Raw genomic sequence first — 288358 nt, forward strand, 5'->3', positions numbered from 1 at the left:
AGTCAAAAGAAAGTAGGAGGAAAAAGGTGATAAGAATCACCAATACAACAACAACAGCAATTACAATAATAATCGCAACAATTATCCCAACAATCGCAACATCAATTGCAACTACAACAAACGGCCCAACAACAACAACAACAACAACAACAACAACAACAACAGCAACTACAACAATCATCCCAACAACAATAACAACCGCAACAACAACAACAACAATCAGAAGCAGCTATGCCAAAGGTGTGAAAAGTATCACTTGGGGTTCTGCACCAAATTTTGCAACAAGTGTAAAAGAAATGGTCATAGCGCGGCGAAGTGTGAGGTCTACGGACCAGGGGTTAATAGAACGAAGGGAACAAATGGTGTCGGAACGAGTAATGGCGGAGCAAGTAGTGTCGGAGCAAGTTATGCCAATGTAGTTTGTTATAAATGTGGAAAACCGGGCCACATTATTAGAAATTGCCCGAACCAGGAGAACATGAATGGACAAGGCCGCGGAAGAGTTTTCAATATTAATGCGGCAGAGGCACAGGAAGACCCGGAGCTTGTTACGGGTACGTTTCTTATTGACAATAAATCTGCTTACATTTTATTTGATTCGGGTGCGGATAGAAGCTATATGAGTAGAGATTTTTGTGCTAAATTAAGTTGTCCATTGACGCCTTTGGATAGTAAATTTTTACTCGAATTAGCAAATGGTAAATTAATTTCAGCAGATAATATATGTCGGAATCGAGAAATTAAACTGGTTAGCGAAACATTTAAGATTGATTTGATACCAGTAGAGTTAGGGAGTTTTGATGTGATAATCGGTATGGACTGGTTGAAAGAAGTGAAAGCAGAGATCGTTTGTTACAAAAATGCAATTCGCATTATACGAGAAAAAGGAAAACCCTTAATGGTGTACGGAGAAAAGGGCAACACGAAGCTACATATTATTAGTAATTTGAAGGCACAAAAACTAATAAGAAAAGGTTGCTATGCTGTTCTAGCACACGTCGAGAAAGTACAAACTGAAGAAAAGAGCATCAATGATATTCCCATTGCAAAAGAATTTCCCGATGTATTTCCGAAAGAATTACCGGGATTACCCCCACAGCGATCCGTTGAATTTCAAATAGATCTTGTACCAGGAGCTGCACCAATAGCTCGTGCTCCTTACAGAATTGCACCCAGCGAGATGAAAGAACTGCAAAGCCAATTACAAGAACTTTTAGAGCGTGGTTTCATTCGACCAAGCACATCACCGTGGGGAGCTCCTGTTTTGTTTGTCAAGAAGAAAGATGGTACATTCAGGTTGTGTATCGACTACCGAGAGTTGAACAAACTTACCATCAAGAACTGCTACCCACTACCGAGAATCGACGACTTATTTGATCAACTACAAGGCTCGTCTGTTTATTCAAAGATTGACTTACGTTTCGGGTATCATCAAATGCGGGTGAAAGAAGATGATATTCCAAAGACTGCTTTCAGAACACGTTACGGTCATTACGAGTTTATGGTCATGCCGTTTGGTTTAACTAATGCACCAGCTGTGTTCATGGACCTTATGAACCGAGTGTGTGGACCATACCTTGACAAGTTTGTCATTGTTTTCATTGATGACATACTTATTTACTCAAAGAATGACCAAGAACACGGTGAACATTTGAGAAAGGTGTTAGAAGTATTGAGGAAGGAAGAATTGTACGCTAAGTTTTCAAAGTGTGCATTTTGGTTGGAAGAAGTTCAATTCCTCGGTCACATAGTGAACAAAGAAGGTATTAAGGTGGATCCGGCAAAGATAGAAACTGTTGAAAAGTGGGAAAGCCCGAAAACTCTGAAACACATACGCCAATATTTAGGACTAGCTGGTTACTACAGAAGGTTCATCCAAGACTTTTCCAGAATAGCAAAACCCTTGACTACATTAACGCATAAAGGGAAGAAATTTGAATGGAATGATGAACAAGAGAAAGCGTTTCAGTTATTGAAGAAAAAGCTAACTACGGCACCTATATTGTCATTGCCTGAAGGGAATGATGATTTTGTGATTTATTGTGACGCATCAAAGCAAGGTCTCGGTTGTGTATTAATGCAACGAACGAAGGTGATTGCTTATGCGTCTAGACAATTGAAGATTCACGAACAAAATTATACGACGCATGATTTGGAATTAGGCGCGGTTGTTTTTGCATTAAAGACTTGGAGGCACTACTTATATGGGGTCAAAAGTATTATATATACCGACCACAAAAGTCTTCAACACATATTTAATCAGAAACAACTGAATATGAGGCAGCGTAGGTGGATTGAATTATTGAATGATTATGACTTTGAGATTCGTTACCACCCGGGGAAGGCAAATGTGGTAGCCGATGCCTTGAGCAGGAAGGATAAAGAACCCATTCGAGTAAAATCTATGAATATAATGATTCATAATATCCTTACTACTCAAATAAAGGAGGCGCAACAAGGAGTTTTAAAAGAGGGAAATTTAAAGGATGAAATACCCAAAGGATCGGAGAAGCATCTTAATATTCGGGAAGACGGAACCCGGTATAGGGCTGAAAGGATTTGGGTACCAAAATTTGGAGATATGAGAGAAATGGTACTTAGAGAAGCTCATAAAACCAGATACTCAATACATCCTGGAACGGGGAAGATGTACAAGGATCTCAAGAAACATTTTTGGTGGCCAGGTATGAAAGCCGATGTTGCTAAATACGTAGGAGAATGTTTGACGTGTTCTAAGGTCAAAGCTGAGCATCAGAAACCATCAGGTCTACTTCAACAACCCGAAATCCCAGAATGGAAATGGGAAAACATTACCATGGATTTCATCACTAAATTGCCAAGGACTGCAAGTGGTTTTGATACTATTTGGGTAATAGTTGATCGTCTCACCAAATCAGCACACTTCCTGCCAATAAGAGAAGATAACAAGATGGAGAAGTTAGCACGACTGTATTTGAAGGAAGTCGTCTCCAGACATGGAATACCAATCTCTATTATCTCTGATAGGGATGGCAGATTTATTTCAAGATTCTGGCAGACATTACAGCAAGCATTAGGAACTCGTCTAGACATGAGTACTGCCTATCATCCACAAACTGATGGGCAGAGCAAAAGGACGATACAAACGCTTGAAGACATGCTACGAGCATGTGTTATTGATTTCGGAAACAGTTGGGATCGACATCTACCCTTAGCAGAATTTTCCTACAACAACAGCTACCATTCAAGCATTGAGATGGCGCCGTTTGAAGCACTTTATGGTAGAAAGTGCAGGTCTCCGATTTGTTGGAGTGAAGTGGGGGATAGACAGATTACGGGTCCGGAGATTATACAAGAAACTACCGAGAAGATCATCCAAATTCAATAACGGTTGAAAACCGCCCAAAGTCGACAAAAGAGCTACGTTGACATTAAAAGAAAAGATATAGAATTTGAAATTGGAGAGATGGTCATGCTTAAAGTTGCACCTTGGAAAGGCGTTGTTCGATTTGGTAAACGAGGGAAATTAAATCCAAGGTATATTGGACCATTCAAGATTATTGATCGTGTCGGACCAGTAGCTTACCGACTTGAGTTACCTCAACAACTCGCGGCTGTACATAACACTTTCCACGTCTCGAATTTGAAGAAATGTTTTGCTAAAGAAGATCTCACTATTCCGTTAGATGAAATCCAAATCAACGAAAAACTCCAATTCATCGAAGAACCCGTCGAAATAATGGATCGTGAGGTTAAAAGACTTAAGCAAAACAAGATACCAATTGTTAAGGTTCGATGGAATGCTCATAGAGGACCCGAGTTTACCTGGGAGCGTGAAGATCAGATGAAGAAGAAATACCCGCATCTATTTCCAGAAGATTCGTCAACACCTTCAACAGCTTAAAATTTCGGGACGAAATTTATTTAACGGGTAGGTACTGTAGTGACCCAAACTTTTCCATGTTTATATATATTAATTGAGATTGATATTTACATGATTAAATGTTTCCAACATGTTAAGCAATCAAACTTGTTAAGACTTGATTAATTGAAATATGTTTCATATAGACAATTGACCACCCAAGTTGACCGGCGATTCACGAACGTTAAAACTTGTAAAAATGACATGACAATATATATATGGATATACATATGGTTAACATGAGATTATGATAAGTAAGTATCTCCATAAGTATATTAACAATGAGTTATATACATATAAACAAGACTACTAACTTAAGGATTTCGAAACGAGACATATATGTAACGATTATCGTTGTAACGACATTTAAATGTATATATATATATATATATCATATTAAGATATATTAATATATCATAATATCATGATAATATAATAATTTAACATCTCATTAGATATAATAAACAATGGGTTAACAAAATTAATGGAGATCGTTAACTTAAAGGTTTCAAAACAACACTTACATGTAACGACTAACGATGACTTAACGACTCAGTTAAAATGTATATACATGTAGTGTATTTAGATGTATTAAAATACTTTTGGAAGACTTCAAGACATATATCAAAACACTCATACTTAACGAAAATGGTTACAGTTACTTTCCCATTCTTTTCTTTCATCAAGAATTCTAGTCGTATTCTTACCCGTATTATACACAGCTTCAAAACGTACTTACTATGGGTATATACCAATAGGAACTAGCATGGGATTCCACTCTTGATTATGTCATGTATGACTAATCAATTTTAACTTCTACCATGAGCTAGTCAACTAACTAGAACTCCTTTTAACCCCACTCACCACTCACCAATTACCACTCATCATTCACTCCATTTCACTTCCAATTCTCTTTCTAATTCTCTCTCAACACACACACACACTATTATGAACGTATTTTTCCAGTAGTTAATCATCATCTTCATCAAAAATCACTTCAAGAATCAAGCTATAATCATCATAGGAAGAACACTTCAAGAACACTTCAAGAACACTTCAAAAATCCCTTCAAGTTTACTAATTTACTTCCAAGCTTTCTAATCCATTCCAAGTAATCATCTAAGATCAAGAAACCTTTGTTATATACAGTAGGTTATCTTTCTTATTCAAGGTAATATTCATATTCAAACTTTGATTCAATTTCTATAACTATAAACTATCTTAATTCGAGTAAAAATCTTACTTGAACTTGTTTTTGTGTCATGATCCTACTTCAAGAACTTTCAAGCCATCCAAGATCCTTTGAAGCTAGATCATTTCTTGTCACTTCCATTAGGTTTACCTACTAAACTTGAGGTAGTAATGATGTTCATAACATCATTCGATTCATATATGTAAAACTATCTTATTCGAAGGTTTAAACTCGTAATCACTAGAACATAGTTTAGTTAATTCTAAACTTGTTCGCAAACAAAAGTTAATCCTTCTAACTTGACTTTTAAAATTAACTACACACATGTTCTATATCTATATGATATGCTAACTTAATGATTTAAAACCCGGAAACACGAAAAATACCGTAAAACCGGATTTACGCCGTCGTAGTAACACCGCGGGCTGTTTTGGGTTAGTTAATTAAAAACTATGATAAACTTTGATTTAAAAGTTGTTATTCTGAGAAAATGATTTTTATTATGAACATGAAACTATATCCAAAAATTATGGTTAAACTCAAAGTGGAAGTATGTTTTCTTAAATGGTCATCTAGACGTCGTTCTTTCGACTGAAATGACTATCTTTACAAAAATGACTTGTAACTTATTTTTCCGACTATAAACCTATACTTTTTTTGTTTAGATTCATAAAATAGAGTTCAATATGAAACCATAGCAATTTGATTCACTCAAAACGGATTTAAAATGAAGAAGTTATGGGTAAAACAAGATTGGATAATTTTTCTCATTTTAGCTACGTGAAAATTGGTAACAAATCTGTTCCAACCATAACTTAATCAACTTGTATTGTATATTATGTAATCTTGAGATACCATAGACACGTATACAATGTTTCGACCTATCATGTCGACACATCTATATATATTTCGGAACAACCATAGACACTCTATATGTGAATGTTGGAGTTAGCTATACAGGGTTAAGGTTGATTCCAAAATATATATAGTTTGAGTTGTGATCAATACTGAGATACGTATACACTGGGTCGTGGATTGATTCAAGATAATATTTATCGATTTATTTCTGTACATCTAACTGTGGACAACTAGTTGTAGGTTACTAACGAGGACAGCTGACTTAATAAACTTAAAACATCAAAATATATTAAAAGTGTTGTAAATATATTTTAAACATACTTTGATATATATGTATATATTGTTATAGGTTCGTGAATCAACCAGTGGCCAAGTCTTACTTCCCGACGAAGTAAAAATCTGTGAAAGTGAGTTATAGTCCCACTTTTAAAATCTAATATTTTTGGGATGAGAATACATGCAGGTTTTATAAATGATTTACAAAATAGACACAAGTACGTGAAACTACATTCTATGGTTGAATTATCGAAATCGAATATTCCCCTTTTTATTAAGTCTGGTAATTTAAGAATTAGGGAACAGACACCCTAATTGACGCGAATCCTAAAGATAGATCTATTGGGCCTAACAAACCCCATCCAAAGTACCGGATGCTTTAGTACTTCGAAATTTATATCATATCCGAAGGGTGTCCCGGAATGATGGGGATATTCTTATATATGCATCTTGTTAATGTCGGTTACCAGGTGTTCACCATATGAATGAATTTTTATCTCTATGTATGGGATGTGTATTGAAATATGAAATTTTGTGGTCTATTGTTACGATTTGATATATATAGGTTAAACCTATAACTCACCAACATTTTTGTTGACGTTTTAAGCATGTTTATTCTCAGGTGATTATTAAGAGCTTCCGCTGTCGCATACTTAAATAAGGACGAGATTTGGAGTCCATGCTTGTATGATATTGTGTAAAAACTGCATTCAAGAAACTTATTTTGTTGTAACATATTTGTATTGTAAACCATTATGTAATGGTCGTGTGTAAACAGGATATTTTAGATTATCATTATTTGATAATCTATGTAAAGCTTTTTAAACCTTTATTGATGAAATAAAGGTTATGGTTTGTTTTAAAATGAATGCAGTCTTTGAAAAACGTCTCATATAGAGGTCAAAACCTCGCAACGAAATCAATTAATATGGAACGTTTTTAATCAATAAGAACGGGACATTTCAATATGTACCTAGTAAGACGTTGTTATAACGATAATCGTTATATATATCGTTTTCGAGTTTCTTAAATTAATAGTCTCATTTTTATGTATATAACTCATTGTTAAAATACCTAATGAGATACATACTTATAATAAAATCATGTTAACTATATATATAACCATATATATGTCATCGTATAGTTTTTACAAGTTTTAACATTCGTGAATCACCGGTCAACTTGGGTGGTCAATTGTCTATATGAAACCTATTTCAATTAATCAAGTCTTAACAAGTTTGATTGCTTAACATGTTGGAAACACTTAATGATGTAAATAACAATTTCATTTAATATATATATATATAAACATGGAAAAGTTCGGGTCACTACAGTACCTACCCGTTAAATAAATTTCGTCTCGAAATTTTAAGCAGTTGGAGGTGTTGACGTATCTTCTGAAAATAAATGCGGGTATTTCTTCTTCATCTGATCTTCACGCTCCCAGGTGAACTTGGGTCCTCTACGAGCATTCCATCAAACCTTAACAATCGGTATCTTGTTTTGTTTAAGTCTCTTAACCTCACGATCCATTATTTCGACGGGTTCTTCAATGAATTGAAGTTTTTTATTGATTTGGATTTCATCCAACGGAATAGTGAGATCTTCTTTAGTAAAACATTTCTTCAAATTTGAGACGTGGAAAGTGTTATGTACAGCCGCGAGTTGTTGAGGTAGCTCCAGTTGGTAAGCTACTGGTCCGACACGATCTATAATCTTGAATGGTCCAATGTACCTTGGATTTAGTTTCCCCCGTTTACCAAATCGAACAACGCCTTTCCAAGGTGAAACCTTAAGAATGACCATTTCTCCAATTTCAAACTCTATATCTTTTCTTTTACTGTCCGAGTAGCTCTTTTGTCGACTCTGGGCGGTTTTCAATCTTTGTTGAATTTGGATGATTTTCTCGGTAGTTTCTTGTATTATCTACGGACCCGTAATCTGTCTATCCCCCACTTCACTCCAACAAATCGGAGACCTGCACTTTCTACCATAAAGTGCTTCAAACGGCGCCATCTCAATGCTTGAATGGTAGCTGTTGTTGTAGGAAAATTCTGCTAACGGTAGATGTCGATCCCAACTGTTTCCGAAATCAATAACACAAGCTCGTAGCATGTCTTCAAGCGTTTGTATCGTCCTTTTGCTCTGCCCATCAGTTTGTGGATGATAGGCGGTACTCATGTCTAGACGAGTTCCCAATGCTTCCTGTAATGTCTGCCAGAATCTTGAAATAAATCTGCCATCTCTATCAGAGATAATAGAGATTGGTATTCCATGTCTGGAGACGACTTCCTTCAAATACAGTCGTGCTAACTTCTCCATCTTGTCATCTTCTCTTATTGGCAGGAAGTGTGCTGACTTGGTGAGACGATCAACTATTACCCAAATAGTATCATAACCACTTGCAGTCCTTGGCAATTTAGTAATGAAATCCATGGTAATGTTTTCCCATTTCCATTCCGGAATTTCAGGTTGTTGTAGTAGACCTGATGGTTTCTGATGTTCAGCTTTGACCTTAGAACACGTCAAATATTCTCCTACATATTTAGCAATATCGACTTTCATACCTGGCCACCAAAAATGTTTCTTAAGATCCTTGTACATCTTCCCCGTTCCAGGATGTATTGAGTATCTGGTTTTATGAGCTTCTCTAAGTACCATTTCTCTCATATCTACAAATTTTGGTACCCTAATTCTTTCAGCCCTATACCGGGTTTCGTCTTCCCGAATATTAAGATGCTTCTCCGATCCTTTGGGTATTTCATCCTTTAAATTTCCCGCTTTTAAAACTCCTTGTTGCGCCTCCTTTATTTGAGTAGTAAGGTTAGTGTGAATCATTATATTCATAGATTTTACTCGAATGGGTTCTCCGTCCTTTCTGCTCAAGGCGTCGGCTACCACATTTGCCTTCCCCGGGTGGTAACGAATCTCAAAGTCATAATCATTCAACAATTCAATCCACCTACGCTGCCTCATATTCAGTTATTTCTGATTAAATATGTGTTGAAGACTTTTGTGGTCGGTATACATAATACTTTTGACCCCATATAAGTAGTGCCTCCAAGTCTTTAATGCAAAAACAACTGCGCCTAATTCCAAATCATGCGTCGTATAATTTTGCTCGTGAATCTTCAATTGTCTAGATGCATAAGCAATCACCTTCGTCCGTTGCATTAATACACAACCGAGACCTTGCTTTGATGCATCACAATAAATCACAAAATCATCATTCCCTTCAGGTAGTGACAATGTAGGTGCCGTAGTTAGCTTTTTCTTCAATAATTGAAACGCCTTTTCTTGTTCATCCTTCCATTCAAATTTATTCCCTTTATGCGTTAATGCAGTCAAGGGTTTTGCTATTTTGGAGAAATCTTGGATGAATCTTCTGTAGTAACCAGCCAATCCTAAAAATTGACGTATATGCTTCGGAGTTTTTGGTGTTTCCCACTTTTCAACGGTTTCGATCTTTGCCGGGTCCACCTGGATACCTTCTTTGTTCACTATGTGACCGAGGAATTGAACTTCTTCCAACTAAAATGCACACTTTGAAAACTTAGCGTACAGTTTTTCTTTCCTCAATACTTCTAGCACTTTTCTCAAATGTTCTTCGTGCTCTTAATCATTCTTTGAGTAAATAAGTATGTCATCGATGAAAAAAATGACAAACTTGTCAAGATATGGCCCACACACTTGGTTCATAAGGTCCATGAACACAGCTGGTGCGTTAGTCAATCCAAACGGCATAACCATAAACTCGTAATGACCATAACGCGTCCTAAAAGCAGTTTTTAGAATATCATCCTCCTTTACTCGCATTTGATGATATCCAGAACGTAAATTGATCTTCGAATAAACTGACGAGCCTTGTAGTTGATCAAATAAGTCATCAATTCTCGGCAGTGGATAACGGTTTTTGATGGTAAGTTTGTTCAACTCTCTGTAGTCAATACACAACCTAAATGTACCATCCTTCTTCTTGACAAACAAAACAGGAGCTCCCCATGGTGATGTGCTTGGTCGAATGAAACTACGTTCTAATAGTTCTTACAGTTGGCTTTACAGTTCTTTCATCTCGCTGGGTGCGAGTCTATAAGGAGCACGAGCTATTGGTGCAGCTCCTGGTACAAGATCTATTTAAAATTCAACAGATCGATGTGGAGGTAGTCCCGGTAATTCTTTCGGAAATACATCGGGAAATTCTTTTGCGACGGGAACATCATTGATGCTCTTTTCTTCAGTTTGTACTTTCTCGACGTGTGCTAGAACAGCATAGCAACCTTTTCTTATTAGTTTTTGTGCCTTCAAATTACTAATAAGATGTAGCTTCATATTGCCCTTTTCTCCGTACACCATTAAGGGTTCTCCTTCTTCTCGTACAATGCGAATTGCATTTTTATAACATACGATCTCTGCTTTCACCTTCTTCAGCCAGTCCATGCCAACTATTACATCAAAACTCCCTAACTCTACTGGTATCAAATCAATCTTAAATATTTCGCTACCCAGTTTAATTTCTCGATTCCGGCATATATTATCTGCTGAAATTAATTTACCGTTTGCTAATTCGAGTAAAAATTTATTATCCAACGGCGTCAATGGAAAACTTAATTTAGCACAAAAATCTCTACTCATATAGCTTCTATCCGCACCCGAATCAAATAAAACGTAAGCAGATTTATTGTCAATAAGAAACGTACCCGTAACAAGCTCCGGGTCTTCCTGTGCCTCTGCCGCACTAATATTGAAAACTCTTCCGCGGCCTTGTCCATTCGTGTTCTCCTGGTTCGGGCAATTTCTAATAATGTGGCCCGGTTTTCCACATTTATAACAAACTACATTGGCATAACTTGCTCCGACACTACTTGCTCTGCCATTACTCGTTCCGACACCATTTGTTCCTTTCGTTCTGTTAACCCCTGGTCCGTAGACCTCACACTTCGCCGCGCTATGACCATTTCTTTTACATTTGTTGCAAAATTTGGTGCAGAACCCCGAGTGATACTTTTCACACCTTTAGCATAGCTGCTTCTGATTGTTGTTGTTGTTGCGGTTGTTATTGTTGTTGGGATGATTGTTGTAGTTGCTGTTGTTGTTGTTGTTGTTGTTGTTGTTGTTGTTGTTGTTGTTGTTGTTGTTGTTGTTGTTGTTGTTGTTGTTGTTGTTGTTGTTGTTGTTGTTGTTATTGTTGTTGTTGTTGTTGTTGTGCCGTTTGTTGTAGTTGCGATTGATGTTGCGATTGTTGGGATAATTGTTGCGATTATTATTGTAATTGCTGTTGTTGTTGTATTGGTGATTCTTATCACCGTTTTCCTCCCACTTTCTTTTGACTTGCTTCACATTGGTCTCTTCAGCCGTCTGTTCTTTAATTCTTTCCTCAATCTGGTTCACTAGTTTGTGAGCCATTCTACATGCCTGTTGTATGGAGGCGGGCTCGTGTGAACTTATATCTTCTTGGATTCTTTCCGGTAATCATTTCACAAACGCGTCGATCTTCTCTTCCTCATCTTCGAACGCTCCCGGACACAATAGGCACAATTCTGTGAATCGTCTTTCGTACGTGGTAATATCAAATCCTTGGGTTCGTAACCCTCTAAGTTCTGTCTTGAGCTTATTGACCTCAGTTCTGGGACGGTACTTCTCGTTCATCAAGTGCTTGAATGCTGACCACGGTAGTGCGTACGCATCATCTTGTCCCACTTGCTCTAGATAGGTATTCCACCATGTTAATGCAGAACCTGTGAAGGTATGCGTAGCGTACTTTACTTTGTCCTCTTCAGTACACTTACTTATGGTAAACACCGATTCGACCTTCTCGGTCCACCGTTTCAATCCGATCGGTCCTTCGGTTCCATCAAATTCTAAAGGTTTGCAGGCAGTGAATTCTTTGTAGGTGCATCCTACACGATTTCCTGTACTGCTAGATCCAAGGTTATTGTTGGTATGTAGCGCAGCCTGTACTGCGGCTATGTTTGAAGCTAGAAAAGTACGGAATTCCTCTTCATTCATATTCACGGTGTGTCGAGTAGTCGGTGCCATTTCCTTCAAAATAGTCAAATGGAACAAGTTAATCATACAAAATATTAAGAGTAGTTAATAGTATTTCGTAGCATAATATGAACTCATTTATAAAAGCTTTTTCTTCATATTAGCGTTTTATAAGTTTAAATTCTGGTAGTACCTACCCGTTAAGTTCATACTTAGTAGCTAATATACAATTCAACTACTACAATTCTATATGAAAAACTGATTATAATAATATTTCGCGTTCAAACTTTTATACAATATTTTACAAACTTACAATACCGCTTATTTTACATAAAGCATGAAATATAGCACACAATAACTTTGATACAAGATAGTTGTCAAGATAATTCTAGCTAGTACACAAGTCGTTCAGCAAAGGCAATAAAGACACGTAATTCATACGTCCAGAAACAAGTCATGCATTCTGGTTTTACTAGGACTACTTCCCATCCTTGGTCTTGTGGAACATAACCGTTATGGCCGTTGATAAGACATCGTGTTGTAACATCGTCAAAGGAATGAGGGTTACGTAATGACCAACAGTCTCGTAATAACCTAAAAACCTCATTTCTTACCCCAATTACCGACTCCGTCACTTGTAGGAACGTTTTGTTTAATAGTTGTAGCCCGATGTTCTTTTTCTCACTTTGGTGAGAAGCGAACATTACTAAACCGTAAGCATAGCATGCTTCTTTATGTTGCATGTTAGCCGCTTTTTCTAAATCATGAAATCCTATATTCGGATACATTGAGTCAAAATAATTTCTTAACCCGTTGCGTAAAATAGCATTTGGGTTCCCCGCAATATATGCGTCAAAGTAAACACATCGTAACTTATGGGTTTCCCAATGTGATATCCCCCATCTTTCAAACGAAAGTCTCTTATAAACCAATACATTCTTGGAACGTTCTTCGAATGTCTTACAAACTGATTTCGCCGTAAATAGTTGTGCCGAAGAATTCTGACCGACTCTAGACAAGATTTCATCAATCATATCTCCGGGTAGGTCTCTTAAAATATTGGGTTGTCTATCCATTTTGTGTTTTTATACTGTAAAATAGACAAGAGTTAGATTCATAAAAAAAAATATTTATTAATACAAGCAATTTTTACATATATCATAAAGCATAAGCACACTATATTACATATATTACACCACAAGAATACAACTATCTTATTCCGACTCGCTCATTTCTTCTTCTTCGGTTTTGGTTCGTTTTTCCAAGTTTCTAGGGATATATGATGTTCCCCTAATACGAGCTGTCGTTTTCCACAACGGTTTAGAAAAACCTGGTGGTTTAGAGGTTCCCGGGTCATTGTTAAAACTTAAGGGCTTCGGGGGTTGACGATACATATAAAGTTCATCGGGGTTGGAATTAGATTTCTCTATTTTTATGCCCTTTCCCTTATTATTTTCTTTTGCCTTTTTAAATTCAGTTGGGGTAATTTCTATAACATCATCGGAATTCTCGTCGGAATCCGATTCATCAGAGAATTGGTAATCCTCCGAATATTTTGCTTCCTTGGCGGAAACACCATTGACCATAATTAACCTTGGTCGGTTGGTTGAGGATTTTCTTTTACTTAACCGTTTTATTATTTCCCCCACCGGTTCTATTTCCTCCTCCAGTTCCTCCTCTTCCGGTTCTGATTCTTCTTCCGGTTCTGATTCTTCTTCCGGTTCTTCTTCCGGTTCTTCTTCGGGAACTTGTGAATCAATCCAATATATATTCGACTCTTCGTTTTTATTAGGTGAGTCAATGGGATTTGTGCTAGAGGTAGACATCTATCACACAATATAAAACATGTTAAGAGATTAATATATCACATAATATATACATGTTAATAATATATAGTTTCCAACAAAAATGTTAAGCAATCATTTTTAAAGAAAACACGATCGAAGTCCAGACTCACTAATGCATCCTAACAAACTCGGTAAGACACACTAATGCAAATTTTCTGGTTCTCTAAGACCAACGCTTGGATACCAACTGAAATGTCCCGTTCTTATTGATTAAAAACGTTCCATATTAATTGATTTCGTTGCGAGGTTTTGACCTCTATATGAGACGTTTTTCAAAGACTGCATTCATTTTTAAAACAAACCATAACCTTTATTTCATAAATAAAGGTTTAAAAAGCTTTACGTATATTATCAAATAATGATAATCTAAAATATCCTGTTTACACACGACCATTACATAATGGTTTACAATACAAATATGTTACATCGAAATCAGTTTCTTGAATGCAGTTTTTACACAATATCATACAAACATGGACTCCAAATCTTGTCCTTATTTTAGTATGCAACAGCGGAAGCTCTTAGTATTCACCTGAGAATAAACATGCTTTAAACGTCAACAAAAATGTTGGTGAGTTATAGGTTTAACCTATATATATCAAATCGTAACAATAGACCACAAGATTTCATATTTCAATACACATCCCATACATAGAGATAAAAATCATTCATATGGTGAACACCTAGTAACCGACATTAACAAGATGCATATATAAGAATATCCCCATCATTCCGGGACACCCTTCGGATATGATATAAATTTCGAAGTACTAAAGCATCCGGTACTTTGGATGGGGTTTGTTAGGCCCAATAGATGTATCTTTAGGATTCGAGTCAATTAGGGTGTCTGTTCCCTAATTCTTAGATTACCAGACTTAATAAAAAGGGGCATATTCGATTTCAATAATTCAACCATAGAATGTAGTTTCACGTACTTGTGTCTATTTTGTAAATCATTTATAAAACCTGCATGTATTCTCATCTCAAAAATATTAGATTTTAAAAGTGGGACTATAACTCACTTTCACAGATTTTTACTTCGTCGGGAAGTAAGACTTGGCCACTGGTTGATTCACGAACCTATAACAATATATACATATATATCAAAGTATGTTCAAAATATATTTACAACACTTTTAATATATTTTGATGTTTTAAGTTTATTAAGTCAGCTGTCCTCGTTAGTAACCTACAACTAGTTGTCCACAGTTAGATGTACAGAAATAACTCGATAAATATTATCTTGAATCAATCCACGACCCAGTGTATACGTATCTCAGTATTGATCACAACTCAAACTATATATATTTTGGAATCAACCTCAACCCTGTATAACTAACTTCAACATTCACATATAGAGTGTGTATGGTTGTTCCGAAATATATATAGATGTGTCGACATGATAGGTCGAAACATTGTATACGTGTCTATGGTATCTCAAGATTACATAATATACAATACAAGTTGATTAAGTTATGGTTGGAATAGATTTGTTACCAATTTTCACGTAGCAAAAATGAGAATAATTATCCAATCTTGTTTTACCCATAACTTCTTCATTTTAAATCCGTTTTGAGTGAATCAAATTGCTATGGTTTCATATTGAACTCTATTTTATGAATCTAAATAGAAAATGTATAGGTTTATAGTCGTAAAAATAAGTTACAAGTCGTTTTTATAAAGGTAGTCATTTCAGTCGAAAGAACGACGTCTAGATGACCATTTTAGAAAACATACTTCCACTTTGAGTTTAACCATAATTTTTGGATATAGTTTCATGTTCATAATAAAAATCATTTTTCCAGAATAACAACTTTTAAATCAAAGTTTATCATAGTTTTTAATTAACTAACCCAAAACAGCCCGCGGTGTTACTACGACGGTGTAAATCCGATTTTACGGTGTTTTTCGTGTTTCCAGGTTTTAAATCATTAAGTTAGCATATCATATAGATATAGAACATGTGTTTAGTTGATTTTAAAAGTCAAGTTAGAAGGATTAACTTTTATTTGCGAACAAGTTTAGAATTAACTAAACTATGTTCTAGTGATTACAAGTTTAAACCTTCGAATAAGATAGCTTTATATGTATGAATCGAATGATGTTATGAACATCATTACTACCTCAAGTTCCTTGGATAAACCTACTGGAAATGAGAAAAATAGATCTAGCTTCAAAGGATCCTTGGATGCCTTGAAAGCTCTTGAAGCAGAATCATGACACGAAAACAATTTCAAGTAAGATTTCCACTCGAAATAAGATTGTTATAGTTATAGAAATTGAATTAAAGTTTGAATATGATTATTACCTTGTATTAGAAAGATAACCTACTGTAAGTAACAAAGGTTTCTTAATCTTGGATGATTACTTGGAATGGATTTAGAAAACTTGGAAGTAAACTTGCAATCTTGAAAGTATTCTTGATTTTATGAAACTAGAACTTTTGGAATTTCTGAAGATGTAACGACCCGGAAATTTCCGACCAAATTTAAACTCTAATCTCTATATGGTTCCGACACGATAAGCAAAAACCCTAAAGTTGACCCGCACTTTTTCGATCGTTCTATACTTATAAGATTAATATTTACATAAATTAAACCTTACCAACATGATAAGCAATCCAAATTGTTGAGACTTATGTTTTCGAAAAGAGTTTTACACAACGTTTGACCGTCTAGTTTGACCGATGATATCACGAACTATACAATATATGATAATTATACGTTTGTGTATATATATGTATATATACATATTTAACATGATCTAAGAATGTTTTAATATCTCATTTTGTATTAATAACAATAAGTTATAAGTATATTTTGAAACTACTAACTTAAGTTTTCAAAACGATAACCATACGTAACGTTATTTGACTTAAATACTTATGACCTATAATGTTTATACATATATCGTATAAGTAATGTATTTAATCACTTTTAAAAACTTAAATACATAAAACAATATAAGTATATTTACAAAAGATAGCTATATTTGAATCCTCGTTCCGTTTTCTCAAAGATTTCTATACGTATACCTAGGGTATATATACCCGTATCATACGCAGCTTCTAGATGTATTTACTATTGGTATATACCAATAAAAATCTGCTCCTTAGCAGCCTTAAATGATTAAGAAACATGTGGAACCAACCATTTGTCAAGTAGCATGAATTATTTAGCAAGAAAACAAAGTTATGTATCTTTTTTTTCCTTTATAACCTAAAAACGTTTTTATGCATGCACACCATTTCTTCACCCCATTTTCTCATACTTACACTTCCATTTCTCTCTCAAAATACTCTTAACTTCATACTTGATCATCTCCAAGCATTTTCCCCATCATTTAGCTTCAAAAACCTTACTTAAACACCATAAGAAAACCATACAAAAACACTTCAAGAAATCCTTCCAAGAACACAAACTTACTTCCAATCTTTCATCCAATTCCATCACCCTTTTGGTTCTAGCTTTTTACTCCTCTTTTACAGCAACCTTGTCTAAGGAACTTGAGGTAGTATCTATGTTCATAACCTTATTCGATTCATATATATAGCTATCATATTTTGTGGTATACAATTTTAACAACAAGAACATAGTTTGAAAGTTTTCAAACTTGTTTGCAAACTAAATAGATCCTTCTAACTTAACTTTTAAAATACTTCAAGACCTGTAATATAACTTAAATATATGCTAACTTAACAAGGTATAACTTGGTTTTTCAAAGAATATCTTAAAAACTGTTTTTACGACGTCGGAGTGTAACCGGGGACTGTTTTGGGTTGGATAATTAAAAACTATCTTAAACTTTGAATTAGAGGTTTATGTTCTGGAAAAATGATTTTTACTATAAATATGTTAACACATAAAAATTTCATGATTTAATTCAAAGTATAAGTATTTTTAGAAAAATGGTCATTAAGTATTATTTTTTTGTAACAAAAATGTTTAACTTCATAAGTTTCACTAAAGTTTCACCTATGCCGTGTGATTTTGAATACAAACCAAGGTATTTTTAGTTCATAGTCTTAAAGAGGGACTAGATCCAAGGAGATGGCAAGTTGAATCAACGAAAACGGATTTGTAACGAAGAAACTATGACCGAAACAAAATTGGTTATCCTAGACTTGTTTAACTTCGGGATTAATTGGGAAAAATTAAATAAATCACATATTTCTAAGATAACATGATATTTTATATATATGTACTTATAATTCAATTTTATATGGTTCAGGATCACCCGTAAACAATACGAGAAGATTAATCATAAGATCCCATGATTGTACGCAACACGTCATTTGACAACACCGGTACTTTATGTACGCAACACGTCATTTGACAACACCGGTACCGTGGGTCAAGATTAATCTCGACCAATACATATACGATGGGGGTTTTATTATTTCGTTGGGGGTTTATTAAACATCTAAAAATGAACCATTAAAATTGAATTACTAACATCGAACTGCTAACTACGGACTAAGGAATTATTCAAAGTATTAAAAGTATTATAAGTATATATATGTGACGATTGTTTAAAAATGAAAATATATTGATATATTATATATGGATAGGTTCGTGATATCAACCGGAGACCAAGTCAAATTATATATATCTTCAAGACGAAAGTGAGTATATAGTCCCATTTTTAAACTCTAAATATTTTGGGATGAGAATACATGCGCTGTTTTTATAAATGATTTACGTTATGGACACAAGTAACTGAAAAATATATTCTACGTTGAGTTGTACCACTGGAATACTTCCCTGTAGCTTGGTAACTAATATTTACAGCGGTATTGTAAACGCGAATCCTGTTGATAGATCTATCGGGCCTGACAACCCCAACCGGACTGGACGACCAGTATTCAACGGTTGCACAGTACTTCGTTTCGTGACTACACTTGGTACAGTGTAGTAAGATTTCATATTAAAGGGAATATGCGACGTGATTAAATGTTAAGTATGGTTACCAAGTGCTCAACCACTTAGAATATTTTTATGAAAATGTTTATATATGAAATCTTGTGGTCTATATTTATATCGCTGCCGGCATTAAACCTATATCTCACCAACTTTATGTTGACATTTTAAAGCATGTTATTCTCAGGTATGAATTAAGTCTTCCGCTGTGCATTAGCTCGTACTAAGGATACTACTTGAGGCCATTAAGGACTTATATCATAAGGCGTTGCATTCGAGTTATTGAAGTTCATAGAAACTATTATTAAGTAAATGGCGGTTTAGGTCATTTGAATATTATGAAATGTCAGGCGAATATGTCAAATCTGGATGTAACTATAGATTGCCTTTTAAGAATAAATGCAACGTTTGTAAGATGTATCATATAGAGGGCAAGTACCTCGCAATGTTATCAACTATTGTAATTCGTTTGTAATCAATATGGACAACGTCCGGATGATTAGTTTCGGATCCTTTCAGTTGGTATCAGAGCGTTGGTCTTAGCGAACCAGGCCTTGCATTAGTGTGTCTAACTAGTAGTTGTTAGGATACATTAAGTGAGTCTGGACTTTGACCGTGTCTGCCTGTCAAAAGTTTTGCTTATCAATCCTAGTCGGAAATCATCTGCTTATCATCCTTAGGGAACTGCCTGCTTATCATTCTTAAGTCCAGACACGTCTTACTGCATTTAGTGCATCGATAATGTATAGACAAAATTCATATCCTAGTGTATCTGTTACTATAGACATTGCCTGACGTATTTCAAAGATTCTCCATAATTCATGGGATTTTGATATTATATATACATATGTAAATTATGTATTGAAGAGTACCAAACCCAACTCCTATAATCTATTCCAAACCAAAAATTCATTTCTCCGACCATACAAGATGGATTCTTCATCCAGCTCAAATTCCTCCGACTTCGATAGCTTCGCCGATATGGATTTCCATTCGAGCTCCGAGAACAGCGTTACCGGAATGGATCAACCAATTTCCCATCATCTATTCTGGATGAATTGGGGATGGGTTCGTAATATACTAAATTTCTGGAGGCAAGAAGAAGGTGATCCATTCCATCCACCAAATTGTCCTCTTAACGATGAACCTGAAGCACTTACCGGCGAACCTATTCGAAACACCATTTTCTCGCTCATTTCTAGAGTATCTCGTCATGACTACATACTATCCCATATTTCGAATCTTGTTCATTCGCTCGTTCCAACTGTCAATCATCCCGGTATAATAGAAGAAGTCAACGAGCTTCGCGCTCGGGTAGTGGCTTTAGAAAATACGGTGCGAAGGTTACAAACACCAGCAGCAGCACCAGCAGCATAATCTGTATCACTATCAACAATGCCGACAGTACTCTTGTCACCCCCAAAATCTCAACATCACAAACTGTATCTCGGATATCAACATCACATACCTCAAAAACCTCATCGGAACTTCGAGTATGATCTTCGTTCTATATATCGTTCTACATCGATTATCTTCGCTTTACGTATCGTTTTACCTCATTTATCTTCGTTCGACCTGGCGATTATGTAATCTCTAATGCTTTAGAAGTTATGTAATCTAGTATTAACGATAAATCAAATGAGTTTAATACTTCATTGACTCATTGAATCTATGATTACATCTGAAGAAAATATATATGCAAGTATATTTTTATAAAGATTGTAATTAAAAATTCTTTCGTACAAACTGTTAATGATGAAAATATTTTAACGGGTGGGTAGTACCCGAGGAATATTTAGAATTCACATTAATAAGTTACGTTGTACATTCTCTAAATCTGATTCAACGGTCATTTACTATCCTACTTACAACTACCGATATACGTATCCGTTCACCACAGAATAACCATTTCTATTCAAATTTCATATTTGGATTTTGATCTATCAGAATCCAACAAGTGGCATAATGAAGAAAACATTGGACAAAAATAAAAAGTGTTAGAAACAAACGAATTAATTAATTGAAATTGTGATAGGATTTCACGCTAACTGTTCCGGCTAACTGTTCCCAGTTAACTGATTAACATTTAATTTATCGCAATTTGCATTCTCGCAATTTTATTTATCATCATTTAATTTCTGTTATTTACTTTTACGCACTTTAAATAACGGGACACGTATGCAAGGTTTCGACTTATCATATCGACCCATCTATATATATATTTCGGAACAACCGTAGACACTCTATATGTGAAGGTGGGAGTTGGCTATACAGGGTCGGAGTTGATTTCAAAATATATATACTTTGAGTTGTGATCGACACCGAGACCGGTATACGGGTTACGATACGTATTATTTAATTCGAATATTATATATTAAATTATATATGAATCATTGAACCATCGGACTATTGGACTGCTAACTTTGGACAACTAAAATGAATTAAATTAAAATATTGATTATAACATATGAAACTAAATAATTCTTCAAGTTTGCCACTTGATTTCATCCTAAACCTCATTTGTACTTCGACAATTATAATCCTCGTTCAAATCTTTTCATGATTCTTGAAAACACTTCAATCGAGAAGTTGAACCAGCCGCACCTCGTTTACGGAAGAAAGATTTATGCATACAGTTATACACCTGAAACTTTCAAAACCGAAGTTATCGTTAAAACTTATCCGCGTCAAATTCCTTAAACAACCTTACATTTCTCTTTTCAATATAAGTCAATTTTGTCACAGCTCCACTTTGATTTCTCAGTAGGACCACTCTTATTATAACCTCGATATATATACCTTGTCCTTTCACCATTGTTACCGGAGAACCTTCCATATTCCACGACATCATGTACCAGCAGCTTGTCATCTTTTTGGCAGAATCCGCAATTAGTATTTTAAAAATCTCGCAAAACTTCTCAGTCATACCTATAACGTCTATTCCTAAGGATTTCATACTCCGAAGGTGAAGTTTCTGAAAAACACCCTGAATTATGAAGTAGTTCTTTAAATGCTGATGAAGCAGCGAAAATTGTAAACGATTTTAAACAGTCAAAAGTTTGATGAAGAAGCACAGTGTGTCGATAAAACTCAGAAAAAGAGAAGAGTTGGAACCGGAAAACGGTTTGAGCAAAGTATGAAAGAGGTTGTGGATAAATAACAAGAACTGAATCTGCTTTCAAAGGATTCAAACGATTCAGTGCCTACTGAAACCATTAGTAAAAACCCTACCCCTTATTCTAAACCTCTCCCGATGATATTCTTCATCATCATCTTATCTTAGATATTATAAGATATCTTCATATCTTCCGTTATACATATTCTCCATATTTCTGGAGATATTTTCACAACTATTCTTATCTGAGAATATTTATCTCTCCGTAATATCTGCATTACAACATAAAAGAAACTGTGTCAATTTCTAAATTTTGAAACCTCCAAGTTTAAAATATGAATGTTTTAAAGTAGTGTTGGGAACTGATGCATGAATTAGTATAATATAATGAAACTTGATCAACTTCATTATATTACAGTAAGTCATGTTAAGTTTCTAATGGAATGTGATGATTCACAGTACCGTCATCATGTGCCATGTTACACGGCTCTTACCTTCTATCAAGTCTCCAAACATATTAGAATGTATCACCTTGATAGTTCTATTTTTTCGGAATATTCGAGTAATTTAACGAATCAAGATCGTGCCATTACAATTTCATTCTAAAACCAATAGCTAGGTTCATTCCAAATTTCCTACCTACGAATTTCGGACCATTGTTCGCTTGGCTCGAGGACGGGAAGAAGAAATGAAGGGACAAAACCTCAGAATAGAAATAGGAACATAAACCACAGCAAATAAGAGAGAGCATTAACTGTGGATGACAATGATTTTAAGGGACGGGAGTAGGAACATCGAAATATAAGGGAAGGTATAAAACCTAACAACAACCCCGAAACTACAAACCGTGCATATCAATACGTATTGCAACGTAAAGGCACGGGAGAATTAAAAACATTATAATTCCAAGGAAAGGATAAAAGAGAATAGATTCTTCTGGTGATAGATGAAAAAGAAGAATGAAAGATATGAAAGTTAGAAATATAACAAGGATTAGAATGGGATGGAGCATATTAGCGAATGTCTTAAAGTAAGAACTAAAGAGAAAGAATAGAAGATGTGGGAAGAAAGAAAGGGAAGGAGGTAAATTTATAGTGAAATATTCGACAAAGAAATCAAAACAGATTGCCGCGTTAAATCAAAGAAGATCCTGATCGCCGCAAAACTAAATCTTATTACATAAGATTTTCTTTAAAACCCTTAAATCCCGGAAATCGATCATAATCACGTCATCGGTTACAACAATTCTATATTTACTCATTTCACTCTTTTGTGATAGCTTCGCTCGTGCGTCTCACATAACCGAATCGTTTTATCTAAATCTTTCAATAATGATAAAATTTCATTATTACCTCATATTCGTCATGAAAACATTCCTATTGTTATTTATGACAACCTCTACCAAATTTCGAGGACGAAATTTCTTTAACGGGTGGGTACTGTAACGACCCGGAAATTTCCGACCAAATTTAAACTCTAATCTCTATATGGTTCCGACACGATAAGCAAAAATCCTAAAGTTGACCCGCACTTTTTCGATCGTTCTATACTTATAAGATTAATATTTACATAAATTAAACCTTACCAACATGATAAGCAATCCAAATTGTTAAGACTTATGTTTTCGAAAAGAGTTTTACACAACGTTTGACCGTCTAGTTTGACCGATGATATCACGAACTATACAATATATGATAATTATACGTTTGTGTATATATATGTATATATACATATTTAACATGATCTAAGAATGTTTTAATATCTCATTTTGTATTAATAACAATAAGTTATAAGTATATTTTGAAACTACTAACTTAAGTTTTCAAAACGATAACCATACGTAACGTTATTTGACTTAAATACTTATGACCTATAATGTTTATACATATATCGTATAAGTAATGTATTTAATCACTTTTAAAAACTTAAATACATAAAACAATATAAGTATATTTACAAAAGATAGCTATATTTGAATCCTCGTTCCGTTTTCTCAAAGATTTCTATACGTATACCTAGGGTATATATACCCGTATCATACGCAGCTTCTAGATGTATTTACTATTGGTATATACCAATAAAAATCTGCTCCTTAGCAGCCTTAAATGATTAAGAAACATGTGGAACCAACCATTTGTCAAGTAGCATGAATTATTTAGCAAGAAAACAAAGTTAGGTATCTTTTTTTTCCTTTATAACCTAAAAACGTTTTTATGCATGCACACCATTTCTTCACCCCATTTTCTCATACTTACACTTCCATTTCTCTCTCAAAATACTCTTAACTTCATACTTGATCATCTCCAAGCATTTTCCCCATCATTTAGCTTCAAAAACCTTACTTAAACACCATAAGAAAACCATACAAAAACACTTCAAGAAATCCTTCCAAGAACACAAACTTACTTCCAATCTTTCATCCAATTCCATCACCCTTTTGGTTCTAGCTTTTTACTCCTCTTTTACAGCAACCTTGTCTAAGGAACTTGAGGTAGTATCTATGTTCATAACCTTATTCGATTCATATATATAGCTATCATATTTTGTGGTATACAATTTTAACAACAAGAACATAGTTTGAAAGTTTTCAAACTTGTTTGCAAACTAAATAGATCCTTCTAACTTAACTTTTAAAATACTTCAAGACCTGTAATATAACTTAAATATATGCTAACTTAACAAGGTATAACTTGGTTTTTCAAAGAATATCTTAAAAACTGTTTTTACGACGTCGGAGTGTAACCGGGGACTGTTTTGGGTTGGATAATTAAAAACTATCTTAAACTTTGAATTGGAGGTTTATGTTCTGGAAAAATGATTTTTACTATAAATATGTTAACACATAAAAATTTCATGATTTAATTCAAAGTATAAGTATTTTTAGAAAAATGGTCATTAAGTATTATTTTTTTGTAACAAAAATGTTTAACTTCATAAGTTTCACTAAAGTTTCACCTATGCCGTCTGATTTTGAATACAAACCAAGGTATTTTTAGTTCATAGTCTTAAAGAGGGACTCGATCCAAGGAGATGGCAAGTTGAATCAACGAAAACGGATTTGTAACGAAGAAACTATGACCGAAACAAAATTGGTTATCCTAGACTTGTTTAACTTCGGGATTAATTGGGAAAAATTAAATAAATCACATATTTCTAAGATAACATGATATTTTATATATATGTACTTATAATTCAATTTTATATGGTTCAGGATCACCCGTAAACAATACGAGAAGATTAATCATAAGATCCCATGATTGTACGCAACACGTCATTTGACAACACCGGTACTTTATGTACGCAACACGTCATTTGACAACACCGGTACCGTGGGTCAAGATTAATCTCGACCAATACATATACGATGGGGGTTTTATTATTTCGTTGGGGGTTTATTAAACATCTAAAAATGAACCATTAAAATTGAATTACTAACATCAAACTGCTAACTACGGACTAAGGAATTATTCAAAGTATTAAAAGTATTATAAGTATATATATGTGACGATTGTTTAAAAATGAAAATATATTGATATATTATATATGGATAGGTTCGTGATATCAACCGGAGACCAAGTCAAATTATATATATCTTCAAGACGAAAGTGAGTATATAGTCCCATTTTTAAACTCTAAATATTTTGAGATGAGAATACATGCGCTGTTTTTATAAATGATTTACGTTATGGACACAAGTAACTGAAAAATATATTCTACGTTGAGTTGTACCACTGGCATACTTCCCTGTAGCTTGGTAACTAATATTTACAGCGGTATTGTAAACGCGAATCCTGTTGATAGATCTATCGGGCCTGACAACCCCAACCGGACTGGACGACCAGTATTCAACGTTTGCACAGTACTTCGTTTCGTGACTACACTTGGTACAGTGTAGTAAGATTTCATATTAAAGGGAATATGCGACGTGATTAAATGTTAAGTATGGTTACCAAGTGCTCAACCACTTAGAATATTTTTATGAAAATGTTTATATATGAAATCTTGTGGTCTATATTTATATCGCTGCCGGCATTAAACCTATATCTCACCAACTTTATGTTGACATTTTAAAGCATGTTATTCTCAGGTATGAATTAAGTCTTCCGCTGTGCATTAGCTCGTACTAAGGATACTACTTGAGGCCATTAAGGACTTATATCATAAGGCGTTGCATTCGAGTTATTGAAGTTCATAGAAACTATTATTAAGTAAATGGCGGTTTAGGTCATTTGAATATTATGAAATGTCAGGCGAATATGTCAAATCTGGATGTAACTATAGATTGCCTTTTAAGAATAAATGCAACGTTTGTAAGATGTATCATATAGAGGGCAAGTACCTCGCAATGTTATCAACTATTGTAATTCGTTTGTAATCAATATGGACAACGTCCGGATGATTAGTTTCGGATCCTTTCAGAAGAACACTTAGAACTTGAAGATAGAACTTGAGAGAGATCAATTAGATGAAGAAAATTGAAGAATGAAAGTGTTTGTAGGTGTTTTTGGTCGTTGGTGTATGGATTAGATATAAAGGATATGTAATTTTGTTTTCATGTAAATAAGTCATGAATGATTACTCATATTTTTGTAATTTTATGAGATATTTCATGCTAGTTGCCAAATGATGGTTCCCACATGTGTTAGGTGACTCACATGGGCTGCTAAGAGCTAATCATTGGAGTGTATATACCAATAGTACATACATCTAAAAGCTGTGTATTGTACGAGTACGAATACGGGTGCATACGAGTAGAATTGTTGATGAAACTGAACGAGGATGTAATTGTAAGCATTTTTGTTAAGTAGAAGTATTTTGATAAGTGTCTTGAAGTCTTTCAAAAGTGTATGAATACATATTAAAACACTACATGTATATACATTTTAACTGAGTCGTTAAGTCATCGTTAGTCGTTACATGTAAATGTTGTTTTGAAACCTTTAGGTTAACGATCTTGTTGAATGTTGTTAACCCATTGTTTATTATAACAAATGAGATGTTAAATTGTTATATTATCATGATATTATGATATATAATATATCTTAGTATGATATATATACAGTTAAATGTCGTTACAACGATAATCGTTACATATATGTCTCGTTTCGAAATCATTAAGTTAGTAGTCTTATTTTTACATATGTATTTCATTGTTAATACACTTAATAATATATTTACTTATCATTTAACATAATTAACCAAGTGTATCAATATCTTAATATGATTCATATGTACCTAGTAAGACGTTGTTATAACGATAATCGTTATATATATCGTTTTCGAGTTTCTTAAATTAATAGTCTCATTTTTATGTATATAACTCATTGTTAAAATACCTAATGAGATACATACTTATAATAAAATCATGTTAACTATATATATAACCATATATATGTCATCGTATAGTTTTTACAAGTTTTAACGTTCGTGAATCACCGGTCAACTTGGGTGGTCAATTGTCTATATGAAACCTATTTCAATTAATCAAGTCTTAACAAGTTTGATTGCTTAACATGTTGGAAACACTTAATCATGTAAATAACAATTTCATTTAATATATATATAAACATGAAAAAGTTCGGGCCACTACATATTTCGTAAAACATTTATAAAAGCGCATGCATTCTCAGTCCCAAAAATATATATTGCAAAAGCATTTAAAAAGGGATTAATGAAACTCACCTAATGTATTTTGTAGTAAAAATACATATTACGATATTGAACAAATGCAGGGTTGGCCTCGGATTCACGAACCTATATCATTTGTATATTTATTAATATTCATAATTTGTATTTGATCACATATATATATATATATATATATATATATATATATATATATATATATATATATATATATATATATATATATATATATATATAATGTATTAGTTATATCATTTTTAGGTTAATAATATATATATGTTTTATATGTTCGTTTCGTGTATAAAATATTAATTATGTTATGTTATGTGTGTAAAATATATATATGTTTATGTATGTACTTCATTTGTTTATCGAAACAGTAGTTCTGTTTACCCTAATTTAATATTAGTAAAAATAATGATAATAACATTAATGATACACTTATGTTAATAAAATTCCAATTTCTTTTGCAATAACCATGATATTAATAATAATACTTGTAAAAATTAATTTTACTGTAAATGATAGTTATAGTAATATTTAACTTGACAATAAAATCATTAATAGTTATGACAATCTTTTTACTAATGGTAATCTTAGTAATAATAATAACAGTAGTTTTTAAATGAAACGGAAAGTTTGATAATAATGATGATGTAAATAATAAAATACATAATACTTACTAATAATAGTAATAATAATAATAATAATAACAGTCTTTTTATTATTAATGATAATGATAATATTAATAATAATACTCCTTAATGATATTACTAGTAAGAATAATAATATTAGTAATAACAATAATAATAATAATCCTAGTTGTAATTATAATACTTACATTAATAAATACTATAATAATAACTCTTAATGTGATTAATAATAATAATACTTCTAACATTTTAGGAGTAACAACAATTATCATAATAATAACTAATAATAATAATAGTAATAGTAACAATAATACAATAACAATAATAATTGTAATATCAATATTAATAATAATAACAATAATTATAATGAGATAAAATAAAATAAAAAGACTACCTTAGGAGCTTTTATAAAAAAGAATGCACGGAACCGGGCTCGAACCCGTGACCTCTCGCTCACCCCTAACTCCCCATAACCAATACTCCAATACTGATCTCCTGATTAATATGGAATACCCTTATATTTAAACCCGTATTTCTTTCTGATAATAAACTTCAACTTCTACCTTTCAATATCAAACTCGAACTCATGCCCTCTCAACTTAATATTAGTTTACAAAAATCGACTTTAAGTTATAAAATTCAACACATATATGATTAGTTAATATAAATTGAATAAAAGAAAAGAAAAGAAAAAATAAATAAAAAAAAACAGGTGCAGCTTCTGCTTGCCGTCGGCCTTTTCAAAAAAAAAAAAAAATTTGATTTCACATTTGAGGTTGAATTGAACAAAGTTTATAATATGAAATAGTTGCTAAATCGTTCATGTAATCTTTATGAACCATCAATTGATCCAATAACATCAAAACAACTTCGAATTTTAAGATGAACACTTTGGTTGACTTTTAAAATCCTAACTTTGACTCGAAAATTCGTGATGAATATGTTGAATTGAAATCTGAAACTTTGCAGTTAGGTTGAGTGGATGATTCCTAACGCTTCTGTATTTTTAGTTTTTGGAAAACCATTCGATTTCAAATTTTTGACAAAAAGTTACAGAGGTATACGTTGTGATAAAGAAAAAAAAATAATACGCTTAACAGACTTATAAAATTAAGGATAAATATTACAGATGTAGCAGAAAAGAATTCCATTGCATTTCAATAAGAGGTGGATTATTTAAAGAGGTCGACTGATTTATGGTTCAGCAAAAAAAAAAAATAATAATATAACAATAGAAAACGAGAGTTAACAAATTTTGGAAGGTTTCTGTGGATTGAGATCGACTTCTAATAATTTCAGATAGCAACAAAAAATGATAAAGCTCGATCACTGTATGATGTGTATGCATAACAGATTTGTTTCCCTTTTAACTTTATTTATAGATTATATAATTAATAAATATATTAATATTAATAATAATCACATTAATAATAAATAATAATGATAAATAAATAAAAATACTGATTTCCTAATAAATATAGCTGTATATATTTATTTGTAACTATATATTACTATATATGTATCTCTCTTATATATATATATATATATATATATATATATATATATATATATATATATATATATTAGATTATAATTAATATTATTAATAAATTTAAATATAACTACAATAATAGTATTCCTAATATTATACATATAATAATACAATTTACAGTGATATAATAATAATAATAATATTACTAATGATAATGATAGTAATTACAATAAAATACGTACAATAATATTATTAATAATATTAACAATACTATATCAATTTGTATATCAATTTTCATATCTATATACTATTTATTGATAAAAGAAATATTTCTAACATTGATTTTAATAAAGATCATAAAAAAAATTAATATTATTATTAGTACTACTAATATTATTAGTTATAAATTTATTAATGGTATTAACAATGTTAATAATATAATAACTTATACTTATCGAATTTCATATATTCGTGCTTTTAATGATACAGTTATCATAATAAATTAATGTTAATAATATTAATATAGAAATTTTAATTTTTAACTTGTAATACATATAATATATTTACTTTACACTATATTATATAATAACGTTTATGGTATATTTAAAGATTACAACATGTTAATAATTATAAATATAAATTATATATAAATTCATAATAATATATGTGTGGTCATATATATATCTATATATATATCCCTATATATATACATTCATCTTCATATTAGCTTATTTATTCTAATTATTATTTTACTTTATGAATCCAATTAACTATATTATATTTTTATTATTTAAAAATGTAAATTTATGCATTTATATTTATAATTATATTTATATATATGTATATATGTTATCTATACAAAAATGTTCGTGAATCATCGAGAACAGTCGAAGGTCAAATGGATATATGAAATAGTTCAAAAACTTTGAGACTCAATCATTACAGACTTTGCTTATCGTATCGAAATCAAATAAGATTTCAGGTTTAAATTTGGTCAGAAATTCCCGGGTCATCACAGTACCTACCCGTTAAAGAAATTTTGTCCCGAAATTTGAGTGTGGTCGTCATGGTTAACAATAGAAATGTTTTCATGACTCATATGAGTTGATAAATAGAGTTTTATCACCATTAAGTAATATGAATAAGACAATTCAATTACTCGAAGGGTGCGAATAAAGCTATCACTAAATAGTGAAATGAGAAAGACAAGTTTCATCATAACTTTTGGCTAGTCATGGTTGAACTTAGAAAATAAGGTGCATCTTACCTTTGACGTGGCCACGTTTGAATTCCAGAATTCAAGGTATTTAAAGAAAATCTTCAAAATCTAAAAGATTTGATTCTTCGACGAGTAGGAAAATTAAGATCTCTATAATTAAATACTGTGATCTGCCTCGATTTCTCCGTCTGATATTTCCCTTATAAATTTACCTTTTCCATTCCATTAGTTTCCACCACTTCTATGCCTTCTTTCTTAGTTCATATATCCAAAATATTATAATAATGCTTAATCCGGTTCTGATCCTTGTCCTCATCCTTATTATCGCAACAATTATTCTTCTTTTCCAACTTCCACCAGAGGAATCTGCTTACTTCTACTTTGCCCTTGGGGTTATAGTACTTATAATTCTGCCGTGTCTTTATGTTGCGATAAACATTGATATACACGGTTTGTAATTTTGGTGTTGTTATCGGGCTTTTTATCTTTCCTTATATTTCAATGTCCCTATATCTGTTTTCTATAATCATTATCATCCACAGTTAATACTCCTTCCTCTTTGCTGCGATTTATACTCCAATTTCTATTTCTTTTGGAGCTTTGTGTAGTGACCCGAACTTTTCCATGTTTATATATATTAATTGAGATTGATATTTACATGATTAAATGTTTCCAACATGTTAAGCAATCAAACTTGTTAAGACTTGATTAATTGAAATATGTTTCATATAGACAATTGACCACCCAAGTTGACCGGTGATTCACGAACGTTAAAACTTGTAAAAACTATACGATGACATATATATAGTTATATATATAGTTAACATGATTTTATTATAAGTATGTATCTCATTAGGTATTTTAACAATGAGTTATATACATAAAAATGAGACTATTAATTTAAGAAACTCGAAAACGATATATATAGCGATTATCGTTATAACAAAGTCTTACTAGGTACATATGAATCATATTAAGATATTGATACACTTAGTTAATTATGTTAAATGATAAGTAAATATATTATTAAGTGTATTAACAATGAAATACATATGTAAAAATAAGACTACTAACTTAATGATTTCGAAACGAGACATATATGTAACGATTATCGTTGTAACGACATTTAACTGTATATATATCATACTAAGATATATTATATATCATAATATCATGATAATATAACAATTTAACATCTCATTTGTTATAATAAATAATGGGTTAACAACATTCAACAAGATCGTTAACCTAAAGGTTTCAAAACAACATTTACATGTAACGACTAACGATGACTTAACGACTCAGTTAAAATGTATATACATGTAGTGTTTTAATATGTATTCATACACTTTTGAAAGACTTCAAGACACTTATCAAAATACTTCTACTTAACAAAAATGCTTACAATTACATCCTCGTTCAGTTTCATCAACAATTCTACTCGTATGCACCCGTATTCGTACTCGTACAATACACAGCTTTTAGATGTATGTACTATTGGTATATACACTCCAATTATCAGCTCTTAGCAGACCATGTGAGTCACCTAACACATGTGGGAACCATCATTTGGCAACTAGCATGAAATATCTCATAAAATTACAAAAATATGAGTAATCATTCATGACTTATTTACATGAAAACAAAATTACATATCCTTTATATCTAATCCATACACCAACGACCAAAAACACCTAAAAACACTTTCATTCTTCAATTTTCTTCATCTAATTGATCTCTCTCAAGTTCTATCTTCAAGTTCTAAGTGTTCTTCATAAATTCCAAAAGTTCTAGTTTCATAAAATCAAGAATACTTTCAAGTTTGCTAGCTCACTTCCAATCTTGTAAGGTGATCATCCAACCTCAAGAAATCTTTGTTTCTTACAGTAGGTTATCATTCTAATACAAGGTAATAATCATATTCAAACTTTGGTTCAATTTCTATAACTATAACAATCTTATTTCAAGTGATGATCTTACTTGAACTTGTTTTCGTGTCATGATTCTGCTTCAAGAACTTCGAGCCATCCAAGGATCCATTGAAGCTAGATCCATTTTTCTCTTTTCCAGTAGGTTTATCCAAGGAAATTAAGGTAGTAATGATGTTCATAACATCATTCGATTCATACATATAAAGCTATCTTATTCGAAGGTTTAAACTTGTAATCACTAGAACATAGTTTAGTTAATTCTAAACTTGTTCGCAAACAAAAGTTAATCCTTCTAACTTGACTTTTAAAATCAACTAAACACATGTTCTATATCTATATGATATGCTAACTTAATGATTTAAAACCTGGAAACACGAAAAACACCGTAAAACCGGATTTACGCCGTCGTAGTAACACCGCGGGCTGTTTTGGGTTAGTTAATTAAAAACTATGATAAACTTTGATTTAAAAGTTGTTATTCTGAGAAAATGATTTTTATTATGAACATGAAACTATATCCAAAAATTATGGTTAAACTCAAAGTGGAAGTATGTTTTCTAAAATGGTCATCTAGACGTCGTTCTTTCGACTGAAATGACTACCTTTACAAAAACGACTTGTAACTTATTTTTCCGACTATAAACCTATACTTTTTCTGTTTAGATTCATAAAATAGAGTTCAATATGAAACCATAGCAATTTGATTCACTCAAAACGGATTTAAAATGAAGAAGTTATGGGTAAAACAAGATTGGATAATTTTTCTCATTTTAGCTACGTGAAAATTGGTAACAAATCTATTCCAACCATAACTTAATCAACTTGTATTGTATATTATGTAATCTTGAGATACCATAGACACGTATACAATGTTTCGACCTATCATGTTGACACATCTATATATATTTCGGAACAACCATAGACACTCTATATGTGAATGTTGGAGTTAGCTATACAGGGTTGAGGTTGATTCCAAAATATATATAGTTTGAGTTGTGATCAATACTGAGATACGTATACACTGGGTCGTGGATTGATTCAAGATAATATTTATCAATTTATTTCTGTACATCTAACTGTGGACAACTAGTTGTAGGTTACTAACGAGGACAGCTGACTTAATAAACTTAAAACATCAAAATATATTAAAAGTGTTGTAAATATATTTTGAACATACTTTGATATATATATGTATATATTGTTATAGGTTCGTGAATGAACCAGTGGCCAAGTCTTACTTCCCGACGAAGTAAAAATCTGTGAAAGTGAGTTATAGTCCCACTTTTAAAATCTAATATTTTTGGGATGAGAATACATGCAGGTTTTATAAATGATTTACAAAATAGACACAAGTACGTGAAACTACATTCTATGGTTGAATTATCGAAATCGAATATGCCCCTTTTTATTAAGTTTGGTAATCTAAGAATTAGGGAACAGACACCCTAATTGACGCGAATCCTAAAGATAGATCTATTGGGCCTAACAAACCCCATCCAAAGTACCGGATGCTTTAGTACTTCGAAATTTATATCATATCCGAAGGGTGTCCCGGAATGATGGGGATATTCTTAAATATGCATCTTGTTAATGTCGGTTACCAGGTGTTCACCATATGAATGATTTTTATCTCTATGTATGGGATGTGTATTGAAATATGAAATCTTGTGGTCTATTATTATGATTTGATAATATATAGGTTAAACCTATAACTCACCAACATTTTTGTTGACGTTTTAAGCATGTTTATTCTCAGGTGATTATTAAGAGCTTCCGCTGTCGCATACTTAAATAAGGACGAGATTTGGAGTCCATGCTTGTATGATATTGTGTAAAAACTGCATTCAAGAAACTTATTTTGTTGTAACATATTTGTATTGTAAACCATTATGTAATGGTCGTGTGTAAACAGGATATTTTAGATTATCATCCTTTGATAATCTACGTAAAGCTTTTTAAAACCTTTATCTATGAAATAAAGGTTATGGTTTGTTTTAAAAATGAATGCAGTCTTTGAAAAACGTCTCATATAGAGGTCAAAACCTCGCAATGAAATCAATTAATATGGAACGTTTTTAATCAATAAGAACGGGACATTTCACTTTGTCCCTTCGTTTCTTCTTTTTACGATTGGACACCTCTTGTAATGGTCCAGAATTCGTAAGTATGGAGTTTCGAATGAATATAATGTTCTAAACAAGAAAGAACGTAATAACACGATTTGATTTGTCAAATTACCAGAGTCACTGAGAATAGAACTATCAAGAATATATTTTCTTGATATGTTCAGAAGTTAATCAGAATGAAAGAGTTATATAACATGTCACATGATGACGTTATAATCTGAATCATCATGTTCCATTTAGAAACTCAGCATGACTTACTGTAATATAATCACGTTGATCAAGTGTCATTATATTATACTAACTTATGCATCAGTTCCCAACATTACTTTAATAACATTCATATTTTTAAACTTGAAAGTTTACAGAATATAGAAACTAACAGTTTCTATATGATGTAACACTGATATCGGGAAGAGCTTAATAATTTCAGATAAGAATAGTTATGAAAATATCTTCAGAATATGGAGGATATTTATAATGAAAGCTACGATGATAACTTGGAATTTCTAATATCAATGGATGATGAAAAAGATTTATCCGTAAGGGTTTTAGAGTAAAGAGCAAAATATTCGCTAAAGACTTCAGCAGGCATTGAATCTTTTGGAATTTTTTTTTTGAAGTCAAACTTATTCTTTGTGATTTGTCCACGGCTTCCTTCATAGTTTCGCATAATCCGCTTTTCGGTACTAAATTTTCTATTGAATGTTTCCAATATACTGATACACAGGAAGCACGAAGAGGTATATAATTTCGGACGAGAATATTTATGAAAATATCCTCAAAATATCGAAGATATTGATGATGATATTTTGAAATTTCTAAGTTCAACGGTTGATGGAGAAAGATTTTTCCGCAAGATTTTTAACATGACACCGGAGCAAGATATTCTTTGAAGGTTTCACCGGATCCAGAATTACCTGGATTCTTTGAATATATGGTATGGTCCTTGTATTTATCCTCGGTCTACTTCGTGGTTAGCTCAATCCATTTTCCAGTTCCAACTTTTCTGAGCTTTTCCAACATACTATTCTTTATCATCAAACTTTCGATGATTATGGTCGTTTACGGTTGTCTATGGTTTCTGCTGCTTCATTCAGCTTTTTCAACATTCAGAGTATTGATTTGTGACTGAGTGCTTTTCAGAATTCCAGAAGGAGAGATCATAATTCTAAGAGATAAATGTCATACATATAACTGTTGATGTAGATATGCTGTGAGTTTTCAAAGTACTGATTGCTGATTCCCGGTAATTGGTATGGCAGTTCTCGTTACAAGATGCGGATGAGTATATGATAGGGTTTCAATGAATAAATATAATGATTCGTCAGGGAGATTTAAGCCAAGAAGTAACGAGGTTGCTGGTATGTCTGCTGGTAATATAGTGGAATATAAAAGAATTCTTCGGTATCAAAAGGGTAATCGTATATATCAGGATTATAGTAAGGCTACTTCGAATGAAAAGTCGAAGTTGACTTGCTGGAGCTGTGACAAAATTGGCTACCTTGAAAAGGGATCGCAAAAATTATTTTTGCTAATAAATGCCAAAGGATCTGACGCGGCTACGTGTTAAACTTTTACTCAGTTACTGAGAGTTTCTCAGGTGCATAACTATATGCATAAATCTTTCCTTCCGTAGATGAAGTGCGGTTGATTCATCCTATCGATTGAGGTAATTTCAAGAATCATGAAAGGTTTGAACGCAGATTGTAATCGTCAGGATACAAATGAGGTTTAAGATGAAATCAAGTGGCAACTTGAAGAATTGTTTAGTTTCATATGTTATAGTCAATATTTTAATTCATTTTAATTGTCCAATGTTGGTAGTCCACGGTTGATAGTCCACAGTTTGCAATTCAATAATTCATATATAGCTTAATATATAATATTCGAATTAATTAATACATATCGTGACCCGTGTACAGGTCTCAGACTTGATCACAACTCAAATTATATATATTATTTGAGAATCAACCTCAACCCTGTATAGAGAACTCGATCATTACTCCATATAGAGTGTCTATGGTGATTCCAAATAATATATATAGATGCGTCGATATGATATGTCAAAACCTTGTATACGTGTCCCGATACATAAAGTGCGTAAAATAAATACAGAAATTAAATGACGATAAATAAAATGCGTAAAGTAAATAACAGGAATTAAATGACGATAACTAAAATTGCGAGAATGTAAATTGCGATAATTAAATTGCGATAAATAAAGTGTAATTAGTTAGCTGGGAACAATTAGCTTGGAACAGTTAGCGTGGATTCTTAACAGAATTTCTCATAGTTAATTTGTTTGTTTCTAACAAATTTTATTTTGTCACATGTTTTCTTCATTATGCCACTTGTTGGATTTTGATAAATTAAAATCCAAATATGAAATTAAATGGAAATGGTTATTTTGTGGTGAACAGATTCGTATATCGATGAATGTAAGTAGGATAGTAAACGACTGTTGAATCAGCTTTGAAGGATGTACAGTGTAACTTATTATTGAGAAATCTGAATATTCCTCGGGTATTACCTACCCGTTAAAATATTTTCACAATTAACACTTTGTACGAAAGAATTTTTAATTACAATCTTTATGAAAACATATATACATATATATTTTCTTCAGATGTAATCATGGATTCATTGAGTTAATATGATATTAACTCATTTGGTTTACCATTAGAACTAGAATACATAACCTCTAAAACATTTAGAGATTACTTAATTATCATGAAGACGAAGATAATTGATGCAGAATGATACGTAGAACGATGATTATACTCGAGGTATAGAATGAGATGTTGAGGCATGGTTTGTTGATGGTACCGATGCTGTTATTGATGGTACTGTTGGTGCCGGTGATGTTGCTGAAGCTGGTACATTTTGCACCATATTCTCCGAATTGATTATTCTAGCGCGAAGTTCGTTGACTTATTACTCCAGGATGATTGTCGGTCGGAATGAGCGGATGAATAAGGCTCAGAACTGTGGATAGAATATAATCTTGTCGAGTTACCCTGGAAATGAGACTGAAAATGGCGTCTCGAATAGGTTCGCCAGTAAACACTTCAGGTTCATTGTCAAGAGGTGAATTCGGTTGGTGGAAGGGATTGCCTTCTGCGCATTTTTATTAATTAAGTCGACTACGAACCCATCAGATGAATTGATACTGGCTGATTGGTTGATTCATGCCGATGACGCTGTTTTCAGAGCTTAGGTGAACATCTATGTCTGAATAGCTGTCGGAATAACTATCGGAATAGCTATCGGAATCTGAGGGACTCGAATTGGTTGCAGGATTCATCTCGTACGATCAGATGAAGGATTTTCGATAAGAAATAGATTATAGGATGTAGATTAGTATCCTGCAATACATAATTTACATATGCATATATAATACTAAAATCCCATAAGTTACGGAGGAATCTACGGAAGTTGTCAGGCAAAGTTACAGTAACAGATACGCTAAGATATAAAGTAGCAGATACGCTAAGATATGAATTTGGTCTATACACTATTCATGCAGTCAATGCAGTAAAACGTGTCTAAACTAAGAATGATAAGCAAGTGATTCCTTAAGAATGATAAGCAGGAAATTTTTGACACGAAATGATAAGCAAAACTTTTGACATGCAGACACGGTCGAAGTCCAGACTCACTAATGCATCCTAACGACTTATCAGTTAGACACACTAATGCAGACATGGTTCACTATGACCACCGCTCTGATACCAACTGAAAGGACCCGTCCTAATCCATCCGGACGAAGTCCATATCGATTATAAACGATTCCCAACAGTTGATTACATCGCGAGGTACTTGACCTCTATATGATACATTTTACAAACATTGCATTCGTTTTGAAAAGACAATCTTTCATTACATCAGAAGTTGTGACGACCCGGAAATTTCCGACCAAATTTAAACTTTAATCTTTATATTATTCCGACACGATAAGCAAAGTTTGTTAAGTTAAATCTCAAGAATTTTAAACTGTGTTCATACATTTATTATAACCTCGACCAAATTCCGATGATTCACCAACCGTTATATATAAATAGATATGTATATGTATATATATATATTATAACTTGAGAATATTAATAAAGTATTAAACGTATAATACTTTAGACGAACGTATTTGTTTCAATATGATTTTTGACGAAATTAAAAAGATATATATTAAATGATTGAATTATCAAAAACATTTAATTATGATTACAAGTCTCTGTTGAGAGGTCCACTATGATTTGAGAAAATCTATTCCTCTTAACGATATTCGGAATAATTTGTAAAGCTATTTATAAATAAAAACAAAAAGTGTCATTTACGAAAGTTAGACAAAAGTTAGTGAAGAATTGGTTTCCATAATATTCTATTAATCTATTTTCAAACGTACAAAGACGTTTTCAGTTTAAAAAGAACTTTATTATTAAAACGTATATAACTTTTATAAATATCTAGAATCACTTTTGACAACTCATTACTTAACCAGTATAATAAATATAATGATATTTATATTTTATTTCATTAAATATATATAACGATTTAAATTAATATTATATATATTTATACGCGTATTATACATACATAGTTTTTATACTTTTACTATACTTTAACTTTACCGTTACTTTACTTTTACTTTACTTTAACTTTAATAATTCACTTTAATAATTCATACTTTAATAATTCACTTTAATAATTCATACTTTAATAATTCACTTTAATAATTCATACTTTAATAATTCACTTTAATAATTCATACTTTAATAATTCACTTTAATAATTCATACTTTAATAATTCACTTTAATAATTCATACTTTAATAATTCACTTTAATAATTCATACTTTAATAATTCACTTTAGTAATTCATACTTTAATAATTCACTTTAATAATTCATACTTTAATAATTCACTTTAATAATTCAAAAATCTATTATAAATAGAATTCAATAGGTTTCATTATTTCATAGAAACTTGAAAATATATTTCTCTAAACTCTCTCAATCGATATATATATATATATATATATATATATATATATATATATATATATATATATATATATATATATATATATATATATATATATATATATATATATATATATTGCTCTGTATTATTTCAAGATATTATTAGTATACATAAAATATTACGACGGAGTGCTGTCCGAGTGATTTCAAAATAGTTTTTTTGAATGAGTCGAAGCTAAGGAAATTATGGGTTATAGCTATGGAGGTGATGGGTATGGTTCATGGGTATGCTCGTGAGGTCAATCTAGTGTTTATCATCTCCGTTGCGTCTACGTACTTTCCTGCAATATTGAATCTCAATATTGATACGTTCATGAATACGAGGCCAACCTTGCACTTGTTAAATGACGTTATATGTATTTTTACTACAAAATACAGTATTGTGAGTTTCATTACTCCCTTTTTATATATATATTTTGGGCTGAGAATACATGCGCTGTTTTATAAATGTTTTACGAAATAGGCACAAGTACTAAAACTAATTCTATGTGGGTTTAAACCAGAAATATACCCTTAGCTTGGTAACATTAAACTACTTGTCTATGTACGGTAGGCGCGAATCCTAAAGATAGATCTATTGGGTCTGACAAACCCCGTCCTGACTATGGGATGCTTTAGTACTTCGAGGTTATTTTAAACACACCTGATCTGGTGTACTTCAGAGGGTAAAACATGAACGTTAAGGCTTGTTACCGGGTGCCTACAACTTATAGAATACTTTTATACACTTGCGAGTGTACATATATTTATAAACAGAAATCTTGTGGTCTATTAATATATTGAAATGATTGTTATGATAAACCTATGAACTCACCAACCTTTTGGTTGACACTTTAAAGCATGTTTATTCTCAGGTATTAAAGAAATCTTCCGCTGTGCATTAGCTCATTTTAAGGATATTACTTGGAGTCATTCATGACATATTTTGAAAGACGTTGCATTCGAGTCATTGAGTTCATCAAGATTATTATTACGCCAATTATAGATGGATGTATTATGAAATGGTGTGCATGCCGTCAACTTTCGTTGTAAAGAAAGTTTGTCTTTTAAAAACGAATGCAATGTTTGTAAAATGTATCATATAGAGGTCAAATACCTCGCGATGTAATCAACTATTGTGAATCGTTTATAATGTATATGAACGGGTCCTTTCAGTTGGTATCAGAGCGGTGGTCTTAGCGAACCAGGTCTGCATTAGTGTGTCTAACTGATAGTCGTTAGGATGCATTAGCGAGTCTGGACTTCGACCGTGTCTGCATGTCAAAAGTTTTGCTCATCATTTTTGTCGAAAATTACCTGCTTATCATTCTTAGTCTAGACACATCTTATTGTATTGATTGCATGAATAGTGTATAGACAAAATTCATATCTTAGCGTATCTGCTAATTCATATCTTAGCGTATCTGTTACTGTAAACTTTGCCTGACATATTCCATAAATTCCTCCGTAATCTACGAAACCTTTTGCTCTATATAATTAGAATACCACCCGATAGCCGGAAAATCATTTCATATCGAAAAATTCTTTATTCAATCGTACGAAATGGAATTCGTCATTAGTTCAAGTCCCTCAGATTCCGAAATGGAATCCCACTCAAGTTCCAAAAGTAGTGTGACCGGAATGGATCAACCAATTAGTCATCATCTATTCTGGATGAATTAGGGATAGGTTCTTAGCCTCCTTAATCATTGGAGACAAGAAGAAGGTGATCCCTTCCATCTACCACATTGCCCTCTTGGCAAAGAACCTGAAGCACTTACCAACGAACCTATCCGAAACACCATTTTCTCTCTTATTTCTAGAGTATCTCGTCACGATTACATACTACACCAAATTCTAGATTTTATTTATCCTCTCGTCCGAACCGACAATCATCCCGGTGTAATAGAAGAAGTCAACGAGCTTCGCGCTCGGGTAGTGGCTTTGGAGAATATGGTGCAAAGGTTATAAACACCAACAGCAGCACCAGCAGCATAAACAGTACCACCATCAGCAACACCAACAGTACCATCACCACCACCAACAACAACATCCACATCCCACACCGCAACATCACAATCTGTATCTCAAACATCAACGTCATACGCCCTGTAAATATCCAGGAATATCAACAACAACAAATTATGAAGTATTAATTCATAAACTTCATTGAAGAGATATCTCTGCGGCAGTTATGTAATCTCCAAAATCTTAGAGATTATTTAATTCTGACCGTAAATCGGATGAGTGAACGGAGATGGTAGAGTAGAAACTTTGATCAAAAATGGTGTACGATTTACAAGCTAGAATTGTTTTACCAACAGCATCAACATGACCGTAGCATCATCAACACAGTCAGTGCCGTCAGTATCGTCAGAATCAACAGCACCTGTAACATCACAAACTCTGTAAGTTCAAGAATCATTGTGGACATCATTACGAATCAACAACAAATATATTGTATCAACGAGTTATGAAGTATTAACTCATTTCCAATCGAAAGATTTATATGTATATTTTATATGTATAAATTTTTAAACCATAATAAATCTTCCCGTACTAAGCTATTATGTGTGAATCTTAACTACTCAGTTAATTCATATTACAAATATGCAATGATGTACGTCCTTCGTCCGCAACTTAACCATCGTTAATTACAATCTCTGTCTCAATTCAATAAAAATCCAATTCATAATAAATCAAGTGTATTATTCGAATATATGTTTGATTTTACACTTTCATCATCGATGTACTCGAAACTTTTCAAATAACATCATTCGTACCTTGCGAAGTTCATAAGAATTTCACGAAAACCAACAAATAACAAAGTAATGATTCATAATTTCAATATTATTGAAGAAATACTTATGCAATTTATAAAGTTTTAGGGATTACTCAATTCTAGTTCCAACCATAAAACAAATGATTTTAATTTAATATTAACTCATTAAATCTATATTACATTTAAAGAAAATATACACATATATTTTCATAAAGACTGTAATAAACTTCTTTTGTACAAAATATTAATTGTGAAATCTTTTTTAACGGGTAGGTAATACCCGAGAGATATATAAATTCACAATTAATATATTACATTTTTCGAAATTGATTAAGCAATCATCAACTATACTCCCTACTTTCACAACAATATCCATTCTTTCATATAAATCAAAACAATCTTACTCATTCAAATTCAATTACATATTCTGATTTTGAAATCGCATAATTCAATTCGAAATATAACCAGTATCATCACTCTTAGATTCCTATATCTTTCAAAGCTATACTTTGACTTCAAAACTGTGTTAGAACATCATATGTATTAACGATTACAATATGTGCTCAAACCCTTCGAAATTCCTGAAGACACTTCAACTAAGGAACAATCGAGATGATGATCCAACCACATGTTACCCACAGTTATACACCTGAAAAACTCTCAAAACCCAAGTCATAGTTCGACACGTATCCGTGTTAGACCCTTTGGCATTTACTAGCTAAAATAACTTTTCAATTCCGTTTCAAAATAGACAGTTTTGTCACAGCTCCAGCAAGTCAACTTCGACTTCTCAATCAAAACAGTCTTATTATAACCTCGATAGATACGTTGCCCTTTCGCCAACGTTACCTGGGAATCGTTTATATTCACCACATTAGCAATAAACTTACCAACAACTTCACTGATCTTTGACTTTCCAAAAAAAAAAATCATTATAATTATCGAAACCCTATCATATACTCATTCGTACCTTATAATAAGAATTGCCATACCAATTATTGAGAATCAGCAATCAGTATTTTGAAACCTCGCAGCATGTCTACATCAACAATTACATATACACACAACGTCTACCTCCAAGACTTACATTCTTTGAATGAGAAATTTCTGAAAAACACCCTAAACTGCGAACCAGTTCTCGAAATTTTGAAAAATGCTGATGAAACAGCAAAAACTGTAAACGACCTTAACAGTAAAAAGTTGGATGATAAAGGATAGTATATTGGCAAAGATCAGAAAAAGAGAAGCTTTGAAACTAGAAAACGGATTGAGCAAAGTATGAAGGAGGCAGTGGACAAATCACAAAGGCTGAACCTGCCTTCAAAGAATCTAAATGATTCAGTACTTGCTGAAGTCATTAACGAATACCTTGCTCCTGACTCTAAACGCCTGCAGACAATATCCTTCATCATCCTCTGATATTAGACATTCTAAGATATCATCGTATCTTTCATTATAAATATCATCCATACTTCTGAAGATATTTTTATAATTATTCTTATCTGAAATCATTTACCTCTTCGCGCTATCTGTATTATATCATAAAAGAAACTATTTTAGTTTCTAAATTCTGAAACATTCGAGTTTAAAATAGGAATATTCTTGAAGAAGTGTTGGGAGCTGAAGCATGAGTTAGTATAATATAATGACACTTGATCAACGTGATTATATTACAGTAATTCATGCTGAGTTTCTAAATGGAACATGATGATTCATAGATCATAATGTCATCATGTGCTATGTTACACGACTCTTGTATTCTCTTTGATCTCCAAATATCAAGAAAATATTTCTTGATGATTCGGCCTTTTCCGAGGTATTCTGGTAATTTGACAAGTCAAGATCGTGCCATTACAATTTCCTTCCTAGAACATTAACAATGTTCATTCCGAAATTTATATCTGCGAATTCTGGACCATTACAAGCGGTGCTTAATCGCAAGAAGAAGAAACGAAAGGACAAAGCTCCGAACTAGAAATGGGAGTATAAATCATAGCAAATAGAAGAGAGCATTAACTGTGGATGACAATGATTATAGAAGAAGCAAGGACTTTGAAATATAAGGGAAGATATAAAACCCAACAACAACTCAGAAATCACAAACCGTATATATCAATGTATATAGCAATATAAAGACACGGAAGAACTAAAAACACTATAAAACCAAGAGTATAGTAGAAGTAAATAGATTCTTCCGGAGGCAGATGAAAAAGAAGAGCGACAGATATGAAAGTGAGGAGTATATCAAGAATCAGCACTGGATGAAGCATATTGACAAATACTTTAAAATATGAGTTGAGAAGGTGTGAGTTGTAAGAAAACAAATGAGGTGGATTTATAGTGAAATATCCGACAGAGAAATCAAAATGGATTATCGCATTAATTCGAAGAGGATCATAATTTCCTTAATCGCCGAATAATCAAATCCAATATAGATTAAAAAGATTTTCTTTTCGGAGATCAATCGTGATGACGTCAAAAGATACGATGAATCACTATTATCTTATTTCATTCATTTACGATAACTTCACTCACACGCTTCGAGTAATCGAATTATTTTATCCATTCTTCTTGAACATGATAAAACTCTATAATCGTTATAATAACATTCTCATTGTTAGTCATGACGACCTCTATCAAATTTCGGGGACGAAATTTCTTTAACGGGTAGGTACTGTGACGACCCGGAAATTTCCGACCAAATTTAAACTTTAATCTTTATATTATTCCGACACGATAAGCAAAGTTTGTTAAGTTAAATCTCAAGAATTTTAAACTATGTTCATACATTCATTATAACCTCGACCAAATTCCGATGATTCACCAACCGTTATATATAAATAGATATGTATATGTATATATATATTATAACTTGAGAATATTAATAAAGTATTAAACGTATAATACTTTACACGAACGTATTTGTTTCAATATGATTTATGACGAAATTAAAAAAATATATATTAAATGATTGAATTATCAGAAACATTTAATTATGATTACAAGTCTCTGTTGAGAGGTCCACTATGATTTGAGAAAATCTATTCCTCTTAACGATATTCGGAATAATTTGTAAAGCTATTTATAAATAAAAACAAAAAGTGTCATTTACGAAAGTTAGACAAAAGTTAGTGGAGAATTGGTTTCCATAATATTCTATTAATCTATTTTCAAACGTACAAAGACGTTTTCAGTTTAAAAAGAACTTTATTATTAAAACGTATATAACTTTTATAAATATCTAGAATCACTTTTGACAACTCATTACTTAACCAGTATAATAAATAAAATGATATTTATATTTTATTTCATTAAATATATATAACGATTTAAATTAATATTATATATTTATACGCGTATTATACATACATAGTTTTTATACTTTTACTATACTTTAACTTTACCGTTACTTTACTTTTACTTTACTTTAACTTTAATAATTCACTTTAATAATTCATACTTTAATAATTCACTTTAATAATTCATACTTTAATAATTCACTTTAATAATTCATACTTTAATAATTCATACTTAATAATTCATACTTAATAATTCATACTTTAATAATTCACTTTAATAATTCAAAAATCTATTATAAATAGAATTCAATAGGTTTCATTATTTCATAGAAACTTGAAAATATATTTCTTTAAACTCTCTCAATCGATTTATATATATATATATATATATATATATATATATATATATATATATATATATATATATATATATATATATATATATATATATATATATATTTGCTCTGTATTATTTCAAGATATTATTAGTATACATAAAATATTACGACGGAGTGCTGTCCGAGTGATTTCAAAATAGTTTTTTTGAATGAGTCGAAGCTAAGGAAATTATGGGTTATAGCTATGGAGGTGATGGGTATGGTTCATGGGTATGCCCGTGAGGTCAATCCAGTGTTTATCATCTCCGTTGCGTCTACGCACTTTCCTGCAATATTGAATCTCAATATTGATACGTTCGTGAATACGAGGCCAACCTTGCACTTGTTAAATGACGTTATATGTATTTTTACTACAAAATACAGTATTGTGAGTTTCATTACTCCCTCTTTATATATATATTTTGGGCTGAGAATACATGCGCTGTTTTATAAATGTTTTACGAAATAGGCACAAGTACTAAAACTAATTCTATGTGGGTTTAAACCAGAAATATACCCTTAGCTTGGTAACATTAAACTACTTGTCTATGTACGGTAGGCGCGAATCCTAAAGATAGATCTATTGGGCTTGACAAACCCCGTCCTGACTATGGGATGCTTTTGTACTTCGAGGTTATTTTAAACACGCCTGATCTGGTGTACTTCAGAGGGTAAAACATGAACGTTAAGGCTTGTTACCGGGTGCCTATAACTTATAGAATACTTTTATACACTTGCGAGTGTACATATATTTATAAACAGAAATCTTGTGATCTATTAATATATTGAAATGATTGTTATGATAAACCTATGAACTCACCAACCTTTTGGTTGACACTTTAAAGCATGTTTATTCTCAGGTATTAAAGAAATCTTCCGCTGTGCATTAGCTCATTTTAAGGATATTACTTGGAGTCATTCATGGCATATTTTGAAAGACGTTGCATTCGAGTCATTGAGTTCATCAAGATTATTATTAAGCCAATTATAGATGGATGTATTATGAAATGGTGTGCATGCCGTCAACTTTCGTTGTAAAGAAAGTTTGTCTTTTAAAAACGAATGCAATGTTTGTAAAATGTATCATATAGAGGTCAAATACCTCGCGATGTAATCAACTATTGTGAATCGTTTATAATGTATATGAACGGGTCCTTTCAGAAGTTGACAGACATGCATACCATTTCATAATATATCCAACTATAATTGACTTAATAATGATATTGATAAACTCAATGACTCGAATGCAACGTCTTTTGAAATATGTCATGAATGACTCCAAGTAATATCTTTAAAATGATCAAATGCACAACGGAAGATTTCTTTCGTACATGAGAATAAACATGCTTTCAAGTGTCAACCAAAAGGTTGGTGAGTTCATTAGTTTAACATAAATAATCATTTCATAATTTTAATAGACCACAAGATTTCATATTTCCATTTCTCATAAACATACGTCCCGTGCATAGAGACAAAAATGTCATTCATATGGATTGAACACCTGGTAACCGACATTCACAATATGCATATAAGAATATCCCCATCATTCCGGGATCCTCCTTCGGACATGATATAAATTTCGAAGTACTAAAGCATCCGGTACTTTGGATGGGGCTTGTTGGGCCCGATAGATCTATCTTTAGAGTTCGCGTCAATTAGGGTGTCTGTTCCCAAATTCTTAGATTACCAGACTTAATAAAAAGGGGCATATTCGATCTCGATCATTCAACCATATAATGTAGTTTCGATTACTTGTGTCTATTTCGTAAAACATTTATAAAAGCGCATGCATTCTCAGTCCCAAAAATATATATTGCAAAAGCATTTAAAAAGGGATTAATGAAAGTCACCTAATGTATTTTGTAGTAAAAATACATATTACGATATTGAACAAATGCAGGGTTGGCCTCGGATTCACGAACCTATATCATTTGTATATTTATTAATATTCATAATTTGTATTTGATCACACACACACACACACACACACACATATATATATATATATATATATATATATATATATATATATATATATATATATATATATATATATATATATATATATATATAAATGTATTAGTTATATCATTTTTAGGTTAATAATATATATATGTTTTATATGTTCGTTTCGTGTATAAAATATTAATTATGTTATGTTATGTGTGTAAAATATATATATGTTTATGTATGTACTTCATTTTTTTATCGAAACAGTAGTTCTATTTACCCTAATTTAATATTAGTAAAAATAATGATAATAACATTAATGATACACTTATGTTAATAAAATTCCAATTTCTTTTGCAATAACCATGATATTAATAATAATACTTGTAAAAATTAATTTTACTGTAAATGATAGTTATAGTAATATTTAACTTGACAATAAAATCATTAATAGTTATGACAATCTTTTTACTAATGGTAATCTTAGTAATAATAATAACAGTAGTTTTTAAATGAAACGGAAAGTTTGATAATAATGATGATGTAAATAATAAAATACATAATACTTACTAATAATAGTAATAATAATAATAATAATAATAATAATAATAATAATAATAATAATAACAGTCTTTTTATTATTAATGATAATATTAATAATAATACTCCTTAATGATATCACTAGTAAGAATAATAATATTAGTAATAACAATAATAATAATAATCCTAGTTGTAATTATAATACTTACATTAATAAATACAATAATAATAACTCTTAATGTGATTAATAATAATAATACTTCTAACATTTTAGGAGTAACAACAATTATCATAATAATAACTAATAATAATAATAGTAATAGTAACAATAATACAATAACAATAATAATTGTAATATCAATATTAATAATAATAACAATAATTATAATGAGATAAAATAAAATAAAAAGACTACCTTAGGAGCTTTTATAAAAAAGAATGCACAGAACCGGGCTCGAACCCGTGACCTCTCGCTCACCCCTAACTCCCCATAACCAATACTCCAATACTGATCTCCTGATTAATATGGAATACCCTTATATTTAAACCCGTATTTCTTTCTGATAATAAACTTCATCTTCTACCTTTCAATATCAAACTCGAACTCATGCCCTCTCAACTTAATATTAGTTTACAAAAATCGACTTTAAGTTATAAAATTCAACACATACATGATTAGTTAATATAAATTGAATAAAAGAAAAGAAAAGAAAAAAAAATATAAAAAAACTGGTGCAGCTTCTGCTTGCCGTCGGCCTTTAAAAAAAAAAATTGATTTCACATTTGAGGTTGAATTGGACAAAGTTTATAATATGAAATAGTTGCTAAATCGTTCATGTAATCTTTATGAATCATCAATTGATCCAATAACATCAAAACAACTTCGAATTTTAAGATGAACACTTTGGTTGACTTTTAAAATCCTAACTTTGACTCGAAAATTCGTGATGAATATGTTGAATTGAAATCTGAAACTTTGCAGTTAGGTTGAGTGGATGATTCCTAATGCTTTTGTATTTTTACTTTTTGGAAAACCATTTGATTTCAAATTTTTGACAAAAAGTTACAAGGCAGAGGTATACGCTGTGATAAAGAAAAAAAAAATAATACGCTTAACAGACTTATAAAATTAAGGATAAATATTACAGATGTAGCAGAAAAGAATTCCATTGCATTTCAATAAGAGGTGGATTATTTAAAGAGGTCGACTGATTTATGGTTCAGCAAAAAAAATAATAATATAACAATAGAAAACGAGAGTTAACAAATTTTGGAAGGTTTCTGTGGATTGAGATCGACTTCTAATAATTCCAGATAGCAACAAAAAATGATAAAGCTCGATCACTGTATGATATGTATGCATAACAGATTTGTTTCCCTTTTAACTTTATTTATAGATTATATAATTAATAAATATATTAATATTAATAATAATCACATTAATAATAAATAATAATGATAAATAAATAAAAATACTGATTTCCTAATAAATATAGCTGTATATATTTATTTGTAACTATATATTACTATATATGTATCTCTCTTTATATATATATATATATATATATATATATATATATATATATATATATATATATATATATATATATATATATATATATATATATATATATATATATATATATATATTTTAGATTATAATTAATATTATTAATAAATTTAAATATAACTACAATAATAGTATTCCTAATATTATACATATAATAATACAATTTACAGTGATATAATAATAATAATAATATTACTAATGATAATGATAGTAATTACAATAAAATGCGTACAATAATATTATTAATAATATTAACAATACTATATCAATTTGTATATCAATTTTCATATCTATATACTATTTATTGATAAAAGAAATATTTCTAACATTGATTTTAATAAAGATCATAAAAAAATTAATATTATTATTAGTACTACTAATATTATTAGTTATAAATTTATTAATGGTATTAACAATATTAATAATATAATAACTTATAATTATCGAATTTCATATATTCGTGCTTTTAATGATACAGTTATCATAATAAATTAATGTTAATAATATTAATATAGAAATTTTAATTTTTAACTTGTAATACATATAATATATTTACTTTACACTATATTATATAATAACGTTTATGGTATATTTAAAGATTACAACATGTTAATAATTATAAATAGAAATTATATATAAATTCATAATAATATATGTGTGGTCATATATATCTATATATATCTCTATATATATATATACATTCATCTTCATATTAGCTTATTTATTCTAATTATTATTTTACTTTATGAATCCAATTAACTATATTATATTTTTATTATTTAAAAATGTAAATTTATACATTTATATTTATAATTATATTTATATATATGTATATATGTTATCTATACAAAAATGTTCGTGAATCGTCTATAACAGTCGAAGGTCAAATGGATATATGAAATAGTTCAAAAACTTTGAGACTCAATCATTACAGACTTTGCTTATCGTATCGAAATCAAATAAGATTTCAGGTTTAAATTTGGTCGGAAATTCCCGGGTCATCACAATCTGGACGCCGTCCAGCCAATCTGGACGCCGTCAAGATGAACTGCCAGGTTATGATTTGGTTGTTCGTTTACCATTTAATTATAACTATGCTACGCACCTCCGATTCACATGTAACTTGTTCTAACATGCTTATATATGATTAAAAACCTCAGAAAAATAGTTTGGGACCCGACCCGAACGTGTTGACTTTTTCGTTGACTTTGACCCGACCAAAGTTGACTTTTAATCAAACTTAATCAAATACTTATGCAATCATTCTAACTTGTTTCTATACTTGTATCTTGCATGAAACATGACAATTTGATTCACATGCTATATAATCGAGTTGTAACGAGCCATATGACTAATTGAACATCTTTGACCAACCGTGTTTACCGTTATTGATACAACCTACTTGTTTTGGTCGAGACTAGCATTCTTTCTAGCACACATTTACTTGTGAAGTACCTTTTCTTTCGTGCACTCAAGGTGAGATCATAGTCCCATAATTACTCTTTTAAACTTACTTTTGGGATGAGAAAACATAAACGTTTCATTTTACAAAGTGAACACAAGTATGAAAACAAACATTCTACATACGAGTTAGAACAAAATCCTCAATTCGATTATTATTAGTTACACTTGTCGAGTGTAAGCGAGAACTTATGTTGTGTAGATCCATATGGGTTTTACAAACCCTCATTCGGACGGTTCGCTACCGTCACTTCGGATGAAATATATTTTTGAGAAACAGTGTATGTTCTAACACTATTGTGATGGGGTTCTATGGATGGAAAGTTAAGCCTTGATAATTGGGTGCTCGTGATAACAATTTTTGGAATGGTTTACTATTATTGAAATGGTATAAATCTTGTGGTTCATTTTACTTACTCACTTACTTACTTAAACCTATGATTTTACCAACGTTTTCGTTGATAGATTTCTATATTTTTCTCGGGTCTTTGAACGATATATGATACATGCTTCCGTTCATTATTTTGATACTTGCATTGGATGTCGAGTATATATGCATACATGGAGCGTCTTTTGACTTTACTTTAAACCGTGTCGCATAGGTCTCATTTGTACCTATAACTTTGTAACGTAACTAATGGTTGAACTATTCTTGTAAACTTTGAAACAATCTTTACATTTGAAATGAATGCGACATATTTTGGTCAAACGTTATTTTAAAGACTTATGATCACGTAACGGGACCTAAGTAGTCGGTGCCGTCAATGACGATTTTATCGGGTCGCTACAGATGGTATCAGAGCGTTAGTTGTAGGGATTTAGAGTTCATTGGTGTCAATCCCGAGTCATAGGGTACATTAGTGAGTCTAGACTTCAACCGGCATATAGACTTGAAGTAGGAATTACTTGACTACTTGTGCATTTATACTTGAACTCGTTTATTCATACCTAACTGTTATTCTATCTTAATCTCACGTTATTTAATTTGATTGACACGTCACCTTGACTTTGTGAAATAATGTCGAATGCACATATGAATTAGGGTAATATAATTGCCGGGATTATATTACGGTGACTCATATGGACATTCCGATATTATGACATAAATAATTTAAGACGGGTCAAGGAAAATTTTCTCTTCATCATTATTCCATATCACGATTAGCATTATTGAGAATACTAATCAACGATATTCTTGTGTCATGAAGGAACAATGGCTCACCAAGGTCAACACAATACTCCTCCCGAAACTGTAGAACAAGCTCTTCAACGAATGATAGCCACCGCTGTGGGTGCGGCCGTGGCCGGTCACTTCTCCAACAACAACAACAATCATAGAGCCGATGATTCAAATGAGGGGTGCTCCTACAAAAACTTCATGGAGTACAAACCTCCCACTTTCGATGGAACTGGGGGACCGGTTACTCTCACCCGATGGTTCGAATAAACGGAAGCCGTTTTTAGCATAAGCAGTTATCGGGACCAAGACAAGGTTAAATTTTCCACCCTCACTTTCGCCAGTATTGCTCTCTCATGGTGGAACACGTATGTACAATCGGTGGGTACCGATGAAGCCCACACTCTCTCTTGGACCAAATTAAGAGAAAGAATGATCACCGAATACTTCCCGCGCGAAGAGGCTCGAAGGCTCGAACAGGGGCCAAGAAATCTAAAATTGGCCCGAAATGACCTCGAAGCTTATAATCAACGGTTTGCCGAACTAGCCTCAATTTGTCCAAACCTCATGGCTCCCGGGCCTCAAGGAGTTGAATTTTACATGGATGGCCTCCCTAAGAGCATTCCACATGGGGTAATGCCATCAAGACCCGTCAACCTACAAGAGGCTGTGATGATGGCCCGCCGATTTATAAAAACGGTGGATGAAATTGAAGCGCCGACACCCACAGCCGAGGACCAACCGGTAATAACAAAAGAAAACGGGAAGCCTCTCCATCAAGAAACTACAACAACAACTTCGCCAAGAAGCCTTTCGCCCTCGGCGGCAAGAAAGGGTATGTCGGAAACCTACCTTTTTGTAACAAGTGCCACAAACATCATTATGGTGAATGTAGCAATCCATTTTGCAACAAGTGCCGCAACCATCATTATGGAAAATGTAGCAAGCCATTTTGCATCAAGTGTCAAGGAAGTGGCCATGTGGCCCATGGTTGTAAAAGTGTCGCCCCCGTCGCTAAAAAGGTGCCCAATGCACACAGAACAGGTGTTTGTTTCGATTGTGGCCAACCGGGTCATTTTATGAATGTGTGCCCAAAGAAGAAAGCCAACCCCAACGCACGCGGTTGAACTTCCAACATCAACGCTAAGGATGCCCGAGATGACAAGGAACTAGTCACGGGTACGTTCTCCTCAACAACTCTTAAGTTTCATGTTTATTTGATTCGGGTACCGTTAGACGTTTTATAACCAAGGCTTTAACTCGTACTCTTTGCACTCCACCACTTCCCCTAGACACTACTTATGCCATTCAAGTGACCGATGAAAAACTGTTACGTTAAACTTTGTGGGTGAAGAATTTGAATTTTGACTTGATACCTATAGAACTAGGGAGCTCGAAACCTATTCGTTAAGAAGAAATGTTTCCCTACAATTTTGTATAGATTATTGTGAACTAAGTAAATTCTGATTGAGAACCGATATCCTCTTTCCTGTATCGATGACCGCTTGATCAATTACAAGGATCTCGTGTGTATTCCAAAATCGACCTCCATTCCGGTTATCATCAATTGAGGGTTAAGGGAGAAGATGTCTCCAAAACCGCCTTCCAAACTCGTCACGATAGTTATGAATTTCCTTTAGTATCGTTCAGTTTAACTAAGGCTCCGTCCGTATTCATGGGTCTTATGAACCGCGTATGTAAACTTATCTAGACAAATCCGTTATCGTATTCATAGATGATGTCTTAACCTATTCAATTCAAGCAAAGAAGAAAATGAATAACGTCTCCGTCATACGCTCGAACTCTTGAGAAAAGAGCAACTCTATGCCGAATCCTCTAAGTGAGATTTTTGGTTGAACGAAGTCCAAATACTAAACCATGTTGTTAGTGGTCAAGGTATTAAAGTAGATCTCGCGAAAATCGAAGCCACACATAATCGGGAAACCCTCAAGACTCCGACTTGAATTAGTAAAATCCTAGATCTCGCCGGTTACTACCAGAGATTCATTTCCGACTTTTTCCGTATTGCTCGTCCTTTAACCTCGTTAACTCACTAAGGGAAAATTTAAACCTCTCCGTGTCCGGATCTTGAACGCGATCATCCACACTGACCTTACTAGCCTAATTCGTGTAGCAAAAGATGGAACTCAAATATGGAAATATTTCTACGTGAACGCTTGAAAGGCATACTCTCTTGACTCGAAATCAAGGAAACTGGAATTCGTTATTTTGCACGGAGAATTTGAATACTTAAAATTATGGGTCCGATCAATCTCCTCATCACCCCGTACCACGTTACATAACTCTGTCATTTCACTGTTATCGTCTGATATTACTGGAACCTAAGGTAACACACAATCCAAGGATACCTTTTTCTTCTTTGACTTATCGTCCTTATGCTTCCGATATACGACCAATTACTACTCAACTCCGAACTATACAACTACGTGTACTAACTCGTTCCCACCAAGTCTCAACATTTGGCCTCAAGATGCGCGATATGGCTACATCAATATGTAAACTCATCCTATTCTAAATTCTCATTTCGCTCCTACCTTTTTCGCTCATACTTCCGTATAAGGAAGCCTTTTATCTAAATTCTAAATGGAGAGAGAGACTCTTCACGTATTACTAGTATTCACCGCGAGGGTGAATATCCCTGACGAACGTTTTCAGTAGCCGATAAGAAACTTGTTCCAACAAACGTTTTCGAGCCCTAACTAACTTGTTCAAACATATCTTAAAGAATTCTATTCCAACCCGGTGTACGTTTATCAATTATCTCGGATCGAAATACTCGTTTCACTTCTAGTTTCACAAGAAGCCTTAGGAACACATTTAGACATGAGTACCGCGTATCATCCACACCCCGACGGACCAAGCGAAGGGAGTGGATTTATAGTGAAATATCCGACAAAGCAATTGAAATAGATTATTGTATTTAATCAAAGAGGATCCTAATTTCCTTGATTACCGAAGAACCGAATCTTATTACGAAGATTTTCTCTAAATCCCTTGAACTCTGGAAATCAACCATATTTATGTCAAAAGATTTGATGAAACATTATTTTCTCATTTCACTCTTTTATGATAGCTTCACTTATACTCCTCGCGTAATCGAATTGTTTTATCCATATTACTCAATGATGATAAAACTCTAATTTCTAACTCGTATGCGTCATGAAAATATACTTATTGTCAGCCATGACCATCCCAATCAAATTTCGGGACGAAATTTCTTTAACGGGTAGGTACTGTGATGACCCGGAAATTTTTGACCAAATTTAAACTTGATATTTATATGTTTCCGACACGATAAGCAAAATCTATAATGTTGAGTCTCAAAAAATTTTGAAACTATATTCATGAAATCAATTACCCTTTGACTATGCTCGACGATCCACGAACATTTATGTGTACGTAGATATGTATATACAATATATGGTTATAAGTAATTGAAAACTTTAACAAAGTATTAGATGTATAATACTTTACACGAACGTATTCGTTTCAATATATGTTTAACATATTTATCGAAGGAATTAAAAGATAATATCAAATGATTAAATTATCAGATATATTATGATATGATTACGAGTCTCTGTTGTAAGGTTCACGTTGATTTGAGAAATCTTTTCATTTTTACCAATATTCGGAATAAATGGTAAAGTGATTGACAAATAAAGACAGAAGTGTCAACTAATGATAACTGGACAAAAGTTAGTGGAGAACTAAATTTCGTAATGTCTAATTGATTTAGTTTCAAATGTACGAAAACGTTTTTCGATATAATAGAATTTGATTAATAAAATGTCTTTGTTTAAATAACGTAATTTGAATATACAATAAGTTGTAATATTAATTATTAGAATTTAATATATAAATAACCTGCAACATATATTTAAAACATGTTGATATTAATATATATATATATATATATATATATATATATATATATATATATATATATAATTACTTTGTAAACAATAATAGTACTCATTGATTGATTCGATTGATATCATAGTAAATCTAAATGTTCGAGAAATTGAAATATAGTTATTATAATAATATTATTAGTTTCATTTTTATTATTAAAATAAATAATAGTATTAATAATATTATGATATAAATATGAAACTTAATATATATAAATTGCTATATTATTGTTATTATTAATATTATTATTATTAATATATTATTATTTTTATCATTATCATAATTAATAAAAGTGTTATTTCTATTAAAATTATTATAAGTATTGTTATTTTTATTAAAGATACAACTTATTATTATTATTATTATTATCATTAATATTAATATTATTAATATTATTATTAACATTATTATTATTAATAATTATTATTATTATTATTATTATTATTATTTATTACTATTAATATTAAAAATTATTATTATTAATATGTATTTATTAGTTACTAATATTTATTATATATATAAAAATGAATACCAAATGGTTGTTACAAGTCACTATCTTTTCTTTTCTTTGTCTGCTTTTCTATTAGACTCGTGATACCAGTCGACCTTCAACAGTTTATAGAAATCGATCATCTTTTCTATATGAATAAAATCAGTCGACTTTCATCATCATTATCAATTAAACCCTTATTTTTTTTGCTGTTAACAATCGAAAAAAAGGCCTCAACCTCTGCTACGACCCATTTCAATCAAGAATTCAATTTTGGAACAATTATCAAAATCTAAGATTACAGTTTTGCTAGGAATCATCTACATGATTTATCTGTAAGTTCTTAAACTTTAATTCTTTTGTTTGATTTCTAATTATGGAGTCAAAGTTAAATGCTAAAAAGTCAACAAAATTGTTCATCATGAAATTCGAGATGGTTTTGATGTTTCAAGTTAAAGTGACGAATCCTAAAGTTTCTAGAAATGATTTAACACCTAATTCATGTTATAATTATCACCTAAAACGATCTAGAATTAAAAATTGGATTATTGAGTTCATGTTCTTGAACTGAAATTCACAAAAGCCCAATCTCATATCAAATTTCAAAATGTATAAATACAATATTGTTAGGAATCTCCTACCCAAACTATCTGCAAAAATTGAGGTTTCAATTCTCTCTATCACTTGTTAATTGTAGAGTCAAAGTTTTTGAAATCAAAAGTCAAACATTGTTCTAAGATCGAATTTATGATTTATGTGATGTTTTTGTTACAATTAACCATCTCGGAAGTTTATATGAATCATTTGAAACACAATTCATGATATAATATTTATCTAAAACATTCTTACAATCAAAATCAAGAATTTTTTTTAAATAGAAACCGTAAGCTGCTGTAGCAGTATTTTTTTTTTTTTGTGTTCTATTAATAAACATTTGATATTGATCAGTTATTATTATTATGAAGTAGTTAAGTCTCTGTTTTGATGGTTTGTATATATTTGTCGAATTAGAATGGAATTTGGGAGGAAGAAGATAAACAAGAAATGAAGGGTTATATAGATTTAGGATTGGATATTAAACAGAAAAGCTAAAATAGAGGAGTGGTTAGAATGTTTGTGTGTGTGCTAGAGGTCTCGGGTTCGATTCCGATCTGAGACATTTTCTTTTTAGAAGAACCTTTGAGGTAGTTTTAATTTTTAAAAATTGTTATTATTACTATTATTATTATTATTATTATTATTATTATTATTATTATTATTATTATTATTATTATTATTAATATTAATTTTATTATTGTTGTTATTATATAATATAATTAATATTTGCTTGTATTATCATTATTTGTTACTATTATAAATATGCATAAGGAAACTTAGGGTTGTTATTATGATTAACATTATTAATTAGTGTTATTATTACAAGAATTATAACTATTATTATGAATGTCATTACTAATATATGTATTATTATTATTAACATGTTTAGGATTACTATTATTATCATTAATATGAAAACAATAAAATTTATTATTATTTTCTTTAATTAGTATCATTTTATAATTATTAGTATTATTATTATCATTATTAATAATATTATTACTATTATTAGTACTATCATTATTAATAAAGTTATTATTATTAGTAACTTACTAATGTTAAAAACTATCATTTTTAATAAATAAATAACTTTGTATATAAAATGTATTTAATACATATACTAAAACTATATTAATATTTCATATAACTATATACATTAACATTATCTAGATAAATAATTACAGGTAACAAACTATCGATTTTCAAACATAATATATATATATATATATATATATATATATATATATATATATATATATATATATATTAATATAACTAAATGAATAGATATTAATCTTTTTAAAATATATATATACAAAATAAATATATATAACATATAATTTAAGATATAATATAAGTATATATTTTTAAATGGAATTTAAAATAAATGCTATATAACTACAAACATATATATCAATAATATATATTAATAAATAAAAGTATGTGATTTCCATTATATGTTTTAATATATATATATACAAATGATATAGGTTCGTGAATCCGAGGCCAACCCTGCACTGTTGAGTGTCGTCCTATATATTTTTACTACAAAATACATTATGTGAGTTTCATTTGCTCCCTTTTTAAATGCTTTTGCAATATATATTTTTGGGACTGAGAATACATGCGCTGCTTTTATAAATGTTTTACAAAATAGACACAAATAATCGAAACTAAATTTTATGATTGGATTATCGAATCGAATATCACCCCTTTTAGCTTGGTAGCCTAAGAATTAGGGAACAGACACCCTAATTAACGCGAATCCTAAAGGTAGATCTACGGGCCCTAACTCCCCCCATACTGGAAAATGGTATGCTTTAGTACTTCGAGTTATTAATACAGATGGATTTCTGTTTTGAGGATATTCTATATGCATTATGTTAACGTCGGTTACCAGGTGTTCAATCCATATGAATGATTTTTTAAACACTTGCGAGTGTATGATTATTGGATAAAGGAAATCTTGTGGTCTATTAAAATTATGGAAATGATTGATTACGATAAACTAATAAACTCACCAACCTTTTGGTTGACACTTGAAAGCATGTTTATTCTCAGGTATGAAAGAAATCTTTCGCTGTGCATTTGCTCATATTAGAGATATTACTTGGTCAATTATAGTTGGATATATTATGAAATGGTATGCATGCTGTCAACCTTCAATGTAATGAAAGTTTGTCTTTTAAAAACGAATGCAATGTTTGTAAAATGTATCATATAGAGGTCAAGTACCTCGTGATGTAATCAAATGTAATGTATTCGTCCAGATGTATTAGGACGGGTCATGACATGTGGTATCAGAGCGGTGGTCTTAGCGAACCAGGTCTTGCATTAGTGTGTCTAACTGATAGTTGTTTAGATACATTAGTGGGTCTGGACTTCAACCGTGTCTGCATGTCAAAAGCTTTGCTTATCATTTAGTGTCGAAAATTATTTGCTTATCATTCTTAGTCTAGACACGTTTTACTGCATTGACTGCATGAATAGTGTATAGATAAAATTCATATCTTAGCGTATCTGATAATTCATATCTTAGCGCATCTGTTGCTATAGACTTGCCTGCCATATGCCGTAAATTCCTCCGTAATCTACGAAATCTTTTGCTCTATATATATAGATATTCTATGTCATTAGAATACCATCCGATAGCCAGAAAATCATCTCATATCAAAAAAAAAAAAAAAAAAAAAATCCTTTATTCAATCTGTAACGACCCGTCAAAATCGCTATTGACGCGGCACGTTAATCATTGATTCCACAGTGAGGTTTTGACCTCTATATGATACGTTTTGATAAAATATTGCATTCATTAAAATAAGTGACTTTCTAAACATATAAAGTTATAAACATGTGGGCGAGTGTTTAGGTATAAGCAAAACCCCGAAATACATAAGTCTTTAATTTACATGTTGACATCACAGTCCAATTATTTATTACACAACGCAGTTTTATTTTGAATGCAATAAACTATGTACAAAGCATGAGAGACTCCATGCAGGCAACAAGCACATCACAGCGGAAGCAGTCTAAGGACTTGAGAATAAAACATGCTAAAAAGGTCAACACGAATGTTGGTGAGTTATAGGTTTACTTGCTCGAGTCATAAATATATATATAAAGATAGACCACAAGATTTCATCAAAAGTTTATCAATAGATTCTACGTAACAGAGCACCCTGGTAACTAAACTTAACTCTATAGTGATAATTATCCCATTCGTTTTAATACACGCAAACCAACGTGTCTTAAACTCAAATAACATACGTCCGTTAAAAGGCTAATGCTCTAGCTCGGACGGGGATGTCAAGCCCTATGGATCCATATACAATTATTCGCGCCCACCAGTCCATATCCTATGTACTGGCAGCTACTAGTTACCAAAGCTAAGGAATTTTTGGTTTAACTCAGTGTAGAATTTAGTATGTACTTGTGTCTTATTGCGTTTAAAATAAATTGCAAGTATTCTCAGCCCAAAAATATTTAAAGTATTTAAAAAGGGATCTATAAACTCACAGTTCAATATTGAGACTCAATATTGTAGGCAAATTGCATAGACGTAATGATGGTAGACGACTGTATGGTTGGTCTTGAATTCAAGAACAATACCCCGAACAATACCCCGAACAATACCCAATATTTCCTTAGCTTAAAGCGGTTTGAAACCCGAATTAAAAACACCCTCGTATATACCTTATTATTATTAAACTTAAATTTAAAATTATAATTATAATATAAATATAAATAACTTACAGAATAAGGAAAAGAGTTTGTGAAGAAAATCGTTGAGAAAACTGGCGTATTTATAATAGTTTTCGATTTACTGTAGCTCATGCGATCGCATGAGTTTTCAGTGTTTTTACCATGCGATCGCATAGCCGCCTTTCCCGTTTTGTTTGCTAGTTCATCGACATCAAATAGTATTACTGTAGCAAATAGTGTTTTACTGTAGAAAATAGTGTTACTGTAGCAAACAGTGTTTACTGCAGCAAATCACTGTAGCACTGAAGCAAAAATACGGTTTCACTGTAGCAAATAGTGCTTTACTGTAGCAAATAGTGTTTTACTGTAGAAAAGTAATTTTTACTGTAGCAAATAGGGTTTTACTGTAGGAAAGTCGTTTTTACTTGTACATATATATATACATATATATAATTGTTCATGAATCGTCGAGAGTAATCCAAGGTAATTGTATATATGAAACAGTTCTAAAATTTTGAGACTCAATCTAACAGACTTTGTTTAACGTGTTAAAATAATAAATCGTATAGAGAATTGGTTTAAATAAGTCAAAAATTTTCGGGTCATCACAGTACCTCCCCGTTAAAGAAAATTTCGTCCCGAAATTTTGAGTAGTACCTGTTTCATGAGCGATATCAGTGAACAAATGTGGATACTTTTGCTTCATTTGATCTTCACGTTCCCAAGTAAACTCGGGTCCTCGTCTTGCGTTCCAACGAACCCTAACTATCGGTATTTTGCTTTGTTTTAATTGTTTGACCTCAGGGTCCATGATTTCAACAGGTTCTTCGATAAAATGGAGTTTATCATTGATTCGTATTTCGTCAAGAGGAATTATGACATCCTCTTCAGCTAAACATTTCTTCAAATTTGACACGTGAAATGTGTTGTGAACACTACTAAGTTCTTGCGGTAGCTTTAATCGATAAGCAACTATTCCAATTCTTTCGGTGATTTCAAAGGGTCCTACGTACCTAGGACTTAGCTTTCCTCGTTTACCGAATCGTACAACGCCTTTCCAGGGTGACACTTTCAACATGACTTTGTCGCCCACTTGAAATTTTAGCGGTTTTCTTCTTATATCAGCATAACTCTTTTGGTGACTCATGGCCGTTTTCAATCGTTGTTGTATTTGAATGATCTTTTTGGTGGTTTCGTGAATAATTTCTGGTCCAGTAAGTTGTCTTTCTCCTACTTCACTCCAACAGATAGGAGATCTGCACTTTCTACCATAAAGTGCTTCAAATGGCGCTGCGTTGATGCTCGTATGATAGCTGTTATTTTATGAAAATTCTGCCAACGGTAAGTGTCGATCCCAACTAGTTCCAAAGTCAATCACGCATGCCCGTAACATGTCTTCCAATGTTTGTATTGTTCTTTCACTTTGACCATCTGTCTGTGGGTGATAAGCGGTGCTCATATCTAATCGAGTTCCCAATGCTTTTTGTAATGATTGCCAAAAATGTGATGTGAATCGGGTGTCGCGATCAGATATGATGGAGATGGGTACACCATGCCTGGAAACTACTTCTTTCAAATATAGGCATGCTAATTTCTCCATACTGTCTGTCTCCTTTATTGGTAGGAAGTGAGCTGATTTAGTTAGACGATCAACTATCACCCAAATAGTATCATGACTACTTGCAGTCCTTGGCAATTTCGTAATGAAATCCATGGTTATTCTTTCCCATTTCCACTGCGGAATTTCTGGTTGTTGCAGTAATCCTGACGGCTTTTGGTGCTCAGCTTTGACCTTTGCACACGTCAAACATTTGCTTACATAAGTAGCAATTTCTGTCTTCATATTAGGCCACCAATAGACCTTTTTGAGATCGTGGTACATTTTCCCATTTCCTGGGTGAATTGAGTACCTCGTTTTGTGTGTTTCATCCAGTACTAGTTGCCTAAGATTACCATATTTTGGTACCCATATCCTACCAGCAAAATACAGGGTTCCATCGGCCTTTACTTCAAGTTGTTTTTCTAATCCTTTGCTCATTTCACCTTTTTCATTTTCTTCTTTTAAAGCTTCTAACCGTGCTGCTTGAATTTGCTTTGTGAGATCAGTACGAATTGTAATATTCAAAGCTCGGACCCTAAGAGGTTTTTCTCTTTCTTTCCGACTTAGGGCATCAGCTACAACATTAGTCTTTCCGGGGTGGTAACGGATTTCACAATCGTAATCGTTTAACAACTCTACCCAGCGACGTTGCCTCATATTGAGTTGTTTTTGATCAAAAATATGCTGAAGACTCTTATGGTCGGTGTACACTGTACACTTGGTGCCATATAGATAGTGTCTCCATATTTTAAGTGCAAAAACTACTGCTCCAAGTTCCAAATCGTGCGTCGTATAGTTCTTTTCATGAATTTTTAGTTGTCATGAGGCATATGCGATAACTTTTGTGCGTTGCATTAATACACATCCTAAACCTTGGTGCAAAGCATCACAATAGATCACGAAATCATCATTTCCTTCTGGTAATGACAAAATGGGTGCAGACGTTAGCTTCTTCTTTAATAACTGGAATGAGGATTCCTGTTCCGTGGACCAATCATACTTCTTTCCCTTTTGAGTCAATGCAGTTAAGGGTTTGGCGATTCTAGAGAAATCTTGAATGAATCTTCGGTAGTAACCAGCAAGACCTAAGAATTGGCGGATTTGTGTTGGAGTCTTCGGTGTTTCCCATTTACTAATGGCTTCGATCTTGGCGGGGTCAACTTTAATTCCATGTTTACTGACAACATGGCCCAAAAATTGTACTTCTTGTAACCAGAAATCACACTTCGAAAATTTTGCGTACAATTCTTCTTTATTGAGTATCTCCAGTATCAGTCTTAAGTGTTGCTCATGTTCTTCCTTATTCTTCGAGTAAATCAATATGTCGTCGATAAAAATAATGACAAATTTATCTAAATACGGTCTACAGATGCGATTCATTAGATCCATGAATACTGCTGGAGCATTAGTTAATCCAAAAGGCATGACTAAAAATTCATAGTGACCGTAACGGGTTCTGAACGCGGTTTTAGGAACATCTTCTTCCTTCACTCTCAGCTGATGATATCCGGAGCGTAGATCAATCTTAGAATAAACACTTGATCCTTGCAATTGATCAAACAAATCATCAATCCTCGGTAATGGGTACCGATACTTGATCGTTAATTTGTTTAATTCTCGGTAATCTATGCACATTCTCATAGATCCATCCTTCTTCTTGACGAACAGAATAGGAGCACCCCAAGGTGAAAAACTGGGATGAATAAATCCACGGTCCGATAATTCTTGCAACTGGTCTTGTAATTCTTGCATTTCTGAAGGTGCAAGTCTATATGGAGATCGGGCTACAGGTGCAGCTCCTGGTATGAGATCAATCTGGAATTCTACACATCTGTGTGGAGGTAGCCTCGATAATTCTTCTGGAAATACTCCGGGATATTCTCTTACAACCGGCATGTCATCAATGCTTCTTTCTTTAGTATTGATCTTCTTTACGTGTGCCAGAATAGCATAACAACCTTTTCTTATAAGTTTCTGGGCCTTCATACAACTGATAAAGTTCAGCTTTGAGTTGCTCTTCTCCCCATAAATCATTAATTACGTTTCATCCTTACGAGGGATGCGGATTGCTATCTCAGCGCAAAAAACTTCCGCTCTTGTTTTGGACATCCAGTCCATGCCAACGATTACGTCAAAACTTCCTAATTCTACGGGTATCAAATCGATTTTGAAGGTTTCATCAGCGAGATTTATTTCGCAACCATGGCAAATTTTATCGGCTTTTATCAGTTTACCATTAGCTAATTCAATAGTATATTTATTGTCTAGAGGCAATGATGCACATTTTAGTTTAGAACTAAAGTCTTTACACATATAACTTCTATCAGCACCTGTATCAAACATAATAGAAGCTAGTTGATTATTAACGGTAAACGTACCCGTGACAAGATTAGGATCCTCACGTGCTTCACTGGTACTAACATTAAATGCCCTCCCACGTGCGGGTTCTTTGTTCTTCTCCTTATCAGGGCATTGATTTATAAAGTGACCAGACTTCCCGCATCCATAACATTTCTTGACATCGGTCGATTTTGTCTTTACTTCAGAAACGGTGGCATAACAATCTTTCGCCACATGTCCTTTCTTGTTGCACTTATCACAGACCACTTGGCAATAACCTGCATGATGTGTGTAACATCTTTTGCAGAACGGATGGGGTCCCTTATAGTTTGGACTTGCAGTTGCCCCATCTTGTTTACCTTTAAAAGTTTCTTGTTTCTTCAGGTGAGTACTTTTGCCCTTATAGTCTTCCCATTTCCTCTTTCCTTCAGTTGTCTTGACTTCGGTAATTGGTGCCTTAATCGAACTCTCTGTGATCTGGTCCATGAGTTGGTGTGCCATTGTCATGGCTTCCTGCATCGTATTTGGTTTGGACGATGTAACATTTCCTTTGATATTGATCGATAAACCGTCAATATATATTTCTATCTTTCATTTCTCGTTTGGCACCAATTCGGGACACAATAAGGCTAGTTCCATGAAACGCTTTTCATAGTTATTGAGATTCACTCCGATAACCTTCAGATTACGTAACTCAGATTCCATTTTTCTGATCTCGTTTCGAGGACAGTACTCCTCGATTAGCATCTTTTTCAGTTCTTCCCAAGAGATATCATATGCCGTATCTATTCCTTCTGCTTTAGCATAATTGTTCCACCAAGTAAGTGCACCATCTTGCAACGTGCACGAAGCATACTTTGACTTGTCTCCGTTTTCACAATTACTGATTTTGAAAATGAACTCCATCTTTTCAAACCATCGGGTTAGACCGACTGGTCCCTCGGTTCCACTAAAAGTCTGTGGTTTGCATCCTTGAAAAGTTTTATATGAGCATCCGTTTCGTGAGTTTGTGTTTACGGCAGCTGCTTTGGCTGCTGCTTCGGCTGTTGCTTTTGTTGCCTCGGCTGCAGCAATTCTTTCATTCACACGTTTCTCCACTAGTTGCTCAAACTCAGCATCCGACATTTGAGACATGTTTCTTCAATAAACACAACAGATATAATTTAATCATATAGAATATTATAGGTAAAATGAGTTTTCAATAGTTAATTGTAGCATATTAATAATATGAACCAGTTATTATAAAATCCTTTTCTTCTTATTAGCATTTTATAATTATTTCTAGGGTATTACCTACCCGTTAAGTTCATACATAATAGCTAGTTCAAGGAATTAACTACTAAAATCCTAATAATATTCCACTATGAAAAATTATAGCGAGTTACTACGTTATTATGTAATAATAATAATAATAATAAGAAGTAGTAATAATACAAATAATCATTCCATGCATTTATTATTAATAAACCAAATACCGATATTTTACATATGATTATTCTACATAACAAGATAGAGTAGCACACATAAGCAATAGAATAGCGCATGGAAGATTTATGGTTGCGAGGTCGTTTATTCAGAACTATCAGAAACTTCTTCCCATTTGGTTCTCTCTGCCAATTGTTTGTGTGCACATGGTCCGACAGAAATTCTGGCAGTGTATTTTATTTTTGGTTGAGGTTTTGAGGTACTCGTTGCCTCAGTGGGTTTAATACAATAAGGGTGGTTACGGATCGAATGGTCATGTTCCTTTTTAATAATTAAGGACTTTTTATTATTGTGGTTGTTTTTATTATCTATAGCAAGTTGGAATTTCTCCTTAGTGACCTCTTTTATTTCATTAGCGAAATCCTCCTCCTTACTGATTTCGTCTGATGACGAACTGTCTGAGTCATGTGTAGGAGAATATGATGACGAACTGTGAGAATATTTACCGGTGGTCATGAACCGAAATCTGCCAGGCGTAATCGGCACAACCCGCCCGTCGACGGTATATCTGGACCAATGTCCATATTTGTTTAGAAATGGACGATCCTCGTTTACTCCAGGGATCATGGGTCCATGCCAATGATACTGTGGCTCCGGAAAACTAAAGCTGGGTGGAGCTGGAACCTCCTCTGGGTTTACTGGGAGTTGAGATTCCCCGGCTAACACAATTTCTTCTTTAATCGGTATTGGAATGCCCTTTTCAGTTGTGGATAGAATAGATTCAGTGTCTGATTCCGATTCGTACAAAATGATAGGATTAGAAGAAGTCATCTATCACATAATTGAAACAACAATTACGTTAGCATATAAATATATCACATATAATGTTTTTGACCAAATGATAAGAAAAAATCTGTAAAAACAGATATGGTCATAGTCCAGACTCACTAATGCATCCTAACAATTACCAGTTAAACACACTAATGTAATTTCTGGTTCCCTATGACCTTAAGCTCAGATACCAACTGTAATGACCCGTCAAAATCGCTATTGACGCGGCACGTTAATCATTGATTCCACAGTGAGGTTTTGACCTCTATATGATACGTTTTGATAAAATATTGCATTCATTAAAATAAGTGACTTTCTAAACATAGAAATTTATAAACATGTGGGCGAGTACTTAGGTATAAGCAAAACCCCTAAATACATAAGTCTTTAATTTACAGGTTGACATCACAGTCCAATTATTTATTACACAATGCATTTTGAATGCAATAAACTTTGTACAAAGCATGAGAGACTCCATGCAGGAAACAAGCACATCACAGCGGAAGCAGTCTAAGGACTTGAGAATAAAACATGCTAAAAAGGTCAACACGAATGTTGGTAAGTTATAGGTTTACTTGCTCGAGTCATAAATATATATAAAGATAGACCACAAGATTTCATCAAAAGTTTATCAATAGATTCTACGTAACAGAGCACCCTGGTAACTAAACTTAACGCTATAGTGATAATTACCCCATTCGTTTTAATACACGCAAACCAACGTGTCTTAAACTCAAATAACATACGTCCGTTAAAAGGCTAGCGCTCTAGCTCGGACGGGGATGTCAAGCCCTATGGATCCGTAAACAATTATTCGCGCCCACCAGTCCATATCCTATGTACTGGCAGCTACTAGTTACCAAAGCTAAGGGATTTTCGGTTTAACTCAGTGTAGAATTTAGTATGTACTTGTGTCTTATTGCGTTTAAAATAAATTGCATGAATTCTCAGCCCAAAAATATTTAAAGTATTTAAAAAGGGATCTATAAACTCACAGTTCAATATTGAGACTCAATATTGTAGGCAAATTGCGTAGACATAATGATGGTAGACGACTGTATGGTTGGTCTTGGATTCAAGAACAATACCCCGAACAATACCCAATATTTCCTTAGCTTAAAGCGGTTTGAAACCCGAATTAAAAACACCCTCGTATATACCTTATTATTATTAAACTTAAATTTAAAATTATAATTATAATATAAATATAAATAACTTACAGAATAAGGAAAAGAGTTTGTGAAGAAAATCTTCGAGAGTAATCAAAGGTAATTGTATATATGAAACAGTTCTAAAATTTTGAGACTCAATCTAACAGACTCTGTTTAACGTGTTAAAATAATAAATCGTATAGAGAATTGGTTTAAATAAGTCAAAAATTTTCGGGTCATCACAGTACCTCCCCGTTAAAGAAAATTTCGTCCCGAAATTTTGAGTAGTACCTGTTTCATGAGCGATATCAGTGAACAAATGTGGATACTTTTGCTTCATTTGATCTTCACGTTCCCAAGTAAACTCGGGTCCTCGTCTTGCGTTCCAACGAACCCTAACTATCGGTATTTTGCTTTGTTTTAATTGTTTGACCTCATGGTCCATGATTTCAACAGGTTCTTCGATAAAATGGAGTTTATCATTGATTCGTATTTCGTCAAGAGGAATTACGACATCCTCTTCAGCTAAACATTTCTTCAAATTTGACACGTGAAATGTGTTGTGAACACTACTAAGTTCTTGCGGTAGCTTTAATCGATAAGCAACTATTCCAATTCTTTCGGTGATTTCAAAGGGTCCTACGTACCTAGGACTTAGCTTTCCTCGTTTACCGAATTGTACAACGCCTTTCCAGGGTGACACTTTCAACATGACTTTTTCGCCCACTTGAAATTCTAGCGGTTTTCTTCTTATATCAGCATAACTCTTTTGGCGACTCATGGCCGTTTTCAATCGCTGTTGTATTTGAATGATCTTTTCGGTGCTTTTGTGAATAATTTCTGGTCCAGTAAGTTGTCTTTCTCCTACTTCACTCCAACAGATAGGAGATCTGCACTTTCTACCGTAAAGTGCTTCAAATGGCGCTGTGTTGATGCTCGTATGATAGCTGTTATTGTATGAAAATTCTGCCAACGGTAAGTGTCGATCCCAACTGGTTCTAAAGTCAATCACGCATGCCCGTAACATGTCTTCCAATGTTTGTATTGTTCTTTCACTTTGACCATCTGTCTGTGGGTGATAAGCGGTGCTCATATCTAATCGAGTTCCCAATGCTTTTTGTAATGATTGCCAAAAACGTGATGTGAATCGGGTGTCGCGATCAGATATGATGGAGATGGGTACACCATGCCTGGAAACTACTTCCTTCAAATATAGGCGTGCTAATTTCTCCATACTGTCTGTCTCCTTTATTGGTAGGAAGTGAGCTGATTTAGTTAGACGATCAACTATCACCCAAATAGTATCATGACTACTTGCAGTCCTTGGCAATTTCGTAATGAAATCCATGGTTATTCTTTCCCATTTCCACTGCGGAATTTCTGGTTGTTGCAGTAATCCTGACGGCTTTTGGTGCTAAGCTTTGACCTTTGCACACGTCAAATATTTTCTTACATAAGTAGCAATTTCTGTCTTCATATTAGGCCACCAATAGAACTTTTTGAGATCGTGGTACATTTTCCCATTTCCTGGGTGAATTGAGTACCTCGTTTTGTGTGTTTCATCCAGTACTAGTTGCCTAAGATTACCATATTTTGGTACCCATATCCTACCAGCAAAATACAGGGTTCCATCGGCCTTTACTTCAAGTTGTTTTTCTAATCCTTTGCTCATTTCACCTTTTTCGTTTTCTTCTTTTAAAGCTTCTAACCGTGCTGCTTGAATTTGCTTTGTAAAATCAGTACGAATTGTAATATTCAAAGCTCGGACCCTAAGAGGTTTTTCTCTTTCTTTCCGACTTAGGGCATCAGCTACAACATTAGCCTTTCCGGGGTGGTAACGGATTTCACAATCGTAATCGTTTAACAACTCTACCCAACGACGTTGCCTCATATTGAGTTGTTTTTGATCAAAAATATGCTGAAGACTCTTATGGTCGGTGTACACTGTACACTTGGTGCCATATAGATAGTGTCTCCATATTTTGAGTGCAAAAACTACTGCTCCAAGTTCCAAATCGTGCGTCGTATAGTTCTTTTCATGAATTTTTAGTTGTCATGAGGCATATGCGATAACTTTTGTGCGTTGCATTAATACACATCCTAAACCTTGGCGCGAAGCGTCACAATAGATCACGAAATCATCATTTCCTTCTGGTAATGACAAAATGGGTGCAGACGTTAACTTCTTCTTTAATAACTGGAATGAGGATTCCTGTTCCGTGGACCAATCATACTTCTTTCCCTTTTGAGTCAATGCAGTTAAGGGTTTGGTGATTCTAGAGAAATCTTGAATGAATCTTTGGTAGTAACCAGCAAGACCTAAGAATTGGCGGATTTGTGTTGGAGTCTTCGGTGTTTCCCATTTACTAATGGCTTCGATCTTGGCGGGGTCAACTTTAATTCCATGTTTACTGACAACATGGCCCAAAAATTGTACTTCTTGTAACCAGAAATCACACTTCGAAAATTTTGCGTACAATTCTTCTTTCTTGAGTATCTCCAGTATCAGTCTTAAGTGTTGCTCATATTCTTCCTTATTCTTCGAGTAAATCAATATGTCGTCGATAAAAACAATGACAAATTTGTCTAAATACGGTCTACAGATGCGATTCATTAGATCCATGAATACTGCTGGAGCATTAGTCACTCCAAAAGGCATGACTAAAAATTCATAGTGACCGTAACGGGTTCTGAACGCGGTTTTAGGAACATCTTCTTCCTTCACTCTCAGCTGATGATATCCAGAGCGTAGATCAATCTTAGAATAAACACTTGATCCTTGCAATTGATCAAACAAATCATCAATCCTTGGTAATGGGTACCGATTCTTGATCGTTAATTTGTTTAATTTTCGGTAGACGACTATATGGTTGGTCTTGGATTCAAGAACAATACCCCGAACAATACCCAATATTTCCTTAGCTTAAAGCGGTTTGAAACCCGAATTAAAAACACCCTCGTATATACCTTATTATTATTAAACTTAAATTTAAAATTATAATTATAATATAAATATAAATAACTTACAGAATAAGGAAAAGATTTTGTGAAGAAAATCGTTAAGAAAACTGGCGTATTTATAATACTTTTCGATTTACTGTAGCTCATGCGATCGCATGAGTTTTCAGTGTTTTTGCCATGCGATTGCATGGCCGCCTTTCCCGTTTTATTTGCTAGTTCGTCGACATCAAATAGCGTTTACTGTAGCAAATAGTGTTACTGTAGTAAATAGTGTTTACTGTAGCAAATAGTGTTTATTGTAGCAAATCACTGCAGCAAAGTCATTTTCAATGTAGCACTGTAGAAAAATACGGTTTCACTGTAGCAAATAGTGTTTTACTGTAGTAAAGTAATTTTTACTGTAGCAAATAGGGTTTTACTGTAGGAAAGTCATTTTTACTTGTACATATATATATATATACATACATATAATTGTTCATGAATCGTCGAGAGTAATCAAAGGTAATTGTATATATGAAACAGTTCTAAAATTTTGAGACTCAATCTAACAGACTTTGTTTAACGTGTTAAAATAATAAATCGTATAGAGAATTGGTTTAAATAAGTCAAAAATTTTTGGGTCATCACACAATCGTACGAAATGGAATTCGTCATTAGTTCAAGTCCTTCGGATTCCGAAATGGAATCCAAATCAAGCTCAGAAAGCAGTCTGACCGGAATGGATCAACCAATCAGCCATCATCTATTCTGGATGAATTAGGGATGGGTTCGTAGCCTCCTCAATCATTGGAGACAAGAAGAAGGTGATCCCTTCCATCCACCACATTGCCCTCTTGGTGAAGAACCTGAACCACTTACCGGTGAACCTGTCCGAAACACTATTTTCTCTCTCATTTCCAGAGTATCTCGTCACGATTATATACTACATCAAATTTTCGATTTTATTTATCTGCTCGTCCGAACCGATAATCACCCCGGTGTAATAGAAGAAGTTAACGAGCTTCGTGCTCGGGTGGTGGCTTTGGAGAATATGGTGCAAAGGTTACAAACACCAGCAGCAGTACCAGCAGCATAAACAGTACCACCATCAGCAACACCAACAGTACCATCACCACCATCAACAGCAACATTCGCATCCCACGCCTCAACATCTCATTCTGTACCTCGAGTATAATCATCGTTCTACGTTATTTATCTTCGTTCGACATGATGATTATGTAATCTCTAATGTTTTAGAGATTATGTACTCTAATTCTAACCGAAAATCAAATGAGTTTAATGTTATATTAACTCATTAAATCTATAATTACATCTGAAGAAAATATATATGTATATATGTTTTCATAAAGATTGTAATTAAAAATTCTTTTGTACAAACTGTTAATGGTGAAAATATTTTAACGGGTAGGTAATACTTGAGAAATATTTAGATTTCACATTAATAAATTACACTGTACATTATTCGAAGCTGATTCAACAGTCATTCACTATCCTACTTACAACTACCGATATACGTATCCGTTCACCGCAGAATAACTATTTTCATCCAATTTCATATTTGGATTTTGATTTACCAGAATCCAACAAGTGGCATAATGAAGAAAACATTGAACAAAATAAAATTTGTTAGAAACAAACAAATTAACTATGAGAAATTTTGTTAAGAATCCACGCTAACAAAATCCTAGCTAACTGTTCCTAGCTAACTGTTAATTCCGTATTACCTTTTATTTATCGCAATTTATTTATCGCATTTTATTTATCTCAATTTTAATTCTCGCAATTTTAATTCTCGTCATTTAATTTCTGTTATTTATTTTACGCACTTTAAATATCGGGACACATATACAAGGTTTTGACATATCATATCGACGCATCTATATATATTATTTAGAGTAACCATAGACACTCTATATGCAGTAATGCTTGAGTTAGCTATACAGGGTTGAGGTTGATTCTACAATAATATATATAATTTGAGTTGTGATCGAGTCTGAGACATGTATACGGGTCACGATACGTATTAATTAATTCGAATATTATAAACTATATATGAATTATTGAGTTAGTGACTGTGGACTGCTAACTGTGGACTACTAATATTGGACAATTAAAATGAATTAAAATATTGATTATTACATATGAAACTAAAAAATTCTTCAAGTTTGCCACTTGATTTCATCTTAAACCTCATTCGTATCTTGACGATTACAATCTGCGTTCAAACCTTTCATGATTCTTGAAAACACCTCAATCGAGAGGATGAACCAACCGCACTCCATCTACGGAAGAAGAGATTGATGCATATAGTCATGCACCTGAAAACATTCAGAATTGAGTAAACGTTTAACACGTAACCATGCTAATTCCTTTGGCGTTGTTATTACTGAAAATAACTTTGCAATCCCTTTCCAAATTAGCCAATTTTGTCACAGCTCCATCAGATCAACTTCGAATTTTATTCGGATTAGCCTTATTATAACCTTGATATATAATTTTGCCTTTCGTCATCGTTACCGGGAAACCGTTTATATTCCACCACATTAGCAGTAAACTTACCAGTAACTTCATTACTTATTGGCTTAAATCTCTTCGACAAATCACTATATTTATCTATTGAAGTCTTACCATGAACTCATTGGCATCTTGTAACAAGAATTGTCATACCAAGTATCGGGAAATCAGCAATCAGTATTTTGAATCTCGCAGCATTTCTACATCAAAAGTTATATACACATATAACATTTATCCCTTAGAATTATGATCTCTAATCCTGAAACTCTGAACAAATCACAAAGACTAAACCTGCCTTCAAAGAATCCTGATCATTCTGCTTCTGATGAAATCTTTAGCGAATACCTTACTCCTTAATCACTCTAAATCATCGTGAATGAAATTTCTTCATCACAATTTGATTCTGAAATTCTAAGATATCATCGTATATTTCTTTATTAATATCCTTAATATTTCTGAAGATATCTTCATAAATATTCTTGTCCAATATTAATTATCTCTCCGCTCTATCTGTGATATATCATAAAAGAAACTGTTTTAGTTTCTAAAATTCTGAAAAATTCGAATTTGAATTATGAATGATTTTTATATAGTGTTGGAAATTGATGCATGAGTTAGTATAATATAATGACACTTGATCAACGTGATTATATTACAGTAAGTCATGCTGAGTTTCTAATGGAACGTGATGATTCACAGACCCTAACGTCATCATGTACCATGTTACACGACTCTTACATTCTACTTAATCTCCAAACATATCAAGAACATATTTCATTGGTAGTTCAATCTTTTCTCTTGAATTCTGGTAATTTGACAAATCAAGATCGTACCATTACAATTTATTTCTTAGAACATTAGCTATGTTCATTCGAAACTTCGTATCTAAGAATTCTGGACCCTTATTCGCTTGAATTAAAATCGGGAAGAGGAAACAAAAGGGAGGAACTCCAAAATATAAAGAAAACGAAGGGAGTGGATTTATAGTGAAATATCCGACAAAGCAATCGAAATAGATTATCGTATTTAATCAAAGAGGATCCTAATTTCCTTGATTACCGAAGAACCAAATCTTATTACGAAGATTTTCTCTAAATCCCTTGAACTCTGGAAATCAACCATATTTACGTCAAAAGATTTGACGAAACATTATTTTCTCATTTCACTCTTTTATGATAGCTTCACTTATACTCCTCGCGTAATCGAATTGTTTTATCCATATTACTCAATGATGATAAAACTCTAATTTCTAACTCACATGCGTCATGAAAACATACTTATTGTCAGCCATGACCATCCCAATCAAATTTCGGGACAAAATTTCTTTATCGGGTATGTATTGTGACGACCCAGAAATTTTTGACCAAATTTAAACTTAATCTTTATATGTTTCTGACATGATAAGTAAAATTTATAATGTTGAGTCTCAAAAAATTTTGAAACTATATTCATGAAATCAATTACCCTTTGACTATTCTCGACGATCCACGAACATTTATGTGTACGTAGATATGTATATACAATATATAGTTATAAGTAATTGAAAACTTTAACAAAGTATTAAATGTATAATACTTTATACGAACGTATTCGTTTCAATATATGTTTAACATATTTATCGAAGGAATTAAAAAATAATATCAAATGATTAAATTATCAGATATATTATGATATGATTACGAGTCTCTGTTGTAAGGTTCACGTTGATTTGAGAAATCTTTTCATTTTTAACAATATTCGGAATAAATGGTAAAGTGATTGACAAGTAAAACAGAAGTGTCAACTAACGATAACTGGACAAAAGTTAGTGGTTAACTAAATTTCATAATGTCTAATTGATTTAGTTTCAAATGTACGAAAATGTTTTTCGATAAAATAGAATTTGATTAATAAAATGTCTTTGTTTAAATAACGTAATTTGAATATACAATAAGTTGTAATATTAATTATTAGAATTTAATATATAAATAACCTGCAACATATATATATATATATATATATATATATATATATATATATATATATATATATATATATATATATATATATATATATATAATTACTTTGTAAACAATAATAGTACTCATTGATTGATTCGATTGATATCATAGTAAATCTGAATGTTCGAGAAATTGAAATATAGTTATTATAATAATATTATTACTTTCATTATTATTATTAAAATAAATAATAGTATTAATAATATTATGATATAAATATGAAACTTAATATATATAAATTGTTATATTATTGTTATTACTAATATTATTATTAATATATTTTTATTTTTATCATTATCATAATTAATAAAAGTGTTATTTCTCTTAAAATTATTATAAGTATTGTTATTTTTATTAAAGATACAACTTATTATTATTATCATTAATATTAATATTATTAATATTATTATTAACATTATTATTAATAATAATTATTATTATCATTATTATTATTTATTACTATTAATATTAAAAATTATTATTATTAATATATATTTATTAATTACTAATATTTATTATATATATAAAAATGAATACCAAATGGTTGTTACAAGTCACTATCTTTTCTTTTCTTTGTCTGCTTTTCTATTAGACTCGTGATACCAGTCGACCTTCAACAGTTTATAGAAATCGATCATCTTTTCTATATGAATAAAATCAGTCGACTTTCATCATCATTATCAATTAAACCCTTATTTTTTTTGCTGTTAACAATTGGAAAAAAAAGCCTTAATCTCTGTTACGACCCATTTCAATCAAGAATTCAATTTTGGAACAATTATCAAAATCTAAGATTACAGTTTTGTTAGGAATCATCTACATGATCTATCTGTAAGTTCTTAAACTTTAATTCTTTTGTTTGATTTCTAATTTTGGAGTCAAAGTTAAATGGTAAAAAGTCAACAAAATTGTTCATCATGAAATTCGAGATGGTTTTGATGTTTCAAGTTAAAGTGACAAATCCTAAAGTTTCTAGGAATGATTTAACACCTAATTCATGTTATAATTATCACCTAAAAGGATCTAGAATGAAAAATTGGATTATTGAGTTCATGTTCTTGAATTGAAATTCACAAAAGCCCAATCTCATATCAAATTTCAAAATGTATAAATACAATATTGTTAGGAATCTCCTACCCAAACTATCTGCAAAAATTGAGGTTTCAATTCTTTCTATCACTTGTTAATTGTAGAGTCAAAGTTTTTGAAATCAAAAGTCAAACATTGTTCTAAGATCGAATTTAAGATTTATGTGATGTTTTTGTTACAATTAACCATCTCAGAAGTTTATATGAACCATTTGAAACACAATTCATGATATAATATTTATCTAAAACATTCTTACAATCAAAATCAAGGAATTTTTTAAAAAAAAAAAAAAGAAACCGTAAGCTGCTGTAGCAGTATTTTTTTTATTTTTTTGTGTGTTCTATTAATAAACATTTGATATTGATCGGTTATTATTATTATGAAGTAGTTAAGTCTTTGTTTTGATGATTTGTATATATTTGTCGAATTAGAATGGAATTTGGGAGGAAGAAGATAAACAGGAAAGGAAGGGTTATATAGATTTAGGATTGGATATTAAACAGAAAAGCTAAAATGGATGAGTGGTTAGAATGTTTGTGTGTGTGCTAGAGGTCTCGGGTTCGATTCCGGTCTGAGACATTTTCTTTTTAGAAGAACCTTTGAGGTAGTTTTAATTTTTAAAAATTGTTATTATTACTATTATTATTATTATTGTTAATATTAATTTTATTATTGTTGTTATTGATAATATAATTAATATTTTCTTGTATTATCATTATTTATTAGTATTATAAATATGCATAAGGAAACTTAGGGTTGTTATTATGATTAACATTATTAATTAGTGTTATTATTACAAGAATTATAACTATTATTATGAATGTCATTACTAATATATGTATTATTATTATTAACATGTTTAGGATTACTATTATTATCATTAATATGAAAACAATAAAATTATTATTATTTTCTTTTATTAGTATCATTTTATAATTATTAGTATTATTATTATCATTATTAATAATATTTATTACTATTATTAGTACTATCATTATTAATAAAGTTATTATTATTAGTAACTTACTAATGTCAAAAACTATCATTTTTAATAAATAAATAACTTTGTATATAAAATGTATTTAATACATATACTATAACTATATTAATATTTCATATAACTATATACATTAACATTATCTAGATAAATAATTACAAGTAACAAACTATCGATTTTCAAACATAATATATATATATATATATATATATATATATATATATATATATATATATATATATATATATATATATATATATATATATATATATATATATATATATATATATATAACTAAATGAATAGATATTAATCATTTTAAAATATATATATACAAAATAAATATATATAACATATAATTTAAGATATAATATAAGTATATATTTTTAAATGGAATTTAAAATAAATGCTATATAACTACAAACATATATATCAATAATATATATTAATAAATAAAAGTATGTGATTTCCATTATATGTTTTAATATATATATATACAAATGATATAGGTTCGTGAATCCGAGGCCAACCCTGCATTGTTCATTGTCGTCCTATGTATTTTTACTACAAAATACATTATGTGAGTTTCATTTACTCCCTTTTTAACTGCTTTTGCAATATATATTTTTGAGACTGAGAATACATGCGCTGCTTTTATAAATGTTTTACGAAATAGACACAAGTAATCGAAACTACATTCTATGGTTGGATTATCGAATCAAATATCACCCCTTTTAGCTTGGTAGCCTAAGAATTGGGGAACCAACACCCTAATTGAAGCAAATCCTAAAGGTAGATCTATGGGCCCTAACTCCCAGCATACTGAAAAATGGTATGCTTTAGTACTTCGAGTTATTAATACAGATGAATTTCTGTTTTGGGGATATTCTATATGCATTATGTTAACGTCGGTTACCAGGTGTTCAATCCATATGAATGATTTTTTAAACACTTGCGAGTGTATGATTATTGGATAAAGGAAATCTTGTGGTCTATTAAAATTATGGAAATGATTGATTACGATAAACTAATGAACTCACCAACCTTTTGGTTGACACTTGAAAGCATGTTTATTCTCAGGTATGAAAGAAATCTTCCACTGTGTATTTGCTCATATTAGAGATATTACTTGGAGTCATTCATGACATATTTCAAAAGACGTTGCATTCGAGTCGTCGAGTTCATCAAGATTATTACTAAGTCAATTATAGTTGGATATATTATGAAATGGTATGCATGCTGTCAACCTTCGATGTAATGAAAGTTTGTCTTTTAAAAACGAATGCAATGTTTGTAAAATGTATCATATAGAGGTCAAGTACCTCGCGATGTAATCAAATGTAATGTATTTGTCCAGATGTATTAGGACGGGTCACGACATGTGGTATCAGAGCGGTGGTCTTAGCGAACCAGGTCTTGCATTAGTGTGTCTAACTGATAGTTGTTTAGATGCATTAGTGGGTCTGGACTTCGACCGTGTCTGCATGTCAAAAGCTTTGCTTATCATTTATTGTCGAAAATTATTTGCTTATCATTCTTAGTCTAGACACGTTTTACTGCATTGACTGCATGAATAGTGTATAGACAAAATTCATATCTTAGCGTATCTGATAATTCATATCTTAGCGCATCTGTTACTGTAGACTTGCCTGACATATGCCGTAAATTCCTCCGTAATCTACGAAATCTTTTGCTCTATATATATAGATATTCTATGTCATTAGAATACCATCTGATAGCCAGAAAATCATCTCATATCGGAAAAAAAAATCCTTTATTCAATCGTACAAAATGGAATTCGTCATTAGTTCAAGTCCTTCGGATTCCGAAATGGAATCCAAATCAAGCTCAGAAAGCAGTGTGACTGGAATGGATCAACCAATCAGCCATCATCTATTCTGGATGAATTGGGGATGGGTTCGTAGCCTCCTTAATCATTGGAGACAAGAAGAAGGTGATCCCTTCCATCCACCACATTGCCCTCTTGGCGAAGAACCTGAACCATTTACCGGCGAACCTGTCCGAAACACTATTTTCTCTCTCATTTCCAGAGTATCTTGTCACGATTATATACTACATCAAATTTTAGATTTTATTTATCTGGTCGTCCGAACCGACAATCACCCCGGTGTAATAGAAGAAGTCAACGAGCTTCGCGCTCGGGTGGTGGCTTTGGAGAATATGGTGCAAAGGTTACAAACACCAGCAGCAGCACCAGCAGCATAAACAGTACCACCATCAGCAACACCAACAGTACCATCACCACCATCAATAGCAACATCCGCATCCCATGCCTAAACATCTCATTCTGTACCTCGAGTATAATCATCGTTCTACGTGACGTTCTACATTATTTATCTTCGTTTGACATGATGATTATGTAATCTCTAATGTTTTAGAGATTATGTACTCTAATTCTAACCGAAAAGCAAATGAGTTTAATGTTATATTAACTCATTAAATCCATAATTACATCTGAAGAAAATATATATGTATATATGTTTTCATAAAGATTGTAATTAAAAATTCTTTTGTACAAACTGTTAATGGTGAAAATATTTTAACGGGTAGGTAATACTCGAGGAATATTCAGATTTCACATTAATAAATTACACTGTACATTATTCGAAGCTGATTCAACAGTCATTCACTATCCTACTTACAACCACCGATATACGTATCCGTTCACCGCAGAATAACCATTTTCATCCAATTTCATATTTAGATTTTGATTTACCAGAATCCAACAAGTGGCATAATGAAGAAAACATTGAACAAAATAAAATTTGTTATAAACAAACAAATTAACTATGAGAAATTTTGTTAAGAATCCACGCTAACAAAATCCTACCTAACTGTTCCTAGCTAACTGTTAATTCCGTATTACCTTTTATTTATCACAATTTATTTATCGCATTTTATTTATCGTAATTTTAATTCTCGCAATTTTATTTATCGTCATTTAATTTTTGTTATTTATTTTACGCACTTTAAATATCAGGACACGTATACAAGGTTTTGACATATCATATCGACGCATCTATATATATTATTTTGAATAACCATAGACACTCTATATGCAGTAATGCTTGAGTTAGCTATACAGGTTTGAGGTTGATTCTACAATAATATATATAATTTGAGTTGTGATCGAGTCTGAGACATGTATACGGGTCACGATACGCTTAATTTATTCGAATATTATAAATTATATTTGAATTTTTGAGTTAGTGACTGTGGACTGCTAACTGTGGACTATCAAGATTGGACAATTAAAATGAATTAAAATATTGATTATAACATATGAAACTAAAAAATTCTTCAAGTTTGCCACTTAATTTCATCTTAAACCTCATTCGTTTCTTGACGATTACAATCTGCGTTCAAACCTTTCATGATTCTTGAAAGCACCTCAATCGAGAGGATGAACCAACCGCACTCCATATATGGAAGAAGAGATTGATGCATATAGTTATGCACCTGAAAACATTCGTAACTGAGTAAACGTTTAACATGTAACCATGCTAATTCCTTTGGCGTTGTTATTACTGAAAATAACTTTGCAATCCCTTTCCAAATTAGCCAATTTTGTCACAGCTCCATCAGATCTACTTCGACTTTCATTCGGATTAGCCTTATCATAACCTTGATATATAATTTTGCCTTTCGTCATCGTTACCGGGAAACCGTTTATATTCCACCACATTAACAGTAAACTTACCAGTAACTTCATTACTTTTTGGCTTAAAACTCTTCGACAAATCACTATATTTATCTATTGAAGTCTTATCATGAACTCATTGGCATCTTGTAACTGAAATATCCCGTTCATATTGATTATAAACGTTCCATATTAATTGATTTCGTCGCGAGGTTTTGACCTCTATATGAGACGTTTTTCAAAGACTGCATTCGATTTTAAAACAAACCATAACCTTTAAAATATTACGACGATTATCAAATAATGATAATCTAAAATATAGCGTTTTTCACACGACCATTACATAATGGTTTACAATAATATTACACATCAACATAAGTCTTCGAATGTAGTTTTTAAACAATATTATAAAAGCATGAACTCCAAATCTTGTCCTTAATTTAGTATGCAACAGCGGAAGCTCTTAATAATCACCTGAGAATAAACATGCTTAAAACGTCAACAAAATTGTTGGTTAGTTATAGGTTTAACCTACATATTATTAAATCATAATAATAGACTACAAGATTTCATTTTTATAACACATCTCTTATCAGGCATTTCGCAAACTGCATAGAGATAAAAATCATTCATATGTTGAACACCTGGTAACCGACGTTAACTTAATGCATAGAATATCCCTAAAACAGAAACTCTCGTCTGTATAATAATCTCGAAGTACTAAACCATCCATAACCTGAATGGGGTTTGTTAAGCCCAATAGATCTATCTTTAGGATTCGCGTCAATTAGGGGCCATTTCCCTAATTCTTAGGCTACCAGACTTGAAAGGCGATATTCGGTTTAATAATCTAACCATAGAATGTAGTTTTGCGTACTTGTGTCTATTTTGTAAAACATTTATAAAGCTGCATGTATTCTCATCCCAAAATATTAGATTTTAAAAGTGGGACTATAACTCACTTTCACAGATTTTTACTTCGTCGGGAAGTAAGACTTGGCCACTGGTCGATTCACGAACCTATAACAAATATGTACATATATATCAAAGTATGTTAAAAATATATTTACAACATTTTTTAATACGTTTTAATGCTTTAAATATTTTCAGTCAGCTGTCCTCGTTAGTAACCTACAATTAGTTGTCCATAGTTAGATGTACATAAATAAATTGATATTTTTTATCTTAACCCAATCCACGACCCAGTGTATACACGTCTCAGGCTAGATCATAACTCAAAGTATATATATTTTTAGAATCAACCTCAACCCTGTATAGCTAACTCTAACATGACTGCATATAGAGTGTCTATGGTTGTTCCAAATAATATATATAGATGGGTCGATATGATATGCCAAAACATTTGCATACGTGTCTATGGTATCCCAAGATTACATAATATATTAGAATACATGTATAATACAATATAAGTTAGCTAGGATATGATTTATATAGATTTGTTACCAATTTTCACGTAGCTACAACATGTAAAAATATCCAATCTTGTTTCACCCATAACTTCTTCGTTTTAAATCCGTTTTGAGTGAATCCAATTGCTATGGTTTCACATTGAACTTAAGTTTATGAATATATACAAAAAAGTATAAGTTTATAGTCGGAAATACAGGTTACAAGTCATTTTTGTAAAGATAGTCATTTTAGTCGAAAGAACGACGTCTAGATGACCATTTTGGAAAACATACTTCCACTTTGAGTTTAATCATGATTTTTGAATATAGTTTCATATTCATAAGAAAAATCATTTTCCCAGAAGAACAACTTTTAAACCAAAGTTTATCATAGTTTTTAATTAACTAACCCAAAACAGCCAGCGGTGTTACTACGACGGCGTATATCCAGTTTTACGGTGTTTTTCGTGTTTTCAGGTTTTAAATCATTAAGTTAGCATATCAAATAGATATAGAACATGTGTTTAGTTGATTTTAAAAGTCAAGTTAGAAGGATTAACTTTTGTTTGCGAACAAGTTTAGAATTAACTAAACTATGTTCTAGTGATTACAAGTTTAAACCTTCGAATAAGGTAGTTTTATATATATGAATCGAATGATGTTATGAACATCATTACTACCTCAGGTTTTATGGATAAAAGTACTAGAAATGAGAAAAATATATCTAGCTTCAAAGGATCCTTGGATGGCTTGAAAGTTCTTGAAGCAGAATCATGACACGAAAACAAGTTCAAGTAAGATTTCCACTCGAAATAAGATTGTTATAGTTATAGAAATTGAATCAAAGTTTGAATATGAGTATTAACTTGTATTAGAAAGATATCTTACTGTAAATAAGAAAGATATCTTGAGGTTGGATGATCACTTTACAAGATTGGAAGTAAGCTAGCAAACTTGGAAGTATTCTTGATTTTATGAAACTAGAACTTATAGAATTTATGAAGAACACTTAGAACTTGAAGATAGAACTTGAGAGAGATCAATTTGATGAAGAAAATTGATGAATGAAAGTGTTTGTAGGTGTTTTTGGTCGTTGGTATATGGATTAGATATAAAGGATGTGTAATTTTGTTTACATGTAAATAAGTCATGAATGATTACTAATATTTTTGTAATTTTATGAGATATTTCATGCTAGTTGCCAAATGATGGTTTCCACATGTGTTAGGTGACTCACATGGGCTGCTAAGAGCTAATCATTGGAGTGTATATACCAATAGTACATACATCTAAAAGCTGTGTATTGTACGAGTACGAATACGGGTGCATACGAGTAGAATTGTTGATGAAACTGAATGAGGATGTAATTGTAAGCATTTTTGTGAAGTAGATGAAATGTCCCGTTCTTATTGATTAAAAACGTTCCATATTAATTGATTTCGTTGCGAGGTTTTGACCTCTATATGAGACGTTTTTCAAAGACTGCATTCATTTTTAAAACAAACCATAACCTTTATTTCATAAATAAAGGTTTAAAAAGCTTTACGTAGATTATCAAATAATGATAATCTAAAATATCCTGTTTACACACGACCATTACATAATGGTTTACAATACAAATATGTTACATCGAAATCAGTTTCTTGAATGCAGTTTTTACACAATATCATACAAACATGGACTCCAAATCTTGTCCTTATTTTAGTATGCAACAGCGGAAGCTCTTAGTATTCACCTGAGAATAAACATGCTTTAAACGTCAACAAAAATATTGGTGATTTATAGGTTTAACCTATATATATCAAATCGTAACAATAGACCACAAGATTTCATATTTCAATACACATCCCATACATAGAGATAAAAATCATTCATATGGTGAACACCTGGTAACCGACAATAACAAGATGCATATATAAGAATATCCCCATCATTCCGGGACACCCTTCGGATATGATATAAATTTCGAAGTACTAAAGCATCCGGTACTTTGGATGGGGTTTGTTAGGCCCAATAGATCTATCTTTAGGATTCGCGTCAATTAGGGTGTCTGTTCCCTAATTCTTAGATTACCAGACTTAATAAAAAGGGGCATATTCGATTTCGATAATTCAACCATAGAATGTAGTTTCACGTACTTGTGTCTATTTTGTAAATCATTTATAAAACCTGCATGTATTCTCATCCCAAAAATATTAGATTTTAAAAGTGGGACTATAACTCACTTTTACAGATTTTTACTTCGTCGGGAAGTAAGACTTGGCCACTGGTTGATTCACGAACCTATAACAATATATACATATATATCAAAGTATGTTCAAAATATATTTACAACACTTTTAATATATTTTGATGTTTTAAGTTTATTAAGTCAGCTGTCCTCGTTAGTAACCTACAACTAGTTGTCCACAGTTAGATGTACAGAAATAAATCGATAAATATTATCTTGAATCAATCCACGACCCAGTGTATACGTATCTCAGTATTGATCACAACTCAAACTATATATATTTTGGAATCAACCTCAACCCTGTATAGCTAACTCCAACATTCACATATAGAGTGTCTATGGTTGTTCCGAAATATATATAGATGTGTCGACATGATAGGTCGAAACATTGTATACGTGTCTATGGTATCTCAAGATTACATAATATACAATACAAGTTGATTAAGTTATGGTTGGAATAGATTTGTTACCAATTTTCACGTAGCTAAAATGAGAAAAATTATCCAATCTTGTTTTACCCATAACTTCTTCATTTTAAATCCGTTTTGAGTGAATCAAATTGCTATGGTTTCATTATGAACTCTATTTTATGAATCTAAACAGAAAAAGTATAGGTTTATAGTCGGAAAAATAAGTTACAAGTCATTTTTGTAAAAGTAGTCATTTCAGTCGAAAGAACGACGTCTAGATGACCATTTTAGAAAACATACTTCCACTTTGAGTTTAACCATAATTTTTGGATATAGTTTCATGTTCATAATAAAAATCATTTTCTCAGAATAACAACTTTTAAATCAAAGTTTATCATAGTTTTTAATTAACTAACCCAAAACAGCCCGCGGTGTTACTACGACGGCGTAAATCCGGTTTTACAGTGTTTTTCGTGTTTCCAGGTTTTAAATCATTAAGTTAGCATATCATATAGATATAGAACATGTGTTTAGTTGATTTTAAAAGTCAAGTTAGAAGGATTAACTTTTGTTTGCGAACAAGTTTAGAATTAACTAAACTATGTTCTAGTGATTACAAGTTTAAACCTTCGAATAAGATAGCTTTATATGTATGAATCGAATGATGTTATGAACATCATTACTACCTTAATTTCCTTGGATAAACCTACTGGAAAAGAGAAAAATGGATCTAGCTTCAATGGATCCTTGGATGGCTCGAAGTTCTTGAAGCAGAATCATGACACGAAAACAAGTTCAAGTAAGATCATCACTTGAAATAAGATTGTTATAGTTATAGAAATTGAACCAAAGTTTGAATATGATTATTACCTTGTATTAGAATGATAACCTACTGTAAGAAACAAAGATTTCTTGAGGTTGGATGATCACCTTACAAGATTGGAAGTGAGCTAGCAAACTTGAAAGTATTCTTGATTTTTTGAAACTAGAACTTTTGGAATTTATGAAGAACACTTAGAACTTGAAGATAGAACTTGAGAGAGATCAATTAGATGAAGAAAATTGAAGAATTAAAGTGTTTGTAGGTGTTTTTGGTCGTTGGTGTATGGATTAGATATAAAGGATATGTAATTTTGTTTTCATGTAAATAAGTCATGAATGATTACTCATATTTTTGTAATTTTATGAGATATTTCATGCTAGTTGCCAAATGATGGTTCCCACATGTGTTAGGTGACTCACATGGGCTGCTAAGAGCTGATCATTGGAGTGTATATACCAATAGTACATACATCTAAAAGCTGTGTATTGTACGAGTACGAATACGGGTGCATACGAGTAGAATTGTTGATGAAACTGAACGAGGATGTAATTGTAAGCATTTTTGTTAAGTAGAAGTATTTTGATAAGTGTATTGAAGTCTTTCAAAAGTGTATAAATACGTATTAAAACACTACATCTATATACATTTTAACTGAGTCGTTAAGTCATCGTTAGTCGTTACATGTAAATGTTGTTTTGAAACCTTTAGGTTAACGATCTTGTTAAATGTTGTTAACCCAATGTTTATAATATCAAAAGAGATTTTAAATTATTATATTATCATGATATTATGATGTACGAATATCTCTTAATATGATATATATACATTAAATGTCGTTACAACGATAATCGTTACATATATGTCTCGTTTCAAAATCATTAAGTTAGTAGTCTTGTTTTTACATATGTAGTTCATTGTTAATATACTTAATGATATGTTTAATTATCATAATATAATGTTAACTATATATATAACCATATATATGTCATCATATAGTTTTTACAAGTTTTAACGTTCGTGAATCACCGGTCAACTTGGGTGGTCAATTGTCTATATGAAACCTATTTCAATTAATCAAGTCTTAACAAGTTTGATTGCTTAACATGTTGGAAACATTTAATCATGTAAATATCACTCTCAATTAATATATATAAACATGGAAAAGTTCGGGTCACTACAGTACCTACCCGTTAAATAAATTTCGTCCCGAAATTTTAAGCTGTTGAAGGTGTTGACGAATCTTCTGGAAATAGATGCGGGTATTTCTTCTTCATCTGATCTTCACGCTCCCAGGTGAACTCGGGTCCTCTACGAGCATTCCATCGAACCTTAACAATTGGTATCTTGTTTTGCTTAAGTCTTTTAACCTCACGATCCATTATTTCGACGGGTTCTTCGATGAATTGAAGTTTTTCGTTGATTTGGATTTCATCTAACGGAATAGTGAGATCTTCTTTAGCAAAACATTTCTTCAAATTCGAGACGTGGAAAGTGTTATGTACAGCCGCGAGTTGTTGAGGTAACTCAAGTCGGTAAGCTACTGGTCCGACACGATCAATAATCTTGAATGGTCCAATATACCTTGGATTTAATTTCCCTCGTTTACCAAATCGAACAACGCCTTTCCAAGGTGCAACTTTAAGCATGACCATCTCTCCAATTTCAAATTCTATATCTTTTCTTTTAATGTCAGCGTAGCTCTTTTGTCGACTTTGGGCGGTTTTCAACCGTTGTTGAATTTGGATGATCTTCTCGGTAGTTTCTTGTATAATCTCCGGACCCGTAATCTGTCTATCCCCCACTTCACTCCAACAAATAGGAGACCTGCACTTTCTACCATAAAGTGCTTCAAACGGCGCCATCTCAATGCTTGAATGGTAGCTGTTGTTGTAGGAAAATTCTGCTAACGGTAGATGTCGATCCCAACTGTTTCCGAAATCAATAACACATGCTCGTAGCATGTCTTCAAGCGTTTGTATCGTCCTTTCACTCTGCCCATCAGTTTGTGGATGATAGGTAGTACTCATATCTAGACGAGTTCCTAATGCTTGCTGTAATGTCTGCCAGAATCTTGAAATAAATCTGCCATCCCTATCAGAGATAATAGAGATTAGTATTCCATTTCTGGAGACGACTTCCTTCAAATACAGTCGTGCTAACTTCTCCATCTTGTCATCTTCTCTTATTGGCAGGAAGTGTGCTGATTTGGTGAGACGATCAACTATTACCCAAATAGTATCAAAACCACTTGCAGTCCTTGGCAATTTAGTGATGAAATCCATGGTAATGTTTTCCCATTTCCATTCCGGGATTTCGGGTTGTTGAAGTAGACCTGATGGTTTCTGATGCTCAGCTTTGACCTTAGAACACGTCAAACATTCTCCTACGTATTTAGCAATATCGGCTTTCATACTCGGCTACCAAAAATATTTCCTGAGATCCTTGTACATCTTCCCCATTCCAGGATGTATTGAGTATCTGGTTTTATGAGCTTCTCTAAGTACCATTTCTCTCATATCTCCAAATTTTGGTACCCAAATCCTTTCAGCCCTATACCGGGTTCCGTCTTCCCAAATATTAAGATGCTTCTCCGATCCTTTGGGTATTTCATCCTTTAAATTTCCCTCTTTTAAAACTCCTTGTTGCGCCTCCTTTATTTGAGTAGTAAGGTTATTATGAATCATTATATTCATAGATTTTACTCGAATGGGTTCTCTGTCCTTCCTGCTCAAGGCATCGGCTACCACATTTGCCTTCCCCGGGTGGTAACGAATCTCAAAGTCGTAATCATTCAACAATTCAATCCACCTACGCTGCCTCATATTCAGTTGTTTCTGATTAAATATGTGTTGAAGACTTTTGTGGTCGGTATATATAATACTTTTGACCCCATATAAGTAGTGCCTCCAAGTCTTTAATGCAAAAACAACCGCGCCTAATTCCAAATCATGCGTCGTATAATTTTGTTCGTGAATCTTCAATTGTCTAGACGTATAAGCAATCACCTTCGTTCGTTGCATTAATACACAACCGAGACCTTGCTTTGATGCGTCACAATAAATCACAAAATCATCATTCCCTTCAGGCAATGACAATATAGGTACCATAGTTAGCTTTTTCTTCAATAACTGAAACGCTTTCTCTTGTTCATCATTCCATTCAAATTTCTTCCCTTTATGCGTTAATGCAGTCAAGGGTTTTGCTATTCTGGAAAAGTCTTGGATGAACCTTCTGTAGTAACCAGCTAGTCCTAAAAACTGGCGTATGTGTTTCGGAGTTTTCGGGGTTTCCCACTTTTCAACAGTTTCTATCTTTGCCAGATCCACCTTAATACCTTCTTTGTTCACTATGTGACCGAGGAATTGAACTTCTTTCAACCAAAATGCACACTTTGAAAACTTAGCGTACAATTCTTCCTTCCTCAATACTTCTAACACCTTTCTCAAATGTTCACCGTGTTCTTGGTCATTCTTTGAGTAAATAAGTATGTCATCAATGAAAACAATGACAAACTTGTCAAGGTATGGTCCACACACTCGGTTCATAAGGTCCATGAACACAGCTGGTGCATTAGTTAAACCAAACGGCATGACCATAAACTCGTAATGACCGTAACGTGTTCTGAAAGCAGTCTTTGGAATATCATCTTCTTTCACCCGCATTTGATGATACCCGGAACGTAAGTCAATCTTTGAATAAACAGACGAGCCTTGTAGTTGATCAAATAAGTCGTCGATTCTCGGTAGTGGGTAGCGGTTCTTGATGGTAAGTTTGTTCAACTCTCGGTAGTCGATACACAACCTGAATGTACCATCTTTCTTCTTGACAAACAAAACAGGAGCTCCCCACGGTGATGTGCTTGGTCGAATGAAACCATGCTCTAAAAGTTCTTGTAATTGGCTTTGCAGTTCTTTCATCTCGCTGGGTGCGAGTCTGTAAGGAGCACGAGCTATTGGTGCAGCTCCTGGTACAAGATCTATTTGAAATTCAACGGATCGATGTGGGGGTAATCCCGGTAATTCTTTCGGAAATACATCGGGAAATTCTTTTGCGATGGGAACATCATTGATGCTCTTTTCTTCAGTTTGTACTTTCTCGACGTGTGCTAGAACAGCATAGCAACCTTTTCTTATTAGTTTTTGTGCCTTCAAATTACTAATAAGATGTAGCTTCGTGTTGCCCTTTTATCCGTACACCATTAAGGGTTTTCCTTTTTCTCGTATAATGCAAATTGCATTTTTGTAACAGACGATCTCTGCTTTCACTTCTTTCAACCAGTCCATACCGATTATCACATCAAAACTCCCTAACTCTACTGGTATCAAATCAATCTTAAATGTTTCGCTAACCAGTTTAATTTCTCGATTCCGACATATATTATCTGCTGAAATTAATTTACCATTTGCTAATTCGAGTAAAAATTTACTATCCAAAGGCGTCAATGGACAACTTAATTTAGCACAAAAATCTCTACTCATATAGCTTCTATCCGCACCCGAATCAAATAAAACGTAAGCAGATTTATTGTCAATAAGAAACGTACCCGTAACAAGCTCCGGGTCTTCCTGTGCCTCTGCCGCATTAATATTGAAAACTCTTCCGCGGCCTTGTCCATTCGTGTTCTCCTAGTTCGGGCAATTTCTAATAATGTGGCCTGGTTTTCCACATTTATAACAAACTACATTGGCATAACTTGCTCCGACACTACTTGCTCCGCCATTACTCGTTCCGACACCATTTGTTCCTTTCGTTCTATTAACCCCTGGTCCGTAGACCTCACACTTCGCCGCGCTATGACCATTTCTTTTACACTTGTTGCAAAATTTGGTGCAGAATCCCGAGTGATACTTTTCACACCTTTGGCATAGCTGCTTCTGATTGTTGTTGTTGTTGCGGTTATTATTGTTGTTGGGATGATTGTTGTAGTTGCTGTTGCTGTTGTTGTTGTTGTTGTTGTTGGGCCGTTTGTTGTAGTTGCGATTGATGTTGCGATTGTTGGGATAATTGTTGCGATTATTGTTGTAATTGCTGTTGTTGTATTGGTGATTCTTATCACCGTTTTCCTCCCACTTTCTTTTGACTTGCTTCACATTGGCCTCTTCAGCAGTCTGTTCTTTAATTCTTTCTTCAATCTTGTTCACTAGTTTATGAGCCATTCTACATGCCTGTTGTATAGAGGCGGGCTCGTGTGAACTTATATCTTCTTGGATTCTTTCCGGTAATCCTTTCACAAATGCGTCGATCTTCTCTTCCTCATCTTCGAATGCTCCCGGACACAATAGGCACAATTCTGTGAATCGTCTTTCGTACGTGGTAATATCAAATTCTTGGGTTCGTAACCCTCTAAGTTCTGTCTTGAGCTTATTGACCTCGGTTCTGGGACGGTACTTCTCGTTCATCAAGTGCTTGAATGCTGACCACGGTAGTGCGTACGCATCGTCTTGTCCCACTTGCTCTAGATAGGTATTCCACCATGTTAACGCAGAACCTGTGAAGGTATGCGTAGCGTACTTCACTTTGTCCTCTTCAGTACACTTACTTATGGAAAACACCGATTCGACCTTCTCGGTCCACCGTTTCAATCCGATCGGTCCTTCGGTTCCATCAAATTCCAAAGGTTTGCAGGCAGTGAATTCTTTGTAGGTGCATCCTACACGATTTCCTGTACTGCTAGATCCAAGGTTATTGTTGGTATGTAGCGCAGCCTGTACTGCGGCTATGTTTGAAGCTAGAAAAGTACGGAATTCTTCTTCATTCATATTCACAGTGTGTCGAGTAGTCGGTGCCATTTCCTTCAAAATAGTCAAATGGAACAAGTTAATCATACAGAATATTAAGAGTAGTTAATAGTATTTCATAGCATAATATGAACTCATTTATAAAAGCTTTTTCTTCATATTAGCGTTTTATAAGTTTAAATTCGGGTAGTACCTACCCGTTAAGTTCATACTTAGTAGCTAATATACAATTCAACTACTACAATTCTATATGAAAAACTGATTATAATAATATTTCGCGTTCAAACTTTTATACAATATTTTACAAACTTACAATACCGCTTATTTTACATAAAGCATGAAATATAGCACACAATAACTTTGATACAAGATAATTGTGAAGATAATTCTAGCTAGTACACAAGTCGTTCAGCAAAGGCAATAAAGACACGTAATTCATACGTCCAGAAACAAGTCATGCATTCTGGTTTTACTAGGACTACTTCCCATCCTTGGTCTTGTGGAACATAACCGTTATGGCCGTTGATAAGACAGCGTGTTGTAACGTCGTCAAAGGGACGAGGGTTACGTAATGTCCAACAGTCCCGTAATAATCTAAAAACCTCATTTCTTACCCCAATTACCGACTCCGTCACTTGTGGAAACGTTTTGTTTAATAGTTGTAGCCCGATGTTCTTGTTCTCACTTTGGTGAGAAGCGAACATTACTAATCCGTAAGCATAACATGCTTCTTTATGTTGCATGTTAGCCACTTTTTCTAAATCACGAAGTCCAATATTCGGATATATTGAGTCAAAATAATTTCTTAACCCGTTGCGTAAAATAGCATTTGGGTTCCCCGCAATATATGCGTCAAAGTAAACACATCGTAACTTATGGGTTTCCCAATGTGATATCCCCCATCTTTCAAATGAAAGTCTCTTATAAACCAAGACATTCTTGGAACGTTCTTCGAATGTCTTACAAACTGATCTCGCCTTAAATAGTTGTGCCGGGGAATTCTGGCCGACTCTAGACAAGATTTCATCAATCATGTCTCCGGGTAGGTCTCTTAAAATATCAGGTTGTCTATCCATTTTGTGTTTTTAAACTGTAAAATAGACAAGAGTTAGATTCATAAAAAAAAATACTTATTAATACAAGCAATTTTTACATATATCATAAAGCATAAGAACACTATATTACATATATTACACCACACGAATACAACTATCTTATTCCGACTCGCTCATTTCTTCTTCTTCTTCAGTTTTGGTTCGTTTTGCCAAGTTTCTAGGGATATATGATGTTCCCCTAATACGAGCCGTCGTTGTCCACATTGGTTTAGAAAAACCTGGTGGTTTAGAGGTTCCCGGGTCATTGTTACAACTTAAGGACTTCGGGGGTTGACGATACATATAAAGTTCATCGGGGTTGGAATTAGATTTCTCTATTTTTATGCCCTTTCCCTTATTATTTTCTTTTGCCTTTTTAAATTCAGTTGGGGTAATTTCTATAACATCATTGGAATTCTCGTCAGAATCCGATTCATCGGAGAATTGGTAATCCTCCCAATATTTTGCTTCCTTGGCGGAAACACCATCGACCATAATTAACCTTGGTCGGTTGGTTGAGGATTCTCTTTTACTTAACCGTTTTATTATTTCCCCCACCGGTTCCGATTCTTCTTTCGGTTCCGATTCTTCTTCCGGTTCCGATTCTTCTTCCGGTTCCGACTCTTCTTCCGGTTCCTCTTCGGGAACTTGTGAATCAGTCCACGAATCATTCCAATTTACATTTGACTCTTCATTATTATTAGGTGAGTCAATGGGACTTGTTCTAGAGGTAGACATCTATCACATAATATCAAACACGTTAAGAGATTAATATATCACATAATATTCATATGTTAAAAATATATAGTTTCCAACAAAAATGTTAAGCAATCATTTTTAAAGAAAACACGGTCGAAGTCCAGACTCACTAATGCATCCTAACAAACTCGATAAGACACACTAATGCAAATTTTCTGGTTCTCTAAGACCAACGCTCGGATACCAACTGAAATGTCCCGTTCTTATTGATTAAAAACGTTCCATATTAATTGATTTCGTTGCGAGGTTTTGACCTCTATATGAGACGTTTTTCAAAGACTGCATTCATTTTTAAAACAAACCATAACCTTTATTTCATAAATAAAGGTTTAAAAAGCTTTACGTAGATTATCAAATAATGATAATCTAAAATATCCTGTTTACACACGACCATTACATAATGGTTTACAATACAAATATGTTACATCGAAATCAGTTTCTTGAATGCAGTTTTTACACAATATCATACAAACATGGACTCCAAATCTTGTCCTTATTTTAGTATGCAACAGCGAAAGCTCTTAGTATTCACCTGAGAATAAACATGCTTTAAACGTCAACAAAAATGTTGGTGAGTTATAGGTTTAACCTATATATATCAAATCGTAACAATAGACCACAAGATTTCATATTTCAATACACATCCCATACATAGAGATAAAAATCATTCATATGGTGAACACCTGGTAACCGACAATAACAAGATGCATATATAAGAATATCCCCATCATTCCGGGACACCCTTCGGATATGATATAAATTTCGAAGTACTAAAGCATCCGGTACTTTGGATGGGGTTTGTTAGGCCCAATAGATCTATCTTTAGGATTCGTGTCAATTAGGGTGTCTGTTCCCTAATTCTTAGATTACCAGACTTAATAAAAAGGGGCATATTCGATTTCGATAATTCAACCATAGAATGTAGTTTCACGTACTTGTGTCTATTTTGTAAATCATTTATAAAACCTGCATGTATTCTCATCCCAAAAATATTAGATTTTAAAAGTGGGACTATAACTCACTTTCACAGATTTTTACTTCGTCGGGAAGTAAGACTTGGCCACTGGTTGATTCACGAACCTATAACAATATATACATATATATCAAAGTATGTTTAAAATATATTTACAACACTTTTAATATATTTTGATGTTTTAAGTTTATTAAGTCAGCTGTCCTCGTTAGTAACCTACAACTAGTTGTCCACAGTTAGATGTACAGAAATAAATCGATAAATATTATCTTGAATCAATCCACGACCCAGTGTATACGTATCTCAGTATTGATCACAACTCAAACTATATATATTTTGGAATCAACCTCAACCCTGTATAGCTAACTCCAACATTCACATATAGAGTGTCTATGGTTGTTCCGAAATATATATAGATGTGTCGACATGATAGGTCGAAACATTGTATACGTGTCTATGGTATCTCAAGATTACATAATATACAATACAAGTTGATTAAGTTATGGTTGGAATAGATTTGTTACCAATTTTCACGTAGCTAAAATGAGAAAAATTATCCAATCTTGTTTTACCCATAACTTCTTCATTTTAAATCCGTTTTGAGTGAATCAAATTGCTATGGTTTCATATTGAACTCTATTTTATGAATCTAAACAGAAAAAGTATAGGTTTATAGTCGGAAAAATAAGTTACAAGTCATTTTTGTAAAAGTAGTCATTTCAGTCGAAAGAACGACGTCTAGATGACCATTTTAGAAAACATACTTCCACTTTGAGTTTAACCATAATTTTTGGATATAGTTTCATGTTCATAATAAAAATCATTTTCTCAGAATAACAACTTTTAAATCAAAGTTTATCATAGTTTTTAATTAACTAACCCAAAACAGCCCGCGGTGTTACTACGACGGCGTAAATCCGGTTTTACGGTGTTTTTCGTGTTTCCAGGTTTTAAATCATTAAGTTAGCATATCATATAGATATAGAACATGTGTTTAGTTGATTTTAAAAGTCAAGTTAGAAGGATTAACTTTTGTTTGCGAACAAGTTTAGAATTAACTAAACTATGTTCTAGTGATTACAAGTTTAAACCTTCGAATAAGATAGCTTTATATGTATGAATCGAATGATGTTATGAACATCATTACTACCTTAATTTCCTTGGATAAACCTACTGGAAAAGAGAAAAATGGATCTAGCTTCAATGGATCCTTGGATGGCTCGAAGTTCTTGAAGCAGAATCATGACACGAAAACAAGTTCAAGTAAGATCATCACTTGAAATAAGATTGTTATAGTTATAGAAATTGAACCAAAGTTTGAATATGATTATTACCTTGTATTAGAATGATAACCTACTGTAAGAAACAAAGATTTCTTGAGGTTGGATGATCACCTTACAAGATTGGAAGTGAGCTAGCAAACTTGAAAGTATTCTTGATTTTTTGAAACTAGAACTTTTGGAATTTATGAAGAACACTTAGAACTTGAAGATAGAACTTGAGAGAGATCAATTAGATGAAGAAAATTGAAGAATGAAAGTGTTTGTAGGTGTTTTTGGTTATTGGTGTATGGATTAGATATAAAGAATATGTAATTTTGTTTTCATGTAAATAAGTCATGAATGATTACTCATATTTTTGTAATTTTATGAGTAATTTCATGCTAGTTGCCAAATGATGGTTCCCACATGTGTTAGGTGACTCACATGAGCTGCTAAGAGCTGATCATTGGAGTGTATATACCAATAGTACATACATCTAAAAGCTGTGTATTGTACGAGTACGAATACGGGTGCATACGAGTAGAATTGTTGATGAAACTGAACGAGGATGTAATTGTAAGCATTTTTGTTAAGTAGAAGTATTTTGATAAGTGTATTGAAGTCTTTCAAAAGTGTATAAATACATATTAAAACACTACATGTATATACATTTTAACTGAGTCGTTAAGTCATCGTTAGTCGTTACATGTAAATGTTGTTTTGAAACCTTTAGGTTAACGATCTTGTTAAATGTTGTTAACCCAATGTTTATAATATCAAAAGAGATTTTAAATTATTATATTATCATGATATTATGATGTACGAATATCTCTTAATATGATATATATACATTAAATGTCGTTACAACGATAATCGTTACATATATGTCTCGTTTCAAAATCATTAAGTTAGTAGTCTTGTTTTTACATATGTAGTTCATTGTTAATATACTTAATGATATGTTTAATTATCATAATATAATGTTAACTATATATATATAACCATATATATGTCATCATATAGTTTTTACAAGTTTTAATGTTCGTGAATCACCGGTCAACTTGGGTGGTCAATTGTCTATATGAAACCTATTTCAATTAATCAAGTCTTAACAAGTTTGATTGCTTAACATGTTGGAAACATTTAATCATGTAAATATCACTCTCAATTAATATATATAAACATGGAAAAGTTCGGGTCACTACAGTAGAAGTATTTTGATAAGTGTCTTGAAGTCTTTCAAAAGTGTATAAATACATATTAAAACACTACATGAGAAGTCATCGTTAGTCGTTACATGTAAATGTTGTTTTGAAGCCTTTAGGTTAATGATCCTGTTAAGTGTTGTTAACCCATTGTTTATTATATCAAATGAGATGTTAAATTATTACATTATCATGATATTATGATATATTAATATATCTTAATATGATATATATACAATTAAATGTCGTTACAACGATAATCGTTACATATATGTCTCGTTTCGAAATCATTAAGTTAGTAGTCTTGTTTTTACATATGTAGTTCATTGTTAAAATACTTAATGATATGTTTACTTATCATAATACCATGTTAACTATATATATCCATATATATGACATCATATAGTTTTTACAAGTTTTAACGTTCGTGAATCACCGGTCAACTTGGGTGGTCAATTGTCTATATAAAACCTATTTCAATTAATCAAGTCTTAACAAGTTTGATTGCTTAACATGTTGGAAACACTTAATCATATAAATATCAATTTTATTTAATATATATAAACATGGAAAAGTTCGGGTCACTACAGTACCTACCCGTTAAATAAATTTCATCCCGAAATTTTAAGCAGTAGGAGGTGTTGACGTATCTTCTGGAAATAAGTGCGGGTATTTCTTCTTCATCTGATCTTCTCGTTCCCAGGTGAATTCGGGTCCTCTACGAGCATTCCATTGAACCTTAACAATTGGTATCTTGTTTTGCTTGAGCCTTTTAACCTCACGATCCATTATCTCGACGGGTTCTTCAATGAATTGTAGTTTTTCATTGATTTTAATTTCGTCTAAAGGAATAGTGAGATCTTCTTTAGCTAAGCACTTCTTCAGATTCGAGACGTGAAAGGTATTATGTACATTTGCGAGTTGTTGAGGTAATTCAAGTCGGTAGGCTACTGGTCCGACACGATCTAAAATCTTGAATGGTCCAATGTATCTTGGATTTAGTTTTCCCCGTTTACCAAATCGAACAACGCCTTTCCAAGGCGAAACCTTAAGCATGACCATCTCCCCAATTTCAAATTCTATATCTTTCCTTTTAAGGTCCGCGTAGCTCTTTTATCGACTCTGAGCGGTTTTCAACCGTTGTTGAATTTGGATGATTTTCTCTGTAATTTCTTGGATTATCTCCGGACCCGTAATCTGTCTATCCCCCAATTCATTCCAACAAATTGGAGATCTGCACTTTCTACCATAAAGTGCTTCGAACGATGCCATTTCGATACTCGAGTGGTAACTGTTGTTGTAGGAAAATTCTGCTAATGGTAGATGTCGATCCCAACCGTTTCCAAAATCAATAACACATGCTTGTAGCATGTCTTCAAGAGTCTGTATCGTCCTTTTACTCTGCCCATCGGTTTGTGGATGATAGGCAGTACTCATGTCTAGACGAATTCCCAATGCTTGTTGTAATGTCTGCCAAAACCTTGAAACAAATATGCCATCCCTATCAGAGACAATAGAGATTGGTATTCCATGTCTGGAGATGACTTCCTTCAAATACAGTCGTGCTAACTTCTCCATCTTGTTATCTTCTCTTATTGGCAGGAAGTGTGCTGATTTGGTGAGACGATCAACTATTACCCAAATAGTATCAAAACCACTTGCAGTCCTTGGCAATTTAGTGATGAAATCCATGGTAATGTTTTCCCATTTCCATTCCGGGATTTCGGGTTGTTGAAGTATACCTGATGGTTTCTGATGCTCAGCTTTGAACTTAGAACACGTCAAACATTCCCCTACGTATTTAGCAACATCGACTTTCATACATGGCCACCAAAAATGTTTCTTGAGATCTTTGTACATCTTCCCCTTTCCAGGATGTATTGAGTATCTGGTTTTATGAGCTTCTCTAAGTACCATTTCTCTCATATCTCTAAATTTTGGTACCCAAATTCTTTCAGCCCTATACCGGGTTCCGTCTTCCCGAATATTAAGATGTTTCTCCGATCCTTTGGGTATTTCATCCTTCAAATTTCCCTCTTTTAAAACTCCTTGTTGCGCCTCCTTTATTTGAGTAGTAAGGTTATTGTGAATCATTATATTCATAGCTTTTACTCGAATGGGTTCTCTATCCTTTCTACTCAAAGCGTCGGCTACCACATTCACCTTCCCCGGGTGGTAACGAATCTCAAAGTCGTAATCATTCAACAATTCAATCCACCTGCGCTGCCTCATGTTCAGTTGTTTCTGATTAAATATATGTTGAAGACTTTTGTGGTCGGTATATATAATACTTTTGACCCCATATAAGTAGTGCCTCCAAGTTTTTAATGCAAAAAAAACAGCGCCTAATTTCAAATCGTGTGTCATATAATTTTGCTCGTGAATCTTCAATTGTCTAGGCGCATAAGCAATTACATTCGTTCGTTGCATTAATACACAACCGAGGCCTTGCTTTGAGGCGTCACAATATATCACAAAATCATCATTCTCTTCAGGCAATGACAATATAGGTGCCGTAGTTAACTTTTTCTTCAACAATTGAAACGCTTTTTCTTGTTCATCCTTCCATTCGAATTTCTTCCCTTTATACGTTAATGCAGTCAAGGGTTTTGCTATTTTGGAAAAATGTTGGATGAATCTTCTGTAGTAACCAGCCAGTCCTAAAAATTGGCGTATATGCTTCGGAGTTTTAGGGGTTTCCCACTTTTCAACGGTCTCAATCTTTGTCGGATCCACCTGAATACCCTTTTTGTTCACTATGTGACCGAGGAATTGAACTTCTTCCAACTAAAATGCACACTTTGAAAACTTAGCGTACAGTTTTTCTTTCCTCAATAACTCTAGCACTTTTCTCAAATGTTCTTCGTGCTCTTGATCATTCTTTGAGTAGATAAGTATGTCATCAATGAAAACAATGACAAAGTTGTCGAGATATGGCCCACACACACGGTTCATGAGGTCCATGAACACAGCTGGTGCGTTAGTCAATCCAAACGGCATAACCATAAACTCGTAATGACCGTAACGCGTTCTGAAAGCAGTCTTTGGAATATCGTCCTCCTTCACCCGCATTTGATGATACCCAGAACGTAAATCAATCTTCGAATAAACTGACGAGCCTTGTAATTGATCAAATAAGTCGTCGATTCTCTGTAGTGGGTAACAGTTCTTGATGGTAAGTTTGTTCAACTCTCGGTAGTCGATACACAACCTGAATGTACCATCCTTCTTTTTGACAAACAAAACAGGAGCTCCCCATGGTGATGTGCTTGTGTCATAACCCGTCCTTAACCATAAGAACGCGTTAGATAACGTATGATTTCATTGCGAGGTATTGACCTCTATATGAGACATTTTTGAAAGAAAACTGCATATATTATACATTACAAACCATAACCATTATTTTTGTTACAAGCTTAAGACAATAAAAAGAAGATTAACGTTTAGCGATAATCTTCGACTTACAAACTTTACAAATGATGACAACAACACGGTTTCTAGCATATTTTACAATACAACATCTCGGATATGCAGTTTTATTTTTGACACAAACATGCGTACGCAAGATCCTGGTTAGATCCAACATGATGCAGCGGAAGCTTTAGAAATCACCTGAGAATAGACATGTTTTTAAAAGGTCAACATAAAGTTGGTGAGATATAGGTTTAATGCCGGCAGCAATATATATATAGACCACAAGATTTCGTATATAAACAGTTTAATAAAAGTATTCTAAGTGGTTGAGCACTCGGTAACCATACTTAACATTTTCACGTCGCATATTCCCTTTAATATGAAATCTTACTACACCGTACCAAGTGTAGTCACAAAAACGAAGTACTGTGCAACCGTTGAATACTGGTCGTCCAGTCCGGTTGGGGTTGTCAGGCCCGATAGATCTATCAACAGGATTCGCGTTTACAATACCGCTGTAAATATTAGTTACCAAGCTACAGGGAAGTATGCCAGTGGTACAACTCAACGTAGAATATATTTTTCAGTTACTTGTGTCCATAATGTAAAACATAAAATACATGTATTCTCATCCCGAAATATTTAGAGTTTAAAAGTGGGACTATATACTCACTCTTGTCTTGATGATATAAATAATTTGACTCGGTCTTCCGGTTGATATCACGAACCTATCCATATATAATATATCAATATGTTTTCATTTTTAAACAAACGTTATAAATATATACTTGTTATACTTTTAATACTTTGAATAATTCCTTAGTCCGTAGTTAGCAGTCCGATGTTAGTAATTCAATTTTAATGGTTCATTTTTAGATGTTTAATATACCCGCAATGAAATAAATAAAACCCCCAACGAAATATATAAAATCCCATCGTATATGTATTGGTCGAGATTAATCTTGACCCATGGTACCGGTGTTGTCAAATGACGTGTTGCGTACAATCATGGGATCTTATGATTAATCTTCTCGTGTTGTTTACGGGTGATCCTGAACCATATGAAATTGAATTATGAGTACATATATATAAAATATCATGTTATCTTAGAAGTATGTGATTTATATCATTTTTTTCCAATTGATCCCGTAGTTGAAATGATCTAGGATAACCAATTTTGTTTCGGTCATAGTTTCTTCGTTACAAGTCCGTTTTCGTTGATTCAAATTGCCATCTTCTTGGATCGAGTTCTTCTTTAAGACTATGAACTGTAAATACCTTGGTTTGTATTCAAAATCATACGGCATAAGTGAAAGTTTAGTGAAACATATGAAGTTAAACATTTTGTTACAACAAAATCATTTAATGACCATTTTTCCAAAAATACTTATACTTTGAAAAACCAAGTTTTACCTTGTTAAATTAACATATAAATAAGTTATGTTACATGTCTTGAAGTATTTTAAAAGTTAAGTTAGAAGGATCTATTTAGTTTGCAAACAAGTTTGAAAACATTCAAACTATGTTCTTGTTGTTAACTTTTGTACCACAAAATAAGATAGCTATATATATATGAATCGAATAAGGTTATGAACATAGTTACTACCTCAAGTTCCTTGGATGAAGTTGCTGTAAGAGAGAAGTAAGAAGCTAGAATCAAAAGGGTGATGGAAGTGGATGAAAGATTGGAAGTAAGTTGGTGTTCTTGGAAGGTTTTCTTGAAGTGTTTTTGTATGGTTTTCTTATGATGTTTAACTAGTGTTTTTGAAGCTAGATCTTCTTGATAAGTTGCTGAAGTGTTATGGAGTTTAGAGTTCTTGAAAGAGTGTGTGTTTTTGCTAAGAGATTTGAAGTAAAAATGAAACAAAATGGTGATACATATAGGCCTTTCAAAAACGTGGCCATTAGGTGTCATGGACAAAATTTTAGTTTGTAATCTTGCTAATTAGTCTTGCAATCATACAAAAGTAATTACCTAGCTCTAAGGGCATGAATAATGGCTGGTTAGGTGGTGATTTTGATGTGTATTTACTATTAGTAAATACGTATAGGAGCTAGGTATGATACGAGTACAAATACTCTAGGTATACGTATAGAAATTTTGTGAAAAATGAAATGAGGATTCAAATATAGCTATCTTTTGTGAATACACTTATATGGTTTTATGTATTTAAGTCTTTAAAAGTAATTAAATACATTACTTATACGATATATGTATAAACATTATAAGTCTTAAGTATTTATGTCAAATAACGTTACGTATGGTTATCGTTTTGAAAACTTAAGTTAGTAGTTTCAAAATATACATATAACTTGTTGTTATTAATATAAAATGAGATATTAAAACATTCTTTAATCATGTTAAATATGTATATATATACATATATATACACAAACGTATAATTATCATACATTGTATAGTTCGGGATATCATCGGTCAAACTAGACGGTCAAACATTGTGTAAAACTCTTTTCGGATATATAAATCTCGACGATTTGGATTGCTTATCATGTTGGTAAGGTTTAATTTATGTAAATATTAATCTTATAAGTATAGTATGATCGAAAAAGTGCGGGTCGTTACATTACCTCCCCGTTAAATAAATTTCGTCCCGAAATTTTAAAATTGTACCTATTTTGCGTCATCGAGAAACAAGTGCGGATACTTTCTTTTCATCTGATCCTCGCGTTCCCAAGTAAACTCGGGACCTCTTCTAGCATTCCAACGAACCTTAACAATCGGTATATTGCTCTGTTTGAGCTGTTTAACTTCACGGTCCATGATTTCAATTGGTTCTTCGACGAATTGTAGTTTCTCGTCGACATGGATTTCTTCGAGAGGAATGGTGAGGTCTTCCTTTGCAAGACACTTCTTAAGGTTTGAGACGTGAAAGGTATTATGTACTCCGGCGAGTTGTTGCGGTAACTCGAGTCGATAAGCTACCGGTCCAATGCGTTCGATGATCTTGAACGGGCCTACGTACCTTGGGTTCAGTTTACCCCTTTTGCCGAAACGTATTACACCTTTCCAAGGTGACACCTTTAGCATAACCATGTCCCCGACCTGAAACTCTAATGGTTTCCTTCGAACATCGGCGTAGCTCTTTTGGCGACTACGGGCTGTTTTCAATCTCTCCTTGATTTGCACTATCTTCTCAGTCGTTTCATGTATGATCTCGGGACCAGTTAGTTGTCGATCTCCTACTTCATTCCAACAGATAGGAGATCTACACTTCCTTCCATACAATGCTTCGAATGGCGCAGCTCCAATGCTCGCATGATAACTATTATTATACGAGAATTCTGCTAACGGTAGATATTTATCCCATCCGTTTCCAAAATCGATCACACATGCCCTGAGCATGTCTTCAAGAGTCTGAATTGTTCTCTCACTCTGCCCATCGGTCTGCGGATGATATGCGGTACTCATATCCAAACGAGTTCCTAGTGCCTCCTGTAGTGATTGCCAGAACTTTGAGGTAAATCTACTATCACGATCGGATATAATGGAAATAGGTATTCCATGCCTTGAAACAACTTCTTTTATATACAATCGTAATAGTTTCTCCATTCTATCCGTTTCCTTTATAGGCAAGAAATGTGCAGATTTGGTAAGACGATCAACAATTACCCAAATAGTGTCGTATCCCCAGGCAGTCTTTGGTAACTTCGTGATGAAATCCATGGTAATACCGTCCCATTTCCATTCTGGGATTTCTGGTTGTTGAAGTAACCCTGACGGCTTTTGGTGTTCTGCCTTGACTTTGGAACAAGTTAAACATTTGCCAACATATGTTGCAACGTCTGTCTTCAAATTAGGCCACCAATAATGCGTCTTAAGATCTTGGTACATCTTTCCAACTCCAGGATGTATCGAATATCTTGTCTTATGTGCCTCGTTCAATATCAACTTCCTTAATCCACCCAACTTCGGTACCCAAATACGATTTGCAAAATATCGAATTCCATCTTCCCGCATAACGAGTTGCTTCTCATACTTCTTCATTATTTCATTTCCTTTATTTTCTTTAGTAAGTGCTTCTCGTTGAACTTCTTTGATTTGTGAGTTGAGATTCATGCGAATTTTTATATTCATTGCTCGCACTCGAATTGGTTCTCGTTCCTTTCTGCTTAAAGCATCGGCCACCACGTTCGCCTTTCCGGGATGATAACGAATTTCACAATCATAGTCGTTTATTAACTCGACCCACCTACGTTGCCTCATGTTCAATTGTTTCTGATCAAAAATATGTTGAAGGCTTTTATGATCAGTAAACACAGTGAATTTAACCCCATACAAGTAGTGTCTCCACATCTTCAATGCAAACACGACTGCTCCCAATTCTAGATCATGCGTCGTATAATTTCGCTCGTGAATCTTCAATTGTCGGGATGCAAATGCAATAACTTTCTTCCGTTGCATAAGAACACAACCAAAACCTTGTCGCGAAGCGTCACAATATATTTCAAAATCATTGTTCCCTTCTGGTAACGATAAAATAGGCGCCGTAGTTAACTTCTTCTTTAGTATTTGAAATGCGTTCTCCTGCTCCGAGGTCCATTCGTATTTCTTCCCTTTTTGTGTTAACGCTGTCAACGGCTTAGCTATTCGGGAAAAATCTTGAATAAACCTTCTATAATAACCGGCTAAACCCAAAAATTGGCGTATCTGTGTTGGTGTCTTAGGAGTCTCCCATTTTTCAATAGCTTCAGTTTTTGCTGGATCAACCTGAATTCCTTCGCTATTAACAACGTGACCAAGAAATTGCACTTCTTTCAACCAGAAAGCACACTTAGAAAATTTAGCATAAAGTTGTTCTTTTCTCAATAACTCCAGTATCAACCTTAAATGCTCTTCATGCTCTTGCTCACTCTTGGAATAGATAAGAATATCATCAATGAAAACGATAACAAACTTATCCAAATACGGACTACAAACTCGATTCATGAGGTCCATGAATACAGCTGGCGCATTCGTCAATCCAAACGGCATAACCAAAAATTCGTAATGACCATAACGTGTTCGAAAAGCAGTTTTCGGAATGTCCTCTTCTTTGACGCGTAGTTGATGATAGCCCGATCTTAAGTCGATTTTTGAATAAACACATGATCCTTGCAATTGATCAAATAAGTCATCAATTCTCGGTAGTGGATACCGATTCTTGATAGTTAACTTATTTAATTCACGATAGTCTATACACATCCTAAAAGATCCATCTTTCTTCTTAACAAATAGAATCGGAGCTCCCCACGGTGAAGTACTTGGTCGTATGAATCCACGGTCCAGTAATTCTTTTAACTGACTTTGAAGTTCTTTTAACTCGGACGGTGCAAGTCTATATGGAGCACGAGCCACTGGTGCAGCTCCTGGTACTAAATCTATTTGAAATTCTACCGATCTAAATGGAGGTAATCCCGGCAATTCTTCCGGAAAAACTTCAGGAAAATCTCTTGCCACAGGCACGTCGTTGATGCACTTTTCTTTCTTTTCGACTTTATTAACATGTGCTAAAATAGCGTAACATCCCTTTTCTAAACACTTCTTGGCTTTCAAACAGCTAATGAATTTTAGCTTTGAATTACCCTTCTCTCCATAAATCATCACCGGTATTTTATCCTTACCAGGAATACGAATTGCCTTCTTAGCACAAACAACTTCCGCTCCTATTTTGGACATCCAGTCCATGCCGACTATTACATCAAAACCTCCTAATTTTACGGGTATTAAGTCGATTTTAAACGTTTCTCCGGCTAGATTTATTTCACAATCACGACAAATTTTATCGGCTTTAATTAGCTTACCATTAGCTAACTCAATCAAGTACTTAGCATCTAGAGGTAATGATGAACAATTCAATTTAGTGTAAAAATTTATACACACGTAACTTCTATCGGCGCCAGTATCAAATAAAATAGATGCTGATAAGTTATTAATGGTAAACGTACCCGTAACAAGCTCCGGGTCTTCTCGTGCCTCTCTAGCATTAATAACAAACGCTCTTCCACGTGCAGGTCCGCCATTCTTTTCTGGATTCGGGCACTGACTCTTATAGTGACCTTGTTTTCCACACCCAAAACAAGTAATGTTAGCCAAAGCAGTTCTATTTGCGTTGGTGGCAGGAGTCTTGTTACCATTTGCATTTGTAACGAGAGCCTTACAATCTTCAGCAAGATGTCCCTGTCTATTGCATTTGGTGCACAACACACTGCAGTAACCAAAATGATGTTTGTGACAACGGTTGCATAAAGGACTTTGTCCTTTGTAACCAAAGCCTGAACCGCTACCCGCACCTTTCGTGGTTTCTTGTTTCTTATAAGGTTGTTGTTGGTTACCTCGATCATAACCTCCATTCCACTTTTTCTTGTTCCCCAATACCTTCACCTCAGTATTGAATGCTTTCTTGTCCAAAATGACCTGATCCATTAGCTCGTTCGCCATGGTTATAGCTTCATGAATTGTTTTAGGTTTCGATGCTGTAACGTTTGCCTTGACCTTTTTGGGCAAACCACCTTTGTACATTTCAATCTTCCGTGCTTCGGTTGGAACCAATTCAGGACATAGTAAAACCAATTCCATGAATCGCTGATTGTAGTTGGTGATTTCGGTACCAACCACCTTCAAACTTCGTAACTCATCTTCTAACTTAATAACCTCATTCCTTGGACAATACTCGGTGATTATCATTGCTTTGAATTCTTCCCATGGAGTATCATAAGCTACATCTCCTCCTACCGCCTTCACATAATTCTTCCACCATGTGAGTGCACTATCTTGTAAAGTGCACGATGCATACTTGGTCATGTCTTTTTCATCACAACCGCTGATTTTGAACACCGTCTCCATCTTTTCTATCCATCGGGTTAAACCGATAGGTCCTTCCGTTCCACTGAATGATGAAGGTTTGCAAGCTTGAAACGTCTTGTAGGAGCATCCTACACGAGGATTTGGATTAACTGCAGTAGCTCTTGCAGCTTCGACCCATAGCATTCTATCGTTGACTCGCTGGTTGATGAAGTTCTCGACTTCTTGTTCCGTCATTCGGTTCAATCGCGCCATTTCCTAATGAAAGAAAATAATTATTCGCATGGATTATTATAGATGTAGTGTGTATTTATAGTACATTTATAGCTTGTTAATAATATGAACCAGGTATTATTATAAAAGCCTTTTCTTCTTATTAGCGTTTTATAATTATATCTTGGGTAGTACCTACCCATTAATGTTCATACTTAATAGCTTAGTACAGAATCAATTACTACAATCTAAATAATACTTAACCATGGAAAATTATTGCATTTCATACTTCGCTATTTTACATATGCTTACATCAAACTTTAAACAAACCACACTAATAATATTATACAAAACATTATGTGATTCCATGGTTTAATACGGTAGCGCATCATTTGGTCTATTTCCCAAAACATTTATGTCCAGGGAATCCCCCAACGCGAATCCTAGCTGTCACCCTACGTTTTGGCTGAGGTGCCGAAGAACTAGATGCGGGGATAGCACTAATAGGAATAGTGGGGATAGGGGTGGTAGTGTTGAGTGGAATTGGTGCCACATCATTCTCATTAAACTCGGGATTTGGATTTTCTAATTCATTAGCCTTTCGTTTCTTTGCTAGTTCGAACTCGTCTTTTGTAATTTCCTGTATTTCTTCCTCGGGTTCACTTTCCTCCTCGGGTTCACCTTCCTCCTCGGGTTCACTTTCCTCCTCGGGTTCACTTTCCTCCTCGGGTTCACTTTCCGATATTTCTATAGTTGGTTCATCCGGAAATTGTGAGTCTTCCCCAAAAATACCACTTTCGTCATCGGATATGTTAATGACTGAAACACAATCTGAAGGTTCTGATTCGGAGTCGCTGAATGTGATAATAAGTTTCGAGCCCGACATCTATCACATAACAACTAACCCATTAGTACTTACATAATATTTACATATAAATTTTTAACCAACAGTGATAAGCAATGGTTTTTAAAATCAGACCCGGTCAAAGTCCAGACTTTACTAATGTATCCTAACGACTTCTTGGTTAGACACACTAATGCAAACCTGGTTCGCTAAGACCAACGCTCTGATACCACATGTCATAACCCGTCCTTAACCATAAGAACGCGTTAGATAACGTATGATTTCATTGCGAGGTATTGACCTCTATATGAGACATTTTTGAAAGAAAACTGCATATATTATACATTACAAACCATAACCATTATTTTTGTTACAAGCTTAAGACAATAAAAAGAAGATTAACGTTTAGCGATAATCTTCGACTTACAAACTTTACAAATGATGACAACAACACGGTTTCTAGCATATTTTACAATACAACATCTCGGATATGCAGTTTTATTTTTGACACAAACATGCGTACGCAAGATCCTGGTTAGATCCAACATGATGCAGCGGAAGCTTTAGAAATCACCTGAGAATAGACATGTTTTTAAAAGGTCAACATAAAGTTGGTGAGATATAGGTTTAATGCCGGCAGCAATATATATATAGACCACAAGATTTCGTATATAAACAGTTTAATAAAAGTATTCTAAGTGGTTGAGCACTCGGTAACCATACTTAACATTTTCACGTCGCATATTCCCTTTAATATGAAATCTTACTACACCGTACCAAGTGTAGTCACAAAAACGAAGTACTGTGCAACCGTTGAATACTGGTCGTCCAGTCCGGTTGGGGTTGTCAGGCCCGATAGATCTATCAACAGGATTCGCGTTTACAATACCGCTGTAAATATTAGTTACCAAGCTACAGGGAAGTATGCCAGTGGTACAACTCAACGTAGAATATATTTTTCAGTTACTTGTGTCCATAATGTAAAACATAAAATACATGTATTCTCATCCCGAAATATTTAGAGTTTAAAAGTGGGACTATATACTCACTCTTGTCTTGATGATATAAATAATTTGACTCGGTCTTCCGGTTGATATCACGAACCTATCCATATATAATATATCAATATGTTTTCATTTTTAAACAAACGTTATAAATATATACTTGTTATACTTTTAATACTTTGAATAATTCCTTAGTCCGTAGTTAGCAGTCCGATGTTAGTAATTCAATTTTAATGGTTCATTTTTAGATGTTTAATATACCCGCAATGAAATAAATAAAACCCCCAACGAAATATATAAAATCCCATCGTATATGTATTGGTCGAGATTAATCTTGACCCATGGTACCGGTGTTGTCAAATGACGTGTTGCGTACAATCATGGGATCTTATGATTAATCTTCTCGTGTTGTTTACGGGTGATCCTGAACCATATGAAATTGAATTATGAGTACATATATATAAAATATCATGTTATCTTAGAAGTATGTGATTTATATCATTTTTTTCCAATTGATCCCGTAGTTGAAATGATCTAGGATAACCAATTTTGTTTCGGTCATAGTTTCTTCGTTACAAGTCCGTTTTCGTTGATTCAAATTGCCATCTTCTTGGATCGAGTTCTTCTTTAAGACTATGAACTGTAAATACCTTGGTTTGTATTCAAAATCATACGGCATAAGTGAAAGTTTAGTGAAACATATGAAGTTAAACATTTTGTTACAACAAAATCATTTAATGACCATTTTTCCAAAAATACTTATACTTTGAAAAACCAAGTTTTACCTTGTTAAATTAACATATAAATAAGTTATGTTACATGTCTTGAAGTATTTTAAAAGTTAAGTTAGAAGGATCTATTTAGTTTGCAAACAAGTTTGAAAACATTCAAACTATGTTCTTGTTGTTAACTTTTGTACCACAAAATAAGATAGCTATATATATATGAATCGAATAAGGTTATGAACATAGTTACTACCTCAAGTTCCTTGGATGAAGTTGCTGTAAGAGAGAAGTAAGAAGCTAGAATCAAAAGGGTGATGGAAGTGGATGAAAGATTGGAAGTAAGTTGGTGTTCTTGGAAGGTTTTCTTGAAGTGTTTTTGTATGGTTTTCTTATGATGTTTAACTAGTGTTTTTGAAGCTAGATCTTCTTGATAAGTTGCTGAAGTGTTATGGAGTTTAGAGTTCTTGAAAGAGTGTGTGTTTTTGCTAAGAGATTTGAAGTAAAAATGAAACAAAATGGTGATACATATAGGCCTTTCAAAAACGTGGCCATTAGGTGTCATGGACAAAATTTTAGTTTGTAATCTTGCTAATTAGTCTTGCAATCATACAAAAGTAATTACCTAGCTCTAAGGGCATGAATAATGGCTGGTTAGGTGGTGATTTTGATGTGTATTTACTATTAGTAAATACGTATAGGAGCTAGGTATGATACGAGTACAAATACTCTAGGTATACGTATAGAAATTTTGTGAAAAATGAAATGAGGATTCAAATATAGCTATCTTTTGTGAATACACTTATATGGTTTTATGTATTTAAGTCTTTAAAAGTAATTAAATACATTACTTATACGATATATGTATAAACATTATAAGTCTTAAGTATTTATGTCAAATAACGTTACGTATGGTTATCGTTTTGAAAACTTAAGTTAGTAGTTTCAAAATATACATATAACTTGTTGTTATTAATATAAAATGAGATATTAAAACATTCTTTAATCATGTTAAATATGTATATATATACATATATATACACAAACGTATAATTATCATACATTGTATAGTTCGGGATATCATCGGTCAAACTAGACGGTCAAACATTGTGTAAAACTCTTTTCGGATATATAAATCTCGACGATTTGGATTGCTTATCATGTTGGTAAGGTTTAATTTATGTAAATATTAATCTTATAAGTATAGTATGATCGAAAAAGTGCGGGTCGTTACAGCTTGGTCGTATGAAACCACGCACTAGAAGTTCTTGTAATTGGCTTTGAAGTTCCTTTATTTCGCTGGGTGCGAGTCTGTATGGAGCACGAGCTATTGGTGCAGCTCCCGGTACAAGATCTATTTGAATATGGATCAGTGTGGAGGTAATCCCGGTAATTCTTTCGAAAATACATCGGGAAATTCTTTTGCGACGGGAACATCATTAATGCTCTTTTCTTCAGTTTTTACTTTCTCGACGTGTGCTAGAACAGCATAACAACCCTTTCTTATTAGCTTTTGCGCCTTCAAATTACTAATAAGATTTAGCTTCGCGTTGCTCTTTTCTCCGTACACCATTAAGGGTTTTTCTTCTTCTCGTACAATGCGAATTGCATTTTTGTAACATACGATCTCTGCTTTCACCTTTTTCAACCAGTCTATGCCGATTATCACATCAAAACTCCCTAACTCTACTGGTATCAAATCAATCTTAAATGTGTCGCTAACCAGTTTAATTTCTCGATTCCGACATATATTATCTGCTGCAATTAATTTACCGTTTGCTAATTCTAGTATAAACTTATTATCTAAAGGCGTCAATGGACAACTTAATTTAGCACAGAAATCCTTACTCATATAGCTTCTATCCGCACCCGAATCAAATAAAACATAAGCAGATGTATTGTCAATAAGAAACGTACCCGTAACAAGCTCCGGGTCTTCCTGCGCTTCAACCACATTAATGTTGAAGACTCTTCCTCGGCCTTACCCATTATTATCCCCCTGATTTGGACACATATTTTTGTAATGGCCCTTCTTCCCGCATCCGAAATAGGTAATGTCTGCATAACTTGTTCCGGCATTATTTGTTCCCTTAGCCATTGATCCGTAGATTTCGCACTTTGTCGCACCATGGCCCTTTCTATTACACTTAGTACACACTGCTGTACAGAGCCCAGTTGGGTGGTATCCTTCACATCTCTGGCAGAATTTCTGCCTCTTGTTGTTATTGTTGGGATTGTTGTTGTTGCATGATAAGGCTAAAAAGGAACATATATTTCATAGCAATATCCCTCCTAAATAATAGGTTTTCATATGTAATTGTATTATATTTTCATTGTAATTGTTTAAATAAATAAGTGCGAAGACAAAAGGCGAAAACGAAGATTTGAAGACGCAAACGTCCAAAAAGCTCAAATGTACAAGATACAATCCAAGTGGTTCAAATTATTGATGAGAAATGTCTAAAAATGACAAGAGTACAAGTTACAAAACGCAAAGTACAAGATATTAAATTGTACGCAAGGACGTTCGAAAATTCGGAACCGAGACATGAACCAACTTTCAACGCTCGACGCAACGGAGCTAAAATTACAAGTTAACTATGCTCAAGAATATAATATAATATTTAAATAATTCATAATAAGAATAATAATAAATAATAAAAAGTTGTTAATTGAGCATAGTTAAGGGGTCATAAGTGAAAATTTCAAATCAACATTTGCCTATAAAATGGAATTCACGTAGTAATGAAAAATACACCTTTCTTCATATTTCTTTCTCTCTTCTGTAATATGTAATATATATTTATATTATAATTTTAATATAAGTTAATTTTAATAATAAAGTTATGGTTTAGTTGGGTTATTGTAAGAAATATTTTACGGGTTTTAAGTCGAAATTCTGTCCGTGCAACGCTACGCGATTAATCATCACTGTAAGCTATGTTCTTTCTTTTTAATTTAATGTCTCGTAACTAAGTTATTATTATGCTTATTTGAGCCGAAGTAATCGTGATGTTGGTCTAAAATATTAAGACGGGGTTATTGAACTTTGTACCATAATTAAGGTTTGGGCAAAAGACCGACACTTGTGGAAATTGGACTATTGACTATTAATAGATGGGGGGTATTGTCTAATTGAGTGACAACTCATTGGAGTCTGTCGAACCTATCTTCAAATTAATTAACCTAATAATTAATAATGATTATGGTTGTCCTATTTAGTGACGTTCATATGTAATCTGTTATAATCATTTAATAAATCAATTGGGTTGGGTAATTGATTATTCATTCTGATCAAGTGGATGAATTAATATTCATAAACTAATTAAAACAGGGGTGGATTACATACAGTGATAACTGGTGTAATTGTTGACAGAAGTGATAACTGCGTCACAGTTTAAATCCTTAATCAGTTGAAATATTTGACTTCGAGTATAAGGGTAATTTTACGAGGATACTCGCACTTTATATTTATGACCGATGGACTATTATGGACAAAAACCAGATAGACGTATCAAATAAACCAGGACAAAGGACAATTAACCCATGGTAATAAATTAAAATCAACACGTCAAACATCATGATTACGGAAGTTTAAATAAGCATAATTCTTTTATTGTATTTCTCATCGTATCTTTATTTACTGTCATTTTATTACTCGTAATTTTATTTACTGTCATTTTATTTATTGTCATTATTTTACGCACTTTAATTATCGTCATTTATCTTTGCGCTTAAAATATAGAATCGACAAACCGGTCATTAAACGGTAAAACCCCCCTTTTATAATAATATTACTACTTATATAATTATATATATTTTGTATAAATATAGTTGTTAAAAATATAGTAAGTATCACCAGCTCCCTGTGGAACGAACCAGACTTACTAAAAACTACACTACTCTACGATTAGGTACACCGCCTATAGTGTTGTAGCAAGGTTTAGGTATATCCCATCCGTAAATTAATAAAACTTGTGTCATATTTCGTCGCATTTTGTAGTAAAAATTAATACTATTTCGTACACCCCGCTGCACACATCAAGTTTTTGGCGCCGCTGCCGGGGAGCGCTAAAACGCTATATTTTTAATTATAATAATATTGAAATAAAATATAATAATATAATAATATTGAAATAGAATATAATAATATAATAATATTGAAATAGAATATAATAATATAATAATATTTTAGAATCAAAATTTGATACGTAAAGTTTTAAAAAGTCGTATTTATTAAATACTTCAGGGGTATATTATGTAACTTGTAATTAATAATTTCTATCATGTCGCTTTCATGTGAATAGTAAATTAATTAATTTCTTTTTATTTACTATTCATGAATAGTAAATGAATTAAAAAAAAATTTGAAAAAAAATAATAATTATAAAAAAATTATTAATTTGCAAAAAAAAAATCATTTTTTTTAAAAAAAAAAAACAAAAAAAAAAGTAGTAAAAAAAAACGTTTTTTTTAAGAAAAAAATTCGTTTTTTTAAAAAAAAAATTTGTAAGAAAAAAAATTCGTTTTTTTTAAAAAAAAAAAAAAATTGTAAAAAAAATCGTTTTTTTAAAAAAATTTAAAAAAAAAAAAAAAAGTTTTAAAAAAAATTTATATAAAAAAAAAATTTTTAAAAAAAAAAAAACATTTAAAATCCTTAAAAAACGAAATATATAAAAAAAATTAAAAAAAAAGTTTTTTTTTTTTTTCTTTATTACCTTTAGATTTTTAGACTCTAGTTACAATTTTTAGTATTAAGTTTAGTTTTGCCATAGTTATTTTTATTTTTAGAATTTTTAGGTTTGCCGTAAAATCCCTTAAGTGCTTATTCCTTAGACTAAGATTTATGTGCTTTAGAATTTTGCGACGCCCTTTTTCGCGCTACTTTCTTATTTTTATTTTTCGACCCCTATTTTTCGACCTTTTATTTTTCGACCTTTTTCGACGCGCAATCTTTTTCTTTCTTATTTCTCGCTATTCTAGTTTTAGGATAAAATTTTTATTCTACTTCTTATCTAAATTTCTTAAAATTACGAAAATTTATTTTAAGTGGTTAAATTGATAGACATCAAAATTTTCTGGTTCGTAGTAATAGTTGGATTTGTACGTGGACCGGGTTATTGGAGCCAAACAGTACTCAATTATATTGAGACCAAACGAATCCTGCCCCTCTGCTGCATCTTTTGGCTATTCGAAACGTGGGCAAAATCAGAAAAGTCTATTAATTGGATAACTTATATAATTTTTCTTTCCTTTTAAAAACTAATAGGATATTCAGTGAATGCACCGAGTAAAACGTTCACCACCTTTCATACGTTTACCACCTATAACTCGATCAAGACATCTAGCCAATATTGTCGCCATTGATTTTTCTTTAGAATCATCATCTAGTCGACCAAGAACTCCAACTCAAATTTCCGATAATCCATCTTTTGAACCCGACCTCACAATTGAGAATCCGGAGAATATTCAGGGACAATTCCAAGATCCAGAACCACTAATCATTCCTCCTGAACCACAAACCATTAAATCAGAATCTTCTAGTGATTCGTATTCAACAAATTCAATTATGGAAAATCTGGAACCTCTAAGTATGGAAGACCGAATGAGAGCCACACGCACGGACCAAGGTCACGCCATTATTAAGCCAGACATTAATGCGTCAGATTATGAAATCAAAGGACAAATCCTACACATGGTAACTAATCAGTGCCAATATAGTGGTGCGCCGAAGGAAGATCCAAACGAACATCTTCGTACGTTTAATAGGATCTGTACACTATTCAAAATCCGAGAAGTTGAGGATGAACAGATCTATCTCATGTTGTTTCCCTGGACTTTAAAGGGAGAAGCCAAAGATTGGTTAGAATCGTTACCTGAAGGGGCGATTGACACATGGGATGTTTTAGTTGAGAAATTTCTTAAAAGATTCTTTCCGGCATCTAAAGCCGTGAGACTTCAAGGAGAAATTGTTACGTTCACACAAAAGTCAAATGAAACTCTATATGAGGCGTGGACAAGATTTGGAAAGTTGTTGAGAGGATGTCCTCAACACGGTTTAGACACTTATCAAATAGTACAAATATTCTACCAAGGTGTCAACGTTGCTACACGAAAAGACATCGACATAACAGCTGGTGGTTCCATTATGAAGAAAACCGCAACTGAAGCTTACAAAATTATTGATAACACAGCCTCCCACTCTCATGAGTGGCACCAAGAGAAAGATATATATCTCTCATCTAAAGCGGCTAGAGCCGATTCTAGCCATAACTTTGATTCCGTTTCCGCAAAAATAGATGCTTTCGAGAGACGAATGGAAAAGATGAATAAAGATATTCACGCAATACGAATCAGTTGTGAGCAATGCGGTGGACCACACTTAATGAAAGACTGTCACATTGAACAAACGATGGAACAACGTGAGAATGTTGTCTACATGAACCAAAGGCTGGAAAATAGTTATCAGAATAATTATCAACCGCCAAGGCCAAACTTCAATCGAAATCAAAACATTCTTTACAATCCAAAAGGACCCGACAATAACTCGTATAACCAACAAGGTCCGAATAACCAACCAACTCAAAACAACACTTTCAATCAACAAAGACCTGGCTTGTATAAACCACCACAACAAACCGTCGAGAAGAAGTCAAATCTGGAAGAAGTGGTATTTAAGCTAGTTGAATCTCAAACACAATTTATTGAAACTCAAACCCAAACGAATGAGAGGTTTGATCAGTCATTTAGAACTCAACAAGCTTCCATTTTGAATCTAGAAAAACAAGTAGGTACTCTTGTTAGATTGATGAGTGAAAGGGAACAAGGAAAGCTACCGAGTAATAATGAAGTAAATCCTCGGAATGAAAATGTTAACATGATATCAACAAATTCTGAAAAACCAATACCAGAAGATGGGAAAGTTTTAGATGTAAGTAACAATGAAGAAGTTACACCACCACCACCACCCGAGTATGTAAAGCCAGTGGTGGCACCATACAGACCACCCATCCCGTTTCCAAGAAAAGGAGTTGAGTATGAGCAAGTAATAGGTAATAAAGTTTGTGATACCTCTGGAAAGAAGAAAAAGAAGAATAAAAAAGTGCAAGAAACAAAAACAGTAGAAGTAAACCCGGTGAAGACAGTTCCACCAAATCCTCCACCCAGGGTAGGTAATCCGGGTGAATTTATTGTTCCTTGTCTACTTAGTGACTGTGTCATGTATGATGCACTAGCAGATTTAGGTTCAAGTGTGAGTGTTATGCCTCTTTCATTATATAAGAGATTAGGTGTAGGTGAGTTAACTCCAACGGATATGAGTGTTCGACTCCTTGATCAAACCATTAAGCACCCAGTTGGAATTGCTGACAACCTACCCGTTCAAGTAGGTAATTTAACCTTTCTAGTCGAATTCATTGTCATTGACATAGAAGAGGACTCAAACGTTCCTCTAATTTTAGGTCGACCATTCTTAGCGTCCACCGGGGCGTTATTTGATGTAAGAAAGGGTAGAATGACACTTAGTAATGATGAAAAATCGATCACCTTTATGATTCGACAGTCTAAATATCCACAAACCAAAACCGTTGAACCGACAAAAACGATTGGTAAGAACCATGTTGTTTTACCAACTCCAACGGTAATGCTTAACAATAATAAAACGCCTAAGTGTGGGAAAAATGAAGTAACACCTAATGATGACTTGATAATAAAGAACCCCATAGTTGATACGAAATTAAATAACCCCGTTATTAACAGTTCAATGAAGAAACTTTTTAAACGGGTTATTGATGCTAAAAGTAAGGGAAACTTTAAGTTATATAACCGGTTAGTATCCAATCTGTCGCCTAAAGAAAAGGCGAAGCTAGTTGAATTTGTGGATATTACGGAAAAAGCTGGTCACTGGCTTAAAGCAAAAGTCACAGATATGCAAGTTGATTATGGTCCAAGAGAAATTGACGATGAAGTTAATCACAATTTTGACACCACATCTACCTAAGTGTGAGGAGATTCAAATATTCTAAAAAGAAAATGCTGTTTGGAGTTAGTTGTTCTGTTCTCGTGTAGTTCCGAGAATGGAATTCGATTGGTCTTTTCCGCTAGCAGACACTAAAGAACTAGTTTTCTCCCCCCATTCTGATTTTTTTTTATTTTGTAGGTTTTATATGAAATTAATATGCTTTTTAAATTTAAGTTTTGTGTGAATTTAAAAACAAAATTTACTTTATTTCATTAAGTAAAAAAATGATTTCTAAAATTCGTCGTGAGTTGAAGATTAGGTAGTTGAACCGAAATTACTTTAACCGAGGGCGGGACGAGAAATTTTGTTATCATTATTTTTAATTTAATTGATTTAAAGTATGCCAAAAAAAAATATTAGATTTTATAAATTTTTGAACGTGGGGTAATATACCCAACTTCAAAATTATGTATGTTTGTATTTTATGTTATATACAAAACAGGGTAAAATAACGCACTTTCAAAGACTGTCATTAAGTTCAGAAAAAGGTACTAATTTTGACGACAAGAAACAAAATATCAAATGTGAAATAACAACAATATGTTTGAAAACTCGGTATTTTTAATCATTTTTATACACTAATCACCCTCATGAATTTAAATTTTTACTGATTTCTTGAAAATGAGGGCATTGCAAGATCTCAAGTGTGGGGAAGGGTTAAAAATTCTCTCGGGTTTGCACTTGGTTTTAATTGCCAAATTTTGTGAAAATTTGAAAAAAATTTCAACTAAATGAACTCAAAATCATGTTTATACATATTTATGAACGATGAAAACTAGGTGATAATGCCGAAATTATCGTTACCTCGAAAGGATATAAATTGAGAAACAACCCAAAAACGCTTGAATTCATTTAAAATGGAATAGAAGAAAATAAAAAGGCAAAGAAAAGAATAAATAAAAGCTAAATGTGGGGAGAATGTACCAAGTTATTCAATTAAAAACTATCTATCACATATTATTGTACAAGATTATTGCAGGTACTTTTGCTTTGGACTAACCTAATCAGTTTTACCCAATTTATTGTAATATATTTGAAAGGAAGATAAATCTACACGATGAATCAATTCCATCATTAAGAGGAAGTAAAGTCTTCCGAAAAAGACACGCACTTCTTGATTTAGGTCATGAAGTTGTCGTCCAGGCCAGCTGTAGGTTGACGAAAAATCTAGAAAAATCATCTCTAAAATCAGCAGGAAATCCACGGACCTCAGCATCAAACAGGGTCACCAGGTGGTCAGATTTATCCTAACCATGAGAAGGATTTATCTCGTACAATGGGGAGGCACCGTGCAAATTAGCTTGATAAGACTAATGAATCAGATCCCCAGAAAGGATAATCTCCTTAAAGATTAAAAATCAGCTTTTAAGCCTGATATTACTCAATCCTAGAGATTGACCTTAAAGATTGAGAATTACAAACTCATGGAATTCAATGATATCTAAACTCGAGCTTGAACGAGAAAATATTTTGATCAAAAATACAAACCGATTTGTTTTCTGAAAACCCATTTTCAATGCGTTCATTACCATTGAACGTAAAATCCTAGGAATTCACCTGGAATTCATTAGGTCACTTGAACCAAATCGGGTGTCAACCGTAAGAACGGTGGTTGCATAGCATGGTCGGAGACAGGACCGTGTGCCAGACCGAAAAATCATAGGATGATCTTTACTATTGCTCCTACCAAGGATAGTTCTAGCATCCGACACGTTAATAAGACCATAATCATCTGCATGTCACGGGACATTGCCTTAACAGTTTCTTGTTCATCGCTTTCCTTTACAACCGGACGGTAGTTTACCGAAAGGTAATATACGGAACAAGTAAACTGGATGTGTGCTTTCCGATACCGGGATAGCAGTGGATTACACGAACCTAAAAGTTTTAGCCAAAATATTGATCCACAAATATATTTTGCAACACCGATGGTGGATCAAATCAGAAAACTTGTCTAGGATAAAATCTAGCTTGAATTTTCAAAAGATCAAATGTTTTCATAAAGATCCAATTTCCTTAAGGATCTACATTTTCATAGTCATGTGGGACTGTAAACCACCTTTCAAATGTGCACTTTGCTTTGGAAACCGAAAGTAAATCGGCTATTTGATTGCAAGTGTCGTTGACCTAAACCCGAGGCAACTGTGGATGACACACCCACCTTTAACCATGGTTCTATCGTTACTATCATTGTTTATACCACCATATCAAAATCACTGATGTACAAAGTGTGATGAATAAAAAAGTGATTCATGTATGTTTTTATTTCAAGTTCTGTATTGCTTGAGGACAAGCAACGCTCAAGTGTGGGGATATTTGATAAGGCTAAAAAGGAACATATATTTCATAGCAATATCCCTCCTAAATAATAGGTTTTCATATGTAATTGTATTATATTTTCATTGTAATTGTTTAAATAAATAAGTGCGAAGACAAAAGGCGAAAACGAAGATTTGAAGACGCAAACGTCCAAAAAGCTCAAATGTACAAGATACAATCCAAGTGGTTCAAATTATTGATGAGAAATGTCTAAAAATGACAAGAGTACAAGTTACAAAACGCAAAGTACAAGATATTAAATTGTACGCAAGGACGTTCGAAAATTCGGAACCGAGACATGAACCAACTTTCAACGCTCGACGCAACGGAGCTAAAATTACAAGTTAACTATGCTCAAGAATATAATATAATATTTAAATAATTCATAATAAGAATAATAATAAATAATAAAAAGTTGTTAATTGAGCATAGTTAAGGGGTCATAAGTGAAAATTTCAAATCAACATTTGCCTATAAAATGGAATTCACGTAGTAATGAAAAATACACCTTTCTTCATATTTCTTTCTCTCTTCTGTAATATGTAATATATATTTATATTATAATTTTAATATAAGTTAATTTTAATAATAAAGTTATGGTTTAGTTGGGTTATTGTAAGAAATATTTTACGGGTTTTAAGTCGAAATTCTGTCCGTGCAACGCTACGCGATTAATCATCACTGTAAGCTATGTTCTTCCTTTTTAATTTAATGTCTCGTAACTAAGTTATTATTATGATTATTTGAGCCGAAGTAATCGTGATGTTGGGCTAAAATATTAAGACGGGGTTATTGAACTTTGTACCATAATTAAGGTTTGGGCAAAAGACCGACACTTGTGGAAATTGGACTATTGACTATTAATAGATGGGGGGTATTGTCTAATTGAGTGACAACTCATTGGAGTCTGTCGAACCTATCTTCAAATTAATTAACCTAATAATTAATAATGATTATGGTTGTCCTATTTAGTGACGTTCATATGGAATCTGTTATAATCATTTAATAAATCAATTGGGTTGGGTAATTGATTATTCATTCTGATCAAGTGGATGAATTAATATTCATAAACTAATTAAAACAGGGGTGGATTACATACAGTGATAACTGGTGTAATTGTTGACAGAAGTGATAACTGCGTCACAGTTTAAATCCTTAATCAGTTGGAATATTTGACTTCGGGTATAAGGGTAATTTTACGAGGATACTCGCACTTTATATTTATGACCGATGGACTATTATGGACAAAAACCAGATAGACGTATCAAATAAACCAGGACAAAGGACAATTAACCCATGGTAATAAATTAAAATCAACACGTCAAACATCATGATTACGGAAGTTTAAATAAGCATAATTCTTTTATTGTATTTCTCATCGTATCTTTATTTACTGTCATTTTATTACTCGTAATTTTATTTACTGTCATTTTATTTATTGTCATTATTTTACGCACTTTAATTATCGTCATTTATCTTTGCGCTTAAAATATAGAATCGACAAACCGGTCATTAAACGGTAAAACCCCCCTTTTATAATAATATTACTACTTATATAATTATATATATTTTGTATAAATATAGTTGTTAAAAATATAGTAAGTATCACCAGATCCCTGTGGAACGAACCGGACTTACTAAAAACTACACTACTCTACGATTAGGTACACTGCCTATAGTGTTGTAGCAAGGTTTAGGTATATCCCATCCGTAAATTAATAAAACTTGTGTCATATTTCGTCGCATTTTGTAGTAAAAATTAATACTATTTCGTACACCCCACTGCACACATCATTGCAGTTGTTATTATTGTTGAAACAGTTGTTGTAGTTGTTGCTGGGGTGGTTGTTGTTGTTGCGTTTGTTGTTGCAAAAATTAGTGCGATTGTAGTTATAATTGTTGGGTTGATTATTGAAATTGTAACCCTTGTCACTGGTTTCTTCCCATTTCCTCTTGACTTGTTTCGTATTGGCTTCTTCGGTCGCCTGTTCTTTAATCCTTTCCTCAATTTGATTTAAAAGTTTATGAGCCATTCGACTTGCCTTTTGTATGGAGGCGAGCTCGTGTGAACTTATATCCTCTTGGATCCTTTTCGGTAACCCTTTTACAAATGCGTCAATTTTCTCTTCTTCATCTTCGAACGCTCCCGGACACAATAGGCACAACTCTGTGAATCGTCATTCGTACGTGGTAATATCAAACCCTTGTGTTCGTAACCCTCTAAGCTCTACCTTGAGCTTATTGACCTCATTTCTGGGACGGTACTGCTCGTTCATTAAGTGTTTGAATGCTGACCACGGTAGTGCGTAAGCAGCATCGTGTCCCACTTGTTCGAGATAGGTATTCCACCATGTTAACGCAGTACCTGTGAAGGTATGCATTGCGTATTTTACCTTATCTTCCTCAGCACATTTGCTTATAGCAAACACAGATTCGACCTTTTCGGTCCATCGTTTCAGTCCGACTGGTCCTTCAGTTTCATCGAATTTCAGAGGTTTATAGGCAGTGAAAGCCTTGTAGGATCATCCTACACGGTTTCCTGTGGAGTTAACTCCACTGCTAGACCCTGAGTTATTGTTATTTTGCATTGCAGTCTGTACTGTGGCTATATTTGCTGCAAGGAAAGCACGAAAGTCTTCCTCACTCATGTTCAAGTTCTGACGAGTAGTCGGTGCCATTTCCTTCAAAAATAGCCAAAAGAATTAAGTTAATCATATAGAATATTAAGAGTAGTCAATAGTTTTCCGTAGCATAATATGAACTCATTTATAAAAACTTTTTCTTCATATTAGCATTTCATAAGTTTTAATTCGGGTAATACCTACCCGTTAAGTTTATACTTAGTAGCTAACATACAATTTAACTACTACAATTCTATATGAAAACTGATTATAATAATATTTCACATTCAAACTTTTATAGAATATTTTTCAAACTTACAATACCGCTATTTTACATATAGCATGAAATATAGCACATAAAAACTCTGATACAAAATAGTTGTGAGGACAATTCAAGTTAATATGCAAGTCGTTCAACAAAGGCAATAAAGACACGTAATTCATACGTCCAGAAACAAGTCATGCATTCTGGTTTTACTATGACTACTTCCCATCCTTGGTCTTGTGGAACAGAACCGTTGTGACCATTGACAAGACAGCATGTTGTAATGTCGTCAAAAGGATGAGGGTTTCGTAATGTCCAACAGCCCCGTAATAATCTAAAAACCTTGTTTCTCATCTCAACTACCGAGTCCATCACTTGTGGGAATGTTTTATTTAAAAGTTGCAGCCCAATGTTCTTTTTCTCAATTTGATGAGAAGAGAACATTATTAACCTGTAAGCCTAACATGCTTCTTTATGTTGCATGTTAGAAGCTCTTTCTAACTCACGAAATCCTATGTTGGGATATGCTGAGTCAAAATAGGTTCTAAACCCGTAGAAAATTGCATTTGGGTTCCCCGTATTTAACGCTTTAAAGAAAACACGGTGTAACTTACAGTCTCCCCAATGTGATATACCCCACCTATCAAAGGAAAGCCTTTTATAAACTAAGGCATTTCTGGAAAGTCTTTCAAATGTTTGACAAGTTAATTTCGCCATAGCTAAATGTGCTGATGAATTCTGACCAACTCTAGACAAGATTTTCTCAATCATATCCTCTAGTAGGTCTTCTAAAATATTCGGTTGTCTACCCTTAACGTCCATTTTGTTTTTATACTGTAAAATAGACAAGGATTAGATTCGTAAAAGATAATTAACAAACAATACAAGCAATTTTTACATAGAACATAAAAGTACAAGCACACTATATTACATATATTACGCAACATGATTACAACTCTTTAATCTGACTCACTCGTTTCTTCTTCTTCGGACTTGGTTCGTTTTGCTAATTTCCTAGGGATATATGATGCTCCCCTAATATGAGCTGTCGTTTTCCACAATGGTTTAGAAAAACCTGGTGGTTTAGAGGTGTGACGACCCGGGAATTTCTGATCAAATTTAAACTTAATCTTTATATGATTTGGATTTGATAAGTAAAGTCTGTTAAACTGAGTCTACAGATTTTTGAACCATTTACATAGATTCATTTAACCTTTGACTATCTCCGACGATTCACGAACAATTATTTGTAAATAGATACATGTAAATTTACATATATAATAATTTGAAAAATAATTTGAAACAATAATACAGGCGGCTAAGAAATGAAATTTAAATAAAATTTAGAAATTAACAATTCAAGCTATAAAAAAAAAATTAGAATTTGCATGACAGCACAACTTAATCTTACTTAATTATTTTCTACTTTTGTTGTTCGAATAATTACAAGAAATTAAACACACTTGAGTTTCTCTCCTACTTCTTTTTTCTTTTCTTGTTTTCTGTTCTACATCATCATCACTACCAGTGCTAAAATATTCTACCAATTCAATAATACCGAATGGACAGTTGTGAACTTATAACTAGTAGTGCTTTACATATCAATCCTTTAAATCTAACAATTATTATGGTGACGTCCATATTTGAAAAAGAATATTAGGTAGTAGACAACAATTCACGGGATACAACAATAAAGATAAAGAGCCAACTTGCTTCCTCATATTCTTTATATTACTTTTATTTCTATGATTGTTGTAAAAACTAAGCATCACTCTCTTAAAAACTGTTTTATCATCACTCTTATATATATATATATATATATATATATATATATATATATATATATATATATATATATATATATATATATATATATATATATATATATATAGATGTAAACGATATACACATACATCCTTACCACCCCCACTAGATTATCACCGCCACCCACACCATCTATCACCACCGGAGCACCACAAAAATCACCATCACTCTCAACCACCACTAACCATCACTTCCCCTTTCCCTCTCTTACTCCTTCGTGAACTTATAAACCCACAACCATCTAATGCTACTGTTTAACATAGTTTCTATTTCATCTTTACTCGATCATTATCTCGTCACTTGCTTCTCAAACCATGAACCATGAACACCCATCACGATCTAATGTTATGTTAAAACAAACACTACAAACCATCATCGAATATCACCACCACCTCTCTGTCTATCGTTCTCTCTCTCTCCTCCTATCTTCTTCTTCTCATTAGACAACCGCCACCATTTTGTCATCACACATCTATATTCCGTTTTCTGTTTTGTTCGTAAACTTTACAACCAACTGCTACTTTCTTCTTCTGTTGCTAATACAGCTCGAAACCTAACAGCCATCACCCATCTAAAATGTTGTGTTTAAGCTACAATAAACCACCAAATATTACTGCTATACGGTTCGATTTCTACTTCATTTTTCTGTCTCATTATAATGAACCACCACTACTATCATTATCTATATATATTTCTAGTTTTCTGTTGCTGCAATCCACATCGCTACAATTGCTATTCGATGTTGTTCCTATTTATTTTCTATTTCTAACGAACCCTTAAATTATAATAAAGATGGGTGAGCTATGATAATTAAGGAATTAATAATGTTAATGGAAAGATGACGTGTGGTGTTGTAGTTGAACTACTACCGCATTTTTTTTATTTATTCCTGCCATTCGCAAATTCAAGTTGCCAGATCACAAACAAAAGCCATAAATTTATCTGTTGGGCCATAAACACTTGTTGGGCTTGAAAAATCGATGTTGGGCCAGAATCACTCTTGCACTCAATGGGCCGAGACCTAGCATGTTGTGATATTAAGTTTAGCCAAGATCCAACTGCCATTTTTTTGGGCTGCTACTGGGCCAGACGAAAGCCCACCTAGCTATTGTCTTGCTAGTCACTGAATTGGCTGTTACTATTTTTTTTATATCAAACAGATGTTAATATAATTATGAAAATGATGATGATATTGTGATTGATGATGGTGACAATATGAAATTGATAAAATGAAGAGGTTAGCGATGAAATAATAGCTTGGGAATGTTATGATAAAAAAAATAATATATGAATTTATGTGAAGATAAGATTATAATGGATAATGAGGTAGCAATGGTTATGATCATGACAACGACTATGATTACGATTAGATGATGTATGATGTGATGGTAGCATGAGGTGATGCGTAATGTATGATACAAGATAAGGCGATATCACACCCACAAATAGGGCCTGGGGTATTTGTGACTAATTATATCAAATCACAGTTGTATAAACGAGAACGACTCTACATGAGACGTTTTGTTGAGTTTTGCAGCGAAAGATAAATATGTCTTTAATTGATATGATATGTAATGAAGACTCCAAGCATAGCAAGCAATCATCATCAAAGCAGTAGATATACAGCGGAAGCAATATTTAAGTACCTGAAAATAAACATGCTTAAAAAGGTCAACACGAGGTTGAGTGAGTTCATAGGTTTGTCATAAATAATGAATTCAGTAATAGTGTTAGACCACAAGATTTTTTCTCATAAGTAGATCACTCAGATCCAGTCAAGTTAATCTCCCGCAGGATCAAAAAGTTATGCCATTGCGTGATATTTAGACTAAACGTTGTTTGCCCCGTGACAAGTTGTTCTGTCCTTGTCGTTTAATTTCATTATCAAGTAATACAAAGACTTAGTCAAATGTATCGGGGACGTTACTCCCGATAGGCCTATCCCCAATAATTAAGAATGCCGCAGCAATTAAAAATATCACTGTAGGGACTTAGTCGGACATAGCCGGGTATAGCATAGTTTAATAGTTGGTACTGATATTTAGACTAGACTTTCAAGTTTGCCCCGTAACATGTTATCATTTATACTTGTCGGTTGGGGACTTATTGGTCATAGCCCAACATATCACAGTTTAATAGTTGGTACTTGTATTTAGACTAGACTTTCAAGTTTTCCCCGTAACAAGTTATCGTTTATACTTGTCGGTTGGGGACTTGATGGTCATAGCCCAACATATTACATTTTAATAGTTGATATGTGTAAAACAGTTATAAAAGTTGCGCATGTATTCTCAGCCTAAAAATATAGATAAAAAGGGAGCAGATGAACTCACATTAAATAGCAGTTGAAGTATTCCACGCAAGAAGGAAAGTAAAGCAAGTAAGTGATCTGGATATCAACCTTGAGGTATAACGTTTGATTAGTTAATGTCTAACTTGACATAAAGTATGTTTATTAATATAGCAACTATATTGACAGTGACGGTTTTCGAGAAAAGTTCCTATTTCTCAAAAGTTTCTATTTTTGGAAACCTACTATTTATGAAAAACTTCCACTTATAGTAAGCTTCTAGTTTAAGAATGTTCGGGTTATAATTCTTAACAAAGATGTTGTACAATCTCGCCCAAACTTCGTCACTAACATGCAAGTCACTCGAATGATCTATTGTTACCGAGCGGCCCAGGATCTCTTGACCAGAATCTAAGTCTTGGCATTCGAGATCCACAAGCTTCCCATAATGGTAACAAGGATCACCTAGGCCACAAGTAGCGGTGATGTTTGTAGTCCTTGTACGCTATCTTTAATTATAACCGTCACGTTAGGTGCGTATATATATATATATATATATATATATATATATATATATATATATATATATATATATATATATATATATATATATATATATTCATTAATTCGATTTTACTTATAACTCCTATATATTAATTCATAAAAATACTTTTATAATTTTTAGTAACATATATTACTAATTATAACATGTTATTTATTTAATTTTAATTGCATATAATTTATAACATTATTTACATGTATCGGTAAAAAAATAATAAACCGAAGTAAATAGTAAAAAGTAAAAAGAAAAAAAGTAAAAAGTAAAAAGTAAAAAGTAAGAAAAGAATACTTGCTAGTAGTAATTCTTCAAAGAGAGAATGAGAGAAATTTTAGTGTGAGTTTGAATGAGAAATGAGGGGTATTTATACTTGTAAAAATTAGGTAAAATGAATAAAATAATTAAAAGAAAAAGAAATATTTTAATTTTTAATGGGATTTTAAAATTCAAAAGTATTAAATGTTAGGTCATGGGATAATGCACAAAATAAAATAATAAAAGTAGTTTTCCATTATAATTTTTAATTAAAAAGTAATTTATTTATTTATTTATTTATTTTATTAAAAAAATCATTTATTTTATGGAATTTTTTTTATATATTTTTTTTAAAATAAAAAAATTGATTTACTACTTTCCAAGAATATTTGTCAATATTTTTTTTATTCATAATAACAATACTGATAATAAAGATATTAATTATTGATATCTTGTTTAAAAAGGATATTAATAATAATAATATTAATATATCAAATTAATGCGTAATTATTTACAAATAAATGTTCGTGAATCGTCGGAATTAGTCGAGGTTAAATGAAATCATATAAAGATTTTTGTTTAAATTTTGCCGAAAATTTACGGGTTATCACAGTATCCCCCTGTTAATAGAAATTTCGTCCCGAAATTTAGTTGTTGCCATCAGTCAGCATTGTTTGTAAACAGGTGAGGATATTTTCGTTTTATTTGGTCTTCACGTTCCCAGGTATGCTTGGGGCCTTTCGTGAATTCCAACTAATAGGATATTGTTTTGTTTCTAACGTTTAAATCTTATGATCCATAAATTCTACGAAGTGCATTTTATTATTAATGCGGAGGTTATCTAAAGAATTTAACAAGAGTGTCATTGATTAGGTTTTCCTCAGAAAGAGATGATGACGTTATACAAGCATTTCAATATACATGAAATGTGTGATGAATAATAGTGAGCTTATTTAAACCTTGAGCGTTTATGCCACAATATTAGAGTAGATAAAACAGAGAAGAGTTCATGAAAATCATAGTCATGAAATTTGATAGAGATCATCATTCTTTACAACAAGAATGATGAATATGAGTTGAAAATTATAGTTTTATCAACATTTAATAATATGGATAAAGTAATTCGATTATAGAAAGAGTATAAACGAAGCTATCGTAAAAGATTGAAATGAGGAAATTAAATGTTCGTCTTAACTTTTGACGTAGTCACGATTGATTTCCGGGATTCAAGGAATTAGAGGAAATCTTCGTAATCTATAGGATTTGATTCTCCGGTAATTAAGGAAATTAGGATTTTCTTTAATTAAATGCGGTGAATTGCCTCGATTGCTGTGTCTGGAATTTCGCTATAAATTAGCTTCTTCCGTTTCATTATCTTCACCACTTCTATATTTTCTTTTCTCAATTCATATTTCCAAAAGATTTGTTAATATGCTCAATCCAGCTCTTGTTCTTGACCTTATATTGGTTATCACCACAATCTTCCTTCTTTTCCAACTCCCACCAGAGGAGTCTGTTTACTTCTATTATGCTCTAGGATTTATTGTGTTTTTAGTTCTCCCGTGTCTTTATATTGCTATACGCATTGATATACACGATTTGTAATTTCAGTGTTGTTATCGGGCTTTATATTTTCCCTTATATGTCGGAGCTCTTTGCCTTTTTATTCTCCTCTCAACTCTAAGTAAAGCGAGTAATGGTCCAGAATTTGTAGGTATGAAGTTTCGAATGATCATAATATACAAAGCAGAAGGAAAAATAATAGCACGATTTGATTTGTCAAATTATCAGAATATCTGGAAAAGACCGAATCATAAAGAAAAATATTTTCTTGATATGTTTAGAGGTTAAATAGAATGTAAGAGTCGTGTAACATGGCAAATGATGATTATAAAGTCTATGAATCATCATCTTCCATTAAAAATTTAGCATGACTTACTGTAATATAATCACGTTGGCCTGACGTCATTATATTATACTAACTCATGCTTCAATTCCCAACACTACTTTAAATCATTCAAAATTTAAACTTGAATTTTATAGAATATAGAAACTAAAACAGTTTCCTTTTTGATGTGATAAAGATATCGCAAGGAGACAATTAATTGCGGTCAAGAATCGTTATGAAGATATCTTCAGAAATATAGAGGATATTTATAACGAAAGATACGGTGATATCTTAGAATTTCTAAGATCCAATGACGAGGAAAATTCTTCTGTTTCCTCTGCATTTAATGCTACCATATCGGAATCATTGGTTATCAATCCGAGATGGTTTCAAGAATTTTTTTTTTTTTTTAGATGATTAAACGCTGATTGTAATCGTCAACGAATCTAATGGCTAACGAATAGGCGTTATTGATTTTAAAAGTGATGAGTGATAATTTCGGTGGTTTGATGTGATAATTCATTGCAGAATACGAATGAATGAATGTTAATCTTTAGGAAGATAACACCTGCTAAAGCTTTACTTGAATTTCGATATGTTAATTTCAGAATGTGTAATTGATTTTGTATGAAGATGATTGTGTATCATTGTGAAGGTAGTGTGTATAATTAATGATTTATGAATCGAAATTTAAGAATTTACAGTGTATTAATGTGAGATGTAAATATTTCTCGGGTATTACCTACCCGTTAAAATATTTTCACAATTAACAGTTTGTACAATAGAATTTACAATCTTTATGAAGATATACGTTCATATATGTATTCTTCAGATATAATCATGGATTTAATATAATATTAAACTCATTTGATTTGCGGTTGAAACGAGAATGAATAATCTCCAAAACCTTTAGAGATTTCATAATTGTCTCGAAATATTTCGCTAATGAAGTTATGAATCAATACATTCATCGTTACACTTGATTTATTATGAAATGGAGTTTATTGTGTTGAAGCAGTGATTAACAATTGTTAAGTCATTAACGAAGGGTGTACATCATAGCATATTAGTGATATGAATTAACCAAGTAGTACATACTAGTTGAGATTCACACGTAATTGCTTAGTACGATAAGATTTATTATTATTCCAAATCATATATATATAAAGTATACATATATAATTCTTCGCGAAAAATGAGTCAATACATCTTAACTCATTATTACTAATATTCCTTGGTATCTATGGGCGTATGATGTTGATGTTTGAGGTACTGAGTGTGATGTTGAGGCGTGGGATGCGGATGTTGTTTTTGATGAAGCTGATGCTGTTGGTGGTGATGCTGATGGTGCTTACAATTCTTGTGGTGTTGGTAATGTTGGTGGTATTGATGGTACTAGTGGTGTTGGTGGTGTTGCTTTTGGTACTTGGGTAGTAGGTGTGAGCCTAGCTTCCAAATCGTGCACCATTTCCTCCAGGATTTCTACTTTACGCTCGAGTCTATGGATTTATTCTACCCATTCCTCCGTAAGGTTTGTCAATTCTTGATATTTAGTTCGAAGTCTTCTAACTTCTTCTAGTAATCCTATCTGATTAGAATTTGGGAGTAGAGGACGAATACTGTCTTGGGCTACATCGAGTCGACCTTCGAGGAGGAAAATCCTTGCGAAAAGAGTGTAAACGGTATTACGAATAGGTTCGCCGGTAAGCGGATCGAGTACTCCGATGTTTGGTGGTAAGTTTGGCTCATGATAAGGAGTACCTTCTTCATTTCTCCATAGGGTGAGTATTTCACGAACCCATCCCCATCTTCTGAAGAAATCACGGTAGTTGATCGGTTGGTGGGTCCCCGTCATGCTGTCTTCGGAACTAGAGGAATTTGAAGAATCGGGTGAGAAATCCATATTATGTGTTTGGAATAGGGTTTTATATGAAATGGGTATTGAATACTGAATGATATATTCGTCTCCTTGAATACGTATTTATAGCAAAAAGATTTCCGTAATTTACGGAGAAAATTTAGGAAAAGTGGTAGACAAGGTCTATTGGGATAGATATGATAAGATATGATTTGTCCATACTCCAATAATGGCAGTATGACGTGTCGAGATTATAAAATGATAAGTATGTAATCTAATAATCTTTCGATTAAAGACTTTCAATTCGTATACTGTGATAACCCAATGACATTTTTCGGTTCGCAAACCGATGCATAAAGGATAAGGCATATAGGTACGTGATACAACAGGGAGTTATATACGTTTGAGTATGAATAGTAACAATTATAGGAGTTTCAAAAATCATGGATAATATTTCATGTAATACATATGTAATACACAAAACCATGATAGATGACATAGGAATGTCAAGAATTTTAGAAATCATGGTGTCGCATTTAAATGCGTTGGCATAATTAGATAATACTTAGGGGAATTAGGAGAGTTCTTAGATTGGCTCGGCATTCTAAGATAAATAAAGTTCCTAAAGCATAGTGTAGCATTTAACAATTAAAGGCAACAATTAAAGGCACTATGGTCAAGGAAAGTTGTAGTCCTACATTGCTAAGGTACCTAATTGTATATGGCACACATAAAATGCAATCCTGGTTCTCTACAATAACCTGCTCTGATACCAATCTATCACACCCACAAATAGGGCCTGGGGTATTTGTGACTAATTATTTCAAATCACAGTTGTATAAACGAGAAAGACTCTACATGAGACGTTTTGTTGAGTTTTGTAGCGGAAGATAAATATGTCTTTAATTGATATGATATGTAATGAAGACTCCAAGCATAGCAAGCAATCATCATCAAAGCAGTAGATATACAGCGGAAGCAATATTTAAGTACCTGAGAATAAACATGCTTAAAAAGGTCAACACGAGGTTGAGTGAGTTCATAGGTTTGTCATAAATAATGATTTCAGTAATAGTGTTAGACCACAAGATTTGTTCTCATAAGTAGATCATTCAGATCCAGTCAAGTTGATCTCCCGCAGGATCAAAAAGTTATGCCAGTGCGTGATATTTAGACTAAACGTTGTTTGCCCCGTGACAAGTTGTTCTGTCCTTGTCGTTTAATTTCATTATCAAGTAATACAAAGACTTAGTCAAATGTATCGGGACGTTACTCCCGATGGGCCTATCCCCAATAATTAAGAATGCCGCAGCAATTAAAAATATCACTGTAGGGACTTAGTCGGACATAGCCGGGTATAGCATAGTTTAATAGTTGGTACTGATATTTAGACTAGACTTTCAAGTTTGCCCCGTAACAAGTTATCATTTATACTTGTCGGTTGGGGACTTATTGGTCATAGCCCAACATATCACAGTTTAATAGTTGGTACTTGTATTTAGACTAGACTTTCAAGTTTTCCCCGTAACAAGTTATCGTTTATACTTGTCGGTTGGGGACTTGCTGGTCATAGCCCAATATATTACAGTTTAATAGTTGATATGTGTAAAACAGTTATAAAAGTTGCGCATGTATTCTCAGCCTAAAAATATAGATAAAAAGGGAGCAGATGAACTCACATTAAATAGCAGTTGAAGTATTCCACGCAAGAAGGAAAGTAAAGCAAGTAAGTGATCTGGATATCAACCTTGAGGTATAACGTTTGATTAGTTAATGTCTAACTTGACATAAAGTATGTTTATTAATATAGCAACTATATTGGCAGTGACGGTTTTCGAGAAAAGTTCCTATTTCTCAAAAGTTTCTATTTTTGGAAACCTACTATTTATGAAAAACTTCCACTTATAGTAAGCTTCTAGTTTAAGAATGTTCGGGTTATAATTCTTAACAAAGATGTTGTACAATCTCGCCCAAACTTCGTCGCTAACATGCAAGTCACTCGAATGATCTATTGTTACTGAGCGGCCCAGGATCTCTTGACCCGAATCTAAGTCTTGGCATTCGAGATCCACAAGCATCCCATAATGGTAACAAGGATCACCCTAGGCCACAAGTAGCGGTGATGTTTGTAGTCTTTGTACGCTATTTTTAATTATAACCGTCACGTTAGGTGCATATATATATATATATATATATATATATATATATATATATATATATATATATATATATATATATATATATATATATATATATATATATATATATTCATTAATTCGATTTTAATTATAACTACTATATATTAATTCATAAAAATAATTTTATAATTTTTAGTAACATATATTACTAATTATAACATGTTATTTATTTAATTTAAATTGCATATAATTTATAACATTATTTACATGTTTCGGTAAAAAAATAATAAACCGAAGTAGATAGTAAAAAGTAAAAAGTAAAAAAGTAAAAATTAAAAAGTAAAAAGTAAAAAGTAAGAAAAGAATACTTACTAGTAGTAATTCTTCAAAGAGAGAATGAGAGAAATTTTGGTGTGAGTTTGAATGAGAAATGAGGGGTATTTATACTTGAAAAAATTAGGTAAAAAGAATAAAATAATTAAAAGAAAAAGAAATATTTTAATTTTTAATGGGATTTAAAAATTCAAAAGTATTAAATGTTAGGTCATGGGATAATGCACAAAATAAAATAATAAAAGTAGTTTTCCATTATAATTTTTAATTAAAAAGTAATTTATTTATTTATTTTATTAAAAAAATCATTTATTTTATGGAATTTTTTTTATATATATATTTTTAAAATAAACAAATTGATTTACTACTTTTCCAAGAATATTTGTCAATATTTTTTTTATTCATAATAACAATACTGATAATAAAGATATTAATTATTGATATCTTGTTTAAAAAGGATATTAATAATAATAATAATATTAATATATCAAATAAATGCGTAATTATTTACAAATAATTGTTCGTGAATTATCAGAATTAGTCGAGGTTAAATGAAATCATATAAAGATTTTTGTTTAAATTTTGCCGGAAATTTACGGGTTATCACAGGCGATAATCGTATGATAATAACAAGGATGCTATGATGTTGGTGACGGGTTAAATAATGATATTATAGGATAAATGAAAATGATGATGATGTTAAGTATGATGATGAAATGATAAGTGTTTGATGAAAAATGAATTAGTTAGTCATGCGGGTTAATACCAACAAATTGTTGGTTCGTTGGTTTAAAGGAGTTTTCAGGTTAGCGGGACGTCACGGGTTCAAACCCGGGCTTGGGCACTTTTTTAAAGGACTACTTCGTTGAGATAGTTATTTAATTATTTATTTATTATTATTATTATCTTATTATTATTAGTATTATTATTATTATTATTGTTATTATCATTAACATTAAAAATTAACATTATAATTAAAATTATTACTATCATTAGAATTATTATTATTTTCGCATTATCAATATCATTATAAGAATTAACATCTTACTTATCATTAAAATTATTATTATTATTTTTATGAAAACTAACATTTTTATCTTATCATTATTATCTTTTCATTAAAATTATTATTAATACTAATATTATTTTTAATATTAGTATTATTATCAAAATTATTAATAGCAATATCATTACTAAATCTAATTACTTTTAGTATTATTATTATTATCATAAAAAGATACAAATTTTTATTTATTGTTATTATTAATAGTATTTTACTAAATAAATAGTTATATATGAATATATTTAAAACGTATCGCATAACAACCTTAATATTTTCATAATGAATACTAATTATTTATCTGAAGTATATAAAATAAATATAGTTAATATAGTTACCAATGAAACATACAAGTTACTGAAATAACAATTAATAATAATATCTAAACTTGTTCAATTACAAGTAAATGCTTTAATAAATATATGAACAATATAGGTTCGTGAATCTGAGACCAACCCTACATTTGTTCAATGACGTCATATGTATTTTTACTACAAAATACATTAGGTGAGTTTCATTACTCCCCTTTTAAATGCTTTTGCAGTATATATTTTTGGGACTGAGAATACATGCGCTGTTTTATAAATGTTTGACGAAATAGACACAAGTACTTAAAACTACATTCTATGGCTGGATTATTAAACCGAATATGCCCCTTTTTAGTCTGGTAATCTAAGAATTAGGGAACAGACACCCTAATTGACGCGAACTCTAAAGATAGATCTATCGGGCCCAACAAGCCCCATCCAAAGTACCGGATGCTTTAGTACTTCAAAATTTATATCATGTCCGAAGGAGGATCCCGGAATGATGGGGATATTCTTATATGCATATTGTGAATGTCGGTTACCAGGTGTTCAATCCATATGAATGATTAGTTTTGTCTTTATGCATGGGACGTATATTAATGAGAAATGAAAATCTTGTGGTCTATTAAAATGATGGAAATGTTTATTTATGTTAAACTAATGAACTCACCAACCTTTTGATTGACACTTGAAAGCATGTTTATTCTCAGGTACGAAAGAAATCTTCTGCTGTGCATTTACTCATTTTTAGAAACATTACTTGGAGTCATTCATGGCATATTTCAAAATACGTTGCATTCGAGTCGTCGAGTTCATCAAGATTATTATTAAGTCAATTATAGTTGGATATGTTCTGAAATGGTATGCATGCCGTCAATTTTCGCTGTAAAGAAAGATTGTCTTTTAAAATTGAATGCAATGTTTGTAAAATGTATCATATAGAGGTCAAATACCTCGCGATGTAATCAACTGTTGTGAATCGTTTATAATCGATATGGACTTCGTCCGGATGGATTAGGACGGGTCTCTACAGTTGGTATCAGAGCAGTGGTCTTAGCGAACCAGGTCTACATTAGTGTGTCTAACTAATAAGTCGATAGGATGCATTAGTGAGTCTGGACTTCGACCGTGTCTGCATATCAAAAGTTTTGCTTATCATTTTATCAGAAATCATCTGCTTATCACCCTTAGGAAATTACCTGCTCATTATTCCTAGTCTAGACACATCCTACTGCAATGATTGCATGAATAGTGTATAGACAAATACATATCTTAGCATATCTGTTACTGTAGACTTTATCTGACACGTTTCCTTAATTTCCTCCGTAATCTACGGGATCTTCTGTACTATATTAGATATTCTATATAATTAGAATATTATTCGATAACCGAAAATCATTTCATATCGAAAATCCTCTAACTGATCATAAGAGATGGATCCTACACCTAGCTTGGATTCCATTAGTTCCGGAAGCAATTTCGAGATGCATATTGAAGTAGACACCGAAGTCAATGAACCCGAAGTGTCTCCACCGTTTAGTAATTTTTCTTTCTGGAGAAGATGGGGGTGGGTCCGAGACTTACTCACTCGATGGAGAAATGAAGAAGGTGAGCCATACCACGAACCAAACTTACCTCCTAACATCGGAGAAAATGATGTACTCACCGGTGAACCTATGCGCAACACTGTATTCACCCTTCTTGCTAAAGTTTTCCACATCGAAGGTCGCATTACTGCAATCTCATAAAATATTCAACCTCTACTTCCGAATACCAATCGAAGGGGAATATTAGAAGAAGTTAGGGAACTTCGAATTGATAATCAAGATCTATCGAATCAGATGTGTGGATGGATAGAAATGATAGAGGGTAGGATAGAAACCCTGACAAGAATGGTGCATGATCTACAAACTATACTTACTACACCAACATCATCATCAACCTCAGCACCAACAACACTTGTAACACCGACAGTAACAGTACCACCATCAGCAGCACCAGCAGCATAACCAGTACTAACCACAACAACATCATCACACTTCTCAACCTCGCAATCTATACCTCAAGCATAATCATCGTTCTACGAATCGTTCTACATAAACTATCTTCGTCCTTCATGACGATTATATAATCTCTAATGTTTTAGAGATTATGTACTCTAGTTCTAACCATAAATCTAATGAGTTTAATATCACATTGACTCATTAAATCCATGATTACGTCTGAAAAAAATATATATGTATATATGTTTTCATAAAGATGGTAATTAAAAAGTTTTATTGTACAAACTGTTAATGGTGAAAATATTTTAACGGGTAGGTAATACCCGAGGAATATTAAGATTCCACATTAATAAGTTACACTGTACATTCTTCGAATCTGATTCAATAGTCATTTCCTATCCTACTTACATCCACAGACAAATGAATCCGTTCACCACAGAATAACTATTTCCATTCAAATTTCATATTTGGATTTTGACCTATCAGAATCCAACAAGTGGCATAATGAAGAAAACATTTGACAGAATAAAATTTGTTAGAAACAAACAAATTAACTATGAGAAATTTTGTTAAGAATTCACGCTAACAAAATTCTAGCTAACTGTTCCTAGCTAACTGTGAACTAATCAACTGAGGACTACCAACAGTGAACAATTAAAATGAATTAAAATATTGATTATAACATATGAAACTAAACAATACTTCAAGTTTGCCACTTGATATCATCTTAAACCTCATTTGTATCTTGACAATTACAATCTACATTCAAACCTTTCATGATTCTTGAAAACACCTCAATCGAGAGGATGAACCAACTGCACTTCATCTACGGAAGAAAAGATTGATACATATAGTTATGCACCTGAAAAACTCTCGGAAACTGAGTAAACGTTTAACACGTAGATGTGCTAATTCCTTAGTGTTATTATTACCCAAAATAGCTTAATAATTCCTTTCAAAGTAGTAAATTTTATCACAGATTCAGCAAGACAATTACGATTGTTCATTCGAAACAACCTTATTATAACTTTGATATATATATGCGTGCTCATCTATTGTCACCAGAAAACCTTTTATATTCCACCATACTACCATCAGCGTTTAATCATCTAAAAACACAATTCTCCTGAAAACATCCCGGATTGATAATCAACGATTCAGTTCTGGCTGCATTAAATGCAGAGGAAACAGTAAAATTGTAGATGGTCTAAACGGCCAAAAAGTTTGATGATAAAGAATGGAGTGTTAGGAACGCTCGATAGAAAATTTGGTACTGAAAAACGGATTGAGCTAACCATGAAGGAGACCAAGGACAAGTACAAGGACCAAACCCTATATTCAAAGAATCCAGATAATTCTAGATCCAATGAAATCTTTAGAGAATATCTTGCTCCGAAGTCATGTTAAAATCTTGCGGAAAATTTTTCTTCATCAACCTTCGAACTTAGAAATTTCAAAATATCATCATAAATATCTTCGATATTTCTGAGGATATTTTTATAAATATTCTTGTCCGAAATTATCTACCTCTTCGTGTTTTCTGTATTCCATTATATTGAAAACTTCTGTAAAATCTAAGTATAAATTATGAATAAATTGTGGAGAAGTGTTGGGAACTGAAGCATGGGTTAGTATAATATAATGATGCCCGACCAACGTGATTATATTACAATAAGTCATGCTGAGTTTCTAATGAAACGTGATGATGGTTCACAGTAGATCATACCATCATCATGTGCCATGTTACATAACTCTTTCATTCTAATAACCTTTGAACATATCAAGAAAATATATTCTTGATAATTCTATTCTCAGTGATTTTGGTAATTTGACAAATCAAATCGTACGATTACGTTCTTTCTTGTATAGAACATTAAGTTCATTCGAAACTTCATAATTACGACTTCTGGATCGTTACTCGCTTTACTAGATGTCGAGAAGAAAATAAAAAGGCAAAGAACTTCAAAATATAAGGGAGAATATAAAGCCCAATAACAACACTCAAACTACAAACCGTGTATATCAATGTTTATTGCAACATAAAGACACGGGAGAATTAAAAATACTATAACCCCAAGGGCAAAGTAGAAGAAAGTAGATTCCTCTGGTGGAAGTTGGAAAAGGAGAACGATCATTGTGATAGTCAAAATGAGAACAAGGATTAGAATCGGATTAAGCATTATTATAATCTTTTGATATATGAACTGAGAAAGAAGGTATAGAAGTGGTGAGAATAATAAAACGAAAGAAGTTAATTTATAATGGAAACATCAGACATAGCAATCAAGATAGATGATCGCATTTAATTATAGAGATCTTAATTTTCATAAATCTCGAAGAACCAGATCTTATAGATTTCAAAGATTTTCTTTAAATCCCTTGAATTCCGGAATTCAACCAAGACAACGTCAAAAGTCAAGACGTACCTTAGTTTCTAAATTCAACTGATACTACATCAAAAGTTAAGACGAATTTTGTTTTAAACATTTCACTCTTTTGTGACAGCTTCACTCATACGCTTCGAGTAATCGAATTGTTTTATCCATATTACTCAATGATGATAAAACTCTATTTATCAACTCATATTCGCCATGAAAACATTTTTATTGTTAGCCATGATCACTCTACTCAAATTTCAGGACGAAATTTCTTTAACGGGTAGGTACTGTGACGACCCGGGAATTTCCGATCAAATTTAAACTTAATCTTTATATGATTTCGATTTGATAAGCAAAGTCTGTTAAACTGAGTCTACAGATTTTTGAACCATTTACATAGATTCATTTGACCTTTGACTATCTCCGACGATTCACGAACAATTATTTGTAAATAGATACATGTAAATTTACATATATAATAATTTGAAAAATAATTTGAAACAATAATACAGGCGGCTAAGAAATGCAATTTAAATAAAATTTAGAAATTAACAATTCAAGCTATAAAAAAATAGAATTTGCATGACAGCACAACTTAATCTTACTTAATTATTTTCTGCTTTTGTTGTTCGAATAATTACAAGAAATTAAACACACTTGAGTTTCTCTCCTACTTCTATTTTCTTTTCTTGTTTTCTGTTCTACATCATCATCACTGCCAGTGCTAAAATATTCTACCAATTTAATAATACCGAATGGACAGTTGTGAACTTAAAATTAGTAGTGCTTTACATATCAATCCTTTAAATCTAATAATTATTATGGTGACGTCCATATTTGAAAAAGAATATTAGGTAGTAGACAACAATTCACGGGATACAACAATAAAGATAAAGAGCCAACTTGCTTCCTCATATTCTTTATATTACTTTTATTTCTATGATTGTTGTAAAAACTAAGCATCACTCTCTTAAAAACTGTTTTATCATCACTCTCTTAAATATATATATATATATATATATATATATATATATATATATATATATATATATATATATATATATATATATATATATATATATATATATATATATATATATAGATGTAAAGGATATACACATACATCCTTACCACCCCCACTAGATTATCACCACCACCCACACCATCTATCACCACCGGAGCACCACAAAAATCACCATCACTCTCAATCACCACTAACCATCACTTCCCCTCTCCCTCTCTTGCTCCTTCATGAACTCATAAACCCACAACCATCTAATGCTACTGTTTAACATAGTTTGTATTTCATCTTTACTCGATCATCATCTCGTCACTTGCTTCTCAAACCATGAACCATGAACACCCATCACGATCTAATGTTATGTTAAAACAAACACTACAAACCATCATCGAATATCACCACTACCTCTCTGTCTATTGTTCTCTCTCTCTCCTCCTATCTTCTTCTTCTACTTAGACAACCGCCACCATTTTGTCATCACACATCTATATTCCGTTTTCTGTTTTGTTCGTAAACTTTACAACCAACTGCTACTTTCTTCTTCTGTTGCTAATACAACTCGAAACCTAACAGCCATCACCCATCTAAAATGTTCTATTTAAGCTACAATAAACCACCAAATATTGCTGCTATACGGTTCGATTTCTACTTCATTTTTCTGTCTCATTATAATGAACCACTACTACTATCATCATCTATATATATTTCTAGTTTTCTGTTGCTGCAATCCACATCGCTACAATTGCTATTCGATGTTGTTCCTATATATTTTCTATTTCTACCGAACCCTTTAATTATAATAAAGATGGGTGAGCTATGATAATTAAGGAATTAATAATGTTAATGGAAAGATGACTTGTGGTGTTGTAGTTGAACTACTACCGCATTTTTTTTATTTATTCCTGCCATTCGCAAATTCAAGTTGCCAGATCACAAACAAAAGCCATAAATTTATCTGTTGGGCCATAAACACTTGTTGGGCTTGAAAAATCGATGTTGGGCCAGAATCACTCTTGCACTCAATGGGCCGAGACCTAGCATGTTGTGATATTAAGTTTAGCCAAAATCCAACTGCCATTTTTTTTGGGCTGCTACTGGGCCAGACGAAAGCCCACCTAGCTATTGTCTTGCTAGTCACTGAATTGGCTGTTACTATTTTTTTTATATCAAACAGATGTTAATATAATTATGAAAATGATGATGATATTGTGACTGGTGATGGTGACAATATGAAATTGATAAAATGAAGAGGTTAACGATGAAAGAATAGCTTGGGAATGTTATGATAACAAAAATAATATATGAATTTATGTGAAGATAAGATTATAATGGATAATGAGGTAGCAATGGTTATAATCATGACAACGACTATGATTACGATTAGATGATGTATGATGTGATGGTAGCATGAGGTGATGCGTAATGTATGATACAAGATAAGGCGGTAACCGTATGATAATAACAAGGATGCTATGATGTTGGTGAAGGGTTAAATAATGATATTATAGGATAAATGAAAATGATGATGATGATGATGTTAAGTATGATGATGAAATGATAAGTGTTTGATGAAAAATGAATTAGTTAGTCATGCAGGTTAATACCAACAAATTGTTGGTTCGTTGGTTTAAAGGAGTTTTCGGGTTAGCGGGACGTCACGGGTTCAAACCCGGGCTTGGGCACTTTTTTAAAGGACTACTTCGTTGAGGTAGTTATTTAATTATTTATTTATTATTATCATTATCTTATTATTATTATTATTATTATTATTATTATTATTATTATTATTATTATTATTGTTATTATCATTAACATTAAAAATTAACATTATAATTAAAATTATTACTATCATTAGAATTATTATTATTTTCGCATTATCAATATCATTATAAGAATTAACATCTTACTTATCATTAAAATTATTATTATTTTTATGAAAACTAACATTTTTATCTTATCATTATTATCTTTTCATTAAAATTATTATTAATACTAACATTATTTTTAATATTAGTATTATTATCAAAATTATTAATAGCAATATCATTACTAAATCTAATTACTTTTAGTATTATTATTATTATTATCATAAAAAGATACAAATTTTTATTTATTGTTATTATTAATAGTATTTTACTAAATAAATAGTTATATATGAATATATTTAAAACGTATCGCATAACAACCTTAATATTTTCATAATGAATACTAATTATTTATCTGAAGTATATAAAATAAATATAGTTAATATAGTTACCAATGAAACATACAAGTTACTGAAATAACAATTAATAATAATATCTAAACTTATTCAATTACAAGTATATGCTTTAATAAATATATGAACAATATAGGTTCGTGAATCTGAGACCAACCCTACATTTGTTCAATGACGTCATATGTATTTTTACTACAAAATACATTAGGTGAGTTTCATTACTCCCCTTTTAAATGCTTTTGCAATATATATTTTTGGGACTGAGAATACATGCGTTGTTTTATAAATGTTTGACGAAATAGACACAAGTACTTAAAACTACATTCTATGGCTGGATTATTAAACCGAATATGCCCCTTTTTAGTCTGGTAATCTAAGAATTAGGGAACAGACACCCTAATTGACGCGAACTCTAAAAATAGATCTATCGAGCCCAACAAGCCCCATCTAAAGTACCGGATGCTTTAGTACTTCGAAATTTATATCATGTCCGAAGGAGGATCTCGGAATGATGGGGATATTCTTATATGCATATTGTGAATGTCGGTTACCAGGTGTTCAATCCATATGAATGATTATTTTTGTCTCTATGCATGGGACGTATATTAATGAGAAATGAAAATCTTGTGGTCTATTAAAATGATGGAAATGTTTATTTATGTTAAACTAATGAACTTACCAACCTTTTGGTTGACACTTGAAAGCATGTTTATTCTCAGGTACGAAAGAAATCTTCCGCTATGCATTTACTCATTTTTAGAAACATTACTTGGAGTCATTCATGGCATATTTCAAAAGACGTTGCATTCGAGTCGTCGAGTTCATCAAGATTATTTTTAAGTCAATTATAGTTGGATATGTTCTGAAATGGTATGCATGCCGTCAATTTTCGTTGTAAAGAAAGATTGTCTTTTAAAATTGAATGCAATGTTTGTAAAATGTATCATATAGAGGTCAAATACCTCGCGATGTAATCAACTGTTGTGAATCGTTTATAATCGATATGGACTTCGTTCAGATGGATTAGGACGGGTCTCTACAAGAGGTTCCCGGGTCATTGTTACATTTTAGGAAATACGGATGTTGCCGATACATATAAAGTTCATCGGGGTTGGAATCGGGTTTCTCTATTTTTATACCTTTTCCCTTATTATTTTCTTTTGCTTTATTAAATTGGGTCGAGTTAATTTCTATAACATCATCGGAATCCTCATCGGGATCCGATTCATCAAAAAATTGATAATCTTCCCAATATTTTGCTTCCTCGGGGGAAACACCATTGACCATTATTAACTTTGGTCTGTTGGTTGAGGATTTTCTTTTATTTAATCGATTTACCATAGGTATCAATATTTCTTCTTCCGAAACCTCTTCTTCTCCCGGTTCCTCCTCTTCTGATTCCTCTTCTTCCGGTTCCTCTTCTTCCGGTTCCCCTTCTTCCGGTTCCTCTTCTTCCGGTTCCTCTTCGGGAATTTGTGAATCTTCCCAAATTATATTCGACTCTTCACTATTATTAGGTGAGTCGATGGGATTTGTACTAGTGGTATACATCTATCACACAATATCAAACACATTAAGAGGTTAATATATCACATAATATTTACATGTTAATAATATATAGTTTCCAACAAAAGTGTTAAGCAATCGTTTTTAAAAAAAACGGTCGGAGTCCAGACCAACGCTCTGATACCAACTGAAATGTCCCGTTCATATTGATTATAAACGTTCCATATTAATTGATTTTGTCGCGAGGTTTTGACCTTTATATGAGACGTTTTTCAAAGACTGCATTCGATTTTAAAACAAACCATAACCTTTAAAATATTACGACGATTATCAAATAATGATAATCTAAAATATAGCGTTTTTCACACGACCATTACATAATGGTTTACAATAATATTACACATCAACATAAGTCTTCGAATGCAGTTTTTAAACAATATTATACAAGCATGGACTCCAAATCTGTGCTTAATTTAGTATGCAATAGTGGAAGCTCTTAATAATCACCTGAGAATAAACATGCTTAAAACGTCAACAAAATTGTTGGTGAGTTATAGGTTTAACCTACATATTATTAAATCATAATAATAGACCACAAGATTTCATTTTTATAACACATCTCTTATCAGGCATTTCGCAAACTGCATAGAGATAAAAATCATTCATATGTTGAACACCTGGTAACCGACGTTAACTTAATGCATAGAATATCCCCAAAACAGAACCTCTCGTCTGTATAATAATCTCGAAGTACTAAACCATCCATAACCTGAATGGGGGTTGTTAAGCCTAATAGATCTATCTTTAGGATTCACGTCAATTAGGGGCCATTTCCCTAATTCTTAGGCTACCAGACTTGAAGGGCGATATTCGGTTTAATAATCCAACCATAGAATGTAGTTTTGTGTACCTGTGTCTATTTTGTAAAACATTTATAAAGCTGCATGTATTCTCATCCCAAAATATTAGATTTTAAAAGTGGGACTATAACTCACTTTCACAGATTTTTACTTCGTCGGGAAGTAAGACTTGGCCACTGGTCGATTCACGAACCTATAATAAATATGTACATATATATCAAAGTATGTTCAAAATATATTTACAACATTTTTTAATACGTTTTAATGTTTTAAATATTTTCAGTTAGCTGTCCTCGTTAGTAACCTACAACTAGTTGTCCATAGTTAGATGTACAGAAATAAATTGATATATATTATCTTGACCCAATCCACGACCCAGTGTATACACGTCTCAGGCTAGATCACAACTCAAAGTATATATATTTTTGGAATCAACTTCAACCCTGTATTGCTAACTCCAACATTACTGCATATAGAGTGTCTATGGTTGTTGCAAATAATATATATAGATGGGTCGATATGATATGTCAAAACATTTGCATACGTGTCTATGGTATCCCAAGATTACATAATATATTAGAATACATATATAATACAATATATGTTAGCTAGGATACGATTTGTATAGATTTATTACCAATTTTCACGTAGCTACAACAAGTAAAAATATCCAATCTTGTTTTACCCATAACTTCTTCGTTTTAATTCCGTTTTGAGTGAATCCAATTGCTATGGTTTCATACTGAACTTAAGTTTATGAATCTATACAGAAAAAGTATAAGTTTATAGTCAGAAATACAGGTTACAAGTCATTTTTGTAAAGGTAGTCATTTCAGTCGAAAGAACGACGTCTAGATGACCATTTTGGAAAACATACTTCCACTTTGAGTTTAATCATGATTTTTGGATATAGTTTCATATTCATAAGAAAAATCATTTTCCCAGAAGAACAACTTTTAAATCAAAGTTTATCATAGTTTTTAATTAACTAACCCAAAACAGCCCGCGGTGTTACTACGACGGCGTATATTCAGTTTTACGGTGTTTTTCGTGTTTTCAGGTTTTAAATCATTAAGTTAGCATATCATATAGATATATAACATGTGTTTAGTTGATTTTAAAAGTCAAGTTAGAAGGATTAACTTTTTTTTGCGAACAAGTTTAGAATTAACTAAACTATGTTCTAGTGATTACAAGTTTAAACCTTCGAAAAAGGTAGTTTTATATATATGAATCGAATGATGTTATGAACATCATTACTACCTCAGGTTTTGTGGATAAACCTACTGGAAATAAGAAAAATATATCTAGCTTCAAAGGATCCTTGGATGGCTTGAAAGTTCTTGAAGCAGAATCATGACAAGAAAACAAGTTCAAGTAAGATTTCCACTCGAAATAAGATTGTTATAGTTATAAAAATTTAATCAAAGTTTGAATATGAGTATTACATTGTATTAGAAAGATATCTTATTGTAAATAAGAAAGATTTCTTGAGGTTGGATGATCACTTTACAAGATTGGAAGTAAGCTAGCAAACTTGGAAGTATTCTTGATTTTATGAAACTAGAACTTATAGAATTTATGAAGAACACTTAGAACTTGAAGATAGAACTTGAGAGAGATCAATTTGATGAAGAAAATTGATGAATGAAAGTGTTTGTAGGTGTTTTTGGTCGTTGGTATATGGATTAGATATAAAGGATGTGTAATTTTGTTTACATGTAAATAAGTCATGAATGATTACTAATATTTTTGTAATTTTATGAGATATTTCATGCTAGTTGTCAAATAGTGGTTCCCACATGTGTTAGGTGACTCACATGGACTGCTAAGAGCTGATCATTGGAGTATATATACCAATAGTACGTACATCTAAAAGCTGTGTATTGTACGAGTACGAATACGGGTGCATACGAGTAGAATTGTTGATGAAACTGAACGAGGATGTAATTTTAAGCATTTTTGTTAAGTTGAAGTATTTTGATAAGTGTCTTGAAGTCTTTCAAAAGTGTATAAATACATATTAAAACACTACATGTATATACATTTTAACTGAGTCGTTAAGTCATCGTTAGTCGTTACATGTAAATGTTGTTTTGAAGCCTTTAGTTAACGATCCTGTTAAGTGTTGTTAACCCATTGTTTATTATATCAAATGAGATGTTAAATTATTATATTATCATGATATTATGATATATTAATATATCTTAATATGATATATATACAATTAAATGTCGTTACAACGATAATCGTTACATATATGTCTCGTTTCGAAATCATTAAGTTAGTAGTCTTATTTTTACATATGTTGTTCATTGTTAATATACTTAATGATATGTTTACTTATCATAATACCATGTTAACTATATATATCCATATATATGACATCATATAGTTTTTATAAGTTTTAACGTTCGTGAATCACCGGTCAACTTGGGTGGTCAATTGTCTATATAAAACCTATTTCAATTAATCAAGTCTTAACAAGTTTGATTGCTTAACATGTTAGAAACACTTAATCATATAAATATCAATTTCATTTAATATATATAAACATGGAAAAGTTCGGGTCACTACAGTAACGAGAATTGCCATACCAAGTATCGGGAAATCAGCAATCAGTATTTTGAATCTCGCAGCGTTTCTACATCAAAAGTTATATATACATATAACATTTATCTCTTAGAATTATGATCTCTAATCCTGAAACTCTGAACAAATCACAAAGACTAAACATGCCTTCAAAGAATCCTGATCATTCTGCTTTTGATGAAATCTATAGCGAATACCTTACTCCTTAATCGCTCTAAATCATCGTGAATGAATTTCTTCATCACAATTTGATTCTGAAATTCTAAGATATCATCGTATCGTTCTTTATTAATATCCTCAATATTTCTGAAGATATCTTCATAAATATTCTTGTCCAATATTAATTATCTCTCCGCTCTATCTGTGATATATCATAAAAAAAATGTTTTAGTTTCTAAAATTCTGAAAAATTCGAATTTAAATTATGAATGATTTTTAAATAGTGTTGGAAATTGATGCATGAGTTAGTATAATATAATGACACTTGATCAACGTGATTATATTACAGTAAGTCATGCTGAGTTTCTAATGGAACGTGATGATTCACAGACCCTAACGTCATCATGTACCATGTTACACGACTCTTACATTCTACTTAATCTCCAAGCATATCAAGAACAAATTTTCTTGGTAGTTCTATCTTTTCTCTTGAATTTTGATAATTTGACAAATCAAGATCGTACCATTACAATTTCTTTCTTAGAACATTAGCTATGTTCATTCGAAACTTTGTATCTACGAATTCTGGACCCTTATTCGCTTGACTTAAAATCGGGAAGAGGAAACAAAAGGGAGGAACTCCAAAATATAAAGAAAACGAAGGGAGTGGATTGATAGTGAAATATCCGACAAAGCAATCGAAATAGATTATCGTATTTAATCAAAGCGGATCCTAATTTCCTTGAGAACCAAAGAACCAAATCTTACTACGAAGATTTTCTCTAAATCCCTTGAACTCTGGAAATCAACCATATTTACATCAAAAGATTTGACGAAACATTATTTTCTCATTTCACTCTTTTATGATAGCTTCACTTATACTCCGCGCGTAATCGAATTGTTTTATCCATATTACTCAATGATGATAAAACTCTAATTTCTAACTCGTATGCGTCATGAAAACATACTTATTGTCAGCCATGACCATCCCAATCAAATTTTGGGATGAAATTTCTTTAACGGGTAGGTACTGTGACGACCCGAAAATTTTCTACCAAATTTAAACTTGATCTTTATATGTTTCCGACACGATAAGCAAAATCTATAATGTTGAGTCTCAAAAGATTTTGAAATTATATTCATGAAATCAATTACCCTTTGACTATGCTCGACGATCCAGGAACATTTATGTGTATGTAAATATGTATATACAATATATAGTTATAAGTAATTGAAAACTTTAACAAAGTATTAGATGTATAATACTTTACACGAACGTATTCGTTTCAATATATGTTTAACATATTTATCGAAGGAATTAAAAGTTAATATCAAATGATTAAATTATCAGATATATTATGATATGATTACGAGTCTCTGTTGTAAGGTTCACGTTAATTTGAGAAATCTTTTCATTTTTAACAATATTCGGAATAAATGGCAAAGTGATTGACAAGTAAAGACAGAAGTGTCAACTAACGATAACTGGACAAAAGTTAGTGGAGAACTAAATTTCATAATGTCTAATTGATTTAGTTTCAAATGTAAGAAAACGTTTTTCGATATAATAGAATTTGATTAATAAAATGTCTTTGTTTAAATAACGTAATTTGAATATACAATAAGTTGTAATATTAATTATTAGAATTTAATATATAAATAACCTGCAACATATATTTAAAACATGTTGATATTATATATATAATTACTTTGTAAACAATAATAGTACTCATTGATTGATTCGATTGATATCATAGTAAATCTGAATGTTCGAGAAATTGAAATATAGTTATTATAATAATATTATTACTTTCATTATTATTATTAAAATAAATAATAGTATTAATAATATTATGATATAAATATGAAACTTAATATATATAAATTGTTATATTATTGTTATTATTAATATTATTATTATTAATATATTTTTTATTTTTATCATTATCACAATTAATAAAAGTGTTATTTCTATTAAAATTATTATAAGTATTGTTATTTTTATTAAAGATACAACTTATTATTATTATCATTAATATTAATATTATTAATATTATTATTAACATTATTATTATTAATAATTATTATTATCATTATTATTATTTATTACTATTACTATTAAAAATTATTATTATTAATATATATTTATTAATTACTAATATTTATTATATAAATAAAAATGAATACCAAATGGTTGTTACAAGTCACTATCTTTTCTTTTCTTTGTCTGCTTTTCTATTAGACTCGTGATACCAGTCGACCTTCAATAGTTTATAGAAATCGATCATCTTTTCTATATGAATAAAATCAGTCGACTTTCATCATCATTATCAATTAAACCCTTATTTTTCGCTGTTAACAACCGAAAAAAGGCCTTAACCTCTGTTACGACCCATTTCAATCAAGAATTCAATTTTGGAACAATTATCAAAATCTAAGATTATAGTTTTGTTAGGAATCATCTACATGATCTATTTATAAGTTCTTAAACTTTAATTCTTTTGTTTGATTTCTAATTTTGGAGTCAATGTTAAATGCTAAAAAGTCAACAAATTTGTTCATCATGAAATTCGAGATGGTTTTGATGTTTCAAGTTAAAGTGACGAATCCTAAAGTTTCTAGGAATGATTTAACACCTAATTCGTGTTATAATTATCACCTAAAACGATCTAGAATTAAAAATTAGATTATTGAGTTCATGTTCTTGAACTGAAATTCACAAAAGCCCAATCTCATATCAAATTTCAAAATGTATAAATACAATATTGTTAGGAATCTCCTACCCAAACTATCTGCAAAAATTGAGGTTTCAATTATTTCTATCAGTTGTTAATTGTAGAGTCAAAGTTTTTAAAATCAAAAGTCAAACATTGTTCTAAGATCGAATTTAAGATTTATGTGATGTTTTTGTTACAATTAACCATCTCAGAAGTTTATATGAACCATTTGAAACACAATTCATGATATAATATTTATCTAAAACATTCTTACAATCAAAATCAAGAAATTTTTTTTAAAAAGAAACCGTAAGCTGCTGTAGCAGTATTTTTTTTTTTTGTGTTCTATTAATAAACATTTGATATTGATTGGTTATTATTATTATTAAGTAGTTAAGTCTCTATTTTGATGATTTGTATATATTTGTCGAATTAGAATGGAATTTGGGTGGAAGAAGATAAACAGGAAAGGAAGGGTTATATAGATTTAGGATTGGATATTAAATAGAAAAGCTAAAATGGAGGAGTGGTTAGAATGTTTGTGTGTGTGCAAGAGGTCTTGGGTTCGATTTTGGTCTGAGATATTTTCTTTTTAGAAGAACCTTTGAGGTAGTTTTAATTTTTAAAAATTATTATTATTACTATTATTATTATTATTGTTAATATTAATTTTATTATTATTGTTATTGATAATATAATTAATATTTGCTTGTATTATCATTATTTGTTAGTATTATAAATATGCATAAGGAAACTTAGGGTTGTTATTATGATTAACATTATTAATTAGTGTTATTATTACAAGAATTATAACTATTATTATGAATGTCATTACTAATATATGTATTATTATTATTAACATGTTTAAGATTACTATTATTATCATTAATATGAAAACAATAAAATTTATTATTATTTTCTTTAATTAGTATCATTTTATAATTATTAGTATTATTATTATTATCATTATTAATAATATTATTACTATTATTAGTACTATCATTATTAATAAAGTTATTATTATTAGTAACTTACTAATGTTAAAAACTATCATTTTTAATAAATAAATAACTTTGTATATAAAATGTATTTAATACATATACTATAACTATCTTAATATTTCATATAACTATATACATTAACATTATCTAGATAAATAATTACAGGTAACAAACTATCGATTTTCAAACATAATAATATATATATATATATATATATATATATATATATATATATATATATATATATATATATATATATATACATACATGTATATATATAGATATATGTATTAATATAACTAAATGAATAGATATTAATCATTTTAAAATATATATATACAAAATAAATATATATAACATATAATTTAAGATATAATATAACTATAACTATATATTTTTAAATGGAATTTAAAATAAATGCTATATAACTACAAACATATATATAAATAATATATATTAATAAATAAAAGTATGTGATTTCCATTATATGTTTTAATATATATATATATATATATATATATATATATATATATATATATATATATATATATATATATATACACAAATGATATATGTTCGTGAATCCAAGACCAACCCTGCATTGTTTAGTGTCGTCCTATGTATTTTTACTACAAAATACATTATGTGAGTTTCATTTGCTCCCTTTTTAAATGCTTTTGCAATATATATTTTTGGGACTGAGAATACATGCGCTGCTTTTATAAATGTTTTACGAAATAGACACAAGTAATCGAAACTACATTCTATGGTTGGATTATCGAATCGAATATCACCCCTTTTAGCTTGGTAGCCTAAGAATTAGGGAACAGACACCCTAATTGATGCGAATCCTAAAGGTAGATCTACGGGCCATAACTTCCCCCATACTGGAAAATGGTATGCTTTAGTACTTCGAGTTATTAATACAGATGGATTTCTGTTTTGGGGATATTCTATATGCATTATGTTAACATCGGTTACCAGGTGTTCAATCCATATGAATGATTTTTTAAACACTTGCGAGTGTATGATTATTGGATAAAGGAAATCTTGTGGTCTGTTAAAATTATGGAAATGATTGATTACGATAAACTAATGAACTCACCAACCTTTTGGTTGACACTTGAAAGCATGTTTATTCTCAGGTATGAAAGAAATCTTCCGATGTGCATTTGCTCATATTAGAGATATTACTTGGAGTCATTCATGACATATTTCAAAAGACATTGCATTCGAGTCGTCGAGTTCATCAAGATTATTACTAAGTCAATTATAGTTGGATATATTATGAAATGGTATGCATGCTGTCAACCTTCGATGTAATGAAAGTTTGTCTTTTAAAAATGAATGTAATGTTTGTAAAGTGTATCATATAGAGGTCAAGTACCTTGCGATGTAACCAAATGTAATGTATTCGTCCAGATGGAATAGGACGGGTCACGACATCTTCCGGCTCAATTAAGTTTCCAATTACCCTATGTTCCATGTAACAAAATTAGAGACGTGTCCTGTGGAACAGGAACATGCCATTCTTCTAGATAAACTTACTATCGATGATGAACTCCTCTTCATAGGAAAACCGGTTGAAATTGTGGATCGTAAAACCAAGCCTTAATACAACATAAAACCTCGACTATCCAGATTCGTGGGAATGCCAAAAGAGGACCAAATAAAAAGGAAGTACCTTCACTCATTCGTAGAATTGACAACACTAGGTCTCGAGGAAAAGACATCAACTACTACTTCCAACTAAATTTCGGGACAAAATTTCTTTTAAGGTGTGGGTAATGTAACATCCCGCATTTTTTCGTTAAATTATTTTAACGCCCATATTTATTTTTTTAATAATACCCTTCGTATCTAGATTCGTATCCTCTGTTAGCTAACATTATTAATATTTTCTGTTATTGGATTATAACATCTTCCTTTAATACGCGTTTTTAAAATATTTCGTTTAGGTAATTCACGCACCCGCATCCGAAATCAAGAGACTAGTTTTGCCATTTAACCAAAGAGGTGGCTAGTAGTTGACTAGTCAACCACCTCACCACCTCCACTCATTCATTCACACTCTCTATCTCTTTTCTTACTTCCCTTTTTCTCTCAAGAACTCAAACAAGGATTCATCAGCCATTTCACCTCTAGGAAGCTCACAACAAATCCGACTACATATTTGTGATCCTCTCTTCATCCTCTACAAATTGATACCAATTTCATCTCATTTGGGTAACTTTCTAAAAACACTAAATTTCTTGTTCTTGATCTTTTAAACTTAAAAGTGTGTTATTTAGTGTCTATGGCTCGAGTCTAACATGAAAATGTGTTTAGTTTGATCGATTTGTTGTTTTGAGTAACTAGCATGAACACTTGAAATGGGTGTGCTTAATCTTTGATTTTGGATGATTAAATGTTGTTTAAATGTTAAAGTTCATGTATTAAATGTGTTACTAGCATCATTAGCTTCAATTTGATGTGTAGGTTGACTTGGAAAACTTCACTAACATGATTATTGATTTTGTGATTCTTGGTTAGGGTTTGATAGCTTTTAAAATGAACTTTTGATGTATTGAATGCTTGTTAATGTTGTTAGTAAGTGTTTAGTTGCAATGTATGTTTAATTACCTTCGAAACGGCATATCGTATGTGTAAATTGGATTCCCGAATCATAAAATGCGTTTTACGAACTTGAAACTTCAATGATGAACTTTTAACGATCATTCGACGAGAAATCAGTTATTTTAAATGATATTTTTGTGTGATGAAAAGTGTTTAGTTGTATTCCTCGTTAAATTACCTTTCCAACGATGTATGGTATGCGTTTTAGGTGTTTACGGTTCATTAGTTATGATAAATTGAAGTTTGGTTCGTGCACTTGTGTGTTTTCAGCAAAGCAGGTCTGTACACTAATCTGGATGCCGTCCAGATTCTTGTACGCCATCCAGGCCTTCACATCTGGACGCCATCCAGCCAATCTGGACGCCGTCCAGATGAACTGCCAGGTTCTGATTTGGTTGGTCGTTTACCATTTAATTCTAACTATGCTACGCACCTTCGATTCACATGTAACTTGTTCTAACATACTTATATATGATTAAAAACCTCAGAAAAATAGTTCGGGACCCGACCCGAACGTGTTGACTTTTTTGTTGACTTTGACCCGACCAAAGTTGACTTTTAATCAAACTTAATCAAATACTTATGCAATCATTCTAACTTGTTTCTATACTTATATCTTGCATGAAACTTGACAATTTGATTCACATGCTATATAATCGAGTCGTAACGAGTCATAGGACTAATTGAACATCTTTGACCAACCGTGTTTACCGTTATTGATACAACCTACTTGTTTAGGTCGAGACTAGCATTCTTTCTAGCACACATTTACTTGTGAAGTACCTTTTCTTTCGTACACTCAAGGTGATATCATAGTCCCACTATTACTCTTTTAAACTTGCATTTGGGATGAGAAAACATAAACGTTTCATTTTACAAAATGAACACAAGTATGAAAACAAACATTCTACATACGAGTTAGAACAAAATCCTCAATTCGATTATCATTAGTTACACTTGCTGGGTGTAAGCGAGAACTTATGTTGTGTAGATCCATATGGGTTTGACAAACCCTCATTCGGACGGTTCGCTACCGTCACTTCGGATGAAATATATTTTCGAGAAACAATGTATGTTCTAACACTATTGTGATGGGGTTCTATGGATGGAAAGTTAAGCCTTGATAATTGGTTGCTCGTGATAATAATTTTTGGAATGGTTTACTATTATTGAAATGCTATAAATCTTGTGGTTCATTTTACTTACTCACTTACTTACTTAAACCTATGATTTCACCAACGTTTTCGTTGACAGATTTCTATGTTTTTCTCACGTCTTTGAACGATATATGATACATGCTTCCGCTCGTTATTTTGATACTTACATTGGATGTCGAGTATATATGCATACATGGAGCGTCTTTTGACATTACTTTAAACCGTGTCGCATAGGTCTCATTTGTACCTATAACTTTGTAACGTAACTAATGGTTGAACTATTCTTGTAAACTTTGAAACAATCTTTACATTTGAAATGAATGCAACATATTTTAGTCAAACGTTATTTTAAAGACTTATGATCACGTAACGGGACCTAAATAGTCGGCGCTGTCAATGACGATTTTGTCGGATCGCTACATCAAAGTTGACCTCGCAAAGATCGAAGCTATCAGCAAATGGGAAACTCCCACTACTCCTACTCATATCCGCCAATTTTTAGGCCTCGCCGATTATTACGTAAGATTCATTGAAGGTTTCTCTCTGATTGCACGTCCTTTGACTACATTAACCCATAAGGGGAAGAAGTTCGTTTGGGAAGCCGAGCAAGAGTCAGCATTTCAAACCCGGAAGCAGAAGTTAATCACCGCACCTATCTTATCACTTCCCGAAGGCAGTAATGATTTTGTTGTGTACTATGATGCCTCGAAAAATGGTTTTGGTTGCGTATTGATGCAAAAACGAAGGTTATTGCCTACGCCTCTTGACAACTGAAGATTCACGAGCAAAATTACACAATGCACGATCTTGAACTTGGAGCCGTTGTCTTTGCACTAAAACTGTGGAGACACTATCTTTATGGAACCAAGAGTACTATCTTCACCGATCACAAAAGCCTCCAACACATTTTCGACCAGAAGCAGCTGAATATGAGACAGCGACAATGGGTCGAGACGTTGAACGACTATGATTGTGAACTACGTTATCATCCCGGAAGGGCAAATGTTGTAGCTGATGCCTTGAGCCAAAAGGAGAGAACGGTACCTCTTCGTGTCCGTACCTTGAACATCACCATTCAGACGAATCTCAATAACCAGATCCGCGTAGCTCAAGATGAGGCTCTCAAGGAGGAAAATATTTCTCAAAAGTACTTGAACATTCTCGTTTCTCGATTTGAGGTCAAGGAGACTGGACTTCGATACTTTGCCGGAAGAATTTGGGTGCCTAAATATGGAGATTTACGGAGCCTTATTCTAGACGAAGACCACAAGTCAAGGTATTCAATTCAGCCAGGAGCTGGTAAGATGTACCACGACCTCAAGGTTCAATATTGGTGGCCGAACCTGAAGAAGGATGTTGCAGCTTATGTTGGAAAGTGTTTGACTTGTTCCAAGATCAAATCCGAACATCAGAAGTCATCTGGATTACTCCAACAACCCGAAATCCCGCAATAGAAGTGGGAAGGAATAACAATGGATTTCATCACAAAGCTACTGAAGACGGTAGGAGGTTATGATACCATCTGGGTTATCGTTGACCGTCTTACCAAATCTGCTCACTTCCTAGCCATGAAGGAAACCGATACGATGGAAAGACTAGCGCAGCTATACAAAAAGGAAGTTGTATCTCGCCACGGTGTACCCTTATCGATTATCTCATATCGCGATACCCGTTTCGCTTCTAGATTTTGGCGTTCATTGCAAGAAGCCTTGGGAACTCGTCTCGACATGAGCACTGCATATCACCCGCAAACTGACGAACAAAGCGAATGAACGATTCAGACTTTGGATGACATGTTGCGTGCTTGCGTTATTGATTTCGGAAAAGCTTGGGAAAAGCATTTACTGCTAGTCGAATTTTCTTACAACAACATCTATCATTCGAGTATTAATGTCGCACCTTTCGAAGCGTTGTATGGCCGCAAGTGTCGTTCTCTTATTAGTTGGGCCGAAGTAGGTGAGAAGCAAATCACCGGACCTGAGTTAGTCCATGAGACAACGGAGAAGATTGTTTAAATTCAAGAGAGGCTCAAGACGGCCCGTGATCGTCAGAAGAGTTATGTCGAGCTTAAACGCGGGGATCGCGAATTTCAAATCGGCGACCGCGTTATGTTGAAAGTCGCACCTTGAAAAGGTGTAATCCATTTCGAAAAACGTGGAAAGTTGAACCCGCGATACATTGGTCCTTTTGAAGTTTTGCAACGTGTTGGACCCGTTGCGTACCATTTGGATCTTCCGACTCAATTGAGCTCCATTCATCCTACCTTCCATGTATCGAATCTGAAGAAGTATCTTGCTGAACCAGAACTCGTCATACCACTTGAGGAGCTTATGATTAATGAAAAACTCCATTTTGTGGAAAAACCTATCGAAATTATGGACCGTGAGGTCAAGACCTTGAAACACAACAAGATTCTGATCGTCCGAGTACGATGGAATGCAAAATGAGGACCAGAGTTTACTTGGGAGCGAGAGGATCAAATGATGCAGAAGTATCCTCACCTTTTCCCGACTCTACCGTCTAACTCAGCCTAAAATTTCGGGACGAAATTTTCATTAACAGGTGGGTAATGTAACGACCCGACTTTTTCGACTTGCTTTTGTGCTTTGTGTTTTCACGAAACTGCGTATTTGTGCGTACTGAGCTATATTATACTCTGGGGACTCCCTACATGTTGATTACTTTCGTTTATATGTTAAAACATATCATTAAGTATGTAGGATACTTAACTTAACTCCCGGAAGCCTTTATGACCGTTAGTGTTACTTGACGTTTTTAACGAACTGCGTACTGCGTACACGTTTAACTATTGTCGTAATCGGAATATTATGACTATGAAATACTAATTGTTATTTTATAATAACAATTACTTGGGCTTTTGGATGCTTAATTACGCTTTGTAATTTACTAGAGCACACTAGCTAGTCTTGTTGGACTTTCTACCTTGTTGGACCTTAGCCCACCCTACACTAGTTAGTGGACTATTTAATTAGCCCAATTATAAGTAACTAGTGACCCATTAATATGTAAGACAAATGCCCATTTATTAGAAGGAACATACTAACATTTTTGTCAAGTATTATCCTTAATGTTGCCTGGGATCCTAACATAAGCACCAACTTTAGATAACCATTAACCAAAAAGCAAAAAGTTGTCCCCCCTGTCCCCTCCCCATACCCACGGCCAACCAACCCCCTCCCTCACCTCACCACCTATAAATACAAGCCTTATTCCATCCATTTTACACTTGCTTTCATTTGTAATTTACACACACTCACTCTCTAATTCTTTCTCTAGTTCTTTCTCTCTCTAAAAAGTGTAAGTATTGATTTTTCTTCTTCTTCTTCCTCTCTCTCTCTCACGAATTCATCATCATCATCATCATCATCATCATAGGTCTAGCTTTTTAGCTTTTGATCTTGATTACATCTTGTAGATTCAAACATGGATTTGAATCCTTCAAGAACATGGAAGATTCAAGCTTTCTAGCTTTGAATCTTCACCTACTTTGTAGATCTAAATCTTTTAACTTTAATCTTGTTATTTTGTTATAAAGATTCAAACTTGTGTTTGTAATCTTCATGTATCTTAAAGATCCAAGCTTTATGCTTCAAGATCTTCAAGAACACTAAAGATCCAAGCTTTTTAGCTTAGGGTCTCATTATTATGTTAAAGATCTTAGCTTTTTAGCTTATGCTCTCATTACTTTCATTATTTTGTTAAAGATCTTAGCTTTATAGCTTATGGTCTCTTTAATCTTGTAAAGGTTCAAGCTTTCTAGCTTTGTAATCTTATAACTTGTGTGAAAAGGATCCAAGCTCTCTAGCTTAGGGTTCCATCACTTTATTTGATTTAGATTATATTCATACTTGTTTGATTGAAGTAAAGTTTGTAGCTTTCATTGTAAATAGAACTTGTAATTATGTTAAGACTAAGGATATGATGAAACCTTGGTTCATCATCCATCTAAGACTCTTAAATGAGTTGTGTTCTTACTTGGTCTTAACATATTGTGTGTTGATGGTAGAATCTTAGTCAAGGTAATGCTAACCCATCAATGAGTTGTACACTTGAAGCTACAAGCACCAAGGATGAGAACCGTAATGAGCATCAAGCACCAAGAATTCCACCGGAGCACTTGTTTACTGTTTTTCGGGATCTGATCAGATTTCTGGACTTCTGGAAAATTTATTTTCAGTTAGTTCATTTCGAGTATATGACTTTTCGTTTAGGCCTCGTCTTAATCCGATATACGGTTTAGGATTTATAGCTCTCCGAAAGTCACTACGCCGTTGTAACGTTGTGCTGAAATTTCTGACCTACTCGCACTTAAACCATCGCCACGGCCAAACGAAGATGAGTTAGGCTTTGAAAATTGGTCAGAGGTTAGAGGACTCATATACGGAGCCATAGCCATTGACTACGCATCTTTTCATTTTGTATAGAGGTTGTAGCAGCTGACCGAAATCAGCCTATTGTTTTGATCTCTATTTATAATGTTTTGATAAAATCTGTACCCTTCAAGGGTTTATCATTCCCTATTTATAATGCATACAAGGAATTAGAATTATAATTAAAATACATACATATGGAAAGTATCTAGACTAATTTTAAATTAGCTTTCTTTCCAAGCTAGCTTTGTCTCCAAGTTTTGCTTGGTGAACAATTATCGTAAATACCCCCCCCCCCCCTAAAGCGGAGTGGCGAAGGTCCAACACGTAGCTTGGAACGAAACGATTGATATAACGGTCGTGGAAGACTTTTGGTGAAGATGTCAGCGAGCTACAAGTTTGTAGGAACAAACTTAGTATATAATTTTCCGGATGAGATAAGCTCACGAATAAAATGATAATCGATGTTAATATGTTTCGATCGTTTATTAGAAACAGGGTTCTGGCTTAAAAATAATGCACTCTTATTATCGTAGAGAATAGTGGGCCGATCCGGAGGAAGAACATGCAATTCCCGTAACAAATGAGTAATCCATATAATCTCTGCTGCAGTATTCGCTAAAGCTCGGTATTCTGACTCACAGCTAGACCGAGAAACAGTCGGTTATTTCTTTGCACTCCAAAAAACAAGATTTCCACCGTGAAAGATAGAATACTCGTAAGTTGAACGACGTGTCTCAATACATCGTGCCCAATCCGCATCTGAATACCCAAGTAAAGTCGAAGAAGGAGAATGAAGAAATGTCAAACCATAAGTCAGCGTGCCTTTGACATATCGAATGATGCATTTAACAGCTTGAAAGTGATCAATAGTAGGAGTGTGTAAAAATTGACTCACTTGATTAACAGCATAGGATAAATTCGGGCGAGTGATCGTAAGATACTGCAAAGCACCAACCAAAGAACAAAACAGGGTAGGATCCTTAAATGGTGTACCATGAGAAGTGAAGTTCTCGGCAGTTGCTAATGGAGTTGCAACCGGCTTAGAATCAAGTAACCCTGCACGTGTCAAAATATCTTGCGCATAACGAGCTTGGCTTAAAAATAAACCGGAATCCGTATAAAGAACTTCAAGACCAAGAAAATAGCTTAACTTTCCCAAATCTTTAATGGAAAACTCACGATGAAGACGTGAGATAAACTGACGAATAGTAGAAGACATGTTCCCAGTAAGAATTATATCGTCAACATAAACCAATAGATACATAATGAAAGAGCCACGTTTGAAGACAAAAAGAGATGGGTCAGCATGACTACAAACAAAATCAAGCTGAGTAAGAAAAGTACTAAGCCGATGAAACCACGCACGCGGTGCCTGTTTGAGGCCATAAAGAGCTTTCTTCAAACGACATACATGATTAGGGAAATGAACATCAATAAATCCCGGCGGTTGCTCCATAAACACAGTTTCACTTAGTTGACCATTTAAAAAAGCATTTTTAACATCCAGTTGATGAAGTGGCCATTTATGAAGTGTTGCGAGAGAAAGAACAATACGGACGGTGGATGCTTTGACAACCAGACTAAAGGTAGCAGAATAATCGAGACCTGGAACTTGTACAAACCCTTGCGCAACCAAATGTGCTTTGAACCGATCAATGGTGCCATCAGAGTGATACTTAGTCCGAAACACCCACTTTGAACCAACAATATTAGCATGCTTTGGTCGAGGAATGAGCTCCCAAGTATTATTTTGATGAAGTACGGCCTTCTCCTCGCGTATAGCAGCAAACCATGCTGGATCTTTGGAAGCGGACTTGAATCCCTTGGGTTCAGAGGAAGCCAAAAGTGCACGGTGTAGAGGAGAAATAGACAATTCAGCAAGATCAACTATGTATCTCGGTTTGAATATACCCGACTAAGAACGGGTAGTCATAGGATGAACCGAAGGTACGGGAGGTTTAGTAACCGAAGATGCATCAGGTATAGGTGCAGCAGAAGTAATAACCTGCGGTGTGACAGTAGCAGATGTTGGCAGAATGATGTCATTCGAGCCAGGACATAATGAACATGGAGTATCATTCGTTGTGGATGTGACGGGTATAGTAGACACATGGTCTGGAGAAGTTTGCGCACATGGAATGGGAGGAGCAGCTTCGACATAAGTGGAAAAAGCAAGTGTTGCAAGATCCACAGATGGTAAGGTACCCAAGTAAGGAAATAATGACTCATCAAATTGAGCGTGAAGATTAATATAAACACACCCAGTAGTAAGATCTAAGCAACGATAACCTTTGTAATTGGAACTGTAGCCTATAAACACACAAGCTATACTTCGTGGTGCTAACTTGTGAGATGAGTAGTCGCGCAAATACGGGAAAACACGACACCCAAATGTTCGTATGGTGTCATAAAGAGGCACAGTAGAAAATAGAAGCTCATAAGGTGATTTAAATCCTAGAATGGAAGATGGTAACTGATTTATTAGATACGTAGCGGAGCTAAATGCGTCGGTCCATAGTGCAGTCGGAGCATGAGCGTGAAACATCATAGCAAGTCCCGTCTCAGTAATATGACGATGTTTTCGCTCTGCCCGATCATTTTGTTGCGGAGTGTATGGACATGAGATGCGATGATGAGTACCATTATTTGTAAGAAGAAGATGAACATTTGCATTTAAAAACTCGGTGCCACCATCACTTTGAAATACTTTGATCTTACAATTAAATTGTGTTTGCACTAAACGGATGAAAGCATCAAAAATTACATGAAACTCATATTTGGTTTTTAATGGATAAAACTAAGTGAATCGCGAATAGTCATCGATAAAAATTGCATAGTATCTATAACCGTTGGTGGACATAATAGGAGCGGGTCCCCATATATCACAATGAACCAAGTCTAGCACATGTGAAGCACGCTTTTCATTATTATTAAAAGATAAATGTTTACTCTTAGAGAGTTGACAAGGGGAACAAAGACCCGGTTTTGGTAAAATAGAAGTTACCGATAACTGGCCTAATTTATTTAACAAAGAAATTATATTAAAAGAAACATGTCCTAAACGGTGATGCCATAATTCAAATGATCCTCGCAACTTGCTTGAACTAATTTGTGTAAGAAAAGCTTTTTGTCCTCGCTCCAGCACATAAAGATCATGATCACGCCTCCCTGTTGCTAGAAGAGCCTTTGTTTGCCGATTCTGAATGATAAAGGCAGTATCGGAAATAAAACATCAACAGGGTTATCAGATGTTAACTTACTAATAGATAAAAGATTTTTAGTAATGAATGGAACAACAAGTACATCCAAAAGATGTATATCCTTAGTAAGAGAAGAGGAACCAATATGCGTGATTGGTAATGTTTTGCCATTACCGAATGTCACACGTTCATTACATGAGTAATTTGAGACACAATCCAAATTAGCCGGTGATGCCGTCATATGAGATGAAGCGCCCGAATCAACATACCAATCTGGCGAATGTGAGGTAACATGAAAACTCGTGTGAAAGGCCTGTGCTAAATTTGCATCAAGCGAGGGAGTGCGAGTAGCATATGAAGCAAGATCAGGACAGGTAGAAGCATAATGACCATCCTTGTGGCATAACTGACAATGAGGTGAACAAAGAGGACCATATCCACGACCACGGCCACGGCCACAGCCACAGCCACGACCACGATAATAATTACCACGGCCCCGTGCAAAATTATTATTACCATGAGAGCTGTACTGAGTGTTTGCGATGAAGGCAGCTTGAGGCGGAGGTGTTGGTTGAACAGAGTTCAAAAAAAGCTCGTGAATTTTGGCTTGAGCAATAAGATCACGAAAATTACACCGGAGTTTGATGGCACGTTGAGTGGTAGAGAAAGTCTCAAAACCGGCGCCCAAATCACAAAGAAACCAATGAAATTTATCGGCCTCGTCAATGGGATGGCCAATAGCAATTAATTGATCACAAATAGCCTTAAATTTTTTAACATAATCACTAACCGTAGAGGTCCCTTTTTGTAGTTGACGTAAGGAATCACGAAGAGTGTGCATACAATCAACCGAATCATGACTGTACGCATCTTCAAGAGCTTTCCATAAATCTCTGGCCGTGAGTAAGCCAAGAATGATGGCCATAAATTCTTCTGTCAATGATGATTGAAGAATAATAAGAGCCTTTTGGTCTGCTTTCTTCCATGTGACATAATCAGGATTAGCAACAGGTCCTTCGGCAGAATTAATAGTGGTCGCAGGTGATTGCAAAGTACCATTAACATAAGGAGCAAGTTCTTGGTAGGAAAGAAGTGCAAGAACTTGATGTCGCCATAGGAGATAATTGGAAGATGTAAGCTTAATGGTGAGTATATGAAGGATTGTATTTAGAGGAAGAGATTCATTAGAAGATGTTGAAGAAGAAATGTCAGTCACCATTGTTAAATCAAGTTTAATTGAATGTTGGCTAGTAATTAATTTGTTTCCCTCTGTTGACGTCGACCACAAATTAAGTATATGGATACTTAAAACACTTGGAATAATATTAATAAAATATAATTGTAATGGTAATAGAATGAGTGGATGAAGAAACAAAAAATCAAAAGGTGGAGAAATTGGGTGGACGTGGGATATATGTTTGATTTTATTTTTGAGGTATTGTGCCGTAAGAAAGAAAATGAGAGGTGGGATTTTAATATTAGGCTGATACCATATAATGTTTCGATAAAATCTGTACCCTTCAAGGGTTTATCATTCCCTATTTATAATGCATATAAGGAATTAGAATTACAATTAAAATAAATACATATGGAAAGTATCTAGACTAATTTTAAATTAGCTTTCTCTCCAAGCTAGCTTTCTCTCCAAGTTTTGCTTGGTGAACAATTATCGTTAATACTATTCTTGTCAAACTTACTTAGCTTTTATGATGATGAATGATGATGATGATGACACTTAAACTTAATTTATTCACTTTTACACCTATTGGGAAAACATACTGACCTAGTGACCTTTGACTTAGGTTGATGACCTTTCTGACCGACTTACTACCTGCATACGTTTCATATCGACTTTTACTGCTTATTCACTGTGAGTTATAGCATCCCTTACTACTTTTTACTATTTTTGGGACTGAGAATACATGCGCTTTTTATGTTTTACTTACTTTACACGAGTACTTAAACTTTACATATGTGTGGGTTATATAACGGCATAAACATTCCCCTTAGTACGGTAACATTTAATCATTGGTTTTGAACCGGTGAACGCGAATATTAGATATGGATCCATAGGGTTTGACATCCCCACTCGGGCTAGTCGCGTTAGCATTTAACGGGTGTTTGATACTTCGAGGACATACTGTAGTGACTCGAACTTTTCCATGTTTATATATATTAAATGAAATTGATACTTACATGATTAAGTGTTTCCAACATGTTAAGCAATCAAACTTGTTAAGACTTGATTAATTGAAATAGGTTTCATATAGACATTTGACCACCCAAGTTGACCGGCGATTCACGAACGTTAAAACTTGTAAAAACTATATGATGATAAATATATATATATATATATATATATATATATATATATATATATATATATATATATATATATATATATATATATATATATATATATATATATATATATATATATATATATATATATATATATATATATATATAGTTAACATGAAAGTATGATAAGTAAGTATCTCACTAGGTATATTAACAATGAGTGATATACATAAGAATGAGATTATTGAATTAAGAAACTCGAAACGATATATATAACGATTATCATTATAACAACGTCTTACTAAATACCTATGAATCAGATTAACATATTGATACACTATGATAATCATGATAAATGATAAGTAAACATATCATTAAGTGTATTAACAATGAACTTCATATGTAAAAACAAGACTACTAACTTAAGGATTTCGAAACGAGACATATATGTAACGGTTATCGTTGTAACGACATTTAAATGTATATATATCATATTAAGATATATTAATACATCATAATATCATGATAATGTAATAATTTAACATCTCATTAGATATAATAAACAATGTGTTAACAACATTTAACAAGATCATTAACTTAAAGGTTTCAAAACAACACCAACATGTAACGACTAACGATGACGTAACGACTCAGTTAAAATGTATATACATGTAGTGTTTTAATATGTATTCATACACTTTTAAAAGACTTTAAGACACTTATCAAAGTACTTCTACTTAACAAAAATGCTTACAATTACATCCTCGTTCATTTTCATCAACAATTCTACTCGTATGCACCCGTATTCGCACTCGTACAATACCCAGCTTCTAAATGTATTTACTATTGGTATATACACTCCAATGATCAGCTTTTAGCAGCCCTTTTGAGTCACCTAACACATGTGGGAACCATTATTTGGCAACTAGCATGAAATATCTAACAAAACAACTAAGTAATGGAGCCTATATTTGACTCCATATTCACGCCTCATTACACCTACCACAAACACACTTTAATTTCCATTTTTATGCATCAAATTACTCTCTCTCAATTACTCTATTAGTTTTCTAAGTGTTCTTCATCATTTCCTTCATGATCTAGCTCAATCTAGGTAACCTAGATCAATATACAAAATAACTACTCAAGAATACACCAACAACACTTCCAAGTTTGCTAGCTTACTTTCAATCTTGCAAATCCATTTCAAGTGATCATCCAATCTCAAGAAATCTTTCCCATTTACAGTAAGATATCTTTCTAATTCAAGATAATACTCATACTCAAACTTTGATTCAATTTCTATAACTATAACAATCTTATTTCGAGTGGAAATCTTACTTGAACTTGTTTTTGTGTCATGATTTTGCTTCAAGAACTCTCAAGCCATCCAAGGATCCTTTGAAACTAGATCTATTTTTCTCATTTCCAGTACGTTTATCCAAAAACTTGAGGTAGTAATGATGTTCATAACATCATTCGAATCATATATATAAAACTATCTTATTCGAAGGTTTAAACTTGTAATCACTAGAACATAGTTTAGTTAATTCTAAACTTGTTCGCAAACAAAAGTTAATCCTTCTAACTTGACTTTTAAAATCAACTAGACACATGTTTTATATCTATATGATATGCTAACTTAATGATTTAAAACCTGAAAACACGAAAAACACCGTAAAACCGGATATACGCCGTCATAGTAACACCGCGGGCTGTTTGGGTTAGTTAATTAAAAACTATGATAAACTTTGATTTAAAAGTTGTTCTTATGGGACAATGATTTTTCTTATGAACATGAAACTATTTCCAAAAATCTTGGTTAAACTCAAAGTGAAAGTATGTTTTTCAAAATGGTCATCAAGACGTCGTTCTTTCGACTGAAATGACTACCTCTTATAATATTGAATTGTAACCTGTATTTCCGACTATAAACTTATACTTTTTATGTTTAAATTCATAAACTTAAGTTCAATATGAAACCATAGCAATTTGAATCACTCAAAACGGATTTAAAACGAAGAAGTTATGGATAAAACAAAATTGGATAATTTTGCTTGTTGTAGCTACGTGAAAATTGGTAACAAATCTATATTAATCATATCCTAACTAACTTATATTATATAATACATGTATTCTAATATATTATGTAATCTTAGGATACCATAGACACGTATACAAATGTTTTGACATATCATATCGACCCATGTATATATATTTGATGAAACATGACTAGGAACTTAGAAATCAACAGATTTAACTCACACAATGGCGGAATAAGTGAATCAAACCCTCTAGTGAATAGGTTAAGCTTTTTGGGATTAATTTAGTCAAACCACAACTAAATCAAATGTGATTAGATCAACACCTATAGCTATTATTCACCACCTAGGTGATTTGGGCTGAGAGAGAATCAGAGGAGCTCACCAGATCTAAGTGTGTGTAACAAATGAGAGGCTTAACCTAAAATGAAGAACATAAGACTTTATATACCCCTGATGTTGACTCACTCATATGAGTCATCCATCACACGTACGAGTTGGCTTCATCAGCCGTACGGGTGATCACTCACTAGTGTCTTCTCATTTAGGTTGTAATTGTGACTTAGCTCAGCATCAACCGTGCGTATGAGCCAGTCAGTCATACGAGTGAGGGTTCACTCATACGTCAAACTAAGTCTAACATAGTTAAACATCCAAATCTCATTCCTGCAGTTCATGTAACCACATACAAACACGGATAGGATAATAACGAGCGATCATGGTGGCCTGTAAACTGTTGTACCTGCAATGGACGTGGGTAGATGTCTAGGGACTTGCATAAAATGCATCAACAACTCCTTCTAGGACCTAGAACATCTATTACAATTAAGTAAACATCCATAAACCATGCAAGTTCATAAACACAAACAGTTTAGTAAAGTTATTACAGATCCAGATTCTCTCTCTCGCATAAACAACCATCAAAAACTAAAAACAAACTAGCAAAACAGTATCAGACACGGATCAACTGGCTTAAACTTGGTTTGAGCTTTGAGCATCACTTTCTTTGTTGAGGTAGGCATAATAAACATCAATAACACATTGATATCTCATAGCTTCCTCCTTTCTGTCATCTCTAAATGTAATGTGATGGCGGTGAAGAGTCTCCACATTAAATCTCGATAAGTTTCTTAGCCACATAGGATCCAAGATCCTCACATTGTCGAACTGTATGCTACCATCTTCTTTCTCAATTGCATTCAGAATCACTGCTTCTTCCGACAACTCATTATAGAACCACCATCTGAAGTTCTTACAGATGTCCTTGGGTAATGGCATCAAGGGAGATTGTTTCATATATTTAGCTGGACGGAACTTAACAACACGAATAGGTCCTCCCTTAGAATTTTTCTTTGTCAGGTGTATGGAAAACCTAGCGGCCGTTGACTTAAAGATGTCCCATTTCCCTGTTTTGTACTCATATCTGAGTTTTCTCTGAAACCACCTGGAAAGGTCACAATCTTCAGCATTCAACATCTTCAGCTTCGCAAGTTGCATGATCTCGAAGTACGGTAGAGTTTTGAAGTGACTTGGTCGTGCCATATAATCTACTCCACCTTCCCTCTTGATCGCAAAACAATTGATCTCCTTGAAATAGCCCCAACTCAAAATTTTACCCTTGGAGTACTTCTTGGTTCTTTTACCTTTCTCATAGAAACTAACAAAATTCGGCTCGAGTTCTGGCTTATCTACTTGATCAGGGTTAACAACGTTCTGTTTCCACTAACTTCGACGATCTTCGTCTTCCTTAACATTTCTATTCACCTTAACCCTATCACGTACAAACCAATTCTTAATCTCATTCCATCCCTCGGCCTTTGCTTGTTCGGCTCGGAGTCTCTTCTTCTTCAACTCGGATTCATTTCTTTCTTTTTCAGCGAGCAGTTTCTTATGTCGGATTCTTTTGTTTCTCTCTATCAACACATCAACTTCCTTAATATCTTCCTTGTATTTCTTCATCGCTTTTTCTAACTTGGTTAAGTTCTTTTGTTTCACATCACTACTCAAATTGAAGAAGTCACTTAAAGTATTGAGTTACGGATTTGAGTATGGTGCAAGCGAAGGCATAACAATTTCCACTTCTTCTTCCTCGACATCCTCAGATTCTGCCTCAAACTCATCTTCGAATTCGACAATCACATTCTCTTTCATGCTTTCTTTACCAACAGAACTTTCACTCTTCTCGTCTTCGAATAGATCAAAATCACTTAAGTTGATATTTTGGATTGATTCGGGAGGGATTTTGTGACAACCCGGAAATTTTTGACCAAATTTAAACTTTATCTTTAAATGATTTAACGTTTCTGACACGATAAGCAAAGTCTGTAAAACCGAATCTCAAAATGTTAAAACTATTCAAGTACCCTTCGGTTGTTCTCAACGATTCGCGAACCATTATATGTAAATAGATATATATATATATATATATATATATATATATATATATATATATATATATATATATATATATATATATATATATATATATATATATATATATATATATATACTATAACTTGAAAACATAACAAAGTTTTAATTGCATGATACCATACATTAAACTTATTGGTTTATATATCTATTTGAAAATATATGATTTCAAGTTATTTAGTAAACGATAGTAATATTCGATTATTGATTCGATTGATATTTAGATAAGTTAACTAAAACGTTTAAGATGAACCAGTAAAATACTAATTTGCTACAGTATTTTCGAATTACTACAGTACCCGAAAAGCTACAGTGTTTTCGAAAATCACTATTTGCTACAGTAAAATAGTGATCTATATTTTTACTCTCTCTTTACTCCATATTATTTATATTTTTATTATTATTATTAATTATTATTATTATTATTATTATTATTATTATTATTATTATTATTATTATTATTATTATTATTATTATTATTATTATTAATATTAAGATTATTATTATTAATCTTATTATTAATAGTATTAGTATTATTATTTTTACGATACAAAAATAATAATATACATAAAATATTACGACGAAGTGATGTCCAAATGATTTCAAAACAAGTTTTCGAGCGGAATAGAGCTAAGGAAATTATGGGTTATAGCTATGGAGGTTATGGGTATGGTTCGAGGGTTTTGCTCGTGAATCAAACTAGTGATTATCATCTCTGTTGCGTCTACGTACTTTCCTGCAATATTGAATCACAATATTGATACGTGAGCATTCATATCTTATCTTTTATATATTAATTGTGTATCCATGTCTAGTGCTCGAGTATATATATTTATATATGCTTGTATGCTAAATCTCATCGTTAAATAGTTATAATGAATCACGAATTAAATACATATGTTACTGGTAAAAGGTATATGATATACATGTTTTTGGAAAGCTGACAAAAAATCAATAACTTTTCATTTAGATATCGAATAATTTCGATGAACGAATTAAAAGATATGATCAACTGAATTATGATTGACGTTAATTGAAATTGCTTTTGAATATGCAATTAAGATTTAAACAACTTGTTTACGAGATTGATAAATTGGATTTTTGAATATTACCAACCGAGTAAATGAATCCTTATATAAGGTACGTCTCGTTTGGTTGAACTTTTGTCAAAATTGACTTTTTGAAACGACTTTGGATAACTTTTGTATGTCGATCTCGAGCATTAGGATTGTGATACACTATAACCTGACCTAGCTTGATAGACATTTATTGACCAACATATGTTCTTTAGGTTGAGATCTACGATTATTTGATATTTCGAGTTTCGGTCACATTACGATGAACAACTTTATGTGCTGCTAAGGTGAGTTTCATTTGCTCCATTTTTAATTGCTTTTGCAATCTATATTTTTGGGCTGAGAATACATGCACTTTATTTTAAACGCAATGGATACAAGTACATACTAAATTCTACACCGAGTTTGAACCGAAAATCTCTTAGCTTTGGTAACTAGTAACTGCCGGTTATAATAAGTGGTGGACGCGAGTAGTTATATATGGATCCATAGGGCTTGACATCCCCGTCTGTTCCAGGTATAAAAATCATAGCCTGAACTATAAAACAGACGTATGCTATTTGAGTTTAGTACACGTTGGATTGCGTGTATTGTACATGTTGGTTGCATGTATGTTAAAACAGGGGTACTTATTATAACGTTAAAGTTTAGTTACCAGGGTGCTCAATCTTGTAGAATATTTTGATAAATGTTTCTGGATGAAACAATTGAAATCTTGTGATCCACCTTTATGTACAGATTATGCAAAACATTAAAACTATGAACTCACCAACCTTTGTGTTGACACTTGTTAGCATGTTTATTCTCAGGTTCCCTAGAAGTCTTCTGCTGTTTGCTTATATGTTAGACAAGCTATGTGCATGGAGTCTTACATGGCATATTTTTCAAGGAAACGTTGCATTCACCAAATCATCACCATGTATCTTATTTTGACTGCATTGTCAACGGAAGTACTATTGTAAACTATTATTTACGGTGATTGTCTATATGTAGAAATCATCAGATATCGAAAACCTTTGATTTAAATATTCATTTATGGTGAGCCTTTTCAAAAGAATGCAATGTTTACAAAACGTATCATATAGAGGTCAAATACCTCGCAATGAAATCGATGAATGACGTGTTCGTCCATATGGATTTGGAGCGATCATCACAGTTGGTATCAGAGCGTTGGTCCTAGTGAACCAGGTCTTGCATTAGTGTGTCTAACTGATAGTTGTTAGGATGCATTCGTAAGTCTGGACTTCGACTGTGTCTGCATGTCAAAAGTTTTGCTTATCATTTCTTGTCAGAAATTACCTGCTTATTATTCCTAGTCTAGACACGTTTTACTGCATTGATTGCATAAATAGTGTATAAACAAAATTCATATCTTAACGTATCTGTTACTGTAAACTTTTCCTGACATCTTCCTAAAATTTCTCCGTGATTTATGGAATTTGGTATTATATATACATATGTAAATTATGTATTGAAGAATAACAAACTAAATTCTATAATCTAATTCATATCAAAAATCATCTCCCTAATTATACAAGATGGATCCCGTATCTAGTTCAAATTCCTTAAACTCTGACAACCATTCCGATATGGATATTCACCTGAATTCTGAAGACAATGTAACCGGAATGGATCAACCAATTAGCCATCATCTATTCTGGATGAATTGGGGATGGGTTCGTAGCCTACTTAATTATTGAAGACAAGAAGAAGGCGATCCCTTCCATCCACCACATTGCCCTCTTGGCGAAGAACCTGAAGCACTTACCGGTGAACCTGTTCGTAATACCATTTTCTCTCTCATCTCCAGAATATCTCGTCATGATCATATACTCTCTCAAATTCTGGATCTTATTCATCCACTCGTCCGAACCGCCAATCATCCCGGTGTAGTGGAAGAAGTCAACGAGCTTCGCGCTCGGGTAGTGGCTTTGGAGAATATGGTGCAAAGGTTACAAGCACCAGTAGAATCACCGGCATCAACAGTACCACTGACAACAACACCAACAGTACCATTACCACCACCAACAACATTCGCACCGCAAGCCTCAACATCACAATATGTACCTTGAACATCAATGTCATACGCATCGTAGTTACCAAGAAATACCAGCAACAATAACCGATGAAGTATTAACTCATTCCCCCTGAAGAAATTTTAAGTATATTTAATATATATGAATTTTGAAATGAAAATAAATCTTTTCGTACTAAGCTATTACGTGTGAATCTTAACTGGTAGGTACTACTCGGTTAGTTCATATTACTAATATGCAATGATGTACATCCTTCCTTAAACAACTTAACCATTGTTAACTACAATCTCTGTTTCAACTTAATGAATTCCATTTCATAATAAACCAAGTGTATTATTCAATTACATAATTGATTTTACATTTTCATTTTCGATGTACTCGAAACTTTCCAGAAAACATCATCTGTGCCTTGTAAGGATCACAAAAATTCCACGAGCATCAACATCCTTCACCGAGGAATAAGAATAAATAATGAAGTATCGATTACATTAGCGAAATACTCTGCAAAGATTATGTAATCTTTAATGTTTTAGAGATTAATCATTTCTAAGTCAAGCCGAAAATTAAATGATCTTAATATGATATTAACTCATTAAATCTATGTTACATCTGAAGAAAATATACATACATATGTTTTCATAAAGACGGTAATAAAAATTCTTTTGTACAAAGTATTAATTGTGAAATCTTTAACGGGTAGGTAATACCCTGGAAATATATAAGTTCGCAATTAATATGTTACACTGTACATTCTTTAACTTTGATTCAAAAATTATTAACAATGCTCACAACGATATACAATCGTTTTCATTCAAATTCAATTACATATTCTGATATTGACGGATCAGAATCCAAGTCATAACTCTGAACCGGTGACATCATTCTTAGATCTCTACAACTTTCAAAGCTATACTTTAACTTTAAATCTGTGCAAGATCCATTAGCATTGTTTTTACCGAAAATAACCTTGCAATTCCTTTTCAAAAGTATCTAGTATTATCAACCATTCAACCAGTCAACGACGACCTTTCAGACTTGTAACTTTGGCATATACGTTTTTTGTTACCGGGGAACCTTTCATATTCCACCACATTAACAGTAAATGTACCAGCAAATTCATTAATCTGTGACTTAAAGTCTCTCCAAAAAACCATTATAATTGTTCATTGAAACCCTATCATGTACTCATCCACATCTTGTAACGGTAATTGCCATACCAACTACCGGGAATTAGCAATTAGTATTTTGAATTTCGCAGCAATTCTACGCCAACAGTTATATATATACATATAATGTCTATCTCCTAGACTTACTTACTTCGAATGTGAAGTTTCTGAAAAACACCTTAAACCGCGAACTAGTTCTCGAAATTTTAAAAAGTACTAATGAAGCAGCAAAAACTGTAAACAACCTTAACAGTAAAAAGTTTGATGATAAAGAATAGTGTGTTGGCAAAGCTCAGAAAAAGAAAAGGTTTAGAACTGGAAAACGGATTGAGCAAAGTATGAAGGAGGCTGTGGATAAATCACAAGGAAAAAACCTGCCTTCCAAGAATCCAAATGATTCAGTATTTGCTGAAGCCATTAACGAATACCTTGCTTCCGAATCTAAACCCTTGCGGACAATATTCTTCATCATCCTCTGATATTAGAAATTCTAAGAAATTATCATATCTTTCATTATAAATATCTTCGATATTTCTGAAGATATCTTCATAACTATTATCATCCGAAATTATTTATCTCTTCACGCTATCTGTGTTACATCATAAAAGAAACTATTCTAGTTTCTAATTTTTGAAAATTTCGAAAAATGGATGTTTTTGAAGTAGTGTTGGGAATTGAAGCATGAGTTAGTATAATATAATGACATTTGATCAACGTGATTATATTACAGTAAGTCATGTTGAGTTTCTAATGGAACGTGATAAAGGTTCACAGATCATACCCTCATCATGAACCATGTTACATAACTTTTTTATTCTATTTAACCTCTAAACATATCAAGAAAATATTTTTCTTGATGATTCGGTCTTTTTCGAGGTATTCTGGTAATTTGACAAGTTAGATTGTGCCATTACCGTTTCTTTCTTAGAAGATTAATTATGTTCATTCCGAAATTCATACCTACGAATTCTGGACCATTATTCGCTTGACTTAAAGTCGGGAAGAAAAAAAAACGAAAGCATGAAGCTCCGAAATATAATGGAAACTATAAAGTCCAAAAACAACCCCGAAATTACAAACCGTGTATATCAATGCGTATAGCAATATAAAGACACAGGAGAATGAAAAACAATATAACCCCAAGGTAATAGTAGAAGAAAATAACCTCCTCTGGTGGCAGATGAAAAAGAAGAATGAATGATATGATAGCCAAGAAAATATCAAGAATCAGAACTGGATGAAGCATTTTCACAAATCTTTTGTAAGTATGAAATAAGAAAGAAGATTATAGGAGTGGTGAAAATAAATGAAACGGAAGAGGTCAATTTATAGCAAAATATCAGACATAGCAATCAAGGCAGATTACGCATTTAATCAAAGGAAATCCTAATTTCCTTAAATTCCGAAGAATCAAATCTTATTTAAATTATGAAGATTTTCTATTCCTTAAATTCCGAAAATCAATCGTTACTACATCAAGAGATAAGACGAATCTATATTCTCCATTTCACTCTATTACGATAACTTCTCTCATACGCTTCAAGTAATCGGACTGTTTTATCCGTATTATTCAATGGTGATAAAATTCTATTTACCAACTCATTTTCGTCATGAAAACATTTTTATTGTTAGCCATGACGACCTCACTCAAATTTTGGGACGAAATTTCTTTAACGGGTAGGTACTGTGACAACCCGGAAATTTTTGACCAAATTTAAACTTTATCTTTAAATGATTTAACGTTTCCGACACGATAAGCAAAGTCTGTAAAACCGAATCTCAAAATTTTTGAACTATTCAAGTACCCTTCGGTTGTTCTCAACGATTCGCGAACCATTATATGTAAATAGATACATATATATACTATAACTTGAAAACGTAACAAAGTTTTAATTGCATGATACCGTACATTAAACTTATTGGTTTATATATCTATTTGAAAATATATGATTTCAAGTTATTTAGTAAACGATAGTAATATTCTATTATTGATTCGATTGATATTTAGATAAGTTAACTAACACGTTTAAGATGAACCAGTAAAACACTAATTTGCTACAGTATTTTCGAATTACTACAGTACCCGAAAAGCTACAGTGTTTTCGAAAATCACTATTTACTACAGTAAAAAAACTTTGCTACAGTAACTTTGCTACAGTAAGACACTATTTTAAAATGAAAATGTATATATGTATATGTATATACTACGAGACGATGATTTATAGAAGTAAATGACCAAAACACTCGAAAGTTTAAGATATACTTTGAGTGGTATAGTTTATGGATAACTTAAGGTTATATTTTGACAAAGGTAAGAGTCACGAAACGTAAAGTATTAGTTTTCTAAGCGTACGAAAATGCGTTCGAGAAACCAGAACTGGGACATAAGTCGAGTGACAACGTACGACTTATCGGAACAAAAATTTCAAGTCAACTATGCATGTGAATTTAATATAATATATAATTAATTATATAAATTAAATATATTATATTTATAATTAAATAATATGTCAACAAATTAGAAGTTAAACGATCATGAGCTGGAAATCCATCCCATGCGATCGCATGGGAAATGGTCTTGGAGGCCATGCGATCGCATGGCAGTCCTGGACATGCCACATCTATATAAAGCTCGATCATTTGGTCAGTTTATATCATCAATCTATCTTACTCTCTCTTTACTCCGTATTATTTATATTTTTATTTTTATTATTATTAATTATTATTATTATTATTATTATTATTATTATTATTATTATTATTATTATTATTATTATTATTATTATTAAGATTATTATTATTAATCTTATTATTAATAGTGTTAGTATTATTATTTTTACGATACAAAAATAATAATATACATAAAATATTACGACGGAGTGATGTTCAAATGATTTCAAAACAAGTTTCCGAGCGGGATAGAGCTAAGGAAATTATGGGTTATAGCTATGGAGGTTATGGGTATGGTTCGAGGGTTTTGCTCGTGAGTCAAACTAGTGATTATCATCTCTGTTGCGTCTACGTACTTTTCTGCAATATTGAATCACAATATTGATACGTGAGCATTCATATCTTATCTTTTATATATTAATTGTGTATCCATGTCTAGTGCTCGAGTATATATATTTATATATGCTTGTATGCTAAATCTCGTCGTTAAATAGTTTATAATGAATCACGAATTAAATACATATATTACTGGTAAAAGGTATATGATATACATGTTTTTGGAAAGCTGACAAAAAATCAACAACTTTTTATTTAGATATCGAATAATTTCTATGAACGAATTAAAAGATATGATCAACTGAATTATGATTGACGTTAATTGAAATTGCTTTTGAATCTGCAATTAAGATTTAAACAACTTGTTTACGAGATTGATAAATTGGATTTTTGAATATTACCAACCGAGTAAATGAATCCTTATATAAGGTACGTCTCGTTTTGTTGAACTTTTGTCAAAATTGACTTTTTGAAACGACTTTGGATAACTTTTGTATGTCGATCTCGAGCATTAGGATTGTGATACACTATGACCTGACCTAGCTTGATAGACATTTATTGACCAACATATGTTCTTTAGGTTGAGATCTACGATTATTTGATATTCCGAGTTTCGGTCACATTACGATGAACAACTTTATGTGCTGTTAAAGTGAGTTTCATTTGCTCCCTTTTTAATTGCTTTTGCAATCTATAGTTTTGGGCTGAGAATACATGCACTTTATTTTAAACACAATGGATACAAGTACATACTAAATTCTACACCGAGTTTGAACCGAAAATCCCTTAGCTTTGGTAACTAGTAACTGCCAGTTATAAGAACTGGTGGACGCGAGTAGTTATATATGGATCCATAGGGCTTGATATCCCCGTCCGTTCCAGGTATAAAAACCCTAGCCTGATCTATAAAACAGACGTATGCTATTTGAGTTTAGTACACGTTGGATTGCGTGTATTGTACATGTTGGTTGCATGTATGTTAAAACAGGGGTACTTATTATAACGTTAAAGTTTAGTTACCAGGGTGCTCAATCTTGTAGAATATTTTGATAAACGTTTCTGGATGAAACAACTGAAATCTTGTGATCCACCTTTATGTACAGATTATGCAAAACATTAAAACTATGAACTCACCAACCTTTGTGTTGACACTTGTTAGCATGTTTATTCTCAGGTTCCCTAGAAGTCTTCCGCTGTTTGCTTATATGTTAGACAAGCTATGTGCATGGAGTCTTACATGGCATATTTTTCAAGGAAACGTTGCATTCACCAAATCATCACCATGTATCTTATTTTGACTGCATTGTCAATGGAAGTACTATTGTAAACTATTATTTACGGTGATTGTCTATATGTAGAAATCATCAGATATCAAAAACCTTTGATTTAAATATTCTTTTATGGTGAGCCTTTTCAAAAGAATGCAATGTTTACAAAACGTATCATATAGAGGTCAAATACCTCGCAATGAAATCGATGAATGACGTGTTCGTCCATATGGATTTGGAGCGATCGTCACAGATTTCATCAGCTGGCTCTTCTTGTGGAGCCTTGTCTTCAGCTTCAACTGACTCTGCATTCTCTGTATCGTTTTCGTTGTCATATGCCAGAGCAGCAAGCTGTTCAAAAGGAAACTCACTTGGTGGAAGTCCCCCTTTTCTGCATCATTAAAAACATTTGAATAATTCATATAATATTCAGCAGTAAAGACCTCACCATATTCATTAAAACTTCGGATATGTATCACTAACGGTATCTCAAAAGAGGGTCCTCCAGTTCCAGCATCTTCTTCTTCATCTTTTTCATCACCTTCTCCTAAATTAGAAGAATACTCTTCTCCTCTCTCCTTAATCAACTTGACTTTACCTGAGGTAAGCTGTTCGATCTTATCGCTCATCAATTTCAACTTCTCCTTATTCTCACTCTTAATCGCCAAAACTTTCTTTCTCAACTTATCTGTCCTACTCTTCTGTCAGTCCAATCTATCAAATAACCTCTTGTTTTCTTCTACCAACGATTAAATCTTAGCATTACTGATCTTCTTCTCCTCAATGGTTTGGTTTTCAAGATTGGTTATTTTCGTGATCAAAGACATCAATAGATTTTGCTGAGTCTTATATTCATCTGACGTGACCTGAGGTGCTGTGGTGGCAGGTTTTGGTGAGGTAACAGCAGCTCTTACATCCTTCATGAAACCGGATGGCTTTCTCTGAGCTTGTTGTTTCGAGCCTCCTTGTGATGATCTCTGAGGTGAATCATAGGAATACTTCATTCTTGTCTCCTTCTTCTTGAGTTGTTCAGAGGGCATAGGATCCTTTCCTTTCCTCTTTCTCTGAATCAAGCTGGCATCCTCCTCTGTCGCTTCATCATCACCCTCGATAACCTCGTCATCAAACTTATCTCCTGCTTGAACATTACCAGTAGCTTTTTGATTATCACCTTGTCCTTCCTCATCTGTAACTTCATAGTCAGAATCTGAATCCTCATTCCTCCAAGCATTACCTGTTGGGCATCGATAGTTCTCCTTGATAAGATGACAAATGAGCTTTCTATTAAAGTCAGGCTTTAAATCCTCATTCCTTGTCTCTTCCATTCTGCGTAAAGTAATCGGATTCATCGGCTTAAGGTGGATAATATCCTCTTCAAGCTTAGGTAGATCAGGTGCAGCGTCATTAATGATTAATTGAAGAAAACGGACATAGATCAGGTATCTCTGAGTAGTACTGAAGTGGTTTGCTTTGAAGTAGTATAAGACAAATCCTAAGAAATCGTATGGTACCTTGAGAATAAGTGCCACAAACATGCTTTGCACTTTCTCGTTCAGCTTATCAAATCCAGATTTGCGACCACTCAAACAGTGCATAATCACGTGAGCAAGATATCTAAACTGTGGAGGCAGTAGTGTCTTCATCAGTTCGGATTTGCCACCAATGTAACCAAAATAAGCACATCTTCTAAAGCAACCATGAATTCGTTCTCTACTGATAGTCATGTGGGAGCAGTTCTCGTCATTAAAACCCAAAATCCTTCTAATCACATCCTTAGAAACAGTAATATCATGTCCTTGAACCTTACTAACAAGCTTATCTTCATCTACATCCAGTACATCATTTCTCCAGAACTCTCTCTGATGGCTATAGTACGTTGTGCACTGAGTAGAAATAGCAGTATGTATCCTCGATCTCTTAAGAAATTCGACAATCTCCTTAAAATGAGAACCTCTTTCAAGATTAAGATCATAAAGAGCAACTTGATTGTTCAGTTCTCCCTTCTCTAAAGGAATCTCTTGCTGAGCAGGTGGGATGACCGGATTCACTTGAGGATTAGCTTGTTACTCCCCCTGTCCTTCAATGTTAACAACCAGAATATTGGCTTGTTGTTCAGCCATTTGATGATATCTAAACAAAAACTGAAACATTTACAGAACAGTTAGATATATAAATCAATCACCATAAAACATCATAGCATTTGCATCAAAGTGTCATAAACTTGTTAAACATGATGAACCGTGCGAGTGATCATGTCACACGTGTGGCTAAGAGATCAACCGTGTGAGTGATATAGTCACTCGTGTCACTGTTGACACGTTTGAGCAGTAATAAGGTTTCAGACAATGTACACGGCTGATGGAAAAATTATAAGCGAGTGAGTCAACCGTGTGGTGACTCGTGCGGTTAATCACAAGTGTCAGCTCTTGCAGACGAGTGATAAAAAAAATCAAGACAAATGAGTAGCTCAAAGGTCCACACAGTTGATCATCAATCGTGCACTGACTCGTGCGAGTCATGTCTCACGCGTGCGAGTGACGTCACTCGTGCATGTCTGATGAAATCCGTATTAAATGCCTTTTTAAATTCAACAAATTACATGTTTGATTGTTTTAGGGGCCGATTTACATCACAATAGCATGTATAGGTTCCATTTAACTTAAAATAATAGCAAACACAGATCAAAACAAGCTCTAATTACACAAAATTCGAGTTATATACCCTTAGGGTTTCAAATCATTCAAACAACAAATTAGTGAACTAAAACTCGATGAAATTGTACCTATTGGGTGGCGTTGAGGTCGGAATCAAGTAATGAACGAACGCTGCGGTGGAATTCTTGATTGGTTAAGATCGAAAATTGAGAGAGAAAATGAAGTGGGTGCACAAGTGTGAGCTTCTGAGCTCGTAACCCCTATTTATACTCTCGTGATCAACCGTACGGTTGATCACACGATCCACAATCAACCGCGCATCTCATCTTAATCACACGTGCGTGTGACCCAATTGTCTTAGACCAATTTTGATTAGGGTCATCTGTACGGTTAACATCAAATGTGTGGTTACTCGTACGGTTCACACATCAAGTGTGTGTGTGAGCCACTTAGGCAATTTCAAAATTTCACAAACTTAGGATTTCGACTCGTTTAACAATCTTAGATCTAACTAACACTTTCATTTTGAGTCATAAATCACTAAAGCCTTCAAGAAATGACCATTAACACTTAGGTAATCCAAACAACTTAACCTAATTGAGGTTATTACTCCAAACATTTTGTTTATCCTGAGTAAGTCCTACACAGTAATGTCATCTTAAATTCACTTCCATACAAACTCTTGCAAACATTCACAAGCTCTACAAACTTCAAACTTATGGATTTGGTGGCCAGAAATATCTTGATCTCAACAAAGTTCTTTCAGATGTCGTTATGCATTCCGAGGATAATCAGAAAATAGAGAAAAGAAAAGAAAAAAAATCTTTATGGATTTTCTGATGTAAAATGTCATGCAACTAAAATTATGCAAATGAAAGGCATTCTATCATGAAATGCAATAACATGTAAACCAAAATCTTTTTGTTTTTTTCCAGTAATCAGAACAAGCTATTTAACAAGCATATAAATGAAATACACAAATCCACATTCTTTTTGTGAGCAATATGATTAACTAAAATAAAAATGGATCAGAACTGACATATTGAATCAACTTCTGTTGTTCATTCCCAATTATCCAGTCTATGTCTATTATCATGCAATTACTGATATCAATCCTCATTAAACATGAACATATTCATTCTGGACACTTCGACAATCATGTTGGCATTAATTACTTGAACACTATAAAGCAATGATTTTTGAGATCACGCTAAGTTCATTAATCCTTGATTCTTTCATCACTTATGATTGTGCGTTGTTATTGGGTTGTCAATTCATTACGCGTAACTTTCCGTTATCTCTTTCCATGTATTTCATTTAAATTGAACAGGATGGTTCTCACAGCATTTTGAATACCCGTGTCAGCCTTTGGCTTCTATCAGTGTATTGATAATCTTCAATCTAGTTAGAACGGCAGATTTTAGAATATATTGGATTATCCGAGTAGGCGCATTATTTACCGCGGGGATTGGTCTATAGTTAAAGCAGACTTGCCTGATGACCAGTCATCACACGAAATAAATCTCAAGGCCCTTAACTTCATTATGCTCAAGTTGACATGGAAAACGGAATCGAAAGTTAAACTTTCATATATATATATTTAATTAGAGTATATCTAGATAAGTATCTTTCCAACTTACAGTCTTAATAGGTATAACTCTATATTGCAGACGACAAGAATCTTGATAATTCAGTGTGAACGTCATGATTAAACAATTCAAGCTGCGCGGGGGCGTCACACTAAGAATGATCTGAGTTCTTTATGAGCATATCATGAATCAGCATTCTTCATACTTTCAGAACTTTGCCATCTTGATACGCTAATTATTTTTGACTTTAATTTTCTTTTGATATTTCTTTTTCAGCATATCACTATCTTTTGATATATTGATTTTGAAAGCCATCATGAATGGATTTTCCATTTTTATGCATGAACTTATGTTTCTTTGTTGTGTGCTCAGATCACTCAAAGGTGTTCTCCCTTAAATGCCTGAACGGTCCGCAATAAGGAATTATACTTTTCAACCTTAAGCGAGAAGGGACACTTACTTTCGACATAAACTAATTTTCTCTGATATTTTGGGGTTTAGTTTCGATTATAAAGTCTTAGGCCCGTGACAACGTGGTATGCACTAGCCAAACAGATAATCCTCAATTTAAAATTCACCCCCAACTTTCTCTAACGATTATCAATTATGATAGGGGATACCCTCAACCTACTGTTGAGTTCCTCAACAATTATCATTAGATACGGTTTCGGAGATAATTAGGTGACTACCTTCAAATGCAACAGATTGTTCATAACTTCTGAATCTTAGATGATCGTTATTCTTATTATGATTGTCTAATGCCAAGAATTCATAAGTCACATCTATCAGTACATCACATAACATATAAACGTAAACGTTCAAATCAGTCATTACTAATCAAATATATCAATTCTCAGTACAGTAATTTCTTCAGCTCCAACAGATTAATCAAAACAAGCTCATTTTCGGATTTTTTAACTTTTTATGATTTTCTGGTGAGACATTTTTCACTTTTTAGGTATTTTCTGCTGATAACATATACTCCCCCTAAAATACTAAAATATAAAATCTTTTTGTGTTTTAGCATTTTAACCAAACAGAAAATATCTACAGACTAGCATGCAATCATGAATAAAATTATGTAAAGAAATGCAGACAGGAAGCAAAAATATGCAATACAGATAATCAGAAACTAAAAATCTATATGTCATGCATCCTACATGCAAAGTCTAAAAGTCTTGACTAAACCTCGCACACAATATCCGAAATCACTTTGTCTCGATCAACAATGCCATTTATCTCTGGAATAAGAACCTAGGTCTATCAAAAGCCTTAGTAAATAAGTCAGCCCTCTGGTCCTTAGTGCCTATTCTCTTAACCTCAATAACCTTTTTCTCATGGCAATCCCTAAGAAAATGATATTTAACACCTATGTGTTTTGTTTTAGAATGTTGAACAGGATTCTTAGTGATCGCTATAGTAGCAGTATCATCAATATAAAGAGGAGAGAAAGAGATTCTTAGTCCGTAATCGCGAAGTTGTTGTTGGATCCAAAAAACTTGCGAACAACAACTAGCAGCAGCTATATATTTAGCTTCACACATGAAAAGAGCAACTGCAGATTGTTTCTTCATGCCAGGTCACCAGCCTTTCACCTAAAAATTGACATCCTCCTGATGTAGATTTGTTGTTGATTTTGCAACCTGCATAATCTGAATCGCTGTAAGCTACAAGATCAAACTTCTCATCGTTCGAATACCAGATGCCGAGATTTAGCGAATGCAACAAATAACGTAGGATTCTCTTTGCAGCTATAAGATGAATTGTATTCGGATTAACTTGATAACGAGCACGCAGACATGTTGCGAACATAATATCTGGCCTAGACGCAGTAAGATACATAAGCGATCCGATGATTGCTCGATAGTATGTAGGATCAACTGGCTCCCCTTCACAGTCTAACGAAATACCATGATTCATAGCTAGCGGGGTCGACACAGGACGCTCTTGAGTCATACCGAAACGTTCGAGTATATCATTTACATACTTTGCTTGATGAAGAAAAATACCGTTACTAGTCTGTTCGACTTGTAAACCAAGAAAGTAATGTAAGAGACCCAATTTGCTCATTTTGAATTCATCCTTCATCACCTGTTCGAACTCATCGACGAGTTCCTGCTTAGTAGCACCAAAAATAATATCGTCAACATAAATCTGGACTAAAATAATGTCATCATCTTGAACTTTTGTGAACAGCGTACAGTCTACCGTGCCCATATGATATCCTTTTTCGATAAGATAACTCGATAATCATCCGTACCAAGCTCTAGGAGCTTGATGTAAACCATAAAGGGCTCATCATAATCGGTAAACTTTGTCAGGATGAAGATGATCTTCAAAACTCAGAGGTTGACTGACATATACTCGTTCGTTTAGCTTGCCGTAAAGAAATGTACTCTTAACATCCATTTGATAAACTTTGAACTTCATGAAAGAAGCGAAAGTCAAGAAAATGCGAATTGCTTCCAATCTGGCAACAGGAGCAAAAACTTCATCGTAATCAAAATCAGGATATTGCTGATAACCTTTGGCAACTAATCTTGATTTGTTACGGGTAACATTGCCATCTTCGTCGAATTTGCACTTCCAAACCCATTTGAGGTCGATTACTTTCGCACCTTTCGTCTTAGTAACTAGGTTCCAAATATCGAGACGATTGAATTGCTGAATTTCTTCTTGCATAACCATGACCCAATCAACATGCTTCAAAGCTTCTTTTGTAGTCGTTGGCTCAATTCTTGAAATATGACATGAGTACTCGTAATATGCAGCAATAGCTGTCATATGAGCATCAACTTAACCATCAAACTGAACTTGCCTTCTTGTCCTAACGCATGCGTTTGGATCTCCAATTATATTTTCTCTAGGATGAGCAGCTGTAGTTCTGAGAATTGGGTGTGCGGGAACAGGTATCTCGTGGTGTAGATTTGTGGTATCTCCATCTTCAGGATTATCATAATTCCCACTTGAAATATCAGATCCACAGGTATCGTACACTGGATCAACATCTTGATCTGAATCTTGTGCTGGTTCAATGACAGTAGGTAATGGAGTTGGAGTAGGTGTAGACACTTCTGGCTCGTTCTGTAAATCAAACAGCATTTGTAACTCTACTTCATTCTCCGTCTGATCTGGAGCAAGATTAAATGAATCAATCAGCTCATCATAGTTGTAGATCCAAGGATGACTTTTGGTAGCAGTCTTTGTGTAATTCCGTTAGACGTCAACTTCAGACCATTCTTCAACACATCTCGTCTCATTGTTGAAAACTCGCTTGTTAGGAGAACTATACCCTAGAAACACTCCAGTAACCACTTTCAAATCAAACTTACTTCCTGGTTTTCTCTTCAAAATGATACACGGGGCACCAAATGGTTCTAGATGCTTCAAATAAGGTTTTCTCCCATGTAATAACTCATATCACATTTTACCTAGTCGTTTAACAGTTAAAACTCGATTCATAGTGTAACAAGCATTTGCAACAGCTTCACCCCAAAAATGAACAGGTAGAGATGAATCAGCTAGCATAGTTCTAGCAGTCTCAATCAAAACCCTATTCTTTCTTTTAGCAACACCATTCATCTGTGGAGCGTATGCAGAACTGAACTGCATATTGATACCTTTTTCAATACAGAAACCTGCAAGATACTGATTCTTAAATTCTGTACCATTATCGCATCGAATCTTTCTAACTTTCAAATTAAAACCTGTCTCTAATCGATTGATTAGCACTTTCAAATTCTCAAACGTATCAGACTTCTCTTTCAAAAACATAACCCATGAGAATCTTGAATAATCATCAGTTACCACCAGACAATACTTACTACCATCAATGCTTTCAAAACGAATTGGACCAAATAGATCCATGTGCAACAAATCTAGCGGAGCAGAGATTGGATTATACTTCACCAACTTGTGTGCTTTCTTGCTCTGCTTACCCTTCTTACAAGGAACACATGTGCCTGGAATCCAAAATGAACAAAGATCAACACCTTCTACGAGATTGTTGTGAACCAGATGGTTCATCTTCCAAAAACTTAAATGACCTATGCGTTTGTGCCATGTAATAGAATCTTGTTCAGTCGCTTTAGAAACAAAAGCTTGATGATGTTCAGCAGTTGAAGTAGCACCATTCATATCTAGCATGTATAAATCAGCTTGTCGAGGAGCCTTCATGAAAATCATTTCAGGAGAAATCACAAACTCTGGTTTCAAGATGTAGCTGAATTCGTCATCAAATGCTACTTTAAAGGATTTTTCACAGATTTATGAAACTGATAACAAATTATTTGCAAGCTCTTGATAATAATTCACTTTATCAAAACTGACTTTATCATTCTTCAATAAACCTTGAGCTGAAATATGACCACCCTTATCTCCAGCAAATGCAACATAACCTCCCTTAATTGGGTGTACATCCGAAAGAAGAGATAGATGTCCAGTCATATGTCTCGAAGCGCCGCTATCCACAATCCAGGTGTTTTTTACAGGTAGCCTGGTTCCCTGCATATCACATTAAGAAAATTAATTGATAATGGGAACCCACGCCCGGACGGTAGTAGGTTGTCCATTAACACCCATAGCTTGAACTTCCATCCATTTCTCATTTGAGTCCGGAGGAATCTCATCATTAGAAACCTTAAACTTAGAAAATTTGGAAGGGGAGGTGTCACTCTCTTGGCGTCTGACATTCCTCTCTGAATCTGAATGATTCATCTATGGTCTAGTTCTAGGAAAATACTTTCTGCGACTAGCTCTTTGAGATGGAGACCTCAACTTTAGTTCAAAAGGTCTACCTTGCTCACTAGCACTGGCAAAATTTGCCTCAAAATTTCTTTTAGGGATTTTTCCCTTCACAGGAGAAACAGATCTATTGAAGTACTTCCTTTTGGAGTCTCCAAAGACAACATTTGTCTTAGATCTTTTATCACGAAGTTCATCATTTATAGGGAAACCTGTTCGATGAACATGAGATGATCTAGAATCATCATGTGATAAGTCAACTTTATATCTCGGGGATCGGAATCTTCTAGGACAATAAGCAGCAATGTGTCCAAAAACAGCACAATTAAAACATTGTCTAAACTCCCTATGTCTTCTAAATTGATACACATTATTAGAATTTGAAGATGACGGAACTTGTGTTCTTACTAACACAGGAGAATCATTTGTTTTATTTCTTGGAACAGGTGTCGGTGTAACAGGAGGAACCGGTCTATTAGCAAATCTAAGATTTCTCAAAATTTTAACAGGGCCTTTCGGTGTTCTAACTCTACTTGTCTTAGAGTTATCTCCTAACCCAGTTTTTCTATCTTCCTCATGATCTAGAGCACCTTCAGTAGTATCATCAGAAGTTGTATTCTTAGTTGAACTACATTTTTTATTCTTTTCAACATAATCTTCATAACTAGGAGGGATACAATCTTCTGGTCGACCGTCAACTACTTTAGCATTAATAAATGTGTTCAGAAAAGGAGGAGATGCAGAACTATATCCAATACCCTTTCCCCTGGTGTCATTAAGTTCCACCATTAATGCATTCCATTGAGACGCACTTTCCCATCATTTCATTTTGATTGAAATTGCCTCTAAATCAGCATTAACGCATTCATTTTCTTTTTTTAGTTCATTAATTGTGTCAACACGTTTAATTAAAGCTTGATTTATGTCAAAGTTATAACATTTAAGATCGTGAAGTTGTTTTTTATAAACTTTGATTTGCTCTTTCAATTCATTTTCATCCTTAGTGGTCACATGGTCAGCATGCCATTTTTCTTTCATCTCCGCATATGCCTTAGTTAAATTATCTATTGTTACCTTAGATTCAACGCATTTAACACATTCAATAGTAGTAGATGGATCAGAAGATACCTGTTGAGCGTTATTTGATGAGGAAGTCTCAGCCATAAATGCAAAGAAATCTGTCTTCTTCCCATCATCGAGCTCATCTTATGATTCTGACGAGTCTGTAAGAAACTCTGATGTATCAGTATCTTTAGCCAAATGAATCTGCTCAAGTCTGTCCCATATATCCTTAGCTCTTGTCAAACCGGAAACCTTTTCAAGATCACTTTCTGATAAGCACATCTTCAGTCAATCTACTACTTGCTTGTTCAATGCTTCAAACTCAGATTGATCAACTCCAGTATGATCAGCTTTATCTTCAGCCTCTGATTCTGACGTCTTGTCCGAATCATCAACATCTGAACTTACATTCTCAAGATCTGAACCTTCACCCATAAGAACTAACATTTCCAATTCAGCAGCAAACATTTTACCCCATTTGTCTAGCTCCGTATTAGAATCAACCAATGTCTTTTCACTCTGATTAGCCTCTAGACTTTCTTCAAACACAGAGGTACCACCATAGCTATCCTTCCAACTGTTGAAGTAGAAGTCCTCTGACAATGTTGGTGAAATACTTCCAGATTCAGGTGTACGAGGAACTGAATCACATGCCTTTTTGAATTTATCTTTAACAATCTTTTGAATCTTCTCTTTCCGAATGATTCGTGATAACTTTTCAGCTCTTTCAGCACGAGCAGTCAGCTTCTCAATTATACTTTGACCGATGACACAGTCTTCTTTTTCTTCAGAAATCTTGGCCATGTTAGCTTTAGGTTGTTGATCATCAACATTCAATTTGATAGACCAATCATCAACGTCTCCATGAATGACAACTAAAGCTTTGTTAGGATTTTCCGCAGTTTCTACATCATTTCCTTTGTCTGAAATGTAGATTTCACGCTTTTTCGACTGACTCTGAGAACTAACACGATTATAGTTCTGATTTCTGAATGGATTCTGATTACCTTGCTTCTTCTGTTTAGTGCACTGCCTAGAGAAATGACCTAATTCTCCATAATTGTAACAAGTAACTGTATTCATATCAAAACCTAATTTTGTATCCTTGGTCAGACTGATCGGTTTCCCAGTTCTTTCCTCATAATCTTTTGCTCTTCTCACCAAATTTGCCATACCCCACATGATATCCATCCTTTCTTATTCTTCTTTATCAAGTTGTTGATAATCTTCCGTTGTTAGATGAATATTACCCACACGACCATCAAGATAAGTATCATAAGAGTTCACAAGATTAGACAACAATGCTATATCTTCTTTAATCTTCTCCTTTCCTGCTTTTCTTATGTTCTCAATCTTGAGTGCAGATAAAACTTCTGTAGCAGATGGTGTAGATGATTCGGTTGTATTTGAAGTAGGCCGTGGTTGAGTGTTAAGTGAACATGGTGAAACTTGTGGTGGATACGAACGCTGTTGGATAGGTGTACTGCTGACATTCAAACCATACATACTCTGATTGTTTGTAGCAAAAGCAGTTTGAAACGGTGCATGAGCTAATTTAGGAGGTGTGTAGCCATTCGGACAATACATTTTGGTGTCTTGAACTTGCTTAGACCTCTTGACTTTGTTTAACAATTCTAACTCTTCTCCTTGAAGTCTTGCAATAAACGAGTTCACTGTAGCAGTAGCAAGTTCTCCACTGGTTTTCATAGTTAAAACGAAACCATTCCATTCCAAAGGTAATGCTTCAGCTAGACAAGTAACTTTATCTTTCTCCTCAATAGTCACGTCATGCTTGTGTAGTTCAGCTAGCAAATGACGATATCTTTCAAATAATTCAGTAATCGATTCTCCGACTTGCCAGTGAAAACAATCAAACTCAGCTTTCAACTCTAAACCTTTTCTAGATCGGTAAGATGTATTTCCTTCATTAAAAGTGCGAAGTGCTTCCTATATCTTGAATGAATTATCATGACACGGAAATTGATGGAAAATTGGACCATCAAGAGTGTAGTGACCCGAACTTTTCCATGTTTATATATATTAATTGAGATTGATATTTACATGATTAAATGTTTCCAACATGTTAAGCAATCAAACTTGTTAAGATTTGATTAATTGAAATATGTTTCATATAGACAATTGACCACCCAAGTTGACCGGTGATTCACGAACATTAAAACTTGTAAAAACTATACGATGACATATATATTATTATATATATAGTTAACATAATTTTATTATAAGTATGTATCTCATTAGGTATTTTAACAATGAGTTATATACATAAAAATGAGACTATTAATTTAAGAAACTCGAAAACGATATATATAACGATTATCGTTATAACAACGTCTTACTAGGTACATATGAATCATATTAAGATATTGATACACTTGGTTAATTATGTTAAATGATAAGTAAATATATTATTAAGTGTATTAACAATGAAATACATATGTAAAAATAAGACTACTAACTTAATGATTTCGAAACGAGACATATATGTAACGATTATCGTTGTAACGACATTTAACTGTATATACATCATACTAAGATATATTATATATCATAATATCATGATAATATAACAATTTAACATCTCATTTGTTATAATAAACAATGGGTTAACAACATTCAACAAGATCGTTAACCTAAAGGTTTCAAAACAACATTTACATGTAACGACTAACGATGACTTAACGACTCAGTTAAAATGTATATACATGTAGTGTTTTAATATGTATTCATACACTTTTGAAAGACTTCAAGACACTTATCAAAATACTTCTACTTAACAAAAATGCTTACAATTACATCCTCGTTCAGTTTCATCAACAATTCTACTCGTATGCACCCGTATTCATACTCGTACAATACACAGCTTTTAGATGTATGTACTATTGGTATATACACTCCAATGATTAGCTCTTAGCACCCCATGTGAGTCACCTAACACATGTGGGAACCATCATTTGGCAACTAGCATGAAATATCTCATAAAATTACAAAAATATGAGTAATCATTCATGACTTATTTACATGAAAACAAAATTACATATCCTTTATATCTAATCCATACACCAACGACCAAAAACACCTACAAACACTTTCATTCTTCAATTTTCTTCATCTAATTGATCTCTCTCAAGTTCTATCTTCAAGTTCTAAGTGTTCTTCATAAATTCCAAAAGTTCTAGTTTCATAAAATCAAGAATACTTCCAAGATTGCAAGTTTACTTCCAAGTTTTCTAAATCCATTCCAAGTAATCATCCAAGATCAAGAAACCTTTGTTACTTACAGTAGGTTATCTTTCTAATACAAGGTAATAATCATATTCAAACTTTAATTCAATTTCTATAACTATAACAATCTTATTTCGAGTGGAAATCTTACTTGAAATTGTTTTCGTGTCATGATTCTGCTTCAAGAACTTTCAAGCCATCCAAGGATTCTTTGAAGCTAGATCTATTTTTCTCATTTCTAGTAGGTTTATCCAAGGAACTTGAGGTAGTAATGATGTTCATAACATCATTCAATTCATACATATAAAGCTATCTTATTCGAAGGTTTAAACTTGTAATCAATAGAACATAGTTTAGTTAATTCTAAACTTGTTCGCAAATAAAAGTTAATCCTTCTAACTTGACTTTTAAAATCAACTAAACACATGTTCTATATCTATATGATATGCTAACTTAATGATTTAAAACCTGAAAATACGAAAAACACCGTAAAACCGGATTTACGCCGTCGTAGTAACACCGCGGGCTGTTTTGGGTTAGTTAATTAAAAACTATGATAAACTTTGATTTAAAAGTTATTATTCTGAGAAAATGATTTTTATTATGAACATGAAACTATATCCAAAAATTATGGTTAAACTCAAAGTGAAAGTATGTTTTCTAAAATGGTCATCTAGACGTCGTTCTTTCGACTGAAATGACTACCTTTACAAAAACAACTTGTAACTTATTTTTCCGACTATAAACCTATACTTTTTCTATTTAGATTCACAAAATAGAGTTCAATATGAAACCATAGCAATTTGATTCACTCAAAACGGACTTAAAATGAAGAAGTTATGGGTAAAAGAAGATTGGATAATTTTTCTCATTTTAGCTACGTGAAAATTGGTAACAAATCTATTCCAACCATAACTTAATCAACTTGTATTGTATATTATGTAATCTTGAGATACCATAGACACGTATACAATGTTTCGACCTATCATGTCGACACATCTATATATATTTCAGAACAACCATAGACACTCTATATGTGAATGTTGGAGTTAGCTATACAGGGTTGAGGTTGATTCCAAAATATATATAGTTTGAGTTGTGATCAATACTGAGATACGTATACACTGGGTCGTGGATTGATTCAAGATAATATTTATCGATTTATTTCTGTACATCTAACTGTGGACAACTAGTTGTAGGTTACTAACGAGGACAGCTGACTTAATAACCTTAAAACATCTAAATATATTAAAAGTGTTGTAAATATATTTTGAACATACTTTGATATATATGTATATATTGTTATAGGTTCGTGAATCAACCAGTGGCCAAGTCTTACTTCCCGACGAAGTAAAAATTTGTGAAAGTGAGTTATAGTCCCACTTTTAAAATCTAATTTTTTGGGATGAGAATACATGAAGGTTTTATAAATGATTTACAAAATAGGTACAAGTACGTGAAACTACATTCTATGGTTAAATTATCGAAATCAAATATGCCCCTTTTTATTAAGTCTGGTAATCTAAGAATTAGGGAACAGACACCCTAATTGACGTGAATCCTAAAGATAGATCTATTGGGCCTAACAAACCCCATCCAAAGTACCGGATGCTTTAGTACTTCGAAATTTATATCATATCCGAAGGGTGTCCCGGAATGATGGGGATATTCTTATATATGCATCTTGTTAATGTCGGTTACCAGGTGTTCACCATATGAATGATTTTTATCTCTATGTATGGGATGTGTATTGAAATATAAAATCTTGTGGTCTATTATTATGATTTGATATATATAGGTTAAACCTATAACTCACCAACATTTTTGTTGACGTTTTAAGCATGTTTATTCTCAGGTGATTATTAAGAGCTTCCGCTGTCGCATACTTAAATAAGGACGAGATTTGAAGTCCATGCTTGATATTGTGTAAAAACTGCATTCAAGAAACTTATTTTGTTGTAACATATTTGTATTGTAAACCATTATGTAATGGTCGTGTGTAAACAGGATATTTTAGATTATCATTATTTGATAATCTACGTAAAGCTTTTTAAAACCTTTATCTATGAAATAAAGGTTATGGTTTGTTTTAAAAATGAATGCAGTCTTTGAAAAACGTCTCATATAGAGGTCAAAACCTCACAACGAAATCAATTAATATGGAACGTTTTTAATCAATAAGAACGGGACATTTCAAAGAGCACTTGTCAAATTACAGTACATCTTCTTCTCTAAGTTATACTCTTCACGTTCTTCATAAGGCATGTTGTGTAACGTATACAACTCATTCGTAACTGGTGAACGTGGCCATTGAAATTCTATTTCAATGTACTTCCAAAGCTTCGTGTCTTGACCATCAGACCAAATCTTAAACCTCAACTTCCAAGTGGAATAGTTATCCATGGTCATTAATCTCGGACATTTCGTACCACCTCCGGATTCGCTTTCAGCAAGAAGTAATCGTTGAGTCATACTCGTAATGCTTTGAACTAACGGTGCAGCTAATGCATAATCATTTGAATTAAACATCTTGAGAAATTACCAAAACTGGTAAACCGTGCGGTTCAAGTTATCAACCGTGCGGTTCAGGATGTCAAGTGTACGTGTGACAGTCTCACTCGTACGTGTCACAACTCAAACCAAAGTACCAAACCCAAAGTATCAAACGTGTGAGTCAGGATCACTCGTGTGATTACTCGTACGTGTCATAGTCAACCGCTTGATCACTCGTGTGATCAGACTTGTAGTTTCTTAACCTAAAAGGTTATACTTACCCGTGCGTGTGAGTTCACGAGTGATGTCAACCGTCTGGTCAAACGTGCGTGTGATCAAAATTCTTGACCCACTCGTGTGAGCTGCTGTTCACACACAAATCACTCAAAAACCCTAGAAATTAAGGCTAAACCTCAATTTCTTCGTTCACAAGATGGATTAGCACTAAACTAACATAAACATACTCTCAAATCACAATTACACACGTAAAAATGATTCCTTTTTGCTAAAAATTACTCTAGACTCAAAAACCCAAACAAGTAAACTCTTTAATCACCAAAAATCACTAGGATGATGTTGAAATCAAAACCAACGCTCTGATACCAATGATGAAACATGACTAGGAACTTAGAAATCAACAGATTTAACTCAAACAATGGCGAAATAAGTGAATAAACCCTCTAGTGAATAGGTTAAGCTTTTGGGGATTAATTTAGTCAAACCACAACTAAATCAAGTGTGATTAGATCAACACCTAGAGCTATTATTCACCACCTGGGTGATTTGGGCTGAGAGAGAATCGGAGGAGCTCAGCAGATCTGAGTGTGTGTAACAAATGAGAGGCTTAACCTAAAATGAAGAACATAAGACTTTATATACCCCTGCTGTTAACTCACCCGTACGAGTCATCCATCACACGTACGAGTTAGCTTCATCAGCCATACGGGTGATCACTCACTCGTGTCTTCTCATTTAGGTTGTAATTGTGACTTAGCTCAGCATCAACCGTGCGTATGAGCCTGTCAGCCGTACGAGTGAGGCTTCACTCGTACATCTGACTAAGTCTAACATAGTCAAACATCCAAATCTCGTTCCTGCAGTTCCTGTAACCACATACAAACACGGATAGGATAATAGCGAGCGATCATGGTAGCCTATAAACTGTTGTACTTGCAATGGACGTGGGTAGATGTCTATGGACTTGCATAAAATGCATTAACAATATTATTTAGAACAACCATAGACACTCTATATGCAGTAATGTTTGAGTTAGCTATACAGGGTTGAGGTTGATTCCAAACATGTATATACTTTGAGTTGTGATCTAGCCTGAGACGTGTATATACTGGGTCATGGATTGATTCAAGATAATTTATATCAATTTATTTCTGTACATCTAACTATGGATAACTAGTTGTAGGTTACTAACGAGGACAGCTGACTTAATAAACTCAAATCATTAAAACATATTAAAAATGTTATAAATATATTTTGAACATACTTTGATATATATGTACATATTTGTTATAGGTTCGTGAATCGACCAGTGGCCAAGTCTTACTTCCTGACGAAGTAAAAAATCTGTGAAAGTGAGTTATAGTCCCACTTTTAAAATCTAATATTTTTAGGATGAGAATACATGCAATTTTATAAATGTTTTACGAAATAGACACAAGTAATTGAAACTACATTATATGGGTGAATGATCGAAGCCGAATATGCCCCTTTTGCTTGGTAGCCTAAGAATTAGTAAACCGATCTACTAATTTACGCGAATCCTAAAGATAGATCTATTGGGCCTAACGAACCCCATCCAAAGTACCGGATGCTTTAGTACTTCGAATTCATTTTTACCATGTCCGAAGGATTTCCCGAAATGATAGGTGATATTCTTATATGCATCTTGTTAATGTCAGTTACCAGTTGTTCACCATATGAATGATTTTTATCTCTATGTATGGGATGTATATATTGAAATATGAAATCTTGTGGTCTATTATTACGATTTGATAATTATATAGGTTAAACCTAAAACTCACCAACATTTTTGTTGACGTTTAAAGCATGTTTATTCTCAGGTGATTATTAAGAGCTTTCGCTGTTGCATGCTAAAATATGGACAACATTTGGTGTCAGCATGCTTGTATAATATTGTTTAAAACTGCATTCGAGATTTACTTTGTTGTAACATATTAATATTGTAAACCAATATGTATTGGTAGTGTATAAGTGTGATATTTTTAGATTATCATTTCTGGATAATCTAGGTGGTGTCCTTTTAACCTTGTCGATAAAATAAAGGTTATGATTTCTTTTAAAAACGAATGCAGTCTTTGAAAAACGTCTCATATAGAGTTCAAAACCTCGCAACAAAATCAATTAATATGGAACGTTTATAATCAATATGAACGGGACATTTCACATACGCACTCGCCAAGTGTACTTTTAGGGGGTATTACTATTACGTTAAGTTAGTTACCGGGTACCCACGGATAAGCATATACATTTCACACTGTTTTGAATACAATAACTCGTGGTCTACATTACTTTATTGTTTATAAACTTTACTGTTTACAAACTATATATTATTAACATGTAAATATTACGTGATATATTAACCTCTTAATGTGTTTGATATTGTGTGATAGATGTCTACCACTAGTACAAATCCCATCGACTCACCTAATAATAATGAAGAGTCGAATATATTTTGGGAAGATTCACAAATTCCTGAAGAGGAACCGGAAGAGGAGGAACAGGAAGAAGAGGAACTAGAAGAGGAGGAACCGGAAGAGGAGGAACCGGAAGAAGAAGAAGAAGAGGTTCCGGAGGAAGAAATATTGATACCTACATTAAATCGATTAAATAAAAGAAAATCCTCAACCAACCGACCAAAGTTAAAAATGGTCAATGGTGTTTCCGCCGAAGAAGCAAAATATTGGGAAGATTACCAATTTTCTGATGAATCGGATTCCGATGAGGATTCCGATGATCTTATAGAAATTACCTTCACCCAATTTAATAAAGCAAAAGAAAATAATAAGGGAAAAGGTGTAAAAATAGAGAAACCTGATTCCAACCCCGGTGAACTTTATATGTATCGGCAACATCCGTATTTCCTAAAATGTAACAATAACCCGGGAACCTCTAAACCACCAGGTTTTTCTAAACCATTGTGGAAAACGACGGCTCGTATTAGAAGAACATCATATATCCCTAGAAAATTAGGAAAACGAACCAAGTCCGAAGAAGAAGAAACCAGTGATTCAGATTAGAGGGTTGTAATCATGTTGTGTATTATATGTATTGTAGTGTGCTTGTACTTTTATGTTCTATGTAAAAATTGCTTGTATTGTTATTTAATTATTTTTTTTTACGAATCTAATTCTTGTCTATTTTACAGTATAAAAACAAAATGGACGTTAAGGGTAGACAACTGAATATTTTAGAAGACCTATCAGAGGATATGATTGAGGAAATCTTATCTAGAGTCGGTCAGAATTCATCAGCACATTTAGTTGTGGTGAAATTAACTTGTCAAACATTTGAAAGACTTTCCAGAAATGCCTTAATTTATAAAAGGCTTTTCTTTGATAGGTGGGGTATATCACATTGGGGAGACTGTAAGTTACGCCGTGTTTTCTTTAAAGCGTTAAATGCGGGGAACCCAAATGCAATTTTACGCTACGGGTTAAGAACCTATTTTGACTCAACATATCCCAACATAGGATTTCGTAAATTAGAAAAAGCTTCTAACATGCAACATAAAGAAGCATGTTATGCTTACGGGTTAGTGATGTTCGCTTCTCACCAAAGTGAGAAAAAGAACATCGGATTACAACTATTAAATGAAACATTCCCACAAGTGACGGATTCAGTAGTTGGGGTGAGAAACAAGGTTTTTAGATTATTACGGGGCTGTTGGACATTACGAAACCCTCGTCCTTTGGACGACATTACAACATGCTGCCTAACCAACGGTCACAACGGTTATTTTCCACAAGATCAAGGATGGGAAATAATACTAGTAAAACCCGAATGCATGACTTGTTTCTGGACTTATGAATTACGTGTCTTTATTTCTTTTGCTGGATGACTTGCGTATTAACTAGAATTGCCTTTATAGTTGCCGAGTAGCAAAGTTATTATGTGCTATATTTCATCATATATGTATTATAGCGGTATTGTAAGTTTGTAAAATATTGTATAAAATTTGAACGCGAAATATTATTATAATCAGTTTTTTCATATAGAATTGTAGTAGTTGAATTGTATATTAGCTACTAAGTATGAACTTAACGGGTAGGTACTACCCGAATTAAAACTATAAAACGCTAATATGAAGAAAAAGCTTTTATAAATGAGTTCATACTATACTACAAAATACTATTGACTACTCTTAAAATTCTATATGATTAACTTAATTCTTTTGGGCTATTTTTGAAGGAAATGTCACCGACGACTCGTCAGAATTTGAACATGAGCGAGGAAGACTTCCGTGTTTTTCTTGCAGCAAACATAGCCGCAGTACAGGCTGCGATGCAAAATAACAATAACTCTGGATCTAGCAGTGGAACTAATTCCACAAGAAATCGTGTAGGATGCTCCTACAAAGAATTCACTGCCTGCAAACCTTTGGAATTTGATGGAACCGAAGGACCAATTGAATTGAAACGGTGGACCGAGAAAGTCGAATCGGTGTTTTCCATAAGTAAGTGTACTGAAGAGGACAAAGTTAAGTACGCTACGCATACCTTCACAGGTACTGCGTTAACATGGTGGAACACCTATCTTGAACAGGTAGGACAAAATGCTGCTTACGCACTACCGTGGTCGGCATTCAAGCAATTGATGAACGAGCAGTACCGTCCTAGAAACGAAGTCACTAAGCTCAAGGTAGAACTTAGAGAGTTACGAACACAAGGGTTCGACATTACCACATATGAACGACGATTCACAGAGTTGTGCCTTTTGTGTCCGGGAGCGTTCGAAGATGAAGAAGAGAAGATCGACGCGTTTGTAAAAGGGTTACCAGTAAGGATTCAAGAAGATGTGAGTTCACACGAGCCCGCTTCCATACAGAAGGCAAGTCGAATGGCTCATAAACTCATAAATCAGATTGAGAGAAGAATTAAAGAGCAGGCGTCCGAAGAAGCCAACACGAAACAACTCAAGAGGAAGTGGGAGGAAAACGGTGACAAGAGTCACCAGTACAACAACAACAACAACAACAACAACAACAACAACAACAACAACAACAACAACAACAACAACAACAACAACAACAACAACAACAACAACAACAACAACAACAACAACAACAACAACAACAACAACAACAACAACAACAACAACAACAACAACAACAACAACAACAACAACAACAACAACAACAACAATTACAACCACAATCACAACAACTATCCCAACAACCGCAACAACAATCGCAACAATAACCGAAATCCTAACAATAACTACAACAAACATCCAAACAACAACAACAACTACAACAACCGTTTCAACAACAATAACAATCCCAACAACAACCTCAATAACAACAATGGCAACAAAAACCAAAAACAGCCATGTCATAGGTGTGAAGAAAATCACCCGGGGTTTTGCACGACATTTTGCAACAGGTGTAAAAGAAATGGTCATAGCGCGACAAAGTGTGAGGTCTACGGACCAAAGTTTAACAAAACTAAAGGAACAAATAGTGTCAGAACAAGTAATGCCGGAACGAATAGTGTTGGAGCAAGTTATACCAATGCTGTTTGTTATAAATGTGGAAAACCAGGCCACATTATTAGAAATTGCCCGAATCAGGGGAATACTAATGGGCAGGGCCGCGGAAGAGTTTTCAATATTAATGCGGCAGAAGCACAGGAAGACCCAGAGCTTGTTACGAGTTCGTTTCTTATTGACGATAAATCTGCTTATGTTTTATTTGATTCGGGTGCGGATAGAAGCTATATGAGTAGAGATTTTTGTGCTAAATTAAGTTGCCCATTGACGCCTTTGGATAGTAAATTTTTACTCGAATTAGCAAACGGTAAATTAATTTCAGCAGATAATATATGTCGGGAGAGAGAAATTAAACTGGGGGATGAAACGTTTAAAATTGATTTAATACCAGTCGAGTTAGGGAGTTTTGATGTAATAATTGGCATGGGCTGGTTAAAAAAGGTGAGAGCAGAGGTCGTTTGTTACAAAAATGTGATTTGCATTATGCGTGAAAAAGGAAAACCTTTAATGGTGTACGGAGAAAAGAACAATGCGAAATTAAATCTTATTAGTAGTTTGAAGGCGCAAAAACTAATAAGAAAAGGTTGTTACGTCATTCTAGCACACATCGAGGAAGTTAAACCTGAAGAAAAGAACATCAGTGATGTTCCCGTAGCAAAAGAATTTCCCGATGTATTTCCGAAAGAATTACCGGGATTACCCCCACATCGATACGTTGAATTTCAAATAGACCTTGTACCAGGAGCTGCACCAATAGCTCGTGCTCCATACAGACTCGCACCCAGCGAAATGAAAGAATTACAAAGTCAGTTATAGGAACTTTTAGAGTGTGGCTTCATTCGACCAAGCACATCACCGTGGGGAGCTCCTGTTTTGTTTGTCAAGAAGAAGGATGGTACATTTAGGTTGTGTATCAACTACCGAGAGTTGAACAAACTTACCATCAATAACCGCTACCCACTACCAAGAATCGATGACTTATTTGATCAACTACAAGGCTCGTTGGTTTATTCGAAGATTGATTTACGTTCTGGGTATCATCAAATGCGGGTGAAGGAGGATGATATTCCAAAGACTGCTTTTAGGATGCGTTACGGTCATTACGAGTTAATGATTATGCCATTTGGATTGACTAACGCACCACCTGTGTTCATGGACCTCATGAACCGAGTGTGTGGACCATACCTTGACAAGTTTGTCATTGTTTTCATCTATGACATACTTATTTACTCAAAGAATGACCAAGAGCACGAAGAACATTTAAGAAAAGTGCTAGAGTTGTTAAGAAAAGAAAAACTGTACGCTAAGTTTTCAAAGTGTGCATTTTGGTTGGAAGAAGTTCAATTCCTCGGACACATAGTGAACAAAGAAAGTATTCAGGTGGATCCAACAAAGATTGAACCCATTGAAAAGTGGGAAACCCCGAAAACTCCGAAACACATACGTCAATTTTTAGGGCTGGATGCTTATTACAGGAGATTCATCCAAGATTTTTCCAAAATAGCAAAACCCTTGACTGCATTTGAAATGTCCCGTTCTTATTGATTAAAAACGTTCCATATTAATTGATTTCGTTGCGAGGTTTTGACCTCTATATGAGACGTTTTTCAAAGACTGCATTCATTTTTAAAACAAACCATAACCTTTATTTCATAGATAAAGGTTTTAAAAAAAACTTTACGTAGATTATCAAATACTGATAATCTAAAATATCCTGTTTACACACGACCATTACATAATGGTTTACAATACAAATATGTTACAACAAAATAAGTTTCTTGAATGCAGTTTTTACACAATATCATACAAGCATGGACTCCAAATCTCGTCCTTATTTAAGTATGCGACAGCGGAAGCTCTTAATAATCACCTGAGAATAAACATGCTTAAAACGTCAACAAAAATATTGGTGAGTTATAGGTTTAACCTATATATATCAAATCATAATAATAGACCACAAGATTTCATATTTCAATACACATCCCATACATAGAGATAAAAATCATTCATATGGTGAACACCTGGTAACCGACATTAACAAGATGCATATATAAGAATATCCCCATCATTCCGGGACACCCTTCAGATATGATATAAATTTCAAAGTACTAAAGCATCCGGTACTTTGGATGGGGCTTGTTGGGCCCGATAGATCTATCTTTAGGATTCGCGTCAATTAGGGTGTCTGTTCCCTAATTCTTAGATTACCAGATTTAATAAAAAGGGGCATATTCGATTTCGATAATTCAACCATAGAATGTAGTTTCACGTACTTGTGTCTATTTTGTAAATCATTTATAAAACCTGCATGTATTCTCATCCCAAAAATATTAGATTTTAAAAGTGGGACTATAACTCACTTTCACAGATTTTTACTTCCTCGGGAAGTAAGACTTGGCCACTGGTTGATTCACGAACCTATAACAATATATACATATATATCAAAGTATGTTCAAAATATATTTACAACACTTTTAATATATTTTGATGTTTTAAGTTTATTAAGTCAGCTGTCCTCGTTATTAACCTACAACTAGTTGTCCACAGTTAGATGTACAGAAATAAATCGATAAATATTATCTTGAATCAATCCACGACCCAGTGTATACGTATCTCAGTATTGATCACAACTCAAACTATATATATTTTGGAATCAACCTCAACCCTGTATAGCTAACTCCAACATTCACATATAGAGTGTCTATGGTTGTTTCGAAATATATATAGATGTGTCGACATGATAGGTCGAAACATTGTATATGTGTCTATGGTATCTCAAGATTACATAATATACAATACAAGTTGATTAAGTTATGGTTGGAATTGATTTGTTACCAATTTTCACGTAGCTAAAATGAGAAAAATTATCCAATCTTGTTTTACCCATAACTTCTTCATTTTAAATCCGTTTTGAGTGAATCAAATTGCTATGGTTTCATATTGAACTCTATTTTATGAATATAAACAGAAAAAGTATAGGTTTATAGTCGGAAAAATAAGTTACAAGTCGTTTGTGTAAAGGTAGTCATTTCAGTCGAAAGAACGACGTCTAGATGACCATTTTAGAAAACATACTTCCACTTTGAGTTTAACCATAATTTTTGGATATAGTTTCATGTTCATAATAAAAATAATTTTCTCAGAATAACAACTTTTAAATCAAAGTTTATCATAGTTTTTAATTAACTAACCCAAAACAGCCCGCGGTGTTATTATGACGGCGTAAATCCGGTTTTACGGTGTTTTTCGTGTCTCCAGGTTTTAAATCATTAAGTTAGCATATCATATAGATATAGAACATGTGTTTAGTTGATTTTAAAAGTCAAGTTAGAAGGATTAACTTTTGTTTGCGAACAAGTTTAGAATTAACTAAACTATGTTCTAGTGATTACAAGTTTAAACCTTCGAATAAGATAGCTTTATATGTATGAATCGAATGATGTTATGAACATCATTACTACCTTAAGTTCCTTGGATAAATCTACTGGAAAAGATAAAAATGGATCTAGCTTCAACGGATCCTTGGATGGCTCGAAGTTCTTGAAGCAGAATCATGACACGAAAACAAGTTCAAGTAAGATCATCACTTGAAATAAGATTGTTATAGTTATAGAAATTGAACCAAAGTTTGAATATGATTATTACCTTGTATTAGAATGATAACCTACTGTAAGAAACAAAGATTTCTTGAGGTTGGATGATCACCTTACAAGATTGGAAGTGAGCTAGCAATCTTGAAAGTGTTCTTGATTTTATGTAACTAGAACTTTTGGAATTTATGAAGAACACTTAGAACTTGAAGATAGAACTTGAGAGAGATCAATTAGATGAAGAAAATAGAAGAATGAAAGTGTTTGTAGGTGTTTTTGGTCGTTGGTGTATGGATTAGATATAAAGGATATGTAATTTTGTTTTCATGTAAATAAGTCATGAATGATTACTCATATTTTTGTAATTTTATGAGATATTTCATGCTAGTTGCCAAATGATAGTTCCCACATGTGTTAGGTGACTCACATGGGCTGCTAAGAGCTGATCATTAGAGTGTATGTACCAATAGTACATACATCTAAAAGCTGTGTATTGTACGAGTACGAATACGGGTGCATACGAGTAGAATTGTTGATGAAACTGAACGAGGATGTAATTGTAAGCATTTTTGTTAAGTAGAAGTATTTTGATAAGTGTCTTGAAGTCTTTCAAAAGTGTATGAATACATATTATAACACTACATGTATATACATTTTAACTGAGTCGTTAAGTCATCGTTAGTCGTTACATGTAAGTGTTGTTTTGAAACCTTTAGGTTAACGATCTTGTTAAATGTTGTTAACCCAATGTTTATAATATCAAATGAAATTTTAAATTATTATATTATCATGATATTATCATGTATGAATATCTCTTAATATGATATATATACATTAAATGTCTTTACAACGATAATCGTTACATATATGTCTCGTTTAAAAATCATTAAGTTAGTAGTCTTGTTTTTACATATGTAGTTCATTGTTAATATACTTAATGATATGTTTAATTATCATAGTATCATGTTAACTATATATATATCCATATATATGTCATCATATAGTTTTTACAAGTTTTAACGTTCGTGAATCACCGGTCAACTTGGGTGGTCAATTGTCTATATGAAACATATTTCAATTAATCAAGTCTTAACAAGTTTGATTGCTTAACATGTTGGAAACATTTAATCATGTAAATATCAATCTCAATTAATATATATAAACATGGAAAAGTTCGGGTCACTACAGTACCTACCCGTTAAATAAATTTCGTCCCGAAATTTTAAGCTGTTGAAGGTGTTGACGAATCTTCTGGAAATAGATGCGGGTATTTCTTCTTCATCTGATCTTCACGCTCCCAGGTGAACTCGGGTCCTCTACGAGCATTCCATCGAACCTTAACAATTGGTATCTTGTTTTGCTTAAGTCTTTTAACCTCACGATCCATTATTTCGACGGGTTCTTCGATGAATTGAAGTTTTTCGTTGATTTGGATTTCATCTAACGGAATAGTGAGATCTCCTTTAGCAAAACATTTCTTCAAATTCGAGACGTGGAAAGTGTTATGTACAGCCGCGAGTTGTTGAGGTAACTCAAGTCGGTAAGCTACTGGTCCGACACGATCAATAATCTTGAATGGTCCAATATACCTTGGATTCAATTTCCCTCATTTACCAAATCGAACAACGCCTTTCCAAGGTGCAACTTTAAGCATGACCATCTCTCCAATTTCAAATTCTATATCTTTTCTTTTAATGTCTGTGATGACCCGGGAATTTCCGACCAAATTTAAACATAATCTTATATGATTCGACTCGATAAGCAAAGTCTATTAAACCGAGTCTCATTATGTTTGAAATATTTCATGATAACATTTGACCTTTAACTATTTCCGACGATTCACGAACCTTTAATTGTAACTAAGAATGTAAATATAAATAATTATATATAAAACTAATTATATTAGTATTAATGAACTATTAAGTAATTTTGTTATTATAAAAGATAACATTTAATAACTAAAGATTTTCATTTTGAATATATATAGTATATTGTATATAAATGATTCAAACATATTTTACCAACGTTATCAAAATATTAAATGTACAATGTTATACTTTGTAGTTAATTGTTTAATATACATAATTAATCATCTACTCAACATTTAAAACATGATTTTATATATATGGTAGTATACATATATACATAAATATAACTATATATATATATGATTTTATACATAATTATTATATTATGTATATGTAGAAATTTATATTTATAATATATCTATGATGAAATAATGTACTATTTTAATAAATATATATAATACTTACATATATAAAACATTTATATTTTTCATAATTACATACATAAGTATAATATAATTAGTATGTAAATATGTAAATAAATATTATAATATATTTATATTAAAATGCATAAATATATAATATTCAGTATATGTTACAATACATATTACATAATTATTAAATATTACATAATAATAGATGATATTAATAAATTAAATTTAAATACAAATATAGTTGTTGTAGTAATGTTATTTGTATCGTCAAATATCAATATTTGTATTCATAATATCACTTTATATCATATAAAGATGAAATTGGATGTATATATTAGATTATTATTACTAATATTATTATTATCGATAAAATATTAATATTATCATAATTAGTATGGTATTATTATTATTATTATTATTATTATTATTATCATTTTTACAATTATTATTATCATTAATATTATATTTATCATTATTATTAATTTTATTAATATTATTAGATATTAATAGTATTGTTATTATATATTATTATTATTAATTAAAAAAAACAGTAGGGATCTATATTATACGCGTGACCTCTGTATCCTTTATCTCTATTATTATTTTTTTTTTGTTTCTTTCCTGCTCCCAACTCGTGAACCTGTGTTGACATTTTCTCCATTTTTTATCAACCGATCTCTATTATTACAACATGATTATGTATAATTGCAAATCAAATAAAAAGGAAATCCAATGGGATTAAAGAGCACATCGATATTATTTTTTTTCTTCTTCTCTGCACGCTCCAATTTTTTTTTCTCTTAATTCAATTTCGAATAAAGTTTCAAAATCTAAAAATGCAGAAAGGTTAGAAATCTTTCTTTGAATCTATCTGCAAAATCTCAACTCTCAAATCTTTATATCGATCATGAATTTTGAAGTCAAAGTTTAGTTTAAAAAAAGTCAACAATTGTTCTTGAGACAAATTCGCGTTCGTGTATATGTTTCTGATCAAATTGACGATTCCAGTAGTTTTTATACATGTTTAGAAAACTATTTCGTGTTATAAACATTATCTATAATGTTATCTATTACGAAATCAATTTTTTTTGTTTTGTTCCAAGAACCGACGCTGCAGTAGGCCTTTAGTATTTTTTTTTTTTATTTTAGAACCCAAATTATTTTTTTTTCTGTAATGTTTTGAAGCTTTAAAGGGAACCCCGATTTTGTTTTTTTTTTGGTTATTGATGTTTTGTTGAATCCATGAGACTTGTGGAGAAGAAGAGGAATAGAAGAAAAACAGTTTATATATAAAATTTAAATTCGATATTAGTACAGAGAATCAGAATTGGTGGGATGGTCGAGAGTGTTTGCGTGTGAGCATGTGGTCACGAGATCGAGTCCAGAGGACGGTAGTTTCTTTTTTTTTTTTTGAAACTCTTTTCATGTGAGGTAGTTTTCTTTTCTAATTTTATTATTGTTATTATATATTAATTATTATTAGTATTATTATTATTATTGTGATTGTTTTGATTGTTATTGTTATTGTTATTATTAGTATCATACTTGTTATCATATTTGAAAGTATTATAGACATTACTATTATTATTATGATAGGTATTAATAATATTATTATTAGTAATAAACTTATCATTTTAGTATTTTATCATCATTAGGATTATGATTATGATTATCATTATTATTATTATGAAGGAAATAAAAATATATTATTATCATCAATATTAGAATTTGTACCAGTTTATAAATAATAGTATCAGCAGTACATTTACAATTAATAATATCATATTTATCAGTATCATCATTAATATTTACTAGTATTATTATGATTATCATTTATCATTTTATAAATATTAGAACCCTTATTATTAACATAAGTATGGTATTAGTATTAATATTATTTTAGAGTTATTATTATTAGTATCATTAACAGTTATCATTTTCATTTTTTTTGCTATTAGTATTATCATTATTAATAAAATTATTATTATTATTAGTAAATCATTATTATCTAAATTATTATTTTAACAAATAAATCTTTTGTACACTATATATATACTTATGGTATATACTAGGATTGTATTAATAATTCACATAACAAACTAATAAAATTTCATAAATACAATACTAACCACAAATATATGTATATAAATATATTAATGTTACTATTTATATAAACGTAAATCATTATAGATATATATACATAAAATCGATATATATATAAAATATAACTTAAAATATAATATAAGTATACGTTTAAAATAAAGGTTAGAATAAATTCTACAAAACTATAATATATAAATAATACATATTAATAAATGAAATTTTGTAACTTACATTATACGTATTAATATATACACAATTGATATAGGTTCGTGAATCCGAGGCTAACCCTGCATTGTTCAATGACGTCATATGTATTTTTACTACAAAATACAGTATCGTGAGTTTCATTTGCCTTTTTACCCTTTATATTTTTGGGCTGAGAATACATGCGCAACTTTTATAACTGTTTTACGAAATTGACACAAGTACGTGAAACTACATTCTATGGTTGGATTATCGAAGTCGAATATGCCCCTTTTTATTAAGTCTGGTAATCTAAGAATTAGGGAACAGACACCCTAATTGACGCGAATCCTAAAGATAGATCTATCGGGTCCAACAAGCCCCATCCAAAGTACCGGATGTTTTAGTACTTCGAAATTTATATCATGTACGAAGGAGGATCCCGGAATGATGGGGATATTCTTATATATGCATATTGTTAATGTCGGTTACCAGGTGTTCAATCCATATGAATGATATTTTTGTCTCTATGCATGGGACGTATGTTTATGAGAAATGGAAATCTGAAATCTTGTGGTCTATTAAAATGATGGAAACGATTGTTTAAGTTAAACTAATGAACTCACCAACCTTTTGGTTGACACTTTAAAGCATGTTTATTCTCAGGTACGAAAGAAATCTTCCGCTGTGTATTTGCTCATTTTATAGATATTACTTGGAGTCATTCATGGCATATTTCAAAAGACGTTGCATTCGAGTCGTCGAGTTCATCAAGATTATTATCAAGTCAATTATAGTTGGATATATTATGAAATGGTATGCATGCCTGTCAACTTTCGATGTAATGAAAGTTTGTCTTTTCAAAAACGAATGCAATGTTTGTAAAATGTATCATATAGAGGTCAAGTACCTCGCAATCTAATCAACTCTTGTGAATCGTTTATAATCGATATGGACTTCGTCCAGATGGATTAGGACGGGTCTTCACAGTTGGTATCAGAGCGGTGGTCTTAGCGAACTAGGTCTTGCATTAGTGAGTCTAACTGATAGTCGTTAGAATGCATTAATGAGTCTGGACTTCGACCGTGTCTGCATGTCAAAAGTTTTGCTTATCATTTAGTGTCGAAAAATTATTTGCTTATCATCCTTAAAGTCTAAGACACGTCTTACTGCCTTTATTGCATAGACAGTGTATAGTTAAATTTATATCTTAGCGTATCTGTTATTGTTACCTTTGCCTGACAGCTTCCGTAGATTCCTCCGTAGCTTATGGGATTTTAGTATTATATATGCATATGTAAATTATGTATTGCAGGGTACTAATCTATATCCTATAATCTATTTCTTATCGAAAATCCTTCATCTGATCGTACGAGATGAATCCCTCAACCAGTTCGAGTCCATCAGATTTCGATAGCTATTTCGATAGTTATTCTGACAGCTATTTCGATATGGATTTCCACTCGAGCTCCGAAAGCAGAGTAACCGGAATGAATCGATCAATTAGCCATCATCTATTCTGAATGAATTGGAGATGGGTTCGTAGTCGACTTAATCAATGGAAACGCGAAGAAGGCGATCATTTCCACTAACCAAATTCACCTCTTGACAATGAACCTAAATCGTTTACCGGCGAACCTGTTCGAGACACCATTTTCTCTCTCATTTCCAAAGTATCTCATCACGATCATATACTATCTCAGATTCTAAACCTCATTCATCCGCTCGTCCGAACCGACAATCATCCCGGTGTAATAGAAGAAGTTAACGAACTTCGCGCATAAGTTGTAGTCTTGGAAAATATGGTGCAAAACGTACCAGCTTCATCCAAATCACCGGCACCAACAGTACCACCAACAACCCAAATTTCAATATCACATGCCTCAACATCTCAATCTATACCTCGAGTATAATCATCATTCTACATGACATTCTACATCAGTTATCTTCGTTCGACATGGTGATTATGTAATCTCTAATGTTTTAGAGATTATTTATTCTAGTTCCAACTGAAAACTAAATGAGTTTAATATCATGTTAACTCATTAAATTCATGATTACATCTGAAGAAAATATATATGTATATATGTTTTCATAAAGATTGTAATTAAAAATTCTTTTGTACAAACTGTTAATAATAAAAATATTTTAACGGGTAGGTAATACCCGAGGAATATTTAAATTTCACATTAATAAGTTACACTGTATATTCTTCGAATCTGATTCAACAGTTATTCACTATCCTATTTACAACCACCGGGATACTTATCCGTTCACCAAAGAATAACTATTTTCATTCAAATTCAATTTCATATTTGAATTTTGACCTATCAGAATCCAACAAGTGTCATAATGAAGAAATAATGGACACAATAAAAATTGATTAGAAACAGACTAATTAACAATATTAAATTTTATTAGGAAACCACGCTAACAAAATCCTAGCTAACTGTTCCTAGCTAACTGTTAATTCCGTATTACATTTTATTTATCGCAATTTATTTATCGCAATTTATTTTATCGCAATTTATATTCTCGCAATTTTATTTATTGTCATTTAATTTCTGTTATTTACTTTACGCACTTTATTTATCGTCATTTAATTTCTGTTATTTATTTTACGCACTTTAAATATCGGGACACGTATACAAGGTTTTGACATATCATATCGACACATCTATATATATTATTTGGAATCACCATAGACACTCTATATGCAGTAATGATCGAGTTCTCTATACAGGGTTGAGGTTGATTCTATAATAATATATATACTTTGAGTTGTGATCGAGTCTGAGACATGTACACGGGTCACGATACGTATTAATTAATTCAAATATTATATATTAAACTATATATGAATGATTGCACTGTCAACTGTGGACTATCGACTGTGGACTAATAACATTGGACAATTAAAATGAATTAAAATATTGAATATAACATATGAAACTAAACAATTCTTCAAGTTTGCCACTTGATTTCGTCTTAAACCTCATTTGTATCTTCACGATTACATTCTGCGTTCAAACCTTTCATGATTCTTGAAAACACCTCAATCGATAGGATGAATCAACCGCACTTCATCTACGGAAGGAAAGATTTATGCATATAGTTATGCACCTGAGAAACTCTCGGCAATTGAGTAAAAGTTCAACACGTAGCCGCGTCAGATCCTTTGGCATTTATTAACAAAAACAACTTTGCGATCCCTTTTCAAAATTAGCCAATTTTGTCACAGCTCCAACAAGTCAACTTCGACTTTTCGTACGAAACAACCTTATTATAACGTTTATATATACGCGTGCTCTTTTATTGTTACCAGGTAACCTTTCATATTCCATCATATTACCATCAGCGTTTAATCATCTAAAAACACAATTCTCCTGAAACCACCTCGGATTAATAACCGATGATTCAGATATCATAGCATTAAATGCAGAGGAAACAGAAAAATGGTAGATGGTCTAAACGGACAAAAGTTTGATGATAAAGAAAGGAGTGTTAGGAACGCTCGATAGAAAATTGGGTATAGAAAAACATATTGAGTTACCCATGAAGGAGACCAAGGACAAATACAAGGACCAAATCCTATATTCAAAGGATTCAGGTAATTCTGGATCCGTTGAAATCTTTAGAGAATATCTTGCTCCGAAGTCATGTTAAAATCTTGCGGAAAATCTTTCTCCATCAACCGTCGAACTTAGAAATTCCAAAATATCATCATCAATATCTTTGATATTTCTGAGGATATTTTCATAAATATTCTCGTCCGAAATTATATACCTCTTCGTGCTTCCTGTGTATCAATATATTGGAAACATTCAATAGAAAATATAGTACCGAAAAGCAGATTATGCGAAACTATGAAGAAAGTCGTGGATAAATCACAAAGAATAAGTTTGACTTCAAAGAATCCAAATAATTCAATGTCTGCTAAAGTCTATAGTGAATAACTTGCTCCTTACTCTAAACCCTTGCAGACAATAGTTTCTATCATCCTCTGATCTTAGATATTCTGAGATATTATCGTACCTTTCATTATAAATATCCTCCATATTTTTGGAGATATTTTTATAACTATTCTTATCTGAAATCATTAATCTTTTCGTGCTATCAGTATTACATCATATAGAAACTGTTAGTTTCTATATTCTGTAAATTTTCAAGCTTAAAATATGAATGTTATTGAAGTAATGATGGGAACTGATGCATGAGTTAGTATAATATAATGACACTTGATCAACGTGATTATATTACAGTAAGTCATGCTGAGTTTCTAAATGAAACGTGATGATTCACAGATCATAACGTCATCATGTGCCATGTTACATAACTCTTTCATCCTACTTAACTCCGTAACAAATCAAGAAAATGTATTCTTGATGGTTCTATCTTCCGTGATGTTGATAAATTTGAAAATCAAATCGTGCTATCACGTTCCTTCATGCTTAGAACATTATAATCATTCGAAACTCTATATCTATAAATTCTGGACCATTATTCACTTGACTTGAAGTCGGGAAGAGAAAACAAAAGCATAGAGCTTTGAAATATAAGGGAGAATATAAAGTCCGATAACAACACATAAATTACAAACCGTGTATATCAATGTTTATCGCAACATAAAGACACGGGAGAATTAAAAACATTATAATCCCGAGGGCGAAGTAGAAGAAAGCAGATTCCTCTGGTGGAAGTTGGAAAAGGAGAATGATTGTTGCGATAGTAAGGATGAGGACAAGGATCAGAACTGGATTAATCATTTTCAGAATCTTTTGGATGTATGAACTAAGAAAGAAAGTATAAGAATGATGAGAATAATGGAAAGGAAGAGCTTAATTTATACTGGAAATATCAGACGTAGTAATCGGGGCAGATCACCGTATTTAATTAAAGAGATCTTAATTTCCATAAATCCCGAAGAATCAGATTTTATAGATCTTCAAGATTTTCTTTAAATCCCTTAAATTCCGGAATTCAACCAAGGCAATGTCAAAAGTTAAGACGCGCCTTATTTTCTAAATTCAAACCTGACTACGTCAAAAGTTAAAAACAAATCTTTGTTTCTCATTTCATCCTTTTGTGAATAGCTTCATTCGCACTCTTCGAATAATCGAATTATTTTTATCCATATTACTCAATGATGATAAAACTCAAGTTATCAACTCATATTCGTCAGGAAAACATATTTATTGTTAGCTATGACGACCTCACTCAAATTTCGGGACGAAATTTCCTTAACGGGTAGGTACTGTGATGACCCGAGAATTTTCGACCAAATTTAAACATAATCTTATATGATTCGACTCGATAAGCAAAGTCTATTAAACCGAGTCTCATTATGTTTGAAATATTTCATGATAATATTTGACCTTTAACTATTTCCGACGATTCACGAACCTTTAATTGTAACTAAGAATGTAAATATAAATAATTATATATAAAACTAATTATATTAGTATTAATGAACTATTAAGTAATTTTGTTATTATAAAAGATAACATTTAATAACTAAAGATTTTCATTTTGAATATATATAGTATATTGTATATAAATGATTCAAACATATTTTACCAACGTTATCAAAATATTAAATGTACAATGTTATACTTTGTAGTTAATTGTTTAATATACATAATTAATCATCTACTCAACATTTAAAACATGATTTTATATATATGGTAGTATACATATATACATAAATATAACTATATATATATATGATTTTATACATAATTATTATATTATGTATATGTAGAAATTTATATTTATAATATATCTATGATGAAATAATGTACTATTTTAATAAATATATATAATACTTACATATATAAAACATTTATATTTTTCATAATTACATACATAAGTATAATATAATTAGTATGTAAATATGTAAATAAATATTATAATATATTTATATTAAAATGCATAAATATATAATATTCAGTATATGTTACAATACATATTACATAATTATTAAATATTACATAATAATAGATGATATTAATAAATTAAATTTAAATACAAATATAGTTGTTGTAGTAATGTTATTTGTATCGTCAAATATCAATATTTGTATTCATAGTATCACTTTATATCATATAAAGATGAAATTGGATGTATATATTAGATTATTATTACTAATATTATTATTATCGATAAAATATTAATATTATCATAATTAGTATGGTATTATTATTATTATTATTATTATCATTTTTACAATTATTATTATCATTAATATTATATTTATCATTATTATTAATTTTATTAATATTATTAGATATTAATAGTATTGTCATTATATATTATTATTATTAATTAAAAAAAAACAGTAGGGATCTATATTATACGCGTGACCTCTGTATCCTTTATCTCTATTATTATTTTTTTTTTGTTTCTTTCCTGCTCCCAACTCGTGAACCTGTGTTGACATTTTCTCCATTTTTTATCAACCGATCTCTATTATTACAACATGATTATGTATAATTGCAAATCAAATAAAAAGGAAATCCAATGGGATTAAAGAGCACATCGATATTATTTTTTTTTCTTCTTCTCTGCACGCTCCAATTTTTTTTTTCTCTTAATTCAATTTCGAATAAAGTTTCAAAATCTAAAAATGCAGAAAGGTTAGAAATCTTTCTTTGAATCTATCTGCAAAATCTCAACTCTCAAATCTTTATATCGATCTTGAATTTTGAAGTCAAAGTTTAGTTTAAAAAAAGTCAACAATTGTTCTTGAGACAAATTCGCGTTCGTGTATATGTTTCTGATCAAATTGACGATTCCAGTAGTTTTTATACATGTTTAGAAAACTATTTCGTGTTATAAACATTATCTATAATGTTATCTATTACGAAATCAATTTTTTTTGTTTTGTTCCAAGAACCGACGCTGCAGTAGGCCTTTAGTATTTTTTTTTTATTTTAGAACCCAAATTATTTTTTTTTCTGTAATGTTTTGAAGCTTTAAAGGGAATCCCGATTTTGTTTTTTTTTTGGTTATTGATGTTTTGTTGAATCCATGAGACTTGTGGAGAAGAAGAGGAATAGAAGAAAAACAGTTTATATATAAAATTTAAATTCGATATTAGTACAGAGAATTAGAATTGGTGGGATGGTCGAGAGTGTTTGCGTGTGAGCATGTGGTCACGAGATCGAGTCCAGAGGACGGTAGTTTCTTTTTTTTTTTTTGAAACTCTTTTCATGTGAGGTAGTTTTCTTTTCTAATTTTATTATTGTTATTATATATTAATTATTATTAGTATTATTATTATTATTATTATTGTGATTGTTTTGATTGTTATTGTTATTGTTATTATTAGTATCATACTTGTTATCATATTTGAAAGTATTATAGACATTACTATTATTATTATGATAGGTATTAATAATATTATTATTAGTAATAAACTTATCATTTTAGTATTTTATCATCATTAGGATTATGATTATGATTATCATTATTATTATTATGAAGGAAATAAAAATATATTATTATCATCAATATTAGAATTTGTACCGGTTTATAAATAATAGTATCATCAGTACATTTATAATTAATAATATCATATTTATCAGTATCATCATTAATATTTACTAGTATTATTATGATTATCATTTATCATTTTATAAATATTAGAACCCTTATTATTAACATAAGTATGGTATTAGTATTAATATTATTTTAGAGTTATTATTATTAGTATCATTAACAGTTATCATTTTCATTTTTTTTTTTGCTATTAGTATTATCATTATTAATAAAATTATTATTATTATTAGTAAATCATTATTATCTAAATTATTATTTTAACAAATAAATCTTTTGTACACTATATATATACTTATGGTATATACTAGGATTGTATTAATAATTCACATAACAAACTAATAAAATTTCATAAATACAATACTAACCACAAATATATGTATATAAATATATTAATGTCACTATTTATATAAACGTAAATCATTATAGATATATATACATAAAATCGATATATATATAAAATATAACTTAAAATATAATATAAGTATACGTTTAAAATAAAGGTTAGAATAAATTCTACAAAACTATAATATATAAATAATACATATTAATAAATGAAATTTTGTAACTTACATTATACGTATTAATATATACACAATTGATATAGGTTCGTGAATCCGAGGCCAACCCTGCATTGTTCAATGACGTCATATGTATTTTTACTACAAAATACAGTATCGTGAGTTTCATTTGCCTTTTTACCCTTTATATTTTTGGGCTGAGAATACATGCGCAACTTTTATAACTGTTTTACGAAATTGACACAAGTACGTGAAACTACATTCTATGGTTGGATTATCGAAGTCGAATATGCCCCTTTTTATTAAGTCTGGTAATCTAAGAATTAGGGAACAGACACCCTAATTGACGCGAATCCTAAAGATAGATCTATCGAGTCCAACAAGCCCCATCCAAAGTACCGGATGTTTTAGTACTTCGAAATTTATATCATGTCCGAAGGAGGATCCCGGAATGATGGGGATATTCTTATATATGCATATTGTTAATGTCGGTTACCAGGTGTTCAATCCATATGAATGATATTTTTGTCTCTATGCATGGGACGTATGTTTATGAGAAATGGAAATCTGAAATCTTGTGGTCTATTAAAATGATGGAAACGATTGTTTAAGTTAAACTAATGAACTCACCAACCTTTTGGTTGACACTTTAAAGCATGTTTATTCTCAGGTACGAAAGAAATCTTCCGCTGTGTATTTGCTCATTTTATAGATATTACTTGGAGTCATTCATGGAATATTTCAAAAGACGTTGCATTCGAGTCGTCGAGTTCATCAAGATTATTATCAAGTCAATTATAGTTGGATATATTATGAAATGGTATGCATGCCTGTCAACTTTCGATGTAATGAAAGTTTGACTTTTCAAAAACGAATGCAATGTTTGTAAAATGTATCATATAGAGGTCAAGTACCTCGCGATCTAATCAACTGTTGTGAATCATTTATAATCGATATGGACTTCGTCCGGATGGATTAGGACGGGTCTTCACAATGTCAGCGTAGCTCTTTTGTCGACTTTGGGCGGTTTTCAACCGTTGTTGAATTTGGATGATCTTCTCGGTAGTTTCTTGAATAATCTCCGGACCCGTAATCTGTCTATCCCCCACTTCACTCCAACAAATCGGAGACCTGCACTTTCTACCATAAAGTGCTTCAAACGGATCCATCTCAATGCTTGAATGGTAGCTGTTGTTGTAAGAATTCTACTAACGGTAGATGTCGATCCCAACTGTTTCCGAAATCAATAACACATGCTCGTAGCATGTCTTCAAGTGTTTGTATCGTCCTTTCGCTCTGCCCATCAGTTTGTGGATGATAGGAAGTACTCATGTCTAGACGAGTTCCTAATGCTTGCTGTAATGTCTGCCAGAATCTTGAAATAAATCTGCCATCCCTATCAGAGATAATAGAGATTGGTATTCCATGTCTGGAGATGACTTCCTTCAAATACAGTCGTGCTAACTTCTCCATCTTGTCATATTCTCTTATTGGCAGGAAGTGTGCTGATTTGGTGAGACGATCAACTATTACTCAAATAGTATCAAAACCACCTGCAGTCCTTGGCAATTTAGTGATGAAATCCATGGTAATGTTTTCCCATTTCCATTCTGGGATTTCGGGTTGTTGAAGTAGACCTGATGGTTTCTGATGCTCAGCTTTGACCTTAGAACACGTCAAACATTCTCCTACGTATTTAGCAACATCGGCTTTCATACCCGGCCACCAAAAATGTTTCTTGAGATCCTTGTACATCTTCCCCGTTCCAGGATGTATTGAGTATCTGGTTTTATGAGCTTCTCTAAGTACCATTTCTCTCATATCTCCAAATTTTGGTACCCAAATCCTTTCAGCCCTATACCGGGTTCCATCTTCCCAAATATTAAGATGCTTCTCCGATCCTTTGGGTATTTCATCCTTTAAATTTCCCTCTTTTAAAACTCCTTGTTGCACCTCTTTTATTTGAGTGGTAAGGTTATTATGAATCATTATATTCATAGATTTTACTCGAATGGGTTCTCTGTCCTTCCTGCTCAAGGCATCGGCTACCACATTTGCCTTCCCTGGGTGGTAACAAATCTCAAAGTCCTAATCATTCAATAATTCAATCCACCTACGCTCCCTCATATTCAGTTGTTTCTGATTAAATATGTGTTGAAGACTTTTGTGGTCGGTATATATAATACTTTTGACCCCATATAAGTAGTGCCTCCAAGTCTTTAATGCAAAAACAACCGCGCCTAATTCCAAATCATGCGTCGTATAATTTTGTTCGTGAATCTTCAATTGTCTAGACGCATAAGCAATCACCTTCGTTCGTTGCATTAATACACAACCGAGACCTTACTTTGATGCGTCACAATAAATCACAAAATCATCATTCCCTTCAGGCAATGACAATATAGGTGCCGTAGTTAGCTTTTTCTTCAATAACTGAAACGCTTTCTCTTGTTCATCATTCCATTCAAATTTCTTCCCTTTATGCGTTAATGCAGTCAAGGGTTTTGCTATTCTGGAAAAGTCTTGGATGAACCTTCTGTAGTAACCAGCTAGTCCTAAAAACTGGCGTATGTGTTTCGGAGTTTTCGGGGTTTCCCACTTTTCAACAGTTTCTATCTTTGCCGAATCCACCTTAATACCTTCTTTGTTCACTATGTGACCGAGGAATTGAACTTCTTCCAACCAAAATGCACACTTTGAAAACTTAGCGTACAATTCTTCCTTCCTTAATACTTCTAACACCTTTCTCAAATGTTCACCGTGTTCTTGGTCATTCTTTGAGTAAATAAGTATGTCATCAATGAAAACAATGACAAACTTGTCAAGGTATGGTCCACACACTCGGTTCATAAGGTCCATGAACACAGCTGGTGCATTAGTTAAACCAAACGGCATGACCATAAACTCGTAATGACCGTAACGTGTTCTGAAAGCAGTCTTTGGAATATCATCTTCTTTCACCCGCATTTGATGATACCCGGAACGTAAGTCAATCTTTGAATAAACAGACGAGCCTTGTAGTTGATCAAATAAGTCGTCGATTCTCGGTAGTGGGTAGCGGTTCTTGATGGTAAGTTTGTTCAACTCTCGGTAGTCGATACACAACCTGAATGTACCATCTTTCTTCTTGACAAACAAAACAGGAGCTCCCCACGGTGATGTGCTTGGTCGAATGAAACCACGCTCTAAAAGTTCTTGTAATTGGCTTTGCAGTTCTTTCATCTCGCTGGGTGCGAGTCTGTAAGGAGCATGAGCTATTGGTGCAGCTCCTGGTACAAGATCTATTTGAAATTCAACGGATCGCTGTGGGGGTAATCCCGGTAATTCTTTCGGAAATACATCGGAAAATTCTTTTGCAATGGGAACATCATTGATGCTCTTTTCTTCAGTTTGTACTTTCTCGACGTGTGCTAGAACAGCATAGCAACCTTTTCTTATTAGTTTTTGTGCCTTCAAATTACTAATAAGATGTAGCTTCGTGTTGCCCTTTTCTCCGTACACCATTAAGGGTTTTCCTTTTTCTCGTATAATGCGAATTGCATTTTTGTAACAAACGATCTCTGATTTCACTTCTTTCAACCAGTCCATACCGATTATCACATCAAAACTCCCTAACTCTACTGGTATCAAATCAATCTTAAATGTTTCGTTAACCAGTTTAATTTCTCGATTCCGACATATATTATCTGCTGAAATTAATTTACCATTTGCTAATTCGAGTAAAAATTTACTATCCAAAGGCATCAATGGACAACTTAATTTAGCACAAAAATCTCTACTCATATAGCTTCTATCCGCACCCGAATCAAATAAAACGTAAGCAGATTTATTGTCAATAAGAAACGTACCCGTAACAAGCTCCGGGTCTTCCGGTGCCTCAGCCGCATTAATATTGAAAACTCTTCCGCGGCCTTGTCCATTCGTGTTCTCCTGGTTCGGGCAATTTCTAATAATGTGGCCCGGTTTTCCACATTTATAACAAACTACATTGGCATAACTTGCTCCGACACTACTTGCTCCGCCATTACTCGTTCCGACACCATTTGTTCCTTTCGTTCTATTAACTCCTGGTCCGTAGACCTCACACTTCGCCGCGCTATGACCATTTCTTTTACACTTGTTGCAAAATTTGGTGCAGAACCCCGAGTGATACTTTTCACACCTTTGGCATAGCTGCTTCTGATTGTTGTTGTTGTTGCGGTTATTATTGTTATTGGGATGATTGTTGTAGTTGCTGTTGTTGTTGTTGTTGTTGTTGTTGTTGTTGTTGTTGTTGTTGTTGTTGTTGTTGTTGTTGGGCCGTTTGTTGTAGTTGCGATTGATGTTGCGATTGTTGGGATAATTGTTGCGATTATTGTTGTAATTGTTGTTGTTGTTATATTGGTGATTCTTATCACCATTTTCCTCCCACTTTCTTTTGACTTGCTTCACATTGGCCTCTTCAGCAGTCTGTTCTTTAATTCTTTCTTCAATCTGGTTCACTAGTTTGTGAGCCATTCTACATGCCTGTTGTATGGAGGCGGGCTCGTGTGAACTTATATCTTCTTGGATTCTTTCCGGTAATCCTTTCACAAACGCGTCGATCTTCTCTTCCTCATCTTCGAATGCTCCCGGACACAATAGGCACAATTCTGTGAATCGTCTTTCGTACGTGGTAATATCAAATCCTTGGGTTCGTAACCCTCTAAGTTCTGTCTTGAGCTTATTGACCTCGGTTCTGGGACGGTATTTCTCGTTCATCAAGTGCTTGAATGCTGACCACGGTAGTGCGTACTCATCGTCTTGTCCCACTTGCTCTAGATAGGTATTCCACCATGTTAACGCAGAACCTGTGAAGGTATGCGTAGCGTACTTCACTTTGTCCTCTTCAGTACACTTACTTATGGCAAACACCGATTCGACCTTCTCGGTCCACCGTTTCAATCCGATCGGTCCTTCGGTTCCATCAAATTCCAAAGGTTTGCAGGCAGTGAATTCTTTGTAGGTGCATCCTACACGATTTCCTATACTGCTAGATCCAAGGTTATTGTTGGTATGTAGCGCAGCCTATACTGCGGCTATGTTTGAAGCTAGAAAAGTACGGAATTCCTCTTCATTCATATTCACGGTGTGTCGAGTAGTCGGTGCCATTTCCTTCAAAATAGTCAAATGGAACAAGTTAATCATACAGAATATTAAGAGTAGTTAATAGTATTTCGTAGCATAATATGAACTCATTTATAAAAGCTTTTTCTTCATATTAGCGTTTTATAAGTTTAAATTCGGGTAGTACCTACCCGTTAAGTTCATACTTAGTAGCTAATATACAATTCAACTACTACAATTCTATATGAAAAACTGATTATAATAATATTTCACATTCAAACTTTTATACAATATTTTACAAACTTACAATACCGCTTATTTTACATAAAGCATGAAATATAGCACACAATAACTTTGATACAAGATAGTTGTGAAGATAATTCTAGCTAGTACACAAGTCGTTCAGCAAAGGCAATAAAGACATAATTCATACGTCCAGAAACAAGTCATGCATTCTGGTTTTACTAGGACTACTTCCCATCCTTGGTCTTGTGGAACATAACCGTTATGGCCATTGATAAGACAGCGTGTTGTAACGTCGTCAAAGGGACGAGGGTTACGTAATGTCCAACAGTCCCGTAACAATCTAAAAACCTCATTTCTTACCCCAATTACCGACTCCGTCACTTGTGGGAACGTTTTGTTTAATAGTTGTAGCCCAATGTTCTTGTTCTCACTTTGGTGAGAAGCGAACATTACTAATCCGTAAGCATAACATGCTTCTTTATGTTGCATGTTAGCCGCTTTTTCTAAATCACGAAGTCCAATATTCGGATATATTGAGTCAAAATAATTTCTTAACCCATTGCGTAAAATAGCATTTGGGTTCCCCGCAATATATGCGTCAAAGTAAACACATCGTAACTTATGGATTTCCCAATGTGATATCCCCCATCTTTCGAACGAAAGCCTTTTATAAACCAAGACATTCTTGGAACATTCTTCAAATGTCTTACAAACTGATCTCGCCTTAAATAGTTGTGCCGAAGAATTCTGACCGACTCTAGACAAGATTTCATCAATCATGTCTCCGGGTAGGTCTCTTAAAATATTGGGTTGTCTATCCATTTTGTGTTTTTATACTGTAAAATAGGCAAGAGTTAGATTCATAAAAAAATACTTATTAATACAAGCAATTTTTACATATATCATAAAGCATAAGCATACTATATTATATATATTACACCACACGAATACAACTATCTTATTTCGACTCGCTTGTTTCTTCTTCTTCGGTTTTGGTTCGTTTTGCCAAGTTTCTAGGGATATATGATGTTCCCCTAATACGAGCCGTCGTTTTCCACATTGGTTTAGAAAAACCTGGTGGTTTAGAGGTTCCCGGGTCATTGTTACAACTTAAGGACTTCGGGGGTTGACGATACATATAAAGTTCATCGGGGTTGGAATTAGATTTCTCTATTTTTATGCCCTTTCCCTTATTATTTTCTTTTGCCTTTTTAAATTCAGTTGAGGTAATTTCTATAACATCATCGGAATTCTCGTCGGAATCCGATTCATCGGAGAATTGGTAATCCTCCCAATATTTTGCTTCCTTGGCGGAAACACCATTGACCATAATTAACCTTGGTCGTTTGGTTGAGGATTTTCTTTTACTTAACCGTTTTATTATTTCCCCCACCGGTTCTATTTCTTCATCCGGTTCCGATTCTTCTTCCGGTTCCGACTCTTCTTCCGGTTCCTCTTCGAGAACTTGTGAATCAGTCCACGAATCATTCCAATTTACATTTGACTCTTCATTAATATTAGGTGAGTCAATGGGACTTGTTCTAGAGGTAGACATCTATCACATAATATCAAACGCGTTAAGAGATTAATATATCACATAATATTCACATGTTAAAAATATATAGTTTCCAACAAAATTTGTTAAGCAATCATTTTTCAAGTAAACACGGTCGAAGTCCAGACTCACTAATGCATCCTAACAAACTCGATAAGACACACTAATGCAAAATTCTGGTTCTCTAAGACCAACGCTCGGATACCAACTGAAATGTCCCGTTCTTATTGATTAAAAACGTTCCATATTAATTGATTTCGTTGCGAGGTTTTGACCTCTATATGAGATGTTTTTCAAAGACTGCATTCATTTTTAAAACAAACCATAACCTTTATTTCATAGATAAAGGTTTTAAAAAAAAACTTTACGTAGATTATCAAATACTGATAATCTAAAATATCCTGTTTACACACGACCATTACATAATGGTTTACAATACAAATATGTTACAACAAAATAAGTTTCTTGAATGCAGTTTTTACACAATATCATACAAGCATGGACTCCAAATCTCGTCCTTATTTAAGTATGCGACAGCGGAAGCTCTTAATAATCACCTGAGAATAAACATGCTTAAAACGTCAACAAAAATGTTGGTGAGTTATAGGTTTAACCTATATATATCAAATCATAATAATAGACCACAAGATTTCATATTTCAATACACATCCCATACATAGAGATAAAAATCATTCATATGGTGAACACCTGGTAACCGACATTAACAAGATGCATATATAAGAATATCCCCATCATTCCGGGACACCCTTCGGATATGATATAAATTTCGAAGTACTAAAGCATCTGGTACTTTGGATGGGGCTTGTTGGGCCCGATAGATCTATCTTTAGGATTCGCGTCAATTAGGGTGTCTGTTCCCTAATTCTTAGATTACCAGACTTAATAAAAAGGGGCATATTCGATTTCGATAATTCAACCATAGAATGTAGTTTCACGTAATTGTGTCTATTTTGTAAATCATTTATAAAACCTGCATGTATTCTCATCCCAAAAATATTATATTTTAAAAGTGGGACTATAACTCACTTTCACAGATTTTTACTTCGTCGGGAAGTAAGACTTGGCCACTGGTTGATTCACGAACCTATAACAATATATACATATATATCAAAGTATGTTCAAAATATATTTACAACACTTTTAATATATTTTGATGTTTTAAGTTTATTAAGTCAGCTGTCCTCGTTAGTAACCTACAACTAGTTGTCCACAGTTAGATGTACAGAAATAAATCGATAAATATTATCTTGAATCAATCCACGACCCAGTGTATACGTATCTCAGTATTGATCACAACTCAAACTATATATATTTTGGAATCAACCTCAACCCTGTATAGCTAACTCCAACATTCACATATAGAGTGTCTATGGTTGTTCCGAAATATATATAGATGTGTCGACATGATAGGTCGAAACATTGTATACGTGTCTATGGTATCTCAAGATTACATAATATACAATACAAGTTGATTAAGTTATGGTTGGAATAGATTTGTTACCAATTTTCACGTAGCTAAAATGAGAAAAATTATCCAATCTTGTTTTACCCATAACTTCTTCATTTTAAATCCGTTTTGAGTGAATCAAATTGCTATGGTTTCATATTGAACTCTATTTTATGAATATAAACAGAAAAAGTATAGGTTTATAGTCGGAAAAATAAGTTACAAGTCGTTTTTGTAAAGGTAGTCATTTCAGTCGAAAGAACGACGTCTAGATGACCATTTTAGAAAACATACTTCCACTTTAAGTTTAACCATAATTTTTGGATATAGTTTCATGTTCATAATAAAAATCATTTTCTCAGAATAACAACTTTTAAATCAAAGTTTATCATAGTTTTTAATTAACTAACCCAAAACAGCCCGCGGTGTTACTATGACGGCGTAAATCCGGTTTTACGGTGTTTTTCGTGTCTCCAGGTTTTAAATCATTAAGTTAGCATATCATATAGATATAGAACATGTGTTTAGTTGATTTTAAAAGTCAAGTTAGAAGGATTAACTTTTGTTTGCGAACAAGTTTAGAATTAACTAAACTATGTTCTAGTGATTACAAGTTTAAACCTTCGAATAAGATAGCTTTATATGTATGAATCGAATGATGTTATGAACATCATTACTACCTTAAGTTCCTTGGATAAACCTACTGGAAAAGATAAAAATGGATCTAGCTTCAACGGATCCTTGGATGGCTCGAAGTTCTTGAAGCAGAATCATGACACGAAAACAAGTTCAAGTAAGATCATCACTTGAAATAAGATTGTTATAGTTATAGAAATTGAACCAAAGTTTGAATATGATTATTACCTTGTATTAGAATGATAACCTACTGTAAGAAACAAAGATTTCTTGAGGTTGGATGATCACCTTACAAGATTGGAAGTGAGCTAGCAATCTTGAAAGTATTCTTGATTTTATGTAACTAGAACTTTTGGAATTTATGAAGAACACTTAGAACTTGAAGATAGAACTTGAGAGAGATCAATTAGATGAAGAAAATTGAAGAATGAAAGTGTTTGTAGGTGTTTTTGGTCGTTGGTGTATGGATTAGATATAAAGGATATGTAATTTTGTTTTCATGTAAATAAGTCATGAATGATTACTCATATTTTTGTAATTTTATGAGATATTTCATGCTAGTTGCCAAATGATGGTTCCCACATGTGTTAGGTGACTCACATGGTCTGCTAAGAGCTGATCATTAGAGTGTATGTACCAATAGTACATACATCTAAAAGCTGTGTATTGTACGAGTACGAATACGGGTGCATACGAGTAGAATTGTTGATGAAACTGAACGAGGATGTAATTGTAAGCATTTTTGTTAAGTAGAAGTATTTTGATAAGTGTCTTGAAGTCTTTCAAAAGTGTATGAATACATATTATAACACTACATGTATATACATTTTAACTGAGTCGTTAAGTCATCGTTAGTCGTTACATGTAAGTGTTGTTTTGAAACCTTTAGGTTAACGATCTTGTTAAATGTTGTTAACCCAATGTTTATAATATCAAATGAGATTTTAAATTATTATATTATCATGATATTATCATGTATGAATATCTCTTAATATGATATATATACATTAAATGTCTTTACAACGATAATCGTTACATATATGTCTCGTTTAAAAATCATTAAGTTAGTAGTCTTGTTTTTACATATGTAGTTCATTGTTAATATACTTAATGATATGTTTACTTATAATAGTATCATGTTAACTATATATATATCCATATATATGTCATCATATAGTTTTTACAAGTTTTAACGTTCGTGAATCACCGGTCAACTTGGGTGGTCAATTGTCTATATGAAACATATTTCAATTAATCAAGTCTTAACAAGTTTGATTGCTTAACATGTTGGAAACATTTAATCATGTAAATATCAATCTCAATTAATATATATAAACATGGAAAAGTTCGGGTCACTACAGCATTAACGCATAAAGGGAAGAAATTTGAATGGAAAGATGAACAAGAGAAAGTGTTTCAATTGTTGAAGAAAAAGTTAACTACGGCACCTATATTGTCATTACCTGAAGGGAATGATGATTTTGTGATATATTGTGACGCCTCAAAGCAAGGTCTCGGTTGTGTATTAATGCAACGAACAAAGGTAATTGCTTATGCATCTAGACAATTGAAGATTCACGAGCAGAATTATACGATGCATGATTTAGAATTAGGCGCGGTTATTTTTGCATTAAAGACTTGCAGGCACTACTTATATGGGGTCAAAAGTATTATATATATCAACCACAAAAGTCTTCAACACATATTTAATCAGAAACAACTGAACATGAGGCAGCGCAGGTGGATTGAATTATTGAATGATTACGATTTTGAGATTCGTTACCACCCGTGGAAGGCAAATGTGGTAGCCGACACCTTGGGCAGAAAAGACAGAGAACCCATTCGAGTAAAAGCAATGAATATAATGATTTACACTAACCTTACTACTCAAATAAAGGAGGCGCAACAAGGAGTTTTAAAAGAGAGAAATTTAAAGGATGAAATACCCAAAGGATCGGAGAAGCATCTTAATATTCGGGAAGACAGAACCCGGTATAGGGCTGAAAGAATTTAGGTACCAAAATTTGGAGATATGAGAGAAATGGTACTTAGAGAAGCTCATAAAACCAGATACTCAATACATCCTGGAGCGGGAAAGATGTACAAGGATCTCAAGAAACATTTTTGGTGGCCGGGTATGAAAGCCGATGTTGCTAAATATGTAGGAGAATGTTTGACGTGTTCTAAGGTCAAAGCTGAGCATCAAAAACCATCAGGTCTACTTCAACAACCCGAAATCCTGGAATGGAAATGGGAAAACATTACCATGGATTTCATCACTAAATTGCCAAGGACTGCAAGTGGTTTTGATATTATTTGGGAAATAGTTGATCGTCTCACCAAATCAGCACACTTCCTGCCAATAAGAGAAGATGACAAGATGGAGAAGTTAGCATGACTGTATTTGAAGGAAGTCGTCGCCAGACATGGAATACCAATCTATGTTATCTCTGATAGGGATGTCAGATTTATTTCAAGATTCTGGCAGACATTACAACAAGTATTAGGAACTCGTCTAGACATGAGTACTACCTATCATCCACAAACTGATGGACAGAGTGAAAGGACTATACAAACGCTTGAAGACATGCTACGAGCATGTGTTATTGATTTCGGAAACAATTGGGATCGACATTTACCGTTAGCAGAATTTTCCTACAACAACAGTTACCACTCGAGCAATGAAATGGCGTTGTTTGAGGCACTTTATGGTAGAAAGTGCAGGTCTCCGATTTGTTGGAGTGAAGTGGGGGATAGACAAATTACGGGTCCAGAAATTATTGAAGAAACCACAGAGAAAATCATTCAAATTCAACAACGGTTGAAAACCGCCCAAAGTCGACAAAAGAGCTATGCGGATATTAAGAGAAAAGATATAGAATTTGAAATTGGGGAGATGGTCATGCTTAAGGTTTCACCTTGGAAAGGCATTGTTCGATTTGGTAAATGGGGGAAATTAAATCCAAGGTATATTGGACCATTTAAGATTATTGATCGTGTCGGACCAGTAGCTTACCGACTTGAGTTACCTCAACAACTCGCGGCTGTACATAACACTTTCCACGTCTCGAATTTGAAGAAATGTTTTGCTAAAGAAGATCTCACTATTCCGTTAGACGAAATCCAAATCAACGAAAAACTTCAATTCATCGAAGAACCCGTCGAAATAATGGATCGTGAGGTTAAAAGACTTAAGCTTAAGGTTCGATGGAATGCTTGTAGAGGACCCGAGTTCACCTAGGAATGAGAAGATCAGAAGAAGAAGAAATACCCGCACTTATTTCCAGAAGATACGTCAACACCTCCAACTGCTTAAAATTTCGGGACAAAATTTATTTAACGGGTAGGTACTGTAGTGACCCGAACTTTTCCATGTTTATATATATTAAATGAAATTGATATTTACATGATTAAGTGTTTCCAACATGTTAAGCAATCAAACTTGTTAAGACTTGATTAATTGAAATTGGTTTCATATAGACATTTGACCACCCAAGTTGACCGGCGATTCACGAACGTTAAAACTTGTAAAAACTATATGATGACATATATATATATATATATATATATATATATATATATATATATATATATATATATATATATATATATATATATATATATATATATATATATATATATATATATATAGTTAACATGATATTATGATAAGTAAGTATCTCACTAGGTATATTAACAATGAGTGATATACATAAAAATGAGATTATTGAATTAAGAAACTCGAAACGATATATATAACGATTATCATTATAACAACGTCTTACTAAATACCTATGAATCATATTAATATATTGATACACTATGATAAACATGATAAATGATAAGTAAACAAATCATTAAGTGTATTAACAATGAACTTCATATGTAAAAACAAGACTACTAACTTAAGGATTTCGAAACGAGACATATATGTAACGGTTATCGTTGTAACGACATTTAAATGTATATATATCATATTAAGATATATTAATACATCATAATATCATGATAATGTAATAATTTAACATCTCATTAGATATAATAAACAATGTGTTAACAACATTTAACAAGATCGTTAACTTAAAGGTTTCAAAACAACACTTACATGTAACGACTAACGATGACTTAACGACTCAATTAAAATGTATATACATGTAGTGTTTTAATATGTATTCATGCACTTTTGAAAGACTTCAAGACACTTATCAAAGTACTTCTACTTAACAAAAATGCTTACAATTACATCCTCGTTCATTTTCATCAACAATTCTACTCGTATGCACCCGTATTCGTACTCGTACAATACTCAGCTTCTAAATGTATTTACTATTGGTATATACACTCCAACGATCAGCTATTAGCAGCCCTTGTGAGTCACCTAACACATGTGGGAACCATTATTTGGCAACTAGCATGAAATATCTAACAAAACAACAAAGTAATGGAGCCTATATTTGACTCCATATTCACGCCTCATTACACCTACCACAAACACACTTTGATTTCCATTTTTATGCATCAAATTACTTTCTCTCAATTACTCACTTAATGTTCTAAGTGTTCTTCATCATTTCCTTCATAATCTAGCTCAATCTAGGTAACCTAGATCAACATACAAAACAACTACTCAAGAACACACCAACAACACTTCCAAGTTTGCTAGCTTACTTTCAATCTTGCAAATCCATTTTAAGTGATCATCCAATCTCAAGAAATATTTCTTATGTACAGTAATATATCTTTCTAATTCAAGGTAATACTCATACTCCAACTTTGATTCAATTTCTATAACTATAACAATCTTATTTTGAGTGGAAATCTTATTTGAACTTGTTTTCGTGTCATGATTTTGCTTCAAGAACTCTCAAGCCATCCAAGGATCCTTTGAAGCTAGATCTATTTTTCTCATTTCTAGTAGGTTTATCCACAAAACTTGAGGTAGTAATGATGTTCATAACATCATTCGAATCATATATATAAAACTATCTTATTCGAAGGTTTAAACTTGTAATCACTAGAACATGGTTTAGTTAATTCTAAACTTGTTCGCAAACAAAAGTTAATCCTTCTAACTTGACTTTTAAAATCAACTAGACACATGTTCTATATCTTTATGATATGTTAACTTAATGATTTAAAACCCGAAAACACGAAAAATACCGTAAAACCGGATATACGCCGTCGTAGTAACACCGCGGGCTGTTTTGGGTTATTTAATTAAAAACTATGATAAACATTGATTTAAAAGTTTTTTTTCTGGGAAAATGATTTTTCTTATGAACATGAAACTATATCCAAAAATCATGGTTAAACTCAAAGTGAAAGTATGTTTTTCAAAATGGTCATCAAGACGTCGTTCTTTCGACTGAAATGACTACCTCTTATAATATTGAATTGTAACCTGTATTTCTAACTATAAACTTATACTTTTTCTTTTTATATTCACAAATGTAAGTTCAATATGAAACCATAGCAACTTGAATCACTCAAAACGGATTTAAAACGAAGAAGTTATGGGTAAAACAAGATTGGATAATTTTGCTTGTTGTAGCTACGTGAAAATTGGTAACAAATCTATATTAATCATATCCTAACTAACTTATATTGTATAATACATGTATTCTAATATATTATGTAATCCTGGGATACCATAGACACGTATACAAATGTTTTGACATATCATATCGACCCATGTATATATATTATTTGGAACAACTATAGACACTCTATATGCAGTAATGTTTGAGTTAGCTATACAGGGTTGAGATTGATTCCAAAAATGTATATACTTTGAGTTGTGATCTAGCCTGAGACGTGTATACATTGGGTCGTGGATTGATTCAAGACACTTTATATCAATTTATTTTTGTACATCTAACTGTGGACAACTAGTTGTAGGTTACTAACGAGGACAGCTGACTTAATAAACTCAAATCATTAAAACATATTAAAAATGTTATAAATATATTTTGAATATACTTTGATATATATGTACATATTTGTTATAGGTTCGTGAATTGACCAGTGACCAAGTCTTACTTCCCGACGAAGTAAAAAACTGTGAAAGTGAGTTATAGTCCCACTTTTAAATCTAATATTTTTGAGATGAGAATACATGCAATTTTATAGATGTTTTACGAAATAGACACAAGTAATTGAAACTACATTATATGGGTGAATGATCGAAGCCGAATATGCCCCTTTTGCTTGATAGCCTAAGAATTAGTAAACCGATCTACTAATTAACATGAATCCTAAAGATAGATCTATTGGGCCTAACGAATCCCATCCAAAGTACCGGATGCTTTAGTACTTTGAATTCATTTTTATCATGTCCGAAGGATTTCCCAGAATGATAGGGGATATTCTTATATGCATCTTGTTAATGTCGGTTACCAGGTGTTCACCATATGAATGATTTTTATCTCTATGTATGGGATGTATATTGAAATATGAAATCTTGTGGTCTATTATTACGATTTGATAAATATATAGGTTAAACCTATAACTCACCAACATTTTTGTTGACGTTTAAAGCATGTTTATTCTCAGGTGATTATTAAGAGCTTCTACTGTTGCATGCTAAAATATGGACAAGATTTGGTGTCAGCATGCTTGTATAATATTGTTTAAAACTGCATTCGAGATTTACTTTGTTGTAACATATTAATATTGTAAACCAATATGTATTGGTAGTATGTAAGTGTGATATTTTTAGATTATCATTTCTGGATAATCTAGGTGGTGTCCTTTTAACCTTGTCGATAAAATAAAGGTTATGATTTGTTTTAAAAACGAATGCAGTCTTTGAAAAACGTCTCATATAGAGGTCAAAACCTCGCAACGAAATCAATTAATATGGAATGTTTATAATCAATATGAACGGGACATTTCACATACGCACTCGCCAAGTGTACTTTTAGGGGGTATTACTATTACATTAAGTTAGTTACCGGGTGCCCACGGATAAGCATATACTTTTCATACTGTTTTGAATACGATAACTCGAGGTCTACATTACTTTACTGTTTACAAACTATAGCTCACCAACATTCGTGTTGACTTTTAAGCGTGTATTTCTCAGGTGTCATAACCCGACCTTAACCATAAGGATGAATACAATAACATATGATTTCATCGCGAGGTATTGACCTCTATATGCGACATTTTTCAAAAACTGCATTCGTCTTTACAACACAAACCATATCTTTTATTACAAATACAAGGTTTAAACAACTTAATAATGATTATCGTTTAGCGATAATCTTAGACTTACAAACTTTACATGTGATAATAACAATACGACCTCCAACATATTTTACATTACAAATCCTCCGATATGCAGTTTTATTTTTGACACAAATATGCATACTCAAGATCTTGCTTAAATTCAACATGTTGCAGCGGAAGCTTTTAGTTATCACCTGAGAATAAACATGCTTAAAACGTCAACATAAAGTTGGTGAGATATAGGTTTAAAGCCGACAGCGTTATGAATATAGACCACAAGATTTCATATATAAACGTTTTAATAAAAATATTCTAAGTTGTTGAGCACTTGATAACCATACTTAACATTTAATCAACGTCGCATATTCCCTTTATTATGAAATCTTACTACACCATACCAAGTGTAGTCACCAAAACGAAGTACTGTACAACCGTTGAATACTGGTCGTCCAGTCCGGTTGGGGTTGTCAGGCCCGATAGATCTATCAACAGGATTCGCGTTTACAATACCTCATGTAAATAGTAGTTACCAAGTTACAGGGAAGTATGCCAGTGGTACAACTCAACGTAGAATATATATTTTTAATCACTTGTGTCCATAACGTAAATCATAAAATGCATGTATTCTCATCCCGAAATATTTAGAGTTTAAAAGTGGGACTATATACTCACTTTTGTCTTGAAGGTATTTAACTCGACTTGGTCTCCGATAGATATCACGAACCTAACCATATATATAATATATCAACATATTTTCTTTTCAAGTAATCGTTACATATATATATATATATATATATATATATATATATATATATATATATATATATATATATATATATATATATATATATATATATATATATATATACTTTTAATACTTTTAATATTTTCTTAGTCTGTAGTTAGCAGTCCGATGTTAGTGGTCCACAATTAGTTGCTTAAATAAAATAAATAAAGACCCCATCGTATTCGTGTTGATCAGAATTAATCTTGACCCATGGTACCATGTTGTCAAATGACGTGTTGCGTACATAAAGTACCGTGTTGTCAAATGACGTGTTGCGTACAATCATGAGGTGTTATGATTAATCTTCTCGTGTTGTTTACAGGTGGTCCTGAAATATATAAAATAAAATCATAAGTAAATATATATTAAATATTATGTTAATTAGCCAAGATATGATTAATCCGATTTTGTCATAATATGATATATTACAGGTCTTGAAGTGTTTTTTAAAAATCAAATTAGAAGGATCTATTTAGTTTGCGAACAAGTTTGAAATCACTCAAACTATGTTCTTGTTGTTAAAATTTTATAACACAAAATAAGATAGCTATATAAATATCAATCGAATAAGGTTATGAATAAGGTTACTACCTCAAGTTACTTGGACAAAGCTACTGGAAAAGGTAAGAAAAATCTTGGAATCAAAAGAGTGGTGGAGTGGGATTGAAAGATTGGAAGTAATCTCCTTGAAATCGGATGACTATATTGATACGTTCTTGAGTAGGTAAATGAAGAGATTAGGGAGTGAATTAACTTGAAAGAAAATTGGAAATGAAATTGTATGTGTGTGTGTGGAAAATAGCATGATTATGGGATGGATATATAGGAGATTTAGTTTGTTTTCTTGCACAAAAGTCACACATGAGGTTAAATGGCTGGTTCCCACATGTAACATCATGTCTAGTGGCTGATCATTGAAGTTTATTGTTGGTATATACCAATAGTAAATACGTATAGAAGCTGGGTATGATACGGTTACATATACCCTAGATATACTTGTAGAAATTTTGAGGAATCGGAACGAGAATTCAAATATGGACGGGTTTATAACTGTAAAAGAGGCTCAAAACTGGGCTTTTATTTTTGGGTCAAACCGGGCCAAAATAAACTTTTAAGACATTTTTAATAAAGCAATGTTAGCCCAAAAAAAAATTTCAAGCTCGACCCCAGCCAGGGGCTCTGCCCCTTGGACCCCGCCAGGGGTTGCCACCCCTTGGACCCCGCTTATCGGGGGCGCTGCCCCCGAACCCCCGTCATAATCAAGATAAGTTCAAACAAGTGTGCACTCCACACTTCCCCAAACTTGTTCGATATTTATCAAGATTATTTTGGTTACAAATTAATCCCATTACACTTAAATCATATTGGTGACATAGATCACCAACACATTATAGATTGTAAGTATATATGTCAAAGAACGTTACATATAGTTATCGTTTTGAAAACTTAAGTTTGTGGTCTCAAAGTATACTTATAACTCATTGTTGTTAGTTCACAATGAAATGTTAAACCATCCTTAAATCATGTTAAATATGTATAGATATGTACATATACATAATCGTATAATTATCGTGTGTTATATACTTCGTGATATCATCGATCAAATTGGACGGTCAAACGTTGTGTGAAACTCTTTTCAAAAACATAAGTCTCAACAGTTTGGATTGCTTATCATGTTGGTAAGGTTTATTTTATGTAAATATTAATCTCATAAGTATAAAACAATCGGAAAAATCCGGGTCGTTACATCAGGTGCTTAGACGATGTTGCTTCCGCTGTTAGACTTGCTATCTTGGTGTTTTAGACTTGCTGTTATGGACCTGCTGTGTTAGATTTCCGCTGCATTACTTAGAGATGTCTCAATCATGAAACTTTATCTTGCATTCGTAACTTATGTTATTTTCAAATAATGACTTTGTATCGACCTTTGTGTCACGTTATCTTTTGTAAACGCTATCTTTTTATGAAAGCAAAACTGGTTTTCGAACAGCATGTAGTATTTGACCGTGTAAAGATCCTGTTGTTGACAAATTGTACACGATGGTTTTGTACGGGGCGTCACACCTAGTGACCTTTGACTTAGGTTGACGGCCTTTCGGACCGACTTACTACCTGCATACGTTTCATATCAACTTTTACTGCTTATTCAGTGTGAGTTATAGCATCCCTTACTACTTTTTACTATTTTTGGGACTGAGAATACATGCGTTTTTATGTTTTACATACTAGACACGAGTACTTAAACTTTACATATGTGAGGGTGATATAACGGCACAAAGATTCCCCTCAGCTCGGTAACGTTTAATCATTGGTTTCCTAACCGTGAACGCGAATCTTAGATATGGATCCATAGGGTTTGACAACCCCACTCGGGCTAGTCACGCTAGCATTCAACGGGTGTTTAATACTTCGAGGACAAACGCACTCGCTAAGTGCACTTTTAGGGGTGATATACATACGTTAAGTCTAGTTACCGGGTGCCCACGGATAAGAATATACTTTTCATACTGATTTAAACTGCTGATTGAAGCACTGAAATCTCGTGGTCTACATTACTTTACGGATTACAAACTATAGCTCACCAACATTCGTGTCGACTTTTAAGCGTGTATTTCTCAGATGCTTAGACTATGTTGATTCCGCTGTTAGAATTGTTGTCTTGGTGTTATAGACTTGCTGTTATGGACCTGTTGTGTTAGATTTTCGCTGCATTACTTAGAGATGTCTCAATCATGGAACTTTTCTTTTGCATTCGTAACTTATGTTATTTTCAAATAATGACTTTGTAACGACCTTTGTGTCACGTTATCTTTTGTAAAACGCTATCTTTTTATGGATACAAAACTGGTTTTCAAACAGCATATAGTGTTTGACTTTGTAATGATCCTGCTGTTGATGAACAGTACACGATGGTTTTGTACGGGGCGTCACAATTATTTACTATTATTTCTTTATTATTTATATTTATATTTATATTAGATATTAATTTACATTTTGTATTATTTATACTTAAACTAAATTATACATAAAACTAATACGGAGTGTTTTTTTTTTTTTGAAAGGCAACAATAATTGTATATTATCACAATGGTAGCACCAACAAGCAACTACCAAGTCCTCAATACAAACACATAAAGGGTGCCAATAAGGCAACCCAAGATATCATACGTACAAATAATCACGACTAAGGAAACTCACGATACTCGATAATTTACAAACATCTCAATAGATAGAAAGAGGATTATGAATCCAACTATGCCATTCAATTGACTTTGTCTTGCACCTTTTTGAAATCCACTCGAAGCTCTTACTTTGTATTTTGCTTACCGCAATCGGGACGTTCCAACTTTTGTTCTTGAAGATAGTCTTATTCCGATTTTTCCAAATAAAGTACACACTTACCCACAACATCTCTTGCCACAACTTTTTCGCCAACTCCAACCCAAATTGTCCCAAATTACCTTCAAGTAGCTCATTTACATTTACATTCGTAGGAAGAGTTACACCCCACCAATCAAAAATTCTTTTCCAAACTTCCCATACTTTTTCACAAGATAAAAGGGTATGTCTAATACATTCAAGATCATTGTCACATGTTTGACAACGAACCGAGTGTAAGTCAACACCCCTTTTATCCAATTCCATTAAGACCGGTAATCTACCTTTATTAGCTCTCCAAACAAACACCTCAACTTTTTTAGGTACTAAGTTATTATGAGAAGTACACAAAGTAGACGAGTTTGAGTGAAGAACCTTAGAGTCAATTAGAGTTGAAAGAATCTTTGTTTTGAAATCTTCATTGTTTTTTAAAGCCCACCCCCACGAGTCTCGTTTTTGCGGATCTAGAGTCGTGTTGCTATGTATCAGCGGCTCATTTAAATCCTGCAGTTCTCTGACAGCCTGACCCGATGGATTACGAACCCAATCCTAATTAACAACCCATTCTGACCCGTTATGTTGTAATCTCAAACCCACTGTTACTCCAGGATCAGAACCAAGATGCGCGAGCCTATTGAATCTGTTTTTAAGAATATCGTCCTCGAGCCAAAGGTCGTTCCAAAACGAAGTAGAAGTTCCATCACCAATCTTTCGCACAAAAGAATTCCGGAAAGTAATCTCGAGATCATCAATACATTTTCCAGCTTTAACGATGTTGCTCCAAACTGACTTATAAGAAATATTACAATGAAAATTATTAGTAGCCAAAAGCCCTCCGAAGACCCATAAATGCTCAAAATAACCTTGACCCACAAGGAGGTGATTTCAGATTTAAACCTCCACCGCCACTTGCCGATCAAGGCCAAGTTTTCGCCCTTTAGAGAACCCAAATTTAACCCCCCATTTTCAAAAGGTAGGAGGGTTTCCTCCCATTTAACCCAAGAAATTTTGTTTTTATTACCTGTCCCGCCCCAAAAGAAAAAACGTCTTACACTCTCAAGCTTTTTTAACACACATGGCGGAGCAAGGAAGAGCGAGAAGTAGTACACCGGGAGACTATTCAACACCGATTTCACAAGGGTCAAGCATCCACCAAAAGACACTGAACGTGCCTTCCAATCCGAAAGTCTTTTCGAAAAATTTTCAATAACCGGTTACCAACTTTCCAATTTATTCATTTTACCACCCACCGAGATCCCAAGATAGATAAAAGGAAAAGCACCGATGTTGCAACCAAACATATTAGCCATACGTTCAACTTATATTTTATCAACACCAACTCCAAATAAATTAATTTTGAAATAATTCACCTTCAATCCCGATGTGAGCTCAAAGCATTTGAGGAGTTTTAAGAGGTCACGGATATTATTCTCACTCCACTCACCAAAGAAAATGGTGTCATCCGCATATTGAAGGTGCGAGATTGGGATTTTATCATTTCCTATTTCAACACCAATGAATTTTTTGTTTCTCACCGCCAATTTTCCCATCACATTTAGACCCTCCGCCACAATGATAAATAGAAAAGTTGATAGAGGATCACCTTGTCTAACACCACACTCTAGCTTGAATTCATTAGTGGGAGATCCGTTAACAAGGACCGAAATTGATGCCGATTTAAGACATGATAAAATCCACCCCTCCATTTGGCACCAAACCCCGTAATTTCCATTACTTCCATCAAGAACTCCCAACTTAAACAATCGAAGGCTTTCTCGAAGTCTACTTTAAAAATTAGACTTTTTGAACGCTTGTGTTTTAAAAAATCAAGAGTTTCATTCGCAATTACGGCCCCATCAAGGATATTCATCCCTTTTAGAAATGCACTTTGTTCGAATCCGACAAGGTTTGGAATCACCCGTCTTAACCTATTTGAGAGTATCTTCGCAATAACTTTGTAGTAGCTTCCAATAAGGCTAATAGGGAGATAGTCGTTGAGGGTCGAAGGATCCAATTTTTTTGGAACAAAAGTGATAAAAGAGGCATTACATCCGCTATTTATTTTACCCGACACCCAAAATTCATCAATTGCGGCCATTAGATCATGTTTATACGGAGTTGATCAAGCATATTTTCACAGGGTCAAGGTGAACCTACGCTTGAGTGCATAAAAGGGTTTTAAGGACTAACAATATTCGAACCTCCGACCCTTAGTCGTGGATAAACCACATCGGTATCGTTTCGATTCTGACAGGGTGGCCGATTTGAGAGTCCACCAACAACCTAGCATACGAGGTTGAGTGGCCCAAAGACATGAAGGTTTTATAGTTTAATACATACCCGAAAGTCTTTAGAGATCGTAAGAAGCTTCGTTCGTACGATAGAGATTTGTATGCTGCAGTTTACGTATGAGTAAACAAGTGAACGTATATGTATTTAGGGTTTATGAGCTATGTATTTATAGGATCACGAATTAGGGTTTTGGTAGAATCTCTTCCCTAATTAAATGCAATCTTATCCCAACTAACATTCGTTATTTAAGGAAGAGAATCCGAATTGATTATACCGTACATTCTTCTAGAATGTACTGGACCCTTATGCAAGTATACAAAACTCGCATCAGATGGTATAGGCGCATATTGTGCGGCTATACCCGTGCCACATGCCTTATATGGAAGTTTATGTACATTCTAGGGCTTTGGATGCGCAATCCGCATAGTCATGCGGATATGCGTATCATTAAGTCCCCCCAGTTCGATGTTATATACAATGCCAATAAGTGTATAGCGTCGAACTTAATAAAATAATATCACCGAATAATGCCTAATAATTACCTCGGATCTTAGGATTCTGTATTTTAACATATTGGCAAGACACACAGGTCATTATATGCGTGTATGTGTACCCAACCGCCATTTGCATTTAATGCAATATATTCGTATAGTTGAAAAATCATCCTTTCGACTGTAATTCCGTCACCCGAGGTAACAGCTGTCACTATTTACCCTAGAGATAATGATGACGACGTAAGCAACTTCCTAGAGTTGCTATTATACGCCGATTGTTAACTCACTTAGATTGTTACACGTGTACGCTGAAGAATTATCCGTGTCATTTTCATTTATACTTGCCTATAAATACGCAAATTACCCTTTTGGATTTTACACGCTCCTCTTGATTTTCAAATTTTTGCTCTTTTTCTGGAAGCCATTTGCTTTTCCGTTCGTATTCAGTTATCTGAAGGTCCGTGCTTTCTTTCCTTCCGTCTTTTATTTACATTTTTTAATCTTGCATCGATCTGCCATGTCTTCTGATAAGAACGTCAAGGATATAGAGTCGTCGATCACCGAATCGGAGATTCGCCGAATCATGCAACAATATCCCCCTCTTGAGCAGTATTCCCCAAGTACCCCTTTGAATGGCCAACGGGCTAATGAACCACCGGAGTTAATGATTGCAGTTTACAAGAAAGTTTTGGAGCTCGGCAACACCCGTATTCCGCCAACCCCTTTTTTATGGACGTTCTTCGCCATTATTCTATCGGTATTAGCCAACTCCATTCGTATGGTGCCAATCGCATTTCTATTTTTGAAATGTGGTGTCGCGCCAACGGTCAAAATCCATCTTTAGCTATTTTTACCAATCTGTTTCGTGCCTCCATGAGTGACGAGAGCTGGTCCTCTTTTGATAATGTTGCCAAGTTTTGTGTTACCCCAAAACAGGGCGTGAAGGGGGCGTGGAAAAAATCATTTTTCTTTGTTAAAGCTACTTGCATTTCTGAAAAGTTTAATAGCATTCTCATCTGGTATTCTGGCAAGAAGGGGGAGAAAAACAAACCTTTGCCGATTCCTGCTGAGGAAGACAAATTTTACAAGTCTTGCCTTAACCTTCAGCTTCCATCTCGTGTTTATCCCAATATCCCCTTAGTTATCGGCTGCATTTCAACCGACTGGACACGCGCTGATAAGCGTCCTGTTATAATTAAGAACAAGAAGGGTATATCCCTTTTTTACCTGCATTACATAGTATGTTTAGCTTCCTTTTTCTCATATTTGTATGTATTCGTGTATTTGCAGAGATGGATTTGAACGTGTTCATGCTGTTGAAGACGTCCGATGGTGTTGTTTATGGACAGAAAGATCTGCACGATACTGATTCTAATGTGCACCCAGAAATTATCAAGGCTCCAACTAATCCAGCTGCTCCTGCTACGTCGAAGCGTAGGACAACCAGTCTTCGTCAAGAGAGAGAAACCGACGTGACTTCCTTTGTTGAAATTCAGCGATCCCCTATTGTTGAAACTTTGAAAGCGGCCGGAAAAAGGCCAATCATAGGTATGCGCCTTGTATGCTCTGTTGTAGAAAATTTCTATTTTGCATTTATTACTATTATAAATATATTTCATTGTAATTCTTTATGTTGCAGATATTAGCAATCCGATTGAAGTTGACCAAGAGGTACAATCTGCCAACCGTGCCCCTGCTCCAGAAGCCCAAGTATCCCAAACAGTTCCCATTCTTCATTAATCAACTGCAGATTTAAATGTTTCCTGTGAGCTTCCACTATTTCAAAGGCGCACCAACTTGTACTCGGATGCCTCTTCACTTGACACTAGCTGCAACAAGCGTGCTCGACTCAACATTCCTACCAGCTTTGCTTTATCCCCGGACATGAATCTGGACTATTTTGAGGAGTTTTTTAAGATATTTGTCCCTACTTTTTCCCGGTAATTCTCGCATCTAGGTGCCTGCGCTCCTTCTAATCTTGCTGCTAAGTTTGAGAATCTTTCTCCCGAGCAAGATCTTTTTGTTGACACGCAAGCTACGATGTTTAATCTTGCCAAAGATATCAGCCGTCTGAAACAAAAGTCTAATTCCATAATTCTCGGTCATAAACATCTATCGCGTGAGCAAAGGGAGTTTGCCAAGCTTGATACTGAAAAACAACAGATTTTTGAACAGCTTCATCAGGAGGTTGTTGCTCGTTTGAAAGTGGAAGATAGGAATACTCATCTTGAGGGTGAGTGCCAGCGTCTATTGAATGAAATCAAACTTTCCGAAGCTGTTCGTGCTGATCTTGAGTTGCAAGTGAATAATCTGTCCCTACAACTTGGTACTGCATCGTCAGAAAACTGTCAGTTTAAAAACAGCTTGAGGAGTTGAATGCGGGGCGCCAGATAGTTGCTAACGAGCATGATGATCTAAAGCCCAAGTGCGCAGGCCTCCAAACTGAATGCTCAAGCCTCAAAGCTGAATACTCGAGCCTGAAATCTGAATACTCGACCTTAAGTTCCGATCTTCCTAAGATTGCTAAGCATATTATGGCTTGTCCGAGTATTCGCATTCCGTTTGGCAAGGCTATAGTTGCTGCACGTACTCTTGAGCGATCGCGCTTCTGGGATGTTGTGAAGTCAAACCTTTCTGTGCCAGACATTATTCTGACACCAATCTCAGATGAACTTGTGGAGGATGCTGATGGTAAGTGTACGAAAGCCTGTGCGGCTTTAGCAAGTTTAAGGATTCCCCGTCTGGAGGAATTGGCTGAGAATCGGAACTTTTCCTCCCGTCAAGTGGTTGACTATGATTTGGTAGGTGGTGGGTTGGAGGGGCAGTGATTGTCCGCTTCTCACTGTGCTGTTTTTCGCCAGCGAGGGATGGGCCCGACAGTTTAAGGGTTTCGCATCCCTATATCTATATTTATGTTATTTTTGTCTTCAAAGCGGGATATACGTCTGATCGCTGCGGGCGAGGATTGTATATTCTCCTTAGTGTAGGGCACCGTTCCAATTAAACCACCCTGAGTATATTAGTAGGTAATAATTATTTTAAACGATATGCGGAGGAGTAGAATTTTATCTGCCTTTTCTTATACGATGTTGGAGTATAAGAGATTTTCTGTTTACTAAAGGCATTTTAATATAAATATTGCTCTACTTATCGTGTATGAACATTTGAATATATTTTCCTATATGCATTTCATATTTGTTTGCAAATTTGTAAGCGGTGTATTTGCATGCGCATTACAGCATAGAAATAAATGTCATTCGCATATGACGGGAGTGACCCTTCTATATGCGCATGATCTTTTTATTCTTTCATATTATCAAAGAAAACCAATGCTTATATATATTAAACTCTTGAGTTTTAAATTAGTTGTACGCATTGATAAACCAATATCGAATCCGTCTATATAAGCAACCCAATGCTCATTTCAAGAGTCTTTCGGACAATCCAATGTCTGTGGAATGAACAAGTAACCAAACTTTTATTTTATAGTCATGACTTTGCAAGTCTCCATCTTGCGCGGTATACGAGCGTTTGAAACAAACCAATGTTTTACTACTATTACCATTAGAGATAGTATTAGTAACTAAACTAAACTATGCCACTTGGGATTCGGAGTGCATCCCTGTGCAGCTTTAGGGGAATATAAGTAACAAAAATGCACATTTTAAGGGCTTAAATTGCATGATTCAATTTATAAAAAGTAATTCAAATGACAGAAATAAAAACATAACAAAATTTCAACAGATGTCTGGGTGATCAATCCTACTGTTGCTATATTTTGCTCTTTTGCGCCGTTTATTTTTACGCATGCAAGGCGCATCATGTCAATTTTGTTTCTAGCCTTTGTGCCCCTTCTTATTGCATTTCCCAGCAACCGTATTATCTGGGTTATTCACCACGCAATCACTTCTTGGGTTTTTATTTTTCCTTACCGCTTTTAATGTGGCAGTGCCATCATGTACTTTAACCCGACGTTGCTTTCGTGGCTTTTTTCCTTTTGACTCTCTTTCACTTCCCTTTATCTTTTCACGGACTACCTTCATGAGTTTTTTGCTTGTATGGTGATTATCCCACCATTCATTCGAATGTCGTTGTTTTAAATGCCATAAACTTCATGTTGATATAATGTCCGAGAATAAATTTCAACTTCAATTTATAGTGACCCGAACTTTTCCATGTTTATATATATTAAATGAAATTGATATTTACATGATTAAGTGTTTCCAACATGTTAAGCAATCAAACTTGTTAAGACTTGATTAATTAATATAAGTTTCATATAGACAATTGGCCACCCAAGTTGACCGGTGATTCACGAACGTTAAAACTTGTAAAAACTATATGATGACATATATATGATTATATATATAGTTAACATGATATTATGATAAGTAAGTATCTCATTAGGTATTTTAACAATGAGTTATATACATAAAATTGTGTTTATTGAATTAAGAAACTCGAAACGATGTATATAACGATTATCGTTATAACAACATCTTACTAATTACATATGAATCATATTAAGATATTGTTACACTATGTTTAATCATGATAAATGATAAGTAAACATGTCATTATGTATATTAACAATGAACTACATATGTAAAAACAAGACTACTAACTTAAGGATTTCGAAACGAGACATATATGTAACGATTATCGTTGTAATGACATTTAAATGTATATATATCATATTAAGATATATTAATATATCATAATATCATGATAATATAATAATTTAACATCTCATTAGATATAATAAACATTGGGTTAACAACATTTAACAAGATCGTTAACTTAAAGGTTTCAAATCAACATTTACATGTAACGACTAACGATGACTTAACGACTCAGTTAAATTGTATATACATGTAGTGTTTTAATATGTATTCATACACTTTTGAAAGACTTTAAGACACTTATCAAAATACTTCTACTTAACAAAAATGCTTACAATTACATCCTCGTTCAGTTTCATCAACAATTTACTCGTATGCACCCGTATTCGTACTCGTACAATACACAACTTTTAGATGTATGTACTATTGGTATATACACTCCAATGATCAGCTCTTAGCAGCCCATGTGAGTCACCTAACATATGTGGGAACCATCATTTGGCAACTAGCATGAAATATCTCATAAAATTACAAAAATATGAGTAATCATTCATGACTTATTTACATGAAAACAAAATTACACATCCTTTATATCTAATGTGATGACCCAGGAATTTCTGACCAAATTTAAACCTAAATCTTATTTGATTTCGATACGATAAGCAAAGTCTGTAATGTTGAGTCTCAAAGTTTTTGAACTGATGTCATACATTCATTTGACCTTCAACCATTATAGACGATTCATGAACAATTACTTGTATATATATATATATATATATATATATATATATATATATATATATATATATATATATATATATATATATATATATATATATATATATATAATGTTATACATACGTACAAACAACATTTAAACTAGATGTGTGGCATGTGAGGATTGAGTTGCTTGGTTACTTAATTGATATATCTTCATTTTTACAATTCTTGAAACACTTCAGAAGCTATAAATGTAAAATTAGATTAAATCATTCCAAGTGTCGTCGTCTTTATAATTATGTATTTTTTTAAATATCGGTTGGGTTTTGGATGGTAAAATGACCTTTTATTCTAGAATTTAGATATGTATAAAAGGTTATAGCTCATAGTTTAAGGAAATCGATATTTTATTTATAAGTCAAAAACATGTAATCTATAGTTATATATATACCAAGAATTTACACCTCACAATTTCTTTGCTTTTGTCAAACAAATAATAGAGTAATAACCTTATATCTATCTATATTTTTAAAATCATTTATGTCGGTAGGACAAGACAATACAGTGTCACGAGTTGGCTAATTATTTGATATTACCGTGTGAATTGAATCATGACACAGTATCACTAGTTATGATGGAATGTAATACTGTGCCTATTGTCTTTTTAGTATAATGTATGCATGAATGATTAGATACTTAATTATATCACTTATACAAATATTCATTCTTCCTATCTCTTCTGCAAATCATACCAACACTTGACCACTACTATTACCTTCGGTTGTCAAGTTTTAAAACCGAATCATTCTGTTGCTAACTTGCTACTGCTATCGTCGTAAATCCATGTTACTTGCTACTACCTTCAGTTGTAACCATAAATCACTAACACAACACCTTTGCTCTCTTTCTTCATCGTGATTGTTTCCAGTTTAACCGATCACCTCTATTTAAAACATCATTCAAAACCTGCAACCCAGTTTTTCTATTACTCGATGACCAACTCAAAACGCCATCAGACTATAACCAACAAACTAGCTACTACTTTCGTTTTATGTTTTGGAAGCTCGACAACCCACTAAAACTTATAAACTCATATACGTTAAACCCAATTGAAACTTTTTCTTTGGGTTCCTTCCTATTACCACTGTGATACCCTCAACCCTCACCACATTATAACCATGAATCACCACCAACCTCGACTGTTGAACACAACCGGAAACCGTCACCACCATACGGACCATCACCATTACGTTTGATGATTGAGAACCAACACACCAAAACCCAATAACCCACCACCTTTTATCGTCAAAACGTCACCAAGTAAACCTTTGGTTCTTTCAATACTACACTCATCATTTAAACACCTTTTTAATCATGGAAGGACATAAATGAATTATGTGTTGTATTAAAAATTTGATTCAAATTTGCTTTTGACAAAAGTGGCCGACATTTATGTCCTTTTCTTTTCCTCCACTTGCTAAATGATTTCATTATTAATAGTAATACAAAATTTGAGATTTCAAGAATTTGGTGTTGAGCTGTAAAGGTGTTAGAATAGCGACGGATTGTAGGCTTCCAACATAAATTACAAACGTACATTATGATATCATATTAAAGATTTTGGTTGACACGTTTTCCCACTTGGAATATTAAATGAGTTAGTGAAGAGGAGTACTTATGCTTTATTTAATTTTTTTTTTTTACTGCCGTTCGAAAAATTGAAACAACAAATTAATCTTTGATGATGGGCCATTTTTCTTTGGGTTGAGAAATTGTTTCGTGGTTGGGCCGTATGAGTTCTTATTTGGGCTGTTATGAGTTTCGTTGGGCTTTGTTTGGTTAAAGTTTGGAGAGGAATCTGATGAAAACGGAAAATGAATTAAAAGGTTTAAGAGGCGGCTTATATCAAGAAAGAGACAAATAGAGGAGTGGTTAGAAGGAGTGTTGGTTAAGCGAGAGGTCACGGGTTCAATTCTCGGCCGTGTCATTTTTTTTAGAAAAAGAGGAAGATGAAAGATTTAAACATAAAACATGATAAATAAAATGAAATCGTAATATAAATTAGATAAAGAAGGATGGAGGAGTGGTTAGGAGAGATGTCGGGTTATCAAGGGGTCATGTGTTTGAGCCGGGGCATAGACATTTATTTTTGGAACTTTTCTTGAGGTAGCCATTATTATTATTTTTGTTATTATTATTATTGTTATTATTATTAGTATTAGTATTATAAATATTATTATTATTAGTATCACTAATACAAGTATTATGTACCATTTATTATTATGATTATGATTATGGTTATAATTATGATTACTATTATTATTATTATTATTATTATTATTATTATTATTATTATTATTATTATTATTATTATTATTATTATTATTATTATTATTATTATTATTATTATTATTATTATTATTATTATTATTATTATTATTATTATTAAGTATTAAAGTATTATTATCATTATTATTATAAGTATTACTATTATTAATAACATTATTATTATCATTATTAGGAGTGTTAATAATAAGAATTTATTCTTTTTACAATCATATTATTATTATTATTATTATTATTATTATTATTATTATTATTATTATTATTATTATTATTATTATTATTATTATCATCATTATTACTAACTAGTATCATTATTACTGTTATTACAGTTATAATATTATTAAAAGAAGCATTTTTGGTAAAATTATCATTTTTATTAAAGCTATTATTAAAATTATCATTTACATTTTTATTGTTACTATTATTACTATCATTATTATTATTATCTTTAATATAGTATTATTATAATTATTGATTTAACAAATAAATGATCTTTATATAAAAATATATACCCATAACTTAACTATACTAATATCTTTACTTATTTAAAATATATAAAATGAAAATAATTAATTAAATAATGAAACCTATGAGTTATTAATATAAAAAAAATTAATTATATCACTAATATTAATGTACATATATTTTGTTCGATTACGATTATATGATTTAATAGTTATACAATTAATATAGGTTTGTGAATTCGAGGTCAACCCTACACTTGCTAAATGACGTCATATGTATTTTTACTACAAAATACAGTATGGTGAGTTTCATTTGCTCCCTTTTTAAATGCTTTTGCAATATATATTTTGGGACTGAGAATACATGCGCTGCTTTTATAAATGCTTTACGAAATAGACACAAGTGATCGAAACTACATTCTATGGTTGGATTATTAAACCGAATATGAGCCTTTTTAGTCTGGTAATCTAAGAATTAGGGAACAGACACCCTAATTGACGCGAACTCTAAAGATAGATCTATCGGGCCTAACAAGCCCCATCCAAAGTACCGGATGCTTTAGTACTTCGAAATTTATATCATGTCCGAAGGAGGATCCCAGAATGATGGGGATATTCTTATATGCATATTGTGAATGTCGGTTACCAGGTGTTCAATCCATATGAATGATATTTTTGTCTCTATGCATGGGGCGTAAGTTTATGAGAAATGGAAAAATATGAAATCTTGTGGTCTATTAAAATTATGAAATGATTATTTATGTTAAACTAATGAACTCACCAACCTTTTGGTTGACACTTGAAAGCATGTTTATTCTCAGGTATGAAAGAAATCTTCCTCTGAGCATTTGCTCATTTTAGAGTTATTACTTGGAGTCATTCATGACATATTTCAAAAGACGTTGCATTCGGGTCGTTGAGTTCATCAAGATTATTGTTTAGTCGATTATAGTTTGATATATTATGAAATAGTATGCATGCCGTCAACTTTCGATGTAAATAAAAGTTTGTCTTTTAAAAACGAATGCAATGTTTGTAAAATGTATCATATAGAGGTCAAGTACCTCGCGATGAAATCAACTGTTGTGAATCGTTTATAATCGATATGGACTTCGTCCGGATGGATTAGGACGGGTCCTTTCAGTTGGTATCAGAGCGGTGGTCTTAGCGAACCAGGTCTGCATTAGTGTGTCTAACTGATAAATCGTTAGGATGCTTTAGTGAGTCTGGACTTCGACCGTGTCTGCATGTCAAAAGTTTTACTTATCATTTCGTGTCGAAAATTATCTACTTATCATCTTTAGGAAATTACCTGCTTATCATTCCTAGTCTAGACACATCTTGCTGCATTGATTGCATGAATAGTGTATAGACAAATTCATATCTTAGCGTACCTGCTAATTCATATCTTAGCATATCTGTTACTGTAAACTTTGTCTAACATATTCTGAAGATTCCTCCGTAACTTATAGGATTTTAGTATTATATATGCATATGTAAATTATGTATTGTAGGGTACTAATCTACATCCTATAATCTATTTCTTATCAAAAATCCTTCATCTGATCGTACGAGATGAATCCCTCAACCAGTTCGAGTCCCTCATATTTCGATAGCTATTCCGATAGTTATTCCGACAGCTATTCCGATATGGAGTTTCATCTAAGCTCCGAAAGCAGTGTCACCAGAATGAATCAACCAATTCATTTGATGGGTTCGTAGCCTACTTAACCGACGGAGACGAAAAAAAAAGCGATCCTTTTCACCACCAACCTGCACTCTTGACAAAGAACCTGAAGCACTTACCGGCGAACCCATTCGAAACACCATTTTCACACTCATTTCCAGATTATCTCTCCACGATTACATTCTATCAAAAATTCTAAACCTTATTCATCCGTTCGTTCCGACCGACAATCATCCCATAATAATAGAAGAAGTCAACGAGCTTCGCGCTCAAGTAATCAATTTAGAAAACATGGTGCAAAACTTACCAGCTTCAGCAAGATCATCGGCACCAACAGTACCATCAGTAACAGCACCAGTACCATCAACAATCCATGCCTCAACATCTCATTCTGTTCCTCGAGTATAATCATCATTCTACATGACGTTCTACATCATTTATCTTCGTTCGACATGGCGATTATGTATTCTCTAATGTTTTAGAGATTATATATTCTTGTTCTAACGGTAAATCAAATGAGTCTATTATCATATTGACTCATTAAATCCATGATTACATCTGAGGAAAATATGTATGTAAGTATATTTTCATAAAGATTGTAATTGAAATTTTTTTTCGTACAAACTGTTAATGATGAAAATATTTTAACGGGTAGGTAATACCCGAGGAATATTTAGATTTCACATTAATAAGTTACACTGTACATTCTTCGAATCTGATTCAACAGTCATTTACTATCCTACTTACATCCACAGATATACGTATCCGTTCACCGCAGAATAACCATTTTCATTCAATTTCATATTTGGATTTTGATCTATCAGAATCCAACAAGTGGCATAATGAAAAAAATAGTTGATAAAATAAAATTTGTTAGAAACAGACAAATTAACTATGAGAAATTTTGTTAAGAATCCACGCTAACTGTTCCTAGCTAACTGTTAATTCCGTATTACCTTTTATTTATCGCAATTTATATTCTCGTAATTTTATTTATCGTCATTTAATTTCTGTTATTTACTTTACGCATTTAATTTATCGTCATTTAATTTCTGTTATTTATTTTACGCACTTTAAATATCGGGACACGTATACAAAGTTTTGACATATCATATCGACGCATCTATATATATATTATTTGGAATCACCATAGACACTCTATATGCAGTAATGATCGAGTTCTCTATACAGGGTTGAGGTTGATTCTATAATAATATATATATTTTGAGTTGTAATCGAGTCTGAGACATGTACACGGGTCACGATGCGTATTAATTAATTCAAATATTATATATTAAATTGTATATGAATTATTAGACTGTTAACTGTGGACTATCGACTGTGAACTAATGACATTGGACAATTAAAATGAATTAAAATATTGATTATAACATATGAAACTAAACATTTCTTCAAGTTGCCACTTGATTTCATCTTAAACCTCATTTGTATCTTGATGATTACAATCTGCGTTCAAACCTTTCATGATTCTTGAAACACCTCAATCGAGAGGATGAACCAACCGCACTTCATTTACGGGAGAAAAGATTGATGCATATAGTTATGCACCTGAAAACACTGGGAACCTGAGTAAACGTTTAACACGTAGCTATGCTAATTCCTTTAGCGTTATTATTACCGAAAATAACTTTGCATCTGTTGTTCGAGATAGCCAGTTTTATCACAGCTCCAGCAAGACAACTTCAACTTTTCGTACGAAACAACCTTATTATAACGTTGATATATACGCGTGCTTTTTTATTATTACCAGGGAATCTTTCATATTCCACCATATTACCATCAGCGTTTAATCATCTAAAAACACAATTTCCCTGAAACCACCTCGGATTAATAACCAATGATTCAGATATCATAGCATTAAATGCAGAGGAAACAGAAAAATGGTAGATGGTCTAAACGACCAAAAGTTTGATGATAAAGAAAGGAGTATTAGGAACGCTCGATAGAAAATTAGGTATTGAAAAACAGATTAAGCTACCCATAAAGGAGACCAAGGACAAATACAAGGACCAAACCCTATATTCAAAGGATTCAGGTAAATCTAGATCCGTTGAAATCTTTAGAGAATATCTTGCTCCGAAGTTATGCTAAAATCTTGCGGAAAATTTTTCTCCATCAATCATCGAACTTAGAAATTCCAAAATATCATCATCAATATCTTCGATATTTCTGAGGATATTTTCATAAATATTCTCGTCCGAAATTATATACCCCTTCGTGCTTCCTGTGTATCATTATATTGGAAACATTCAATAGAAAATATAGTACCGAAAAGCAGATTATCCGAAACTATGAAGAAAACCGTGGGCAAATCACAAAGAATAAGTTTGACTTCAAAGAATTCAAATGATTCAATGTCTGCTAAAGTCTTTAGTGAATATCTTGCTCCTTACTCTAAACCCTTGCAGACAATAGTTTCTATCATCCTCTGATCTTAGATATTTCAAGATATTATCGTATCTTTCATTATAAATATCCTCCATATTTCTGGAGATATTTTTATAATTATTCTTATCTGAAATCATTAATCTCTTCGTGCTATCAGTGTTACATCATATAGAAACTGTTAGTTTCTATATTCTGTAAACTTTCGAGCTTAAAATATGAATGTTTTTGAAGTAGTGTTGGGAACTGATGCATGAGTTAGTATAATATAATGACACTTGATCAACGTGATTATATTACAGTAAGTCATGCTGAGTTTCTAAATGGAACATGATGATTCACAGATCATAACGTCATCATGTGCCATGTTACACGACTCTTACGTTCTGTCTAATCTATAAACATATCAAGAACATATTTTTCTTGATAGTCCTATCTTTCCTTGAATTCTGGTAATTTGACAAGTCAAATTGTGCTATTACCATTTCTTTCTTAGGACATTAACGATGTTCATTCTGAAACTTATATCTGCAATTTCTGGACCATTACAAGAGATGCCCAATCGCAAGAAGAAGAAACGAAGGGACAAATCTCTGAAATAGAAATTGGGTATAAACGCAGCAAATAAGAGTGAGCATTAACTGTGAATGACAATGATTATAGAAGACAGAAGCAGGGACTTCAAAATATAAGGGAGAATTAAAAACACTATAACCCAAAGGGCGAAGTAGAAGAAAACAGATTCCTCCGGTGGAAGTTGAAAGAGGAGAATGATTGTTGTGACAGTAAGGATAATGACAAGGACTTGAACTGGATTAAGCATTTTCACAATCTTTTGGATGTATGAACTAAGAAGGAAAGTATAGGAATGGTGAAAATAATTGAACGGAAAAAGTTTAATTTATAATGGAAATATCAGACAGAGTAATCGAGGCAGATCACCGTATTTAATTATAGAGATCTTAATCTCCTTTTTTGTCGGAAAATCAAAACTCTCAGATTTAGAAGATTTTCTTTTAAATCCCTTGAATTCCGGAATTCAACCAAGACAACTTCAAAAGTTAAGACGCACATTATTTTCTAAATTCAACCCTGACCACGTCAAAAGCTAAGGCGAATCTTATTTTCCTCATTTCAATCTTTTGTGATAGCTTCATTCGTACTCTTCAAATAATCGAATTATTTTTATCCATATTACTCAATGATGATAAAACTCAATTTATCAACTCATATTCGTCATGAAAACATTTTTATTGTTAGCCATGACCACCTCACCCAAATTTCGGGACGAAATTTCTTTAACGGGTAGGTACTGTGATGACCCGGGAATTTCCGACCAAATTTAAACCTGAATCTTATTTGATTTCGATACGATAAGCAAAGTCTGTAATGTTGAGTCTCAAAGTTTTTAAACTGATGTCATACATTCATTTGACCTTCAACCATTATAGACGATTCATGAACAATTACTTGTAAATATATATATATATATATATATATATATATATATATATATATATATATATATATATATATATATATATATATATATATATATTTATATAATGTTATACATACGTACAAACAACATTTAAACTAGATGTGTGGCATGTGAGGATTGAGTTGCTTGGTTACTTAATTGATATATCTTCATTTTTACAATTCTTGAAACACTTCAGAAGCTATAAATATAAAATTAGATTAAATCATTCCAAGTGTCGTCGTCTTTATAATTATGTATTTTTTTAAATATCGGTTGGGTTTTGGATGGTAAAATGACCTTTTATTCTAGAATTTAGATATGTATAAAAGGTTATAGCTCATAGTTTAAGGAAATCGATATTTTATTTATAAGTCAAAAACATGTAATCTATAGTTATATATATACCAAGAATTTACACCTCACAATTTCTTTGCTTTTGTCAAACAAATAACAGAGTAATAACCTTATATCTATCTATATTTTTAAAATCATTTATGTCGGTAGGACAAGACAATACAGTGTCACGAGTTGGCTAATTATTTGATATTACCATGTGAATTGAATCATGACACAGTATCACTAGTTATGATGGAATGTAATACTGTGCCTATTGTCTTTTTAGTATAATGTATGCATGAATGATTAGATACTTAATTATATCACTTATACAAATATTCATTCTTCCTATCTCTTCTGCAAATCATACCAACACTTGACCACTACTATTACCTTCGGTTGTCAAGTTTTAAAACCGAATCATTCTGTTGCTAACTTGCTACTGCTATCGTCGTAAATCCATGTTACTTGCTACTACCTTCAGTTGTAACCATAAATCACTAACACAACACCTTTGCTCTCTTTCTTCATCGTGATTGTTTCCAGTTTAACCGATCACCTCTATTTAAAACATCATTCAAAACCTGCAACCCAGTTTTTCTATTACTCGATGACCAACTCAAAACGCCATCAGACTATAACCAACAAACTAGCTACTACTTTCGTTTTATGTTTTGGAAGCTCGACAACCCACTAAAACTTATAAACTCATATACGTTAAACCCAATTGAAACTTTTGCTTTGGGTTCCTTCCTATTACCACTGTGATACCCTCAACCCTCACCACATTATAACCATGAATCACCACCAACCTCGACTGTTGAACACAACCGGAAACCGTCACCACCATACGGACCATCACCATTACGTTTGATGATTGAGAACCAACACACCAAAACCCAATAACCCACCACCTTTTATCGTCAAAACGTCACCAAGTAAACCTTTGGTTCTTTCAATACTACACTCATCATTTAAACACCCTTTTAATCATGGAAGGACATAAATGAATTATGTGTTGTATTAAAAATTTGATTCAAATTTGCTTTGGACAAAAGTGGCCGACATTTATGTCCTTTTCTTTTCCTCCACTTGCTAAATGATTTCATTATTAATAGTAATACAAAATTTTAGATTTCAAGAATTTGGTGTTGAGCTGTAAAGGTGTTAGAATAGCGACGGATTGCAGGCTTCCAACATAAATTACAAACGTACATTATGATATCATATTGAAGATTTTGGTTGACATGTTTTCCCACTTGGAATATTAAATGAGTTAGTGGAGAGGAGTACTTATGCTTTATTTATTTTATTTTTTTACTGCCGTTCGAAAAATTGAAACAACAAATTAATCTTTGGTGATGGGCCATTTTTCTTTGGGTTGAGAAATTGTTTCGTGGTTGGGCCGTATGAGTTCTTATTTGGGCTGTTATGAGTTTCGTTGGGCTTTGTTTGGTTAAAGTTTGGAGAGGAATCTGATGAAAACGGAAAATGAATTAAAAGGTTTAAGAGGCGGCTTATATCAAGAAAGAGACAAATAGAGGAGTGGTTAGAAGGAGTGTTGGTTAAGCGAGAGGTCACGGGTTCAATCCTCGACCGTGTCATTTTTTTTAGAAAAAGAGGAAGATGAAAGATTTAAACAGAAAACATGATAAATAAAATGAAATCGTAATATAAATTAGATAAAGAAGGATGGAGGAGTGGTTAGGAGAGATGTCGGGTTATCAAGGGGTCATGTGTTTGAGCCCGGGCATAGACATTTATTTTTGGAACTTTTCTTGAGGTAGCCATTATTATTATTTTTGTTATTATTATTATTGTTATTATTATTAGTATTAGTTTTATAACTATTATTATTATTAGTATCACTAATACAAGTATTATGCACCATTTATTATTATGATTATGATTATGGTTATAATTATGATTACTATTACTATTACTATTATTATTATTATTATTATTATTATTATTATTATTATTAAAGTATTATCATCATTATTATTATAAGTATTACTATTATTAATAACAGTATTATTATCATTATTAGGAGTGTTAATAATAAGAATTTATTCTTTTTACAATCATATTATTATTATTATTATTATTATTATTATTATTATTATTATTATTATTATTATTATTATTATTATTATTATTATTATTAGTATTATTATTATTATTATTATTATTATTATTATTATTATTATTATTATTATTATTATTATTATCATCATCATCATCATTATTACTAACTAGTATCATTATTACTGTTATTACAATTATAATATTATTAAAAGAAGCATTTTTAATAAAATTATCATTTTTATTAAAGCTATTATTAAAATTATCATTTACATTTTTATTGTTACTATTATTACTATCATTATTATTATTATCTTTAATATAGTATTATTATAATTATTGATTTAACAAATAAATGATCTTTATATAAAAATATATACCCATAACTTAACTATACTAATATCTTTACTTATTTAAAATATATAAAATGAAAATAATTAATTAAATAATGAAACCTATAAGTTATTAATATAAAAAAAAATTAATTATATCACTAATATTAATATACATATATTTTGTTCGATTACAATTATATGATTTAATAGTTATAAAATTAATATAGGTTTGTGAATTCGAGGTCAACCCTACACTTGCTAAATGACGTCATATGTATTTTTACTATAAAATACAGTATGGTGAGTTTCATTTGCTCCCTTTTTAAATGCTTTTGCAATATATATTTTGAGACTGAGAATACATGCGCTGCTTTTATAAATGCTTTACGAAATAGACACAAGTGATCGAAACTACAATCTATGGTTGGATTATTAAACCGAATATGCCCCTTTTTAGTCTGGTAATCTAAGAATTAGGGAACAGACACCCTAATTGACGTGAACTCTAAAGATAGATCTATCGGGCCCAACAAGCCCCATCCAAAGTACCGGATGCTTTAGTACTTCGAAATTTATATCATGTCCGAAGGCGGATCCCGGAATGATGGGGATATTCTTATATACATATTGTGAATGTCGGTTACCAGGTGTTCAATCCATATGAATGATATTTTTGTCTCTATGCATGGGACGTAAGTTTATGAGAAATGGAAAAATATGAAATCTTGTGGTCTATTAAAATTATGAAATGATTATTTATGTTAAACTAATGAACTCACCAACCTTTTGGTTGACACTTGAAAGCATGTTTATTCTCAGGTATGAAAGAAATCTTCCTCTGAGCATTTGCTCATTTTAGAGTTATTACTTGGAGTCATTCATGACATATTTCAAAAGACGTTGCATTCGGGTCGTTGAGTTCATCAAGATTATTGTTTAGTCAATTATAGTTTGATATATTATGAAATAGTATGCATGCCGTCAACTTTCGATGTAAATGAAAGTTTGTCTTTTAAAAACGAATGCAATGTTTGTAAAATGTATCATATAGAGGTCAAGTACCTCGCGATGAAATCAACTGTTGTGAATCGTTTATAATCGATATGGACTTCGTCCGGATGGATTAGGACGGGTCCTTTCATCTAATCCATATACCAACGAACAAAAACACCTAAAAACACTTTCATTCTTCAATTTTCTTCATCTAGGTGATCTCTCTCAAGTTCTATCTTCAAGTTCTAAGTGTTCTTCATAAATTCTATAAGTTCTAGTTTCATAAAATCAAGAATACTTCCAAGTTTGCTAGCTTACTTCCAATCTTGTAAAGTGATCATCCAACTTCAAGAAATCTTTCTTATTTACAGTAAGATATCTTTCTAATATAAGGTAATACTCATATTCAAACTTTGATTCAATTTCTATAACTATAACAATCTTATTTCGAGTGAAAATCTTACTTGAAGTTGTTTTCGTGTCATGATTCTGCTTCGAGAACTTTCAAGCCATCCAAGGATCCTTTGAAGCTAGATCTATTTTTCTCATTTCTAGTAGGTTTATCCACAAAGCCAGAGGTAGTAATGATGTTCATAACATCATTCAGTTCATATATATAAAACTACCTTATTCGAAGGTTTAAACTTGAAATCACTAGAACATAGTTTAGTTAATTCTAAACTTGTTCGCAAATAAAAGTTAATCCTTATAACTTGACTTTTAAAATCAACTAAATAGATGTTCTATATCTATATGATATGCTAACTTAATGATTTAAAACTGGAAAACACGAAAAACATCGTAAAACCGAATATACGCCGTTGTAGTAACACCACGGGCTGTTTTAGGTTAGTTAATTAAAAACTATGATAAATTTTGATTTAAAAATTTTTCTTCTGGGAAAATGATTTTTCTTATGAACATGAAACTATATCCAAAAATTATGGTTAAACTCAAAGTGAAAGTATGTTTTCCAAAATGGTCATCTAGACGTCGTTCTTTCGACTGAAATGACTACCTTTACAAAAACAACTTGTAACCTGTAATTCTGACTATAAACTTATACTTTTTCTGTATAGATTCATAAACTTAAGTTCAATATGAAGCCATATCAATTGTATTCACTCAAAACGGATTTAAAACGAAGAAGTTATGGGTAAAACAAGATTGGTTATTTTTGCTTGTTGTAGCTACGTAAAAATTGGTAACAAATCTATATTAAGCATATCCTAGCTAACTTATATTGTATTATACATGTATTCTAATATATTATGTAATCTTGGGATACCATAGACACGTATGCAAATGTTTTGACATATCATATCGACCCATCTATATATATTATTTGGAACAACCATAGACACTCTATATGCAGTAATGTTGGAGTTAGCTATACAGGATTGAGGTCAATTCCAAAAATATATATAGTTTGAGTTGTGATCTAGCCTGAGACGTGTATACACTGGGTCGTAGATTAATTCAAGATAATATATATTGATTTATTTCTGTACATCTAATTATGGACAACTAGTTGTAGGTTACTAACAAGGACAGCTGACTTAATAAACTTAAAACAGTAAAACGTATTAAAAATATTGTAAATATATTTTGAACATACTTTGATATATATGTACATATTTGTTATAGGTTCGTGAATCGACCAGTGGCCAAGTCTTACTTCCCGACGAAGTAAAAATCTGTGAAAGTGAGTTATAGTCTCACTTTTAAAATCTAATATTTTGGGATGAGAATATATGCAGTTTTATAAATACTTTACGAAATAGACACAAGTAAATGAAACTACATTATATGGGTGAATGATCGAAGCCGAATATGCCCCTTTTGCTTGGTAGCCTAAGAATTAGTAAACCGATCTACAAATTGACGCGAATCCTAAAGATAGATCTATTGGGCCTAACGAACCCCATCCAAAGTATCGGATGCTTTAGTACTTCGAATTCGTTTTTATCATGTCCGAAGAATTTCCCGGAATGATAGGGGATATTCTTATATGCATCTTGTTAATGTCGGTTACTAGGTGTTCACCATATGAATGATTTTTATCTCTATGTATGGGATGTATATTGAAATATGAAATCTAGTGGTCTATTATTATGATTTGATAATATATAGGTTAAACCTATAACTCACCAACATTTTTGTTGACGTTTTAAGCATGTTTATTCTCAGATGATTATTAAGAGCTTACGTTGTTGCATACTAAAATAAGGACAAGATTTGGAGTCCATGCTTGTATGATATTATGTAAAAACTGCATTCAAGAAACTTATTTTTGATGTAATATATTCTTATTGTAAACCATTATGTAATGGTTGTGTGTAAACGGTATATTTTAGATTATCATTATTTGATAATCTACGTAATGCTTTTTAAACCTTTATAGATAAAATAAAGGCTATGGTTGTTTTAAAAATGAATGCAGTCTTTGAAAAATGTCTCATATAGAGGTCAAAACCTAGCGACGAAATCAATTAATATGGAACGTTTATAATCAATATGAATGGGACATTTCAGTTGGTATCCGAGCGTTGGTTTTAGAAAACCAGAAAATTGCATTAGTGTGTCTTACCGAGTTTGTTAGGATGCATTAGTGAGTCTGGACTTCGACCGTGTTTTTCTTCAAAAATGATTGCTTAACATTTTTTTGTTGGAAACTATATATTATTAACATGTAAATATTATGTGATAAATTAATCTCTTAACGTGTTTGATATTGTGTGATAGATATCTACCTCTAGTACAAATCCCATTGATTCACCTAATAATAATGAAGAGTCGAATATATTTTGGGAAGATTCAGAAATTCCTGAAGAGGAACCGGAAGAGGAGGAACCGGAAGAGGAGGAACCAGAAGAAGAGGAACCAGAAGAGGATGAATCGGAAGAGGAGGAACCAGAAGAAGAAGAGGTTCCGGAGAAAGAAATATTGATACCTATAGTAAATCGATTAAATAAAAGAAAATCCTCAACCAACGGACCAAAGTTAATAATGGTCAATGGTGTTTCCGCCGAGGAAGCAAAATATTGGGAAGATTACCAATTTTCCGATGAATCAGATCCCGATGAGGATTCCGATGATGTTATAGAAATTACCTCGACCCAATTTAATAAAGCAAAAGAAAATAACAAGGGAAAAGGTATAAAAATAGAGAAACCCGATTCCAACCCCGATGAACTTTATATGTATCGACAACATCCATATTTCCTAAAATGTAACAATGACCCGGGAACCTCTAAACCACCAGGTTTTTCTAAACCATTATGGAAAACGACGGTTCGTATTAGAGGAACACCATATATTCCTAGAAAATTAGAAAAACGAACCAAGTCCGAAGAAGAAGAAACCAGTGATTCAGATTAGAAGGTTGTAATCATGTTGTGTATTATATGTATTGTAGTGTGCTTGTACTTTTATGTTCTATGTAAAAATTGCTTGTATTGTTTGTTAATTATCTTTTACGAATCTAATCCTTGTCTATTTTACAGTATAAAAACAAAATGGACGTTAAGATAGACAACCGAATATTCTAGAAGACCTACCAGAGGATATGATTGAGGAAATCTTGTCTAGAGTCGGTCAGAATTCATCACCACATTTAGTTATGGCGAAATTAACTTATCAAACATTTGAAAGACTTTCCAGAAATGCCTTAGTTTATAAAAGGCTTTCCTTTGATAGGTGGGGTATATCACATTGGGGAGACCGTAAGTTATGCCGTGTTTTCTTTAAAGCGTTAAATGCGGGGAACCCAAATGCAATTTTACACTACGGGTTAAGAACCTATTTTGACTCAACATATCCCAACATAGAATTTCGTGAATTAGAAAGAGCTCCTAACATGCAACATAAAGAAGCATGTTATGCTTACGGGTTAGTGATGTTCGCTTCTTACTAAAGTGAGAAAAAGAACATTGGATTGCAACTTTTAAATAAAACCTTCCCACAAGTGACGGATTCAGTAGTTGGGGTGAGAAACAAGGTTTTTAGATTATTACGGGGCTGTTGGACATTACGAAACCCTCGTCCTTTTGACGACATTACAACATGCTGCCTAGCCAATGGTCATAATGGTTATTTTCCACAAGACCAAGGATGGGAAGTCATCTTAGTAAAACCAGAATGCATGACTTGTTTCTGGACTTATGAATTACGTGTCTTTATTTCCTTTGCTGAACAACTTGCGTATTAACTAGATTTATCTTCAAAACTGTCATGTATCAAAGTGTACTATATTTCATGTTATATGTAATATAGCGATGTTGTAAGTTTGAAGAATATTTATATGTGATATATTACTATAATCAGATTTTCATATGGAATTGTAGTAGTTGAATTGTATATTAGCTACTAAGTATGAACTTAACGGGTAGGTAGTACCCAAATTTAAACTTATAAAACGCTAATATGAAGAAAAAGCTTTTATAAATGAGTTCATATTATGCTACGAAATACTATTGACTACTCTTAATATTCTGTATGATTAACTCGATTCAGTTGGCTATTTTGAAGGAAATGGCACCGACTACTCGACACACCATGAACATGAGCGAAGAGGAATTTCGTACCTTTCTTGCTGCAAACATAGCCGCGGCACAGGCTGCGCTACATACCAACAATAACTCTGAATCTAGCAATGCAGCTAACGGCGCAAGAAATCGTGTAGGATGCTCCTACAAAGAATTCACTGCCTGCAAACCTTTGGAATTTGATGGAACCGAAGGACCAATTGGATTGAAACGGTGGACCGAGAAAGTCGAATCGTTGTTTGCCATAAGTAAGTGTACTGAAGAGGACAAAGTTAAGTACGCTACGCATACCTTCACAGGTACTGCGTTAACGTGGTGGAACACCTATCTTGAACAGGTAGGACAAAATGCTGCTTACGCACTACCGTGGTCGGCATTTAAGCAATTGATGAACGAGCAGTACCGTCCTAGAAACGAAGTCAATAAACTCAAGGCAGAACTTAGAGATTTACGAACACAAGGGTTCGACGTTACCACATATGAACGACGATTCACAGATTTTTGCCTATTGTGTCCGGGAGCATTCGAAGATGAAGAAGAGAAGATCGACGGGTTTGTAAAAGGGTTACCAGTAAGGATTCAAGAAGATGTGAGTTCACACGAGCCCGCTTCTATACAGAAGGCAAGTCGAATGGCTCATAAACTCATAAATCAGATTGAGGGAAGAATTAAAGAACAGACGGTCGAAGAAGCCAACACGAAACAACTCAAGAGGAAGTGGGAGGAAAACAGTGACAAGAGTCACCAGTACAACAACAACAACAATTACAACCACAATCGCAACAACTATCCCAACAACCGCAACAATAACCGCAATACTAACAATAACTACAACAAACATCCCAACAACAACAACAACTACAACAACCGTTTCAACAACAATAACAATCCCAACAACAACCTCAATAACAACAACGGCAACAAAAACCAAAAACAGCCATGTCATAGGTGTGAAGAAAATCATCAGGGGTTTTGCACGACATTTTACAACAGGTGTAAAAGAAATGGTCATAGCGCGACAAAATTGTGAGGTCTACGGACCAAAGTTTAACAGAACTAAAGGAACAAATAATGTAGGAACAAGTAATGCCTAAACGAATAGTGTCGGTGCAAGTAATACCAACGCTGTTTGTTATAAATGTGGAAAACCGGGCCACATTATTAGAAATTGCCCGAATCAGGGGAATACTAATGGGCAGGGCCGTGGAAGAGTTTTCAATATTAATGCGGCAGAAGCACAGGAAGACCCGGAGCTTGTTACGGGTAAGTTTCTTATTGACGATAAATCTGCTTATGTTTTATTTGATTCGGGTGCGGATAGAAGCTATATGAGTAGAGAATTTTGTGCTAAATTAAGTTGCCCATTGACGCCTTTGGATAGTAAATTTTTACTCGAATTAGCAAACGGTAAATTAATTTCAGCAGATAATATATGTCGGGAGAGAGAAATTAAAATGGGGGATGAAATGTTTAAAATTGATTTAATACCAGTCGAGTTACGGAGTTTTGATGTAATAATTGGCATGGACTGGTTGAAAAAGGTGAGAGCAGAGGTCGTTTGTTACAAAAATGTGATTCGTATTATGCGTGAAAAAGGAAAACCTTTAATGGTGTACGGAGAAAAGAACAACGCGAAATTAAATCTTATTAGTAGTTTGAAGGCGCAAAAACTAATAAGAAAAGGTTGTTACGTCATTCTAGCACACATCGAGGAAGTTAAACCTGAAGAAAAGAACATCAGTGATGCTCCCGTCGCAAAAGAATTTCCTGATGTATTTCCGAAAGAATTACAGGGATTATCCCCACATCGATCCGTTGAATTTCAAATAGACTTTGTACCTGGAGCTGCACCAATAGCTCATGCTCCATACAGACTTGCACCCAGCGAAATGAAAGAATTACAAAGTCAGTTACAGGAACTTCTAGAGCGTGGTTTCATTCGACCAAGCACATCACCATGGGGAGCTCCTATTTTGTTTGTCAAGAAGAAAGATGGTACATTCAAGTTGTGTATCGACTACCGAGAGTTGAACAAACTTACCATCAAGAACCGCTATCCACTACCGAGAATTGACGACTTATTTGATCAACTACAAGGCTCGTCTATTTATTCGAAGATCGATTTACGTTCTGGATATCATCAAATACGGGTGAAGGAGGATGATATTCCAAAGACTACTTTTAGGACGCGTTACGATCATTACGAGTTTATGGTTATGCCGTTTGGATTGACTAATGCACCAGCTGTATTCATGGACCTCATGAACTGAGTGTGTGGGCCATATCTTGAAAAGTTTGTCATTGTTTTCATCGATGACATACTTATTTACTCGAAGAATGATCAAGAGCACGAAGAACATTTGAGAAAAGTGTTAGAGTTGCTGAGAAAAGAAAAACTGTACGCTAAGTTTTCAAAGTGTGCATTTTGGTTGGAAGAAGTTCAATTCCTCAGTCACATAGTGAACAAAGAAGGTATTCAGGTGGATCCAGCAAAGATTGAAACCGTTGAAAAGTGGGAAACCTCGAAAACTCCGAAACACATACGCCAGTTTTTAGGACTAGCTGGTTACTACAGAAGGTTCATCCAAGACTTTTCCAGAATAGCAAAACCCTTGACTGCATTAACACATAAAGGGAAGAAATTTGAATGGAAAGATGAACAAGAGAAAGCATTTCAATTGTTAAAGAAAAAGTTAATTATGGCACCTATATTATCATTACCTGAAGGGAATGATGATTTTGTGATATATTGTGATGCCTCAAAGCAAGGTCTCGGTTGTGTATTAATGCAACGACCGAAAGTAATTGCTTATGCGTCTAGACAATTGAAGATTCACGAACAAAATTATACGAAGCATGATTTGGAATTAGGCGCGGTTGTTTTTGCATTAAAGACTTGGAGGCACTACTTATATGGGGTCAAAAGTATTATATATACCGACCACAAAAGTCTTCAACACATATTTAATCAGAAACAACTGAATATGAGGCAGCGTAGGTGGATTGAATTGTTGAATGATTACGACTTTGAGATTCGTTACCACCCGGGGAAGGCAAATGTGATAGCCGACGCCTTGAGCAGAAAGGACAGAGAACCCATTCGAGTAAAAGCTATGAATATAATGATTCACACTAACCTTACTACTCAAATAAAGGAGGCACAACAAGGAGTTTTAAAAGAGGGAAATTTAAAGGATGAAATACCCAAAGGATCGGAGAAGCATCTTAATATTCGGGAAGATGGAACCCGGTATAGGGCTGAAAGAATTTGGGTACCAAAATTTGGAGATATGAGAGAAATGGTACTTAGAGAAGCTCATAAAACCAGATACTCAATACATCCTGGAACGGGGAAGATGTACAAGGATCTCAAGAAACATTTTTGGTGGCCAGGTATGAAAGCCGATATTGCTAAATACGTAGGGGAATGTTTGACGTGTTCTAAGGTCAAAGTGGAGCATCAGAAACCATCAGGTCTACTTCAACAACCCGAAATCCTGGAATGGAAATGGGAAAACATTACCATGGATTTCATCACTAAATTGCCAAGGACTGCAAGTGGTTTTGATACTATTTGGGTAATAGTTGATCGTCTCACCAAATCAGCACACTTCCTGCCAATAAGAGAATATGACAAGATGGAGAAGTTAGCACGACTATATTTGAAGGAAGTTGTCTCCAGACATGGAATACCAATCTATGTTATCTCTGATAGGGATGGCAGATTTATTTCAAGATTCTGGCAGACATTACAGCAAGCATTTGGAACTCTTCTAGACATGAGTACTGCTTATCATCCACAAACTGATGGGCAGAGCGAAAGGATGATACAAACGCTTGAAGACATGCTACGAGCATGTGTTATTGATTTCGGAAACAGTTGGGATCGACATCTACCGTTAGCAGAATTTTCCTACAACAACAGCTACCATTCAAGCATTGAGATGGCGCCGTTTGAAGCACTTTATGGTAGAAAGTGCAGGTCTCCGATTTGTTGGAGTGAAGTGGGGGATAGACAGATTACGGGTCCAGAAATAATACAAGAAACTACCGAGAAGATCATCCAAATTCAACAACGGTTGAAAACCGCCCAAAGTCGACAAAAGTGCTACGCCGACATTAAAAGAAAAGATATAGAATTTGAAATTGGAGAGATGGTCATGCTTAAGGTTGCACCTTGGAAAGGCGTTGTTCAATTTGGTAAACGAGGGAAATTAAATCCAATGTATATTGGACCATTCAAGATTATTGATCGTGTCGGACCAGTAGCTTACCGACTTGAGTTACCTCAACAACTCGCGGCTGTACATAACACTTTCCACGTCTCGAATTTGAAGAAATGTTTTGCTAAAGAAGATCTCACAATTCTGTTACACGAAATCCAAATCAACGAAAAACTTCAATTCATCGAAGAACCCGTCGAAATAATGGATCGTGAGGTTAAAAGACTTAAACAAAACAAGATACCAATTGTTAAAGTTCGATGGAATGCTCGTAGAGGACCCAAGTTCACCTGGGAATGAGAATATCAGATGAAGAAGAAATACTCGCACTTATTTCCAGAAGATACGTCAACACCTCCAACTGCTTAAAATTTCGGGACGAAATTTATTTAACGGATAGGTACTGTAGTGACCCGAACTTTTCCATGTTTATATATATTAAATGAAATTGATATTTACATGATTAAGTGTTTCCAACATGTTAAGCAATCAAACTTATTAAGACTTGATTAATTGAAATAGGTTTCATATACACAATTGACCACCCAAGTTGACCGATGATTCACGAACGTTAAAACTTGTAAAAACTATATGATGATATATATATGATTATATATATAGTTAACATGATATTATGATAAGTAAGTATCTCATTAGGTATTTTAACAATGAATTATATATATAAAATTGTGTTTATTGAATTAAGAAACTGAAACGATATATATAACGATTGTCGTTATAACAACGTCTTACTAATTACATATGAATCATATTAAGATATTGTTACACTATGTTTAATCATGATAAATGATAAGTAAACATGTCATTATGTATATTAACAATGAACTACATATGTAAAAACAAGACTACTAACTTAAGAATTTCGAAACGAGACATATATGTAACGATTATCGTTGTAACGACATTTAAATGTATATATATCATATTAAGATATATTAATATATCATAATATCATGATAATATAATAATTTAACATCTCATTAGATATAATAAACATTGGGTTAACAACATTTAACAAGATCGTTAACTTAAAGGTTTCAAATCAACATTTACATGTAACGACTAACGATGACTTAACGACTCAGTTAAAATGTATATACATGTAGTGTTTTAATATGTATTCATAAACTTTTGAAAGACTTCAAGATACTTATCAAAATACTTCTACTTAACAAAAATGCTTACAATTACATCCTCGTTCAGTTTCATCAACAATTCTACTCGTATGCACCCGTATTCGTACTCGTACAATACACAACTTTTAGATGTATGTACTATTGGTATATACACTCCAATGATCAGCTCTTAGCAGCCCATGTGAGTTACTAACACATGTGGGAACCATCATTTGGTAACTAGCATGAAATATCTCATAAAATTACAAAAATATGAGTAATCATTCATGACTTATTTACATGAAAACAAAATTACACATCCTTTATATCTAATCCATATACCAACGACCAAAAAAACCTACAAACACTTTCATTCTTCAATTTTCTTCATCTAAGTGATCTCTCTCAAGTTCTATCTTCAATTTCTAAGTGTTCTTCATAAATTCTATAAGTTCTAGTTTCATAAAATCAAGAATACTTCCAAGTTTGCTAGCTTACTTCCAATCTTGTAAAGTGATCATCCAACTTCAAGAAATTTTTCTTATTTACAGTAAGATATCTTTCTAATACAAGGTAATACTCATATTCAAACTTTGATTCAATTTCTATAACTATAACAATCTTATTTCGAGAGGAAATCTTACTTGAACTTGTTTTCGTGTCATGATTCTGCTTCAAGAACTTTCAAGCCATCCAAAGATCCTTTAAAGCTAGATCTATTTTTCTCATTTCCAGTAGGTTTATCCACAAAACCTGAGGTAGTAATGATGTTCATAACATCATTCGATTCATATATATAAAACTACCTTATTCGAAGGTTTAAACTTGAAATCACTAGAACATAGTTTAATTAATTCTAAACTTGTTCGCAAACAAAAGTTAATCCTTCTAACTTGACTTTTAAAATCAACTAAACACATATTCTATATCTATATGATATTCTAACTTAATGATTTAAAACCGAAAAACACGAAAAACACCGTAAAACCGAATATACGCCGTTGTAGTAACACCACGGGCTATTTTGGGTTAGTTAATTAAAAACTATGATAAATTTTGATTTAAAAGTTGTTCTTCTGGGAAAATTATTTTTCTTATGAACATGAAACTATATCCAAAAATCATGGTTAAACTCAAAGTGGAAGTATGTTTTCCAAAATGGTCATCTAGAAGTCGTTCTTTTGACTGAAATGACTATCTTTACAAAAATGAATTGTAACCTGTAATTCTGACTATAAACTTATACTTTTTCTGTATAGATTCATAAACTTAAGTTCAATATGAAACCATAGCAATTGGATTCACTCAAAACAGAAAATAAATTCACAAAAAAAAACCGCTCTAATACCAACTGAAAGGACCCGTTCATATACATTATAAACGATTCACAATAGTTGATTACATCGCGAGGTATTTGACCTCTATATGATACATTTTACAAACATTGCATTCGTTTTTAAAAGACAAACTTTCTTTACAACGAAAGTTGACGGCATGCACACCATTTCATAATACATTCAACTATAATTGGCTTAATAATAATCTTGATGAACTCAATGACTCGAATGCAACGTCTTTCAAAATATGCCATGAATAACTCCAAGTAATATCCTTAAAATGAGCTAATGCACAGCGGAAGATTTCTTTAATACCTGAGAATAAACATGCTTTAAAGTGTCAACCAAAAGGTTGGTGAGTTCATAGGTTTATCATAACAATCATTTTAATATATTAATAGACCACAAGATTTCCGTTTATAAATATATGTACACTCGCAAGTGTATAAAAGTATTCTATAAGTTGTAGGCACCCGGTAACAAGCCTTGACGTTCATGTTTTACCCTCTGAAGTACACCAGATTAGGTGTATTTAAAATAACCTCGAAGTACTAAAGCATTCCATAGTCAGGATGGGGTTTGTCGGGCCCAATAGATCTATCTTTAGGATTAGCGCCTACCGTACATAGACAAGTAGTTTAATGTTACCAAGCTAAGGGTATATTTCTGGTTTAAACCCACGTAGAATTAGTTTTAGTACGTGTGCCTATTTCGTAAAACATTTATAAAAACAGCGCATGTATTCCCAGTCCCAAAAATATATATAAAAGGGAGCAAATGAAACTCACAATACTGTATTTTGTAGTAAAAATACATATAACGTCATTTAACAAGTGCAAGGTTGGCTTCGGATTTACGAACGTATCAATATTGAGATTCAATATTGCAGGAAAGTACGTAGACGCAACGGAGATGATAAACACTAGATTGACCTCACGAGCATACCCATGAATCATACCCATCACCTCCATAGCTATAACCCATAATTTCCTTAGCTTCGACTCATTCAAAAAAAACTATTTTGAAATCACTCGGACAGTACTCCGTCGTAATATTTTATGTATACTAATAATATCTTGAAATAATACAGAGCAAATATATATATATATATATATATATATATATATATATATATATATATATATATATATATAAATCGATTGAGAGAGTTTAGAGAAATATATTTTCAAGTTCCTATGAAATAATGAAACCTCTTGAATTCTATTTATAATAGATTTTTGAATTATTAAAGTATTAATTATTAAAGTGAATTATTAAAGTATGAATTATTAAAGTGAATTATTAAAGTATGAATTATTAAAGTGAATTATTAAAATATGAATTATTAAAGTGAATTATTAAAGTATGAATTATTAAAGTGAATTATTAAAGTTAAAGTAAAGTAAAAGTAAAGTAAAGGTAAAGTTAAAGTATAGTAAAAGTATAAAAACTATGTATGTATAATACGCGTATAAATATATATAATATTAATTTAAATCGTTATATATATTTAATGAAATAAAATATAAATATCGTTATATTTATTATACTGGTTAAGTAATGAGTTGTCAAAAGTGATTCTAGATATTTATAAAAGTTATATACGTTTTAATAATAAAGTTCTTTTTTAAACTGAAAACGTCTTTGTACGTTTGAAAATAGATTAATAGAATATTATGGAAACCAATTCTCCACTAACTTTTGTCTAACTTTCGTAAATGACACTTTTTGTTTTTATTTATAAATAGCTTTACAAATTATTTTGAATATCGTTAAGAGGAATAGATTTTCTCAAATCATAGTGGACCTCTCAACAGAGACTTGTAATCATAATTCAATGTTTCTGATAATTCAATCATTTAATATATATATTTTTTAATTTCGTCAAAAATCATATTGAAACAAATACGTTCATGTAAAGTATTATACGTTTAATACTTTATTAATATTCTCAAGTTATAATATATATATATATATATATATATATATATATATATATATATATATATATATACATATACATATCTATTTATATATAACGGTTCATGAATCGTCGGAATTTGGTCGAGGTTATAATGAATGTATGAACACAGTTTAAAATTCTTGAGATTTAACTTAACAAACTTTTCTTATCGTGTCGGAATAATATAAAGATTAAAGTTTAAATTTGGTCAGAAATTTCCGGGTCGTCACAGTACCTACCCGTTAAAGAAATTTCGTCCCCAAAATTTGATAGAGGTCGTCATGACTAACAATGAGAATGTTATTATAACGATTATAGAATTTTATCATGTTCAAGAAGAATGGATAAAATAATTTGATTACTCGAAGCGTGTGAGTGAAGTTATCGTAAATGAATGAAATAAGATAATAGTGATTCGTCATATCTTTTGACGTCTTCACTATTGATCTTCGAAAAGAAAATCTTTGTAATCTATATTGGATTTGATTATTCGGCAATTAAGGAAATTATGATCCTCTTCGAATTAATGCGATAATCTATTTTGATTTCTCTGTCGGATATTTCACTATAAATCCACCTCATTTGTTTTCTTACAACTCACACCTTCTCAACTCATATTTTAAAGTATTTGTCAATATGCTTCATCCAGTGCTGATTCTTGATATACTCCTCACTTTCATATCTGTCGCTCTTCTTTTTCATCTGCCTCCGGAAGAATCTATTTACTTCTACTATACTTTTGGTTTTATAGTGTTTTTAGTTCTCCCGTGTCTTTATATTGCTATATGCATTGATATATACGGTTTGTGATTTCTGGGTTGTTATTGGGTTTTATATCTTCCCTAATATTTCAAAGTCCTTGCTTCTTCTATGATCATTATCATCCACAGTTAATGCTCTCTTCTATTTGCTATGATTTATACTCCCATTTCTAGTTTGGAGCTTTGTCCTTTCGTTTCTTCTTCTTGCGATTAAGCACCGCTTGTAATGGTCCAGAATTCGCAGATATAAATTTCGGAATGAACATTGTTAATGTTCTAGGAAGGAAATTGTATTGGCACGATCTTGACTTGTCAAATTACCAGAATACCTCAGAAAAGGCTGAATCATCAAGAAATATTTTCTTGATATTTAGAGATCAAAGAGAATACAAGAGTCGTGTAACATAGCACATGATGACGTTATGATCTGTGAATCATCACGTTCCATTTAGAAACTCAGCATGAATTACTGTAATATAATCACGTTGATCAAGTGTCATTATATTATACTAACTCATGCTTCAGCTCCCAACACTTCTTCAAGAATATTCCTATTTTAAACTCGAATGTTTCAGAATTTAGAAACTAAAATAGTTTCTTTTATGATATAATACAGATAGCGCGAAGAGGTAAATGATTTCAGATAAGAATAATTATAAAAATATCTTCAGAAGTATGGATGATATTTATAATGAAAGATACGATGATATCTTAGAATGTCTAATATCAGAGGATGATGAAGGATATTGTCCGCAGGGGTTTAGAGTCAGGAGCAAGGTATTCGTTAATGAATTCAGCAAGTACTGAATCATTTGGATTCTTTGAAGGCAGGTTCAGCCTTTGTGATTTGTCCACAACCTCCTTCATACTTTGCTCAATCCGTTTTCCAGTTACAAAGTTTCTCTTTTTCTGAGCTTTGCCAATATACTATCCTTTATCATCCAACTTTTTACTGTTAAGGTCGTTTACAGTTTTTGCTGCTTCATCAGCATTTTTCAAAATTTCGAGAACTGGTTCGCAGTTTAGGGTGTTTTTCAGAAATTTCTCATTCAAAGAATGTAAGTCTTGGAGGTAGACGTTGTGTGTATATGTAATTATTGATGTAGACATGCTGCTAGGTTTCAAAATACTGATTGCTGATTCTCAATAATTGGTATGGCAATTCTTGTTATAAGGTATGAATGAGTATATGATAGGGTTTCGATAATTATAATGATTTTTTTTTTTTTGGAAAGTCAAAGATCAGTGAAGTTGTTGGTAAATTTATTGCTAATGTGGTGAATATAAACGATTCCTCGGTAATGTTGGCGAAAGAGCAACGTATCTATCGAGGTTATAATAAGACTGTTTTGATTGAGAAATCGAAGTTGACTTGCTGGAGCTGTGACAAAACTGTCTATTTTGAAACGGAATTGAAAAGTTATTTTAGCTAGTAAATGCCAAAGGGTCTAACACGGATACGTGTCGAACTATGACTTGAGTTTTGAGAGTTTTTCAGGTGTATAAATGTGGGTAACATGTGGTTGGATCATCATCTCGATTGTTCCTTAGTTGAAGTGTCTTCAGGAATTTCGAAAGGTTTGAGCACATATTGTAATCGTTAATACATATGATGTTCTAACACAGTTTTGAAGTCAAAGTATAGCTTTGAAAGATATAGGAATCTAAGAGTCATGATACTGGTTATATTTCGAATTGAATTATGCGATTTCAAAATCAGAATATGTAATTGAATTTGAATGAGTATGATTGTTTTGATTTATATGAAAGAATGGATATTGTTGTGAAAGTAGGGAGTATAGTTGATGATTGCTGAATCAGTTTCAAAAAATGTAATATATTAATTGTGAATTTATATATCTCTCGGGTATTACCTACCAGTTAAAAAAATTTTCACAATTAATATTTTGTACAATAGAAGTTTATTACAGTCTTTATGAAAATATATGTGTATATTTTCTTTAGATGTAATACAGATTTAATGAGTTAATATTAAATTAAACTCATTTGTTTTATGGTTGGAACTAGAATTGAGTAATCCCTAAAACTTTATAATTTACATAAGTATTTCTTCAATAATATTGAAATTATGAATCATTACTTTGTTATTTGTTGGTTTTCGTGAAATTCTTGTGAACTTCGCAAGGTACAAATGATGTTATTTGAAAAGTTTCGAGTACATCGATGATGAAAGTGTAAAATCAAATATATATTCGAATAATACACTTGATTTATTATGAATTGGATTTTTATTGAATTGAGACAGAGATTGTAATTAACGATGGTTAAGTTACGGACGAAGGACGTACATCATTGCATATTTGTAATATGAATTAACTGAGTAGTTAAGATTCACACATAATAGCTTAGTACGGGAAGATTTATTATGGTTTAAAAATTTATACATATAAAATATACATATAAATCTTTCGATTGGAAATGAGTTAATACTTCATAACTCGTTGATACAATATATTTGTTGCTGATTCGTAATGATGTCCACAATGATTCTTGAACTGACAGAGTTTGTGATGTTACAGGTGCTATTGATTCTGACGATACTGACGGCACTGACTATGTTGATGATGCTACGGTCCTGTTGATGCTGTTGGTAAAACAATTCTAGCTTGTAAATCGTACACCATTTTCGATCAAAGTTTCTACTCTACTATCTCCGTTCACTCATCCGATTTACGGTCAGAATTAAATAATCTCTAAGATTTTGGAGATTACATAACTGCCGCAGAGATATCTCTTCAATGAAGTTTATGAATTAATACTTCATCGTTTGTTGTTGTTGATATTCCTGAATATTTACAGGGCGTATGACGTTGATGTTTGAGATACAGATTGTGATGTTGCGGTGTGGGATGTGGATGTTGTTGTTGGTGGTAGTGATGGTACTGTTGGTGTTGCTGATGGTGGTACTGTTTATGCTGCTGGTGCTGCTGCTGGTGTTTGTAACCTTTGCACCATATTCTCCAAAGTCACTACCCGAGCGTGAAGCTCGTTGACTTCTTCTATTACACCGGGGTGATTGTCGGTTCGGATGAGCGGATAAATAAAATCTAGAATTTGGTGTAGTATGTAATCGTGATGAGATACTCTAGAAATAAGAGAGAAAATGGTGTTTCGGATAGGTTCGCCGGTAAGTGCTTCAGGTTCTTCGCCAAGAGGGCAATGTGGTGGATGGAAGGGATCACCTTCTTCTTGTCTCCAATGATTAAGGAGGCTACGAACCCATCCCCAATTCATCTAGAATAGATGATGACTAATTGGTTGATCCATTCCGGTCACACTGCTTTCGAAACTTGAGTGGGATTCTATTTTGGAATCCGAAGGACTTGAACTAATGACGAATTCTATTTCGTACGATTGAATAAAGAATTTTTCGATATGAAATGATTTTCCGGCTATCGGGTGGTATTCTAATTATATAGAGCAAAAGGTTTCGTAGATTACGGAGGAATTTACGGAATATGTCAGGCAAAGTTTACAGTAACAGATACGCTAAGATATGAATTAGCAGATACGCTAAGATATGAATTTTGTCTATACACTATTCATGCAATCAATGCAATAAGATGTGTCTAGACTAAGAATGATAAGCAGGTAATTTCCGACAAAAATGATGAGCAAAACTTTTGACATGCAGACACGGTCGAAGTCCAGACTCACTAATGCATCCTAACGACTATCAGTTAGACACACTAATGCAGACCTGGTTCACTAAGACCACCGCTCTGATACCAACTGAAAGGACCCATTCATATACATTATAAACGATTCACAATAGTTGATTACATCGCGAGGTATTTGACCTCTATATGATACATTTTACAAACATTGCATTCATTTTTAAAAGACAAACTTTCTTTACAACGAAAGTTGACGGCATGCACACCATTTCATAATACATCCAACTATAATTGGCTTAATAATAATCTTGATGAACTCAATGACTCGAATGCAGCGTCTTTCAAAATATGCCATGAATAACTCCAAGTAATATCCTTAAAATGAGCTAATGCACAGTGGAAGATTTCTTTAATACCTGAGAATAAACATGCTTTAAAGTGTCAACCAAAAGGTTGGTGAGTTCATAGGTTTATCATAACAATCATTTTAATATATTAATAGACCACAAGATTTCTGTTTATAAATATATGTACACTCGCAAGTGTATAAAAGTATTCTATAAGTTGTATGCACCCGGTAACAAGCCTTAACGTTCATGTTTTACCCTCTGAAGTACACCAGATTAGGTGTATTTAAAATAACCTCGAAGTACTAAAGCATCCCATAGTCAGGATGGGGTTTGTCAGGCCCAATAGATCTATCTTTAGGATTCGCGCCTACCGTACATAGACAAGTAGTTTAATGTTACCAAGCTAAGGGTATATTTCTGGTTTAAATCCACGTAGAATTAGTTTTAGTACTTGTGCCTATTTCGTAAAACATTTATAAAAATAGCGCATGTATTCCCAGTCCCAAAGATATATATAAAAGGGAGCAAATGAAACTCACAATACTGTATTTTGTAGTAAAAATACATATAACGTCATTTAACAAGTGCAAGGTTGGCTTCGGATTCACGAACATATCAATATTGAGATTCAATATTGCAGGAAAGTACGTAGACGCAATGGAGATGATAAACACTAGATTGACCTCACGAGCATACCCATGAACCATACCCATCACCTCCATAGCTATAACCCATAATTTCCTTAGCTTCGACTCATTCAAAAAAAACTATTTTGAAATCACTCGGACAGTACTCCGTCGTAATATTTTATGTATACTAATAATATCTTGAAATAATACAGAGCAAATATATATATATATATAAATCGATTGAGAGAGTTTAGAGAAATATATTTTCAAGTTCCTATGAAATAATGAAATCTCTTGAATTCTATTTATAATAGATTTTTGAATTATTAAAGTGAATTATTAAAGTATTAATTATTAAAGTGAATTATTAAAGTATTAATTATTAAAGTGAATTATTAAAGTATGAATTATTAAAGTGAATTATTAAAGTATGAATTATTAAAGTGAATTATTAAAGTATGAATTATTAAAGTGAATTATTAAAGTTAAAGTAAAGTAAAAGTAAAGTAAAGGTAAAGTTAAAGTATAGTAAAAGTATAAAAACTATGTATGTATAATACGCGTATAAATATATATAATATTAATTTAAATCGTTATATATATTTAATGAAATAAAATATAAATATCGTTATATTTATTATACTGGTTAAGTAATGAGTTGTCAAAAGTGATTCTAGATATTTATAAAAGTTATATACGTTTTAATAATAAAGTTCTTTTTTAAACTGAAAACGTCTTTGTACGTTTGAAAATAGATTAATAGAATATTATGGAAACCAATTCTCCACTAATTTTTGTCTAACTTTCGTAAATGACACTTTTTGTTTTTATTTATAAATAGCTTTACAAATTATTCTAAATATCGTTAAGAGGAATAGATTTTCTCAAATCATAGTGGACCTCTCAACAGAGACTTGTAATCATAATTCAATGTTTCTGATAATTCAATCATTTAATATATATATTTTTTAATTTCGTCAAAAATCATATTGAAACAAATACGTTCATGTAAAGTATTATACGTTTAATACTTTATTAATATTCTCAAGTTATAATATATATATATATATATATATATATATATATATATATATATATATATATATATATATATATATATATATATATATATATATATATATATATATACATATACATATCTATTTATATATAATGGTTCATGAATCGTCGGAATTTGGTCGAGGTTATAATGAATGTATGAACACAGTTTAAAATTCTTGAGATTTAACTTAACAAACTTTTCTTATCGTGTTGGAATAATATAAAGATTAAAGTTTAAATTTGGTCAGAAATTTCCGGGTCGTCACAGTACCTACCCGTTAAAGAAATTTCGTCCCCGAAATTTGATAGAGGTCGTCATGACTAACAATGAGAATGTTATTATAACGATTATAGAATTTTATCATGTTCAAGAAGAATGGATAAAATAATTCGATTACTCGAAGCGTGTGAGTGAAGTTATCGTAAATGAATGAAATAAGATAATAGTGATTCGTCGTATCTTTTGACGTCTTCACTATTGATCTTCGAAAAGAAAATCTTTGTAATCTATATTGGATTTGATTATTCGGAAATTAAGGAAATTATGATCCTCTTCGAATTAATGCGATAATCTATTTTGATTTCTCTGTCGGATATTTCACTATAAATCCACCTCATTTGTTTTCTTACAACTCACACCTTCTCAACTCATATTTTAAAGTATTTGTCAATATGCTTCATCCAGTGCTGATTCTTGATATACTCCTCACTTTCATATCTGTCGCTCTTCTTTTTCATCTGCCTCCGGAAGAATCTATTTACTTCTACTATACTTTTGGTTTTATAGTGTTTTTAGTTCTCCCGTGTCTTTATATTGCTATATGCATTGATATATACGGTTTGTGATTTCTGGGTTGTTATTGGGTTTTATATCTTCCCTTATATTTCAAAGTCCTTGCTTCTTCTATGATCATTATCATCCACAGTTAATGCTCTCTTCTTTTTGCTATGATTTATACTCCCATTTCTAGTTCGGAGCTTTGTCCTTTCGTTTCTTCTTCTTGCGATTAAGCACTGCTTGTAATGGTCCAGAATTCGCAGATATAAATTTCGGAATGAACATTGTTAATGTTCTAGGAAGGAAATTGTAATACCTCGGAAAAGGCCGAATCATCAAGAAATATTTTCTTGATATTTAGAGATCAAAGAGAATACAAGAGTCGTGTAACATAGCACATGATGACGTTATGATCTGTGAATCATCATGTTCCATTTAGAAACTCAGCATGAATTACTGTAATATAATCACGTTGATCAAGTGTCATTATATTATACTAACTCATGCTTCAGCTCCCAACACTTCTTCAAGAATATTCCTATTTTAAACTCGAATGTTTCAGAATTTAGAAACTAAAATAGTTTCTTTTATGATATAATACAGATAGCGCGAACAGATAAATGATTTCAGATAAGAATAATTATAAAAATATCTTCAAAAGTATGGATGATATTTATAATGAAAGATACGATGATATCTTAGAATGTCTAATATCAGAGGATGATGAAGGATATTGTCCGCAGGGGTTTAGAGTCAGGAGCAAGGTATTCGTTAATGACTTCAGCAAGTACTGAATCATTTGGATTCTTTGAAGGCAGGTTCAGCCTTTGTGATTTGTCCACAGCCTCCTTCATACTTTGCTCAATCCGTTTTCTAGTTCCAAAGTTTCTCTTTTTCTGAGCTTTGCCAATATACTATCCTTTATCATCCAACTTTTTACTGTTAAGGTCGTTTACAGTTTTTGCTGCTTCATCAGCATTTTTCAAAATTTCGAGAACTGGTTTGCAGTTTAGGGTGTTTTTCAGAAATTTCTCATTCAAAGAATGTAAGTCTTGGAGGTAGACGTTGTGTGTATATGTAATTGTTGATGTAGACATGCTGCGAGGTTTCAAAATACTGATTGCTGATTCTCAATAATTGGTATGGCAATTCTTGTTATAAGGTATGAATGAGTATATGATAGGGTTTCGATAATTATAATGAATTTTTTTTTTTTTTTTTGGAAAGTCAAAGATCAGTGAAGTTGTTGGTAAATTTATTGCTAATGTGGTGAATATAAACGATTCCCCGGTAACGTTGGCGAAAGAGCAACGTATCTATCGAGGTTATAATAAGACTGTTTTGATTGAGAAGTCGAAGTTGACTTGCTGGAGCTGTGACAAAACTGTCTATTTTGAAACGGAATTGAAAAGTTATTTTAGCTAGTAAATGCCAAAGGGTCTAACACGGATACGTGTCGAACTATGACTTGAGTTTTGAGAGTTTTTCAGGTGTATAACTGTGGGTAACATGTGGTTGGATCATCATCTCGATTGTTCCTTAGTTGAAGTGTCTTCAGGAATTTCGAAAGGTTTGAGCACATATTGTAATCGTTAATACATATGATGTTCTAACACAGTTTTGAAGTCAAAGTATAGCTTTGAAAGATATAGGAATCTAAGAGTCATGATACTGGTTATATTTCGAATTGAATTATGCGATTTCAAAATCAGAATATGTAATTGAATTTGAATGAGTATGATTGTTTTGATTTATATGAAAGAATGGATATTGTTGTGAAAGTAGGGAGTATAGTTGATGATTGCTGAATCAGTTTCGAAAAATGTAATATATTAATTGTGAATTTATATATCTCTCGAGTATTACCTACCCGTTAAAAAAAATTTCACAATTAATATTTTGTACAAAAGAAGTTTATTACAGTCTTTATGAAAATATATGTGTATATTTTCTTTAGATGTAATACAGATTTAATGAGTTAATATTAAATTAAACTCATTTGTTTTATGGTTGGAACTAGAATTGAGTAATCCCTAAAACTTTATAAATTACATAAGTATTTCTTCAATAATATTGAAATTATGAATCATTACTTTGTTATTTGTTGGTTTTCGTGAAATTCTTGTGAACTTCGCAAGGTACGAATGATGTTATTTGAAAAGTTTCGAGTACATCGATGATGAAAGTGTAAAATCAAACATATATTCGAATAATACACTTGATTTATTATGAATTGCATTTTTATTGAATTGAGACAGAGATTGTAATTAATGATGGTTAAGTTGCGGACGAAGGACGTACATCATTGCATATTTGTAATATGAATTAACTGAGTAGTTAAGATTCACACATAATAGCTTAGTACGGGAAGATTTATTATGGTTTAAAAATTTATACATATAAAATATACATATAAATCTTTCGATTGGAAATGAGTTAATACTTCATAACTCGTTGATACAATATATTTGTTGCTGATTCGTAATGATGTCCACAATGATTCTTGAACTGACAGAGTTTGTGATGTTACAGGTGCTATTGATTCTGACGATACTGATGGCACTGACTATGTTGATGATGCTACGGTCCTGTTGATGCTGTTGGTAAAACAATTCTAGCTTGTAAATCGTACACCATTTTCGATCAAAGTTTCTACTCTACTATCTCCGTTCACTCATCCGATTTACGGTCAGAATTAAATAATCTCTAAGATTTTGGAGATTACATAACTGCCGCAGAGATATCTCTTCAATGAAGTTTATGAATTAATACTTCATCGTTTGTTGTTGTTGATATTCCTGAATATTTACAGGGCGTATGACGTTGATGTTTGAGATACAGATTGTGATGTTGCGGTGTGGGATGTGGATGTTGTTGTTGGTGGTAGTGATGGTACTGTTGGTGTTGCTGATGGTGGTACTGTTTATGCTGCTGGTGCTGCTGCTGGTGTTTGTAACCTTTGCACCATATTCTCCAAAGTCACTACCCGAGCGTGAAGCTCGTTGACTTCTTCTATTACACCGGGGTGATTGTCGGTTCGGACGAGCGGATAAATAAAATCTAGAATTTGGTGTAGTATGTAATCGTGACGAGATACTCTAGAAATAAGAGAGAAAATGGTGTTTCGGATAGGTTCGCTGGTAAGTGCTTCAGGTTCTTCGCCAAGAGGGCAATGTGGTGGATGGAAGGGATCACCTTCTTCTTGTCTCCAATGATTAAGGAGGCTACGAACCCATCCCCAATTCATCCAGAATAGATGGTGACTAATTGGTTGATCCATTCCGGTCACACTGCTTTCGAAACTTGAGTGGGATTCCATTTCGGAATCCGAGGGACTTGAACTAATGACAAATTCTATTTCGTACGATTGAATAAAGAATTTTTCGATATGAAATGATTTTCCGGCTATCGGGTGGTATTCTAATTATATAGAGCAAAAGGTTTCGTAGATTACGGAGGAATTTACGGAATATGTCAGGCAAAGTTTACAGTAACAGATACGCTAATATATGAATTAGCAGATATGCTAAGATATGAATTTTGTCTATACACTATTCATGCAATCAATGCAATAAGATGTGTCTAGACTAAGAATGATAAGCAGGTAATTTCCGACAAAAATGATGAGCAAAACTTTTGACATGCAGACACGGTCGAAGTCCAGACTCACTAATGCATCCTAACGACTATCAGTTAGACACACTAATGCAGACCTGGTTCGCTAAGACCACCGCTCTGATACCAACTGAAAGGACCCGTTCATATACATTATAAACGATTCACAATAGTTGATTACATCGCGAGGTATTTGACCTCTATATGATACATTTTACAAACATTGCATTCGTTTTTAAAAGACAAACTTTCTTTACAACAAAAGTTGACGGCATGCACACCATTTCATAATACATTCAACTATAATTGGCTTAATAATAATCTTGATGAACTCAATGACTCGAATGCAACGTCTTTCAAAATATGCCATGAATAACTCCAAGTAATATCCTTAAAATGAGCTAATGCACAGCGGAAGATTTCTTTAATACCTGAGAATAAACATGCTTTAAAGTGTCAACCAAAAGGTTGGTGAGTTCATAGGTTTATCATAACAATCATTTTAATATATTAATAGACCACAAGATTTCCGTTTATAAATATATGTACACTCGCAAGTGTATAAAAGTATTCTATAAGTTGTAGGCACCCGGTAACAAGCCTTAACGTTCATGTTTTACCCTCTGAAGTACACCAGATTAGGTGTATTTAAAATAACCTCGAAGTACTAAAGCATCCCATAGTCAGGATGGGGTTTGTCAGGCCCAATAGATCTATCTTTAGGATTCGCGCCTACCGCACATAGACAAGTAGTTTAATGTTACCAAGCTAAGGGTATATTTCTGGTTTAAACCCACGTAGAATTAGTTTTAGTACTTGTGCCTATTTCGTAAAACATTTATAAAAATAGCGCATGTATTCCCAGTCCCAAAGATATATATAAAAGGGAGCAAATGAAACTCACAATACTGTATTTTGTAGTAAAAATACATATAACGTCATTTAACAAGTGCAAGGTTCGCTTCGGATTCACGAACGTATCAATATTGAGATTCAATATTGCAGGAATGTACGTAGACGCAACGGAGATGATAAACACTAGATTGACCTCACGAGCATACCCATTAACCATACCCATCACCTCCATAGCTATAACCCATAATTTCCTTAGCTTCGACTCATTCAAAAAAAACTATTTTGAAATCACTCGGACAGTACTCCGTCGTAATATTTTATGTATACTAATAATATCTTGAAATAATAGAGAGCATATATATATATATATATATATATATATATATATATATATATATATATATATATATATATATATATATATATATATATATATATATATATATATATATATAAATCGATTGAGAGAGTTTAGAGAAATATATTTTCAAGTTCCTATGAAATAATGAAACCTCTTGAATTCTGTTTATAATAGATTTTTGAATTATTAAAGTGAATTATTAAAGTATTAATTATTAAAGTGGATTATTAAAGTATGAATTATTAAAGTGAATTATTAAAGTATGAATTATTAAAGTGAATTATTAAAGTATGAATTATTAAAGTGAATTATTAAAGTTAAAGTAAAGTAAAAGTAAAGTAAATGTAAAGTTAAAGTATAGTAAAAGTATAAAAACTATTTATGTATAATACGCGTATAAATATATATAATATTAATTTAAATCGTTATATATATTTAATGAAATAAAATATAAATATCGTTATATTTATTATACTGGTTAAGTAATGAGTTGTCAAAAGTGATTCTAGATATTTATAAAAGTTATATACGTTTTAATAATAAAGTTCTTTTTTAAACTGAAAACGTCTTTGTACGTTTGAAAATAGATTAATAGAATATTATGGAAACCAATTCTCCACTAACTTTTGTCTAACTTTCGTAAATGACACTTTTTATTTTTATTTATAAATAGCTTTACAAATTATTCTGAATATCGTTAAGAGGAATAGATTTTTCTCAAATCATAGTGGACCTCTCAACAGAGACTTGTAATCATAATTCAATGTTTCTGATAATTCAATCATTTAATATATATATTTTTTAATTTCGTCAAAAATCATATTAAAACAAATACGTTCGTGTAAAGTATTATACGTTTAATACTTTATTAATATTCTCAAGTTATAATATATATATATATATATATATATATATATATATATATATATATATATATATATATATACATATACATATCTATTTATATATAACGGTTCATGAATCGTCGGAATTTGGTTGAGGTTATAATGAATGTATAAACACAGTTTAAAATTCTTGAGATTTAACTTAACAAACTTTTCTTATCGTGTCGGAATAATATAAAGATTAAAGTTTAAATTTGGTCAGAAATTTCCAGGTCGTCACAGTACCTACCCGTTAAAGAAATTTCGTCCCCGAAATTTGATAGAGGTCGTCATGACTAACAATGAGAATGTTATTATAACGATTATAGAATTTTATCATGTTCAAGAAGAATGGATAAAATAATTCGATTACTCGAAGCGTGTGAGTGAAGTTATCGTAAATGAATGAAATAAGATAATAGTGATTGGTCGTATCTTTTGACGTCTTCACTATTGATCTTCGAAAAGAAAATCTTTGTAATCTATATTGGATTTGATTATTCGGCAATTAAGGAAATTATGATCCTCTTCGAATTAATGCGATTATCTATTTTGATTTCTCTGTCGGATATTTCACTATAAATCCACCTCATTTGTTTTCTTACAACTCACACCTTCTCAACTCATATTTTAAAGTATTTGTCAATATGCTTTATCCAGTGCTGATTCTTGATATACTCCTCACTTTCATATCTGTCGCTCTTCTTTTTCATCTGCCTCCGGAAGAATCTATTTACTTCTACTATACTTTTGGTTTTATAGTGTTTTTAGTTCTCCCGTGTCTTTATATTACTATATGCATTGATATATACGGTTTGTGATTTCTGGGTTGTTATTGGGTTTTATATCTTCCCTTATATTTCAAAGTCCTTGCTTCTTCTATGATCATTATCATCCACAGTTAATGCTCTCTTCTATTTGCTATGATTTATTCTCCCATTTCTAGTTCGGAGCTTTGTCCTTTCGTTTCTTCTTCTTGCGATTAAGCACCGCTTGTAATGGTCCAGAATTCGCAGATATAAATTTCGGAATGAACATTGTTAATGTTCTAGGAAGGAAATTGTAATGGCACGATCTTGACTTGTCAAATTACCAGAATACCTCGGAAAAGGCCGAATCATCAAGAAATATTTTCTTGATATTTAGAGATCAAAGAGAATACAAGAGTCGTGTAACATAGCACATGATGACGTTATGTTCTGTGAATCATCATGTTCCATTTAGAAACTCAGCATGAATTACTGTAATATAATCACGTTGATCAAGTGTCATTATATTATACTAACTCATGCTTCAGCTCCTAACACTTCTTCAAGAATATTCCTATTTTAAACTCGAATGTTTCAGAATTTAGAAACTAAAATAGTTTCTTTTATGATATAATACAGATAGCGCGAAGAGATAAATGATTTCAGATAAGAATAATTATAAAAATATCTTCAGAAGTATGGATGATATTTATAATGAAAGATACGATGATATCTTAGAATATCTAATATCAGAGGATGATGAAGGATATTGTCCGCAGGGGTTTAGAGTCAGGAGCAAGGTATTCGTTAATAACTTCAGCAAGTACTGAATCATTTGGATTCTTTGAAGGCAGGTTCAGCCTTTGTGATTTGTCCACAGCCTCCTTCATACTTTGCTCAATCCGTTTTCCAGTTCCAAAGTTTCTCTTTTTCTGAGCTTTGCCAATATACTATCCTTTATCATCCAACTTTTTACTGTTAAGGTCGTTTACAGTTTTTGCTGCTTCATCAGCATTTTTCAAAATTTCGAGAACTGGTTCGCAGTTTAGGGTGTTTTTCAGAAATTTCTCATTTAAAGAATGTAAGTCTTGGAGGTAGACGTTGTGTGTATATGTAATTGTTGATGTAGACATGCTGCGAGGTTTCAAAATACTGATTGCTGATTCTCAATAATTGGTATGGCAATTCTTGTTATAAGGTATGAATGAGTATATGATAGGGTTTCGATAATTATAATGAATTTTTTTTTTTTTGGAAAGTCAAAGATCAGTGAAGTTGTTGGTAAATTTATTGCTAATGTGGTGAATATAAACGATTCCCCGGTAACGTTGGTGAAAGAGCAACGTATCTATCGAGGTTATAATAAGACTGTTTTGATTGAGAAGTCGAAGTTGACTTGCTGGAGCTGTGACAAAACTGTCTATTTTGAAACGAAATTGAAAAGTTATTTTAGCTAGTAAATGCCAAAGGGTCTAACACGGATACGTGTCGAACTATGACTTGAGTTTTGAGAGTTTTTCAGGTGTATAACTGTGGGTAACATGTGGTTGGATCATCATCTCGATTGTTCCTTAGTTGAAGTGTCTTCAGGAATTTTGAAAGGTTTGAGCACATATTGTAATCGTTAATACATATGATGTTCTAACACAGTTTTGAAGTCAAAGTATAGCTTTGAAAGATATAGGAATCTAAGAGTCATGATACTGGTTATATTTCGAATTGAATTATGCGATTTCAAAATCAGAATATGTAATTGAATTTGAATGAGTATGATTGTTTTGATTTATATGAAAGAATGGATATTGTTGTGAAAGTAGGGAGTATAGTTGATGATTGCTGAATCAGTTTCGAAAAATGTAATATATTAATTGTGAATTTATATATCTCTCGGGTATTACCTACCCGTTAAAAAAAATTTCACAATTAATATTTTGTACAAAAGAAGTTTATTACAGTCTTTATGAAAATATATGTGTATATTTTCTTTAGATGTAATACAGATTTAATGAGTTAATATTAAATTAAACTCATTTGTTTTATGGTTGGAACTAGAATTGAGTAATCCCTAAAACTTTATAAATTACATAAGTATTTCTTCAATAATATTGAAATTATGAATCATTACTTTGTTATTTGTTGGTTTTCGTGAAATTCTTGTGAACTTCGCAAGGTACGAATGATGTTATTTGAAAAGTTTCGAGTACATCGATGATGAAAATGTAAAATCAAACATATATTCGAATAATACACTTGATTTATTATGAATTGCATTTTTATTGAATTGAGACAGAGATTGTAATTAATGATGGTTAAGTTGCGGACGAAGGACCTACATCATTGCATATTTGTAATATGAATTAACTGAGTAGTTAAGATTCACACATAATAGCTTAGTACGGGAAGATTTATTATGGTTTAAAAATTTATACATATAAAATATACATATAAATCTTTCGATTGGAAATGAGTTAATACTTCATAACTCATTGATACAATATATTTTTTGCTGATTCGTAATGATGTCCACAATGATTCTTGAACTGACAGAGTTTGTGATGTTACAGGTGCTATTGATTCTGACGATACTGACGGTACTGACTATGTTGATGATTCTACGGTCCTGTTGATGCTGTTGGTAAAACAATTCTAGCTTGTAAATTGTACACCATTTTCGATCAAAGTTTCTACT

The sequence above is a fragment of the Rutidosis leptorrhynchoides genome, chromosome 3 (assembly GCF_046630445.1).
Source record: "Rutidosis leptorrhynchoides isolate AG116_Rl617_1_P2 chromosome 3, CSIRO_AGI_Rlap_v1, whole genome shotgun sequence".
NCBI classification, from domain to species: domain Eukaryota; kingdom Viridiplantae; phylum Streptophyta; class Magnoliopsida; order Asterales; family Asteraceae; genus Rutidosis; species Rutidosis leptorrhynchoides.